At 44.4% G+C, this 284,051-nt stretch overlaps 1 protein-coding gene across 2 annotated transcripts; it reads left to right on the top strand.

Moving 5' to 3' along the window:
• Window positions 1-69,603: 69,603 nt before the first annotated feature.
• TBC1D19 (TBC1 domain family member 19) lies at window positions 69,604-275,470 on the top strand. Of its 2 annotated transcripts, XM_054999857.1 has the most exons (21): window positions 69,604-69,702; window positions 89,239-89,311; window positions 106,319-106,364; window positions 108,031-108,106; window positions 111,055-111,129; window positions 111,274-111,337; window positions 124,458-124,504; window positions 130,678-130,788; window positions 132,071-132,143; window positions 133,880-133,918; window positions 159,277-159,389; window positions 216,190-216,264; window positions 217,604-217,666; window positions 232,314-232,398; window positions 236,727-236,771; window positions 256,511-256,543; window positions 258,060-258,169; window positions 260,586-260,677; window positions 264,866-264,981; window positions 269,192-269,262; window positions 273,629-275,470. In XM_054999857.1, the coding sequence occupies exons 1-21, from the start codon at window positions 69,604-69,606 to the stop codon at window positions 273,701-273,703; spliced, it is 1,581 nt and encodes a 526-aa protein (XP_054855832.1). In that variant the 3' UTR covers window positions 273,704-275,470. The 2 variants fall into 2 exon arrangements, with proteins under 2 accessions (XP_054855832.1, XP_054855833.1); XM_054999858.1 differs by lacking the exon at window positions 130,678-130,788.
• Window positions 275,471-284,051: the final 8,581 nt, after the last annotated feature.

Here is a 284,051-nt window from a genome sequence, read left to right as displayed (position 1 = left end):
AGAGGCTTGTCCAGGCACAGCCGCTTTCCACACACACCCCAACCTCTGGCTTGGCTGGTAACAGCAAGAGGGCTTGCAAGGTCCTCTTTGCTGAGGCAGTTGCAGGAGCCCCCCCCCCTTCACGGGTGCCCGAGTCAAGACTTGGCACTGGGCAGGGGCTTGCAGCTGAGGCGCCGCCTTCTCCAGCTGTTGAGACCCAGCATGAGGTGTCCTTCGGGGTGAACTTGGGGGACAAGAGTTTTCCGATCCTTGAGCTCATCCCAGGGACCCAGAGGATGGTGAAGAAACTGGGAGAGAGGCTTGCTGCTAGTGAGCCTTCCCCGGTTTCCCCTGAGACCAACTGCAGACCTTTCAGGGAGAGGCTGGAGGAGAGGATGGTGAAAGAAGAAGAAGAGACAGAGGAAGTGCCGCCCGCATCTCAACCTCTTCACCCTCAGCCACCTCTTTTGACCCCCCCACCCCCAACAGAGTGTTTCTGCCCTGAACACCTCACAGGAGGTGGCTCCTACACATCTGCTGTCTGAGACCACCATAGAGCCCAGATCAGTTGAGATAAAGATCTGAATTATTTCTTGACTACCAGCCTGAGGAACCACTTGAAGACGCACCACCAGGCAGTGCTTCTTCAAGGGGAGAAGGAGGCTAGCACCGTATGACTGCCATCAAGCCAGTAGAGGAGCAGGCCACCTTCACAATGCAGCTCTCGGAGAGTGACACTGGAAGGAGGGGGGGTCAGCTCAGCTAAGAGCACTGGCTGACCCTCTCCCAGATGGTGGTGGTCCTTAGGCCATTTGTGACCTTCACCGTCATGGGGCTGTCTGACATGGCGACCCTGGGTCTGGTCATTCTTTTGATTCAGACTCTTCAGAGGAGGATGGTTTCCTTTTTGGATCAAGGACCATTCCAGCAGCTCGGGCACTCATGAGAAGGCTGCAAGAGGGCATCCCTCCTGCTTCCTCTCACCGAGAAGGAGTTGTACATGTTGGTGACCCTGTGCGACCTGTGCATTACGGGCACCATCATCAAGTGGGCCAGTAGGCAGCTTGAAAGATGAGCTTTCTTGGCAGAGGAGATGGAGCAGAGGAGATGGAGGGAAGACTGGCTCAGCTATTTCCAGCACTGTCCTTTCTTGGCAGGGTCCCCCACAGCCACTCGCGAGATGTCCACAGAGATGGGGGCCATCAGGGAGACACTCAGCCCCTCTGGGAAGGTGAGGTGGGTGAACAAGGATTCACCCACCCCGCCACCTGGAACATTTCTCCCCAGGGTATAATAGCAGGATAAATTCAGGATTCTCTAATCTTGCTGAACAGGATTAGAGAGTCTTTATGGATTTCAAGGATACCGCTTTTGAGGTGGGGCGTAATCCATGAAACCCAGATCCGGATCAACTGAAATTTTTTTTGATGCACACTCCTAGGAGAGAAGAGAAAATTGGTTAGCAGCCGATAAGTATGGGGCTGTTCAAAATTACTCACTCCTTTGTTACTTTTAGCTCTCCTTTCTCTCTATCCCCAGCCATTGATTCCTCTTATTCTTTTTCTTTTTTAAAAGCAAAATTTCTCTTTCATTTCTTTTCTAAGACTTCAGCCCTTGCAGTTGTTTTATGTTATATACCCCAGAATGGTACTCTAGCAGGAAGACAGGAAGGCTTGGGATGACATTTTCTGCTTCTGAACAGCTACAGAGTGAAATTCTGAAATTTTGCAGAACTTCTCTCACTGCCCTTACTCTCTTCAAATTTCTCTTTGATAAAAAAGGAATTGATTAGAAACTGATGCCAAATTCATGAAAAGAAAAGAATAATTGGATTTAAGGGAGAAACAGGGAAAAGTGGAACTAAAAGAATTTCTCTTAATAACCCTTCTAGAGTTGTTAAGTGGAATTCTCTTAATTCCAGTGCCACATCTCTCCCTGAAATCCAGCAATCAGTTTCTATTCCTCTTTTTAGGAATTTGAGTCAGTTTTGAATCAGTTCCTCTTTCAGGAAGAGGAAGATTGAATTTAGATCTAAGAAGAAATATAATAAAGAATAAATAAATAAATAAATAAAGTAATGCATTTATTTGTATATATACTATAAGCATAGTTGAAACGTTAAGAACAAGTTGAGCCTTTAAAGAAACAAGTTGAGCCTTTAAGGCCAGGACTTGCCTGAACATATCCTTGCTGCATCGGACTGCTTTTCACCATTTGTATCATATTACAGTGGCACAACAACAGGGAGAAATCCACAGGTGTGGACATCCATATGGTTAAAAAACCCTGAAGATAAATTGATGAGAAATCAAAAGCAGTTTTGAAGAAACCCGTATAACTCTGGAGATGCCGGGAACTGCAGCTGGGACTTCCTGTATGCAAAGCAGAACAGTGACACTCTCTCAGTATCAACACGCTGCCTGTGGAGATTCTGGGGGGGGGGGAATGGCGTCCTGAGCGGTCATACTCCTGCTTCCTCTAAGATAAATGCCTGTGCTGAACTTTGAACTTTGATGCTTGTTAAATCTCAAGGACGTTTATACAGAAATCAAAGAGAATTCCTCTTTTGAAGGAGTGCATTTGTGCATGTGCTGACACCCTCCTTCTTCAGGGTTGTTGTTATGTGTGTGTAGTATAATTGAGGGAAAAGTCAGTGAATCAATGACTTAGAGGGAGGCCTGTGCTCTGCAAAAACAGCTGCCTCAAAGAGCCTGAAAGCCCTCACTGCAAAAAACAGCGCAGGAATTCACAATAATGAAAAAAATGAACATATTACTATCACAGAATCACTGAGTTGGTAGGGGCCATACATACCTTCTAGTCCAACCTCCTGCCCAATGCAGGATGAGCCTAAAGCATCCAAACCAGCAATGCCCCATCCATTAAAAAAACAGTAACGGTACATAGTTCCTTCAGAAACCCCGGATCCAAAAGTGAAATGGAATTATTTTTCAGTGCACACCCCTAATAACAACCCTCTGTAGATATGGATGTGCCATTAACTCACAACTGACTTATGGTGACCCCAATAACAACCCTACCCCAGAGTCAAATTTTAGACCGGAAGCTCTGATTGGCTGGGCCATGACCCCCTCCAACCAGGCTAGTAATTCAGACCTGGAGAGAACAAAACTGCAAACCATCAGGAAATCTGGCACCAGTGAGTCATGATGGGCATGGTACTGCAGAGGCACCGGCTGACCGCGTGCCAGCCATGCCAGAGACTAGTCTGACAGAGCCTGCAAGTGAGGCACAGGCCAACCATCCCCAACAGCACCAGAGACCACCCTACCAAAGCTTGCAAGCGAGTCCTTGCCGCCCACCTGAGAGATCACCAGCGGGCCCCCACCAGGCAGGACACAAACCAGGGCCCATAGCCCCTCCAGATCGCCTCCCATGCTGCAGGAACAGCTGCTACAAAGGGCCCGGGCAGAGGTGGCACACGGGAGGCAAAGTGCAAGGCTGGCAGGACGTCACTTCCTGCAGACTCGGAACTGAACACTGAGTGGGATACTTCCTTGCAAGGTCATGGCCGAAGCAAAACAGCCTCCTGAGCTCCAGTACCTGCTAGTAATTGCAGTTGAGCCAGATCACCCCTCAGCCTATTTAAGCTGATGTTTGAGAGAGCTGCATTACTGGATCAACTGGTCCAGCTCCAGCTCCTCCTGCCTCAGAGTCCAGCCAACCAAGTGACTGACTCCCAAGGAGTCCAGCCACCAGGCGCAGGTCAGGCTCCCTGTGGGAATTCCTGCCACTTCCCACATTCCAATCTGCTCTTAGCAACAGTCACGCTACTTGCCTCTTGTATAGGTCTTAGAAAGCACTAGAGCAGTGAGAAAAAGATACGGTTGCCAGGCTCAGTGGGAGGGTTGAGACCAGGGTCATGGCAGAGGGACAGTCTTTCAGGAGTGATGACATTACTTCTGGAGATAACCCAGAAATGACAGCAGGTAGCTCTAGGGAATCACCAGAAACTCTGTGGTTTTCCCCAGAAGCAACATGACACATGCAATGCTGCCTCATAACCACCACCACCACTGCTTAGATTGGTGGAGGGCAACAGGAGCTTGGAGGAGGGGATCCCTCACCCTGACTGGGGGGTTGGCAGTTCTAAGCAAAGGAGGGAGGCGTATTAGGAGTGGGTGGGGTGTATTTTGGCAAGGTACTGCCTTGCCCAGCTCCACAGACTCTCAGAATGAGAAGGTGCGGTTATTTATGGCCTTGTATCTTAATCCATCCCCCCAGCCCTGCTAAGGTATCAGAGCAGAGCCAACCGATTTATGGGACCAGGAAGTGGGACATATTGGCCTGTAGTGCTACCTGATCCCTGCTGAGCTTGCAGTTGTTGTAATGCCACCCTTTGACCACTTGCAGTGTGGCAACAGCAAGCCAGAAAGTAACTGGTACACTTTCATGGTGGCCTAAGATCCATGCATTCATATTTCCTGATATAATCAAATGCAACCTGTGAGGAATATGGGCAGGAAGAATTTTGCATTTAGGGTTTCCAACTCTGGCTTGGGGGAATTCCTGGAGGTTTTGGAGTGGAACCTAGGGAAGGGGGTGAGCCCAGCAGGAATGTGACGCCATAGAGCCCACCCTCCCAAGCAGCCATTTCCCCAGGGGAAAGTCTGGGAATCAGTTGTAATTCTAGGCGGTCTCCAAGCCCCGCCCGGAGGCTGGCAGCCACTGTTAATGAAATTTGTATGACTGTGAAATATAAGTACTATACGGCCTCTTTGGACTGGTTGTCCTTTCTTGGTATTGTTAATTGAAGACCATTCCCGCACATTGTTGTTCTGATCTCCAAGCCCCGCCTGGAGGCTGGCAGCCCTATGTAGGGCCCTCTTTCGTGAGATCTGCCTTTGGCCCCATTGTACAGTTTTATTTTGGATATCTTTTCCTGTGATCTAATATTTACAGGACACAAATGTTAAATTCCCAGTAGATGGATTTTAAGTTCTTTTGTCATTGTAGTTCTTGTATTTCCATGGTTTATTCTTTTTCATTACGTTATGAGATATTAATAATGAGGACAAAATTCTGAGATGTTGGTCTTGACATTGCTTCTCACCGAAAGCTCTAATTTCATCTGAAACGTGCTGCTATTCTCTTTCTAGGGCTGGTTCTCAGTACATGTAGCCCACCTCCCCGTAGGGCAAAGAATGCTCCCGGAGCTATTTCATATCATGAAAGCAGCACGGCGGAAGGCTGAGGCCTTGTCTTCCCCCAGGCAGTGGTCCTGATCCAGTTCGGGGGCCCGCGCTCTAAGCAAGAGTTCTCTTGCAGTTAGTGTGTGACAGTCTGAAAAGAAGTGAAACTATCTCTCTGCCAACTGTCAAGCAAAAAATATTTCCAGTTTATCGCTATGGATGAAGTTTCCAATTTATGCAATCACTCTTCACGGTCATTCTTTTGTCTACATTATCCTTAGGAAAACACATTTTGGAGAGGAAGGACTGTAGATAATCTGGACAATGTTCTGTGTGCATGAAGTATTGTACTGCACAGGGAGCAAGTCCTGGAAGCATGTAAGTCTGATCTTCATTTCAATTAGCAAGCCTTTATTTATGTTGCTAAACTGTGTTCAAGCAAAAAAATCTATGCATCACTCAGTGAAAAAAGAAGAACTTAAGAACGGACTACACCTTCAACTATTATGTTCTCTTCTCTTTTCAATGGTTTTTTTTCTAGAGTGGGTTTCCCGGATGCTCAGTTACTACCGACATGCTATTAATAAACTGTGGAGGACTTGGTTCTTTAAATGCTTCTTGTCCAGCTAAGAAGTGTGTGTGCACCCCACGCCTATGCGACAATGTCACCTTCCGGAAGTGACATCATTGCACAGGTGCGGGGAGTGCACGTGCGAGAAGTGATGTCATTGTTCAGTCATGGGGCACATGCACACAAGGAAAAGGTGAGCGCTGGGAGGGTAAGGGGACCTGGCAACCCTAGCTTCCTAAGAATGCCTTGCTGGATTAGACCAGTGTTCCCTCTAGTCCATTATCTTGTTTCACACAGTGGCCAACCAAGTTGTCCTACAGGGCTAACAAACCGGGCACAGAAACCAAAGCTTCCTCCTGGTAGTGCTTCCTAGTACTTCCAGAAACTGTGAGAGAAGGCTTCTGCACGCATAAGAGCATAGGCCAAAGGCCTAACATCCATGAAACATGGGGAGACAGTTCTGAACAGATCCAAAAATAATGAGGCAGTTTCTATAGCCAGAAGTCCCCATGCCATGGTCTCTGAGGCCTTCAGTGGGCCAGGATGGCTTGCATGCCTTGGTGATGGCATGTAGGATGCAGGACACTGCTGCCCCAATATAAACAATCACAGCCACTCAAAAAAGAACTGTTACAAGTATACAAATCAAGATGGTTGCTTGTTCTACACCTCCTGCTTGGAGACAGCAGTTCAGTTCCGTGTGATCTCACTCTGGCTGCACACCAACAAGAGCACTTGAACCCAGCTGTATGAAATAGTCCAAGGAGTATATAAAATAAAAGAAGCTGAGTTGTCATCCCCCACTGGGGGATCCCCCAGTCACAGCTGCCTGCCTCTGCCGCCACTCACCTGGCCAGCAGGGAGAAACAAAGAGGAAATGCAGAGAGGCAGGCGGGGGAGGTGGGCAGCCACATGGGTGGATGTGCACCTGCATTTCTGGCTGATGATGTCATTTCCAGCACGACTCCAAAGCAACATATTGCACCAGGGCCGATACAGTAAAAACAGGTCCCCCAATGGTATGTCCGGGGCCAATTTTTTACTGAATTAGACCTGGCACAACCCATCACTTCTGGGTCATGCTGGAAATGACATCTTCAGACCAGGAATGTGAAAGTACCTCTCACTCCCCCATACGGCTTTCCCCATTTTTAGGTTGGCTGGGCCTGGCAACCCTGATGAGAAAAGTCCTGCTAAGTCAGTCCATTGGCCCATCCTGCCTCACACAGTGACCAGCCATCCATACCTCGGGTAGGATGGCCTATGAACAGGGCCTCCTAGCCCTGGTAGCCAGAGGTTTACTGTCTCTGGATGTGGACATCCCTTTTCGTCATCATGCCCCTTGATGGCCCTTGCCTCCACAAATCTGTCTAACCCCCTATTGAAGCCATCTTTGCTGGTGGCTGCTGTCACTACACAAACACTACTTTCTGCCCCCTCTTAACATGGAGGCCCAATTCTGTCATTTGGGCAGGTGCAGGTGGCAAGCAGGGCAGCTGTCGTCAGGAAAACAAGCATAGCAACCAACTAGCTTCCCTCAGTAATGAATGGCTTCTTTCTCTTGGGTTGCATGAACGTGTTTGTCCCTACAAGGGAAGGAAAGCACCTTTATGGGAAGACTACGCTGTTTAATTATATTCCACTTATCAAGTGTTTCCATTTTGAACGTGCTTTTAATTCCTTTTGGAAAGAACAGCTGCGGTTTAACTTTAGATGTACAGCAGAGAATGCCTGGAAAATCTTGGTTTACAGGAACAAATATTTTTCTCGCCGGTGGTATATGGCCTCTGCAAGATTTATTGAAGCTGGTCATTTTCCAAGCTGTGCTGTGGAAATTGAAATGATCTTCAGCCTGTGGCTCATTTCTTGTCTACAGAAGTGAGGATTCTTCCAATGAAATGGCAGCCTGAACATTTTTGCTAAATAAATGCATTCTTCAGTCTAAATGGTAGCTAAACATTTTGGTATGGGAAAGAAAGCAAAAAGGAGGTTGAAAGGTGGTGATCGTAGGCAATAGGATGCTGCAAACTGTGTACAAAATGCAGTCAGCGTTAGAACTGACCTTATTTGTAGTGGTTATTTTGTGTTCAGTGAAAGTTGGCATAAGTCAGTATAGGATTGCATTGTTAGCATGTAGATTTATTATAGGACACGGATCACCCATGAGTGCAAGTCAGTCATCCAAGCTGTAAAATGGGGTGTGAATGCAATAAAAAGAAAGGTATACGCATTTGGCCAAATGGAGTGAGGCTTTAAAGGTAGCTCTCTCATGTGATACCAGAGGGCCTTGGGATAAAGGTGAATCCAGTGTTTCTCACAGTTAACTTGTTTTCAGTCTGCTCTTTCCACATGGGCATACTCTTCCTGCCAAATTTCCTCTACAAGTAAGGAATGCCACCCCCCCCCCCAGTCAATTAAAGATAAAAGAATCAATCCGGAAATCAGTTAAATCAAGAAAGAAATCATTAGAAGTAAAATGTCTGAGAATCTCCACAATTTCTCTTGGGCCTTGGGCTTGGATGTCAGTTAACATTTCCATGGGTGCAAGGACTTCCACCTATGGAGCCCGATTTACCCCCTCCTGTAGTATCATACAATGCTACTGTGAGAAGGGAAAGGAGAAAATCCTGCTCCATGAGCAGAAGTCTGGAACCAAACATTTAAAACCTCAACTTCTTTTCCTTCCTTTTGCTAACCTCAGTGCGATGTCACAACTGACAAACAAGTCTTTCAAATTTTTCTTCCTCATCCTTTCTCTTCATCCTGCTATCACTTTCTCCACTCTTTCTCATTTTTACATGTAATATTCTTAAGTACCATCCAATTTTCACAGCCATTCAAAAGTGACATGGTGGGGGGAGACTTCTTCCCTTTCTTTCCTGAAAACTGTTGGTGAGTTTTCCCATGTTTCTGATACCCTCTTTCTCCTGCCTCGGGGATAAATTACATTGCTTCTTGCAAGTATCTTGATGTGAAACTTTTTTTTAAACATAAATATAAGACCTGTTCTGAGTATAGCAACAAGGATAATATTAGTATTTTAAGGAAGAATTTCTTTTTAAAAAGGCAGTCGCAGCATGAGGGACACAGTTTTGGTCAGCAACACTGAATGGTCTCTTCCCTCCCAACCATGGCTGCCATGTTCCTGCTGGAGGCGGGGGATCCTTCACTCCTGGTTCCAGTTTCCTGCTGCTGCTCCTGCAGCCAGCAGGAGAAAAATGTTTAAAAGAAAGCCATCGGCTCTAGGAATTGTTGGAATCTCTATGGTTTTACCACAGAGTTTTCAGTGATTCCTAGAGAAGGGTGACATCACTTCGCTAATGGTGCCCTCCTGTCCCTTCCCCCCCAGACTCCTGCCAGTTGCTTGGCAACCCTACTTCCCACATAGTCCATACATGAATCACAGCTGTACAGGTGCAACATTGTTTTTTACAGACTGATTGAGATCTGTGTTCTTTGGCAAATTTGTTAGGGCCCTTAGCCTTTCAAAATCCATGTCACTTTCTCACATAGTGCATGTACACAATTTATTTTGTACAAACCCATTGAGCTCTGCCTTTTTTTCTTTTTTTTTTGGTCATATCTATTTCGGCCCTTAGCCTTCAAAAGTTTGCATCACCTTGCCAGACTAAGATGCAGAGGAGTTAGCCATGTTAGTCTGTGGTAGCAAAATCAAAAAGATTCCAGTAGCACCTTTAAGACTAACCAATTTTATTGTAGCATAAGCTTTTGAGACTCGAGTTCTCTTCGTCAGATGCATGGTACAGAAACTGTTTCTGTACCATGCATCTGATGAAGAGAACTGTGATTCTCGAAAGCTTATGCTACAATAAAATTGGTTAGCCTTAAAGGTGCTACTGGACTCTTTTTGATTTTGCCAGACTAAAAGGCCCAATCTTGAAAAGACAGTAGGAGAAATGTCTACAGCAGCCATTGGGGAAGGGGAGGACTGGACTGGAGAGGCTGTGCTGGAAGAGGCAGTAAACTTCTTTTCTGACATACCATTCTCTTGATCCGAATTGTCTCCACTGAAGCTTCTAGTTGTCTTATGGGGGAAACATTTACCTACCATATATGTAAAATTACATCCGAAGGGCTGGCAGGAAAAAGCAAGGACCAAGCTAGAAGCAGCAGGGACAATGGGATGTCCTGTATTTCACTAAAAAGCTCACGGCAGCCAAAAGGTTCCAGCCTCAGCATATGCTGAGGTGGAGCAACCGTGGGGACCCAGGGCTTCCGGCACTGCCCCCTGCTGCTGCACAGCACTAAGAAGTGGTTTTACGAATGGTTACCTATGAATGATACTGATGGATTTTTAACTATTGTGTACTTGACAAAGATTGTAGGAAATGGGGCACATTAGGATCTGGATAACCTGTCGGAGGACTACCTTTGGATTTTTTACAGCCAATATGAAATAATAACAAGAAACAATATACAACAAGAGATTGATTTTATTTTACTGGAACTCTCCACTTGTAGTTGGACTGTTGCATACAAGGACCTGTGAAAAAAGAATATGCTGAGTTGTTACAATGCACTTGCACTTTAACAATATACATGTGCAATGAATTTTTGTAGCAGTTTGTAGCACCAGCACTTTACCAATTTATGGTATCTGTAGCAACTTTTTTAATGGTATTGTATATGTGGAGTGTAGTATTTGTTTTATGAATTGCTATTTTAGAATTATGCATTTTACTGTATAATGTGTTTTACTTATTAAATACACTGGCTCCATTGTTGTCAGACACGTCACGTGGTTTTTTGCTGTTATACCCTGCTGCTACCTGCCAACATGCTATTCCTCCAGAGCTACCCTCTGTCATTTCTGAGTTCCCCCTGGAAGTGACATAACACACACAATGGCACTGGCCCCAATTGGCTGTGAACAACAAGAGCGGGAGGTGGGGGATCCCCTGCCCTTCTGGGGGACAGCAGGCTGTCCAATGCTATTGTGGAGTGGGGTCTGTGTGCACTGCGTGTGTCCAGAAGTGAGCAAGTGGAAAGGGACATATGGGCGGGGGTTTTTTTTGTGTGTGTGTATGGGGAGGGGTCACACAGGTAATTGGGAAGGGGGTGAAAGTGGAAGCATGGCAACATCAGGGAAGGGTGTGTGGGCACTCTCTTCCTGGCCTCCCCAAATGCGGAACCAGCCCTGAGACCCCACAGCACTTAGGAAAGGATGTTAATCCCTTCTCTCAGTTTTCCAATCACCTTCTGTTGCCACAGAAGTGCCATGGTGCAGCTCCAAAGTACAGAAGGATCCCATGTCATTGGGCATTATGCTATTGTTATAATTCACTTCCTGGATTTTCCTGTCCCGACAGGAAGCTCAAGAAGGTGATTGATTACAATTATACATTATCCAGTAAGGTACTGGAGCCAGCCCAGATTGCCCTCTTCTCAGCTAATCACTGACTGTTCCTCCGGGACCACTCTATTCTGCTACTATACCATTTGTACTTTAAACTCCTGTACTTCTGAACTTAGCTTGTATAATAAAACTTTCCTTGCCTATCACATGTTGACAGATGCCCACTATTAGGTTGCAGTAATACTCCTGAGTGAATAAGCTGTGTGGGAGTTAATAAATCATCTTCATCGTTACCTTTAGTTCAATTATCATTCACCCAAGAAGAAAAAATTACTATCAAGGATGGGGTCAAAGGAGAGTGGTGAAGGATGCCAACAAACCCAGTTATGTGCAGCTAGATTAATTCATTAAATTCTGAGCAGAACCACAAGCGACAAAAGGCACAGATTGGACACTTGTCAGCTTCCCTCAAGTTTTGATGGGAAATGTAGGCATCCTGGTCTCGCAGCTTCGTTCTCTGACTGCTGTCCAATGGACTTTTCAACTGTCACTTGTCTAACATTCCGCCAAGCTGCCTACATTTCCCATCAAAACTTGAGGGAAGCTGACAAGTGTCCAATCTGTGCCTTTTGTCACTTGTGGTTCTGCTCTCAGTTTATGAAGATTCAAACCCATGTTACTGCTGAGTCTTCCAGAAGACCACTTCCCTAGCTTGGTGTGTGGAGTTGGGACCTAGCAGAGACATTGGCTGACTCTTGTTGTCCAATTTCTATAAGGCTAGCAAGAGTGGAAAACCACAAATGAAGGCAAACAATGAAGTCAAAAGTAATATATTATGTCTCCTGTATAAGTAAACTACAATAATAGTCACAATGAGCAAACGATCAACATTCAAAATAATCAAAAATACATGTAAATTCCTGGATCCACAAGTCATTGAAAAGTAGATGCCCTAAATACAGCAAAGGACAACATAAGAAAACAGTCCATCAGAAGGGAAATCAATCAAAAATATAGGCAATGCCATAACTCAATATTTATTCCTCGGTCTTTGTAGTCCTTGCGAGTGGTGTGCTGAAGACAGAAACGCCCAGTGTACGAAGCCTTCCTGCCCGACATTCAGGGCCGGCAAGGTTCCTGATGTTTCGCAGAAACCTCCTCAGGGGCGGTGGAACATAAACCACTAACGTAAAATAAATACATTAAAGTACAAATTCATACACCGCGACATAAGTGAAAAGCCAATGTAACACTCACCAAATTTGCTCTACAAATTAACACAGCACCAGAGAATCAAAAAGTCCATAGCGGCGGCCATGTGCACAAACAATCAAAGGCAAGGAAAGGGCCAGTAAACCCGAGCAGCTGAAGAGTCTCTTAAAGGGACATACCTCGATTAAGCAAACAGTGGCAGCCAGCATTTCCAAATGTTTCTAGTATTTTCAATAAATATGGTAATAAATATGAAGTATAAAAATTATTCTGTACAAACATCCATTAATAAATATATACAAAAATAGGAAAATACTCATTTAAAAGTCAAGTCAAATACTGTTCATATTACAAAGTTCATAGAAAACAAGATAAATCCCTGGGCTTCAAAGAAGAAGAATGTGTATCCAGCGTACCTCATGTGGAAGCAAAACCTTCTGCAGCTTGCATTGTGGAACATCACGGCCAGAAAATAATACTATATATTGGAAATCATCTTCTCTGTGTTGGCAGTCAATGAAATCAGCTGCCTAGGGAGGTGGTGAGCTCCCCTTCACTGGCAGTTTTCAAGAAGAGGCTGGATGAATACTTGTCAGAGATGCTTTAGGCTGATCCTGCACTGGGCAGGGGGTTGGACTAGATGGTCTGTATGGCCCCTTCCAACTCTATGATTCTATGAAATGTTCTACTAGTGGGGCCTCAATATTACGAGTACGTATTCAAGACATATGTTCTAGGAGTCTAATCCTGAGTTGTCTTGTAGTGCTCCCTATATAGAACAAATTACATTTGCATATAATTAAATAGACTACCCCTGCAGATTGACAAGTAGAGAGGTGTCTCAACAGAACTACTATATGGCTATTGGGGAGAGAAATGCACCTTCCCGTTAATGCTCATGGACGAAGACTACAATGTCCATATCCATCATGACCCGGCAGTAAAGAGGACGATGGATGTCTCGGACCAAAGTCAGAGTGTACCAACAGGTCCTTCAAATGTTTGGTCCTCTTAAAACTGATGGCAGGAAGAGATTCACAGCCTTCAATCCCCCTAAGTAATGGCCAGTATTTACGGACAATCCTCTTAATGTTATATGCCTGGAGAGTGAAGTCTATAGCCAGATTTGTTAATTTGTTTAATGGGGGACCTAACTTTAGATTCAAAAAGGCCCCTCCTTTTGACCACATCTGAGCGTCTTTTTGCTTGAATTAAAGAGTTCTTGGGATTGTAAAAGGCTTGTAACATATTTTTGGCCTCGCTAGCATAGTCTGCTTCGCTGTTTGTGTTGCTTGGTGTGTGGAGTTGGGACCTAGCAGAGACCTTGGCTGACTCTTGTTCTCCATTTTCGATGAGTCATTCCTCTCCATTTATACCCTTCCATTGGGTTGGAGTGCTTTGTACTGTATGACCCATTTTTCCTCTCCCAGCAACACCAGTGAAGGCCCTGCATCTACAGACACCCATAATACATAACACACCCAGCTCAAATGCTGTGGAGTCACCTCATTTCTCAGCGGTCTTTGAGAATACCATTGATGCACTAATGCTTGGTTGTTGACTGTGAAACAGTTCATACATATTCATGACCAGTTTTTAAACTTTTTTATTGAGCTGAGGTATATTTGGTGTCAGTAATATCACTCAACCTGAATATGTGAAGGCAAGGCTGCGTCCAAACCACTTACACTAGCTTAGCAATACCATAAAGTTTTGTATCACTAAAAGGGACAAATAATCCAAATCTACAATATGAGCTCATTTACATCAAAATCATTTCTTTCATGTGCTTTTCCAGTTATTGATTTTTTATTCCCATACTTTTAAAAAACCGTTTTTATATATTATCTTAGTCATTAATGAAGTCCAAAATGATTATTTTATGAATTCTGGTAATACTGGTAATTGGCATGCCAAGGAGACTTTGTTGCTAAATATATGTTCAAGCAGCAATGGAGACAAGTTCAGCTCCTCACTAACACCTTCTGGAAGTGATGGAAGCAAGAATATCTCCCGACTCTGCAATGTCATTGGAAATTGGAGACGGCTGAGCCCACGACTAAAATCCTGTCTCTTTGCCACGACTTACCGGCCACGATTGATACAGTACATGAACTAGAGGCCCCTTGGCCATCTTCTGGGCCAATATTCGATCATTTCAGCCCATTCTCTGGGGAGGAGGTTGACAGGACCTTGCAGGCAGTGAGGCCTATCACGTGCCTCCTGGGCCTGTATCCGTCATGGCTGGTGAAAGCCAATGCCGATGGACTGCAAGATCCTTTGGAGGCCATTGGCAACTTGTCCTTGGGCTCTGGGTTTTTTCCTGGGCCGCTAAAGGAGGTTGTGGTGAGGCCTCTCTAAAGGAAACCATCGTTGGACCCTGCTGACCCAGTCAGTTACTGCCCAGTTCCAAACCTCCTGTTTCTGGGTAAGGTGATTGAGCGGGTGGTGGAGGAACAGGTGCAGGGATTCCTGAAGAATACCTCGGCCCTAGATCCTTTCCACTCTGGTTTCCGCTTGGGACATGGGATGGTGACGCTGGTCACCCTCACAGACAATCTTCGCAGATACCTGGATTGAGGTGGATTGGCACTGCTGATATTATTAGATCTCTCAGCAGCATTTGATATGGTCAATCATGATCTTTTGTGTCACGGGCTGGGCTAGCCCAAGCAGGGTGGTTCAAGTCCAAACCTTAAGGCCAAAGTCAAAGGGGAGTTCCAAGAGCGAAAGCCAAGTCAAATCGGTGGTCAGAGCACGAGATAAAGCCAGGAGTGAGTCCAGAGTCCAAGAGCAAGGTCAGGCACAGTCCAAGGTCAGTCACCGATAGTGTCAGGTCCAAAAGCAGGCACAGGCAAGGTTTGCAGAACACGGAGTGGTTGCAGGCAATAGACACATTGTTTCCATGCCCAGCAGTTCCTCCAGACTGGCTCTTATAGCCAGGCGTGGTTTTCAGCCAGCTGCTGGGGCTCCATCCTGACGCTACTCATCGTCACTCTCCAGCAGCTGGCGTTGGCTCAAGAGGCGAGCACTGCGCCGTCTCTCCTGCAGTTCCACTCTCTGGCGCTGCCTGCGGCGTTCCTTGGGTGTGGGTGAACCTGGGGAGGTGGAGGCTCTTGGCTGCGCTGCACCTGTGGTATTGGAGCTAGAGGGTGCTGGTGTCTCAGCTGCTGGCTGCAAGCTCTGATCAGCCAGCAGCTGTTGCTCCTGATTGCTGGCTTCTGCTGAATCAGGGCTGGGGCTGGCTACACAGGGCTCCTCTTCTCCTGAGGAGTCCTGGCTGGCTACACGAGGCTCCTCTCCTCCAGAGGAGACCTCACTCTCAGACTGGGCCATGACATGTTGACTCACCACCTCACTGATGTGGGAATATGAGGGACAGCCTAACAGTGGCTTATCTCTTTTCTCCATGGTCGGGGACAGAGGGTGGCACTGGGGGAGAAGTTGTCATCCCACCACCCATTGGGGTGCAGTGTTCCGCAGGGGGCAACACTCTCCCCATTATTGTTCAATAGCTATATGCACCTCCTCGCCCAGTTGGACTTGGGTGTCACCAATATACTCATGACACTCAGTTATATCTGTTGATGGACAGACGGCCTGACTCAGCCCCAGATGTCCTGGAGCATGCTTCTGAAGCCATGACTGGATGGTTGAAGCTGAAATTAAATACTACAAAGACAGAGGTCCTGTACTTGAGTCAAGGGTGTGTGGATTCGGGACTCCGGCTTCCAACCCTTGATGGGGCATTACTTACGCCAGTTCCAAAGGTCAGGAGTCTGGGGGTGATCTTGGATACCTCCCTGAAAATGGAGGCTCAGGTCACAGCAATTGCCAGGTCCTCTTTTTTAATCTTTGACAGACCAGGCAGCTTGTCCCTTACCTTTTGACCCGCAATTTAACTACAGTGATCCAGGCAACGGTAACCTCTAGGTTGGATTACTGTAATGTGCTCTACGCAGGGCTTCCCCTGAGTCTGATCTGGCGATTGCAGTTGGTTCAAAATGCAGCAGCGCTTGTCATCACTGGAGTGTCAAGTGGAACACATATAACACCAGTATTGCACCAGCTGCATTGCCTGCCAGTGGAGTACTGAATCAGATTAAAGGTCTTGGTATTAACCTATAAAACCCTATGTGGACTGGGACCAGCATATCTGCGGGACTGCCTCTCCTTGTATGTGCCCAAGAGGACGCTCCGCTCAAGCGACCAGGGGATGAACAACTATTGGTGGGCCCTGGCCCCAGGGAGGCCTGCCTGGCCTTGATCAGAGCCAGGGCCATTTCGGTCCTGGCTCCAACCTGGTGGAACTCTAATGAGACCAGGGCGCAGCAGGATTTACTATCCTTCCGCTGAGCTTGTAAGACAGAGACGTTCCACCAGGTGTATGGTTGAGGCTAGGCTGGGCCTCCGCTGGCCCAAATACAGGAGGTGAAGGAAAGACCTGATCTCTCCCTACTAGAGGCAACCACCATCCAGTTTTTAAGTGGCAGTTTTAAGTGGCAGATTGATTGCCTCGATTAGCTGATTGCTGCTATCTTGTCCTTTTTAAAATTTATATTGTATTGCTGTGCTGTTGTTGATTTTAAACTGTTTTAAGGTATAAGTTTTATTATAAACATTTTTTACTTGATGTAATCCACCTTGAGCCTGCTTGTGTGGGGAGGGCAGAATAAAAGTTGAAAGTAATAAATAATAAAATAGTAAATAGCCTACGAGAAGGTGTCATCATGCTCCTGACAAAGATGCATCTAGAAACTTGTGGCCCAGGGGACTCATGGATTGGGTTTTGCCCAGTGCAGAAGGCCTAGTCCACACAATTGACATCCATGTAGTCAGACATGATGGCCTGAAGATGCTCACCAGACCAGTCACTGAGGTGGTCCTGCTTGTACTGAAGACCAACCTGGAAGACTGAAGCCCAAGTTTACATGCCACAGTTTGCTTACTTTGTAGTTTATAGTGTAGCATGCCTTGCATACTTAGTTATGAATATAGTGTAGCATGCCTTATATGCTTAGACTAGTTATGATACTCCACTAGCCTTGCATGTTGGGGGTGGGATCCACAGGATTCCAGGTGAGGAGTGTGCTGTTCTAGAAAGTTTGTATATTAGCCTTAGAGAATGCTAGATAATGAGGGTTTGCTCCTTTAAGAATACAGGCTCATGGGAATTGTAGCCAGATACTCCCTTCCTCACAGAATCACAGAGTTGGAAGGGGCCATACAGACCTTCTAGTCCAACCCCCTGCCCAATGCAGGATGAGCCTAAAGCATCCCTGACAAATATTCATCCAGCCTCTTCTTGAAAACTGCCAGTGAGGGGGAGCTCACCACCTCCCTAGGCAGCTGATTCCACCTTTGAACTATTCTGACTGTGAAAAAGTTTTTCCTAATATCCAGCCAGTACCTTTGTGCATGTCATTTAAGCCTGTTGCGTCGAGTCCTACCCTCTGCTGCCAACTGGAACAGCTCCTTGCCCTCCTCCAAATGACAGCCTTTCAAATATTTAAAGAGAGCAATCATGTCCCCCTGTCAGGCTATGGATGACAGTCTATGGCAGATAGATCCCTGTACCATTACAGCAAGAAATCCAGGCTCTTGGTTAAATGGCTTTATTCAGAAATCAGATCATTTCCACAGATATGTCCATAGAATTACTCAGAAGAAAGGTAAGCATCTAAGCAGTAACAGGTTGACAGGAATGGTAACCTGTGGGAAAATCCTTCCTCTTAACACACACGTTTACTCCTTCCCCCTCCCAACAGTAAAACAGGACTCTTGGTGCGAACTCATCCTGAGACTGTCTCACATATTTGTGCTATCAAGTCGAGACACTGGGAAAGCAAGAGATCAAAGTTGAGACATAGCAGTGCATAGGAGCGAGCAGTATACAAGGTCAGAAGCACTGAGAGTTTCTACAGCCCATTAGATAAGGCACCAGCAACTTCACTAAGCCTGTGAAAGGAAACAGTTATGGCACAGGCAATATGACATCAAGATATAGCATGAAACATTGGTTCGGATCAGCATTAAGTAGTGGCATGGATGGGGCACAGACCCCCCTCAATATCCTCTTCTCCAAACTAAACATTCCCAAGGCCCTCAGCCTTTCCTCGTAAAGCTCAGTATCCAGACCCTTGACCATTCTCGTTGCTCTCTTCTGCACCCTCTCAATTTTGTCCACATCCTTTTTGAAGTGAGGCCTCCAGAACTGCACACAGTACTCCAGGTGTGGCCTGACCAAGGCAGTATAGAGAGGGGCTATGACCTCCTGCGATTTTGATGCAATGGCCCTTTTGATACAACCCCTGACTGCGTTTGCCTTTTTTGCCACCGCAACTTGTCCTAAATATGAGCAACTTGTCCTAAATATGAGCAACTGCTCATATTTAGTTTACATTCTTACTCCAAGATCTCTTTCGCTCACACTACTACCCAGAAGTGTATCCCCCATCCTGTATTTGTGCTTCACATTTTTGTGGCCCAGATGTAATACTGTGCACTTATCATGTTGAATTGCATCCTGTTCACAACCGCCCACTTCTCCAGAGTATTCAGGTCTTGTTGAACTTTAACTCTATCTTCTTGAGTGTTTGCCGCTCCTCTCAATTTGGTATCATCAGCAAATTTAATGAGTAGCCCGTTTACCCCTTCATCCAGATAACTGAAAATATTGAAAAGTACCGGGCCCAAAACCGAGCCCTGAGGCACCCCACTGGATACCTCCCTCCAATCTGATGAAACACCATTGACCACCACTCTTTGGGTGTGGTCCTCTAACCAGTTCCCTATCCACCGAACTGTCCTACAGTCCAGTCTGCAGTTTTCCAGTTTACCCATTAGAATGTCATAGGGAACCTTATCAAAAGCTTTACTGAAATCCAGATAAATCACATCAACAGAGTTCCCACAATCCAGTGAGCTCATCACTCAATTAAAGAAAGAAACCAGGTTGGTCTGACAAGATCTGTTGGGGACAAAACCATGTTGATTTCCCCGGATCACTGAGCAGTCCTTCAGATGCTTACAGATCAATCCCTTTAAAATCTGCTCTAATATCTTCTTGGAAGTGGACAAAAACAAGATAAAAAATGACAATACAGAGCAAGTCTCTAAGGAGACAGATCCATTTGAAAGAAAAATAGAACGAAGTGAGACAAATTTACAAAATGGGGAAAATCTATGGAGTCTCCAAAATGGACGGTTGTATCAGTATGTCATCTTCAAGACACAAGGCAGTACAAAGAAAGGAGCAAAACCACAAAGCAGACCTGCAAAGAGAGAATCCAACATTTTACTACTGTGTGTTTCTATTTTGTATGTGCTTCGAAGGAATGAGAGAGGGGGGGCTGAGGGAGTTTTCTTTTTGCTATTATTATTGTCTTCTTTTTTTTCTTTCTTCTCCCTTCAAATGATATGCAATATAGATCTAATGAAAGCTCTAGAGGCTCTATATTATGATAGATTTTGAACATTTACTGCCAAAGAGATGATGGTGATGTGATGGCTGGGCCCTTGAAGCCTTCTACTTGTTTTTGATTTTAGTCTTTCCTTTTAGAATATAAATGAGTGGCTAAGTAACTGACTGCTCTTTATAATTTTAAGACTATGAAAACCCAAGTAAATAGTGCAGATGGTCAAGATAAAGCAGATGAAGGACCCAGTTTTCTCTTTCTTTTTTTCTTTTTTTTAAAAATGGGAAACCGTCTTTTAGCCTTGTGTGGACTTTGTTTGTCAATTATCTCAGCCTGAGTACGTGTGGGCTTTCGGGGACCACAGTTCTCTTTGTCAGATGCAGCTGGCAGGGAGAGCTGTGGTTATCGAGGGCTTATACTACATAGGAATTGGATACCTTCACTGCGGCAAACTAACACGGCAAACTGACTCCACACCAAAAGGAGATGTTTACATTTACAAGCAAAGGAATGTTTTGATTGCCTTCACACTAATTGCATCCTGTCCTCTTGTGATATATGTCCCCTTCTTTCCCCTCTCCTCCTCTTCTGTATTTGACCAGTTCGGATCAGGCATCTGATGAAGAGAACTTGATTCTCGAAAGCTTATGCTACAATAAAATAAAATTGGTTAGTCTTAAAGGTGCTACTGGACTCTTTTTGATTTTGCTACTACAGACTAACACGGCTAACTCCTCTGGATCTTTTAGCCTTGTTGTTTATGTAGACATTCCAGCCTTATCAATATGAAAACACAAGCAAATAGCTCTGGTTGGACTTTTCTTTTCTTGAATTAAATACTGATCTGGCCTCTCCACCTTTACCATTATGAAAATCTAAGTATACAAGTTTGAAGGGTTTGGCCAGAACAAAGGCAAGAAAGAGGAAAACTAGCATTAAAAGGTTTCCTTCTTATATAGATGTTATACCATTCCTTGATAGTTATTTTCTGTCCCATTATTCTCACTCTCTGCTCTTAGAACGACCCATCTATAAAATACACAACCTATCTCTTTTTCTTTTCTTTTCTTTTTTTTAAATGTGAAATTGTGTTTTAGCCTTGTAGCTTATGTAGACACTCCAGCCTTATTAATATGAAAATATAAGTAAATAGCTCTGGCTGGACTTCTCCTTTTTTGAATCAAATACTTATCTGGCCTCCCTACTTCTACCACAATGAAAACTTAAGTACACAAATTTGGAGAGTGTGGCCAGAACAGAGGCAAGAAAGAGGAAAACTAGCACAAAAATATTTCCTTCTTATATCATTGTTTGATTGATTGATATATTTTGTTCTGCTATTTTCACTTTCTGCTCCTAGAATGACTCATCTATAATATATATAAAGGAAAAGAATATTAGAAATGATATAAGGAATAGGATAAGTGTCAGTCTATGGAAACAGGATACGTTGAAGTTGACTCCCACCCCTTGCAGCAAGAAATCCAAGCTCTCTTGAGTCAAAGGTTCTTTAATGAGAAATCATAGTTCTAGCATATATATGTCCATAGGTTACACAGAGGCAGGTAAAAGCATCTGGCTATACACAGGTCTCTTGTTGAGAATGACGTACTGAGTGCTTGTTACAGTATATCTATCCCTCTACACAAGCCCCCCACCCTCGGTGCCCATCCAGCTGGGTACAGTCAGTGGGAGAGAAGGAAGGAGCTGTCTCAAGGCTGCTGCGGCGAGCCATCTCAGGTAAGAGCTCAGCCGTCCCGGGAACTAGACAGCAACTGTGGAAAACAGACACATGAGACTATTGCAACATACTCAGAGTAGGCAATATGGAGGGACTGTGGGCAACAGACTTGACAATAAGTGGATTAAAAAGTGTAATAAATAATGTCTATAGAAACAAAAGGGAAACTTGAAGGTATATGGGGCGTTAACTATATACTTAGTCGCCTTTTATACTTGGACTGATGTATATCTGTCTTGTGGTGAACCTGCTAAAGATTGATTTCTTGTTGTAACCCCTTCCTGTTACTATAAAAACTCAATAAAAATTGATATATAAAATCTGCTCTAATATCTTCCCAGCAACAGAAGTCAGACTGACCGGCCTGTAGTTTTCCGGGTCATCCTTCCTCCCTTTCTTAAAGATTGGGATAACATTCGCTCTTCTCCAATCTTGTGGCACATCCCCGGTCCTCCAGGAGGCCTTGAAGATGACGTACAGGGGTTCTGCAAGTTCTCTGGAAAGTTCTTTCAGCACTCTTGGGTGCACCCCATCCGGCCCAGGGGATTTGTATTCATCCAGTGCAGCCAGATGCCTCTCCACTACCTCTCTGTCAATGTCAACTAGCCACCCAGGTGTCCTGTCGTGTCTTTGCTGCAGCTTGCTGAGCTCCCCCAAATTCTGATCCTGGGGGACAAGGATGCTTCAGGAACAGTATGGTAAATGGGTTCAGTGATAGAGAGGGAGAGGGAAATCAATTAAAATCATCAAGGGGTAGATAAGACAGCCTTTGGGTGCAATCTAGACATTTTAGAGGCATATTTTGGCATGGTGAAAGAGAAGAACTTTGGAGGAAAATCACATTTTATTTATTTATTTACTATATTTATAGTCTGCCTTTCTCACTGAGACTTGAGGCAGATTACACAGTGGAGATCAATGCAATCAATAGGCATTTACTAAGCAACAGACTAGAAAAAAGATTACAAAAATCTGAAACAAAGCATAGAGCATTAGACATGATATATGCACAGAGAGAGCTCTTTCCGCTTTTAACTAAGGTTTATTGGAACCACAAAATTACAGGGTTTCCCCCCACAATATTTCTTGGATGATCTGGCATTGACACTAGACCAATATCTGCTGAGAGCATGACAAGTCTTTTATCTAAGCTACTTTGACTACAATATTCTTCATTTTCCATATTATTCTAACAAAATTCTGCAATTCAGACCCTATTTAATAAAAAACTTAAAGAACCATTCCAAAATTCAGACAGCCAAATAGTGATCAGTCTTTGACTGTCTTGTACATTAGTCAGTGTTGAATGGTCCACAATTGCATTTGTTAGTTGTGAATAAAGAACTAAATTTATTGTATATTTCTCTCATCTTCTATGTATCCAAACCTGGTATCTGCCCCTTCCCCCCTTCCAGGAATGTCCTTTCACTTCTTGCTAGCAGACGACAGTCTCCTTTTGATTAAAAACAAATGTCTAGAGTTCAGAAACTGGCGCCAAGATAATAGGGGGAAATTAGGGGGACAAGATGTTGCCATCTTGATGCTGGCACAACACAGCTATAACCCTAGAATTCATATTTCCTGTTAGCTTATTTACTGTGGCCAAATTTCTTGGCAAATTCTCAATTGATTTTTGGCACAACAACCAATTTCTGTATCTCTGACTCATTGTTTGGTGTCATGCTTGTTGTCAACTGAGAATCAAGACAATGCAACACCCGATGGCACAAGACGATGGTCTCCTGCCATGGTCTTTGCAGAACAAAGGGTCATTCCTTGGCCAATTGCATTTCACTCAAGCCAGCTTACCACAAGATAATTACGGAGGAGGCAAAATATGAGAGGGTTCAAAACTTATGAAATACAGGATTCAGGATGCAGATGATACAGACATTAGCACAGAAAGATAGTTTTGGGCCGTGACCTTAGCCTGACACACAGTACGGTGACAGTTTTTGTGATGTGCATAATAAAGTTTTGTGTGGGGACAAGGCACTTGATAGTAGTTTAAAACCTGTATCACAGTAACATGAGTGTTGCATTGCTATACTATGGAAAGGCATCTGAAAATTCATGGTTCGTCTATAAACACAAAATAAAGCTAAATGCCATGTCCTGGAATGTGAGGAGTCTGCATTGTCTCTGCGCAGAGAAGTAGATTCTCAGATAAACTTTAAGCTCAAAACGAATAGAGAACTGTAGGAGGTGTCATGATCAGCAGGGGTGGCTTCCCTCCTCTCTTTTGATCAATGGTTCCTCCCGGTAGCAGACCACCACCCAAACTAAACAGGCTTGACCATCACAGGTTGTTTGGGGAGCTGAGCATGCAATGGCCCAAGCAGGTCTGTGAATAAGAACACATTGGCACAACTTAACCAAAGAAAGGTGTTTATTGAACTACAGACAATATAAAATACAGAGAGCACAAAATATATAGGAAGTTACCTTGCACTAGGCTTGCAGCTAAGTAAAATGAAGGAAAGAACAGAATGTTGCTAATGTCTAACTACCATGCTGAGCATTTTTTTTAGCTTTGTCATAAGCTAGGTTGCTCCTAGGTTCCACAGCCACAACTGCAAAACTCCACTGAGATTCCCCACCTTTGGGTTGGAAGGACCACCCCCCTCAGACAGCCAGAGGGTGCGGTGTTTGAGTCTGCGGTAGCCTGTTGTAGAGACCGATATTATCGGGAACTCCCTCACGCTTGGAAGAAGCAGCCTCCAGCAGCAGCAGAGGACCTGCTCCAACCCCGGCAGCCCCGATTGAACCATGGTAAGACTGATCCTGTGGGAAATGGGGGCAGCGAAAGGAAGGAGGGAGGAGAAAAGAGTAACAGAAGCCTCAGAGCCAGCTCGCCCTAAATAAAAGGGAGCCCTCCTTTATTTCTCTTTCCTGTCAGCCAGGACTCGTGAGGTGCACTTTCACTTCCATTTCTCCTTTTGGTGGGAAAATTTCTGTTGTCCGGCCTAACCACCTCACAGGCCTCAAAGAGCATAACCCTGCAGCCTAGACTTTCCAAACTCCCAGGCCTCATCCCCTTCTAGGCCTTTTCAACAGGCTAGTGAAAGAGAAATGCCCAAGGGCCAGGATGGCAGAATGTCAGGAAAGGCAGGCCTAGCCATCTCCCAGGCCTCTAAAAGTGCAGGCCTGCGGCCTAGATTTCCCAAACTCTCAGGCCTCAGCCCCTTCTAGGCCTTTCAACAGGCGAGTGAAAGAGAAAAAGCCCAAGGGCCTGGACCCGTCAGGCCGGAATACCTGGAAAATTTTCTGCTGGTGGTATGTCAGCAAAGGCAGGCCTAGCCTCCTTCCAGGCCTCAGAGTGTGCAAGCCTTCAGCCTAAACTTGCCCAAATCCCAGGCCTTGGCCTATTCCCAGGTCCCTCAAGAGACTAGTGAAAGGGAGAAGGTCTGCAGTTTGCATCCACCAGGCAAGGAAGCCTGAAGTGAGTTGCTGTAATATTGTGGTTAAGTGCTGTGCCATGAATCATTACCTTGCTGGTTCGAGTCCCATAATTACTTGAACTTGGTGGCTGACCTTGGGTAAAGCATTCTCAATTACCTAGAGGTTCTAGGGGAATAATGATGATTATCACAGCTCCTGACTTGGTTAGTCCGGGCAAGCCAGATCTCATCAGATCTCAGTACCTCAGCAGGGTTGGCCTTGGTTAGCAATTGGATGGGAGACTTCCAAAAAAGACCAGTGTTGCAGAGGCAACTATGACTGGATGACATTTTCCACCACTAATGGGAAAGAAATTACATGTCCCCTATTTACATGGTTGCAGCCATAGTTACTATTTAACCAATGAACTGGCATGGCCCATGGCATGGCATGCACAGCAGCCACCAGGATTAGGCCCGTTTTGGCCTGGATCGGGGGTGCTGCGGAGCATAGGAGTGCTCCGCAGCACCTGAAAATGGCCCTATCCATGGCAAAACGGGCTCGTTTTCAGGCACTGTGGAGCACAGGAGAACTCCTATGCTCCGCAGAGCCCCCAAATGGACCCGTTTCAGCATGAATTTGGCCCATTTTGAGGTGCTCTGCAGCGCCTCAAAAATGGGCCCATTTCAGCATGGATCAGGCCTGTTTTGAGCCCCAGCAGAGCCTGGACGTGCTCCCAGGGGCTGCACGATGATGTCACTTCTGAAGTGATGTCATTGCACTCATGGGGGGGTGCATGCACACACTCTGCATGTGCGCACCCCCTCTCCCCCAAGGTAAGTGCCAGGCCCCTATCCCCCGCCCAAGGGTTGAGGGGGCCTGATAACCTTAATGGCCCAGGAAGGAAATAAGGAATTCAAAGAGGTCCTGAAGGCTCACTGGTAAATAGTCTAGCAGCTGGACTCTCAGATGGGCAAGACCCCCAGTATGGGGGTCTGACTCCAGATAGGTAAAGGGGTGCCCCCCCAGATTAAAGAGGAAGAAACGGCCTTTAAGAGCAGATATCTCAGTTAAGCTTTCAACCTGAGGACCCTGAGCTATCAGTTTTCTCCCTCCGCCAAGAAAAAAAGGGAGCTGTTAAAAGAAGGGGAAATTCCCTGGCAGGTCTTCCTCAGGAGCCATATCCTAGAAAGCTTCCTAAAGTGATGAGGATCCTGGAGTCTTCTCCCTTAAGGACTAAGGGATTGGAGAGAATCCTCCCTAGAATCAGGAATAACCCCATCAGGGATTCCCTTCCAGTAGTCTCTCATACTTGTAGAAGTCTAAGAGGAAAACTCTGGCAAAACTAACTACTCTTATTTACTTTCCCCCCATGTCTTATACATTAGTTCCAGGGGTTACTGAGAGGATCAAGGTGCCATTGGTGGATGATCTGGTAATCAGCCTGCTGTCTAATCCTGTGCTGCTCATTGACAAGGATGGACTACCTACGATTCCAGCATCAAGTGGTTTGAACTGGCTATGTGCAGAAAATTGGAGTTCCCACTACATCCTTCAGAGCATTGGTGACAGCTCTACTCCTTCCTACAGTCACATTCTCTTAGGTCTCAGACCTGGCTGCAGTGAGCAGTAAACTCCTGCCAAAGAGCAAAACTAAGAAAATAGCCCTGGCAATGTTCTGTGCTGTAGACAACAAGAGCCATGGTTTTCAGGCAACCAGGCACAACACTGAGAAATTGGAATGTAGTCCATTTGCCCCAAAGCCAAAGTAACCGTGGTTCCTTTCAAAGATATCAACCTCTCTGGAGAAACTCTAAATAACAGAAAGCAGACCAAACATCAAGAGGAGGGTAGTACCTTCTCCCTCAACAAATCTGGTCAGAAAACTAAAGGGCCAAAGAAGGGAATGTAATGTGTCTCCACTAAGGCAGCAGGCCCAAGGGTGTTTGGGGGATGCTTACAATGCTTGGCAAACTCTTGGCAGCCAATAATAAGAAACAGGTGGGTGTTGGATACTGTGATCAGTGGAATTCAATTCTGTGCCACCTGGTTCCTTTTCCTCTAGATCCAAAGGAATTTGGTCAAATAAAATAGATGCCTAGGAACAAGAAGGTCAGAATGGAAAGGCTAAAATTTGTCATGACTGCCATTCAGAAGGGAAATTGTCTGGCTTCCATCGATCTCTCAGAGGCACTTCCAACATTGGGCCCTTTCCTTTGAGCTGAAAATGCCACCTATAGTGTTCATCAGAATCCTAGTAGCACTGATAGCACGGCTAGGCCATGGAGAGTGGCTCCTTTCCCATATCCAAATGACATCTTGATCTGCGCACTTCAGAAATGCCTGTTGCCATATCATGGGGTGTTAGATAACAAGAGGTCCAAGATAGTTGAATTGCCAGAGATCCTCAAATAGGAAAACAATCAGTGGCTGTACCTCATTCAGTCCCACGATGGTGTCCCACTCAGGGAACCAGAGAGGACAGTGATGACCATGGACACGTCTTTGGGGATGGGGATCCCACACTCAAGGAAGAATGGCATAGGTCATCTGGCTGAAGGACAAATGATCCACAGGGTAAACCTTTTGGAACTCGGAGCCATCAGACACAGTATGGTGGGAAATCAGAATCTTCCTACAGGTCACTATATGTTTATACAGAGGACAACTCTGAGGTGGACTGACTAAGCCAGAGAGTGATGAACCAAGCAGAATGGATTCTATCCATAGAGATTCCCCAACTGGTCTACCACAGTTTTCGACAAGATGCAAGGAGAAGAAACCTTCAAACCATAGGTATAGATGATGTGAGCAGCAAGCTGCCTTCCCACATCCTGTATGTCTTCCACAGTACAGCTATTGCACAGGGCTGTACAGAAGATCACACGGTAAAGTGCAGAAGTGATGCTAATAGCAACCTTCAGGTCCAGAAAGACATGGTCTCAAAACCTGAAGAATCTTTCAAGCATGGATCCCTGGCTCCTCCACTGCAGGAGGGCCCATTGATGCAGGGATCAATACGATACCCCTGACCAGATCTGACAAACCTCACAGTGTGGAGGTCGAACACAAACAGCTAATAGGGTTGGACTGAACAGAAGGCATGATTGGTACTATGCTAGCCTCCAGAAGAGTTCCAAAGAATCTATTAAAAATTCCTTCCAAGTTCCCAGAAGAGTGCATGGATAGAGTCATGTAATCTTTGGGGCTAATTAGGGAGTTAGTTTCCTTCCTTCAAGAAGGGTTGAAGAAAAGTCTTAATACCAACACAGACATCAGGTAGTGACCATCCCAACAATTAGGGGTTCTAGGAAGGGACGTTCCCTTATATATCATCTTCATGGCAATGGATTCTAAAAAGGAACCTCATTGTCAAATCTTCCAAGGATACCCACTTGAAATTTTAATCTTGTATTGAGTGCATTATACAAAAGATGCCTTGAGCCTATGACCTCATGTCTCCTAAAGGAATTGACCTTTAAAGCCGTCTTTCAGATGAGAATAAAATCAGCTAGACAAGTGTCAGAATGGCAGGCACTAGCAGTAGATAGAGAGACATGCCCTTTCCTCCAAGATGGTAGAGCAAGTTATGAACAAAAACAACTTTCTTCCAAAGGTGAACTTCATATTTGCATAGGACAGGAGAGATAGTACTTCCCTCCTTCTAACCTAATCCAAAGCTCGGAAAGAAAAATAAATAAATAAAAAATCTCACTACCTTGATACACATAGAGATGTGAAATTCCACTTGGGCAGGACTAAACAGTGTTTCAGAAGTCCAGGACATAAGTTGTATGTTTGCAGGAGGTCCTTCTTGGAACCCAGAGTGTCCTCTTCTTGGCTAAGTAGGTAAAGCGGAGGGCACATAATTCTGGCATGTCAAGCCAGAGGTCTGGAGATACCCATAGATGTCAGGGTGCACTCACTAAGGGAAACAGTGACACAGGCAGCCTATAAATCCTTTAGTCGTTAGAAACGATCGATAAGATGGTCACATGGAAATCAGTATATTCTCTCATCAAGAAATATAGGACAGATAAGTTGTCTTCCCCAGAGACAACCTTTCGCGGGAGGTACTACTACACACCCTCTAGGCCTGGAAGCCAGACTACCCACCCTGGGGTACACTGCTATTGTATGTCCCAAAAGTAAGGACTGCTCCACTCCTAGGACCACCAGAGAATAGAAGATTTGTATTCACTTACCGTGAATCTTCCTTGGTGATCCAGGAGTGGGGCAATCCTGCCCACCCGTTTCTTGCAGGGTGGCTTCTAGGATTGGATGAAGAGTTAGGACTATGGTCTTCCTCCCAGTGGATTCAAGGGAGGGATCTTTCTATTTAAAAAAATTGAGGGGAGTTATTTTCCCTCCTGGTATCACAATGGGGAGTCAGGGCTTGGGAACAGACTGGTGATTCCAGGGACAAGCCCCTCCCCTCCAGGATCAAAATCAGCTGACTGACCCTGCCTTCGGAAAGGAGGAGCTATATCCCAAAAGTAAGGACTGCCCCACTCCTGGACCACCAAGAAAGGAAGCTTCACAGTAAGTGAATACAAATCTTCCATTCCTGTCAAGAACGTCATAAAGGTATGAACTGGCAATTTATCAATGAAGACCTTATACGCATGCAGTGAAGTGGCTTATTGAGAATATGCCCGGCGGATTCGGTTTCGTTTTCTCGGCCATGTCAGACGCTCCTCTCCTCAGGTCCGGGAGGAAGCGCCCGAGCAGCCTGACCGGGCAGCTGATCTGCGAAGATTAGCCCCCAGGACTCCCAGTGAGGGAGGCAGGGTCCGGGACGCGGCGGGAAGAGCCCCCTGAAATCGATGCGGGGGGTAAATTGCCCGTTTGTCCCTATGGAGGCTGGCAGACGTGCGCGGCACCTTGAGTGCTGCCGGGCCATGGAAAACGGCAAAGAGCAGAACTAGGCAGAAGCCTGTAAGTAAGCGAATCCCTTCTGTTATTACAAGCGCACGCGAAGGAGTGGTGGGATCTGAAGCTAAGAAGGCTCGCTCTTCCCCCTCGCTGAGTTTCAGAATTTGATTGGCGGTCCCCCCCCCCAAATGGCAGCAAAAAAGCAGAGTCCCGCTTTGGGCAAGTCAATCTCGGCTGCCCTGCAGGGGAAAGGAGAGTCGCTCGAGGACTTGGTGAAGAGGTCGGTTATCGAAGCCATAAAGCCCTTTGTTGACAAGCTGAATGAAACAGATCAAAGGGTGGGCTTAATTGAGAGCGAAGTGAAAACCATTAAGGAAGCAGTGGGGGGGGGGCAGAGAAGTCTGCCCGGGAAAATGCGTCACTCGTGAGGGCAACGAATAAAGAGTTAAAGCTGGTGGAGAACCAGCTGATCGGGCTACAAGTGGAACGAACACAGACAATTTTGCGCCTCCAGAATGTGAAAGAGGAGGAAAATGAGGATTTATGGGGTCTGGCCTCGGAGCTATTGGCGACACCCGCAAAGGCAACTAAAGAAGAGGTAAAAAGTGCCATTTTGGAAGTCCGTCGGGCTTCTTCAAAATATGCAACGAAGCGTCAGCTGCCTCGCGAGATCATCATTGATTTTTCATCTAAAAGGATCCGAGACACTATCCTATACAACTCATACAATGCGGATCTGGACTTCCTGGGTAATAAAGTCAAGATACTGAAGGACGTCCCATTTTTAGTTCGGAAAAGAAGATTTAAGTATAAAAAGCTCGCAGCTCTTCTGAAGGAACGTGGAATAAAGTACAAATGGCTATTTCCGGAAGGTATCTGGTTCAGTTACAAAGATCAAGCTTACAAGATAACATCAGAAGATCAACTAAGGGATTTTGAGGACAAAAATCAAGAATTTCAGCAAGACACCAAGCAAGAAGAAAAGGCGAAGTCTGAAGGGGGGGGGAGGGAACGAGCACTTCGGCTGCAGTTGCTCAGAGAGAATTGCGTCCGAGGCCCAGGGGGGGGAGGAAGACTTAATTTGAATTGTAATTTGTATTTTGCAAGGTCAACCACTCCATCAATATCATACAAAGTTTTAATTCTTTAATAATGGCAGTATGAAGGGAAAGCATTATGTGTAGTGTAGTGTTGTTATATGTTGCTGTTTTTTTTTCTTTCCTTCCCCTGGCCCCTTTCTTTCCGTCTGTATTGTTAGTCAATGTAGCTAATAAAAAAAAGAGAGAGAGAGAGAGAGAATATGCCCGGCATCCTGACAATACCAATGATATGCTATTTTATAAAAATTCTCTCTGAGCGTAAAACTCACAGTAAATTTCAGACTCTTCGTCAACATATTCTGCCATTGTATTGTCGAAGGCTTTCACGGCCGGAGAACGATGGTTGCTGTGGGTTTTCCGGGCTGTATTGCCGTGGTCTTGGCATTGTAGTTCCTGACGTTTCGCCAGCAGCTGTGGCTGGCATCTTCAGAGGTGTAGCACCAAAAGACAGAGATCTCTCAGTCAAGAGAGATCTCTGTCTTTTGGTGCTACACCTCTGAAGATGCCAGCCACAGCTGCTGGCGAAACGTCAGGAACTACAATGCCAAGACCACGGCAATACAGCCCGGAAAACCCACAGCAACCATATTCTGCCATTGTTCCAATTGTATATTATACCCAAAATTTTTAGCCCATTTTATCATGGAATCTTTCACTCATTCTTCTCTTAAATTTCAACAAGAGTTTATACATTTTAGCAATAACATGATCATCATTTGTACATAATTCTAACCCCAAAACCCCAGAATTTTTTTATCTATTTTAAATCTTTCTAACAATTGTGCATAAAAAAACATTGACACCTATAGCCTTTAGCTATCAAATCTTCTCTTGACTTCATTTTACAGTCCCCTTGTGAAAAGTCTAATAAGTCCTCATAGGTTAGCCATTTTTGTTTAGTTATATAATTTCACTCCTATAAAATGCTTCCTGTGTTGAGAGCCACAGTGGTAATTTCTGATACTGACCACTTTTGACCACCAAAAAGGATGTTTGGGGAACATGGGACTTGTATGGAAAAAAATCCAGGTGGGGAGGGGGCTGTAATAAGAAAGGAACTGAGTGAGTCTGTGTGAAAAAGCTGACTGGATCCAGGCCACTGAAAATCATGCCAATAACTATTTCACATTTGTGGAGCATTCTGACATTTTCTTGCCTATATTGTAGGCATTTTTGTTTGTTTTCATATTCATTTTCATTTAAAAACAATTCTGTCCATTATATCAATTGTTTTATCCTTTTTTTTTTGCTATTCTATTTACTTTTGTTTCCATTGTTTTCAACGGGGAAACCATTAGAGCTGTAATTTCCATTCAGTTTGATGAATGTTTCAGCAATTGTGCCTCTCATCCAAAGAAGCTTGCCTGCCAAATTTCAGTCAGATAAGAGAAAGGCTCCCAATTTTATAGCAAAAGTGCAGATAAATGATTGGCAGGAGCCATATTTATTCCTTCTTTGTTATTCTCATTTGTTTTTGCTAGCCTAACAAACAGCAAATAGATTATTTCATTAGTTCAAAAATGAATGCACATCCCTACTAAACTGATGGGCTCAGGGACAAACTAGACAAGATGCCGACCCCGGGTTCATCCAGGGGACATGCCTCCATTTTGAAGAGTTTTGGAACACTTTTTAAGACGATCGTGGGGGCCTAATTCTTGTCAGCGCCACTGCATCATGGGGGAAGAGGGGCTCCTGCCACTCCCCCATGCTGTTTTTCTGGCCTCAAATGACACCGGGGGTGTTATTTGCCAATATGACCACTGGTCATTTCTGGTCAGAAAAGTAGTGAGGAGAAAAGTCGGGAGCCCTTCTCCCTCTGTGCCACGGTGGTCTTGGTTAGAATTGGGCCCCCACTAGGGCTGCCAGGTCCCCTGCCATAAAAAAGAGGAAACCCAGTGGGGGTAGGAGCACAAGAAATCCTTAAAGCGAGACATTTAAAGTTATAAATACTTATGTAATTTATAAGTAAATATGAAAGTGTTCAGTGCATTCAGTAATGAATATTCAATCATAAAAATGCATACAAAATCCAATCCATATAACAATAAGAAGTCTACGAAGTCTCAAGTACAAATATATACAGTGACAATTTGCACCAAATTGATATTGCCGACCATAGGGTGAATCTTATAATATTATATATCTATTCCCATGCCAAAGAAAACTAACATCTTTCTTTATCCTCACAGGTGCAACATAGACGAACGCTTCATGCTGATATCTGGAAGCAGCTGATAAGTACAATTCAACTTTCCAAGTGTAGGAATACAAACTCTCAAATGGCACTTTTCTTCTTATATTTCAAGGTGGACCAGGATCTGGGGGGTGCAAGGACCCATGCACCCTCAGCCCTACGAGGAGCCAACTCATGTTCAACTCATTTCAGACAATGTCTTTTTCAAGGGCGTCATTATAGGCCCTCTAATTATTAAACCATGTTCCAGAAAGGATGCTGCTTACAAAGTCCCAATAGACAGCTACTACCTGCTGCTCCCCCCCAGCCTTTCAGGTAGTGAGGTCTTGCAAACATTGCCCCCCACAAGGTTCTTATAAGGCATTCCAGGACTTTACAAAATGAAGGTACATCCCTAGGGCGAACCTGCAGATGACATCTTATCTCATTTGTCTCTCTCTTTTTTTTTTTTTAATAAATTTTTTTATTTTCATAACTACAAAACACTACACCAGACTATCACAAGGAAAGAGGAGAGGGAAAGGACAAAGGGAGGTGGAAAAAGAAAAGGGGGGGGGGAATGAACTACAAACACTAAACACTACACTTCAATATTTCCCTTCATACTGTCATAATACAAAAATAGCTCCATAGAATAATGATGGAGTGGTTAATCATACAGAGAATAAACATTTCAAATTCTGATTAAACTTTCCTCCCCCTTCTAGGTCCCGGACGCAATTCTCTCTGTGCAACTGCTGTTGCGATGCTCTCCTCCTCCTCCCCCCCCTCCGGCTCCTCCTTTTCTTCGTTCTTGGTGCAGCAGAGTTCTGGGTTTTTATTCTCAAAATCCTTTAGTTGATCTTCTGATAATATCTTATAGGCCTGATCTTTATATCTGAACCATATTCCTTCCGGGAATAACCATTTGTACTTTATTCCCTGGTCCCTCAGAAGAGCTGCAAACTTTTTATATTTAAAACGCCGTTTCCGGACTAGAAATGGAACGTCCTTCAAAATCTTGACTTTCAAACCCATAAAGTCCAAGTCCGCATTGTATGAGTTATATAGGATGGTGTCCCGAATCTTTTTAGATGAAAAGTCAATAATGATCTCACGAGGCAACTGTCGCTTTGTTGCATATTTTGAAGAAGCCCGACGGACCTCCAAAATGGCGCTTTTAACCTCTTCTTTAGTCGTCCTCGCGGGTGTCGCCAGTAGTTCCGAGACCAAATCCCACAGATCCTCATTTTCCTCCTCTTTCACGTTTTGGAGACGCAAAATTGTCTGCGTTCGTTCCACCTGTAGCCCGATCAGCTGGTTCTCCACCAACTTCAGCTCCTTTTTTGTAGCCTTCACAAGTGACGCACTTTCCAGAGCAGACTTTTCTGCCCCCCCCGCTGCTGCCTTAATGGTTTTCACCTCGCTTTCAATTAAGCCCACCCTTTGATCAGTTTCGTTCAGCTTGTCAACAAAGGGTTTTATGGCTTCCACCACCGCCCTGCGCACCAACTCTTCGAGCGACTCCCCCTTCAAAGTAGCCGAGATTGACTTACCGAGAGCGGGACTTTGCTTCTTTGCTGCCATTTTGGGGGGGGGGGGGCGCCAACAAAATTCTGGAACTCAACGAAGGGGAAGAGCGAGTCTTCTTCAGATCAACCTCTCCTTCACAAACGCTTGTAATTATCTCATTTGTCTCTTAATAGAAGAGTCTAGATGCCTGTCACAGTGCCATTAACAGGGAGGGCCTTTAGGGCTGACTACTTTCATGTTTTTAAACCGGAAGATCCAATGGCAACCTGATGAATTAGGATGCTTTGGAATTACAGTACCAGAGAATTAATTTAGTGGAACTTAATATGGATGCTGTACTGGGGGACACCACAGTTGATTCATAAAGATGACAATAATTAATCCTGTGGTGTTGGATGAAGATCAACATGATTAAAATTTGCTTCTCCCTGTCTAATTTATGTAAGCTGAACAATTCCAATGACTTACTTCATGAATATCAAAAACATCAATACTGGGCTTTTCTTTGGCATTTAAGCATGCCACAATTTTCACAGGCTTTAGTAACCAAATGAAAAAGTTGTAGTTAACCTGCCTGAGCAAGGAACTTATTGGGTCTTTGTGATAGTTTGGGCTTGCTGAACATTTCACTATGGGGTTGGGCAATTTTGAAATCCCAGTGTTTTGAACTTTAGAAAGCCTCTGTATGCACAGTGCTGAAATGGTCAGACCCACAGTAACTACTTTAATCTAGGTTACAATGATTCAGAGAAGGGAAGTGTCTAAAATCTGACCCTTTTACCCATAGTAAGTTAATTTTGTGACCTGTCTTATAGAAATAAGATGTAAAGTCTTTGAAAAGCATGGGCCAGGAGAGGAATCCTAATCTTCAGCCAATTTTAGGACTGATGAAAATTCTTAAGGTTTTTTTTTAGGTTTTCCAGCGCGCCCCCCGCCCCCCGGCCGTTTTCATATCTTTAAAATAGCAAGATACTCAAGGAAGGCTGCCCGGCTTCCTCATGCAAGTTTTGACACCATCCATAGGCAGGCAGTCATGATGGCACTTTCGTGGTTTTTGGTAAACAGATGGCGCAAAAAATCGTGCAAGGAAGCCAGCATCCTTCCATGAGTATTGCTCTGTTTTAAAGACGTGTGAAAACGGCTTCTCTTTTAACAAGATTCCACACCCTTCTAAGATACCAGACAAGAAGACCTTTTGAACAGACAAGGATGGACTTCTTATGACAGCATCCAGAATGGGGTGAGTGTATCCCTTTCCTTTGGGAGCAAATGCTTGAGGCTTGATCACCTGTAGCTGTCCTGTGCTGAATCAGACCAGCGGTACATTGCTGTCCACTTTATAATAATGCTAATAACCTTGTGGATATATACTGTTCTTCAAGACAACTTAATGTCACACTCAGAGCGGTTTACAAAGTATGTTATTATTATCCCCACAACAACAATCACCCTGTGAGGTGGGTGGGGCTGAGAGAGCACCAAGAAGCTGTGCCTGACCCGAGGCCACCCAGCTGGCTTCAAGTGGAGGAGTGGGAATCAAACCCAGTTCTCCATATTAGAGTCTCGCTGCTCTTAACCACGACACTGAACTGGCTCTTTGCCTACTCAGCATGGCAGCAGGTCTCCAAGGTCTCAGGCAGAGGTCTTTCACATCATCTCCTACCATATCCTTCAACTAGAGATGCCATGGATTGAACCATGTATGCAAAGCAGTTTTCTTACCATTGAGCTACAGGCAGTTCTCTAAACACCTCCTAAGTCCGACTTTTTCATATAACTCTCAGGAAAGCTGCTGCTAGGCATTCAAATTCACATAGTATCAGGTCCCGCAACACAGTTACATGCAACTTTTTACTTGTATAAAATCAGCCCTATTTGGCAATCCTAGATGGAGAGGGGTGATATGACAGTCTCTTTTCTTCCCTACTGAGCCTAAACTTTTTTCTTTCCTAAGGAGAGCCAGTCATCTTCCATCAGAGGGGTGGGAACAAATCCCACAGTGAATATTGTGGCATAGTATTTCCTTCTCCACTCTTCAGAAGAACATCCTTGCTGGATCAGACCACAGGTTTATTTCTGGTGGTGACTACCTAGGCACTTTCATGAAAAGCCCATGCAGCACATGAATGTCCTTTCCTTTTTTTTTTTTTTTATAAAATTTTATTGGATTAGAATATATAATCATTCAATACAAACATTCCCCCTTTGTAAATATCTACTTCTAACCCCCTCCCTTTCCTCCCCCCTTTTGTTTGACTTCCAACAGTTTTCCAACCCTTTGTCTATCTTATTACTTACTTACTTATTACCTCATATAATCTATTAAACATACATTTAAACTCTCTTCTAAGCTTGTTATTTTTTTTTATAACACAGAGTTACCTTTAACCCCTCCTTTACTAAATCCTATATTCTAAATAACACATTGCTAGCATGTATTACTAAACTTTATATTATTAGTATAACATTTTATCCATTTTCTATTCCCTTACTTAATCTCTTTATTCTCCCCCATATAAGTTAATCAATTTAACTTATATTCTGTATATTTCTTTAAACATTTCTTATTCTCAATCGATTTTAATTATATGAAGTATCTGTTATACTAAAAACTTAACTACATTAAAAATACCTAGCTAGCATGCTCATATATATTCATAATATATATTCATAATAATACATCTATTATTTGATACTATGAATAATAAAACAAAATTTCCATCTTAACCCTAATAATAGCTTAGAATTTAATAATTAAATCCCCCTTTCCCGGTAAAGCCGCTTCTCTCTTCTTTTATAGAGTCTCAGTAATTCTCGAACTGCCACAGTTTCCCTTCCACATCCCATTTTTTCTCCAAGTATTGCTTCAGTTTCCCCCAATCCATATTAAACTGTCCTGGATTAAGGTCTCTCAGCTTCCTTGTCATTTTGTCCATCTCAGCCATGTACAGCAATTTGTAAATCCAATCTTCAATAGTTGGTACTTCTTGCAATTTCCACTTCTGCGCGTATAAAAGTCTAGCTGCTGTTGTCATATAGAATAACAATGTTCTGTGTTGTGCTGGAATATCTTCCATTCCCAAGTTCAGTAGCAGCAATTCTGGGTTTCTATTAACTTGAAACTGTAAAATCTCATTAATCACTTCTATTATTCCTCCCCAGTATTGCTTAGCTACCTCGCAAGTCCACCACATATGATACAAAGATCCTTCATGCTTTTTACATTTCCAGCATTTATTTGACATATTAATATTTCCTAGAGCAATTTTCTTTGGTGTCAGGTACCAACGATATATCATTTTATAAACGTTCTCTTTAATATTTGTACATGTCATGATCTTCAAAGTCGTTTTCCACAGGTATTCCCACGCCTCCATTGTTATCTCTTTATGAAAATTTATCGCCCACTTCACCATTTGAACTTTAACTGTCTCATCTTCTGTATACCATTTTAAAAGTACTTTATAGATCTTTGAAATTTCTTTTTTACCCTCTTGAAAGATTACCTCTTCTAATTCTGAATTCTCCATTCTTAGTCCTCCTTTCATACAGTCCGAATTATAAAGATCTCTTATCTGTCTATATTGAAACCATCCATAACTTGAGGACAGCTCCTCTTCCGTCTTTATTCTCAATTTAGAGGATTCCAATAATGTTATCTCCTTGTATGTTAAACACTGTTGTTCATTTTCGACAGTTCTTGGATCTATTACCTCGAACGGAACCACCCACAGGGGAATTCCGTCCTTCAGGTAATTTTTATACTTCTTCCAGACAGTAAAAAGGCTTCTCCGAATATAATGGTGTAAGAACATAGAGTCAGCTTTTACTTTATCATACCACAGGTATGCATGCCATCCAAATATTTTTTTGTATCCCTCCACAGCCAATAGCTTGCAATCCTTCGAATGTCCTTTCCTTTTGTTTCCTTTCCTTCCCAGCAACTGGTTCCCAGAAGGCTACTACCTGTGACGCTGAGGTGCTATTTAGATATCATGGTAGAGTTACCAACCTCTAGGTGGAAAGTAAGAAGCCAAGGTGGACCAACCACAACCAGAGGTGTGGAGTGTTCCCAATTTACCTCCCCAAGCACTTCACTGCATCACTCAGGTGTATGAGTTAAAGTTACTTTATTGAAGAGAAATACCAGTATCAAGGTAGTCAGACAGGATCATTGGCTGAAGCGACGCAACGTAGCAAAGCAAGGTTAATTACAGGGCACAGTCCGCCCCGCCCCCCCATGGAAATGAAAGTCTGTTAGGATTTTGTCACACTGAGTTGAGCCAGGAGAGAGGGGGGGAGGAAAAGGATGAGCTCTGCTCAGTCTCTTAGGAGGTTGGTGCAGTCTTGGCTGGAACTTCAAGGCTACGTTCTTAGACTGGCCAGGGAATGGTAACCAAAACACCTGCAAGATAAGCAGCTAGCAACCAGACAGCAAAAGAGGTTCCCTCTGCATGTTCTCAGAGGTACACTATGTCAGGTTCAGAATGCTTTCTCTAATGTTATATCCAAAGAGACTCCATTTTAATTCTTTTAGTATTCTGAGTGCTTTATTCACAGGTGCCAAGACGTTCCCTAGCAGCTATCTCACAGAAGAGGAATGTTTTGACTACAGCTTTGCCAGCCTTGGGAAACTTTCACTTTCTCAGCTTCGAGCGGATTGTTTTGAGAACTATGGGGGGAGGTTGGGCCTGCTGGGGTTTGATACTCTGTACCTTGTTCTATGCCTATCATTCGTAACAATACATGTGTACCAGCCCAGATATTGCATCTGGGTCAGTGGACTATAATGGTTGCTTCTTTCAGTAAATCTTTTGAAAACAACGGACTCTTGTCTGATTGCAGAAGGTAGTCTGAATACAACTATTATTTAGCCACAGATCTGACATTTTGTTACGAATCACATCTGTTCCAATGCCTAAGCCGGGGCAGCCGGATACCGAAGTCGTTCCTGACAGGGACCCTTTGTTTGATCCCTATGCCTCCCCCAGTTCGGAAGGACTGGAACTTCAAGGACCCGTTCAAAGGAGAACAGGGTCTTCCGTTACTACGATATATACCCTCGCTCCTAGCAGAACTGATACCTGGCCCACAGCAGCAGCTGACCCACTAATATCCTTACTGACGCCGACACAGTGGGGATCGAGGCCAAGGGACGTGAGGGAAAGGAGGGCGAGTACTGTGTTCATGCAACCTCCAATGGAAGGCCGAAGGAGCTTGGGTGTGATTGCAGAGCATTCTAGTAGCCAACCTTGGTATTATTGGAACCGTGAGGCCGACCAATTGGAGTGGGATCGAAGAGGTTCGGAGAGTGCCCAGACATGGGAAACGTCCCGCCGCGATGTGATGAGTTGGGACTATACGGAAGTCGCTCCGTGGATGGGACAACAAGATCCGAGTGAGCACACGTGGATACAATTACAAAGCCGAACAATAGCAGTAGATGCCGGAATTTCGGCGGTCACAGGATTAGCAAAAGGAATCCTGGCGGGGAGAGCGCATGAATAGCAAGGTAATGGGGCCCAGGGCATGGGAGAAATAAGACCTTGGCCTGGGTCAGCATGTGCAGAATCCTATGCAGAATACTTAGAGACTACGCAAGTCCCTAATGAACCTCCCCAGAAGTATGCAGAAACTGAAACCACCGCGGTGGATTCGAGTCATGTACAGGTCCTAGAAGAGATACTGTCTAGCATGGAAGAGAGCTTGGCCCATGCAGTCCATTTGCTCTCCATGCTAGTAGTCGGAGGGTCGGAAGGGAGCCAAGAGACAGCTTCAGGCGTATGGAGCATCAGTCAGAGCCTGTCAACTTTACAAAGAATCATCCCGCGGACAGAAACCATGGTACAAGATCAGCAACTTCCGTTAGTTGACGATTTGCAACAACCTGTACAGCCACAGAATCCCACACCAGGGCCAATCGATGAGAAATCGTGCGATACCGAAGAAGAGGAAGAAGAAGAAGAGGAAATTGCAGGAGAAGGGGGGCAACTGCGAGAGGAGCCTATGGGAACCCCGCCGCAGCCCGGGGGTACACCACAGCGTCCACAGGGGGAAGCTCCGGTCCTCACGCCTACACCAATTCAGGAGCAAGGACATCCAATCCTCCCTCCGACCACGACCCACAGCAAGGACAGCCGTTCCTGCCGAGACTTGTGGCCCTGATACCACGGGGTACTACTCCTCGGTACTCACTGCTGCCAAGACCGATAGGACAGGGCACCACACCCCGGCCAATACTACAGCCGGGACCGAGAGGACCCCCTCCACCAGTACAGCCTGTTCCCAGAGGACCCCCTCCACCAGCCCAGCCAGTGCCGAGAGGACCCCCTCCGCCAATTCAGCCAGTGCCGAGAGGACCCCCTCCTCCATTACAACCTCAACCGAGGCCCCAGCTACCTCCGGTACAACCTCCTCCGCAATACCCTGATGGGAGACCTCGACAAGCACCTATAGAATATTACCCACTGCCTGCGCCGGTTGCTAGACCCCAGGAATTGCCGATGGGGTGGGTAAAACTGGAAGCCACATTTGACGGAGACCCCCCCAAACTAGGATTTTTTCTAGTACAAGCTTTACAATTCTTTAACCGTTGGGGACATTTGTTCGGAGATGAAGCTAGCCAGATCAAACACTTGGGGTCTCGCCTACAAGGAAAAGCAGCAGAATGGTATGTAGCCCTTTACGAATTGGGCCCCCCCGAATTAAACACATTGCAGGGTCTTGTAGATGCGCTTTGCGCCCAATACGAAGACCCCCTGGAAGAAAGTAGATCCAGGACCGAATTACAATCTATTAGACAAGGCAGTATGTCGGCTAGAGACTATGTTACAAAATTCCGGCAGCTGGCCGCCAAATGCCCAAGGTGTGAGGAGTCCACCAAAATCATTCTGTTCAAACAGGGCATGAATCCCAGACTATTGGACAGGGCCCTTATGCAAGATAATCCCCCCACACTTTTGGGGTGGATTCAACTAGCTTGTGAAGTGGAAAATCGTATGCAAGAAGTACGCCTGGTCGATCAGCAACAAACAGCTGGGCACCGGCGCTCATCTGTACTTGTGAGAGAGAGCAGGGGTGCTGGATATGCAACTAGAGGAGCGAGAGATGCTAGATGGCAACAAGGATTGTGTCTACAGTGTGGCCAAGGTGGTCACTTTGCTGCACAATGTCCGTTCCGGCCTGTGCAGAGAACTCCGTTCCTACCAAGGCGACCAGCTCCCACCTCTCAGCCCACGCCAGCCCGCCCAACACCCGCTCCCAGAGCGATGAGAGGCAGAGGGACCTTCCGCAGAAATCTTCCCGAGAAAGGCTTAGAGCTAGAAGAAATTATGGACTATGATTCAACAGCTCTAATCGGTGAGGAGAACCCCGAAAGTCCTGCCTCGGGAAACGAGATGGATCTGTCGTAAAAGGACCCAAGCGGCAGATCAAAAATCAGTCAGTTCCAATTCTGGAAAGACCGCATGGGTCCATACTATTCATACCAGTAACGTTAGTCAATCCAGAAAGAAAAACGCATATCCGTGTGCAAGCCCTCATAGACTCTGGGTGCTCCAGAGATATTATTGCACCAACCCTAGTGAATGGATTAGTACTCCCCATAAAAGATCTGGAAACTCCAGTCATTTTTGAACAAATGGATGGCACCAATATGAATCCAGTCACTACCGAAACGATGCCTGTCATCACAGGTATGGGACAACATTGGGAGACGAGATCGTTCGTAATTAGTACTACAGCCAAATATCCGTTAATTTTGGGAAGCAGATGGTTGTGGGATCACAACCCCTATATAGACTGGACGGTAGGAAGCATTACTTTTTCCCATGATAAATGTGAAAATCATCATTGGAACCAAAATTGGGGTAACAACCCTACCCTCGTGGAACAAGCCCTATTAACTCAAGAAGAACTTAATCAGATACCTAAACAGTACAGAGCCTATGTTCAAGCCTTCACCGAAGAGGAAGACAACTCCTTACCTCCCCACAGGAGGATGGACTGTGCTGTGGAAATTTTACCGGGAGCATCTTTACCCAAGGGCAGACTGTATCCCATGAGCCCAAACGAACGGGAAGAGCTCCGCAAATTCATTGACACTAATCTTCAAAGAGGATTTATCCAACCAGCAAATAGCCCGCATGCTGCTCCAGTGCTATTTGTCAAAAAAAAGGATGGAGGATTGAGACTCTGCACAGACTTTAGAGGACTTAATGCAGTCTCCTCCAGCAACGCCTACCCCATACCACTTATCCGAGATCTACTCAACGTCATGGCACAAGGTAAGATCTTTACAAAATTGGATTTAAAAGATGCTTACTTCCACGTTCGTATAAGGGAAGGCGACAAATGGAAAACCGCATTTAATACGCCCCTCGGCCAGTACGAATACTTAGTCATACCTTTTGGCCTGGCCGGGGCACCTTCGGTTTTCATGTCCATGATCAATGAAGTTCTGCATGACTTTTTGTACAAAGGAGTAGTTGTGTATCTAGATGATGTTCTAATTTATTCAGAATCTGAGGAAGAACACATAGATCTTGTGAAGAAAGTCTTAACTACTCTGATGTGTAACAAACTGCCCATTAAACTGTCCAAATGTGAATTTCATAAGACAGAACTCACTTATTTAGGATATTGCATCTCCAAAGATGGCTTAAAAATGGACCCGGGCAAAGTGCAAGCTGTCCATGAATGGCAAACACCCACTACACGTAAAGAACTCCAATCCTTTCTGGGGTTTGCCAACTTTTATAGAGAATTTATAGCGAACTTTGCTCAAATTACACTTCCCCTAACTGAACTATTAAAAACCAAAGACAAAGGGGAACAAGCTAAAAAACCAAGCGCTAAATTGTTATGGACGCCCCAATGCCAAACAGCGGTCGATCAGCTCAAAACCCAATTTATTTCCAAACCAATACTGCAGCACCCTGACGAAAATCGCCCATTTATACTACAAGTGGACGCCAGTGATACTGCGATTGGAGGCGTCCTTTTGCAGCGTGGCGAGGACGGTGTGCTTAAACCCTGTGCCTTCCTGTCCCGAAAATTTTCTGAGCCTGAAAGAAATTGGAACGTTTGGGAAAAGGAAGCTTTTGCTGTAAAGGCGGCACTCTCCACTTGGAGACATTGGTTAGAAGGAGCCTGCCATCCGTTTGAAGTATGGACGGACCACAAAAATTTAGAAGCTTTACGCAGCCCCAGGAGGTTAAATGCCAAACAGCTTCGATGGGCAGAATACTTTTCTAAATTCAATTTCACTTTGAACTTTTTGCCCGGTAAAACTAACTTCCTTGCCGATGCCCTATCGCGCATGCCTCAACATAAGAGCAAACGGGAGGAGACTATAGACACCATCTTTTCACCTACGCAATTGGGGGGAGTGGTCACAATGCACAGTCGCGCAGCCCAACCTCCGCAACTAGACCAAGGGTGGAGACTAAAACTAAAAGCTGAAGTGGAAAATGAGGGGGGGAATATACCCAAGGAAAAATTGCAACAATCCGAGCAAGGAGAGTGGCTTTGGGGGGACCGCTTTTATGTACCCAGCAGTCTAAGAAAAGAAGTGTTACAACGCTGTCATGACGCCCCCACGGCTGGCCACTACGGGTACTTAAAAACACTCCATCTAGTGCAATGGCAATTTTGGTGGCCAGGCATGCACAAAGACATTTCCCAATATATAGCGTCATGCCCCATCTGTCTTAGTGCCAAGTCACGCAAAGGCAAGCCACCGGGACTTTTTACAACCTTTAGAAACGCCCAACAGAACATGGGAAACCATATCCATGGATTTTATCACAGACCTCCCCCCCTCCAAGGGCCACATGTGCATTTTGGTCGTAGTGGATCTGTTTTCCAAACAAGCTCATTTCATACCCTGCACCACTATACCTTCGGCCCAAAAACTAGCCGATATCTTCCTAAAACACATTGTTAAACTGCATTCTTTTCCGTCAAAGGTGATTTCGGACTGCGGCGGACAATTCGTTGCCAACTTCTGGCGGGAGCTTCTACAAATTATGGGGATTGAGCAAGGTTTAAGTTCCAGCCATCATCCTCAAACCGACGGGCAGTCCAAAAAAACTAATCAAATATTAGAACAATTCCTCCACTGTTATATCAACTTTCAACAAGATAACTGGATTAATTTGCTTCCCTTAGCGGAATTTTCATATAATAACAGCGTGCATGCCTCTACGGGGGGAACCCCCTTCAAAGTAGTCTATGGCTTCCACTTCAAGCCCTTCCCGTTTGAAGCGCTCCCCCCTCCTACTTCAGCGTCCAAAGATATTTCTGAATGGTGGGGGGAAGCCGCTCAACAATGGACTTTAATTAAAAAGCATCTTGACAAAGCCAAACAGGATTACAAAAAATACGCTGATCGCCATCGTGTGGCCGAATGGGATTTACAACCTGGAGACCTTGTTTATCTGTCTACAAAAAATTTGGAAGTTACTCAAACCAGCCGAAAATTAGCATTGAAATTTCTCGGACCTTTTCCTGTTCGTAAAGTAATCAATAAAGTGACTGTAGCCCTGGATTTACCAAAAAATTTGCGCCATGTACATGATACATTCCATGTCAGCCTCTTAAAAAGGGTTCCCCCAGCAAATCAATGGCACACCTGTGCCCCTCCTATCCCAACTTTAATTGATGATCAGACCCATTATGAAGTACAACAGATTTTGGACTCTAAGACAGAGCTGTTCCGCCAGGCCTTTGGTGATTGAAGGGGGCGGTGCCATATCGGCCTCCCACCTTTGGGGTGGGGAAGGTTCTCCCCATCACTGCACCTTGTTAATTTGTTTTATTATTTGTATATTGATTTTAGTTTTTGTTTTTATCGATTTTAACTGTTCACCGCCCAGAGCCCCTGGGGATGGGCGGTATATAAATTGAAAAAATAAAATAAATAAATAAAAAGCTTCCCCCGGCTTTTTCACTTCGGTGTGCTCTGAATCTTTATGGATCAATTTTTTTATGGATCTTTATGTAATCAATTTACAAAAGTCAGGAACACTCCTTTTACTATGCAACAGTATATACCTAATATAAATCACTGCATAAATCAGGAACACTTCCAGTACATGTTTAAGTTTCACATTTGTTCACACAAAAGAACTCAATGTCCATACAGTTTACAAAATAAAATCTCTGACAGTCCAAAGTAAGGTGTCCTGTGTCTTCTTTTTGGTCCGACTTTAATAACCGCAGACTGTTATAATCCAATAATAACGAAGTCCGGGCCGTGCACCCAATCCGGGGCCGGCTACAAGCTCAGATTTCATAACCTTCTTCCTCAGGGGTGTGGCCTAATCAAATAAAAAATAAATTCTCGCGTGATATTCTATACCTTATAACCGCAAATACAATAATGCAAAATTATATGCTAGTATCCATAACAGACCTGCACGGTTAGCTTCCTGATGAATTTGCACGGACACTCCTAGGACATGGCGGCTGTTTCTTCTTTAGCGCGCCCTTACCATGGATCATGAATCAACTTATGTACCCGCCCATCTTGATTAACTAAATACTCTTAAAGGGAACACCCAAGTTAACCGCTCTCACTTACAGAAAACAATGTAAAGATAAATCCAAATTCAGACCCAACGGATGCATTGTTTGTAAAGTGTGTATCCAGAAAGCTTCTTTTTGTAATAACGCCTTTTGCTCACCCTTTCGCAGCACACTAAGCACCGCTACTCGGAAGTCAGTTTCAGAATGATGATGAGACAGAAAATGCTGGGTGAGGGGGGCTTCCAAAACCTTGTTCTTGATGCGCGAGATATGCTCTAATATCCGCGTCCTGAGTGGTCGTGTGGTGCAACCCACATACAATAGTGGGCATGTGCACTCAATAACATAAATAATGCCAGACGTTTGGCATGTGGCAAAATGTTTAATGGAAATAGTTTTATCCTTTAAAACTAATTGTTGTCCCTCCCAAATGTTTTTGCAAATACCACAATGCCCACACTTAAAATTACCCAATGGCAAATCCCTGTCAACACGATTGTCAACTAACCTAGCATGGACCAAACAGTCCCGTAGACTTTAGGTGCGACGAAATCCGCACAAAGGATGCATCTCACAACCCTCAATATCTGAAACCAATGGCCAATGGCGGTCAATAATTTTCTTAATCTTATTGGCTAACGGAGAATATTCAAGTGCCCATTTAATTCTGTTTTCAACAACATTGTCCCGTGGCTGGAACAACAAATCTCTCATTCTACCACGGGCCCGGGAAAGTGCTGATGTAATAACCCGCTGAGGGTAATGTCTATTGGCAAATTGTTGACACAGCCTCATGCTGTCCCTTTCAAAATCCTGTGTGGTGGTAGAATTGCACTTAATGCATAACAGCTGGCCATAGGGGATATTCGCCTTAAGAAAGTATGGATGAAATGACCCAAACTCCAAATAGGAATTGCAGTCCGTTTGTTTAACAAAGGTTCGTACTTTTACCCTATTGCTTAAATCCCGGTAAGTGGTTACATCCAAAAAATTGATTTCTTGTTTATGAAAATGCCATTCAAATTTCATGTTCAAGTCTCTACCGTTAAGCCATTCACAGAAGGTCTCTACCTAATTACTACCCCGGAATAAAAAATAGAGGTCATCAATAAATCTTCCATACCACTGTATAGATTGAAAAAAAGGGTTGGACTCATGTAATATATGTTGTTCCTCCCATTTACCCATAAATAAATTGGCGATGCTGGGCGCCGCTGAGCAGCCCATGGCTACGCCCTTGGTCTGCAAAAAGAAGGAGTTCTCAAACTGAAAATAATTCTTTTCAAGGACTAAGTCCAATAATTGTAACAAAAATTCAACTGGGTAGGGAAGATTATGCTGCGATCTCAATGTATCCTCAACAACTAGTCTAGCTGTTTCATGAGGTATAATGGTGTACAACGACCTTACTAGCTATATGCTGTTGTTTAAATTTTAGTGCATTTTCTCCCGTGAGGGTCCCTCTCTTGCTTTTTGTCTGTTTACGGGAGACGCCATCTGGTTCCTTTCCCTGAATCTTTATGGAGCATACCAAAGCGGTTTAAATACCTGAATCCCGAAGTGGCTTGCTGCTTCGGGATTTGGTTTATTTCGGATTGTTTTCCCACTTTGAGTAAAACCATAGCAGGAAACCCAAAGCAGAAAACCCGTGCACACCCCTAGATAAATTCATAGTTGTTCTTTCCCTTTATTTTAGGTGTGCTGTTAAGAAACCTCTGTGTAACTATCCAACAGGCACAAGTAAGTTAAAAACAGCTGGTCTCCAGATAGTACATCTATATTTCCAATGATGTTTCTTCTTTTTCAGGTAGGACCCCAATCTGGGGGGGGGGGCATGGAAAAAATCCACAAGCCCCCTGCCCAACGGGGGGGGGGGGAAGAGATATTCAGACCACACATTTCATGCAAATACTTTTTCAAGGGCTTCACTGTAAAGCACTGTAATAATAAAGATATTTTCTAAATACAATGTCTAGTCTTATTTTACTTATACAGAAGGATATAATGCTTAAGCTTACCATAATATGAATATGAAATCTACAAACTTCAAACAGAGACACACCAAAAAGAACGGCCGTGACCCCATGTCATCATTCACATTATAAGCTCCAAACAATCACTCGAGACACCAAACTTAAAGGTACAGGGCACTCATGGCATCACTATGTTGGCCTCCGTTCTCTATAGCATACGTTCAGTTGAGTGTCAATCTCATTGTTCCCTAGATCCCAAAATATGATTTCAGGGCCCTGGAAATGACTTCTGTTTTTTTGCAGGGATGGATAATGGATTCTTTGGATATAACCATAGTTTCTAGGTGAGAAAACTCAACAACCTGTTGCTAAGTGACCTAATTTGTTAATTAAACGTTTTTTTCTCCCTGTGTTTCTACTAGCACATGGAAAATTTGACATGGCATGGTTATAATATGTTAAAATTTCTCCAAGTCATAGTTTTAGTCTAGGTCATCATAAATGTTATGTATTGTAACTAGGAACTGAGCTATTATCTGTTACAACATCATTTTGTACTGCAGAGCACTATGTTTTCTGCTTTTGTTGTGGCTGCAGAAACACTGGGAGCATTTTTACATGTGAGGCTTAAATTTTGGGTATTTGTGATTTGTTTTTGCACCTCTGTTTCCTTTATTTATGATTAAATAGGGAAGCTTAGGATAATGACCAATGTCCGATTAAAAGGAAACCCTTTGTGCAATATTCAGCTATATGGTGAGCCTACTTTCTTCTGGCTTTTCTGATTTAATAGATGAAGTACATAAAGAGGCCCGGGGACCATCTCCATGAGAAAACTCTCCTAACAGAAACCTGAAACCATAACTCATTTAAGAGGTAGAACTGGGCACAAAAATAATGTATCTAAAATCTAGAATTAAAACAATACAGTACTCTAAATACAAGGTTTTGAAGTATATTGCAGTGAAGTGTAGTGTTCTGATTTGGTCTTCTGTTAATAAAATAAACAACTTTTCACAAAGAGGAGCTGGTAATGAGATCTTTTTTGCTTTCATAAATCAAAGTACATTATCCATTTCCCTGTATACTCTGAAGATTTCATCGCAATAGCATTAGGATGAAGATTTGATGGTATTGCTATCTATGCACTGGTTCTTTAAAGGGATGTAAGAATGTAAGAAGATACAATGCTGTGTGTTCTTAAATGAGACCTACTGACGCTATTTTAGGTGATGGCTGCAGCTCTTCAAGTCAATAAGGATTTACTATGACAGAAGTGAGCTGTGACTCACGAAAGCTCCTACCCTACCACCTACTGGACTCTTGCTCTTTTCTTCTGTGACAAACAAGATTAAGATGCAGTGGGTGGCAACACACTCTGTTACTCCCATTATCGACAAGTTCCTATTGAACTGTCATGGCCCCATTGTTTACTGATGTGGATTGTAGGAGATCTTTTCAGACAATATGATTGGAGGAATCCCACCGTTCTTTCTTAGAGGACATGCTATTTTTAAATAATAATAATAATAATATAATAATAATAATAATAATATGTTTATTGCTTTTCCGGCCGAAGCCATAAGCCATACAAACACCAGCAAAATATGAACTGTACACTTGAACATACCCAATTCACATAGACATAACTCGTCAGTATCACTTTAAACTATCTAAACTCATGAAAATCTTGTTTCTTTATCACCGTGGCTAAAAAGGAAGCCACTGTGGCAGAGGTTTGATTGTCAGGAAAGTTATCAGACAATAACACTGAGATTGCCCAAGGAAGGAAGGGAAGCTTTTCTTTTAACATAATAGAAATAATAAATCTCTCTCTTTCCTTACTCCACTTAGAGCAAAAAACTATTATATGATCCAAGGTCTCTAACTTTCCTTGTCCACAGTCACAAACTCGTTCAGAATAAGGGAATCCAGAGAAATGACCAGAAAGCACTTTAGAGGGGAAGGAGTTAAGTCTAGCCAATGTGAAGGCTCTGCGTTGAGCTGGAATCTTTAAAGAATAGCAATAAGATGGAATAGCCTCTGGGGGTGAAAGTCCCAGGGATAAGCCCGAACATGTACGTCTGGCTCTCTGGAGAGTACTGCTGTAATCGAGATCCTTTAGTTTTAATTTTATAACTCTTAGGGCCTCATTTGTCTGTAAAGATGTTATATCAGTATCCAGAATTTTTAGTTTCTGGTTAATTAAATTAGTTCGGCTACTCTTATAGGTATCCTGCGAGATCAAATGTGCAAAACCTACTTTCCCTGAATTGGAGGACATGCTATTTGTGATGTTCCCAAATAGCTTTTTGTATGAATAGGGAAACATATATTTTCAAGGCTCAGCACTAGTGAACAGAAGCCCCTTGTGAGCCGCCGCCCCACACACCATGCGCTCGCCACCCTCCGCTGTCTTCCTGGGATTCTGGTGGGAGAAAGGGCAGGGGGGGAGGTTAGGTCACCAAGTCCCCCCTCCTGCCCACTGGGTTGTGAACCTGCACATTCTCTCTATCCAACTCATGCCCAACTTCTCCTCCCCGGCTTCCTGGGGAACTCTCCCTTTTATAACCCCTTTCCAGCCCTCCCCCTGAGGGTCAGCCAATCGGCCCTCCTCCCTCATTACCTGATCTTCTCCCCTTCTCTTCCCACCTGAGAATCCTCCCTGAGACTGGCTCAACCCCTGCCCTTCACACAGGAGTTCCACCCCCCACGTTCCCCAACCAGTCAGGCCAGAGCCACTGTATCCCAGTTCCCCCGCCCCCTCTCGGAGCTTCCTGGCATTTGCCTCTGCTGGCCTTGGGCTCTTCCTCACAGGGCCCTACCCTTTGTCCAGCCTTTGGCAGCCTGGGTGCAGCCCCGCTGTCCCCAGCCCTGGGAACTCTGGGGTTTGTCCCACTGGCCCCGTTGTCGTGCGGCTTTGCTGCTTGCTGGGACCCACTGCCGGTTGTGTCCCTGTGCCACTCAGCTGTTTGGTGGGCCCCACCAGCTGGGTCACGGCTCCACGTTGCCTTGACTGCTGTGACTCCTCCTGCTTGCTCATTTGCAGCCGCGGCATTTCCTCCTGCATTTCCTCCTGCTGGCTCCTGTCCCCGTGGCTCTCCTTCACTCTCGGGGTCCTCATTGACCCTCCAGCAGGTGAGTGGGGTTATTGACCCCCAGGGGTAACCCCAGCCCACTCTTCCACAGGCTTGGAGGGGTATTGTCGGCGACCAAGTCCGGGGAAGCCGGGCCCTGCTCTGGACACCCTTCTTAGTATATGTTTTAAACACAGAAATGCTGCATAAGCCAAACAGAAATATGGAAGTCAGATCCTGGCAGGGAGACAGAAAATTACTAGCATGTGAAGTGTCAGGTGAGACCAGCTTTCAGCCACCTCACCCTAGAGATGTGCAAAGATCCTAAGACAATAGGGTCTTTCTGGACTTCCTGAATTAATCTTCTTAACAAACCCTACCGATCTTCCCTTATCTCTTCTCTCAGCCTGAGCCATTCAGAAACTGATAGATTTACCTATCCAGCCATTGCAGGTCATCAATCATAAGTGATAACTGTAGTTTTTGCCCAGGAAGGTTTAATGAAACCTACCCAGTTTTATTGTCCCACCTCAGAAACAGCCTCTCAATTCTTTATACTGCCCTGAGACAACCATTAAGCTATTGTGTTGGGGCAGAAGAAGCAATCCTGCCCCAGGGTATGTTCCACAGTATAATTTGACTACCTGCTGCCTCATTCAATGTGTGTGCCCTTCGGATCCATGTGTGCACACCCTCAGACAGCGTCTGAGCCCCGCTCTCCCTTCTTGCCTTGCAGCACTGGATGCTGAAGCTATTTCCCTTCTGGATTGGTAACTATAACCCCCAAACCCTGAAACGCTAACCAACCTCCTCTCTGCTGCTCCTAGGACACTCTGTATATGTGTGGTGTATGTTATTGCATGATTGCTCTTGATATTCCTTTAATAAAAATAATTCTTTAAACACTTGCTTGGTCATTTTGAGAGTCCTCTGAGGGAACAGACCTGGTATACATTGGTGGAGAAGATACCCCTCCTCTTGCTGCTTCTCCTTGCTGCTAATTCCCCCAGTTCATAAGGAGACCTGATAGGGTAACACACACACTAACACCACAATCCCTCAACCAATATATACAATCTAATGAACCATGAAAAGGGCTTTTTAAAATGAAATTGCTATTACATAGTCTACATTTCTGAAAAATGCTTGCTTTTGCAAATCTTGTCTAATAATAATCACCCAAACTGAAAGTCCTACAAGTTTGCTAACTTTTGTGACTTCAAAAATGAGATGACTTTGTCAATTTTCTAGTAAATGTTGAAAAGTTAAACATGCTTATTAAGTGCAAAATTCCCAAAAACTGAGGAAGAGGAAAGTTTAGTGTAGCAGTTAAGAGTGTGGGACTCTAATCTGGAGAACCAGGTTTGATTCCCCGCTCCTCCACTTGAAGCCAGCTGGGTGGCCTTGGGTCAGTCACAGCTTCTAGGAGCTCTCTCAGCCCTATCCATCTCACAGGGTTATTATTGTTGTGGGGATAATAATAACATACCTTGTAAACCACTCTGAATGGGCATTAAGTTGACCTGAAGGGCGGTATATAAATCAAATGTTGTTGTTATTATTATTTATTTATTTTTACAAATCTTTCCAACAGAGGATGCAACTAGATATTACAGCAGAAGCAGGAATGGTGGTGTAAACAGAAGCTTTGAGTCTGCTTTTCCTCTTACCTCTTACCCTTCTGGTCTGAAAATATAACTGGAAAATACCTTATCAGATGAAACGGTATTTGAAATTCCAGAATTCTGAATATTGATTCCAGAAAAATATTTGGGAGTATCTGAGGCGGGCACCCAGTACTGTTTTTTCCCATTTTCCAGGGTTCCCTGGCAACAGGAGCGAGCAGGGATGGAAGTAGATGTTCCAGGCAATAGGATCAAACATTAGAGTGAGCACTTGAACTATTTGCCCAATCATGACCATTCTCACATCTTCCTTGAGGGCCAATTACATGTTTGTGTTTCTAATAATTTGGGTTGGGTGGTTCGGCCCCAGGGCTCATTTCAAGGGGGAATGCACAGGAACGCAGTTCCGGCAGTTCCCCAAAGAGGTAACATGTCAGGTGGCCTTGCCCACCTGACTCTCAGCCATTTTGGGCCTGTTTCGTCCTGGATTGAGGCCGAAATGGCCTGGATTGGGCCTCTGACAGGTGGTGGATCACGCTCCTGTTCATCAGCAGCCCAATCCTGACCATTTTGGGCCCCTTTTTGCCGTTTTGGGCCCAATATCGGCCCTGAATGGCAAGGATTGGGTCCAAAGCAGTCAGGATAGGTGATGTCAGGGGGTGTGGCATATGCAAATCAGCTATGCTAATGACACATTTCCGGTGCTGTCAAGGGGTGTGGCATATGCTAATGAGTTATGCTAATGAGCTCCTCCAGCTTTTTTTCTACGAAATGACCCCTGTTTGGCCCCAACTCAGATTCTGCACAGCAGCAGAAGGGAATGGTTTTAGAAGATAAAAAAGTCCAAAAGGGATCACTAGTCACACCACCACCACAGGGGGAAGAAGGGCCCCTGCCCCTGCAGCTGTTTTCCCACACAAAACAGCACTAGGGAGAGTTATTCCCCAGTTTTTGCTGCACCGTGTAGAGTGTTTTGTTCCTGGGCAAAAGAGGATAAAAGTAGCTTGACTCCATTTCAAAGGCAGGAGTGCGTTGCTTCTGCTGCTGCTGCTTCTGCTGTGGTCTACTTTGGATTTCTACTGGCTGCTGCTTGTCTGGGAAGACCTTCTGGTTCTCTATTCACTAGACATCTTCAGGATTAGTAGAATTTATTTCCAAATATTATTTCAACTTTTCTCTTTTTTGCCTTTTGTAATTGGAGGGGGGTGGATTCAGCCTCCCCCCCTTCTGGTTCTTTTAAAAATCGTTTTCCTTGGCGTTGTTCTGCGGGAGGGTCTGTTGGTTTTAAAATCTTAATTGTTTCAGCAGGTTCAGTAGAAAATGCCTGGTTATAACAACAGTTAACTATAAATGAAGGTTTAAAAACAAAAAGTTTGGTTTGGCTTGGATTATCTAGTTTGACATTGGTTCTGTTGGGGTTGTTATTCTGTTTGCATTGGGGGCTTTTGGCCAGTGTTTGCTCTTGGGTGTTTGGTTATTGGCTTCTTTGAATTTCTTTTCTCTATAAGTAACAGTGGAGACATGTAGGATGGCTGGGGGGGTGGGGTAGAGTACCTTGTTCAGAGGCCTATAGTATTTACTTGGAACTTGAGGGGGGTCTTTCGTGGACAGGCAGCACCCTTACAGTTTTGGTGTAATTTGGTTGAACAACAGCCCCTCCAACCCTGAAAAATCCTTTAGGTGGAATAATGGAACCCAGTTAATATTGGAATACTGGGAAAAAACCCATACTTGAATTCTGAAATGGTATTGTGGAACACCCCAGAATATTGGTATTTATGCCCTTCCTGAATTCCATATCTGGAAAATATCTGGTTTATTTTAATAGGTGCACATCTCTAATTACAATTGATCTCCATACTATAAAGATCAGTTTCCCCTGGAGAAAATGGCTGCTTTGGGATAAGAACTCTAGCATTATACGCCATAGAGGTCCCTCCCCTCCCCAAATCCCATCTTCCACAGGCCCCATCTCCAAATTTCCAGTAATTTCCTAACTTGGAGGTGGCAACCCTATACAGAGAAGAATTCCACTGGAGGAAATGGCAGCTTCAGAGGGTGGATTCTGTGGCATCACATCCCCACCGAATTCCCCCTTTCCCCCAAATTCCACTTTCCCCAGGCATCAACCCAAAATCTCTGGGATTTCCTAACCTGGAGTTGGCAACCCTACCTGTTCCCAATGCAGTCTAAGAAAGTACTCAGTAAGTGATATGTTTCCCCATCCCCTCCCTACAAGAAGCAGCCAATGAGGGAAAGTCTCCTGTTAGGCATTGACACGCTCTCTAGAAATTAGGTGGGTGGGAGGGAGTTAAGAGAGGAGGAGACACAGAACAATGGATCATGGTGGCAGTCACCATTTGGTATTATGCCTAGCTCCACCCTGAGTGCTATTGATAGTTTGGGGTGGTGATGGTGGTAAACTTTCAGGTAAACTTCAACCGTCTCTGCCTGATATACTGTATTATTGTGGCCTTTATAGATCTGGCCTTGGCCTTCGATTCCCTTGACAGGGACAGATTATGGAAGAAATTGATAAAACTTAATATTGATCCCAGGTTGGTCTATCTAATAAGTCAACTGCATAGAAACACCACGGTTAAGGTCAAAGTTGGAAAGGAAGGTGTGTTAACAGATGATATACCAGTACAGAAGGGGGTAAAGTAAGGCTGTATTTTGGCCCCTGCCTTGTTTAATCTGTATATAAATGATATCGTTAACAGATTTGAGGGCATGGAATTCATGGCCCTGGCAATAGGTCAAACCAAGGTACCTATAATGTTGTATGCAGATGACATGGTTTTATTGTCACTGACTAAAATTGGTTTGAGAGGGCAATTGGATCAATTGGGCCAATACTGTAATGAAGAAGGCCTTCATATAAACTATTTTAAGACCAAGGTAATGGTTTTTAGGAAACGACCTAGGAAGTCAGTTTGGAGAATCTTAGGTGTACAGATTTAAAATTGAAGAGTCCAGTAGCACCTTTAAGACGAACGAACTTTACTGTAGCATAAGCTTTCAAGAATCACAGTTCTCTTCGTCAGATGTACTTGTATCTGATGAAGAGAACTGTGATTCTTGAAAGCTTATGCTACAGTAAAGTTGGTTCGTCTTACAGGTGCTACTGGACTCTTTTCGATTTTGCTACTACAGACTAACACGGCTAACTCCTCTAGATTAAACAGTGTAGCACATATAAATATTTGGGAATAATGTTCTCAGGAACTCTCTCATGGCAGCCTCACTTAACACTGTTAAAGTCCTCTTCCATGAAGACTGTGGGGGCGATAGTGAAATTTTTATTTTCCAAGGCTGGTAGAATGGTCGATCCTGTCATCAAGCTGTATGGGAGTAAGATGATCCCCAGTCTCCTCTATGGGATTGAAATTTGGGGCTGGGGAGGGCGGATCCTGGACATATTGGAAACAATTCAAAATTATTTTATGAGACGGATTCTTGTGTTGCCAAAGGGCTCTCCAGTGGCACTAATGAGGGCTGAGCTTGGTATCCCTTCTCTGAAAGCAAGAGCTAATTGTAGAGTCCTGTCTTATTGGATGAAAAACCTAGATTGTCCTCAGGACTTGCGGGACGATCAAAGTTTTTGCTTTATCTTGACACATGTTAAGACCTATAAGGAATATTTGGGCTTTATACAGTCCAACTATGTCATAGTGGATGACCTGATTAGACCTAACAGATCAGGACGGGAGTTGAGGGACTGGGTCTTCAAAATGGACGGGAAAGCGGACAGTCACACAATTGTTCAATCTAAAGTGGCTCCTATTTTTAAATTTATAAAGAAAGATCATATTAGTTCATCCTATCAAAGAATCTTAACAACAGTGAAATTAAGGATGGCCTTAACTAGCTTAAGATTTCAAGCTATGCCCTCAGCAGTCCGTATGGACCACTTTCTAAGTGTCCCTGCCCCTCTACGACTTTGTGTGTGTGGTACGGGAGAAGTAGATGATTTGATCCATTATATTCTGAGATGTCCTCTCTTATTGGATACTCGAAATAAATTCATTATTCATATTGTATCTTTGCGGGAAGGACCTTCAGATTTGAATAAAGTAATATTTCTGCTTGCCATTGAGGATCATTTTGTTTCCAACAGAGTTGCTCTGTTTGCGTTAGCAGCTAGAAGGATTAGATCGAACTATATGGAACAGTATAATGGTGAAAACTGTTTTGAATATATTTTAATTTGGTCTTGACACTATGGGGTTTTGTTCTGTATTATATTGTATTGTACTTTTCTTAATTTTTTGCTAATTTCAGAATTTTAGTATGTGGAATAGTTTGTGTTGTTTTACATTGTTACGACCTATGGTCAATACAATACAATAAACAATGACTGACATTATACTGTATTATCAGTCTTGTTTGCCTTACTGCTTTATATCCTCTCCAGATGTTCTAGTTCCTTTAAAATGGCAAGCAAATGTCAAGACAGCAATATAAGGATTGGGGGATTTGATTGAAAAGCCATAAATAAAATAACTAAATTAGTTCTCTTTTCCTGAACATTTTGATGCTTTTGAAGGATTATAGTGTTTCTCTTTTGCAACCTCAGTTTTCTTTTACAACTATTAAGAAAATCTAGAATTTCTCCAGAGAAACAGCTTTTAAGCATTCTACACTAACATATGTCCTGTGGAAGGAGTATATAATTAAAAGCCATATTATATCACAGGACTATAGAGAATATAAAGAAAGCTGGACATCTACAAATTGCTCTACTTAAAACTGATTATAATTAACAGCATAATTATATGCATGATTACACAGAAGTAAGTCACAATGAAGTAAATAGGACTTTGATTATTATTATTATCATTATTAATTTTAGGAGTAGACCCCTTGAAACAATGAGAGTGGCTAGTCATCATAACTGAGTTGTCATACTATAGTGGAATCAGCTGCCTAGGGAGGTCATGATGAGCTCCCCCTCACTGGCAGTTTTCAAGAAGAGGCTGGATGAATCTTTGTCAGAGATGCTTTAGGCTGGTCCTGCGCTGGGCAGGGGGTTGGATTAGATGGTCGGTATGGCCCCTTCCAACTCTATGATTCTATGATTCTATACTACTCTAAGCACTGTTATACCTAGGGTTGCCACATGCTTCCTGGCACCCAGTGGGAGATGGGGCCAGGTAAAAACCAATTCCCTTCTCATGTGGACATGTCAGTGGCTAATGACATCCCTTCTGGTGTGACTAGAAGTGACGTCATCGTGCTATGTCTCAGTCTTTAAGTTTGGTGTAGTGGTTAAGAGTGGCAGGCCTCTAATCTGGAGAGTCGGATTTGATTCCACACTCCTCCACTGGAAGCCATTCTTCCAGAGCTCTTTCAGCCCCAACCACCTCACAGGGTGATTGTTGTGAGGATAATAATAACACACTTTGTAAACTGCTCTGAGTGGGCATTAAGTTGTCCTGAAGAGTGATATATATATCGAAGGTTATCAAATGTTATTATTCTTTGTTGGCTTCAAACATAATTATTTCCCCATGTTTGGGGCCAATTCTGGCCCTGGCACAATGCTATCACTTCCAGTCTCACCAGAAGTGACTTAATCAGCTGGTGTACACACAAGGAAGGAATTGGTGGTCAGAGATAGGAATCCCTAGGAGATTGCCTGCCACTTCCAGGCACCTGGGAACCCTAGTTACATCTTTCTAGGATCATTGACTTTAATGGAAATGAAATCATAAGCAGAGTTACTTCAGTCTAATCCATTTAAATTGCACTGTTAGAAGGTTATAACTAGGACTGCCCTGTTGTTCCATTCGTTTCACAATGGGATTGAGTCATGATTAATTGTAGTCCAATTGGAACCCTAGCCTTTAATTTTGTATTTCCGTTTTTTGTCTCTGCAACCTCAGCAGTAGAATCATTATCCAATTTCATGAATAATGTCTTACAGAGCAATTCTAAGCAGAGTTACTCCAGTCTAAGCCCATTGATTTCAATGGGTTTAAACTGAAGTAACTCTTCTTAGGATTGCACTGTTATTTTTGTTACAAGAACTTTAAAAAAACACAGAATAGTGTCAGTAAAATATTTTAAAAATTGGTTTTCTGTGCCACTGAGGTTGAGAATGATGTAGTGTTGGATGATGTCATTGTCCAATGAGTCAGGGTGTTAAAAAGGTCTGATAGCTTGATATAAAGGGGGCTTTGGGGGCAGAGCCTGTTTTCTAACTTTAGCAGCCCACTTGGAAGTGGAGTGTTTTGTACAGTGAAATTCTGATGAGACCTTTTTATATAAGACAACAACCAAAGAGGGTCATTATTACTGAAATATAAAATACATGCCATGTGAACAGAAAAATGTTCTAGCCTCATAAGAACAGAAGGTCATCCAATGAAACTGATTGGGATTAGAACTAGACATGGGCACGAATGGGAAAATGAACATGATGAACATCCCAATGATGAACATGAACAGACGAACGGGACCAAACATATCCCATTAACGAACCCCCATGTGCTCACCCACCAGGCCTCTGGGTTGGAGGTGGACAGATTATTCACTTACGCAGCAAGGTGTGTGAGGACTGCAGCCACTGGACCTGGCGGGCACAGCAAAGCGGTGGTGTGCTGCCTCCCCTCAGGGGGCAGGGGCTATGGCCGCTCGCCAGCAGCACTCCCCATGTGCCTGCCCACCAGGCCTCCTGGTCGAGGCAGACAGATTATCCACTTACGCAGCAAGGTGGGTGAGGACTGCGGCTTCTGGGCCTGGTGAGCGAGGGGAGGCAGTGAGGTGCTGCCTCCCCTCAGAGGGCAGGGGCTCTGGCTGCTTGCCAGCGGCACTCCCCATGTGCCCATCCACCAGGCCTTTGGGTCAGGGGCAGACAGATTATCCACTTATGCAGCAAGGTGGTTGAGGACTACGGCCGCTGGGTGGTTAGGTAGAGGGAGACCAAGGGGTTCTGGCCGTGACTATGAACCATATCTGGAAGATCCTGCGAGGGGGACAGATGGACCCCAATCCGTCAGCAGCTGCTGGCATCAACCACCTCCCTGCTGTCACGGAAAGGAGGGGACGGGGCAGTGCAAGTGGTGGGGAAGGAACTCATGGCAGTACCTGAGAGGGAGAGGAGGAAAGAGGGGAGACTAAATGGTCAGGGGGTGGGAGAGGGGGACTGACGAGTCCCGGGTGCGGTGACAAGCTGCACCTGGAAGATCCTGTGAGGGGGATGGGAAGACCCCGAATCAGCAGCTGCAGGCATCACCCACCTCCCTGCCATCACAGAAAGGAGGGGATGGGGCGGTGTAAGTGGTGGAGAAGGGGCGCAGCAGTACCTGAGAGGGAGAGGAGGAAAGAGGGAAGACGAAGTGGTCAGGGTGGGAGAGGGGGACCAAGGGGTTCCAGGCGCGGCAACGAGCTGCACCTGGAAGATCCTGTGAGGGGGATGGGAAGACCCCAAATCAGCAGCTGCAGGCATCACCCACCTCCCTGCCATCACGGAAAGGAGGGGATGAGGTGGTGCAAGTGGTGGGGAAGGGACTCAGTACCTGAGAGGGAAAGGTATGGACCGTGAACTGGAAAGCTCCCAAGCTAGAGGTAGTTGGGAGGGCTCGGAGTAGTCCCAGAGAGGAAGAGGAAGAAATAGGGAAGCAGCAGCCGCTGCCATCACCCACCTTCCTGCCTTTGCAGAAAGGACTGGAGTAGCGGGACACATTCCCACCTGGTTCAAAGGGGTCTAGTCAGTCCCGTTGACAGAGGAGCTCCCATGCTGTGAAACTGTGCCATATCCCTATATGATACAATCAGCTGCGCGATTGCAGCCGAGCTGCCCCTTGTGACCAAGGAGGGAGCAGTAACAGGATAGTCCCTCGTGAAGTGGTGGTTGACATGACCCACCATCCTGCCTTCGTGGAAAAAAGGGGATGGGCAGGACAGGAGAGGTCATTCATAAGGGTCAGAGTGGTTCCACAGAGGGAGAGGTAGAAAGAGGGACCAGCAGACCCAAGAAATGAGGGGGGCCAGAGCAGTTCCACACTGCTCTGAGACACCTCACCTGTGCAGGCAGTATGGGCACTACTCATAACAGTTTGGGCGGCACTGCCAGACACCAACCGCCTTCCTGCCTTCGCAGAAAGGAGGGGATGGATGGGACAGGAGACGTTGCTTGGACGGGTCAGAGTGGTTCCAGAGAGGAAGAGAAAGAAATAAGGCAACAGCAGCAGCACCTGACATCAGCTACCTTCCTGCCTGCAGAAAGGACATGAGTCGAGGGACCCATTCCCCCCTGCTCAGAGGGCACAGTGTTTGCAATGGATAGGGCCACTATGCAGCTCAACTACATGTGCAACAGCTCCTTAGCTGTTGCACAAGTGCCCAAAGGAGGCTGCCGCCAGCATCACCCACTTTCCTGGCTTTGCAGAAAGGAGGTGTCATGATGATCTGGCTGTGCCAGGAAGGCCTAGCAAGGCCTCAGAAGCCTGTTAGCAGTGAGTTAGCAGGCCTCAGACGCCTGTTAGCAGGCTCTGAGGCCTGAGCTTGGCCTCAGAGCCTGGCAGCAGCCCTGGAACCAAAGGCTGAGGCTAGAGCCCTAGCCCAGCACACCCACAAGCCTGACCACCAGATCAAGCACTGATGATGATGATGATGATGATGATGATGATGATAATAAGTCAGTGTGAGCCCTCAGCCAAGGTGCCCAAAGAGCTTGGCCTCAGAGCCTGGCAGCAGCCCTGGAACCAGAGCCTGGCAGCAGCCCTGGAACCAGAAAATGAAAACCAGAAAACCAGCAGCCCTGGAACCAGAAAATGAAAAGGACTTACCAAAAACTATAAGAAAGTGACCATGGAATGTAAAGTTATATCTTGGAATGTTAATGGACTAAATTCACCTTGTAAACGCAAAGCTACTTTCCACTGACTATCAAAGCAAAAATGCAATATAGTTTGTCTGCAAGAGACACATATTAGAAAGCTGGACGAAAAATATTTGAAATTTGTTAAATTGGGAAAAGAATTTGTTGCTGCTTCTAAAAAGAAAAGGAGGGGAGTTGTATTGTACATAAAAGAAGAATTGCAGCCCAGACTAGTTTTAAAAGATGCAGAAGCCAGATATTTAGCAGTGGAAATTATTTGGAATTCTAAGAAAATATTGATGATCGGGATTTATGCACCCAATGGTGCAAAAGAAATTTTTTTTTAAGGACTTAGAGAAACAATTAGATGAATTGACCTATGATCACATAATCTTGGCGGGTGACTTCAATGGAGTTACAAACTTGGATGAGGACAAGCAGTCTAAAGCTGCTCACAAAAAAAGAGGACTATTACCAAAGGCGTTTTTTATGCTTAAGGAACAAGAAAGTTTAGAAGATGTGTGGAGGAGACAATATCCTAAGAATAGACAATATACATTTTACTCTGCAAGACATTTCACATTATCAAGAATAGATATGATCTGGGCCTCTAAAGAACTGACATTATGGACTAGAGAGGTGGAGATAATGCCAAAGATAGGCTAAGATCATAACCCAATTATGTGGAGATTTGGAAAAAATAATAAAAGAAAAGGATGGAGAATAAATGAGGACTTGTTACAAATAGAAGAAAATATTGCGTTGCTGCGAAGGGAGACCAAATTTTTCATACAATATAACCTGAACAAAGAAGTGCCGACCAATAAAGTATGGGACACATATAAAGCGGTGATAAGAGGCATACTAATAGACCTGAATGCAAGAACTAGGAGGAAAAAGGAGGAAAAGAGATCTGAAATTTTGGATAAAATAAAAGCCAAAGAGATACAACTTAAGAAAAGACCGGGGGGGAAAAGACATATCAGGATATTAAAATTCTGCAGGAACAATTGACAGCAATGGACAATAAAGAATTAGAGTGGAATTTAAAGAGGATGAATCAGAGGTTGTTTGAAGGTGCAAATAAACCTGGGAAATATTTGGCGTGGCAACTAAAAAAAAGGAAGGAGAAGAAAATCATAAGTAAAATTCTAGAAGATGATAAGGTGCTTATGGACCAAGCGGCTATTAGTAGAGCCTTTTTTAAGTTTTATGCAAAATTGTACCAAAAAAAAGAAGTGAGTAAAGATTTAATAGCGGAATACCTAGAGAAGATGAAAATTCCGACAATTCCTGAAAAATGGAAAGAGAAATTAAATAAGGAAGTGACGGAAGAAGAAATAAAAGAAGCTATACAATCAACGAAGACAGGAAAGGCGCCAGGACCAGATGGACGAACGGCAAAGTTTTATAAAGTGATGGCTAATGAACTGGCACCATTCCTGAAAGAGGCAATGAATGGAGCAATGCAAGATCAAAGGATTCCTGACTCATGGAACGAAGCCAATATATCACTGATACCGAAGGAGGGTCAGGACTTGACCAATGTTAAAAATTACAGACCAATTTCGTTGTTGAATAATGACTATAAAATATTTGCAAAGGTGTTGGCAGAGAGGTTGAAAGGATGGATGTCGGAATTCATTGCTGAAGAACAGGCGGGATTTTTACCCAACAGACAAATTAAAGACAATTTGAGGACAGTAATAAACACTATTGAATACTATGACAAGCACTGTGACAGAGAGGTTGGTTTTTTCTTCGTAGACGCGGAAAAAGCATTTGACAATCTGAACTGGGATTTTATGTTTGCTACCATGGAAAAGCTGCAAATGGGAGAAAAGTTCATACAAGTGGTTAAGGAAATTTATAGAGACCAGAGTGCAGCAATCATAGTGAATGAGGATTTGACAAAAAAAATTGAAAATCAGCAAAGGAACCAGACAGGGATGCCCGCTGTCTCCATTGTTGTTTATTTTGATTTTGGAAATATTGATGATTCAAATACGCGAAGATGACACAATCTGAAGTATGAAAATAAAAGAGTTTTCTTACAAGGTCAGAGCTTTTGCGGATGACATAATGTTAATAGTAGAGGATCCAATTGAAAATATGCCAAAGGTAATAGAGAAAATAAAAGAGTTTGGAGATTTGGCTGGATTTTACGTGAACAAAAAGAAGTCAAAGATTTTATGTAAGAATATGACTAAACAGAAGCAGCAAGAGCTAACGGAGATAACAGACTGTGAGGTGACTAATAAAGTAAAATATCTTGGCATTGAGCTGACTGTGAAAAATATAGATTTGTTCAAAAATAATTATGAGAAACTGTGGCTACAAATAGAGAGAGACTTAATAAAATGGAACAAACTGAATTTATCATGGCTGGGAAGAATTGCAGCAGTAAAAATGAACGTCTTACCACGTGTGATGTTCTTGTTGCAAACTATACCAATTATCTGAGACTCCAAACAATTTGATAAATGGCAAAGGAAAATCTCAGATTTTGTGTGGGCAGGCAAGAAACCACGAGTGAAAATGAAGGTTTTACAAGATGCGAAGGAAAGAGGTGGCTTGCAACTGCCCAACATAAGACTGTATCATGAGGCAGTATGTCTTGTATGGTTGAAAGACTGGATAATGTTAAAAAACCGTAAGTTGCTGGCCCTGGAGGGACATAAAAAAATATTTGGATGGCATGCATACATGTGGTATGACAAAGTAAAAGCGGATTCTATGTTTTTGCATCACTATATTCGGAGAAGCCTCTTCACAGTCTGGAAGAAATACAAGTTGTATATGGAAGATGGAATTCCTTCATGGGTGGTTCCGTATGAAGTAATAGATCCGAGAACTGTCGATAACAAACAGCAATGTCTAACCTACAAGGAGATTACACAAATACAACATTCAAAGCTGAGAATAAAGACAGAAGAAGAATTGTCTCCTTGTTATGGATGGTTCCAGTACAGACAGATCAGAGACCTTTATAATGCGGACTGCCAGAGAGGAGGAATAAGATTGGAAAATTCGGAGTTAGAGGAAGTGATACTACAAGAAGGCAAGAAAGAAATATCCAAGATCTACAAATTACTTTTAAAATGGTTTACGGTGGACGAAACAGTAAAAGTCCAGATGGTGAAGTGGGCAATAAACTTTCATAAAGAAATAACAATGGAGGCATGGGAGTACCTATGGAAAAATACAGTGAAGATTTCAACTTGTACGAACATTAAAGAGAATGTGTACAAAATGATTTACAGATGGTATTTAACACCAAAGAAAATTGCGCTAGGAAATACTAATATGTCAGACAAATGCTGGAAATGTAAAAAGCATGAAGGATCATTTTATCATATGTGGTGGACATGTGAAGTAGCTAAACAGTACTGGGGAGAAATAATTGAAGCAATAAATGAGATTTTAAAAATACAAATAAACAAGAACCCAGAATTGTTGCTACTGAACTTGGGAATGGAGGCAGTTCCAACGCAGTATAGAACATTGTTATTTTACATGACTGCAGCGGCTAGACTTTTGTATGCGCAGAAATGGAAGACACAAGAAATACCAACTGTTGAAGATTGGATTTATAAATTGCTGTACATGGCAGAAATGGATAAAATGACAAGGAAACTTAAAGATCTTGACCTAGGACAATATATTGTTGATTGGGGGAAATTGAAACAATTTTTGGGAAAAAAGTGGGATGTAAAAGGAGAACTGTGGCAGTTTGAAAATGTTTAAAAAAACAATGTTGCAATGAGAAGAGAGACGGGATCTTACCATTTAGGAGGAATGTAATTATAATCTAAGCTAATATAATATTTAAGGGAATTTTACATTGAATATATGAGATAATGAGAAGGGGTAAATAGATATCTCAATGAGATATACTATATATGATATATAACATAAAATAAAGGGTTAGTGGATCAGACTTTACATTATAACATATTATGTGGTTATGCTATATGGTGTTGTGTGCTGTGCTACATTGATGGCATAGCATACAATATATATATAATATATTACTATAATATATACTATATTGATAGTGTATTTGATGGATTATATACCTAAAAGAAAAGAAATAGAATAAGTTTAAAGTAAGAGATCCCTGCTATATATTATACTATATTGTTATGTTATATTGATATGAGATATACTATATTGATAGTATGTTTGATAGAGTTTATGTAAAAGAATAAGAATGTGCTTAGAGTAAGAGATATTATGATTCAAAGTTGGTAGGAAAATATAAATGAAATAGATTTAAGTAATAAGAAGGGTTAAGGGTTGGAAAGCTGTTGGAAGTCAATAGGGAGGGGGGAGGAAAAGGGTGGGGGACAGAGTAAGGGGAAAAATGGGATTATATGTGTTAAATTTGGAAAATTTTCTTTTGTTTTTCCACTCACCAATAAAATTTTATTAAAAAGAGAAATGCAGGAGGTCTGTGGTTGGCAGTCAGAACTGCCTAACAGGGTTTGCAGGGATGAGATTGGAGTTCCCATGGCCACAGAACAACCCCCTCTTCCCTCCCTCCCCCCTCGTGTCTGCTCCCACATTTCCGTTTGTAACCAATTTTCAGCTCCACGCTTGGAAGGAAGACCTGCCCATCAAGCTAAGTTGGGCTTTGATTGGGGTGTCCGGGGAGACAGAGGGAGTGCAGACAGAGTTCAGGCACTCCCTCCCTCCGTTGCCGAAGCAATTGATTGAAGGCGCCTGAGTGTCTGGCTTCCTGAACGGCGGCTGAGCGCAACAAACGAGGCTTGCACCAACCACCAGTTCAGCTGGAATGACGCATCACCATGAGCAGCTGAGTGACCTGTTCATTGGTTTTTTCCATTCGTAATTCTGTTAGTGCCCATGACTAATTAGAACACAAAAAGGAACAACTTCACACACCACATAATAAATTATGAATTGATTACTGCAGGATGTTTGCCATTAGTTGGTAGTTTTTTTAAAAAAATGGATTATACCAATTCAGGGAGGATAGATCTATCCGTGGGGGCAGTTATGATCACATTTAAATTTAATTCCCATGTTCAGAGGTAGAAGGGCTCAAGTCGGTGATGTTGTGAACAAACAAGACCACAGCCGTTGCTTCCACACTTGTGAGCTTCCAGAGACGTCTAGCTAGCCACGGCGGGAGGCAGAATAGTAGGCTGCACAGACCTTGCTTTGATCTGGTTACATCATTCTTATGTACACCCTTTGAAAACTAATCCTTGGCATTTTGGAATCTGTTCCATGGAGCATTGCAGCTCTGAAACCACTTTATGAGGCTATAATGTTCAAGATCAACAGGCAATCCTTCACAATAAATGACACCAGCGAGGACAATTACAAGCCAACAGAATCTGTGATTCTAAAGCTATTGATTAGCCCATGAAATGTGAGAATCTGCTTTGATTTTTTTTAAAAAAGGAAATAGCTTGTGTGATTTAATAACCAGAGACATTTATCAGATGAAAACAGAGGCACTCCTTGCATACTTGTAATATTCCTGTTCTCACACTGAGGTCTATTGCCTCAGTTCCCTCCTTCCTTGTATTATTAACACATTGAACATATGTATTTATTATTTTTATTTATGTCATTTATGTTCCACCTTTCTCACTGAGATGCAAGGCAGATTACATAGCGTGGGATTAATACAGTCAGTATTAAGGACAATTTTCATAAACAATGCCATAGGGTAAATAGATACAAGTTCACAAAGACTCAGCTTTAGTAGGAATCCAATACAACATAGAGGGGAGGTCTCTGGTTCCTAACTCATTAGCAGATCGTCTGAGATCCCCTCCCTACAATACACCCCTGCTATCAGAGTAAAAAGCCTTTTTGAATAATTTGGTTTTGCATCATTTGCGGAAAACCAGGAAAGTGGGGGCTCTCCTGACCTCCTCTGGCAGGCCATTCCAGAGGGTGGGGGCCACCAGAGAGAAAGCCTGAATATGGGCTGCTGTTGATTTTGCCCACATGCAGGGTGGCACCTGCAAGAGACCCTGTTCAGATGAGTGAAGCTGCCGTGGAGGGACATAGGGAGGGAGGCGGCCCCGCAGGTATGCTGGGCCAAGGCCATGAAGAGCTTTGTATGTGATACCCAATACCTTGAAGTGAGCATGGTAGCTGATAGGTCACTACAGAGTGGGAGTGGTGTTCATGCTCCTGCTCGCTCCATCCTGATAGCAGTCAAATTGCAGCATTTTGTACCAATTGGAGTCTCCTAGTTAATTTGGATGGGAGAGCTATGAATAGTGCATTACAATAGTTAAGTCTTGATGTTACGATAGCATGGATCCAGGTGGGCAGGTTGGCCATGTCAAGGTAAGAAACCATCTTCCAGGCTAGAGTGAGGTTGTAAAAGGCGTTTCTTTAGTGCCTGTTCCGGGCTGTTTTGTGCTGTTCCGGGAGCTTTTTGGCACGGAAAGGGTTAATAAAAGGGTGCCAGTCCAGAGTTTTCATTTCTAAAATATTGTTCTGGAGTGTCTCTAACACATCCCACTGTTTTTCGTGGCACTGGCATTTCTTTAGTGCCCGTTCCAGGCTGTTTTGTGCTGTTCCCGGAGCTTTTTGGCATGGAAAGGGTTAATAAAAGGGTGCCAGTCCAGAGTTTTCATTTCTAAAATATTGTTCTGGAGTGTCTCTAACACATCTCACTGTTTTTCGTGGCACTGGCATTTCTTTAGTGCCCGTTCCGGCTCGTTCCGGCTTTTACCCTGTCCCCAATTTCTCTTAACTAGCTGCACTGACTTCTAGAACATGTGACTCTAGGGAAGGTCTTAAAATTAACAGTCCTTAAAACAGTAGGGTAATATAAGGGAACATCCTAAAAGTATAAGTTCTATCACTACATTTTCCATTTTTAAATAAAATAAACAACTAAGTAACAACTATTGAAATGGAAACAGACAAGTTAAATATGTGAACAGTCCTGTACATCATTCTGGAGGCTTCATAGTTCTTGTCGACCATCTCAGTGGAAGGTCATCATCTATATCCAATGGAACTGGTTGGAAATGGTTATGCTCCTGACATCTATCCTTCAGTTGACTTGCACTGGAATTACGGCTTTCTGACACTTCTGAAGTGGAGATGGAGCCACTACTTTCTGATGTATCTGAAGCATTCCAGGGGAAAGGTAAGATATCACCCTCCAAAACAGCCCTTTTCTCCAGGTGAACTGATCCCCGTAATCTGGAGATCAGATGTAACTCGCTAGAGTTGCCAGCTCCAGTTTGGGAAATTCCTGGAGATTTGGGGGGGGGGGGTTTGAACCTGGAGAGGGTGGGGTTTGGGGAAGAGAGGGTCCTCAGCAGGGTATAATTCTATAGAGTCCACCTTCCAAAGCTGCCATTTTCTCCAAGGGAACTGATCTCAGTAGGCTGGAGAACAGTTGTGATTCCGGGAGTTCTCTAGCTACCACCTGGAGGATGGCAACTCTGCTCAGGTCCCATCTGGTGGTTGGCACTTGGTAACCTATTGATTGCCTTTATGCAACTATTTTAGTTCATCACTTATGAAACTGAATGAGCTCTTATAGTGAAAACAGAATTCTTTATTGAGATTTCTGTTGCCTGTAATATTCCCTCCAGCCCCCCAATAATTAGGCTTTTATTGCTTTACATTTCTCAACTCCTTATCATCCCAGTCCTGTCCACGTTTATTCAGAAACAAGTCCCGCATTGCTCTCAGGTAAGTATGGCCGCTTCTGATTTCCCCCACTCCTTGCTGCTATCTTGAATACAGGCAGTTTACATCTCATTGATTTGTGCCCCGGACTAAAGGAAAGAACAAAGCCTCTCCACGGCTCAGCAGCTCCGGCAAGGGGTAACAGCGCTTTTAGTCACGCTGCGGGTTGTGGTGCAGAGGATGCTGGTGGCCCTGGGAGGGAGCGGAACTATACATTGGAGGGAGACGTTTCCTTGGGAATCCTGGGCGAAACACGCGCTCTCTGCCGTTGCCTAGCAACCCCTCGCGGAGTATGCGAGCCCGAGCTGGGATTTGGTGGGAGCGTCAGTGAAATGCCTCCGTGCGCAGCGTAGATCCACCTGCAGGGGCCGAGAGGCGGAGGAGGCTGGCGAGCGAGGCGGGGCGGGTGGGCATCATGCTAGGCCAGGACGGCGGCCTCTCGCTGACTATCGCCCAGCTGGTGCAGAGGCTGAAGGCGTCGGGGCTCCACTCCCAGCTGGAGCGACAGGCCCGGGTGAGCTGGCTTGGGCTGCTTCTCAGAGCTTCCCTCCCCTTTTGTTAAGGAAAGGCCGCTTCGCCTCTGCCTTCTGCCTCTCCTGCCTCCCATTTCTTTCTTCCTTCTTTGTTTGCTGTCTTGTGCCTTGCACGTCTGCCCAACTTTCCCACTTTTTGTACTTCTCCTGGCTTATTGTTTTATGATAATAATAATAATGACTGTAAGACATTTGAACATTTAATGTGCCTTTTGTAGTTTATCTAAGGGTAAAAGGCAGACGTGTATTCTGCTAGAGAATGCATTATTATTGTTTTGTTGTTGCTGTTATTATTTGCTGTAATGCTTTTTTTTAGTATGTTATCTAAGGCTAAAGGACTTGTATATTCTTCCAGAGATCAAAGGCATATCTGTATTATAAAGGCCAGGAAGGCTGGGATGTAATTATAATGTTAATATTATTATTAGTAGCATCACTGTAATACTTCTAGATATTCAGCATCCCTCCTGTATGCTGTATAAGGGTGAAAGACAGACGTATGTGTTCTAAAGGCCAAAAGCAGATCTGCATTGTAAAAAGCAGGATGGTTGGACTGCCAATTTTGATTCACCCTTCCAGCAGGCCATCAGTCGATTCAACAAGCTGGTACAAACCCTTTGAAAGCTGCCTTTCTTTTTTCACTCCTACAGATCATTAACAGGGGAGGCTTTGAGAATGCTTCCAGCATTGTATGCACGGTGAAAGAGGATTGGACCATGTTTTGTTGTGTATGGTGGAGCCCAAACTGCTTTTGCCATGCACTGAACATGTGTCTGTTTTCACTCTTGCTCATCCTTACAACTCTGCAACATTGCAGAAGAGAGGCTGATGCAGAGAGAACAGCTTGCTACCTAATGAATGGCTTGCTGCCTATCTCTAGAAATGAGATTTGAATTGGGGATTTACTGGCCCACTGGTCAGCCTCTCAGCCACTATACCCCACACTCTCTTCCCATCCTTTTCTCTCTCTCTCTCCTTTCTGTTCTTCATGTCCTAGCCACTTTGTCTTATCTTCTTTCTCTTTTACCATACACACACACACACACACACACACACAGACATAGTCATGATGAGTGGTGTAGAGGGTGCTATATGTGTATGTGATGACAATCTGTCTTGGGAGAGAGCAGTTCATTCCTTCACCGCCTCTTAATTTCTTCTATTAGCTTTATGGGCACGACAATAAGATTTTTGGCATTAATTATTTAAGGTTACTGTTTTCTTTCTCGAAAGAACAAAGACAGGATTTTGTTGTTTGTGCTTGAAAAAAATCCTCCTTTTCAGTGCTTTTGAAGTTTGCTTACTCAGAGTTATGCCTAATTACGCTCACTCATAATTAATTTCTGATAATTCCTCTGGGTTGTTCCTCCAAATCCTTATCTGTGTTTAATCCATCAGTACCTCTTTGAGGGTAGAATTAGAGAGGTTCTAAGTTCTAAATTTTGAAAATTTTGACGATGTTTTACTATAATTAGTAACTTGAATCCTGGATTTTCTGTATGCAAGGAGCTGGGGGATATAGGCGGCAATTAGGTATGTGCTCCCACATCACAGGTCTATGGGTGGGGCAGATTTTCTTTTTTGGATTTCTTTCCCAGCCCACTATTTGGGCTTCCCTAGACCTGCTCAGTTTCTTCGAGTTTCTGTACATATACTTGTTTGATAATTAGTTGTATTATAAGGATTAATACCAGAAGATAGAAGACCTCGAAGAACCTGAGGTTAGATATTGTTGATTGTATTATAGCATTAACTAATAATTGTGTTGTAGAGTAAGGGAAAAAAAGAAGAACATAATTTAAATACAGGACCAGCAATAACACCGTGTTATCAGTATCTAATGTTAATTATAAGTGGGGTTGAATGTGCAATGTAGACTCTACAAAGAGTTGAGATAATATCTTCAAATAGTATTTTTGTTTGATTATGTATTGTAATTTATTAGTTGTATACGGTTCTTCAATAAAATTTTATTTAAAAATAGTTTAAACAGAAAAAAGTGGGCCACTACATATTAATTGTTGTAGAATTGGACCGTATCATAGAATCATAGAGTTGGAAAGGGCTATACAGACCATCTAGTCCAACCCCCTCCCCATATACATGTTTTATTTACTCTCAATAAGATTTTGCATAGTTAACTAAAAAAAAAACCTCTTTGAGATATGTGATTATAATCCATTGTAAACAATAATGAGGTGGGGCCAGTAGATTGTGTCTTGCACAAAAGCCATTGGCTGAGGTCATGGTTGTGCTTAGTGTTGAACCCAACTCCAATATCAATAATGGCACTGTCAAAGCAGCATTCTCATCTTGGCTTGATATTTGTTCTTGAAAACTGAAAGCAGAGTTTTTCTTTATATTTAGGTTTATACTCATGCTTTCTCCCCAACCGCATACAGTCCTAGAGTTGTGGCCTGCCCCTCCTAAAAGGTCTTCATGTAGAGGCCATTTGTCAGGGATGCTCTAGTTTTGGATTTCTTGCATTGAGCAGGTGCTGGACTAGGCGACCACAAGGTCCCTTCCAGCTCTCGTGCCCTATGTCAGTACTGAATAACTTTTCTAATGATGATGAAAGTATTCTGGAAAGTTGCCTCAAGTTTCACGGATGAATCTGAATAACCTCATACAAATTTAATTGGGTTTAAAGCTGATTTGGTCCCTGGCACTTGTTTTACTATCATTATAATTTTTAGTTAAGATATTAATAAATATTCCCAACATGCTTTACACATACATTCATACTAATATATAGTTGACCTCTGCTCACAGATCTTGAAGGCAAACTGATAAATATCTTCATTAGGTTAAAGGCCATTAATAAACTGTTTTTCTCTTTGGTTTGGAGTTTGGACTATGAGATATTGCTTTTGTTGGCCTGAATATAGCTTCTCTCCCTTCTAGCTGAACCTAGATCTTCCTAGATTTTAATGCCTTCATTATCCTTTTTGCTACAATGTTTCAACCAATACTGTAAATTATTGTTTTTAAACTGTTTGCTGATCTCTTTCCCTGTAATTTTCCCTCTAATTTTCATTATTTTCTTTTGTTAATCCTAGTTCAAGGCCACTTCAGCTATCCTACCTTCATTTGGCATGGCAGATGCCAAATAGAAAAAAGGGCAAAAGATAGGGGATATATATGAGTAATAACTAGCAAAGGTCCCCTATGACAAATTAAACCGTAAATTGGTCTCAACAAGTCCTTTTTATGTTCAAAGTGCAGAATGTGCAAACATTACATCTAAAACGATGAATTACAATTCATTACTATTGATACAATAACATTTCACGAGCTCACAGACTCATGTATTCCATCAGTGCCGTCTGGTGCAATTTGAAGCAATATGGAGCATGTATTGTCGAAGGCTTTCACAGCCGGAGAACGATGGTTGTTGTGGGTTTTCAGGTGACACTGAGAGATCTCTGTCTTTTGGTGCTACACCTCTGAAGATGCCAGCCACAGCTGCTGGCGAAACGTCAGGAACTACAATGCCAAGACCACGGCAATACAGCCCGGAAAACCCACAACAACCATCAATATGGAGCAATCAGTACAAAGTTAATGTCCCGCTGTAAACATAAGCACTAAAGTGCAAGAGGTGCTGTGCAAAAAGCAAAAAACAAGGCTTCTGTCTGTGCTGTCTACAAATGATGTTCCTGCTCTACGGACAATCGTCCGCTTCCGTTTCACACATGGTGCTCTCACGCCGTGCTTCCTCAGGGGCAAAATCAAACTAGTACAGGTTACAATCAATTACGCCACTGTGTTACTCCATTGCGTTACTCCATTTCAGCTCCACCAATTCATTAAGGTCATGACAAAATGTAACTTCCTATTTAAAAAATGGATGAAATTGGAGATACAGAATTAGGCCTATTTGAAGACCAGTGTTATGTGGAAACGTATCTAACAAAATATACTTGTGGCATAATGGATGGCAAATTTCATTTCATGAATTTAATGAAATCCTTTCTTCACTAAATTGGAAAAATCATTGGCTTTGTTGTTTAGTTGTACCAATTGGTAGGTTGTATTTGTTTGTAACATGAGGAACATGGAACACAACTCTGAATAAACTGACCAATTTAAGTTGTTTTGAAACAACAGTTCAGAAAGGCTGCTGTTGTTAGAAAGATAAGTTCATATATGAAGTATCTTGTACACACGCCTCAATTTAGTTTTAGCTCTCTAATGTACTACATGCATTTGATGTAATATCAAGAGTACATACGGTTTCACAGTTATATTAGAAATGTTGGGTATATATGAAAATAATTTTTTTCTTATATATTTTTAATTCCACCAAGTAGGATTTATTTTATTTGTAGCCCTCCTTTCTCCCTAAGATTCAAGGTGGATTACGCATTATGAAACAATGCCAATGGCTTGATAGCATGTGATAGCTAATAAATAGTGCAATAGGATTGCAGAAATTAGTGACAATACAAAAAAGCATCAGACATGACATGTCAAACAATACAAAGATGGGAATTACAGAATTAGAACACAGGAAGTAAGAGCAGCACACTACGTTCTATAAACAGCGGCACATACTACAGTCCTCTTCCATTTATAAAAGCACTTTCCTGAACCCTTCCATTCTGATACAGTTCTTTGTAAAACCCTCCACCTGAATAATTCCATTTTACACAAACTGCAGAATGGCCCAAGTTGTGGGAGCCTTCCTGGCCCCCCCAAGCATGCTGCTCCACAAGGTGAATGCCACTCTTCTTTCAACCACAGTATTGTTCCCAGAGCTAGAGAGCATGATTTAATGCTCAAATTAAAGCTAAGAACATTGATCTCAAGATTCTTTAAAACATTTAGCACTTCTAATACTGCTTCAAAAGCAACTTCTCAAATTAACTAACCTACAAACTTTTACTACCCAGTTTACTAACTAATACTTATATGAACTTAATAGTCCTTTCATTCAAGAAAATTCTGTATTTCTTGACATTGGAAAACACAAGTTTTGTTTTTTAAAGCTAGGTATTTTGGGATCACAGATATTTTAAAGAGAATTTTTTTTTTAACCATGATGCAGTTGTGCACAAAGGAACAGATAAAACATGGAGATTCTTTACATAGGATCTTTTCCGGCTGTTCTCCCTCTTTGCTATTTCTAACTGATGAAAGACAAAGAATTCTTTTATCCTTTACTGATACATAATTATGCTAAAACTCTCCAGGATTTTGCATGTGAACATCCATATTTTATTTCTCCCTCTTGTTCATTTTCAGCTAGGGTTTGCTAGGACGTGTTTTAGTTGAGCCCTGACAGTAAAACATGAAGTTCTAATGATCTCTGAGCATATGTAAAGTTCCTTTTTAACTCCTAGAATAATAATAATCATTCTTGCATAGTCTTCAAATGTGTTGCATACAAAATCAGTTTCCCAGATGTTTTCTCTTAAGGCAGCTGCAAATGCAGCAAGAAATTCTAAAAGGTTATTCAACTTCACACCTTTTCCTGTGACATATCCTCAAAGCATGGAAAAGGTAAATGGAAGAACTCCTTTCAGAGGAAAAGAACATACTTGTATAACAAGCCATTGAATCCAAGTCATTTAACTTGCTGCATTTTGATCTTTGCAAAAAAAAAAAAGAGCTTGATCATTGAGAAGTGTTCAGTAAGCACTGAACTGACCAAGTGCACAGATTTTAAATAGGGAAATGCAAGTCACCATTTGGTTGCTGAAGCCATTTCTAACTTCATGTGATGACCAAGAATGTAGTAGTAGTAGTAATAGTAGTAGTAGTAGTAGTAGTAGTAGTAGTAGTAATCTTGTGCTTATATACCACTCTTTTAGACAGATTAGTACCATACTCAGAGAAGTTAACATAGTCAGTGTTATCATCTCCACAATGCAGCTGGAGAGCTGGGGCTGAGAGGAGTGGCTTACCCAAACAAAATAAAAAAATCTTCACCCACTGATGGAGGGCAATGATGGAGAGATACAGACAAATCTCTTGGGAGAGAGAGTTGCAAAGTTTTGGTGCAATGATTAAGAAGATCCTTTCTTGGGTTGCCACCTTTCTAGCCTCATTTGGCTGGGGCACCCAAAGCAGGGCCTCCAAAGATAACCAGAGTGAACATGGAGGTTCATGTGGGAGAAGATATGCGGGCCCCAAGCCATATAGGGCTTTAAAGGTCAATACAAGCACCTTGAACAGGGCCTGGAAGCATATAATACCTATATTGCGCCAGCTGCATTGGCTGCCAGTGGAGTACCAGATCAGGTTCAAGGCTATAAAGCCCTATGTGGACTGGGACCAGCGTATCTACGAGACCGCCTCTCCCCATATGTGCTCCAGAGGACACTCTGATTGGGAGAGAAACATCTATTGGTGGTCCCTGGCCCTGAGGAGGCCTGCCTGACCTCAGCCAGAGCCAGGGCTTTCTCGGTCCTGGCCCCAGCCTGGTGGAGCTCTCTGCCCACTGAGACCAGGGCCTGGCAGGATGTATTATCATTTCGCCGGGCCTGTAAGACAGAGATGTTCCGCCAGGCATATGGCTGAGGTCAGGCTTGGCATCCACTGGCTGAAAAACGGAGAAGCATAAAATCTGAATCCCTCCCTACTAAAGTTGTCCACCACCTTATTGTGTCGAGTTGTGTCTGCTACTATTGATTGTCACCATCTGAATGTATATTTTTATATGCGAATATATTATATGATATTATATTTTTAAAAACTATTTATGGTTTTAACTGCATAAATGAATTATATTGTGTTTTAATATGCTGTAATCCACCCTGAGCCCTTTGTGGGGAGGGCGGAATAGAAATCCAAATAAATAAATAAATAAATAAATAAATTGGGAGCCAGTGTAGATGGAACAAGACTGGAGTGATAGGGTCCCTACAGCTCACTCCACTCAGCATTCTGACTGCTGCGTTCTGTACCAGCTGCAGCCTCTGGACAATCTTCAAGGGCAGCCTCACATAGCATACATTACAGTAATCTAATTTAGATGTTACCAGGGCATGCACTACAGTGGCAAGACCGTTTCCCCTAGGAAGGGCCATAGCTGGCTCTCCAGTCAAAGCTAGTGAAAACCACTCCTGGCCACTGCTGCTATTCATCAAATGGGGCCCAAGTCTAGGAGCACCTCCAAGCTAGGAGAAGTGCAACCTCATCCAGAACAGGAGTCATCCCATTTCGTTGGTCAAACCTTTCCTCTACCAGTAGCGCTTCCCTTTTGTTGAGATGTAAGTTTCAGCTTGTTAGTCTTCACCTAACCTAAAACTGTCTTCAGGCGCCTGTTTACAGTTTCCACAATCTCCTTGGGATCTGCTGGAAGGATGCAAATATGGTGAGACTCTTCTGCATATTGGAGGCAACTCAGCCCAAATCTCCAAGCTTGACAGAATAGTACAGACGGGATACATCTACACCAGTGTTATATTACTTCACTGCTCTTCAGTTTTGTCCGTTAATGATTTGGCATATATTAACTGTTCATATGAAAACTCCCCTTTCTTGGAATTGCAGACACTCTTCTTTGTCTCATAATAACAGTTGCTGTTATGTGTGCTGTCATACCAGTATCTCTCTTCTTAAGCTGCTGGTAAAGTTGATCCAGTCTGAAAAAAAGAATGAGGAACCGTGAACAAAGAAGGCAGGCTTAAAGTTTAGTGGAGTGCACCCCCCCCCCCAAATCTGGGTAATCTGGATTCGGGTTTCAGAGATCCCCAAGAAATCTGGGAAAGATTCTCTAATCCAGTTCAGCAAGACAGAATCCCAGATTTATCCTGCCATTATTCCCTATGGGGAAAATTATGAGGATGAGGGGCATTTTTCAAGCAATCTCCACTAAATTTGCAGGGAACCTACTCTTGACTGTCCATTAAAGACCCCCCAAGTTTCAGGAAGATTCAGGTCCAATTCTATGGGCTCCTGAACAAGGTGACCCCAGCCCCTCTATTGTTTCCTATGATGGGAAGATTTCTAACCTTGCTCCCAGGCAGAAACACACAGGGGCAAGGCTGCCAGTAGCTAGTGGCACACTCCCAAATGAAAGCCCAACAGAACCAAATTGAAGCAAGGTAATGGAGTCCCTCCCAGAACTAAAGTAAAACAAAGGGATCAAACATCACTCCTGAGAATCATGTCATTGCCACCAAAACCAAATTGAAACAGGGGACACTGTTGCAACTTAACCCAAAAGAACCGGTGTCACTCACAGAAGGCAAGCAGAACTTGAGGCCCATGGGGGAACACCACAAAACCAAGCAGGTACCCACCTGCTCAGCCTTGCAGCAGAACCACCAACCACAAGGCAGTGGCAAGCAAGCAAAGCAACTCAATATAAAGTGGATCCCTCTTGACCTCAGAATGAAAGTAAGAGGGAGTGGTAATTTGGGGAAATCTGGTCCTCCTCTCTCTGCAGTCTGTTCTGCAGTGTACACTGTCACTCTCACTGGCTCAGAGGAGCCTCAAGACAGAACTGCAGGATGCAGCATCCCTTCATCACTAGCCATCCTGTTCCCTCCCACCACTGCAATAAAGAAAGTTAACATTACACACAGGAACAATGCAACAGCATTTTCTAGCGAGTAGCTTCGTTTCGGTGTTTCTGCAGGTTTGCCTCTGCTTGTTTGTGACACTTGCATGGCATGTCAGATTCTCTTCTCTTCTGAATTGTCCTGTTCTAGTAGCAAAGACAGCAACATTTCTGGTGCTGCCTTTATTTTTTGTGCAAATTTGTGCCAAGGTCCAAGAGTGTTCACTCCTGGCTGGCTGGTGTTTTGAGGTGGAGATTCCAAATTGAGTGTGCACTTTATGGTGTGCCAAATGGATCAACTGCCCCTCCTGCTGGTTTTCTACCTTAGTTTGATTTTGGGAAGAACGCTTTTCCCCAGTTCCCCTACACAAACTGACAGAGGATGCAGGCAGAAGCATGTGCACTTCACTCACCCTGAAAGGCCAGAGCTGTGCAATGGAAGAGCAGCAAGTTGACCTTCAGGAAGACCAACTGCTCAATTCTTGAGGGAGCAGGTGAGTGCAATGACAGCTGACATGGTTGCCCACATGGGAAAAGACACACTCACTCTGCATGCTCATCAGAGGGCATGAGAAGAGACTGAGCCTCGAGAGAGAGGTCTGGCCAGACCGCCTCCTTCTTGGCCTAGTAGCTCAGAGGACAGGTAGAAAGCAACTTGCTGGGCTCTGCAAGGTAGTCCCTGACTATTGCCTCCACCTAATCCTGGCTCATGTGCCTCATGTTTCCAGAGGGGCTGAGCACATGCTGGATGGCCTCCATCTCTAGGAACATCTCAGGGGTGGCCATGAGGGGAACCTGCTGAGAAGGGGCATTGCAGGGAACAGCAGAGCTGGTCCTCCCCTCCGTCTCCTCTGCTGGCAGGGTGTCCTTCTTGTCTTTTCTTTCAAGTTGGTGAGCTTCCCAGCAGGCTCAGCAATGGTTCCCTTAATGCATGGGTCACACATGGTAGCCAACATGTATGATTCCTTCTCAGTGAGAGGTTGCAGGCAGGACTTGATGCCTTCTTGCAGCCTCCTCATGAGTGCGTGCACTGCTGGAACAGGGTCAGCACGTCCTGCATCTGGGTCAAGGAAGGGGCCATTGTCTGAAGCATCAGCACCAGAGGAATGACCAGATCTAGGGTTGCTGGGTCAGAAGAGACTGCAAGGCTGAAGTCCTTAAAGATCCTAAGAGCATTCATCATCTAGGAGATGGTCAGCCAGTCCTCTTAGCTGAACTCACTCTTCCTCTCCAAATGTTGCTATCTGAGAGCCACATCATGAGCATGGCATGGCTTGAGTTCCAGCAAATGTCACCGATCAGACGATGCTCTGGTGCACCTGTTCTGACCTACTTTTGGCACAATTGGTGAGTTGCTTTCACATTGCACAAGAAGTGACTTATGTGATGCCAGCATCTATGGAGGAGACACTGGAACTCACAAGTTGCAACGTCCAGTCTAGGTTCCTTAGAAGAACTCAAAGGTTCCTTCACCATGAAGTGAAAGTGGTGGTCCATGCAGTAAATGCTCTTGAGGCCCACTTGCACTGCTGCTGCCTTGATGTTTGAGCCATCATCAGTCACCATGTCCCTGCTTACCCAGTCCAGTTATTACCTCTCTGTGGCAGCAATGTTGTCCATCGTGTGTGCTTTGTTGAGAACCTTGGCATGGAGCAAAGCCTTGCAGTAGTTGGCCTGGCGGTCCTCCATCTGCCTGACACTGGTCATCTCACCCTCACCCAGAATGTCATCGGGTTGTCACCAGTGTGGAGACAGCAACTGAGGGCAGGTCCAGATGTCCAGTGTGAAGTGCATGGTTCTCCCAATAGTGCAAGACAACTGTGCCTGCACATGTTTCTTAGCGGCCCTGTAAAGGGAGGGCACCACAGTCCTGCTCAGCATGGTTCAAGCAGGGGGCATGTACCAAGGACAGACTTTTGAGAGCATCCTGCAGAAGCCGATATCCTCTACCATGGAAAAGGGGCATCCATCTATGGTAATGGTGTTGGTAATTTTCTGAGTGACCCTCTTTGTTGCCCTCTGGATTTCTTCTCTTGGCACACTAGTGCTACTCCCACCAAACATCTCTGTCAGAGATGCTTCTTGTCCCTTCCCTACAGAAGACCCGGAGGGGGAGCGCGCCAGAGGTGATTGCAAGATGACCCCCCCCCCCCTGCTAGCTTGCTGGCAGTCATGTAGCGTCAGCCTCTCTCTGCCCCCAAAGAAGCACTGCCTTGTGGTGCTTCTTCAAGGGGTTTTTGAGGCTGGCAGTTGAGCGATGATGGAGATCTTTCCCTCAACTAACCCAGGTTCTACTGTGCTGGCACTGTGCATGGTGCCCTACAGCTGCACGCACCCCAGAAGTCACCTCCTGTGAAGCACTTGGGGCAGACACCATGTTGGTGCAGCAGAAGGAGACGGCAGAGGGCAAAGGGGTGGAGTTGTGGGAGGCACTTTCTCCATGTCCTCCTCTTTTTCCACCTCCATCTCTTCCTCTTTTTCCACCATCCTTTCCTCCTGCCTCTCCCTGAAAGGCCTGATGCTGGCCTCGGAGGAAACCAGGGGAAGCTCCCCCCTTTTCTTCTAGTATCCTCTGGGTCCCTGGGGTGAGCTCAGGGGCCACAAAACTTGCGACCCCCAAGTCCCCCTTAAAGGACACCTCGTGCTCCTCCTCTTGCTTCTGGGTCTTGACAGTGGGAGAAGGAGGAGCCTCAGCAGCAGGCCCCTGCTTAGTGACAGCTGTTAAATCAGGACTGTGAGGGGGTGCTCCTGCAGCTGCCTCAGCAAAGAGGACCTTGTGAGGCCTCTTTGCTGAGGCAGCTGCAGAATCTGGCTGGTGGATGCAGTGGCACTGCTGGGGCAGGCCTCATCCACGCAGATGCGGAGAGAGTCACAGCTCTCCCCTCTAGCCATCCAGTTTTCATCCTCTCCTTTCTCTCAGGGTGCTGTACTCTCCTCACTCATTCCATCCCCCAGTACTGTTTAACTTAGCTGTACTGCACTATGCTCACTCACACTAACACACTAACCCACAAAGATTTGCCAACCCCCCAAGACACCTAGCCAAAAATGAGACTTTTTAAAAACAATCTACTCTCTGACTAGCACTGTTGTAAAAGCTTGCTAATTGCTTCGTGTCTAACCTGAAGATGGAAAAAAATCTCTTTTTACAAGGCCTTATTTAGGTTGGTGCTGTTAACAGTCTACATTAGCAGCAACTTTCTTTAACCCAGTCCCAGACTAGCGGTCAGCCTATACAACAAACACTAGTTCTAAAGCACCTGGCTTGGCATCAGTGATGCCAAGGGACACAAAGCCGAGCAGAGGTCTAGTTAAATGTTTTGCTGTGGGCAGCCTATTTATCTATTAGACTAAGAACACAATAACCCAACTTTTCTTAATTCCTATACAAGCCTGTTAAAGGGAAAACTCTGTTGGTCACTGTAAGCTAAAAATTAATTTGTGCTTCTTTATTAAGAAGGCCTACACCTAGCCTGCTTTAAAAAGTCTTTTGAAAAGTTTTAGTTCTCTGGACAACCCAACAAGAGCAGTGAGCACTCCAAAACTCCACTAGTGGTTGGCAAGCAAAACCAAAAATAACAATAACAGTACAGAACACCACATCTGTTGGTGAAAAGCAACTCCCCCCCTGAAAAAAACAGAACAGAAACTAAACTAACAACAGAAATAGTGCAAGCAGCAAGTCTTCCCTTTAAACCTGAAGAGGAAGACAAATCAACAGAGAAAAGCTATTTCCACACACACAAGAACAGAAAGTCTCAAAAATTGAAGCTGTAGTTCTAGTCTTTTTTGTGTTTAAACCACCAGCATGAAAGGCAACAAACAGCAACAGGAGAAAAAAGACCTCCCTCTCCCCTGCCGAATTGCTAGCAAATAAATGAACAACTAGGACAACAAAGTTTGAACAAACAATTCAGCAAAAGCTAAAGCACCGCCCCCTCCACAGCAGCAAAAGCTGTTTTAAAACTCACGCCCCCACTCTATCCCTCCCAGACACCAGGTCAGCTCCCTTCCCCAAAAGACAGGAAAAAACAGTGAGTCTATGACTCTCAAACCAGTTAGAAGTCCTCTGGTAGGTGCAGGTCTCTTCCTCCAGGCAGCAGTGCAGCAGCAGTAGGTAGGTAGCAAATCTAGTAAATCCCAAAGGGCAAAAAAGGCCAGATGAGAGAGGCGGCAGCAGCAGTCTCAATCCAAGGCCAGACCACACAAAATGGAGGTTGCTCTGAGCCAAGCCTGCTTTTTTAACTCTTGCAAGGCAGTGTGAAAAAGGACTGTCTCCTTCTTTGAGAATCCATTGGCCAGGCAAGGAGAGCTGCAGCACAGATTGGCCACCCACTCCCCTCTTCCTCTTGTCTCTGTCTCACTCCCTTCTCCCCCCTCCCCTCTTGGGAGAAAAACACATGAGATGCTAGGGAAACAACCAGCCAAGAGGCTTAATCCATGTTTCCTGAATTTATCCAGGGGTCTTGATCTGGGGCCCTTGATCTGGGATTCTTAAATTTGATCTGGGAAAAGCCAGAGTTAGCTAGATTGGCAAAAAAATCTGGTGTTTTTAACTGGTTTCCAGACCTGGATAGCACACTGCTATTAAAGTTTGCTAAAAGGAGTCCACCAGTGAAATTAACAAAAAATTTAGTTATCCAGTGGGTAATATTCTGCAAGGATTTTGGATCCCCTAGTTCTCAGAGCTAAATGTCTGGACAGTGGACAAGAAAGAAGCCAGTGGCTAGAACGAGAGGCAGTTCAAAACTTTTTTGAGCAATTGCTTAAAAGTTTACATTGCTTTAAACCAGTGAAAATATTTGCATGAAGTGATTAAACAACAAATAGCAACCATATCACATGTTGTGCATGGTGTGCTGCACCTGCTGCTTGCATGAATGTCAATAGGAAACATCAGCCTGATATACTGCTAGTTTGGAGGCTCCCTTAAAGAAATATCCAAACAGCCTGAAGCCTAAACATCAGTTTAATATGCAACCATCCTTGCATTTAACTACAGGGAGATAGCAGGTCTACATGATCTGAGATCTTACAGCAGGGCTAGTGTCAAGGACTAGCATGGTGGAACATTTGACATCAAGGTTTGTTGCCCACCAAAGTGCCCAGTGCTCTCCCATTCACTCCAAACCAGAGATGGGAGATTGCCCCTGAGACCCCTGCAGAGAGAGAGAGAGAGAGAGAGAGAGAGAGAGTGTGTAGCGGGAAGGGGTTACAACAAGAAGTCAAATTTTAGCAGGTTCACCACAAGACAGATTTACATCAATCCAAGTATAAAAAGCCATACATATATAGTTAACGCCCATATACCTTCAAGTTTCCCTTTTGTTTCCATAAACATTATTTGTTACACTTTTTAATCCACTTATCCTATTCCTTATGTCATTTCTAACATTCTTTTCTTTTATATATATTATATATGAGTCATTCTAGGAGCAGAAAGTGAGAATAACAGAACAGTAAATATCAATCAAACAATGGTATACATCTATATAAGAAGGAAGTATTTTTGTGCTAGTTTTCCTCTTAGAATCATGGAATCATAGAATCATAGAGTTGGAAGGGCCATACAGACCATCTAGTCCAACCCCCTGCCCAGTGCAGAATCAGCCTAAAGCATCTCTGACAAGTATTCATCCAGCCTCTTCTTGAAAACTGCCAGTGAGGGGGAGCTCACCACCTCCCTAGGCAGCTGATTCCACTTTTGAACTACTCTGACGGTGAAAAAGTTTTTCCTAATATCCAGCCAGTACCTTTGTGCATGTAATTTAAGCCCATTGCTTCGGGTCCTACCCTCTGCTGCCAACTGGAACAGCTCCTTGCCCTCCTCCAAATGATAGCCTTTCAAATATTTCAAGAGAGCAATCATGTCCCCCCTCAACCTCCTCTTCTCCAAACTAAACATTCCCAAGGCCCTCAGCCTTACCTCATAGGGCTCAGTCTCCAGACCCCTGATCATTCTTGTCACTCTCCTCTGCACCCTCTCGATTTTGTCCACATCCTTTTGGAAGTGAGGCCTCCAGAACTGTACACAATACTCCAGGTGTGGCCTGACCAAGGCAGTATAGAGAGGGGCTATGACCTCCTGCGATTTCGATGCTATGGCCCCTTTGATACAACCCAGGATTGAATTGGCCTTTTTTGCCACCGCATCACACTGACTGCTCATATTTAGTTTACAGTCTACTCCTACCCCAAGATCTCTTTCACATATACTACTGCCCAGAAGTGTATCCCCCATCCAGTATTTGTGCTTCCCATTTTTGTGGCCCAGATATAATACTGTGCACTTGTCTTTGTTGAATTGCATCCTATTCACAGCTGCCCACTTCTCCAGAGTATTCAGGTCTTGTTGAATTTTAATTCTCTCTTCTTGGTTGTTTGCTACTCCTCCCAATTTGGTATCATCAGCAAATTTAATGAGCAGCCCTTCCACTCCTTCCTCCAGATCATTGATAAAAATATTGAAAAGTACCGGGCCCAAAACTGAGCCCTGCGGCACCCCACTAGACACCTCCCTCCAATCTGATGAAATGCCGTTGACCACCACTCTTTGAGTGCGGTCCTCTAACCAGTTCCCTGTCCACCGAACTGTCCTATAGTCCACTCCACAGTCTTCCAGTTTGCCCATCAGAATGTCATGGGGGACCTTATCAAAAGCTTTACTGAAATCCAGATAAATCATGTCAACAGAGTTCCCCCGATCCAATAAGCTGGTCACTCGATCAAAGAAGGAAACCAGGTTGGTCTGTCAAGATCTGTTTAGGGACAAAACCATGCTGACTTCCCCGGATCACTGAGTGGTCCTTCAGATGCTTACAGATTGATCCCTTTAAAATCTGTTCTAATATCTTCCCAGCCACAGAAGTCAGACTGACCGGCCTGTAGTTTCCCAGGTCATCCTTCTTCCCTTTCTTAAAGATTGGGATAACATTCGCTCTTCTCCAATGTTGTGGCACATCCCCAGTCCTCCAGGAGGCCTTGAAGATGATGGACTGGGGTTCTGCAAGTTCTCTAGAAAGTTGTTTGAGCACTCTTGGGTGCTCCCCATCCGGCCCAGGGGATTTGTATTCATCCAGTGCAGCCAGATGCCTCTCCACAACCTCTCTGTCAATGTCAATTAGCCACTCAGGTGTCCTGCCACATTTTCTACTATCTCTAGATGTGCCTGAGTTCTTCAGGGAGAAAACAGAGGCAAAAAAGTCATGAAGCCTGTCTGCTTTTTCTCTGTCCTGCATCGGAGTTTCTCCATCTACTCCCAACAGCGGTCCAATGGCCTCTTTTACCTTGTGTTTGCTTCTCACATATCTGTAGAAGTTTTTGTTATTGTAGCGAGCCCTCCTGGCCAGACCCAGCTCGTACTGAGCTTTGGCCTCTCTGATGGCTGATCTGCAGTACCTCTTTCTTGCCTCTGTTCTGGCCACACCCTCCAAACTTGTGTACTTAGGTTTTCATAGTGGTAGGGGTAGGGAGGCCCGATCAGTATTTGATTCAAGAAAGGAAAAGTCCAGCCAGAGTTATTTTCTTAGATTTTCATATTAATAAGGCTGGAATGTCTACATAGGCTACAAGGCTAGAGCACAGTTTCACATTTAAAAAAAGAAAAGAAAAAAGAAATAGGTTGTATATATTATAAATGAGTCATTCTAAAAGCAGAGAGTAAGAATAATAGAACAGAAAATAACAATCAAGCAGTGGTATAACATCTATATAAGAAGGAAGCATTTTTATGCTAGTTTTCCTCTTTCTTGCCTCTGTTCTGGCCAAACCTTCCAAACTTGTGTACTTAGATTTTCATAATGGTAAAGGCAGAGAGGCCAGATCAGTATTTAGTTCAAGAAAAGAAAAGTCCAACCAGAGCTATTTGCTTGTGTTTTCATATTGATAAGGCTGGAATGTCTACATAAACTACAAGGCTAAAGCACAGTTTCCCATTTGAAAAAAAAGAGAAGAGAAAACTTCATCTGTTTTATCTTGACCATCTGCACTATTACTTGGGTTTTCATAATCGTAAGGTTAAAAAGAGCAGTCAGTCACTTAGCTTAGCCACTCATTTATATTCTAAAAGGAAAAGCTAAAATCAACAATGGGTAGAAAGCTTCAAGGGCCCAGCCATCACATCACCATCATCCCTTTGGCAGTAAACATTCAGAATCTATCATAATACAGAGCCTCTAGAGCAGTGATGGCGAACCTTTTTGAGCCCAAGTGCCCAAATTGCAACACAAAACCAACTTATTTATTTCAAAGTGCCAATACTGCAATTAAATTTGAATACTGAGGTTTTAGTTAAGAAAAAACAACTCATACAGTTGTCCCAACTAATTAACATTTCTCTCTCTCTCTCTCTCTCTCTCTCTCTCTCTCTCTCTCTCTCTCTCTCTCTCTCTCTCCTCACTCACTCACTCACTCACTCACTCACTCACTCACTCACTCACTCAGGAGCCACGACTGAAAGTAAAGCAAGTTAAATCAAAGCAGTTTGCCCTTCTTTAGACCAGCAGCTTGCAAGCACTCTCTTTCTCTCTCTCACTCACTCAAGAGCCACGACTGAAAGTAAAGCAAGTTAAATCAAAGCAGTTTGCCCTTCTTTAGACCAGCAGCCCTGCTTGCAAGCACTCTCTCTCTCACACTCACTCAAGAGCCGTGATTGAAAAGCAAGTTAAATCAAAGCAGTTTGCCCTTCTTTAGACCAGCAGTTTGCAAGCACTCTCTCTCTTTCACTCAGTCAAGAGCCACGACTGAAAGTAAAGCAAGTTAAATCAAAGCAGTTTGCCCTTCTTTAGACCAGCAGCTTGCAAGCACTCTCTTTCTCTCTCTCTCTCACTCAAGAGCCACGACTGAAAGTAAAGCAAGTTAAATCAGTGACACTGTGAAATAATGCAAAAGAGGACGCATTGAATTTGAAAGGAAACAAGGATACTGCACACAGTAAAGGCTGGTGAAGAAGCAAGGTGCTGCTAAACGGGAAAACATCAAGGCCGACAAACCCGTTGCCATCTTCCCGCCAGGAGCTCACCCCCTCGGGGGTAGCTCGCCGGTTGGGAAACCGCACCGAAGGGGTGTTGCGGTAATGAAGATCATGTGCACACCACAAAAATAGAATGGAATACAATGTAATTTCTAGTGCAGCAATTTAATCGTTGAGAAAGATTCTAGGACTGAACATTGGTTGATATAAATTATCTTACATGGTCGTCTTGGAGTGGGTTCTCCTTTCTTTGATGGTATTCAACTGAAGACAATTCCCTCTTGATACAGCGCCTTTCTTAGTACTGCCTTGTATCTTGAAGATGACGTACTGGTACAACCGTACATTTTGTAGACTCAATGGATTTTCCCCATTTTGTAAATTTGTCTCACTTCGTTCTATTTTTCTTTCAAATGGATCTGTCTCCTTAGAGACTTGCTCTGTGTTGACATTTTTTATCTTGTTTTTATCCACTTCCGCTCCAAATATCCCATCTGCTTTAATTAATATTTCTGCCATTATGTATTGTCGAAGGCTTTCATGGCCGGAGAACGATGGTTGTTGTGGATTTTCCAGGCTGTATAGCCGTGGTCTTGGCGTTGTAGTTCCTGACGTTTCGCCAGCAGCTGTGGCTGGCATCTTCAGAGGTGTAGCACCAAAAGACAGAGATCTCTCAGTGTCAGCCTGCCTCCTCTCTCCGGGGGGAGGACTTGGGGGCCTGAATTCTCAGGTCCCAAGGAACCAGGAAGGTCACAGCAGAGAGCTCATAGAACTCAGCTGCTGTGGCGTCGCTGTTTCATTCCGGAAGTCCGAGCTCTGGAGCACATCTTGTGTGGCTCCCTCCCAAAGGGGAACTGACCCTGCCCTGCAAGCCAAACACAGTTAATCAGCAATGCACTCTCCCGGCTCATCGGTGGCTTAACAACAAGTCTGCTGGGAACTGTAAAAACCAGAGGGATTATCAAGCACTTGGCAAGCCTCAGTATGTGGCTGATCGGCTGCATTCAGCTTGGCAGTTCACAATTTGGACATGACTGGGTTTCAGGATAAGACTGCTAGGTTACAGACAAATCAGTACTACTGATGAGAGAACTGAAACATCCCCTTATTAACTGTTGTAATGAAGAACTAGAAATCTAGATGCGGAGAAGAATACTAATTTATCAGCATTTGTGAGAGATGTGCTGCTGTTTGCCTTTAGGTTCAAGGATGGTAAGGATGGCTGGTAGATGATCAATAGTGTCATTTTTGTAGACTGCCAGATGCTTTCAGTGGGCTTAGACTGGATAGGATTAGACAGAACTATGTTAAGCAGCCACTTCGTCTGTTGATACCCTGCACTGTTGTAAATGTGACACTCTAGATGGGGTGGTGAAGTGGGAAGGTGTTCTTGGAGTGGAGATCTAGTGGGTTGGGGAATGATTAAACACATCCTTCTGCTTCCTTCCCTTCTGGTGCTCCATCCACTGCAAACTACCACCATCTCCTTACACTGCTTTGCTGACAAGAGACCATTGCCTGGGGCCTCAATTCACGGAGTTAGCTGCAGAACATACAGTTCCAGTCTGTAAGCGATTACCATCCTGAGAATCAGGCGAATTATTAAAAATGGGCCATCATCCTGCAGTAGTTTATCTGTTCCCATTTATTTAAGAGATACTGAGAGCTCTGAAAGGCATTTGTGAATGTAGCCTCATTGGTGTATGATTAATTGAGACTCAGGAAGCTCATGAGAGGCCCATTACTTGGAGCCAAAGAATGGTACAACTGCTTGTGTACACCTAATGGGACTTTTGGCTTTGTTTCTTAAACAGATCCTCACTTTCCAGATGGGGGAGATTTTCAAACTTGATATGTGATTTATCAAAATGTATTTTGATAATCTGAGCATATTTAAAATTTTGTTTTCCAAGACAAGAGCAACCCCTTTCTATTTAAAGATGGAACCCTGTATGTCTGCTTTACTGTGTGGTTTTAAAATAGTGTTTATGTTCCTAACTTCTTTTTATCCTTCATGTTTGTCTTTCACATTAGCTCAGTCTACACAGACCAGATATTAAGTTAGAATCCCTGAAGGAAGATATTAAGGGATTTCTGAAGGCATCAGGTTTGTAATCTTTCCTGCATTACATTTTAAGATATTCATTCTCAATTGGGCTTCATCTACCTATTTAAAGTGCATTTTACTCCAGTGTTTTATATCAGTTTACCAGTATCACTAACTCGCTTAATTTTAGACTACCGCTTCTGCAGATTTTAGGATTTGGTGACATTGTGATGGGTGAGAAGGCAGGACATGTAGCAGACACCCAGGTGCTTTTGTCCATGTCCTTCTTTGTGTGTAGAAAGCTGTTAAGGATCTGGAAGATGATGTTAGTGATCAGACTTTCCCTCACAATATTAAGAAGGCTTATGACTATGGCTATGCCATAAGCCCCTTCTCTGTGTTTCAAACACAAAATACTGCCCGGATAGATAGGAATATGGAAGCAAGATCCCTGCCGAGCATATTGCTAGCATGTGAGATGACAGGCGAGGCCAGCTTTCAGTCCCTCACCCCAGAGTGCAAAGATCCTAAGACGATAGGGTCTTTCCGGAGTTCCTGAATTGCTGCCAACACAGCCTACTGATCTTCACTTATCCACTCTCCTATTCTTAGGCGACTCAGGGCTCTGATAGCCTTACCCACCCATATATTGTGGGTCGGCAATCATCGCTGATACCTTTAGTTCCGCTCAGGAATACTTTATCAAACTTTCCCAGTTCATTGTCTCACCCTGGAGACAGCTTCCCCGTCCTTTTGGCCCACCCCAGGGACAACGATTAAGTCATTGTTTTGAGGCAGAAGATGCAATCTTGCTCCACAGTATGTTCCATAGTATAATTTGACTATCCCTCCACCGTAATTGTGTGCATGCTTATGGATCCAGCATCCACCCTTGGACCTCCATCTGAACTCTTCCACATTGATGAGCTCTTCTGCTCAACGCTCTCTGTCCCACATGCCCTCTTCTGAATGGTAACTATCACCCAATCCCTCGAACTCTATCCAATATTTACTACCAAGTGTGCGTTGTGTGTATTTTAACGTGCTGTTGATCTTTATTATTTTGAATTTAAAAAACCCTTTTGATTGAAACATCTGTCTGTTCATTGAAAGAGTTCTGTAACCGGGACAATCCTCGTATACACAGGTGGAGATACCGAAGTTACCTTCCTCTCACTGCCTCTCTTTGCATGCTAATTCCCCCAACTTGCAAGGAGACCTCCTCATTGGGTAACAATAAAGATGCATCTGCATTGTGCTGTGGCTACAATCCATGCTCACACTTGGGTAGGGAGGTGGAGTGAGTGAGCTTTCACTGGGGCTCTGTCCATTGATTAAATGTTCATGACAATAACTGTGGGGCCGAGAATGGCTGGGTAGTCTCTGTGGCTTACTTGATCTGGGGTGAATCTTGGGGGAAACTGGCTCAGCACGTGTTGATCACATAATGTTAAGAAGAATACTATTTCTTTGAGTTCATGATGCATATCAGAACTCTACTATCAGTTGTACTGGGTTTTATTAATGTGTTCAGCATGTGGAGACAGCTGGAGAAAATAACAAGATGTCTGACTTTGTTCTTTGAAACACATGTGCACTGCTTTTTTGAAATTTGCCTTCATTTGTCCTCTCATAGCCATTGGGGATTGTTTCACAGCTAGCTTTCCATTTCCTTGTGGAGGCCTTGCAATGTATTGAAGTGATTGGGCATAAGGGAAGGGGCTGATATAAGTCTGTGAAAGGTCCTTGAAACTTAAGCTTTGTTTTTTCAGCCCTTTTGAGATATTATCTGGAATAATAATCTAAGTTTGCATGAAACAACTGAAATGCCTCTAGGTCATTTTGTTAGAAAAATGCTTATGAGGTTTAAAGGGTGACAGGAAGAATGTCAGTCCCTGGCAGTTAAATCCCCAAGTTCTCCACAGTTGTCCCAGTTGAAGTAACTTTATTAGAGATCCATTCAGTACAAGGTGCTTAGACAGTGGAATAGGCAGAAGTGACATATGTGGGGCTAACAATGTTAGTTATAGGGAATATTCCTGCCTTGTGAAAGAGGACCGTTAATGGGGGGGGGGTGTTGGAGTGAGACGTTGTTTTAGAGTAGACAGTGAGAAAGATGAACTTATCGTAGGTTCTCAAGAAGGATACACTTCAAGCCAGTTTCAGCTAGCAGTCAAGGACACTGGCTCAGCGGAGCGAGAAATAGAAAGTAAACAGTTGTGAGATAACCTACTGGCATTGCAGCAATAAAGAACTTCGCATACTCTCAGAGACCAGAGGCCGAGCCCATATACATTCATGGCAGATATACAGGAGGCATATATGACATACTGCCCTCCCCAAGAAAGTTCTCCCATCTTCACAAAGGCTTATTGGGATAAGCCTTATGAAATTTACATATCAGTTTGGGAGCATTTACATCTGAGGCTTTTTCCCACTCCCTTTGTCCCTCATCAAAGTGAATTAAGTAAAACGGTTCTCCCCATTTTAACTTAGAATCCAGAATGTCCTTCACTTCGTAGTGCAGTTGTCCATCCACTATGAGGGGGGGAGGAGTTCCTCGATCTGGATGCCATTTGTCAGGAGGGGGTGCTTTCTTCAGGAGGTTGAAATGGAATATGGGGTAGACATTTTTTGAGTTCTTGGGTAGAGTTACTTCTACAGTGACGTCACTTATCTTTTTGACCTGAAATGGTCCGAGAAATTTCCACCCCAGCTTTTTGCTGGGTTGCTTCCCCCCTTAGATTTTTAGTGGAAACGTACACATAGTTCCCTGTTTGTAGTTTCCATGGAGCTGATTGTTTTTATCAGCCTGTCTTTTGTAATCATCTTTGGCTTTTTCCAAAGTCTTTTTAATTATTTCCCATTGAGTCTTTAAAGTAGATCACCACTCTCTTAGGTCCCCTGGTGTGTCACTGCCTGGGGTCTTTATAAAGGGCATTTCTTTGCCCTCATAACCATGTGCTACCATAAAGGGGGAGGCTCCTGTGGAGCTGTGTACCATGTTGTTATAACAGTATTCGGCAAAACTTAGAAAATCAGTCCAATTGTCCTGTTGGTAATTAATGTAACATCTTTAAAAATTCTCTAATACTTGATTAACCCTTTCGGTTTGCTCATCGGTCTTGGGATGATGGGTGGAGCTAAGCCCTTGTTCAATTCCAGCCAGCTTCAATAGCTCCCGCCAAAAGTTGGCAATGAACTGGACTCCGCGATCTGATATCACCTTGTCTGGAAACGAGTGTTGTCTGACTACCTGTTGCATGAAAAGAGTGGCTAATTTCTTGGCGGTTGGGATTTTCGAGCATGGAATAAAATGGGCTTGTGTCACATTTGCACCTCATCCATGCCATTATTTTAAGCTGAGCTGTTACAACAAGCCATTGCTGTTACTGTGAACCATTATTGATGCTGTATCTTGATGTCATATTGCCAGTGCCATAAATTGCCTTGCTTTCACAGGCCTACTGAAGCCGCAGGTGCCTTGTCTAATTGCTTTGAAGCTCCCAGGGCTTCTGACCTTGTAAACTGTCCGTTCTCATGAATCACTGTGTTTCAGCTGTAATCTTATTCCTTCCTAGTGTCTAGACTTGATATATAAACTATGCGAAGAGTACTCCAGACTGTTTTGTGCCAAAAGTTATGTTTTACTGTTGGGAGGGGGGACGAGTAATTGAGCTCTATAAGAAGAATGGTTTTCACACATTTAGGCATTCCTGTCAACTTGCTTGTTTGCTTACTTTCCTTCTGAGCAATCCTATGGACATATCTGTGGAATTGATGTGATTCTTGAATAAAGCCTTTCAATCAAAACTGGATTTCTTGCTGTGATGGTACAGGGGTCTATCTACCATAGCCTGTCATCCATAGACTGACATTTTGACAGGAATCGGGAGAGAGAGTGAAAGCTGAAACCGAAAAGGAAGGAGGGGAACACCCAAAACTGATCTAAAACAAGAGCAGGGCTCATTTCGAGGGGGAATGCGCAGGAACGCTGTTCCGGCAGTTCCACAAAGAGGTCACATGTCAAGTGGCCCTGCCCACCTGACTCTTAGCCATTTTGGGCCCGTTTCAGCCTGGATTGGGGCCAAAATTGCCTGGATCGGGCCTCTGATGGGTGGTGGATCACTCTCCCACTCAGCAGTAGCCTGATCCTGACCATTTTGGGCCCCTTTTTGGCCATTTTCAGCCCCTTTTTGCCATTTTGGGCCCAATTACAGCCCTGAATGGCCAGGATTCAGCCCAAAACAGCCAGGATAGGTGATGTCAGGGGATGCGGCATATGCAAATCAGTTATGCTAATGACACACTTCTAGTGATGGCAAGAAGCGTGGCATATGCTAATAAGTTATGCTAATGAGTTATGCTAATAGGTTCCTCCTGGTCTTTTTCTACGGAATGACCCCTAAACAAGAGAAAGATGGCCACTGGTACAGAATGGGCAAATTATACATTCCAGCCAGCCTGAGGAAATAGGTTTTACAACCATGCCATGATTCAAAACTTGCTGGACATTTCGGGTACCTTAAAACCCTACACTTAGTGTAAAGACAGTTTTGGTGGCCAGCAATGAGAAAAGATGTTTCACAATACTTAGCTTCATGCCCAGTGTGCATAATGGGGAAATCTAGGAGAGGAAAACCCCCTGGACTATTACAACCTTTAGAAATCCCTCCTAGACCATGGGCTGTGGTTTCAATGAACTTTTATCACAGACCTTCCCCCCTCAAAAGGACATACAATAATTTTGGTAGTGTTGGATTTATTCTCAAAGCAAGCTCACTTCATTCCGTGCACCACTATTCCTACAGCCAAGAAACTGGCCAGCCTTTTCATGAAGCACATAGACTGCATTCATTTCCTACCAAAGTAATCTTGGATCGAGGTGTACAATTCGTTGCCAACTTCTGGTGGGAGCTTCTTAAAGTTGCTGGAATTGAACAAGGTCTTAGCTCCGCCCATCATCCTCAAACCGACGGACAAACCGAACACACAAATCAAATGTTAGAACAATTCTTAAGGTGTTACATCAATTATCAACAAGATGACTGGATTGATTTTATCTATTTTGCAGAATATGTGTATAACAACTCAGTACACTCTTCTACAGGAGCTTCCCTTTTAAAATAGTACATGGTTGTAGCCTTTCGCTACAACCCCTGGCTCCCAACAGCCAGGAGATTTAGGAGAATGGTGGACTAATTTAACTTCCCAGTGGGGAATCATACAAAAGACTTTAGACAAAGCAAAAGAGGACTATAAAAAGTTTGCTGACAGAAAACACTCTGAACAATGGAAACTGCAACCAGGAGATTTTGTGTACATCTCCACCAAAAACATTAAAAGGGAGCAACCTAGCAAAAAATTGGGGTGGAGATAGTTAGGACATTTCCTGTAAAGAGATTAATCAACAAAGTAACTGTGGAAGTAGAACTCCCCAAGAACTTAAGACAAATTCACCCAATATTCCACTTCAGCCTTTTAAAAAGGGCTCCCCCACCTGATCAGTGTCATCCAGAAAGAGGAGCCCCTAATCGAATGCTAGTAGATGGACAAATCCACTATGAAATGGAGGAAATTTTAGACTCTAAAATAAAAAAATAACTTCTATTTAGTGAGATGGAAGGACTTTGATGAATCTCAAAGGGAATGGGTGGAAAAATCACATATGAACGCTCCTAGACTTATATCACAGTTGCTTTGAAGCTCCCAGGGCTTCTGACCTTGTAAACTGTCCGTTCTCATGAATCACTGTGTTTCAGCTTTAATCTTATGCCTTCCTAGTGTCTAGACTTGATATATAAACTATGCGAAGAGTACTCAAGACTGCTTTGTGCCAAAAGTTACGTTTTACTGTTGGGAGGGGGGACGAGTAACTGAGCTCTATAAGAAGAATGGTTTTCACACATATTCCTGTCAACTTGCTTGTTTGTTTACTCTCCTTCTGAGCAATCCTCTGGACGTATCTGTGGATTTGATGTGATTCTTGAATAAAGCCTTTCAACCAAAACTGTGGATTTCTTGCTATGATGGTACAGGGGTCTATCTACCATTGCCTGCCATCCATAGACTGACAGCTTGCTTGGAAAATAAGTCAACCACCACCAGAATTACAGTCTTCCATTTGGAAAGGGGGAGATCAGTTATAAAATCCATTGAGATTACTGACCATGGTCGAGGGTTTTTTTCCTAGGGCCGGAGGAGACCTGGTGGTTCCCCACCACCACCCGGTTTCCCCCATCAAGCACACTTGGCAAGTGGATACATATTGAGAGATGTCTTTTCTCATGTTTGGCCACCAAAATTGTCTTTGTACCAAATGCAATGTCTTTAAATAACCTAAGTGGCCAGCCAGCTTAGAATCGTGACAGTGATTTAGCGCCTCCCTCCTCAAACTAGCTGGGACGTATAGTTTGCCATGATGGTACCATCTGCCTCCCTCTCCCTTTTGTAGTTTGTTCTTGGGCAAGGAACCCCCCACCCTTCTTCTCTGCTTCTCTTTTCACTTTCTCTTCCCAGTCCATAACAGGAGACTTATGTTTCACTGGATTTGCCTGGCTCTTGGTGGTTACTGCTCCCCCAACTGGGTCGGTGAAATCATTGTGTCTATTATTTCTTCTCTCTGGCTCTCATGTTAGGGCATGTGCGAAATGGCATCTTCCAGGAAGTTAGATTTGTCAGGGAGGTGCTTCAGCGTGAAATTAAATTTGGAGAAGAACCCCACCCACTGGAGAAATTCATCGCTTGCATGATAAAATATCATGCAAAATTTCATCGCTTGCATGATAAAATATCCTAGTTCTTTGGGGTTCCTGTCAAAATGGGCCTCTAATTTCTGTAGTCCATGCTGGGGCACTATCGCATGAGGGCCCCCTTCTGGTGCGGCTGGCATCCCTATTGGTGGCAAAGCTGGGAGAGACTGAACCGGCAGCATGGGTTGTAGCAGTACTCCCATCGGTACCCCCCTGGATGGTGGGATAACTTGGTCTCCTGGTGCTACTGGTATCCCTAGTGGCGGTAGAGTGGGGGGAGGTTGAGCCAGCAGCATGGGTTGTAGTGGTGCTCCAATTGGTACACCTCCGGGCAGTGGGATGGCTGGGCCTCCGGCTGGCAGCTAAAGATGCACAGGGAGTCCTATTGGCCACGCTGGTGCTCCTGGCTGCCACGGGGCTAACGGTCCCCTCTTGGCGGGGGAGTGCCCGATGGTCCCCCCAGGGGCTCAATCGGACCTCTCTGTGAAGGTACAGAGGGAGGAGGGTGCCAGGGCCTTGGTGGCCCACCTCCTTGTTCCCCCGATTCTTTCTCTGTCAGGCCCTTAACCCTGAGGCACTCCCATTGTGGATGTACCGCGCATCATTTCTTGTAGTCCTCTGACCACTTGCGCCAGGTCCCTTTTTAGTTTATTCATCTTCCCCCATACAGCTCGCCACTTCTTGGAGACTGTCTCTGGCGGGGGGGGGGGGGTCCTGTCGTCGTCGTGCTTGTTTCATCATCGCTTGGAGGTTCGTAGGGATTTGGCCAGACTCCCTCCCTGTTCACCCCCATTGCTCAGTAGTTGTGCTGGAATGCAGGCAGGGAGTCTGCCTCAAGCTTCTCTAAGAGTCCGGAGTATAACCAAGCCGACCGAGGAGCAAGCAGGGAGCATAGTCCAGGGAGCCGAATTCAAAGGTCAGAGCCGAGAGAGCAGTCAGAGCAGAGCTGGGTCGCAGTAAAACCGGGCAGGTCTGTGCGCAGGTGCGTCTGCAATGAGGAGAAGGGCGTCCCGGCTTAAGAGCAATCACCTCCAGGGCAGTGCTGCATCCTGTTAAACCTCAAGGTCACTACGCCGCTGTTTGAGTGCCTGAAGCCTTGCACTTCGTCTCCTTTCCTGTGCAGCAAGACGCTGCCACACCCTACGCTGCCTTTCAGGCTCAGGGGAGCTTGGTGGGGATGTTGCCCTGGTCTCAACTGCTGGTGCAGGTAAGGGAACAGCCTCTGTCTCTGAGTCTTCCCTGGATTCCTCAGCCTGCTCCGGCAAGGGTTCCTTCTGTTCCCCTCCCTGCTGGTCTTCCAAGCGGCTGACTCGGGAGGGGCTTGGCATACTCTCTCCCCTGTCATCCTCCCTGAGGTCTTCATCCTCTGAGGACTCAGAGCCCACAACAGTAGTATGCATCAGTCTCCAGCTTCCTGAGACTGGTGGCGTGAAGCCGATGCCCGATCTCCTCCTTCCGGGTTTGCTGAGCCTCCTCCACTCCAGTCTGCTCTCTAGGTCCCACGAGGTTGCCTAGGGTCCCTTTATTTCCAGCCACATTCCTCCTAAGGCATTCGTCCAGTTCTTCCAGGAACTCTTCCCGAGTCTGCTGGAAGGTCAACATCTAGGGTACCCATTCCTTAGCGGTGGTTTACTAGCCGGTTCCCGTAATCCATCCTCCTCTCCAGGATCACCCCGAACTCCCAGCCAGTGATGCTGAGGCTGGGCGCTAATCCAGCCAGGGTTCTCCCGGTCGCCCCTTTCCATTGGTCTGGTTTGATTCTAGGTTGAGTAACTGTTCCTCTGGGGGCTCCGCAGTTCCTTGGTTGGTTTCGTACGGCTTAATGCTGGTAGCTCAACTTCAGGATTTTGGGTCCAGAGGAGAAAAAGGGATTTCTGCCAAAATGTCAGTCCCTGGCAGTGAAATCCCCAAGTTCTCCACAGTTAACACACAGGTGTCCTAGTTGAAGTAACTTTATTAGAGATCCATTCAGTACAAGGTGCTTGGACAGTGGAATTGGTAGAAGTGACGTATGTGGGGCTAACAATGTTAGTTATAGGGAATATTCCTGCTTTGTGAAAGAGGACTGTTAATGGGGGGACGGGGTGTTGGAGTGAGACATTGTTTTAGAGTAGACAGTGAAAAAGATGAACTTATTGTAGGTTCTGAAGAAGGATACACTTCAAGCCAGTTTCAGCTGGCAGTCAAGGACACTGGCTCAGCGAAGCGAGAAAGAGAAAGTAAACAGTTGCGAGATAACCTACTGGCATTGCAGCAATAAAGAACTTCCCATACTCTCAGAGACCAGAGGCAGAGCCCATATACATTCATGGCAGATATGCAGGAGGCATATATGACGAAGAACTTCATGTAGGACTATTATTTTGTTCAACATTACAGAAGAAATTACTGATGTCTTACACGTTTTAAATGTGGGACCTCGGACCTCTACAAATCATGGCTGGGAGTGTATCTTCGCCCCAATCTGTAACAGACAGACTAGCCTGAGAGCTGCTTCTCGCATTAATTTGGCAGCAAAATCATTGTAGCACAGTTACTTGTTGGAAACTCTGGACTATGTAGGGGCAGCTGCCTCCCATTCCCATGTCATCCCCACTGGATGCTTGTGTGGGGAGGTTGCCAAATGGGTTGGTGTTTTTGATGCTGTCTTCATAGTGTGGGAAGGAGCAGTTATCTAGTGTCTCCTGTGCCACAGATGTACAGAAAGAAGCCTGACGAATCATCTGTTTCTTGGCTGTGGCTGTTCCGTTTTCAGTTTTTTCAAAATGTTGTGATCTTACATAGCAAGTTTCTGTTGGCAGTGTGTCAATATGAGCTCTCTAGGACTGGACAACTGACTTTTCCACCAGGGGTCCCTGCATACGGAGCAGCATGGCCTAGATGTGCCATGAAATCTCTGCTCTTTGTAGGACTAGGGTCTTTGCATTCTCATTCAAAACAGATTCACTGGAAGTAAGCTCTGTAGATTGTAGGGCTGTTTCTTGGTGCATAGCAGTTGTGCCTGTCAGTCAGCCTGTGTATTTATGTGCATGTTGTCAGAGCTGTGGCTAGATAATGTCCTTACTCCAGACTACCCTCTGCAATCAGACAACAGTCCATTGTTTCCAAAAGGTTTTTTACTGGAGAATTAGTTCATTATAGTCCACTGGTCTGAATACAATATTCAGGATGGTACATATGCATTGTTACCAATGACAGGCAAAGCATGAGGTACAAAGTAACAGATCCCAGCAGGCCCAACCTCCCCCCATAGTTCTCAAAACAATTCTTTTGAAGCTAGGAAAGCGAAAGTCTCTCAAGGCCGGTTCTTGGTGGAACAGCGGTAGCCAAAACAATCCTTCTCTGTGAGATAGCTGCCTGGGAACCTTGGCACCTGTGAAGAAAGCACTTAAACACTGAAAGGATTAAAGATGGAGTCGGTTAGGCAAGAACATACATGAGAGCATTTTGATCCTGACATTCTGCCCCCTCTAAGATGCTTCCCCGCCCCCAGGTTTATGTGGATAGCGAGAATGGAATGCTTTAACTAATCTAGGAGCATGAACATGTACAGAATTCACCCACTCATCAAACCCAGAGTCAAAGTCCTTCCACCTAATAAGGTAAAACAGTTGGTTTCTTTTCACCTTAGAGTCCAAAATTTGCTGTACTTCGTAATGAGTTTGATCATCAATTAAAGTTGGGATTGGGGGGGCACGGATGTGCCATTGGTCTGCAGGAGGAGTTCTTTTTAACAGACTAATGTGAAAAGTATCGTGTACGTGGCGCAAATTCTTTGGCAAATCCAAGGCAACAGTCACTTTGTTGATCACTTTACGAACAGGAAAGGGTCCAAGAAATTTTAATGCGAGCTTACGGCTGGTTTGAGTTACTTTCAGATTCTTTGTGGAGAGATAGACAAGGTCACCTGGCTGTAAATCCCAATGAGCCGCACGGTGGCGGTCGGCGTATCGTTTGTAATCCCCTTTGGCTTTGTCGAGATGTTTTTTAATTTGAGTCCATTGTTGAGCAGCTTCCCCCCACCATTCTGTCACGTCTCTGGAAGCCGCCGTAGGAGGGGGGAGCGCTTCAAATGGGAAGGGGTTGAAGTGGAAGCCATAAACGACTTCGAAGGGAGTTTCTCCCGTGGAGGCGTGCACACTGTTATTGTAAGAGAATTCTGCCAAGGGGAGCAAATCGACCCAATTATCCTGTTGGAAGTTAATATAACAGCGAAGAAATTGCTCCAGGATTTGATTAGTTTTTTCCGACTGTCCGTCGGTTTGAGGATGATGGCTTGAACTTAAACCTTGTTCAATATTTAGCAGTTGTAAAAGCTCCCGCCAGAAGTTGGTAACGAACTGTCCGCCGTGATCCGAAATTACCTTAGACGGAAAAGAATGTAATTTTACAATGTGTTTTAGAAAAATATCCGCCAGTTTTCTAGCTGAAGGTATAGTGGTGCAAGGTATAAAGTGTGCTTGCTTGGAGAATAAATCCACTACCACCAGAATACAGTTGTGCCCTTTGGAGAGGGGTAAATCAGTGATAAAGTCCATGGAAATTACTTCCCACGGTCTGCTTGGTGTTTCCAATGGTTGTAATAATCCGGGAGGCTTGCCTTTGCGGGATTTGGCACTGAGGCAAATGGGGCAGGATGCTACATATTGGGAAATGTCCTTGCGCATGCCTGGCCACCAAAACTGACGCTGTACTAAATGAAGCGTCTTTAAGTACCCATAGTGTCCTGCCGTAGGGGCATCGTGACAGCGCTGCAAGACTTCTTTTCTTAAGCTGGCGGGTACATAAAAGCGGTCCCCCCAAAGCCATTCCCCTTGTTTCGATTGTTGTAGTTTGTCTTTGGGCACTTCCCCCCCCCCTTTTCCACTTCAGCTTTCGGCTTTAACCTCCACCCCTGATCGGGTTGAGGGGGCTGGGTAGTGCGACTGCGCGTTGTTACCACACCCCCTAATTGCGTAGGTGAAAAGACGGTGTCTATAGTCTCCTCCCTCTTGCTTTTGTGTTGGGGCATGCGCGAGAGGGCATCAGCTAGAAAGTTATTTTTGCCCGGCAAAAAGTTCAAAGTGAAATTGAATTTGGAAAAGTATTCTGCCCAGCGCAGCTGTTTAGCATTTAGTCTCCGAGGACTGTGTAGGGCTTCTAAATTTTTATGGTCTGTCCAGACCTCGAACGGATGATGAGCTCCCTCTAACCAATGCCTCCAGATAGTGAGAGCTGCTTTTACAGCAAATGCTTCCTTCTCCCATACATTCCAATTTCTCTCTGCTTCAGAAAATTTCCGAGATAGGAAGGCACAGGGCTTGAGCTTCCCGTCCTCCCCCTTCTGCAAAAGTACGCCCCCTATTGCGGTGTCGCTGGCGTCGACTTGCACTACAAAGGGGCGGTTCTCGTCGGGGTGTTGGAGGGCAGGTTTGGAAACAAACTGAATTTTGAGAAGATCGAATGCCTCCTGGCATTCCCGTGTCCAAGGCAATTTGGCACTCGGCTTTTTGGCATTATCCCCCTTGTCTTTAGTTTTTAACAGTTCAGTTAGGGGGAGTGTAAGTTGAGCAAAGTTTGCAATGAACTCTCTATAGAAGTTGGCGAAACCTAAAAAGGACTGTAGTTCCTTGCGAGTAGTAGGAGTTTGCCAACTTTGGATTGCTTGTACTTTGCTCGGATCCATTTTTAAACCATCTTTGGAGATGCAGTAGCCCAAATAAGTGAGTTCTGTTTTATGAAATTCACATTTAGATAGTTTGATGGGCAGTTTGTTACACATCAGGGTGGTTAGGACTCTTTTGACCAGATCCACGTGTTCCTCCTCAGATTCTGAATAGTTTAAAACATCATCTAGGTAAACCACCACTCCTTTGTACAAAAATTCATGTAAGACTTCATTGATCATGGACATGAAAACCGACGGTGCCCCAGCTAATCCAAACGGCATAACTAAATATTCATACTGGCTGAGGGGCATGTTAAAAGCGGTTTTCCATTCATCCCCTGCTCTGATACGAACGTGGAAGTAGGCATCTTTTAAGTCTAATTTTGTAAAGATCTTACCTTGAGCCACGACGTTGAGAAGGTCTCTGATGAGCGGGATGGGGTATGTGTTGCTGGACGATACAGCGTTAAGTCCCCGAAAGTCCGTGCACAGTCTTAAACCCCCATCTTTCTTTTTGACGAAGAGCACTGGTGCAGCATGTGGGCTGTTAGCAGGTCGTATAAATCCTCTTTGAAGATTCGTGTCAATGAACTTGCGAAGTTCTTCTCTTTCGTTGGGGCTCATGGGGTATAGGCGGCCCTTAGGCAGCGAGGCGCCTGGTAAAATTTCCACGGCACAGTCTGTTCTCCTATGTGGAGGTAAAGTATTGGCCTCTTCTTCTGTGAAGGCTTGGATGTAGGCTCTATATTCCTTGGGTATTTGATTAATTTCTTCCTGACTGAGGAGAGCTGATTCTTTGTGGGTAGGATTGACACCCCAATTTTGATTTCAACAGTGACTTTTGCAGGCATCATGGCTGAACGTGATGCTTCCTTCTGCCCAGTTTATATAGGGGTTGTGATCGCACAACCATCGGCTTCCCAGGATCAAGGGGTATTTGGCGGTGGCACTAATGACGAACGATCTTACCTCCCAATGGTGCCCCATGCCGGTTACGACCGGAGTGGTTTCGGTAGTGACTGGGTTCATATTAGTGCCGTCCATTTGCTCAAAAATAACGGGCGTTTGCAGTTCCTGTACAGGAAGCACTAATCCATTCACCAAGGCTGGGGCAATAATGTCTCTTGAGCAGCCCGAATCTATTAGAGCTTGCACGCGGATGTGCATTTTTCGATCTGGATTTACTAATATTACGGGTATGAAGAGTATGGACCCTGGAGGTCTGTTCAAAGCAGGAACGGACTGAGGTTTGATCTGCCGTTTGGGTCCTTTTACGACAGATCCATTTCGTTTCCCGAAGCGGGACTTTCTGGATTCTCCTCCCCGGTTAGAGCTGTTGAATCATATTCCATAACTTCTTCTAACTCTAACCCTCTCTCGGGGAGGTTCTTCCGAGGAGCTCCTCTGCCCCTTGCGGATCTGGGAGCTGGTGTTGGGCGCGGTGGCGCCGAGTAGGTTGCGGGGGCTGGACGTCTTAGTTGGAGTAGAGGTCTTTGCACAGGCCGGTACGGACATTGCGCTGCAAAGTGACCACTTTGGCCACACTGTAGACACAAACCTTGTTGCCATCTAGCATCTCTCGCTCCACGAGTAGCGTATCCAGCCCCTCGGCCTCCTCGAACGAGGACTGAGGAGCGCCTTTGGCCCGCTGGTTGTTGATGTTGTTCTACTAAACGAACTTCCAGCATGCGATTTTCTACTTCGCAGGTTAACTGGATCCATCCTAACAGCGTAGGAGGGTTATCTTGCATGAGAGCTCTATCCAACAATTTAGGATTTAACCCCTGTTTGAATAAAATGATTTTGGTGGATTCTTCACACCTTGGGCATTTGGCAGCGAGCTGTCGGAATTTTGTAACATAGTCTCTAGCCGACATACTGCCTTGCCTAATAGACTGCAATTCAGTCCGGGCCCTAGTTTCTTCCAGGGGATCTTCATATTGGGCACGGAGCGCGTCCACTAGCCCTTGAAGTGTATTCAACTCGGGGGCACCAATATCATAAAGTCCTACATACCAGTCAGCCGCTTTGCCTTGAAGTCTCGATCCCAGGTGTTCGATTTGACTGGCTTCACTTCCAAATAGATGTCCCCATCGATTGAAAAACTGTACTGCTTGGACAAGGAAAAATCCCAGCTTGGAAGGATCTCCATCAAACGTAGCTTCTAGCTTAACCCATCCCATGGGAAGTTCTTGCCGGGGAGCTGGTGCTGGCATCGGGTAGACGTCGAGTGGGGCGAGTTGTAAAGGAGGCTGTCGCGGTGTTGGCGGTAGCTGCGGCGGAGGCTGCTGAGGATAAGGTTGAGGGTGTTGTGGGGGAGCCCCTCCCGGGATCGGCTGGGGAGGCCCTCCAGGTACGGGTTGTAGCGGCGCTGGCCGTAGGGGTGCCGGCTGAACCGGCGGTGGGCCTCTAGGCGCTGGTAACAGAGGAGCGGGAATCGGCCCTTGGGGTGCCGGTTGAAACGGGGATGGGTGAGGAGAGATAGGTTGGAGAGGCACCATGGTCCCCCGCGGCCCTGGCGTTTGGTGTGGCCTGGGAGTAGTACCTCTTCCGATTCTGCTCGTCCCAGGGATGACTCACGGTGTATCTCCTCTCGGGAGGCTTGGTGGCTGATTCGCTTGGGTCGTGGGTGGAGGTACTATAGGGGAAGTGGGCCTCAGAGGTTGTCCTGGTTCCCCACCTCCTCCTCTGTTTCCACTATCAGCGGGAATGATGGGACGATTGGGACGGGGGTCTTCTGGACACGGTTCTCCTCCTCCTCCGCCGGCTCCGTTGTCATCCGGTATGATCGGCTGTTCAGGATGGGGTTCTTCTGGACACGGGTCTTCAGGACAAGGTCTTTCCCCAGTTTCAGATCCAGAATCCCCCATTTCCGGTGGCTGTTGCGGCCACGGTTGGATAGGGCCCTCTGGACGGGGCAAAAGATTTTGTAGGTTTGACAAACTTTGACTGATGTCTGGTAGACCAGCTGGCGGTTCACGCCCACCGTCCCCCACCACGAGTACCGATAGCAGGTGGACGGCGTGGGCTAAACTTTCTTCCATGCTTGCTAGTCTGGTCTCCAAAACTTGCACTCTGTCTGGATTCACCTCCTCCTGTTCTGTATAACCGGTAGCTTGCGAAGTGGGCACATATTCCGCATGTGGCCTCGGTAGACCAGGTATGATTTCTTCCACTCCTTGTTCTTCTTGAGATCTTGCGGCTAAGATCCCTTTCGCCAAACCAGTGATTGCTGATATTCCAGAATCAATTGCAATTGTTCTGCTTTGAAGCTGCACCCACTGGTGCTCACTCACGTCTTGTTGCCCCGACCACGGGGTGACTTCCGAATAATCCCAGCTTAGGGCGCCACGGCGGGACGTCTCCCACTCCGTTTGTTCGGTCGTCCTGTTCCAGTAAAGCCACGGTTGGCTGCTGGCATGCTCAGGTATTGACTCCAAACTGCGCCAACTATCCACCTGTGTTTGCGTGAACATCGTACTGGCCCTCCGTTCCCTCGTCTCCCTTGGTCTCGCGCCCCACTGCGTTGGAGTGGGCACGGAAAACAGTGGTTTGGCTGTAGCTCTGGGCCGGGTATCTGCACTGCTGGGAGCGAGAGTGTAGAGCGTAGTAACAGAGGAGCTGTTTCCTCTCGGTACAGGTCCTTGAGGTTCCAATCCTTGGGAGCCGGGGGAGGCATACGGGTCAAACAAAGGATCCCTGAGCGGGACAGCTTTGGAGTCCGTTTGATCCGGCTTAGGCATTGGAAAATGATTGGTAACAAAATGTCAGAGCTGTGGCTAGATAATGTCCTTATTCCAGACTACCCTCTGCAATCAGACAACAGTCCATTGTTTCCAAAAGGTTTTTTACTGGAGAATTAGTTCATTATAGTCCACTGGCCTGAATACAATATTCAGGATGGTACATATGCATTGTTACCAATGACAGGCAAAGCATGAGGTACAAAGTAACAGATCCCAGCAGGCCCAACCTCCCCCCATAGTTCTCAAAACAATTCTTTTGAAGCTAGGAAAGCGAAAGTCTCTCAAGGCCGGTTCTTGGTGGAACAGCGGTAGCCAAAACAATCCTTCTCTGTGAGATAGCTGCCTGGGAACCTTGGCACCTGTGAAGAAAGCACTTAAACACTGAAAGGATTAAAGATGGAGTCGGTTAGGCAAGAACATACATGAGAGCATTCTGATCCTGACACATGTAAGCAACATGCACCAAAATCAGCATGGGTTGCCTTTCAGCATGCCTCAGTTCCTCAGCTGTCACAGGGGCAAGATTTTTCCTGTGCCTGGCCCTATAGCCGGAGGTAGTGTGGATTGATGCAAAGCTGCAGAGTACTTGGGGGCTGGAGAACAGGTTCTGACAGCCATTATAGTCTGAGTTGCTGTTCTGAACATGGTTGCTTGGAAGTCTGTTGAAAACTTCTGAGGCAGTTTGCTTAGTTTTAGTGCAGCTAGTCTGTTATACGCAATATATATATATGCTGTGGAGAAATTGAACAGTTTGGGAACCAAATAGATTGTTCTGTGAGAGTGCTTTTAGGAGTGGACTCTGTTTACTTCAGACTGCTTACTTCAAAGGTTTGTGCGCCTAAGTGCGCTTAGAGAGCTTTGACAGTCAATGGCATTTTTATAATATATGTTCTAACCTTTAAAATCCTTTTTATTTTACCAGGATGGGAAAAGAAGCTGCAGAATGCTGTTTATAGTGAACTCAGTGTGTAAGTTTGTTTGGGTTTTTGTCTGCATTTTTCTGTGATAGATTAAATATTTTTCGTCTTCATTTGTGCATGCAATATTTGTAATATCCTTTAATGTTTACTTTGATGAAGACTACACTAATACTTTTGCAATTGGCAACAGACTGTAAAATTTGCTTGTCGGTAGAGAAAAACAGAGCTGGAAGGGATCTTGAGGGTTATCTAGTCAGCCTCCTGCACAATGAAGGAAATTCACAGCTACCTCTCCCCTTTATCCTCTCACCAGTGACCTGTTCCCAGGAGAACAGCACAAAAGACAAAGCATAAAAAGATATACTGCATTCTTATTTTTAATCTTTCTAAAAATTCCCCAGTGGACACAAGGCTGGTCTCTGATAGATTTTGGTGAAGTCCCACTGTAAATATAGTGACAAAACAGTATTTACTGCATTTTCTCTGTATTGCCTAGCTGAAATTTGTCCACTCTGTTGCTTTTATTTATGTTGACCAGCAGTAGGAGCACTTGGGCCTTCCCTCCTAGCTAGCCAGTTAGCTAGCAACCCTGTTAGTACTAAATGGTAGGCTATCCCAGCATTATTTCTCATTCAGTGTTGGAAGGGTTTTTCATCTTGGGCTGTATCCCCCCAGTCAAGATACAGAGGTGGAAAGAGTGAATGTTGAGGATGTGGTTTGGGAGAGTTTGGTCTCTTCTGCAGTTAGGTTGGGAAAGACTCTGATTCCCAAGCTGGAGAAGTTGGCCGTCTCTGATGCAGGCGAGTGACCCGATGCTATAATGTTGTGTGCTAGAAGACGTTGGCTAGGGAAGTTCTGGGCACCACGCCGTAATAACAATTGATCGCTGCATTGCTTAGATCTAATTCCAGCAGAACACCAGCATATTGTTGTACTGTTGGGTTCTAAATATCTCCCCTCCTCCTCTGAGTTTGTGTATTAAGCAAATTAAGGTACGAGGGAAATGAAATGAATTCTGAGTTGCAAAACCTTGCTCTGGAATACAGTTTGTTAGTCCTTAAGGAGTACTAGACTCCTGTGTAATTTTGCTATAAAAGACTAACATGGCTACCCTTCTAATACTTCAGGGGGGTTTGTTTATACTCAAGTGGGTAATGCTGTGGGTAGGATTGAAATACCCATGTGCATATCAGCATTTTTCTACCTTTCCCTTTCTACTCTTGAAAAGCCCCTTTACAAAGCAACCATCAGTGAAGCAGGAGGGTCTCTTATACTCAGATGTAAAAACAGGGGGAGGGATCCCTGCACATACGTAAACAGTAAGTACTATAGCCATGTGGGTTTTTCTCTTATCCCAATTGCTTTATGTGATAATTCCATCTCTAATGGTTATCTTACCCAGTACCATTTCTCATGGAAGTATATAAAAAGGTTGAAATGACCTGGCATTAGGGATTGTGCACTTGTCTGAAGTGAACAATAATTATTAATATTTCTAGTGAATTCATTTTCTGCATGTTTAGTGCAGACATAAGATTAGGATTTGATTGGTTCATACAGACCTTTCCTAGTGCTGGTATATCTATGATTGATTGATTTTGGTAGACATCTGATTACATTATCTCTGAAAATGATCTGGGTGATGAGAAGTAATTTGCTCATCATGTGTGATCTCTCTCTCTCTCTCTCTCTCTCTCTCTCTCTCTCTCTCAAGGTTCCCTTCACCATGTCATCCATCAGCACCTCCTGAACATATAAAGGAATCTTTGGCTTATATGAGGAAAGCTCAGGTTGGCTGTGATTAAATTTGACTGTTATTGCAGTATGTATTAGAGGAAGAGCCACTTAAGTTGGAGAATGGATTCACCCTACTGGTTGCACAGTTTTAGTTAGATGTTTTGTCTTCTCAAAGCCCTTTCTAGTTCTTTTTTTTCTTTTTCTTTTTTTTAAAGTTTTTTATTTTTTAATATCTAACATAAAAAAACTACAGAAGACTACAAAAGTATACAGGGGAGGGGAAAGAAAAAAAAAGGGGAAGGGAGAACTGGGAAAAGGGAAAATCAACATACAAACAACAAACACTACACTACATGTCTTGTATTCCCTTCATACTGCAATTTTTCTTAAAAGTTAACTTTCTAATATGCTATCAGATTGGTAGGTCTTATACAATACAGATTATATTCAGGATCAGGACTTCTTCCCCCCCCCCCCTTGCATCTCGGTCTTAATTCTCTCTGCGCAGCTGGAGCAGCTGCGCCCGCTCTTTCCTCCCCCGCAAAGCCCTTTCTAGTTCTAAGTCCAGTTGCTTAGACATATGGCACTTGAGTCTATGGCCAAAAGTATAAATAGTATAAAAATGATCAGTTAGGAATCCCCTCTTTCCTCCCTCCCTCAAACTTTGGTTACTGTACATTGCCACCATTTGCAAGAGAGTATCTCATCTTCAGTGCTCTAGTATAGGCGAAGAGACTCCCTCTGGTGCTTAAAGCAATACCAACATTTGCTTTCTTATAATGGGTTCTTTCAGTCCTGTAATCCCACATCCTTGGAACTGAAAGAAAAGGCAAGGTGTACCATTCCTCCATCCAAGGCATGCAGCTTCTGGAATTTGTAACCAGCCATGCATCCTTTAGGGCAGCAGTACTCACTCTGTGGCTTACAGAGAGACGTGATCACTGCTGACCAAGACAGGCATGTGACTGCTGTATGTCCTTCACACCACCCCAGCAAACATACACAAACCTATTAATATTAAATTTAATTATATAATATTAAACTGTAAACACAACCAAATACATTTTTAGTGCGGCAAAACTTAAATTCCGCTAGCTTAATGTTTGCATGCCTTTACTTCTTGGCATGCTGTTGGAAGTGGAAAGCAAAGCCCCAGACTGAAATTAGAAGAAGAGCTGGAGATGGCATGGGAAAGAGCCAAAGGTCGTTCTTGAGCCACGGCATGAGTACCACTACTTTAGGACAACAGCTTTTGCCCTCTCTCCTGTTGAAAGGCAGGCAGGAGGATGAACTAGAGGTGAACATCTGATGCAACAGAGTTTACTGGTTACCTGCTGCTGGACTAGAACTGAGAGACAAGTAGGGGGGCTGCTTGACAGAGGGTGAATGGAGCCAGTAGAAGGAGGGGGGCTGGCAGGGATTTGGCAGGAAACAGTACCAGTGTCTAGTGGCTGGAACTACAAAGGCCAGAGAGTCCAGATACTGGGCTTGGAGAGGTGGGGGTATGATAAGGGGTCTGCCTTCCTTCATCCGTGCGGTTCCTCAGGGGTTGGACTAGATGGTCTGTCTGGCCCCTTCCAACTCTATGATGATTCTATGAAGTTAACTTATTGGTAGCAGAGGCATCCTGAAACTGCACATGAGTACAGCATAGAGTTGCTTAGCTGACTTGGTGGTCCTGATGGGGCAGAATATTGGTGTAACAGTTTCTTTCTTAATGGTAGTGCCTGCAGATACAGTAGTGCCTGTGCCTGAAAGACTGTTATGTGTGTGCAGTATAAGAGATCAGGCTCATGGGATACTGAGAAGCAAACAGAGAAATCTAAATTAACTGTCTCATTTCATCCATGTGACTTGCTGAATTGGATTTTCAGCACTGAATTTCAGAGCTCGTGTTATAGGGATGATATGAAGAAGATTCAGTCATGTTGGATTGTAAATCATGCGTGCCATTTGCTGAGATGAGTAATAGTTGCCCTTGGTGAATAGATAAACAGCAACAGCCAAACAAGCATATCTACCGGCCAGTGCAGCATTCTGTTTCCCAGGCTGACTTAAATGTGGTACATATTTATTCCTAATCCTAAAAAAGACACAGCTGCAGATGGCTAGGATCTTGAGCATGGAGAGCTGGAGGAGGGGGTGTTGAACCTTTCCTCCCAGTCAAAATCACCTTTGTCGAATGCTTTTCTCTCTGCAGGTGAAAAGGTACGATTATCTTTTTATTTATTTCATTAATACCTTGCTGTTCTCTCCAAAGGAAACCCAAAGCAGCTCATGTTATTATCCTTTCCTCCATTTTATCCTTTCCTCCATTTTATCCTCACAACAACCCTATGAGGTAGGTTAGACTGAGCAAGAGCAATTGACCCAAAGTTACCCAGTGAGATTCCACAGTAGATGGATGGGATTTGAACCTGGGACTCCCAGGTCCTTGTCTGACATTCTTACCACTACACCATACTGGCTTCTGTGGTTGAAATGCATATTTGTGTGAGAGAGAAACAGAAAAACAAGGACAGATGGGAAAGGGTTAAGCAACCACTAGACTTCTGCTCAGGATTTCAGTCTCCCACATCTCCCTCTGAGTTAAATTGGGGAAAAAATTAAGAGTAAATGTACAGTCACACATCATATGTGACTCGTGTCCTTGTGTCAGCTTTGAAAATTGAGAGATGCAGCCTTGCTAGCCAAGCACATTTTTTCCTGATCTGGACAAACTGTTCTGTGTCTTTTTCAGGTCAGGTTCTTTTGAGTTGCATGGGTTGCCGGCATAATTGAGCAAAGGATAATTTGGTACAGCAACTAGGCTCAACAAACTCACAAGTCTCCCTCTGTGTTCACCGGTTTGGTGATGATGATTTAAAAGTTGGTGAGGTGCTTGTTTAGCAACATGTTGCAGAATCTGTGCCCTTTTAAGAATCAGCCTGCCTCCCAAAAATATGAGATTTCAGATCCTAAAGGAAAGATGGAAATGTTATAAATTTGTCATCTGTTGCAGGGAAACTGGGAAAAACGCATTCTGAAGAGTCTAAATAGTATGTGCACAGAACTTGGCATTCCATTAGCACAGAAGGTAAGTTTATGAACGTCCTTCCCAGTGAATGTAACCTTTAGGCAAGAGTAACCTTAGTTTAACATGGAGGAGTTTTTAAAAAACATATACGGCATACTTAAGATTGGTTTGTTGAACCCTGCACCTTGCTTTTATGGTTCACAGAGATCAGTAAATGAGCAGAAGGAACTTCTAAATAAATGGAATGAAATGGGCACAGATGAACCAGGTATGTGACTTCTGCTTTATGCAATATAAAATCATATAAATGTTTATTGCAATGCAATGTGTATATGTGTAAGTTTTAAAAAAGGCTATAATAATTAAAAGATTATTCCACGCAAGATGGAGGTCTACTGCTTGGGTGGAAGGACTGACCAGGGCATTGAGGTCTCTTCTGTTCTGAATGAGGCTGCACTTCCTCTAAGAAAAGCAAGTTCGTAGCTTGGAGTTTCTGCTGGGCCTATGCCTCCTATTGGACAAGCAGGTGGCAGCAGTGGCCAGGAGTGCCTTTTCAGCTGGTGAGCCAGCTTTCCCCAGGCAATTTTTTTCCCACTGTAAGTACATGTCCTGGTAACATCTACATTACGTTACTACAATGTGTTCCACTCCTTTTGGATACTCCTTGAAGAATATCCAAAAATTGCAACTGGTACAGAATGCTGTGGCCAGAATACTGCCTGGATTGAGTCACAGGAACTGTATTACTCCAGTCTTGCTCCATCTACACTGGCTTCTAATTTTCTTTCAGGCCCCGTACAAAGTGCCCTTTAAAGGGCCAGCATACCTGAATGACTGCCTTCTCCCATATGAACCTACCTGACCACATCTTCAGAGGCTCTGCTTTGAGTGGTATTGTGGCCAGGGGGCAACTTCCCACATTCCCTCCTTTTCATATTCCCCTTTGATACCTGCAGCCAACAAATGTATAGCCAACTCTCACCAGTTTTTTTGGAAACTGGTGAACCTACTCAGAGTACTAATGAATGGATGAACAGGCGAGTGGGTGAGGACGTCTTTTGACACAGCATTATTTTTAACCAAAGAAAGATCTTTATTGTACTACATTAGAATATAAAAGACACAGAGTACACAATATGGAGGAGGGTATAGCACTCTTAAATTTAGCCGCTAAATATGAAAAGGAAATAAAATTATTAATGTCTAGCTGTCTTTTGTCCCTATCCCTGATCCTCTTTGGAGGTATAGAGGCTGCAGATCTTTTAAAACCCTTTATCAGAGAGGTGGAATTTCCCTTCCCTGCTGTTGAGTTAGGACCAGCCTCCCAAACTCCATAGCCAGGCGAGACCCTAGACACATCACCCACGTTTTATGATGGGACTAGCAGTCTAGAAAAACACCGATTTCTCCATCAAAGAATGACAATGACAACAAATGGCAATGCCAGGCCTCTTTTAATGACCTCTTCTTCCTGAGAAGAGGCCACCTTTCCCAGGGCTTGCATTAGAAGGTGAATCAAAGGCTAACTTGATATCTAAACGCCTTTAGTATAACAGGTGCCCCCACCATCTGAGGCTGGTTGGGTGGCATCCTGGCTGCCTTTCTTGGTCATAGTGCCCAAACTGTGGAATTCCCTCTGCAAGGAGATTCATCTGTCCTTTCTGTCAGTATCTTCTGCCAGTGGGTGGACACATTTGGTGTTCTCTTACTGACCCTCCTTTCTGTTTGTTTTTAATAGTTATTTTAAAATTTCCAAATTAAAACCAAGATAAGATCTCTTCCCCACTTAAAAGATGCCCACCCTTCACTCTCTCACAAGCCCTGGCAAAAAAAGCAGGCCTTGCAGCACCTCCTGGATATCTCCAAGGAGGGGGCTCTCCTCACCCCCTCAGGAGTCCATACTATGAGCTGGGTCCACAATAGGTAAGGCCCAGTTTCTGGTTGATGCGAGATGGGCCACCCTAAGTTGTGGAATGGCCAACAAATGGCTGCCTGAGGGCTGTAGTTGATGTACTATAGTTGACACACTTGCCTGAGGATTATAGTTGTTTCTTTATACATATATATATACATATACACATACATACATACACACACACAAACACACACACACCAATATATATATATTGTTAATTGTTCAATGCCTGGAGGGCACAAGGGCGCATGGTATCTTGTGAAAGAGAATTGGATATGTGGTTGGTCAACGCCTGGATGAGAGACTTTGGGGAAGAAAGAGATATGTGCAGTACCGTCCCAAGCAGAGTATGCACACATTTTGTACACTTACACACATACAGTGATGCCTCAGCAGAAGACTCGAGTATCTTCTCTCCTTTCCCTAACTGCCCTTATGACCTTAGAAAGGTTGATACCTGGGGTTGCAGAACCCATGTGAAGTAATAGCTCTGCGAGTTGATGAACTGCAGTCAGGAGATGGGAAAGTTACCCTTCATTTCTCATTGGACGGAAGATGGAGGAGGAAGCAGTTTCATCCCCTTCCCCCTCCTCACTACAGCCCACTGACCCATGTGGCTGTTATTCCCTGGGGGTTCCTCAACTTTCCTTGGGTTGGGTTTCTGTGAAGATGAAAAAGCAATGAAAATTTATGATCATTGCATGAGCAGATTGCTGGATCCAGTCCTGGATGTATGCCCTCTGAGTTCTACTATTCATCTATCAGGGAATATAAATTAACCAGACAAACTTTATACAACACTGTCAGCATATAGGGAGCCTTAGGCTATATAGGGTCGGCATATAGGGAGCCTTGGGCTATATAGACAGGGTCTATTTCCAAGGAGATTACCGCTGAAAATGGAGAGGAAAAATACCCAACAAGAGGAGGAAGGTTTGTGGGCATATATTACTCATACTTCAGTTTTTGAAAAGTGAACCTTGGTCAAAGGCAAAAATTGGACATTGTGTGTTGGTTTGAAAATGTTACTTGTTTTCCTCCTCTATCCAAACATAACTTTTTTTCTTAATGGTATCACATCTTCAACTTTAAACTGGTAAATAAGGAACTTGTTATGACATGTCTTCTGATATGAAAATAAATGTTCAACCTGTAAATTCCTTACACTATAAATAATTATATTAACGTTATACCTTTTACCAGATATTATCTGTGCTTTCAGTATGCATTGATTTATAGAGATATGGCTGCAGAAAATGCAGAGAGGATTTTAATCTCTGCTAGTCAGAAATATTTGTGTGGTGTCGTTTGTTAATCTTGCACCTTCCAATTTATTGAACCTGTAGCAGGCATATTCGATTGTGAAGTGCTTAACAAAATTGCTGTCTAGCCTTCTAATGGAGTTAGGTAGAAATTGGGTTGTGTAATTAGAAACGTGGTGTATTAACGGTGCTATTGAAAGCAGAGTCACACTCTTCTAAGCCCATAAAAGACATTGGGCCTAGAGTCAAGTAATTCTGCTTCGGGTGGCACTGGGAACATCTCATTGTTCCCCAGAGGAACTTCTCCCTCTGGGGCAAACTGTTGCAGTTGTGAAATCATATTCCAAGGACTGACTTTCGCCTCATATTTCAGGATGCATTCTACTGTGTTGTGGAGAATACAGGACAAGATGTTGGTCAGTAATCGAAGAGCAAGATTTGAGGCCAGTGCTACCTTAAAGACCAACTAGATTTCCAGGGTATGTGCTTTTGAGAGTCAGAGCTCCCTTTGTCAAATATGAGGAGTGGGAAAAGGAAGGGGTCCTTACAAGCCTGGCAAACCAGGACATCCTATTGTGTTGGCATAGGTCTCTGGATGCATAGATTCCCTTCTCAGAACAGATGCCATCAATGCCCCCCCGTTATGTGCAAGACACTACAGACTTTCTAAGAAAAATACCTTCTATTGACAGTATTTAAGATAACATCATTTTGGTCAACATGAATGTTGAATCTCTCTACACCAACATCCCTCACAAAGATGGAATACAAGCCATTAGGAATACCATCTCTGACAACACCACATGTCACTTTGCTACCAAACTCTGCCAGTTTGACCTTACCAACAGTACTTCACATTTGGTGATGATTTATTCATCTTTGGTCTTCCTGTACAGTCCCACGTGGGACTGCGCACACACAGGCCTGCCGATTTGGTGGGTTTTTTACTGAAATCCACCAGGGGGCGCCCTTGTCTCCTACTGTGCATGCTCAGCTATTTCCTGCCAAAAAACAGCCCTCTGGGAGGTGGGGTGCCCCCTGCTACCCTCAGTTCTTTTGCTGCTATGGGAAGAGGTTCTAGCTGATCAAATTGCAGATAAGTAGCTATTGTCTTTTTATCTTGGAGAGAGATTGGTATCGGAAAATGTCAGAAAAAACTTTATTTAAGCATTGCACGAAGCATAATGCAAAAATGACCCAAACTGACGGGCATTCACTTTGCTTGATGTGCTTGGGAGAGTTGCATAACACTCGGTTGTGCAAGCACGGTTTGAGTTTTACCACCAAAGCCAGGGCAGAGAGCGGGCTGCTGGCAAAGAGCCCTCAAGGTTGTAGAAGACCTGGCAGAGGCAAAGAAATCAGCTCAGGCTGGTGGTGCTAATGTATCGGATCCGAAAGTCCCATCGACTCCGAACACCCCTCGACTCTGAGTCCCAGTACATTGGGCTCGAAGACACCTAGGAGTCGAGCACCATCCATCTCGGAGGTATCCAACCCTCCGGATCCGACCAGCTCAGGCTCGAAGACTCCTCAAAGTCGAGCACCCTCGACATCAGTGGAAGTCTCCAGTCTCCCAGACCCAACCCGAGCATGTTGATCCGACTCGGAACTGAGGTCTTTGACACGATCGGATCCGATGGCTGGGATGCAGCGCTCGAAGTAAAAAGTATCTAAGAAGGCACCAGCTTCGGTCAAGGTGTGATTGGATCCAAGCGCAAAGGAAACATTGGAGGGAGAGCCCCCAAGGAAGAGAGCGAAAAAGGCAAAACATCTGTCTGCACAAGAGCCACATGGAGTATTTCCTAGGGGGGAAGTGGATAGAGCAAGAGGTCCTAATAGTTGACTGACTGCCTACTCCATCGGCACGCTCTAAATCACCCTCTACCAGGTCGTGGTTGGCACACTTCTCTGAAGAAGATGGCAAGTTCCCCACAGAAGGCAAAGAGCCCATCGTTCTCCAAGAGAGGAGTGTTATTATACCCGAAATGAGAGGCTCTGGTATCAATGAGAACCGTTTTGCTATGAGATAGACACAGGGAAGACCTTTTTCATTAATGTGATGTCCAGAGAACCATCACCTGCACCTCTCAGAAGGCATCACTCCTTTTCAAGCTCTAGGATGGCTTTTCAGCTGTCAGAACCAGGAGTTGAGATGGATCCCTACCACTGCAGGGATAGTCCCAGCCCACCCTCAGAACCATCCCCTGATGAGGCAGTAGGGACGACAGAGGAAGTCTCACCTACTGACAACTTCAGACCATACACAGAACACCTCATGAGAATGGCCAGGGCACTAGAGAGAGACATATCTTCTGCAGAGCCCAAACTGAAAGATAAAATTTTGCAACATCAGTACTCGGGCTCCACGTCCAACATTGCATTCCCAGTGATAGAGGGATTTGTAGAGATAATGAACACATTGAACCTAAAACCCACCTCTGCACCTGCCACTACTAAGAAGGCAAAGAGTCTGTACAGAACCAAGGATGATGCTTGTCCCCATCTGTCGGTCTACCCTCCTCCTTCCTCACTGGTCACCAAGGAAATGCAGACCAGGCAGAGACAGGGCACACACTCAACTCCTTTGGACAAGGAGGGAAGGAAACTGGTCACGCTGGGGAAAAAAAATTTACTCCTTGGCAATGCTGAATATAAAAATAGCGAACTACACTGCTATGATGGGGGCATACCACCTGTTCCTATGGGGAAAAGCTGCGGCTTTCCATGCCAAACTACCAGAAGATCAAAGACCCCTCATTAAAGTCATACAGGAGGAGGCCATGAGGTTGGCGCGGCATCAAATAAATGCCAGTAGAAATGTAGTAGATACCTCAGTGAGGGCCATGGCCTCAGCCATTGCGCTACAAAGGCACGCCTGGCTGAGGGCCACCGCACTTCCTGTGGAAACCAGGAATAAGGTAGAGGACTTTCCCTTTGAAGGGAAGACTTTATTTTCTGAACAGATGCATGAGTACCTTTCCCAAAAATGGAAAGACAAACTGACGGCACGCTCGTATGGAGTCTTGCTGCCTCCTCCACAGGGGCAAGGAAGAAGCCACTTCAGGCAGTCTCAGTACAAGAGGAGAGTGCATCGCTTCCAGCCTTATCAAGGGTATTCGTATCCTACACAGAGATCATATCAAAGTTCACAGGGCACTTTTTCGAAACGGAAGCCAGCCCACAGGGCAAGGCAGTGGTCATAGTCTCACCATTCTAAGGAGCAAATCCCGAACCAAAAACAGTTCTGACTAGAACAAGGGCCTGACCCCATCTTTGGGGATAGGCTACATAGCTACTATTCTGTTGGTGTGGTATTATGACTGATGTTTGGGTGTTACGACCTTTCTTTCTTTGGGGTAGATTTTTCTTTTAATCTTTCCCTTAACACCCTCTGGGTAGTTTGCTGCCACCAGGAATATTATATTCCAAGGTATTTTATTTAAATTTTCCCTTTGGTAACGTTCCTAAGCGTCAGGCTCCTTCGTGGTTCTATGTGGCCCTGAGGATAGGAATGGGATATAGCAATGACAGCTACTCTGGGATATAACAAAACAAAAATAAACTTTTATTTAGTCAAGAAGCGTATTGGTTTCATAAACGTAGTTCTCGGTTCTTAAAGTTACTTCATTTAAACTCATTCATACTGATCTCTTCTAAGGCCTCACACACAGTTAGCCTCTTTCTCTAGGCTCTATATTTCTTTCACAGAAATGCTTAAAACTCCTCAGGCAGCACACAGCTAGCCTCTCTTTCTCTCTGACTCCTATTCACAGAGATATGAAACCTGCTCAGGCAGCCCACAGCTGGCCTCCCTTTCCCTGACTGAGTGTCCTTTCACAAACATGCTCAGTTCAGGCTCCACACAGGTTATATTTCTCTCATAAACACTCCAACATATTCAGGCAGCACACAGCCAGCCTGCTTTCTTCTGACTCCCCTTTTCTCTCTCTCTCCCAGTCTACTCTGCATTCACTCCGCCCACAATCTCAGTCAACCAATCATATTGCTCACTCATCCCTCTCTTTCACCCCCACTCTTCACCTAGCTCAAACCAAGCATTTAAAGATACATGCACACATTTCTTGAAATCATTACAAATCCCCCCCTTTGTCCTTAAGCGGAACACATCTTTTTTCCAGAAGAGTTGTGTGCAGCTTCCTCTGGCTTAGGGAATGTTTCATTGTTTCTGCAGTTCCAGTTAAGTCCATTTCTCACTCTTCTGTGGTTTTTTGTTTTAAAGTCTTGGGTTTCTTTATCTTGCATTCCTCCTCTGCTGGGGTGTCATCTTACTCTCTGGGATGTTCCACTGCTGGGCTGAGGTCATCTTGGCTTTGGCCTTCTTTACTGGGTCATTGTTTGTTTCTTCTGGTTGTTTATCAATATTCTGTTCTTTTCTAAACAGTCTATTTCTTGGCTGTTGTGGGTTTTCCGGGCTGTATTGCCGTGGTCTTGGCATTGTAGTTCCTGACATTTTGCCAGCAGCTGTGGCTGGCATCTTCAGAGGTGTAGCACCAAAAGACAGAGATCTCTCAGTGTCACACTGAGAGATCTCTGTCTTTTGGTGCTACACCTCTGAAGATGCCAGCCACAGCTGCTGGCGAAACGTCAGGAACAATGCCAAGACCACGGCAATACAGCCCGGAAAACCCACAACAGCCATCGTTCTCCGGCCATGAAAGCCTTCGACAATACAGTCTATTTCTTTCTTGTGAACAGAGTTTGAGCTGCTCAGTTCTTTACATGCTCTCTTCATGTTTGATGCACTGGGTGACTCATTTAGAAGGCTAGCATCCTTCAAGGAGTTTCCTAACTATACTTTTTTTTGCATATGCTGAGCTTTTCTAGTACTTTACATTTGTCTTCAACCAGTTCAGCAACTTTACTAGCAAGTTGCTTCTCTCCTCCAACATAAAGTCTGTTTCTAATTGACTGATAGCTTCTGTACATTAGTAGAAAGACAATTAAACAGGCAACAATGGCAAAATAAATCACCATTTCTAAATGCTGCATCTTTTTGTTGCTGTTTTCTAGGGCTTTTTGCAGCCTTTGATTTTCTGTATCCAAACCTTGGTAACTGACTTCTAAACGTTCAGCCTTCTTAAAAGATGTTTTCCTAAGCTTTAGACTTTTCTGAAGCTGTAGGTTCTCACTTTCCAGTTCCTTGTTTTCTAATTGTAACTGAGCCATCTTGATGTTTATATTCTTCAAAGATTCAACCGTTCTGAGTTCTAAATTCTCTTCATCAATTTGAGTATTCTGTTTCTCTAAGGACTCTAGTTGAAATCTGAGGTTTCTCTGGCTATCTAGTCTTTTTCAGCTTTATATTTTCCATATCCAGGTTGGAGCTTTCTTGCTCTAAAGTATTTATTTTTCCACAAGTTTAGGTTAGTAACCCTTTTCTGTAACAACTTATTTTCCCATGCAAAAATGTTGGTTTCTGCATTCATCTCATTCTGCCTGGCCTCCTCTCTTATGTCCTTTAACTCAGGATCCTTCATAATTTCTTTTTTAAACTCCTCAGAGTTTTTATTTATGTCTCCTGCTTTTTCTTGGGACATTTCAGCAGTACTACTAACAGGAGTTTGTCTCTGGCCTATTCCACACTACCTTAGCTCCCGCTTTTTTTGTGCAATGATTGCTCCATCTGTTATTGCGCTTTCTTCGCTCGTTTGCCCACATCACCCTTTGAATAGCGCTTCTCCTGCGCAATCCATTGATCACATCCCCTTTCAAAAAGATGGGTAAAGCGGCAGGAAAAACCTGAACGGCCCCGCGGTTTTTTTTTTTTAAGGACAAATTGATGCTATATCGACGTGTAAGCATCTTGAGTCAATGAAGCCGCGTTCCCTCCCTTGCCTGTCATTGGTTAATCTTTGGACCAGCCTCTGAAATGGTCAGTTATTGGATCCCCGTGGAGGCGGCAGAGCTTCATTTTGTCTTTGGAAACTTGTCAGCTATGCCTAGTTGATATTCTCTGGAAGTTTATCTTTAACTAGAAGTCTGATCTCTGAAGGAAGTTGAAATAAAAACTGATCCAAAATCATTAGATCCCTTATTCCTTCTTTAGAGTTAGCTTTGGCAGATGAAATTCACTTATCAAAATAGTCTGTCAGTTTGGCACTAAAAGACTTAAATGACTTCTCTTTCTGAGGCACTAGGCTTCTAAACTTCTTTCTGAAGTAATCAGCACCTAGCCTAAATCTGTCATATACTGCCTCTTTGTATTCAGCATAAACAACAGGTTTATCTGAGGGAAATGTGTTGTAGATCTCAGCCAATTCCCCTCTAATTAAGCTGGGTAAATACTTCATATATTGTGTCTCTGGTATTTCCCAGTTCTGAGCAGATCGTTCAAAAGTGGACAGGAAAATTTGTGGATCTTCTCCTGACACATACACCATAAAATCTTTTGGGGTAACTCAAGGTAAATCAGCTCTGGGTTCAGAGTTTCCCTCCTTTTTGTCCCCATTCTTAAGTCTCTCTCTTTCTAATTGTAATCTTTCTGCTTCCAAACTGGTTTGTCTTGCCATCTCTTGAACTCTAAGTTCCATTTCAGCTTTCCACTTTTCCCTCTCGAACTGTTTTTGTTCTATTTCGGCTCCCTTTCAATCTGTTTTTGTTCTACTTCAACTTTCAACTTTTCCCTCAGAAACTCTAAATATTCTGGACTAGGGTTGTACATTCCCTCAGGGTTTCTCTCCTCTGCAGTTCTACTTGGCTCCGCACTACTTTGTATCAGTATAACTCTCAGTTCTTCTACACTTTTCCCCTCATGAGGTAAATTTAACTCTTTGCACTTCTGAATAAGAGCCTCCTTTTTCATCCCCATAAACTCTTCCATTTTCTCTATTTTAATTGTATTTCCTTCTACAATTTTACTAAACTTCACCAGATTATGTTCTCTCTTATAAATTCCACTAGTTCTTCTGTGTCTATCCTTTATAACAGTTCTATATTCCTCATAGGATTTAACTGAACACTCTGTCTCTTTGGCTATCTGTCCCTTCAGAATGCCTTTCTCTCAGAATGTTCCCTCCTCCCAGGCTTCTATATCCCACTTAAAATATTTTCTTGCCCACAGGGCAAGGCAGCGGTCACAGTCTCACCATTCTAAGGAGCAAACCCCGAACCAAAAACAGTTCTGACTAGAACAAGGGCCTGACCCCATCTTTGGGGATAGGCTACATAGCTACTATTCTGTTTGGTGTGGTATTATGACTGATGTTTGGGTTCTCAAAATTGTTCATAACGGTTATAAAATTGAGTTTGAATGTTCCACTCATCTGGGTCATCTCAGATTCACAGACATGTGCTGAGTTACTGGATAAGCGTGCAATACAGCAAATTTCTAAGGGAGAGTCGCAGCTAGGTTTCTACTCCAGATTCTTTATGGTGGACAAAAAAGACAGGGGACACAGGCCAATCTTGGATTTATGTCAACAAATTTATTAGTTTTCATAAATTCCAGATGACCACATTACATACAGTCATGACACTGATTGCACCAGACTGTTGGTTTGCAGTCTTTGATCTAAAGGATGCGTACTTCCACATCTCCATTTAGGAGGCACATGGAAGTTCTTAAGGTTCATTTATGACAGGATTGTATACAAGTATTGAGTTCTGCCCTTCAGGCTTTCAACAGCACCCCACATCTTTACAAAATGCATCATGGTGGTCATCGCTTATTTGAGGAGACAAAATTGCTGTATATATCCGTATCTGGATGACTGGCTAATTACTGGCCATTCTGAAGATGATGTGCGCAGACAGGTCCAAATAACTTTGCAGACTTGTTTACAGCTGAAACTCTTTGTTAACCAGAAGAAATCCAAACGGAGCCCAGCAAGGGAGGTCCGGTCTTTATGACACTCTGAATAAGGTCTTCCTTCCTGCAGAAAGGGGTGTAAAAGATAAAGGGGCTGGTTAGGATGTTTCAAAGATGTCGTTTTCAGATGGCAAGGAGAATTCAATCATTGTTAGGATTCATGGCATCAACCATGGCAGTGGTTCCACTTGCTAGACTGAAAATGCAGGAACTACAGTAGTAGTTTATTTTTATATTCCACAATGAGAGGGACTCTCAGGATAAAAAATTTAATATCCCTACAGGGGTCATGAGGACCTGCAATGGTGGTTGGTGGATGTACACTTACTAAAAAGGATTCAGTTGGACATAGGGTAACTGAAGTATTCATCACTACTGACGCTTTCAACATGAGATGAGGTGCCCATTGTGGTGACCTTTATGCCCACGGGATGTGGGATAACACTGAAAATCAATCCCATATTAACCTCCTGGAATTGAAAGTGATCCATTATGCCTTAATCTCATTTGCAGATGTGGTGAAATCTGATTTAATCCTCACAGACAATCGACTGCTATGTTTTATATAAACAAGCAGGGAGGTGAGGGCGCCCCCTGGTGGACCTCAGCTAAAAAAACTCTTCCGAATTGGCAGGCCTGCATGTGCACAGTCGCATGTGTGCCTGCATGGAAGACCTCAATGAACAACAGTTACAGGTAAGTGCAACACTGTTTTTTCTTCAGATCAGTGAAACCCACATGGCATTAAGTCAGCTAAGAATATGCCAACATATTCTTGGCTGACTTGGAGCAGCACTTCCTCTGCTCCTGCCTGCCAACACCTCTTTTGTACTTGAGATTTATAGATGACATTTTTATCATCAGGGCACATGGGAAAGAAGCACTGGAGGAATTTCACCAGGCCTTCAGCAGCTTCCACCTATCATCAACCTGATCATGAATCAATCTACACAGGAAGTAAATTTTCTAGATACCACTGTACAAATACATGATGGAAACTTAAGAACCACCTTACACCAAAAACTAATTAATTGCCAAACATATCTTCATGCTTCCAGTCATCATCCTAAACACACCAAACAATCCATTGTCTACAGCCAAGCTCTATGCTACAGCTGCATCTGCGCCAATCCTTCTGACAGAGATTCTCACTTGTGTGATCTACAACAAAGATTTCTGGAATTACAGTACCCTCCAGATGTAGTAAGAAAAAGCCAGTATAATATCAAGGGATATCCTGCTACAACACAAGTCCAAATGAAACAATAGAACAGCACAGGTGGTCATATACAGCTTTCAACTCAAACCAGTTCAATGTATTATTAATGACCTGCAACCTATGCTGGACAATGATACTTCTCACTCACAGGCATTGGGAGACAAGCCTTTTCTTGCCCACAGACAACCCCCCAACCTTAAACAACTCCTCTCTCACAACAATGCACTTTCCATCATGGACATGAACTCTGAGACAAAGTTCTACAATAATTCAAGATGCCAACTCTGCCCCCATATTCACTCCAACACCACAATTAACGTACCTAACAACACTAGTTACGCCATCTCAGGTTCATTCACTCGTTCATCTTCCAATGTCAGCTTTAGGGCATTGCTGACATTGCAGTGTCAGCAATGCCCGAGAGCCCTCTATATTGGACAGACAGGCCAGTCCTTTCACGAAAGAATGAATGGATATAAATCTGATATCAAAAACCACCACATTCAGAAACCAGTGGGAGGACATTTTTGTCTGCTAGGACATTCTATTGCTGACCTAAGAGTGGCAGTTCTCAGACAGAAACTTCAAAGGAAAATTATAACATAAAATTACTGAAATTGAGTTTATTTGCAAATTTGGAACAATGGATCTCCCAGGATTGAATTGGGACATAGGACTTTTTTCTCACATAACAGATGCTAATTTTCTGCACTTTGCATCCATGCTCTATCAACATGCATTATAGCTAGCTTCCTGACTCTCTAATTTAAAATATCCCTCCGACCCTCTCCCACGATTATAAGGACCCCTTCCTTTTTCCACTCCTTGTATCTGATGAAGCAAACTCTGATTCTCAAAAGCTCATATTCTGGAAATCTAGTTGGTCTTTATTATAACTTGAAATTCATTTGAGACTGATTCAGTTATTCATTTAAATATTGTTACTCTGCTTCTCCTTGTTCAGTGACTTACAACAAAAACATTGCTATATGTAAGATGCCCTTAACAGCTTTCATGCTTTGGGCTGATATAAAAGAATCATGCCCAAAGACCATGCAAATATATGTTGATACAAATGAATATGGTGACTTGTAATGTATAGATGGTATAGTATGAGCGGGAAAGTATTTTCATAATATTTTAATTATCTCTTGTTAATTTCAGACCTAAGCCTCTTCAGACCTGTTTATGCACCTAAAGATTTTCTTGAGGTAATATTTAAATACCTATTTCCATTTTTCAGCTGCATATTTTAAGAAGTAGGTAATAAGTCCAAGTGGAAATGCCTGCTGAAATGAGTGAAATGTATGCAGAAACCATCAGAATTTAAGCAGTTTTCAGCTGAGTAAAGCCTCATTATTCTGACCTCACTACAGTTGCTGGAAAGTTCCCCAGATTTTGAAGGCATTTTTGAGTGGACTAGCACCAGAGCCCGTTGTGGAATAATACAATGGGCTCTAGCTGCGGGGACTTGGGAGAGCTGCACCTATTGCATGGTTGTCCCACGGCTGGACACTGGGCCGCCACACAGGGCCACTGTACCACAACAGGCGAGCAGGAGCATGACCATCACTCCCACCCTGCATCACTCCTACCACTCCCATTCCACTGGCTACCCATTAGTTACCATCAGTTCAACGTATTGGTTATTACTTACAAAGCTCTTCACACTAGGTCCTGCATATCTACAGGACCGCCTCCCTCCCTATGCTCCTCCATGGCAGCTTCGCTCTTCCAAACAGGGTCTCCTGCAGGTGCCACCCTGCACATTGGTGAAATCGACAACAGCCTGTATACAGGCTTTCTCTCTGGTGGTCCCTACCTTGTGGAATGGCCTGCCTGAGGTCAAGAGAGCCCCCACTTTCCTGGCTTTCCACAAACGATGCAAAACTGAATTATTTAAAAAGGCTTTTTACTCAGATAGGAGGGGTGTATTGTAGGGAGGGGATCTCAGATGATCCGCTAATGAATTAGGAACCAGAGACCTCACCCCTATATTGTATTGGATTCCTACTAATGCTGTGTCTTTGTGAACTAGTATCTGTTTACTCTATAGCATTGTTTAAGGTAATGTTCCTGATAGGGGAATACAAGAAAAAAAATTTGGATTTCCTGCTTTGGAATTTCCGAAGTGGGAAAAAAGTCGGAAATAAGCAGTATGCTCAGTATGCTCCGTAAAGATTCGGAGCACACTGAAAAGCTTTTAAACTTCCACCCTAGCCACTTACTTCACCCAATGGGGGGGAGGGGTTCCCTCCTCCCCCCATTCTGGTAAGTGGGAGGAGGGGATTCCCTTCTCCCTCTCCCATTGGGTGAAATAAGTGTCAGGGTAGGAATTTTAAACCTACACTTTTCTAGCTGCTTGCAAGTGGCTGGAAAAGTGTAGGTTTACAATCCTACCCGCTCACTTGGTCCGCTGCTGGAATGGCCAGGAAAATAATAATAATAATAACATTAGATTTATATACCGCCTTTTAGGACAACTTGATGCCCGCTCAGAGCGGTTTACAAAGTATGCCATTATTATCCTCACAACAAAACACCCTGTGAGGTGGGTGGGGCTGAGAGAGCTCCAGAGAGCCGAGACTAGCCCAAGGTCACCCAGGTGGCTTCAAGTGGATGAGTGGGGAATCAAACCCAGCTCTCCAGAATAGACTCCCACGCTCTTAACCACTACACCAAACTGGCTGTCCCCTGACCCCTTCCATAGCGGGCAAAGGACGCGACAGGGCTGTAGGCATCAGCCTGTAGCCCGGCTGCGGAGTGCTCCCTTTGCACAAGGGGTCAGGGAATAACCTGACCCCTTCCACAGTGAGCAAAGGAGGCGACGGGGCTGTACGCATCAGCCTGCAGCCACGCTGTGGAGTGGTCCCTTTGCCCGCTCTGCATGAGGCCAGGAAATCCCCCGGCCCCTTCTGCAGTGGACAAAGGAGGCGATGGGGCTGTAGGCATTAGCTTGCAGCCCCATTGCGGAGTGCTCCCTTTGCCCGCTGTGCAAGGGGACACGGATTCCTCCGACCCCTTCTGCAGCCAGCGAATGATGCGACAGGGCTGCAGGCTTTACCTGCATTTTAACCCCCGAATCAGATGCTTGGCGGAGAGTTAAAATACTACTTTCCATTTATTTATTTATTTATTTATTTATTTATTTATTTATTTATTTATTTATTTATTTATTTATTTATTTAATATCATATTTATATTCCGCCCTCCCCGCGAGCAGGCTCAGGGTGGGTAACAACATTAAGAACATTTAGAATATTCCATATTAAAACATTTAAAAACATCATACAAAAATAGCAGCACTCTTTTTCCTGATGGCAGCAATACAATTAATAACAAATAATACAACAGTACAACTGAATATAGCAGCAGTTTAAGAACAGTAGTGGGCAGCTTTCACAGGGAGGGGGGTAGATGTTGTATCCTCCAGCCAGTGGAGGCCCAGCCTCAGCCATAAGCCTGGCGGAACAACTCTGTCTTACAGGCCTGGCGGAAAGAGAGTAGATCCTGCCTGGCCCTGGTCTCGGTAGACAGAACATTCCACCAGGTAGGAGCCAGGACTGAGAAAGCTCTGGCTCTAGTCAAGGCCAGGCGGGCCTCCTTGGAGCCAGGGACTGATAACAATTGCTTTCCTCCCAATCGGAGGGTCTTCTGGGGAATATACGGGGAGAGATGGTCCCTCAGGTTTGCTGGCCCCAGTCCGCACAGGGCCTTATAGGTCAATACCAAGACCTTGAACCTGATCCGATACTCCACTAGCAACCAATGCAGCTCGTGCAATATTGGTGTAATATGCGCCGTTTGGTGCTTTCATAATGATGTGCACCGCTGCATTTTGCACCAGCTGTAATCTTCGGGTGAGGCTCAAAGGTAGGCCCGCGTAGAGCGAGTTACAGTAATCTACCACTGTAAGGCAGTCCCTCGTATCCCCACATCGGTGAGGTGGTGAGTCAGAAGATCGTAATTGACTGTGTCAAACGCTGCTGACAAGTCCAGTAATATCAGCAGCGCTGAGCCACCTCGGTCCAGATGTCTGTGAAGGTTGTCTGTGAGGGTGACCAGCAGCGTCTCCGTCCCATGTCCTTGCCAAAACCCGGACTGAAAGGGAGCTGGGGCCGAGACATCATTCAGAAAACCCTGTATCTGTCCCACCGCTGCCTGTTCAATCACCTTTCCCAGAAATGGGAGGTTCGAGACTGGACGATAATTGACCAGGTCAGTGGGGTCCAGTAATGGTTTTTTCAAGAGAGGTCTCACCATGGCTTCCTTTAGTGGCCCGGGAAAAACCCCGCTGCCCAAGGACATGTTAACAATGGCCTCCAACGAGGACCGTAGACCATCAGCACTGGCCTTTACCAGCCATGATGGGCATGGGTCCAGGGGGCATGTGGTGGGCCCATGGTGCTGCACAGCTGGCTTGACTCAGCTGCCTGGCGTGGAACTCACCGCCAAGTAGCTGATTCAGGGGGTTAAAATGCCCCTTTCCGTGCTGCTGCACAGCGCCGCAGAAAAGGGCATTTTTAACCCTGCCAGCTGGACTTGGCTGCCTGGCGGGGAACTCACCGGCAAGCAGCTGATTCGGGGGTTAAAATTCCCCTTTCTATGGCCCTGCACAGCACCATGGAAAGGGGCATTTAAACCCCTTGACCTGAAGCTTCCCGAAGAGATACAAATCAGTTCGGGAATCTTTGTTTGGGAGTTTCTGAAACGAACCTGGCATGCTGGGGCCGATTTGTAAATTATATTGTATTTTCACTTGTACTGTGTAATTCGCCTTGGATCTCAGTGAGAAAGGAGGATTATAAATAAATAAAAGTCAGTCTACATGGTAAATGACTGCTCAACTAAAGTAAATGTGATTTGAGGCTCTGTTATGCAGTATTCCCCGAGTAGAAGAAATATGCACTTCAGATGATGAGCGTGTGGTAATCAGCATCTTTCAGCATTTCTTGTAGTTTCAAACTTTCTTCTCTTTCCATATTTATTATTTATTTATTGTATTCAATTTATACCCCATCCTCCCCACAGATGGGCCTTTTGAGGAATCCTTGCATTACAGAGAGCTCGGGGCCACGTTCACCAGTGCATTTATACCCCACCTTTCCTTTTCACTCCAGGCAGCTTACCAAAAACAATATAATAAACATTAAAGCCAGTAGAATAAAAGACTGTGAGCACCTCCCACCAATGTGGAGGCATGGCCAGGCCTTTGGGGGTGAGCACATTGCAGGCATACATTCTGTAGAAGGTCAGGAACCCTAGATAATTTGGCTTTTTTTTCCAGGTCATCTCAGGAACCCTTGGTATCTGTAGCTCCACCAGGTTCCCAGCCACTGTCTAACTGTGCTTGTCCAAGCAGAGAGCAGAATAGTATAGCACAATTGGGGTGCCTTTCTTTAGTTTTTCACTTACTGCTTACTGGCAGACTGAAATATGTTTCTTTGTCCCACCTTGACCTTGTATGTGTTTGTCACTGAACCATGTTGTCTTTCGAATGACCTTCAGAAGTGATAGAACTGTTCACTGGACAGCTAAGAGGTGGGCAAAGAATGGTCTCTTATTTTCCAAGAAAGGTTCTATGTCTGCGTGCATCTTAATTAGTTTGCCTAGAAGATAACAGGCAAGAACAGCATTTGGATCACTGTTTGCAGAGGTAAATCTGATGAAGGATGAAACATTTCCCTAGGTAAATAAATTCTTTCTAGTTTTAAAAATGCAAGTGTCAACATTTTGGTTGACACCACCATGACTTCATCTGCATATATGAATGTGAAATATTCTGTGTACATGCAAATGTAGCTAGATGTCTTGCTTTGTGAGGCCTAGCTCTTAAACTTTAAATGTTCTTGAGTTTCTTAACCAGTGGCTTGAATGATAATGCAACTGTAAAAATTTTCTGCAATTAAAGTTAATTAAATCTGTCTTAATTTAATCTTATGAAGGTACTTGGCATAAGTAAACAGTTTTTGTTATGTCTCTTGTGTTTTTTATTGTTAGTTTCCCACATCACTTGTCATTCCTTGAATGTTAACCATTTAATGCTTTGCCTGCTTGTATTCCATTCCATAATCTTGTAGAAACTCAGAGGAATTCTTCCTGGCTATGCTAAAGTGTTTATATGAAAGAGGAGGAAAGGTGAAGGATTTACAAGAGATTCTTCCTGCTGCTATGACACTCTTCTTATAGGGCACAGAGATGATGTGAGCACTGAGCTCCCTGGAATTAGAGTGAAACCCAAGTGATTGGCAGTTGTTGCAGTTTGATATAAATGAGCCTTGGTGGAATGGAGTGCTGGGGTCTGTATGGCAGAATATCATGCAGCTGGTTTAGAGAGTGGATGCTTGTTTAAGGACAGTCTCTCAAGTGAAGGAATTTTCTTTTTCTGATGCGAGCCTTACTTGACCAGTGATACCTTTGTATTGAGCTATGGTGCGGCCCCATTTGGACTAATGTGAACAATTTGGGCTGCCATGTCTCAAAAAGGAAAAAGTTCAGAAGAAGGCAACCGAGGTGACCAAGGGGTTAGAGCACCTTTCCTATGAGGAAGAGCTGAAGAGTCTGGGATGTCAGCTTTAAAAAATGTGATGGAGAGGAGATGTGACAGAGGTTTCTAAGATTATGAATACCCATGCCTCTTCCTCTCTTGTGTGTGGATTTACTAATGGTAGATTGCTTTGACATCCACATTGGCAAACCATGGGCTGGATCCAACCTAAATTTTCCAGTGGCATGAGGGGACCCTGAGAAATGTCATGGAGGGAGGGGTCTGCAGCAGGAAGGGCCAGTCAGTGGAAATTGCCACTTTAGTCCTGGATCCAACCCCATGATTAGTACTACAGACAGTAAGTTGCCAACCTGTTTCATGTCTTCATGAATTAAGGCATTACTCATAGTTTTAACTGTTCAAACATTGTGGCAAGCTATAGTTTACAAAAACTAGGAAGTGTCAGAAGGATCCTGCCAGTGGGAGTGGGGAAGGGACTGAAGATAGAGAGGAACGTGCAGTTCTGTAAGGTTGCTTCCCATCATGAAATGGTTCTACATTATCTCCGTATTCAGGTATGTCATGTTGAAAGTTTTGAAGGGTTGTATCCTATGACTGCTTTCCACTAAGTTGGATTCTAAAACTGTCACCAAGTTTTTCTCCAGCACAGGAAGGCTTCCTTCAACAAAGAGGCTTTCTTCATTGGAGGAAGCCATTGTCCGTTAGAAAAAGCCATCCTCGACTCAAGGAAGCCTTTCTCTGTTGAAGGAAGACTTAATGGAAGAGACTCACAGAATGCAGCTCCATGACATTCTGGAAAAGCGCTTCTGCGGTTTATGCTGTTTGTAAACTCTGGATACATACTTATAAAATGCTTACATGGCATTCTTGTTAAAGGTATTGATGAATCTTCGCAATCCAAATTATGAAAACAGTGAGCAACCTAGTTTCAGAAACCACTTGGGGTTAATTCAAGTTCCACTGAAAGTGAAGGACATTCCTGAATTGGTAAGCTTCTTTATATGTAAGATAAGTTTCTTCTCTAAAATAGTTAGGAATGAAAGACGGACATGTGTTTAATAGTAAGCTACTGAAATAACTATGTTTAGCATTTTGTGAAATTCTGAATAGTTTTGATACACGTACATTATAGTTTACATGGATAAAGGAAATACTTTGCAGGCAGCTAGATCTTAATGACTTCTAGTTGCTAGACTAGACTGTACTCAGCAAGGTTATATTACTTCACTATACTCATAGCTGTGATGGTGAGCTTATAACACTCTGGACTGGGGTGTGTGTATTCTCTGATTGCTTCCAGTTCATTCTCCAGTTAAAAGGTCACAGATGGTAGAACTGGAGCAGACCTCTGGCAGACATCCAGGAGGCTAGTCAAAGCACTGTGCTAGGCAGATAAACGGTCCATCGTTAAACATAAAAGCTGAGCTGTGTTCCCAATGACTCGCTTTTTATCTCAGCACAGGCACACTGAGGGCCCTATGGTGCGCCTGTGCCAGGATAAAAAGTGAGTCAGCAGCAGCAGGCCTCAGAGGGGCCGCAGGGTCGGCAGGGAGGCGAAGCGTGGGGGATCTGGCCCGTACAGTCTTCTTGCTGCCTCAGAGGCAGCTGTGCCTCCTCTCCTGCATGGCCTTCCTGCCAGCTCCATGGCCCCTCAGAGGCCTGCCTGGGAGCCAGCAGGGAGGCACAGTGTGGGGGAGGCCCCCTGGGCAGCTTTCCCCCTGCCTCTGTGGTGACTGCGGGGCAAGGGAACTGGTGGGGAGGTGCAGTGTGGGGGAACCATGTTCCCCACCACGTGGCCTTTCTGCCACCTCTGCAGCGGCTACGGGGCTGCGTCATGCTTCCCTGCCAACTCCATGGCTCCTCAGAGGCCTGCCGGCAGGGAGGCACACTGCGGGGGAGCCCCCCTACATGGCCTTCCCACCACCTCTGCCGTGGCAGTGGGGCTGCACTGCGTTTCCCTGCTGGCTCTGCAGCCCCTCAGAAGCCTGCAAGTTCAGCTGGCGGGGAACGGTGGTGCAGGGGAGCCCCCATGCAGCCTTCCTGCTGCCTCCATGGTGGCAGCGGGGCCTTGGCCTTGGCCCCGCTGCTAGAGCCCATTCTGTTTATTTTTACAATGAGCTCTGTTGCTAGTCTCAGTATAAATCAACTTCGTACTTTGATATAATTTAGAATATTTGGAAGATGATTTGTGAAGTAAATAGAAAGGAAGTTTCCATGCTTGTTAAGAAAATATTTGCTTTTTTAATTCTGTGCCCTTTTTTTTCTTAAGAAAGAATATTTCAGTGAACTAGACTTGAACACCGGCCAGCTGGATATTGATGATTCTGCAGAAGTCCCACCAGGTAAGCTGGGCGCTTTAAAGTGTAACACTTGTTTGATGTCATATGGGTAAGATTGTTCTCACCCAAATGTATGGAAGATATAGTTGCTAAAACCAGATCCGAAGAAGGCTCTTGTATATTTATTTGTAACAAATGACTGTGCCAAAAGTCCCCTTTTGGTCAAAAGCTGGCAAAAACGTTAAAACATTTCTTAACATTACAACAAGGACAAGAATTATATTGATTTATTTAAAATGCTTCTATGCTGTCTTTCCACCCAACTCAGTCCTCAGGGTGGTGATCATAACATTCAGGCATTTCAAACATTAAAAACAGTTAGAATATTGGTATATGTATAATATAATATTTAAAACAATTAAAACAGTTAAACACACTAAGAGGGAGGAAGGCTAAGAGATAGTGAGGAAATGCCAAACAAAACAAAGAAGTCTTCACCCACTGGTGGTAGACAGTGATAAAGGGAGACTTACAAATCTCCCTGGGGAGGGAGATCCAGAGTTTTGGCGCCCTAACTGAGAAGGTCCTTTCTCCAGCTGTTGCCCACCTAGGCTCAGAGGGCAGGGGTACCCAAAGATAAAGATAGGTATCTTAATGTCAATTTCAGGGACCAGGTCTAGAGGGTTACATGATTCCTACTTGCAAAGGAAAGATCCCGTGAATAAGAACCTAGATGTCGTCAACAAGAGTTGTAACTTATCTTCTGTCTAGAATACTAGCTTTCTATGCTTACTTACAGTCCGAAGAGTTTAACTGCCTTAGTCAGGGTTTAAAAGTCAGGGTTTAAAAGTTCCTGAAAAGTAGCTAGGTTTATTCCATAATGGTAATAAATAATAAAATATTGTGATACTTTAGAGATTATCTTATTGCAGCATTGGGTTTTCATCCTCCAGTGCTGTGTGTGTGTTCCTAATATTACCTTGGTCAATTTTACCCAATTGATGGACTGCAGATCAGTAAACTAATTAGGGTATTGTTCTCTGATTAAATGTTGTCTAAAGTTAATTAATACACTCTTTATATCCTTCTGGCTAAATTGCAGGAAGGGTCTTTAGTACTGTCAATAAAATTTGTAACTTGGAAATATTGCCCATCTAATGATGGAAATAAGCATACAGACATCAAAATTATTGTTGCATAAATTTAACAATACTGCTGTTGTCCTGTTAATATCATCTGAGTCTTTTTGTGAGGAGTGCAAATCATCATAAAACTGTTGAAGGGCAACTTCATTTGAAAGTTCACTGGAGCTATCCAGCTTTCATTGAAGATTCACCGGAGTATTGAAAATTAAGGAAAATTATGCATTCTGTGATTGGAGTGAGGAAAAAACCCTTTTAAAAGGGAAATAGCTTTGAGGTTATGGGGAAGAAGAGAGAAACAACCAGGTTTGCTTTTTAGAAATAGATACATACAACCTCCCTCTGTGAATTGCAATTCAGACTGGAAGGCAGGGGTTCAAAAAGCAATTTGGAGGGACATATAGGTGCTATTTTTCTTAGCTGAAACTGAGAAACATGTAAGTGCATACTGGAAGAGTATGTTCTGTTCCATGTATGGTGCTATGTTTTCAAATAAAAAGGAACAGATAAATAGTGTGACAAGCCAGAATTCAGCCTTGCTGTTATTACTGCAACATTACATAAAGAACGAATTCTGATACCTGAATCAAGTATTTTCATCCTAAAAGAGTTAAAAATCATTTTTAATTTGCACCTTATTTCTGCTTGCTTTTTCAGAACTCTTTGAAAATGAGCACGTGCGTATTGGCCAAAAAGGTAAGACTTGGATAATGGCTGTAACTAATTGTGTGTGTTCAAGAATTTTCATTGGTTTCCTTCACTTTGTTCAGACTTGCCAGTGGTTTCCAGACAAAGAATCATGCAGCTGGTTTATTAAAAACAAAATGGGAAACATGCGCAAACAGACATATACACAGCTTTATGTCAGAGTGTTGAATTCCTGTTCTGAATATCATTGGAAAAATCACCAGAGTCTCTTCTCCCTTCTGTGCACAAAGCATTCTCATTAGTCTTAATGGGGGGTTTATGCCCATGCATCAGAAAAGACTATAACTTTAAACCTGCTGGCTGGTTAATCAGTGCTGCTGAACCGAATGAATACTGCAGAGCTGAGTCACCTCAAGTGATTGTTGTACCTGTGGAATGAAAAGTTTCCTGACCTTAATTAAATAAAATCAAATTCTTGTGGAATAGAAACAGAAGCTCGCTCTCTCTCTCTCTCTCTCTCTCTCTCTCTCTCTCTGTCTCTCTGTCTCTCTGTCTCTGTCTCTGTCTCTGTCTCTGTCTCTCTCTCTCTCTCTCTCTCTCTCTCTCTCTCTGCCTCTTCTTTCAGAGCGCACAGGGAGTTTGTTTCTTAACTGGCACAGTTTGCAATGAAGTGGCAAAACATTAGGAACATTTTTACTTCCTTTTTTTTAAAAAGTTGTCTGTTCTTTCATGCTCAAATTTTTCTGCTCTGCTGTTTTTCTCTGTGGCCCTCCCCCTTTTTAGCACCCCACTGTGGATGGCACCCATTACTCCTTTATTCCCAGAGAAATGTGTTGACTTCCAAAATGTAGTTTTGTATTTGCCTATGTTCTATATAAGTATTCCATGCTCCTCAAACACTTAATGCCTTGTTAGCATACTTTCAGGGCCACCCGAAGGAGAGTGGCTTCAATGGACTTCTAAGTCCATTGAAGTTAACTCCTCTTAGGATGGCATTGCTTGCATTTATTTCCTGTGATTCTCTCTCATTGTCCAAAACAACAGGAGGCAGCAGTTATCGCATAGCATCCTGAAAGGTTGCTGAAGTTCTGGACAAAACAGTTCTTGGGCAGTGTCAAAAATACTAGAATTGGATAAAATTGGGACTTGTGGTTTCTGTTGGGGTTATTTATATGTCACTGGCTTGGCCAAGTTTATCATCATCGTTTACCTTTAAATGTTTTGGAGGCAGGGGTATGTGCGCTTTTTTTTGTTTCCAGCAGTGGATTGGTTACTTGAGGCCTCAGAGTTCAAACTGAACAGAAGCTGCTTCATGATCCCAGACAGCCTTGAAACAAGGCATCTGCCACTGTTGAATTATCTTTGACTTGATGCTAATTGAATAGCCTTAACATTCATGTCAGTTACTCGGCCAGTGAATTCAGATTAGCCTGACCTACAGCCACTGTTAATTGATGCCTGGTTTGTTTTGTACCTTGCCAGGGAGCAGAAAAATACACATTCACAATGGTATTTCCGCTCCCACATCTGTTTACTGCCTTTCTGTATCATAGCACTGTACTTCATAGGGCAAGATTTTATTTTTATTTTTGCACCTCAGTTGTTAGGCAGAAGAAAATTAAAATGGGCACTATCTGGACTAGAAAATTACTCTATCCCCCCTTTATTAAACTTTCAACATATATGTAAGGTGGGGTTTGCACCCCTTGAACCAACTGCTGTCTTTGTCTCACCATCTGCAAAAAGAAAGTCTTTGTGGACTATGGTTTAAATATAGCAGTTAAACATGTTTATAAAGTAAAGAAGGCTAGGGCACAAATACAATAATTTGAGAGAAAAGGCTGCTAGACTTGCCATATTTGAACCACTTTTCTGATAACTGTGGATACTGACCCAAGTTTTCAGGTGTCAATGGCCTTTTTCTTATCCACACCTTCGGAAGCGTGCCTGAGCTCATTGGCTGGGGACTGGATGTTGGAATGCAGCAGGTCAAAAGAAGCCACTCTGTTGATTTAATCAAGCACAGGAGGTCTGGCTCCAGATATTTATATCATGCCTAGTCAACACAGAGGGGCTTAGACTGATTCTCATGTGTGCCTGCACAGAAGAGCAGTCGATGAACAACAGTTACAGGTAGGTGCAACCCGGTTTCATTGTCGGTCTTCTGTGCATTCCCACATGGGACTGCGCTTGCGCAGGCCTATCAGCTGGAGGATTTGTAGCTAATTTTTTCCACTATAGGGCGCTCGACGCCTCCCAGAGCACAGGCATGGTTGTTTTCCCACCAAAACAGCCTATAGCCGGGAGGCACGGTGCCCTTTGCCCTCAGTTCCTCTTTTACCGCCGCCATGAGAGGTTCAGTAGCTGGAGTTGTTTGTGAGTTCTTCTTTCTTTCATTCACCTAGAAGAGAGAAAACAGAGTTGTTTAGAAGAGCCATGGCTGATAAAGCCTTTTTCAAACATTGCTCAAAATGCAACACAAAGATGGCTAAAACAGACAGGCATTCGTTCTGTCTCCTTTGCCTGGGTGAGGAACACAATGCCCAAGCTTGTAAGATCTGCCGGGCTTTCACCCCAAAAGCGAGGACAGAGAGATCTTTCTGCCTGAAAGAGGCTCTTTGGGAAAAGGCCATGGCTGTGGAGAGCCTGAAGCCTAAATCTGCGAGATTGACTCTGGCCAAGATCATCGTGGGACAGTTGAGCCCGAGTCCGAACCCGCAGCCTCAGACATCTCAGTTGGAACCGACACCACCTTGGGTCCTAACACCTTCCCGAGAACCATAGAGCCAGTCCAACTCTGGTCAGAGCCGTAAGTGGCATTTGGAACTGAGGTCCCCTGTACACTCGGACCCACCAACGTCTCAGAGCCAACATTCGAAATCAACTGACTCGGCTCAACTGGTGTCTTCAACGCCCACTCCAGCGCAGGCTTCAACACTGGATCCACCCCTTTTGGAACCACCAAGGAAGAGGTGGGCTAAGACTAAGCATTGCTTCAACAAGAATCTGGGCAAATCCAAGCCGATGCTGGACCGACGCTCATTGGATCTGGAGATCCTGGAACCACCGAGGACTCCCTCGCCAAGGTCCAGCTCATTCTCCGTTATGTCATCTGTGGAGGAAGGCGAAATCCTGAGAGAGAAATCATTCAGGAGGAGAAGCCATCACGCTCGTTTGGAACGAGGCTACTTGAGAGGGCACTCCTCAAGGTACTACCCTGGTACAGACATTGGGGAACCTTTTCACTTGTAATTGGTGTTTTCATATGAGAAGATCATATGAGAAGATCCCACTCTATCCCAGAGTCTGCAATGGCCTATCAACTTTGGGACCCGGAACCTGATCCTTCTGGAGGAGAGGCGAGCCCTGGGGGCCTATTGGATCCATCCCCTGACAAAACATTGGGAGAGCCTGGTGAGAATTCTCCTACAGAGGACTTCAGGTCCTATACTGAATTACTTCAGAGGATGGCCAAGGCGTTAGAGAGAGATATCACATCCTTGGACCCCAAACCCAAGGACAAAATCCTGTGACACCTGGACTTGGGATCTGCAGCTAATGTGACCTTTCCAGTCATTGAGGACTTTGTGGACCTCTTGAACTCTTTCCGCGAAAACCAGCTAGTAACCCACCCTCTACTACGGTGGAAGCACTGTACAAAATCTGAGATGACTCGTGTCCCTTCCTCTTGATCCACCCCCCTTCTTCATCTCTCGTGACCGAGGAGATGCAGTTTCGCTAATGGCAGGGGTCACATTCCGCACCTTTAGACAAGGAGGGCAGGAAGTTGGATGCTATCGGGAGAAAAATATATGCATCTCCTGCATTGGCCTTTAAGACTACGCCACTATGATGGATGCCTATCAAATATTCTTATGGGGGAAAGCAGCAGCTTTCCATGATAAACTCCCAGAAGAACAAAAACCATTGATAAAAGTCATCCGGGAAGAGGCCTTGAGGCTGGCAAGGCACCAGATGAATGCAGACAGGAACACGGCTGACTCCGCAACCAGAGCCCTGACCTCGGTGATTGTCCTTCGAAGGCATGCCTGGCTCTGATCTACAGCCTTACTGATCAACACCAGGAACAAGGTGGAAGATCTTCTTTTTGAAGGCAAACCCCTCTTTTCAGAGACAACTGATGACTACCTTTCACAAAAGTGTAAGGATAGACTGACTGCCAAGTCATACGGTGTTCTTCCGGAAAACCACAATATAGGCACCAGCATTACTATAAAGGCAGGCCATATAGATACCAGACTTATCAGCCATATCATGTGTATCCTCAAAACCGCTCATACCAAGCGAGCCAAGGGGGTCCCTTCAAGATGAAGCATAGTTACAGGGCTAGACCAAGCTCTCAACCCCAGCCTGGCAAGGTTCAACAACAGAATGTACCAAAACAATTCTGACTAGACCAAGACACTGAGCCAGTTTTTGGGGACAGACTGTGTGCTTATCATGCAGCTTGGTGACTTATCACTACTGATGTTTGGGTTCTTGATATCATTAGGCATGGTTATAAAATTGAGTTCTCTTACTTACCGTGTCTGCATCTTCCTGGTAAATCACCTCATGACCCACCACCTGTGTTACTGGCTGAGCTGGAGGCATTTATATAAAAAGGGACTATGCAGCAGGTGTCCACCGAGCAGGAGCGGTTAAGCTTCTAGTCGAACTTCTTCCTAGTGGAGAAGAAAGATGGGAGTTTCAGACCCATTTTAGATCTGAGACAGTTGAATGAGCTCATAGAAGTACAAAAGTTCAGGATGACCACACTGAGTGTCGTGATGACCCTACTGCCTCCTAATGTTTGGTTCACAGTGATTGACCTAAAGGATGCGTATTTTCATATAGCCATCCACCCCTCCCGCAGAAGGTATTTGAGGTTTGTATGTGTGGAGGACAAGATATATCAATACTACATGCTTCCCTTTGGGCTTTCCGCAGCCCCTAGGGTCTTTACTAAATGTGCAGCAGTGGTAGTTGCCCAGCTTAGTACAGTGGGCTGTTCAATCTATCTGTATCTGGATGACTGGTTGATTTCAGTGATGTCGGAAGATGACCTGAATAGACAGGTAATCTTAACACTAAATACCTGTTCAGATTTGGAACTAATTGTTAACGACAAAAAATCTAGAGCAGTACCATCTAGACAGGTACAATTCATAGGTGCGGTTCTCAATGCTTCTGTGAATAAAGCATACTTGCCCGTTGAAAGAGCTGTAAAGCTTCACAAATTCAGACATTACTCGACCTTATGGCCTCTACCACAGCGGTGATGCCCCTGGCCAGGCTGCGCATGAGAGAGATCCGGCTCTGGTTTATATCTGTTTACCCTGTGTCAGTACACAGTCAGGAGAGGAAGTTTAGTATTCCTAGACCGGTTCTTAGGAGTCTGAACTGGTGGATAGCTGATGATAATCTGATGCAAGGGATATCCTTTGGCTCACCATGTACAGACGTAACTGTTACCACGGATGCATCCGCTACAGGATGGGGTGTTCATTGTGGAGGCCTTACAACCCATGGTACGTGGTCTTGGGAAGAGCTCTCCCTACACATTAATGTTCTAGAGTTACGAGCAATATGTTTTGCCTTAATGTCCTTCTCAGATACGGTCAGGAACAAAAATGTGCAGGTGCTGACAGCTGTGTTCTACGTGAACAAACAGGGGGGAACAACATCCTGCCACTTGTGTCTAGAAGCTGTTGCCTTATGGGAGTGGGCCATAAAACATAGAACATGGTGTACACATTCAAGCAGTGCACATCCCAGGGATAGAAAATGTTCTCTCAGACAGGTTGAGAAGGATTGGCACAAACTCACGTGAGTGGTCTGTCAGAAACCACTATATCAAATCAATATTCGCAGAGTGGGGCTCACAAGACATAGACTTGTTTGCCACCAAGATAAACAGGAAGGCCACTCTGTTCTGTTCCAGAGGAGGCTTAAAACCAGATTCCCTAGGGGACACTTTTCAGATTACATGGTCCGGGAGTCTTTTTTACGCGTTTCCCCCCATTCCACTAATTTCAAGGATTGTGAGCAAAATGCAGGCAGAATGGACACCCTGTTGGCCCAGGCAACTCTGGTTCCACCAGTTATACCAGATGACGAACCAAACCTCCAGCATATAATTTTGGAATGCCATTTATATGATAAGTTGCGAAGAATGCTGTTTGAGAGGTTGCCAAAACGTATTGAACACCAGAACAATCTATCTTTTTGTTGTTTTCTGTTAAAGGATAATGATACAGCGATTTCTAAAGTGGTTGCAGAGTTTTTAGTGGGTGTGCTTAAGATTCATACAAGTTTTGTGTAAATATATTGACTTCTGATATTTTATGTAATTTTATAGTGACCTGTTTGCTGTCTTAGATCTTTGTATGCCATTAAAGGTATTTGAATTGAATTGAATTGAATTGAATTGAACCAAACCTTCTGTCACCTGCCCAAAGAACTGGACTTGATCTTGTGCCAAGGGGTGCGTCACCATGCTTTAAACAAACTCAAACTGACAGTTTGGTTACTGAGACAGTTGGACTTTTGGCGTCCAGAATGGCAGAGGTTATTTTGAATGCCAAAAGACTATCAACTAGAAAATCTTATGATTACAAATGGGAAAAATTTAAATCTTGGGCGATACAGAAAGGAATTGATCCTCTCATCTGTCCCCTGGTTCTAATTTTAGATTTCTTATTAGATCTGAAGAATGCAGGACATTCTGTGTCACCAGTAAAGGTCTATTTAGCAGCGATACCGGCCTTTCATGCCCCGATTGATAAGAAAACTGCGTTTCCTCACCACACCTCAAAACAGTTCATGAAAGGCTTATTGAATCTTTTTCCTCCAATGGGGAAGATAGTTCCACAGTGGTTGCTACAACTAGTGTTATCCAAATTGTTATCACACCCATTTGAACCTTTGGCGACCTGCCACATCAGGGAGCTCTCCATGAAGGGTGGTGATGTTGATTGCAATAACATCAGCTAGGAGGGTTTGTGAGCTAGCAGCTCTGTTGATAGATCAACCTTTTCTTAAAATACATAATGAGAAGATGGTTCTGAAGCCAAGACTGGAATTCTTGCCTAAAGTGGTGTCACACTTTCATGTGACACAGGAGATACTGCTCTCAGTATTTTTTCCTAACCCGGTGACAAGGCAGAGAGAGCACTCCACACCTTGGATGTTAGGAGAGCTATACTTTCACTGTCCGTCTTCTGTGCAGGCACACATGGGACTGCGCTTGTGCAGGCCTGCCGACCGGAATTTTCTTTTCTAGCAAACGTCCACCAGGGAGCGCTCGTCTGCCCGATACGCATGCATGGCCTTTCCTGCCAATACGACATCCGGCAATGGCGCCCCCAGACAGGACTTGACTTACCAGCCGCCTGGACCCCATCAGGATCCGAGCCCTAGTCCCCCTTCTGATCCCTCACCCGAGGACATCATCATTGCGACTGGACGTATTTCTCCAACGGAGGACTATCGGCTCTATATGGAGCAAATGCTCCGAATGGCCTGCTCTTTGGACATTTAAATTTCAGCTGTGAATCCGAAACCAAAAGATAAGATATTGCAGTATGTCCAATCTGGGAACCCTCCAACCATTGCCTTCCCATTTACTGAAGGCTTAGTGGAGATTATTACAGCGATCTGTGAAAAACCAGCTTCCATCTACCCTATGTCTCATAAGTTAGAAGCCCTATACAAGACTAGGGATGACGTCTGTACGTACCTTTTCACGCATCCACCGCCTTCTTCCCTGATTACAGAGGAGATGCAGGCCTGCCAACGTCAGGGATCTCATGCTGTACCTGTCGATAAAGAAAGCAGGAAGTTAGATTCCTTGGACAAGAAATTATACTCATCCGCTGCCCTAACACTCAAAATATCCAATTACTCGGCTGTCATGGGAGCCTACAAGATTTTTCTGTGGAATCACATGGCGATCTTTATGGAGAAACTTCCTGCAGACCAGAAAGTGCTGGCTAAAGTAATACTGGATGAGGCCTTATGGCTGTCAAGACAACAAATTAATGCTGGCCGTGACAAGAGCACTAGGATCATCTATTGTGCTTCGCAGACACTCCTGGCTCCATACGACTGCATTGCCTGTCGAGATGCAAAACAAGGTGGAGAATCTACCCTTTGAGGGTCAAACCCTATTTTCAACCAGAACGGATGAGTACCCGTCACAGAAATGTAAAGATCGGCTGACAGCCCACTCTTACGGAATTCTCCCAACCAGGCAATTCACCGAGAATTGATACCAATATTGCCCTTCGCAGGGCTATCGTGGTAGACACCAGAGATACCAACTGTATCCGCGTTACGGTTCCTACAAGCAATTTCAGCCCCCTGCAAGTTCTTTTCAGCACAGGAGACCCAATTATCGTCCACGTCGCAGTCAACAAAGTCCTGGTACCAAAGAGTCAGCAACTCAACCGAAAAAGTTCTGACTAGAATTTGAACAATCTGTCGTTTTCGGGGATAGATTGGCTCAGTTTACCTCTGCATGGGCAGATATTACCCGAGATAGTTGGGTTCTTAATATCATTACAGTTGGTTATAAAATCCAGTTTGATGTTTACCCGGTGTTGTCTCTTCCTGATTATTCCCAACAATTCTCTTCTGACAAACTGCAGACAGAGGTTGTAGCGCTCCTGCAGAAGGGAGCCGTACAGGAGGTTCTCCCTCAGGATTCCCCCTTGAGTTTTTACTCTAGGATGTTCCTTGTAGATAAAAAAGATGGCAGGGCACGACCCATTTTAGATCTGAGAGAATTGAATAAATTCGTTCTCGTAAAATGTTTCAGGATGCTTACACTGAATACAGTCCTTCAGCTAATGCCCGAGGACATGTGGTTTGCCGTCCTAGATCTCAAGGACGCATACTTCCGTATTGCCATCCATCCTGACCATAGGAAGTATCTCAGGTTCCTTTGTAAGGGTAGGAGCTACCATTATCAAGTACTCCCTTTCGGACTATCAACAGCTCCCCAAGTTTTTTCTAAACGTATGGCTGTGGTAGTTGCGTATCTGAGAGAACAGGGTTGCACAGTCTATCCCTACTTGGACAATTGGCTGTTGGCAGCACCTTCTGCGGATGCTGCCAGGTTACTAAGGTGCTGCTTACCTGTTCCCGTTTAGGGCTCTTGGTTAACCTTAAGAAGTCTAATCTTACCCCTTCCAAGAGAATACTGTTTATAGGTATGGAACTGGATGGTGTCCTTAATAGAGGTTTTCTGCCCCGTGAACGAGTGTTACGAATTTGCAGGATGGTGACCCTTTTCACTAAATGCAGATTTCAGTCTGCGACCGCTATCCAGAGATTACTTGGCCTAATGGCTTCTTCTACGGCAGTCACCCGTATGGCCCGTTTACACATGCGACCTCTCCAGTTGTGGTTCCTATCGGTCCATGATTTTGAACTCTATCCATAGGGAAGTTATTCACTCCCTAAAATGGTGGCTCAGTGAATCTAACCTTCTTAAGGGGATAGCGTTTGGGTCTGTCCAGACTGAGATCTCAATCTCGACTGATGCCTCCACTATAGGATGGGGGGCCCAATGTGGGGCCCTTAGGGCACATGGGGTTTGGTCGGATCAGGAGAGGGAATACTACATTAACCTCTTAGAATTGAAAGCAGTTCGTTACACCCTTATCGCGTTTGCAGATACCCTACAGCAGAAGTCCGTTCAGGTGCTCACGGACAATTGCACCACAATGTTCTACCTGAACAAGCAAGGGGGCACTACCTCTAAGGCTCTTTGTGATGAGGCGATTTGAACCTGGGAGTGGGCCCTGGACAGGAACGTTTACATTCATGCAGTTCACATTCCCGGCACCACAAATGTGATTGCGGACAAACTGAGTCACATGAGGTCCGACAATTATGAATGGACCATAGCAGACAGTTACCTGAACACCATCTTTTTGGACTGGGGATTCACAGAAATAGACCTCTTTGCGTCACAGGACAACAAGAAAGCTCCACAATTTTGCTCCAGGGGAGGCCTGGGTCTCCATTCCCTAGGAGACGCTTTTCAGATTCGTTGGATAGGGCACCTGTTCTACGCCTTCCCTCTGTTCCCACTGTTGTCTCGAACTGTCAGCAAGATTCAGAGGGACGGGCCTCACATCATTCTGGTGCTACCCTTTTGGCCCAGGTAGGCATGGTTCCAGCATGTCATGCATCTTTCACGGGGATCATATTATCGGTTCACTCTGAGCCCGGACGTTCTGTCCAACAAAGGGATTTGGTATCACAACCTACCCAGACTGAACCTCACTGCTTGGCATATTCTGGGTCGGAAGGAATGTCTGACAGAGTAGCTGAGATCTTACTTAATGCCCAGAGGGACGCTACTCGCAGATCATATTCTGCTAAATGGAAGCGTTTTGAGGCCTGGGCTAGTGGGAAAAGGGTGGATGTTTGGGACTGCCAATTGGCATTGGTGTTTGAGTTCCTACTCTCTCTAAAAGATAATGGGCTCTCTAATTCCTCTATTAAAGTTTACCTGGCGGCCATTTCGGCCTTCCACCCTAAAATAGATGGGAAGACAGTTTTCTCCCACAGCCTGTCCAAAACGTTTCTAAAGGGTTTACATAACATGTTCCCACAAGTCAGGGAGATTGTTCCTCAGTGGTCACTCAAATTGGTTTTAGCTGAGCTCATGAAAGCCCCTTTTGAACCGTTGGCAACTTGTGAATTAAAATGGTTGTTCTATAAGGTTTCATTTTTGATCGCTGTTACTTCTGCCCGCAGAGTTAGTGAATTGGCAGCTTTTAGATCAGACCCCCCCCCCCTTTTTGAAAGTCCATCAAAACAAGGTGGTTCTGAGACCTGATCTTAGATTTAGACCTAAAGTCTCTACTCAATTTCATACTTCACAAGATATTGTACTGCCTGTATTTTTTCCTTCCCCAACTGATAATTCAGAAAGGGCTTTACATTCTTTAGATGTGAGAAGAGCTGTTTTGTTTTACCTTCAACGTACTTCTCAGTTTAGGTGTGACAAACAGTTATTTGTTTGCTACTATGGGCAGAGGAAAGGGAGAGCTGCTACGGCTCAGTCAATTTCCCGATGGGTTACTCAGACTGTTAAAACTTGCTATTCGCATGCTAATTTACCATGTCCTTTGGAGGTCAAAGCTCATTCCATTAGGGCCCAGGCTTCTTCTGCTGCCTTCCTGAGGGGATTTCCATTGCATGACATCTGCAGAGCTGCCACGTGGTCATCTTCAGACATGTTCGCCAAACATTATGCCCTAGATTTGTGGGAGAGGAAGGAGGCTGCAGTTGGCCAAGCCGTTCTACAGTCTCTTTTTCAATGAGAACACACGCCCGCCTCCGAGGTAAGTGGCTTGTGAGTCTCCCATGTGGGACTACACAGAAGACAGACAGTGAAAACAGAGTTGCGCTTACTGTAACTGCTGTTCATTGATGTCTTCTGTGCAGGCACACAACCCCCCCTCCTGCCCCGCTGTGTTCTTCCAGGTAATGTGAAGGCATGTCGGTGGCAAAGGAGAAACTGAGGGTGAAGGGGGCGCTGTCGCCGGATGTCGTATTGGCGGGAAAGGCCGCGCATGCGCATCAGGCAGACGAGCGCCCCCTGGTGGATGTTCTCTAGAAAAGAAAATTCTCTAGAAAAGAAATTTTTTTATCTAGATTGTACTAAGACCTTTAGAATAAATAACAAACTGTTCGTTTGTTATGCAGGCCCCAAAAAAGGGAGGAGAGCAAGTACTCAAACCATTGCATGATGGGTCATGAAGACTATTAAATTATGCTCTAAGAGGAGTGCAGTGGCAAGAGGAGCTGAGGCCAAAGGTTACTGCGCCTCCCGGGTATAGGCTATTTTGGCAGGAAAACAGCCACGCCTGCGCTCTGGGAGTTGTTGAGCACCCTGTAGTGGAAAAAGTTAGCTACAAATCCTCCAGCTGGTAGACCTGCTCAAGCACAGTCCCATGTGTGCCTGCACAAAAGACCTCAATGAACAACAGTTCATTGTAAGTGCAACCCTGGCTGATTCTGCACACGTTGGCTAATTCACTTTCACTGCACTTTAGCAATTGTTTAGAAGTGGATTTTTTGTTTCACACATGAAAAATTCAGTTCCAAATGGTCTCTAAAGAGGATTGGAAGTGCATTATCCAACGTATGCGGAATCAGCACCTGTTTTCTTTTCTCTGGCTGAGGAGAGCTTTGAGGCCTGAGCACAAACACAGTCCACAGTAGTTGACAAGGCCTAACCTCCTGTCATAGATCATTAGATTATCGATTCAAGCAATAAGGTCATTGATGCAAGTTCATTCAAGTATCGTAAAAGATACTTCTATCCTCCTTGTATAATATCTACACACAGGAACCAATGTGAGCCTAGTAGAATGGCTTACATTAGATGGAGAAAATGGAACTCTGACATCAGGAGTCCCCAGCTTTTTTGAGCCCGTGGGCACCTTTGGAATTCTGAGAAGGAGCTGAGCACAAGCACTAACTGGCTGCTGCAGAAAACAGAGACAACCACAAGTTGGCTAATCATTGTCAGGCATAACTCTAATAGTAACCTCAACATTTCGGGCAGAAGCTCTGTTTAACAGCATGCCTTTTAAAATGAAAATACTGTTCAAAATATTGTCTTACATGCTGTCATGGGCCAGTCTGCACTCAGTGAAAGTGTGGACTCCTCAGGAGGAGAGAAGCCTCGTGTAGCCAGCCCTGGCTCCTCAGGAGAAGAGGAGCTTCATGTAACCATGCCTTACTCAGCTGACACCGGTGATCAGGAAGAACAGCTGCTGGCTAATTAGAGCCCACAGCTAGCAGCTGAGGCAGACCCACCAGCATCCTCCAGCTCCTACATCACAGGTGAAGCTCAGCCAGGGACATCCAACACCACAGAGGAAGCCCAGCCAGGGGCTTCCACACACACCCCAGGTTCGCCCACACCCAAAGAACGCCGCAGATGAAGGCAGAGAGTGGAGCTGCAGGAGAGAAGGTGCAGTGCTTGCCTCTTGGGATGAAACCAGCTGCTTGTGGATAGTGATGAAGAGTAGCATCAGGATAGAGCCCAAGCAGCTGGCTGCAAACCATACCTGGCTATAAAAGTCAGCCTAGAGGAACTGCTAGGCGTGGAAGCAATGAGTTGAATGCCTGCTACTGGTGCGACCACTCCCTTGAACCGTGCCTTGCTCCTGTAGCCTTTGGACCATGCCCTGTCTCTGCTTACATCTGGACTTTACTGGTACTGACTTACGGACCCCCTGACTTGGCTCTCGAACTTTGGACTCGTGTTCTGACCCTGGCCTGGACTTTGACTACTCTACTGGGGCTAACCCAGCACCCGACACATACATCATAAGTTATATAGTGACAATCCTTGTCTTGTGGTGCCAGCTGCTTCCAAAGCATTATTTTTAAAAATCTGCACAACCAGTCAGAAGTCCTGCTGTGTAAAAGCGTCACCTGGCTCTACCCACTTCCTAAAAATGCTTGGTAGGCACCAGAAAAGGTGCCAGTGGGAATCATGATGCCTACGGCAGCACTTTGGGGATCTTGTCTAAGAAAGAAAAAGTACTTTCCTTTACAAATATCCAGTTTTGCTTGATTAAAGTACCTAGTCCAGCATCCTTTTTTCCTGTAGTGGCTACTCAGATGATTCTGAGCAGCCTACAAACAGAGCATTCCATCGACCCTCCCCAGTGAATGGTCTACGAACTTGGAGAATCAGCTTAGTTACCATCCTGATTGAATTTGTTTCTTCTTCCCCTTGATCATTTTGGCTGCCTTCCCTGCACTTTTCTGAGCTGCATAGAATCATAGAGTTGGAAGGGGCCATACAGACCATCTAGTCCAACCCCCTGCCCAGTGCAGGATCAGCCTAAAGCATCTCTGACAAATATTTGTCCAGCCTCTTCTTGAAAACTGCCAGTGAGGGGGAGCTCACCACCTCCCTAGGCAGCTGATTCCACTTTTGAACTACTCTGACGGTGAAAAAGTTTTTCCTAATATCCAGTCGGTACCTTTGTGCATGTAATTTAAGCCCATTGCTTCGGGTCTTACCCTCTGCTGCCAACTGGAACAGCTCCTTGCCCTCCTCCAAATGACAGCCTTTCAAATATTTAAAGAGAGCAATCATGTCCCCCCTCAACCTCCTCTTCTCCAAACTAAACATTCCCAAGACCCTCAGCCTTTCCTCGTAGGGCTCAGTCTCCAGACCCCTGATCATTCTTGTCGCTCTCCTCTGCACCCTCTCGATTTTGTCCACATCCTTTTTGAAGTGAGGCCTCCAGAACTGCACACAATATTCCAGGTGTGGCCTGACCAAGGCAGTATAGAGAGGGGCTATGACCTCCTGTGATTTCGACGCTCTGGCCCCTTTGATACAACCCAAGACTGAATTAGCCTTTTTTGCCACTGCATCACACTGACTGCTCATATTTAGTTTACAGTCCACTCTTACCCCAAGATCCCTTTCACATATACTACTGCCCAGAAGTGTATCCCCCATCCAGTATTTGTGCTTCCCATTTTTGTGGCCCAGATGTAATACTGTGCACTTGTCTTTGTTGAATTGCATCCTATTCACAGCTGCCCACTTCTCCAGAGTATTCAGGTCTTGTTGAATTTTAATTCTCTCTTCTTGGTTGTTTGCTACTCCTCCCAATTTGGTATCATCAGCAAATTTAATGAGCAGCCCTTCCACTCCTTCATCTAGATGATTGATAAAAATACTGAAAAGTACCGGGCCCAAAACTGAGCCCTATGGCACCCCACTGGACACCTCCCTCTAATCTGATGAAACGCCATTGACCACCACTCTTTGGATGCGGTCCTCTAACCAGTTCCCTATCCACCAAAGTGTCCTATAGTCCACTCCACAGTCTTCCAGTTTGCCCATCAGAATGTCATGGGGGATCTTATCAAAAGCTTTACTGAAATCCAGATAAATCATGTCAACAGAGTTCCCCCGATCCAGTAAGCTGGTCACTCGATCAAAGAAGGAAACCAGGTTGGTCTGTCAAGATCTGTTTAGGGACAAAACCATGCTGACTTCCCCGGATCACTGAGCGGTCCTTCAGATGCTTACAGATTGATCCCTTTAAAATCTATTCTAATATCTTCCCAGCCACGGAAGTCAGACTGACCAGCCTGTAGTTTCCCGGGTCATCCTTCTTCCCTTTCTTAAAGATTGGGATAACATTCGCTCTTCTCCAATCTTGTGACACATCCCCAGTCCTCCAGGAGGCCTTGAAGATGATGGACAGGGGTTCTGCAAGTTCTCTGGAAAGTTCTTTCAGCACTCTTGGGTGCACCCTATCCGGCCCAGGGGATTTGTATTCATCCAGTGCAGCCAGATGCCTTTCTACAACCTCTCTGTCAATGTCAATTAGCCACTCAGGTGTCCTGCCACATTTTCTACTATCTCTAGATGTGCCTGAATTCTTCAGGGAGAAAACAGAGGCCAAAAAGTGATTAAGCCTGTCCGCTTTTTCTCTGTCCTGCATCAGAGTTTCTCCATCTACTCCCAACAGCGGTCCAATGGCCTCTTTTACCTTGTGTTTGCTTCTCACATATCTGTAGAAGTTTTTGTTATTGTAGCAAGCCCTCCTGGCCAGACCCAGCTCGTACTGAGCTTTGGCCTCTCTGATGGCTGATCTGCAGTACCTAGTAACCCTCATATACTCCTCTTTAGAGGTCTGTCCTTCTCTCCATTTCCTGAACATTTCCTTTTTCTCCCTTTGCTTATTCTGGAGCTCTCTGTACATCCACATTGGTTTATTGGAGCCCTTACCATGTTTCCATCTTGCTGGGATAGTGAGGGCTTGAGCTTGCAAAAGCTCGTGTTTGAGAAGGGCCCACCCTTCACTCGCTCCTTTCCCGTCCAGCACACTCCCCCACGGAATGACTCTCATCAAGCCTCTGAGTTCATCGAAGTTGACCCTATGAAAATCTAACCTACAAGTCTGGCTACGAACTTCCTTGGCTCCCCACAGCAACTAGAATTCAAGGAGGACATGGTCACTTCCCCCTAAGGTCCCCACCACCTTCATCTCATCTACCAATTCTTCCCTGGTGGTTAATTTCAAGTCTAGTATGGCCGAGCCCCTTGTAGCTTCCTCCACTTTTTGAAAAAGGAAGTTATCAGCCAGGCAGGTCACGAAATTGCGTGATTCATGACGCTTTGCTGAGCCTGTCTCCCAGCACACATCGGGGAAGTTGAAATCACCTATAATTACAAGATTCTGATTTCTGGATACTCTACCAATCTGTTCAAAGAGGGTAGCATCCGTTTCTTCTCGCTGGTCAGGTGGTCTATAGCAGACTCCAACAATAATACCCTTTGTCTTTCCTCCCCTTGTTTCTACCCATATGCTTTCTACCGGGCTGTCCGCCCCATTCTCCATAACTTCTTGACAATCAAGCCCTCTCTTCACATACAATGCCACTCCATCTCCTCTTCTACCCTTCCTTTTTTTTCTTGAACAACTCATACCCATCCACTAGCACATTCCAGTCATGGGAATCATCCCACCAAGTCTGATGAAGATTGGGCTAGTAGAACTGTACATGCAGTTCCAACTGCAGCAGCACAAAAGTTTGTTTATTAGCTGTTTTATTACCAACCTATTTCTTGTAATCTCTAGTGGATTTTGGAAAATGGCCGCGAGCTGAAAGCTACGTTCATCAGCACTCTGCAAGTCTGTGTTTTAAACACTTTTATTTGGGATGTCAATGAGTTCTAACAATATTGTTTTAGCATGCCAGCATATCAGCTTGGGCAGGGCAAGAGAAATTGCTAGTCCTGCTCTACTTTTGGAGGCTATTTGAGTGATTTATAGTCGGCTCAGCTCTGTTGTGAACAGCAAGGAGGCAGCTGCCAGATAAGACGCTCCTAACTGAGAGCCAAACTACAAGTGACGTCTTACACAGGTTGGACACTAGTCGGCTTCCCTCAAGTTTTGATGGGAAATGTAGGCATCCTGGTCTTGCAGCTGTAATGGCGAGCCAAGCTGTAAAACCAGGACGCCTACATTTCCCATCAAAACTTGAGGGAAGCCGACTAGTGTCCAACCTGTGTAAGACGTCATTTGTAGTTTGGCTCTGAGTGTAAATTCTCTCCTGTCTGAAGAACTGTGGACGAAAGAGAGATAAGGTCAGACACCTCTGCACTGTGATACAAGGAAGCTTATTGCAAATAGTGAAATAAAGCTTATCCTAATTGTAAACAGCTGGCTGGCTACTTGGAAATGCCTGCGGGGAAGCGACCACGTGACCTGGAAGACCCAACTCCGGTTCCAGCTCAGAAACAAATGAAAATAGGGGAGTACTTTTCGTCAAAAGACTCCACTCTATTTTCTATACCAGTCTCTAACCATTTTGACCCCTTAGCTGATGATGCCAGTACTGCTAATATGCCAGGTGAGGCGAAGGAGAGAGGTAATCTCTACTGTTGTTGTTGTTATGTGCTGTCAAGTTGCCTCTGACCTGTGGGGACCTTATGAAGGAAAGTCCTCCAAAACATCCCATCATTAATAGAATTGCTCAGATCCTGCAAACTGGAGTATGTGGCTTCTTTTATTGAGTAAAGCCCTCTCATTTTGGGTATTCCTCTTTTCCTACAGCCTTCCAATTTTCCAAGCATTATTGACTTTTCCAGAGAACCTTCATCTTCTCATGATGTGACCAAAGTGCGATAGCCTTAGTTTTGTCATTTTAACTTCTAGGGAGGAGTCAGGCTTGATTTGATCTAGTGTGACGTTTGCTTTCTCCCTCCCCCCCTTACTATGTAGTGAGTTTACATTTACATTGAGCTCTCTATCTTAGCCATAAGTCCCAAACTATAAGATACAGTTTTTAATGAGCCTGGTCTGGACCTGTCTCACTTGCCCTGCAGCCACACGGCAGCTACAGGGAATGACTTTTTAAAAGTCTGTGGGAGTCTGATTTAGATTTGCTCTGCAGTATGGTGGGAGGAGGGGCTCCTGCTTCTCCACTGCACTGTTTTCTGAAGCTGAAACACCCATGAAGAGAGTTGTTTGCCCTATTTGGGCTCTGCACATGCAGTTTTCCATGGATGTACAGGTTCAAAATGGGACTAATAACTCCTCTTCCCTCTGAGCCATTTGGGAGATACTGTTGCATACTTCCGTTCATTGTGAGAACTGCTTATTCTTATCCCCAGCTTTCTATTCTTCTTGCATAAGCGGACCTTCCCTTTAAATTTACTTCAATTTTTTTTTAGAAATGCAAGTATATACTTTCTGTTGGATGGTCCTTATGTATGTTTTTGACGACACTGGTTAGTGAAGCATGATTTTCTTTGCAGAAGCAATCCTGATTCTTGTTCTTCTGAATTTTTAATAATTCTTTCTTTAATAATGCTTTCCACTAGTTTCCCCAAAATGAATATTAGCCATACTGGCCTGTAATTTCTAACTATTCTTGGAATGCTCCTAGAAATTTAGTGTTAGATTGGCCACTTTGGCAAGATGGCTTATTAAGTAACAAGTTGCATAGTTGTGTAGGGAGATCAACAATTTCACAGTTTTTAAAGACCTCTCTTGGGGAGGGAAGGCAGCATGGTAAAGCCCAATCTCATCAGATTTTGGAAGCTAAGCAGGGTCGATATTTGGATGGGAGACCACCAACGAAGACTCTGCAGAGAAAGGCAATGGCAAACCACTTCTGCTTCTAACTTGCCTTGAAAGTCCCTTGCTGGAGTTGCCCTAAGTCTTTTGTTACTTGACAGCACTTTATACACACACATATATACAATATGGATCTGGTGACTTGTTGACTTTTATTTTGTCCATTAAACCTAGAACTTCATCTACCTTTTCTGTTTGACTTGGTCTCCTCAATAAAAATAGTTTGCACATTGGTATCTTCTGGACTATGGAAATAATTATTTTTATCACCTAGTAGTCAAACCTTCTCACTAGTTAGTTTTCTGCTTCTGATGTATTTAAAGTAATTTTAATTTTTTTATCGTTCTAATTTTAGCAATATGTTTCTTGCCCTGTTACATTTGTTTTGCCAGAGTTTGTTGTTCTCTTCAATTGAACAAGCCTTCCATTTTTAAAAAGGAAACCTTAGGTTCCCTGACTGTGCTTGCTATTCACACAAGCACCTCCTTGGTCATGTTCATACGTTTCATAATATGTGATATGTTTTTCCTTTGAGTTTGTGTTATTGGAGTTGTCAATCATTTTAAAGCATATTGCCCTTTCAGATCCTTTGTAAATAGTCTAATTTTGAGACAGCTTCTGTTTTTGAAATTAAACTGTCACGATTTTCCATGGCCTCACCCAGAAATTGCCCGTCCGCCATGATGATGCCTGCAGTACCTGGCATTGCCATCCAGTTCCTGTCCTAGGCCACCTTGTCGACCACATCCCACCAGGACATGCTGTTGCTTGAGGGCTCCTCACTTGAAAAACTCAAATTGGTCAGGGCAGGTGTGCCCCTTAACAGCCTTGATCCACCTGAGCGGCTACCCTTATATTTAAGAACAGTCCTCTCCTCTCCTCCCCAGTCTGGGTGTGGAGCCTTCCTTTTATCCCTTCTCCCTAATGCCAATCCCACCCAGTTTCCCATCCCCCAGGGAAAGCTCCAATACCTGGGTCAGGGGTGGCCAGACCTTGTTGCTCCACAAGGGTCGCTGCCCTGGTCTCCTGGCTGTGTCCTATCAGGGCTAAGGCCGGCCTTGACCTGTCAGGCAGTAGTCAGCTGGCCAGCTCTTAGTTGGCAGGTGTGCCCTAGCTCATTCTGGGGGCATGTGTCTTTGGCTCCCACTGTCTATGTGGCTGCAGCTGTTCCCCATGAGGAGCGCCTGTTCACGGACCCTGCTTCTGAGTGCTGACAAGGCTCTTGGCATCCTGCAGCCCTCTGAGAAGGCTTCTTGAGCAGCCATCTGATCTCATTGGCAGCTCCCATGGCCCCTTCTGCTTCTGCTTCCACTAGCTGGGTGGCCCACATCTTCTGCCACTGTCGGGTAAGAAGGCCTCATTGTTCTGGGGTGGTGCATCCCTGCTACTCCTGCTGCTACCCCTGGCACTGCCAATGTCCTCATGCGGCCTCAGGTGGGTGCCAGCGTGGTTGGGGGTGGGGAGCAGAAGTCTGGGTTGTGCTGCAAGGCTCGCTCCAGACCTTACCATCTTGGACTTCCTGACTTCCTTTGAATAGGGTAGGACTTCCTTACTGGGTATAAAGTAGGAATTTCTCCAAGGCATCTTAGAGATCAAATTTCCAGCTTCTTTGCAAATACTAATTTTTGACTTAACAATTATTCTGTAAGCATCAAGGGATGCATGCATTATTATTCAACACTGAGGTTCAACTCCTCTGATTTGAACCATATTTTCTTACTTCATCAAGGCAAAGGTCAGAAATGTTGTCAAATCCCAGTCTCTTTTATAACTGTGAGATGTATTTTAACGCTTCTACAATTCTCAACTGTGTTCCTCCTAATAAACTGAAATCTTATCCTTTAAAAGATTAAAGACTGTGGGGAAGACTTATGAGCAGTAATCTCTTACCATAATTGCCTAAGGAGATTCTGTGACCAGTCTCACATATTGTTCATTCTTGATTCTAGGAATATTTTCTGTTTTGGAGTATGCATATCAATAAAGCCAATACTGTGAACTGGCCTTAACACTAATACACATATCTATAATACGGGCACCACATCTGCCAATATAAATGTATTTATACTGCAAGAAGTCATCAAATTAAGACAGGAATTTAATTGATAATAGTTCTGGAACCATCCCTCACAGAGATAGACAGAAGTGGTAACCTTTCCCCTTAGGGAAATGGCAGTATCATGGATATATAGAGTTGGATCTGACCAGATTTTACCCTGGTGAAAATGGAGTGAAGGATTTGGCCTGAACCACTAAAAAGGCTACGTTGAGGATCATGAACAAAAGCTATGCATGCTGGGAGCTGTAAAGAGGGAACTTGGCTGTGAAATTGAGTGAAAGAGTTGGCTGGATCAATCCCATAGGCCTGTCTGGGGTCTGAAGGGGAGGGGAGACAGCCAAACAACCACCATGCAGCTGCCCAGACAGAAATCAAGACCCTGACACATCCAGCAACAGAGGACAGGGAAGAAACACCGAAGCCCCAGAGAGTCAGGTGAGGCAGGTGGAAGCCAGCTAGTTCCACCCTCCAATGGGAGGCCAGGGGGTCAGGCAGGGAGAGTAAGAACCCCCAGGAGGAGAGTAGACCTGAGGGAGGAGGCGCAGGAAGCAAGGGCAGTCAGACAGCAGCCTTACCAGCCAGAGAGGAGAGGCAACCAAAGCAGCACAGAGCCACGCCGCAGCCTGCAGGCCAGCTAGAAGCCAGTAGCCTGATCCAAGTGAAGCTGGGAGCAAAACAACCTCAGGTGGAGCTGCCTGAGGCACTCTGCAGGAAAAGCTTGGCAGCCAGCCAAGGGAGCACAGGTATGCCTGGCCCAAGCAGTCAGCTCAGCAGGGAAGGCTTGGGAGCCAACCAAGGAGGCACAGGTTTGCCTGCCCAATGCAGACAACAGAGCAAACCCAGGTGTGACTTCCTGAGTCAGCCAGGGGCGTGGCTAGAGTGCAGGAGAGGTGTGTGGCTAGCAGGTGGAGAAGGGAATGGTGAAAGGATAAAAGAGAAGTCCACCCACGGTGTGGTGGGTTATGTAGGAGTGTGGAGGAGAATGAGAGAGCAGTGGAGAGGAGGTGAAGGAAAGAAGATAGAGAGGATGAGGATTCAGACCAACAACTGGATGGAGACAGCTGTTGTGGAAGGAACCAGGACTCTGTCAGATTGAAGGGACCTGTGGGTGAACTGAGAGGATGTGGTATATCCCCCCCTCCTTCCACTGAGCGGAATCCCACATATTCCCTGAAGGTCCTGTAAGGCCGAAATCAGGCCGGCCGGCGTCTCACAGGGCAACACCCATGACAGGACCTGACAAGGCCGCTACTCTGGGAAGCCCATATAGAGAAACTTTATTATTATTATTAAAATTATTAATTTTTAAAAAATCAAATTACCCTTATTTATCTCTCTACATGTAATTTAAGCCCATTGCTTTGAGTCCTATCCTCTGCTGCCAACTGGAACAGCTCCTTGCCCTCCTCCAAATGACATCCTTTCAAATATTTAAAGAGAGCAATCATGTCCGCCCTCAATCTCCTCCAAACTAAATATTCCCAAGGCCCTCAGCCTTTCCTCGTATCTTTTCCTTGCAGTCTAAACACCCTGAAATGTGCAAAATGCTGGAAGAAGGGGGATCTGGTCTGAGCCTCTGTTGCTTGTTTTAGGATGGGAAGACTTGGCATTAACCCCTTCCCTTTAGGATGGAGTTTTTCCCACTTGGAACAGACTGATAATGGAACAGAGTTCCAAAACTGAAAGGGAAATAACCTGGGTATTGTCAGTATGGATATAGGAAATACTGATATTTCACAAAACGCCATTGAGTTTCATCTGTTCCGTTTTAGACACTTTCTGGGCACTTCTGTGTTAGAAGTGGTATGCAGATGGTTGTAGAGCGTTACATGTAAGGACTAGAGATGGGCACGAACCTGAAAATAAACCAAAAACCCCCACAAACCAGCCTGGTTCGTGGTTCGCGAACCAGTGGTTCTTGGAAGCTCATTTCTACGAACCTCCACAAACTTGTCTACTGGTTTGTTTGGTTCATTTTAAAACAGCAATGCCCCTTTCCCTGCTGCTTGCAGCTGCAGGGAAAGGGGCATTTAAACCCACAGATCAGCTGCTTGTCGGGGAGATCCCCGACAAGCAGCTCAGAGCGGCGGGGAAATGGCCATTTAAACTGCGGGGGGGGGGGGGGGCTTGGCTGGCTGGAACTCCCAGTCAGCCAGCCAAGCCTCACCTGCGCTTTAAATGGGGCCAGCCAAGCCCCACCCACAGTTTAAATAGCCATTTCCCTGCTGCTGGGAGTAGCCATTTAAATAGCCCCTGTTTAAATGATCAGCTGCTTGTTGGGGATCTCCCCGACAAGTAGCTGATCCGAGGGTTAAAATGCCCCTTTCCCTGCTGTTGCTAAGCGGTCAGAAAGGGGCATTTAAACCCAACGAACCATAAACCACAAACTGGTTCGTGAACTTGCCCCAGTTCGTGGGAGTTCCTGTTTCCTGGTTTGTGAAAATGCCATGAACCGTGAACTGCATGGTTTGGGTTTTTTGCAGTTTGTCCCCATGTCTAGTAAGGACTGTGTACATATCTGTTAAATATGTCACATGCAACCAGAATGGAATAATGCTAAAAAATTTCACTGCTCAAAGATCCGTCAAATAAAATTGGCTTGCTGTAGTAATTAGAAGGAAAAAATCTGTCTGATGGAATGTGTCTGGGGATGACAGCCCTGCTCCCCCCAGACATCAGCCCTCCAAAGATGCCACAGAGGCTACAGTGGTGACTGTAAAGCCTGGCAAGGTGGTACGGCCCTCTGGAGGTGCTGCAGAGACAACACGCACGGTGGCAAGGTTCAGGAGGCACCACAGAGGCTGCAGAGATGGTGGTGGAGCTGAGTGAGGCAACAGCCCGACGAGAGGCCAAGAGACGCTACGAGCACTTCCTACAGGGTAGGAAGCCCTACTGGAGTGGCTGGAGCAGCCTTGGCCCAGTCTGCAGGGGTGGAGCCAGCCAGAGAGATGCCAGCGTGGCAGCAGGGCTGTCCAAGATGGTGAGGCCTGGTCAGCCTGCCTTACAGGTTGGCTTTAAAAGGCCAGGAAGGGACTGGGGGTGGGGAAAGCTCCAAGGGAGCCCAGACAGGCCAACAGCGCTGGCAGTCAACCAGGAAGGGGACAGGGTACTCCCCCCGAATGGGCGAAGCTTGGAGGAGGAGGGCAGTGAGGCCTATAAGGGTGAGTTTGGCCTGGGGGGCCAGTGAGGGGTAGTTGGGAGAGAGTGCGAGGTGGAGGAAGTGAAATCGAGAATGAGACAAGGGAAAGAAAGAAGGCAAGCCAAGCAGACCCAACAGAGGGAGAGAGGGTGCAAGGATGCTGTAACCCCCCTCCCCGTTTCTGAGGCCTTCCCAGAGCCGGGTTTGATGCCTAGGCCAATCTGGAGGACAAGCCCTCCCAGGCTCTCACAACCCTAAATTTATAGGCAGTGTGAAAGTAAATTTAGCGACAGCTATTACTGCTAGCAAGCTTGTTCCATATTCACCAGAAGCAAGATCATGTGACTTAGCAGTTTGTTACATGTTTGAAACCCAACAATGTTTTTTCCTTTTGACCAATCACAGGCTTCTGTGTTAGCCAATAGTTGCAAAGTATGTTTCCTTATATGCTTGCTGTAAGGTTCTGCTCAGTAGAGTGATCCTGAGGAGGTTGCTTTCTGTGTGTGTGTTCGCGTGTGCGTGCGCGCACCCCATCGAGTTGCAATCGATTTCTGAAGACCCCAACAATGGGCTGTCAAGGCAAGTGAGAAGCAGAGGTGGTTTTCAGTGCCTTCCTCTTCAGAATCTTCCTTGGTGGTCACCCATCCAAGTACTGACCCTGCTTAACTTTTGAGATCTGACAAGATCAGACTATATCATGCTGCTTTCTCTCTCTGCTTTCAGCATAAATGCTTAATAAAACTGCGTTTGTTGAAATTGGTTTTAAGAGTCTATTCTGACAGATACCTAGCCTTTCAGAAGTATTCTGCAAAGATTCTACTGTCTAGATACCTAAGAAGTAGGTTTTTGGAAGGTTCAAGGAAATTAAAGGTGGTTAAAACATGGCAATGCCTAACATTTGTGTTGCTGAGGCTTTGCATCTAAGCTAGGTCTTCTGAACAGGCCAGAGATATTAATGAGTTTATTTCAAATAGTTTTTACATACTCAGAATATGCTTGAAGTGTAGAAGACAGCACACAACAACAATTAAAAGTATAACTGATGAAATAATCTGAATGAGCATTTGCTTTGTCTGGCATTCACTCAGTGAATCCCACCTTCTTGACATACGTTGTTTTTATGTTTTTGTATGTCTTTATTAGCTTTGGTTTACATTGTTGTAATGGTGTGTTTTTGTTTGATGCTAGTGGTTTTTAAGACATGTTTTTAATCTTTAGTCACCTTGCTGGCCCTGATGAGAGCAGAAAGACAGAGCATTCCTTTTTATGAATAAATAAGCATGAGGATATTGACGTGTTCCTAGCTTTAAACATTCTTCTAATGTTAAGTTTTTATGTGATTCAAAAAGACAAACTCCACTGTCTGAGACCTTTTCTATGGTATTGTTTGTGCGTGTGTATTATGCCTGTATGGGGTAGCTCAAAAAAGGCTTTCTATCCATCTTTCATCAACTTGAAGAAACATGAATTGAACATTTTAATAAAATATATACATCTTTGAAACGTATGTTGTTTGTGTATACTAATAGTATCCACATCTTTTTTTCCCCAGTTTTAGCAGAGCAGGATAGTGCAGCTGCCCAACAATATGTCCGACAAGGATGCCCAACTTCACTGCGAGCAGAGCTGTGGGCTCTGATTCTGAATGTTTCTAACCAACCAGAGGTAAGCAGGAAAAGTAGATAACAATATGGTTGTGTGGTTGGTGTATTCACATTCCAGTACAATAGCTAACCTATTTCCAAGCTTCGACAAGGAGCTTTGTAGAATGTTACACAAAGGTGTTTCTGTTCATTAAAGGAGGAGCATTTATCACGAGCATTTATCTCATGGAGCTAGGAGAGGCCTCTTTGGGGAGGTCTTTTCTCAGAGGAGATACTAACGTCATTCAGCCTTCCAAATGAATTGCAGAAGTTACAAACAGAAGTTACGGATTCCTCTCCTAGCAATTTACTGTGTAACTCTGCATTGAATTGCCCTGTTAGTCATACTCCAGTTTTTAAAACCTTTCCTTTGCGCTCACCGGAAGGTGATTCTTTCTTGCCGCAGATGACTTGGTGGGCAGCTGATTGCAAGACTTAATAATATGCTGTTTGAACATGTTCTAAAAGTTTAACAGTCTCTGAAAACCTGGCTGAAACATATGAGTGAAATATGTACTGTATAGCCATTCAAATGAGAAGAAATGTACTCCCTCTCTAAAACTGCTAGTTTTTAGTTGCATGCATCACCAGGAGAGGGAGTTTTCTTGTTGGTCATATGAAGCTGCCTTATACTGATTCAGACTAATGGTCCATCAAAGTCAGCATTATCTACTTTGACTGGCAGTCTCTCTCCAGGGTCTCAGGCAGAGGTCTTTCACATAACCTTTCCCCTGATCTTTTAAGCTAGAAATGCCAGGGATTGAATCCCGGACCTTCTGCATGACAAGCAAATGCTTTTCCACTGAGCCGTGTCCAAATTAGTTAAATTAGTTGAAAACAGAATCCGTTTCTTATCGTTCTGATATCTGCTGCATGGAAAAGTTTTGTTCATCCACTCACTGAATTTGCACTGTCCCTGTTTATCTTTAGTCTCATAATTTCCTGTTCTTGCCTTTTCCATCCAACTTCGTGTGTGTTTAAAGAGCTGTCAAGTCACAACTGACGACCCCAGCAAGGGGTTTTCAAGGCAAATGAGAAGCAGAGGTGGTTTGCCATTGCTTTCCTCTGCAGAGTCTTCCTTGGTGATCTCCCATCCAAGTACCAATCCTGCTTAGCTTCCAAAATCTGATGAGATCAGGCTATATACCATGCTGACTCCCCTCCCTTATCCAACTTTACTGTTCAATATTTTGTTTTTTAATTTTAATTTTATTTACTTGATTTATCACCAGCCTTTCTCACTGAGGTCAGAGGTGGATTACAAAATTTTAAACAATGGACATACAGCAAGGACCGCTAGCCAGTGTGAAGCAGAATGGTAGTAAGACTACAAAGACAGACAAAAAACTGCCCAAGGCATGGCAATGCCAAAATGCTGAAAGTAGGTTGCAAAAATGTAATGCGGTAACCAACTTAGTACAGTAATTGCCCTGACCTAGGTAGCTCAGATGAGCCTGATCTCATCAGTCTTGGAAGCTAACCAGGGTTGGCCTTGGTTAGTAATTGGATGGGAGACCTCCAACAAAGACCAGGATTGCTGAGCCTAGCAATCTAACCTCTGTTAGTCTCTTGGCCTGAAAACCCCTCCAGGAGTTGCCATAAGTCAGCTATGACTTGCGGGCACTCTCCACCAACAACCATAGCAAATAAATCAAATCAAATCAAAATTAAATAAATCAAATCAACCATAGCAATAGACTAAAATCCTATCCCCTTATTAAAGTGACTTCCTGAGCTGTTCCATTATTCTACAGCTCTAATCCCTTTATAAAAATATCCTCCTGAACATTTTTGTTTTGAACATTCTGTAAAATGATGAAGCTTGATTACCTTAGGCAGGCCTCTCCTCAGGGTGGGACCTAACACAGGGAATGTGTGTGAACGGGCTGTTGCCGATCTTATCCATTTGCAAGATGACAAATTCAGGGGGTTTAGTTCAGATGAGCAGGGCTTCTGGTCTATGCTTCTACTTTCTTTACTTTCCTTCTTGAGTGATTTTATTTAGTTATTTAAATCATTTGAAATATTCTTGCCCACTTTCCATTCCATAATCACTACCTATTGGAAATGGCTTTTCCCATTAGTATCATTTCTAAAAATGTCTACTGTCTTCACATACATTCGAATCTCTGCTTTCTGTTCCCAAATGTATTTGCCTTAAGAAACTAGGCCATGGCAGGAAAGCATCCCTTACACCTATTAAATAGTACCTGCGTGACATCACTCCTGATGAGTGACACAATTTCCCATTCTACACCATAGAATTAAGTGAACTTCTGGGAAATTTGTTTTCAGACCTGATTACTGCTCTGCTCAAGTGCAGGAGTAACAGATTCAAGGCTAATCCCTTATCCCACAATGTGGACTTGCTTGCTTTTCTTGAGTGCTTTGCTTTGTCGTCATCATCTCATTTCGCTCCTCTTTATTACAGTCCACATCCACAATAGTTTTGTCCATGTAGGTTCCATGATCTCCAGTGTAGCCTTTTGGTGACCAGAGGAGACCCTTTCCTCCCATTTACTGATGGAAAAAGCTGGTTGGATTCTAATGTATATTTTCAAGCAAAACATCATTTCTATTTATACATGCACACACAACCCAAAGCACCTCTTGTTGTGTGTAACTGATGATGACAGTGCAATAAGCTTAGAGTTGTCTGTTGTATATAAACTTTAGTATTAATATTGAAAACAATGATATTGGCAAAGTTGCTAAATGGAGGGAGTAGTGTTTTAGTTCTCTGAATGGTTTACTTAAATCAGACGATCAAGAAGAAATAGTCCAGGTTTTTATTTGTAATGAATAATGGATAGTACACTGTTTAAACAGAAAGCACTGCTAAGGAAATAATGAAAATATCATACAATACTTTTGTGATGGCTAATGTATGTTTTGAATTTTTCAAAACTATTCTGACAGTTAAGAGCTTGCTGGTTTCCTCTTTTCAGACAGAGCGGATGAGAGAGATGAATTGTTTTTGGATATCTCTCTTCAGTGCAAATCACACTACACAATCGTGAACAATTTTCGTTTTCCTGGCAGTTTGATCTTAACATACCTGAAGTAGAGATCAGTTCAGGCTTCATGCAGAGACGGCTTGAAAGTATTCTGGTCAAATATGCGCCAAACTGGTTTGTCCTGCTGGGTGGTTTTGTCTCTGTGGCCCTGCTAACTGCTGCTTGCTGTGATTTGTGGTGTTCTGGAGACACACTGCGCAGCATGGGTCAGACCTGGAAAAAGACATTATGGAGGAGTGACGAGGAGACTGCAAGGCATATAGCAGAACATTATAAGTCAGTGTGAAGCAGAAAAAAATTATGCAACTGGCTTTAATAAATGTTAAATAATGTTAAGAAAACAATTTTAGTCATTTCTGAAAAGGAGCTTCCACTGTCCAAGTGCATCTCAGTGCTTTCCAACTTGGTCAAAACATTGGGAAGTGTGAACAGTTGGGCAGAATACCTCATATGTGGGTTTTTTGTGCTTTTTAAAGTTTATTGTTATTTTTTCTCTCTCATAAAACTTACCATTTTATTTAAAAATGAAAACTAAACATGCAGAGAAAGGTGTTGTGAAGATGACAGAGGTACCCGGTTGGGAAAAGAATCTATTAGTGGGAGCTGAGCAGGGAAGAAGATCCATTCGGGTTGAAATAGACCCCCATCCTGGGTCAAAAAGTATTTTACTTTAGATTTTATTCTCTCCCTCCCTTCTTGGGGACTCCTTCACTTTACTTACTGGCATTTCAGCTTTGTCTGCTTTTCAGCTTTTTGGAAGGCCAGAAGAGGGAAGCTAGTATATTTTTGGCTCTTGTTTTCAGTGTTGGTCATAGATCTTACATGAAATTACATGAATGGAGATTTAGATCTGCACTTCCTACATTCATGCTCTGTATTCACTGGCTAATAACAGAAGAGAACAGCACTGTTAGATAAATTAGATGAATTGCAAAAAGGGTTGTGAGGGCGAAAGCTTTCCAATCAATTGTTGTGAAACAGTCAACATGATGCATTATCCTGCATTGCCTACTAGTGCCATGACTCAGGTGATGAGAAAAAGTAGAATGTAGAGAAAAGGGTCCTATGGTTGTTGTGGGTTTTCCGGGCTGTATTGCCGTGGTCTTGGCATTGTAGTTCCTGACGTTTCGCCAGCAGCTGTGGCTGGCATCTTCAGAGGTGTAGCACCAAAAGACAGAGATCTCTCAGTGTCACAGTGTCACAAAAGGGTCCCATGTTTAATCAATCACTATAGATGTTCCTTTGGAAAGAATTGGGCTGATTTTAACAGCTGGATGACAATGCTTCTCTGCCCTCAATTCTAAAAGAATATGGGCTCCATTGTTTGTTCAGTTTCTTTCAAATGCAATAATTTGGTTGGAAAATACTATGAATATGGTTATATCATTCCTAGTAACTTAGTAAGCAGCTATTACTGTTTCTGGAGATGGGGAGCCCGTTGCTCACCCCAGACTTACCTTTCCAGCCACCAGGGTGGCAGGAGAAGGTGGCAACAGGGGAAAGCCCCTGCCTACCAAGGAGGCCAGTAACAGCAACAGGGATGCTGGCCGGAGAACCAGGGCGGCTGCGGCGGTGGCAGGAGGCCCTGGCAGGGAGACTGGTGATGGAGGCAATGGCAGGGGAAACCCCCGGGAGCCAAGGGTGGCAGAGAAAGGGATCACAAGTGCAGCAGCCCCATGAAGCAGGGGCATCAACAACAATGCCCTTAACGGCCACAAGGAAGCCGCTAGGAGAAATCACAGCAGGGAGAGCCAACTGACTCAGTGTGCAGTGCAGCCCAGCAAGCCCCATCCTGCAGGGCCGGCCCCATTAGGCCAGGGGCAGGAGGAAGGTGGGGGCAGGCACACTGGGGAGCCCCAGGTTGAACTGAGGGTCCTTCACTTGAGGCTGGATGAAGGCATAGGCCAGAGCCTGGGGAAGGGGTAGGTGCTACTCCCGAGTGGCCCCTATAAATGTGAGGCTACCAGGTGGGTCAAGGAGAAAGTTGGTTGGAGAGTGCAGAGGGAAAGGAGAGTGAGCAGAGAGAGAGAGTGAGCAAGCATAGCCTTAATGGGCCTACTGCCCAGCCAGGGGGAAAGAGAGTGCGAGGATGCTGTATACTCCCCTCATCCCCCATACTGAGACCTGCCTTACAGCCCACCTGAGCCTTAAGGGCCAATCTGGAGGACAGTTCCCCCCCCCCCCCCGGGTCTGATGTTCCTGATGAGGAGACTGACATACCATTTCAATGATCACAGGGATTTTATTTATTTTAAAACATTTGTATGCCACCTTTCTATCCAAATTGAGTCTCTTACTAGTGTGAGAACTTGTAGTGCAGTGGACAATATGTGTGTTGCTACAGATGGTTGTGCCCAAACTTAAAATACTTGATTTACCACATAGGTTCTTAGAAGCAGTCTTTCTCTTCTACTAAAATGCTGTTGTGGTTTGTCCCTGAAACACTCCCCTGTGCCACTTGGCATTGAATTATGGTTGAGAGACTTCTTTTTCATCAATGCATGTCATTTTCCATTTTTTTTCTTCATTGGATTTCCAAAGTTCTGGCTGTATGAAACTCTAAATTTAATACAGGGAAATAGATTTTCTTGTTACAAAATGGAAAAGAGATGGTTGAAGCTTTGGGGAGAAGTGTGTGAGCATTCGATATGCTTATTTCAGCCAGAGAACTCCTAATTTGAGCCAATTTGTGTTCTATGAAACTCAGGTACTGCTGCCAATCTGCTATTCAGTGTATCATAATGCAAATAGGTTGTTTACATGGCCACAGTCTCAAGTGAAATAAAAGGTTGACTTATTTATGTTACAGAATTGTTCCGATGTTTGAATTTTAGCTCAAAGGAAATGCTAAGGACTTGTTTGAAAGGCAGGATATAAATACGTGGAAATCTATCATTTGTTAGAGATTCTTTCCTCATTTATTAACGAAAGGAAACTCAATTGAAAGTTTATTATTTTGATACAAAATCAGCTCCGGAAAGTCAACAGTAATAAGAAGAATAAAAGGAATAGGAAAATAAAAATAAAATAAGGGAGGCACATGCGGTGTGACAAGCACAGAACAGTGTGCACAAATTGATGATACCGTCCTCCAGCAAGGGGATAAAATTATTGAGATTCAGTCAGCTGCTTGCATATCATACAGGCCCGAAGGCAAAATTTAGCAACTTTATTTGTTATCTCCTGGGAAGAATCTGCAAAAAAGAGGGAGTCATAAAGTTGTTCAGATCTTCCTGGTAAAATTGTCAAGATTGGAGGTATATATTGGGATCGAATATCGTTATAGAATGAACAGTACAGCAGATCATGGTTGATAACAATAACAACATTTGATTTATACACTGCCCTTCAGGACAACTTAATGCCACACTCAGAGTGGTTTACAAAGTGTGTTATTATTATCCTTATGACAATTACCCTGTGAGTGGGGCTGAGAGAGCTGTGACTGACCCAAGGTCACCCAACTGGCTTCAAGTGGAAGAGTGGGGAATCAAACCCGGTTCTCCAGATTACAGTCGTGCCACTCTTAACCTCTACCCCAAATTGGTTTCAGTTTGGTAGACTCTACTTTCCCTGTATGGCATGGGCAGAGCTGTTGAGGGTATCTGCCTTCTAGGAGGGCTGAAGGTAGAACGTTAAAGCAAGGGTAAAGATTCTCTGATATTTGGAGATCTCAAGGGATCTTAGATAGTCTGCTTGTTGAAAGCATTTGGCATACTGCAGATGGTTGACTGTTTCTATATCTGTGCCCTATCTCGTAGGGCATGATCTCAGAGCCGCTATTTGATTGGAGTTTTTTTGCTTTTTGGTACCCAAGATGCAGTAGAACTTAGGAGGAGAGGCCATGCTCTTAGAGTTTCCCCTCTATTGCTCTTTGCCAGGTTGAATGGTGATTATCAGCAAAGATTAAGGGTACTAGACCCACCGGATTGTAGATGAATTTTAACCAGTAGGTAGATGCAAGTTGCCACATATGAGCCTCCAAGGGAATAAGCCCAGTCTCTAGTCTAAGAAGGGCATTTGGGATACTTTGCAGGACTCCAAGAATCATTTAGGAACTGGGATTGTACCGTTTCCATTGAGCACCTTTCTTTGTGAATGCAGGGCTGGAAGATGTACAGGAGCCAGGAAACAACCTTTCCTTGGAAGATCTTGATTGCTACATGGAATCATAGGGTTGGAAGGGTCCTCTAGGGTCCTCTAGTCCAACCCCCTGCACAATGCAGGAAATTCATAACTATCTCCCCAACTGCCCCAGTGACCACTGCTCCATGCCCAGAAGATGCCTAGAGGCAAAAAACCTCTAGGATTCCTAGCCAAATTGCCCTGGGGAAAATTGCTACCTGACCCCAAGGTGGCAATCGGCATTACCTTGGGCATGTAAGAAGGGCCACAAGAACTAAGCACTGATGTAGCCCCTCCTGCCTTCTCCCTCATGATCTGCCCAGGTTCACAGAATCAGCATTGCTGTCAGATGGCCATCTAGCCTCTGCTTAAAAACCTCCAAAGAAGGAGAGCCCACAAACACCCAAGGAAGCCTGTTCCACTGAGGGACTGCTCTAACTGCCAGGAAGTTCTTCCTAATGTTTAGCCAAAAACTCTTGATTTAATTTCAACCTGTTGGTTCTAATCCGACCTTCTAGGGCAGCGGAAAACAACTCTGCAGTGATGAAGGAGGCTCCTTTTGTGAAGCAGAATCTTAGAATGGTGGAGGCTGCTCTATGAGCAGTCTCTGCAGCATGCAGTGCCTGAGCTCTCCAACGTCCAGACGGCTGAAAGGTTATACCAAGAGATTTAAAGATTTTGTTGGTTTGCTGTGGTGGCCCTCTATTTGCCATCTATGGAGTCAATATTTTTTTGGTAAAGATAAGGACTTTTGTTTTTTGTTAGTTTATCACAAGCTGCTCCTAATAAGAGGAAATGTATCCACATTGCAAGAGGCATGAATACGGTTTTCAGCCAGTAAGTTAGTCATTGAAATTATTAATGGCAGACAAATGAATACCAGATGTATTGTGCATACTGAAGGATGATGACATTTCAGGAAATTCATGTACGTCTATCTGCTAACTGATCAGCAAATGTTCACCTGATAGGAAAAACGCCCCTAATTGTACATTGAGTTTGCAAGCACAGCAGAGCATCCAGACTGAGGAGAGTTCTTCAGTTTATTTCTTGCAAATTTCAGCCAGTATCTTGTACCTTGGAGGAATTAGAATTCTACCTTTACCTCCTTGAAAAATATATGGTACAGGATTGCATAAATACACACGAGGGCATCACTTTAAAAGAGAGGGAAGCATTCATTCTCTCCTCCTGCATTTCTGACCACACATGACTATCTGGTTAATACATGAAATATAGGAAAAATTAGCAACTATATGGGGGTGTGGGGCAGACCCCGCTCTGGTCACAGACTGGGGTGGAATCAGGGAGTGCTACAGCGCATGGCCCTTTTAAAAAGCTGCTCAACCTACAGCTGATCAGTGGCTCAGCTAAGGTCAGAGAGTAGAGCTGTGCCAATCAGGCAGGCATCTCTCTGCCTCATGTGAAGAGAACAGTTTCCCTCACTAGACCTAGGAAACCATAATAGGGCACGCACTGATTGCAGAGCTGCCTGTAAACATGAGGAGGTCAAGGAGGAATTGCTGGTGTTTTGCTCCAGGCTGCGTGAGAGCGAAAGAGGAGGACATGGATGAGCCAGAACCTCCTTCCCTTTCCATATGTGGAAAGAGACCAAGGTTTTAATCCCCACTCTGGCATTATTGAGCCAGTATGGTGTAATGGCCAGAGTGACAGACTAAGATCTAGGTCTCAAAACACACGAGATGAAAAACCTAGATTCAACTCGTGTTCTCTTACCTAAAGGTTTGTCGGGAACTGTAGGCATCCTTGCAGCTTAAAGTTTAGCATTTTCAGAGCAGCAGGGAGGGAAGTGCAGGTGTCCTTGCAGCTTAAAGTTTAGCATTTTCAGAGCAGCAGGGAGGGAAGTGCAGGTGTGGGGTGCCTTTCCTCCCACTCTCAAGGTGCATCACAGCATTTTCCCTTCCCCTCACCCAACCTGGCCCTGCAGAGCAACACCTGGCTGCACCGGGAGACTTTAAGCTGCAAGGACCCCCGCACTTCCCTCTCTGCTGCTCTGTAAATGCTAAACTTTAAGCTGCAAGGATGCCTACAGTTCCCGACAAACCTTTAGGTAAGAGAACACGAGTTGAATCTAGGTTTTTCATCTCGTGTGTTTTGACTCTAGGTCACCTAAGTTTAATGCTCCACGGTGCCATGGGAGCTTGCTAGGGGACCTTGGGCCAGTCACATACTCTCGGCTTAATGCACCTCACAGAGTTTTTGTGAGGATAAAATGGACAAGAGGAGAAGGATGTATGCCACTTTGGGTCCCCATGGGGAAGAAAGATGTGGGATAAATGAAATTAAATAAATAAATAAAATGTTAAAGTGTATTCTTTATCCCCTTTGCAGTTCAGTCTTCAGTGTATCCAAGAACAGTTTCTTTAACCTTACTGTCAGTAGTGCGATAGCTGGAGGTTGTTGATTTTCTGGACATGGTAGTTTGGCTGATCTTTCCCATCCCATATTATTTACTCGTGGATCTATGTTTTTTCTTAAATCCCTGAACCCCCCCCCCCTCCAGTATGTGTATTAATTAATTACAGACCTTGTTAAAAGTAGCTTCCAAGCGAGGACATGGTTTATTTTATGGAGACTTGAATGTAAGTAATGACAACGGACTTGGAGAATGGCAGAGTGGAGAGGTTACAGAATGCTTGATCAGGAAGTGTTCTCTTGCTTTTGTCAGTTGCATTTTAACAATACTTGTAATGTACTCAATCTTTGCATGGTTTTTTTTTTAAATTACACGTAGGATGTGGGAGTACTGTGCAGTTCCTAGTACTTGTTACATCATCTCTGATTTTTTCTTCAACATCTGATGAATGTTGTCAGGAAACAGCAAAAAAGAAAAGCAGAAAGCCTTTTCTAGATACTGAAACAAACTCCTCTGAGGATTCTTTAACAGACCACATCAGATGAGCAGGGATTGGAGTCCCTGCCCACGCTTTCTCTATTTCATACGTTTGACAATCATGGAGGAAGCAAGAAACTGTCATAATATTAAACAGACCACACTGTTACTCTCATAATCCTTAGCATGCCTAACTCAGAATAATACTTGTTTGTCATTGGTCTTCTGTGCAGTCCCACATTGGGGCTGCACAGTCCACAAGGGGGCAATCCGCCCCTACTGGACATGCACAGGGGTTTCCTGCCGAAATGCAGGTGGAGGGCATACCACCCTTATTCTCCTCAGTTCTTTTGCCGCTGTCAGGAGAGGTTGTCCTTAGCTCAACTCCTTGCTTACCATGATTTCTTTGCTCCCATATTTCCGTGTGATCTTATCACGACTCAGACTCACTTTTTAAGAATTGTTTACAGTGTGAAATAAAGATGTCTCACAGTGTGGAACACGATCACTGTTTGCTGTGTCTGGGTGAAACCCACAATGTTTCGGGAGGCAGACTTTGCAGGAAGTTCACACAAGCCAGAAGTAATAGAGCTTCTTGGCTCAAGCAGTATTATGGGAGAAGGTTCTCCTCAGCTCATATATACCGGCAGCATAGTTAAAGAAGCTGTCAGCCCCTTCAAATTGTAAACTCCAGTTCCAAGGCCCAGATCAGGCTGCCAAGTTATCTGCCTCAATGGAATTGCCAGCCCAATTTGAATCGACAACTCCTGTTCCAAGGGCCAGATCCGGCAGCAAAGTCATCTGCTGCAATGAAGCCGCCAGCTGAATTTGAACCGTCACTCCAGTTCCTAGGGTGGGATCCAACACTAAAGTTATCTGCCACAATGGAGCAATCAGCCCACTTCAAACTGTTAGACTCAGTTCCTGGGGCCATATCTTCAGAACTGAACAAGAGGTGCTGACCACTGTTTCCGACTAAGTCGGATGCTCATCAGATGATGAGCGATTCTCCACCTGATCACTCTCCAGAGCACAGGAAGAGTCACCCAACTTGTTTGGAATGCCCTGATTGTTTAAAAGCCAACATAACCCTTTGTTGTATAGGTGGAGGACACTAGTCTGCCTAGATTTTTTCCCCTCACCTTGCATCCTATCTCAGGAGAAATGAGGGGGACCTCACGCGACTTGATCTTACTGCACCTAACTTAACTATGGAACTGACACTGGTTCATCGTCGGTCTTCCAGTGCAGTCCCACATGGGGACTGTGCACGCACAGGCCTGCTGATTCCGGAGATTTTCTAGCTAAAAAACCACCAGGGGTGCTCTTGCCTCCTAGCGCACCTGCACAGCCGTCCTTCCCGGCGGAAGACGGCTCCTTAAGTAGGCGGAGCGCCCCCAACACCCTCAGTTTCTCTTTTGTTGCCGGTGTAGGAGGTTGCTAACTAATTTGCTTAATAAAGTACTTACCTTGGCGTTTGCCTTTTTGTCACTGGGATGACGGAGAAAGCCTTATGTAAAAAATGTGTCTCTTGCAAGAGCAGTATGACACAATCGGATGGCCACTCGGCTTGCCTTTTTTGTCTGGGTGAAACATAACACCCAGTCGTGCAAGAATTGCTGTGCATTCACCCCAAAAGCGAGGGCGGAGAGGGCTGATAGACTACATGCCTGGCTCTGGAAGAAGGCTATGGCCACTAACGATCCTCAGCCTCCGGCACAGGTGCCTGCTTTGGACAGCACGCCTGATCGGCCAGACCCAAATCCCAGTGGGTCTAAGATGCCACATTCTCAATTGTCTCCAACTGCTTCAATCTCAAGGGCCCTGTCGGAACCAGGTCCAGAACCAAGGGCCATTGGAGGTCAAGACTCTTCAGACCCAACCGCTTCTTCAGATCCGAACCCTGCTGGCTCCAAGACTCCACGAAGTAGAGCCTCTTCAGTCGCAACAGCATCAACTCTATTGCCTGCGCAGTCTGATCCATCACCTCAAAGTCAGACGACTTCACCCTCGCGGACTCGGGCTGAACACCCCTCAGAGGCAGCTGAGCTACCTAGAGGGTCAGGGCGTATAAATCTTCTTCAAGATCCGAATCTAAAGAGAAAAGAAAGAAGCGTAAATCGAAGGACACTAAGTCTCTCTTGGAACCAACCCCTGTCGGCTCTGATGCCGGATCTGAGGCCCCCCCCCGAAAAGAATAAAGACTAGTCTAGGGATTGGAGAGCTCCCTGACCTGCAAGTGATTGGATCAGGGAGAAAGTGATTGTGCTGGATGTGCCACTGACCCCAAGGGGTTCCAGGTCTCCCTCCACTAGATCTTGGATGACTCGCTCATCCATTGAGGAAGGTGAACTTCCCTGAAGATGAGTAGAGCCTTATGACCAGTCCCAAGAGGAGAGATACACTTGGACCCACCGTTTTAGGGTTGATTCTCCATATGATATGGAAGTGGGACGTCCTTTCTATACCGATGTTTTCCCTAGAAGTCACTCTCCTTCTCCACACATGAGCAGGCATTCATTTGATAGCAATCGAATGGTCTATCAACTATTGGAAGGTGAGTTGGGATGTGATCCTTACTCTAGCCATTGTAGTCCTAGTCCCCCCTCGAATCTGTCTCCGGATGAGGCAATCGGACCCACAGAGGATGCTTCCCTGACTGAAGATTCCAGGCCTATACAGATTTGTTGATCCGGATCACCAAGGCCTTAGAAATTAATGTTTCCTTGTCGGAACCAAGGACGAAAGACAAAATTCTCAAGCATATTTATGCTGAATTTGCTTCTAATGTGTCCCTGCCTATTATCGAAGGGTTTATTGAACTTCTGAACAATCTGAATCTCAAGCCATCTTTGGCTCCGCCAACCACTAGGAAGTATGAAGGTCTCTACAAGACCAAGGATGAACACCTCTCATACTTTTCCCTGCACCCCCATCTTCTTCCCTAGTGATGGAGGAGATGCAGTCACGACCAAGACAAGGATCTCATGCCACACCTTCAGACAAAGAAGGGAAGAAGCTGGATGCTGTAGGACGAAAAATTTACGCATTAAATATTAAAATAGCCAACTATTGAGCTATGATGGTGGGCTACCAACGGCTCCTGTGGTCCAAAGTGGCTTCCTTTGTTCCCAAGCGTCCGGAGGATCAAAGAGCATTCCTGATGGTTATCCAAGAAGAAGCAACCTGGTTATCGTGTCACCAGGTCAATGCTAGCCGCAACGTTGCAGATACCTCCTCTCGGAGCTTGCTTTCAGCTGTGGTTCTTCATCATGATGCCTGGCTTCTGGTGACAGCTCTCCCCACTGAGACTAGAAATAAGATAGAGGACCTTCTGTTCGAAGGAAATACCTTATTTTTGGAGAAAACGGATGAATATCTGTCTCAGAAAGGAAAGACAGACTTACTGCTAAATCTTACGGAGTATTTGTCAGACTGTGGCTTACCAAAAGTTGCAACTTAGCCCACCTCTTGCAATAAGACAAAAGTCCATTGATTTCCAAAGACTTTACTGAAGATTGTCAACAAAGGGAGTACACATTCTAAGATACATTGATTTTAGCTGAACTGTGGAATTGTTACGAATGCCAAGCAAAGGAATAGGTACAGAATATGCAGTTCCCCTCAGGCCCCATCCTCCCCCTTAGTTCTCAAAACAAACGGCCTGAGGGTGAGAAAAGGAAAGTTTCCCAAGGGCGGCAGGAAGGCGGAGGTATGCAGACGATAACAATTCCTTGTCCCGATGCAGACTCACACTGGCAGCAGGCAAGGGATAACTCCCAAGTTGTCTGAGCAGGGCAGCACCCCGTTCCAAGGTTCAGGCACCAACGGGGCACACTCACAGCTTCAAGTCCAAAGGGGGATTCCAGAAACACATCCACAGGAACAGGTCAAGGTCAGGGACAAGAGAATCAGTTCAAAACACAGCAGCAAGGTCAGTAGTAAGCGGACTCGTTGCTTCCACGCAGCCACTCCCTCTTTGGGCTGCTTTTAACCCTCACAGTGCTCAGCTGCCTGTGCTACAGCAAGCACCTGCCGGCTGTCTCAGTCCTGCTCCTGCGAGCACTCATCATCACTAATGATGCTGGGCCGGTGCTGTGCTGCTAGCCTGGCACTGCGCCTTCTGGCTTGGAGGGCTCTTCTAGCCCTCCTCTGGCAGCGCTCCCGAGGCTCTGGTGAGGAAGGGGGAGAGCTGGCCTGCACCTGGCTTTCTGTTGCCAGCCCAGGGCTGGGAAGCTGAGGAACCGATGTGCTGGGACCTGGCTGTGGATCAGTATCTGAGCCTTCAGAGCCTGCCTCCTCCTGCAGTGCCTCTGCCACTGGCTGTGGATCTGGGTCAGGTTCACCAGCTGCCTCTTCCTCAGAAGAGTCCTCTGAGTCTCTCTGCTCTGCTGGGCCAGGTTGGTCCATGACATCCCTCTCCCTCTGCTAGGCTCCCAGCAGCGGTCTTCCCACCTGCAAGAAGCACACTTGACAAACTGACAAAGTTAAAATGGAGTCTCTTTGGCTTAAACAGAAACAGAACCTGACACCATCAACAACAGCAGCAACCTGCTGGACGTCCATTCCGGTTTTACCCTAGAGGACGTTACCACAGGTTCCAACCTTACCAAGGGTATGCGTAATAGACACAGCACCATTATCAGAGTTCACAGCCTTCTTTCTCCAGATGGAGACAGGGCCAGAGAAATAAGCAGGGTCAGCAGCAGCCACAGCCCCTAGAGATCAGCATGTGCAGAAACAGTTCTGACTATTACAGGGCTCTCCTCTGGAGAGCCAGCCATGCTTGCTTGCACGCATGCAAGCACTCACTCTCACAAGTCACAAATGAAAATAAAGCAGCAGAATGAATTCAAAGCAGCTTACGTTCCTTTGGAGCCCAGCCCCACTTGGCTTGCACTCACTCATTTTCTCTCCCCCCCCTCACGAGTCATAAATGAAAATAAAGCAAGCAGCAGAGCAGAATGAATTCTAAGCAGCTTATGTTACTTTGGAGCCCAGCCCCACCTGGCTTGCACTCATTCACTCATTTTCTCTCCCCCCCCCTCACTAGTCACAAATGAAAATAAAGCAAGCAGCAGAGCAGAATGAATTCTAAGCAGCTTACTTCCTTTGAAGCCCACTCGGCTTGCACTCATTCACTCATTTTCTCTCTCTCTCTCTCTCTCTCTCCCTCTCCCACGAGTCACAAATGAAAATAAAGCAGCAGAGCCTGCTGCTAAAGACGAGGACAGCCAGGAATCACGTGGGCGGGGCCAAAACCCACATGACTTCTTTTCAGAGCTACCGGAACGCCGTTCCGGCACGTTCCACCTCCAAATGAGCCCTGGCCTAGGGTATTCACAAAATGCATAGCTGTAGTGATTGCTCACTTACGAACCAAAGGTTGCTGTATTTACCCTTATTTGGATGATTGGCTTATCACTGACCATTCGGAGGACGATGTGGCTGGTCAGGTATCTCTGACACTCTCCACATGCCTGGAATTTAACCAGACCAAATCCAAGTTGACGCCCACTAAATCAATTCAGTTTATTGGGGTGGTACTGGATGGCACCCTGGACAGGGTTTTTTTGCCGGGAGATAGGGCCTTACGACTGAAGGGCCTAGTTACCCTTTTTAGGTGATGCAGGTTCCAGTCAGTCAAGAGCTTACAGACTCTTTTGGGGTATATGGCTTCCATTACAGCTGTAGTGCCCCTGGCTAGGTTGAGGATGCGCCCCTTCCAGCTTTCGTTCCTCTCCAAATTTCATATGGAAGAGGATACGCAGAGCAGAAAGTTTAGTATCCCCAGGTGGCTCCTTCGGGACCTGGGTTGGTGGTTGGAGGATACCAATCTCTTGGTGGACATTCCTTTTGGACACAGAGTGATAGATTTAGCCCTACTTTTTTTTTTGTAATAAATTTTTATTAGTTTTTTTTTAAAAGAAGAAAGACAATCTTTTAGTATCAGGTTCATGTACAAGATAATCATTATACATCCAAAATTTCAAGAAATTTGCAATACAGACATCAATCCATAGAAAAAGAAACTGAGTAACCAACTATCCCCCTTTCCCCCCATGTATACAATACACAGTCCATTTAGATCTCTCCAAGCACCTTTTAAATTCCTTGTTCTTTTACCCAACTAAGTTCCTTTTCTCATTTCTTACAATTATTTATGTTCTAAGTGAGCAGATACTTAAGACACACTTCAGTCCTTTAATTCTTAAACCTAGGATACTAAGCCCATAGCCCATTCGGAGACAGAGCTAAAAAAACAAACAGCCACATCTTTATATTCTATTATTAGTCCCATTATTTGTGTATATCATTGACTAAATAATTTCTTAAAGGAGAAAAATGTACAAAAATATTTTTATAACAGCCTACCCTCCGTCTTTCATACATCAAAACCTAAGCCATCTGAGGTTTTGTACTTGTATTTTCATTACAAAAGGCAAAAGAAAGTGTATAGGTAGATTTAGCTTAACCAATAGTTTGAGTTTTGAAATTTAACAAATTTACAAAGTTCCCTCTACCTCCCTAGTGTTTCCCCTATTAGTCCTGGAAGATATCTTGTCTCAACATCTTTCTTATACTTTTATTTAAAGGAAAGAAATCCAAAAAAGAAGATAAAGGGTGAGAAGGAAAATAGAAGACTGCAAAGACTCATTTGCCACACTCCCTCTAGTCCAGTAACTAAACATAAACATTATCTAATGTGTTAGAAAAGCATTGAGGATCGTATTAGGTCTATATTAAACCACATGAAACAGAAGGAGGCATATTCAGCCTAGTTTCTTCCCAGATTCTCTGTTTTTTGTTGAAGCAATTTAAATAGCATTTAGAACATGGGCATATAAAAATCACAATATATCCCATATACCATCCTTATTTGCAAAAGCCCCTAACAACCCTATTAACCCACCCTTTTAATCTCACTTCAGTTTAAAGCTCTATGCCATATAAACAGAAGAGAGAGGGGAAGAAAAGATAAAGGAACAAGGGTTGCACTTTAAGTTCCATTTTTTTCTTCTTCTTTCTTCCTCTGGAATAGTATTGAAGCTTTCTTTCCAATGATCAGCCATAGCTAGCTCTTTTTGCCTTCTAGCCATTCATGCGAGGTGCTGTTAAATACATTACAGTGTCCCTGTTTATCTCTCTTCATCTTTGTGATATGTTTCTTGATTGGAGTATGTTGTATGCTTTGTACTTTATACAGAAGCAGTACGCTAAAACTCTTCCTCACATCTTCCTTTTCACCACGCTCCTCCCACTTCTCCGCTTTCTGTACTTTCACAGAAGAAAATGATTTTCTCCTCCATTTTGTTGGGAATATTTTTCACAGTTCCACTCCGATTTTCTTTTAGGTAATTCTGTCCCATCAAAATTCTCTTCTAATTTGGCATCTAACACAGTGCTCATGCCTGTTTTTATTCCAAGTGTTTCTTCTGCTTTTCTTAATAAACAAACCATCCGTTTAGAAATTTGTTGCAGCTTTAAAAATATCTCTTCAGAAAACACCATTTTGTCCACTCACTTGCAAATGTTCAATCACAGATCTTTTAAAACGTAAAAAGCTCCTTTGGTCTTACTATTTGTAGTTATAAAGTTTTTTTGCTCCCCAGCTCTCCGTCCCAGGAAACCTCTCCTTACACTTTACTTCTTGAGTGTCAGTTTCCTAGTCCATGAGGTGGCCACCTCTCCGGGGGATAATAAACCCCCCTCATCAAGCTGTTTAGCCATCGTAAAGAAATAAACAATACTCTTACTTGGAGAGATGTCAGGTAAAATCACTCTTTTTTGGTCTTTCAGTTGTCCTTGCATCTATCTTCTCAGGACTCCTTGCTTTGTTTTTGCATGTTTCAAAGTCTCTGGGTTCGTAGCTTATGCGCCATTAAGGCTTCTTCTTTGGTCCTTGCCTTCGAGCCGGTGCGGGGGCTCCAATAGAGCGTTGCCAATCCCCATGAGCTCCTCCACCTTGCTCTGCCCTACTCCCCCTCTTCATGGGGGAGTCTTGGGGGCCCGAATCCTCGGGTCCCAGGGTATTGGGAAGTTCATGGTACTGAGCTCATAAACTCAGCTGCCGTGACATCACCATGCCATTCCGGAAGTCCGATTTAGCACTGACTACTGATGCTTCCAATCTAGGCTGGGGAGCACATTGTGCAGATTTGTCAGCTCATGGGTTGTGGGACGTGGTGGAACAGACTTACCACATCAACCTTTTGGAATTGAGGACTGTTCTATATGCCTTGACTTCCTTTACAGATATCGTCAAAGGAAAGAATGTCTTGGTGCTTGTGAGGCTCTGCCACATTCGCCGCGGCTTCCCCACCTTCCGCTGTCCTCAGCCCCACCAGGGGGGGCGCACTCCCTCCGCCTCAGACTTGGTAGGGACGGTGGTTATGCCACCTGGACTCGTATGCTGCCCGCTGGCCTGGGAGCTGCGCTGTCTCTCTCCGGTCTGCTCAAGGCCAACTACTCCTCATCAGCTTCACTGGGACCACCCCCTTTATAGGGCTGCCTCAACCCACCTCCCGTGTCCTCCACCATTCCCCTTTGGTGTCCCAACCCCTGGCTCATCCTTCCCCCACTCCTTCCTCCTGATTGGCGTTTGTCCCTGCCCTTCCTCCGCTGGCCCATCCCCCCGTCTGCCCTTGGCCCGCCCTCCTCCCTTGGCGCAGCCAGTGGTGCCTTGCAGCGGTGGGGATTCCACCTGTTTTTCACACGGGGGAGCCCTCCTCAGCCTCTCCACTCCCATCCCCAGCTCGGGCGAACGGCAGCTGGGCCCAGCCTCTTCCGGTGGCTTCCGGGCCCACCCTCCAGCTGGCTTCAGCCTCGCCTGGCCACTGCCTGACATCCGCAGCCCCGTGGCCACCCCTCCCGGGGCCGAACCCACGGGCTGGTCTGCCTCCTCTGGCCACCCGCCGTGGAGCCATGCTGCCAAGCTCCTCTCCCTGGGCCTGCACTGCCCTGGCGGCGACATCTGCAGCGGCCGCGGCAGCCGCGCCTCAACCGGCTGCTCCCTGGGCCGCTCCGGCTGCCTGCTCTTTGCCCGCCATGCCTCCTGGCTGCCCTGGCTCCCGGAGGCTGTCCAGCCAGCCGGTGAGTGTGGGGTTTTGGGGGTGGCTGGTCGTGGCAGCAGCGGCTCGGGGGCCCAAGGAGGGTTGGCCTGGGCCCACTCCGGGGCAGGAGGGGCCTGCTCCAGACACACACACCCGCTGGGGTTGGGTATCGGCTCATCGAGGGAATTCTCGGTCATCCGCAACATGTAATCCATATTCGCATGGAGCCGGCTGGGCCGATGTTGGAGGGTGAAGCTAAAGGCAAGCAGAGAGAGGTACCATCTGAGGATTCGTGGGTTGTGTTCCTTCATCCGGGACATCCACAACAGGGGCGTGGTCCGTGACCAGTGTAAAGGGGTTGCTGGAGAGATAAAACTGCAAGGCGCCCACCGCCCACTTCACGGCCAAGGCCTCCTTTTCCACAATGGTGTACTTGGTCTCGGCTGGTTGCAGCTTCCTACTGAGGAACAGCACTGGGTGTTCCTGTCCCTCCATCTCCTATGACAGGACCGCGCCCAGGCCCATGTCCGAAGCATCCGTCTGGACAAGGAAGGGCCAGTCAAGGTCTGGGTTGCAGAGGATGGGGGTGCCGGACAACGCCATGCGCAAGGTCTCGAAGGCTTGCAGCCGGGGGGGGGGGTTCACTGGATGCTGTTGGGCTGGTTGACTCAGAGGCAGTCGGAAAGGGGGCTGGCATGGCTTGCAAAGTGGGGAATAAACTTGCTATAATAGCCCACCAGCCCGAGGAAGCACCTCATCTGCTGTTTGGTGTGGGGGCGGGGGCTCTGCTGTAGCGTTAGTACCTTCTCAGGCACTGGGCGGAGCACCCCTCGGCCCACCTGGTAGCTGAGGTACGTTAACTCCCGGAAGCCGATCCGGCTCTTCTTCGGATTGGCTTGCAGGCCAGCGCCGGCTATTGCCTCCAGAACCACATCCAGGTGCTGCAGGTGGGAGGACCAGTCAGGGCTGAATATTATTATACTATCATGTACGCCCGGGCATACCCCTGGCAATGGGCTAGGACATGGTCGACGAACTATTGGAAGGTGGCTGCGGCCCCGTGTAGCCCGAAGGGCATCACCTTGAACTGGAACAGCCCTTGGGGGGTAGCAAATGTGGTCCTCTCCCGGTTGCCCGGGGCCATGGGGATCTGAGGTCTAAGGCAGACAGGTACTGGGCTGTCCCCAATTGGTCTATGAGAACGTCGGCCTGGGGCATGGGGTTATGCGTCAAAGGTGGCGAGGGCATTGACCTGGTGGTAGTCGACGCAGAACCAGACGAACCCGTTGGGCTTCCCCACCAGCACTATGGGGCTCTGCCACACACTGCGGGAGGGTTCGATCTTGTTGAGCCACAGCATATCCTCTACCTCCCGGGCTACCACCTCCCATCTCTTCTGGGGCAGCAGCTTCCAGGGGGATCGTGCCACCTGGCCTGGCGGGATGGCTATGGGGTGGGATATCATGGTCGTTTGTCCTGGATGCCAGGAGAAGAGGCCCGGGTGCCGGCGCAGTATAGCCTGGACCTGTGCCCACTGGCTCTCCACGAGACTCGTGTCCAGTTCGGGCTCCTCCTTCTGTGGGCCCCCGGGGGTCCAGGGTACCTCCCCCTCCGGGAGCTCCAGGGGTTCCGGGGCTAGGTTGCACTGCAGGGCTTCGGTCTCGTGCCAGGCTTTCAGGTCGTTTATGTGCAAATTCTTCTAGTGTCGTGGGGAGGGTCCGCACTGGACTTCATAGGAGAGGGGCCCGCGGACCCAGGTGACCTGGTAGGGGCCTCTCCACGGGTCCCCAGGGCCGGGCCCCATTACCTGATGGTGGACTAGGACCTTGGCTCCCACCTGGAACTCCCTGGCCTTGGTCTTCCAGTCGTAATAAGCTTTTTGCGTCTGCTGGGCGGCATGCAGGTGATGTCTGGCTTCGGCCCGACAGGTCTCGAGGCGGGCTCGGAGCTCCTGCATGTAAGTGGGGGCCGGGTGGGCCTCAGCCTCGGCCAGCGGGGCCCACTGCTCCTCCACCAGCCCCAGAATCCCCCGGGGCCTCCGCCCATACAGAAGTTCGAAGGGTACGAATCCCTTGGAGGCCTAAGGTGTCTCCCACACCGCAAACAACAAGGGGTCGACATACAGGTCCCACTGCCAGGGCCTTTCGTGAGCCAGCTTGCACAGCATGGCCTTCAGAGTCTGGTTGAATCCTCCACGAGCCCGTCGGTCTGTGGATGGTAGACGTTGGTGAAGGTCTGACGGACCTGGAGTGTCTGGCATAGGTGCTGGGTCAGATGGGCCATGAAGGGCTTCCCGCAGTCCAACAGGAGCTTGCGGGGCAGCCCGACCTGCATGAAGAAGCTGAGCAGGACCCAGGCCACCCCAGGAGCCTTTATGTCCCTCAAAAGGATGGCTTCCTGGTAGCGGGTGGCTTAGTCCATCAGGACCAGGATATAACGGGCCCCTGGGGGGTCCGCAGCAGGGGTCCCTCGACAAAGTCCATAGCGACCCGGTTGAATGGCTCTTTAATGACGGGCAGCGGGGACAACGGGGCCCAGGCGGGTCGATGGGTGGACGTGCGCTGGCACACAGAGCAGGTCTGGCAGTGCATCTTGGCCTCCTTGGCGAGGTCGGGCCAGTAGAAGTGGGCCTCTATCCGTGCTGTAGTGCTGGCGGTGCCTTGGTGGCAGGCCCAGGGGTGGTTGTAGGCTGCTTTTAGTACGTCTGGCCGATAGACAGTGGGCACTAGCAGTTGCGGGACCCCTCCCTGGGCCCCTTGGCTAGCCGGTACCACCCCCCCCTTCTTGGACGAACCACGGCAACCGTCCTGCCCGCCGCGGGTCTAGCACCGTGCCGTCACTTACTGCGACCATCTGCCACAGGGTTCCCAGGGAGGGGTCCTCCGCTTGGGCCACCATGAACCGGGGCTCGGTCTGCCAGCCCTGGTGTAGCTATGCGGCGGAGTCCCCGGCCTCCTCGTCTGTGGGATCTCCTTCCAGGGCCTCTTCATCTTCCCCCACCAAGGCTGTCTCAGTGGCTTCAGACCCCGGCAGGAGGGATGTCTGCAGGGTGAGGTGGAAGTGCGGGGCATCCTGTCCGAGGAGCACGGGGTAGGGTAGGGCCTGCACACAGGCCAGGGGCGTCTCTCCGGTCTACCGCAAGTAGGTGATCAGTACCTGGACCACTGGGCATTTCTCGACGTGTTGGTGGAAGCAGTCTATGGTGGCCTGGCAGAGCACCGGCAACCCCGGCAGCAGGAGGCGGGACCAGATCATCGAGATGGAGCTCCCACTGTCCAGCAAAGCGGTTAACTGTCGTCCGGCTATGGTCACCAGTATCAGCATGGGTGGGGGCCAGGGGGCCTTTGCCATGACCTGCATGATGGTGTCCCAGCCCAGGTCACACTACATGAGGGGGCACTCCTTCTTCCAGTGCCCCCACTTCCCGCAGGTGAAGCAGGGCCGTTTGTCGCCGGGGTCTCCAGGTGGGCCCCCGGGCCTCCCGCCAGTGTCCGTGGGGGGTGGGAGGGGGATCTGCGCCCCTGTCACGGGGCCCCCCAACGCCCGCCTCCGCGCCACCGGCTGGGGCGGCCAGGGACCAGGGCGTGCCCAGCCTCTGCCTGCCCCGGACCCGGGTTTCCCTTCCGCACCGGGGCACCCCTCGGCCCTCTGGCCCTCCCGGTGCTCCATGGCCATCACATTCTCCCACAGGGTGGTGGCCTCCTTGTTGTAGGCCACCCAGCCTCTTGTTGTAGGCCACCCAGCCTCTTCCGGTGGCTTCCATGCCCGCCCTCCAGCTAGCTTCAGCCTCGCCTGGCCGCCGCCCGGCATCCACTGCCCCGCAGTTGCCCCTCCCGGGGCCGAGCCCACAGGCCGGGCTGCCTCCTCTGGCCACCCGCCATGGAGCCGCGCCACCGAGGTCCTCTTCCTGGGCCTGCACTGCCCCGGCGGCGGCATCTGCGGTGGCAGCCGCACCTCACCCGGCTGCTCCACGGGCCACTCCGGCTGCCCACTCTTCGCCTGCCGTGCCTTCCAGCTGCCCTGGCTCCCGAAGGCCGTCCAGCCAGCTGGTGAGTCCAGGGTTTTGGAGGTGGCTGGTCGCGACGGCGGCGGCAAGGGGCCTGCTCCGGACAGTGCTTACTGACAACACCACTACTATGTTCTATTTGAATAAACAGGAAGGCACCATGTCAGAGACACTATGCAGAAAGGCCATGGCAATATGGTCATGAGCTCTGGATCATTCCGTCTGGCTACATGCCATCTACTTACCAGGTGTTCACAATATGCTGGTGCATCATTTAAGCAGATTGGGGGGAGAGACTCACAAATGGTCTATAAAAGACTCTTATCTAGACTCTATTTTTATAAAGTGGGGTTGTCCAGAGATAGACCTTTTTGCCTCCGAAGAAAATTGGAAGTTATGTCAGTTCTGTTTGAGAGGTGGGTCAGGCTGGGGTTCGCTTGGAGATGGCTTTCAATTCCAGTGGTCGACTCATCTGTATTACATGTTTCCCCCATTCCATTATTGAATCGTGTGGTCAGCAAGATTCAGGCAGAAGGGATATCTGTGATAGTCATAGCCCCCTTTTGGCTGAGACAACCTTGGTTCCATGAGTCGATGTGCCTACAAACGCAGTTTCTACACTTACCACAGAATCCAGACCTGTTATGGTACGGAGTGTATCATCACAACATAGACACACTCAAACTGACAGCATGGCTGATCCTACATGAAGATCCTTTTCAGACAGAGTAGTACATGTCCTTCAGAATGCTCGTAGACTGTCTACCCGTCACTCTTACAGTTTAAAATGGGACAGATTTAGAGACTGGGCATCACGGAAGGGTTTAGACCCTGTAGGCTGTCCTCTTTCAGACGTTCTGGAATTTTTGTTGGTTCTTAAAAACGAGGGGCTTTCTAATTCCTCAGTGAAGGTTTACTTGGCCGCTATTTTGGCTTTCCATCCTAATGTTGACGGTAAAACGGTTTTTTCTCACCCAGCCTCGAAGCTGTTTTTGAAAGGCTTGAATAATCTTTTCCCACCTGTTACCTCCATAGTCCCTCAATGGTCCCTGCCCTTAGTTTTGGCCAAATTGATGTCCAAGCCTTTTAAACCTTTGGCGACATGTCATTTGCACTAACTGTCTATGGAAGCGGCCCTTTTGATAGCTGTTACATCGGCTTGGAGGGTGGGGGAGTTAGCTGCTCTTTGTGCAGACCCTCCTTTCTTGAAAATTCACCCTAATAAAGTGGTCCTTTGGCCTCGGCTTGGGTTCCTGCCCAAGGTGGTTTCAAAATTTCACTTAGCTCAGGAAATCACTTTACCTGTATTTTTTAAGGGTTGTTCAACAAACCCTGAAAAGACCCTGCATACTTTAGATGTAAGGAAAGCACTAATGTTTTATTTGGACAGGACAAAGTCCTTTAGGGCAGATTCTCAGCTCTTTGTTTGCTTTTTGGGCCCCAAGAAAGGGAGGAAAGCCAGTTCCCAAACTTTATCTAGATGGATTGTTCAGGCAATTCAACTATGTTATAAAACAGCCAATTTACCCTGTCCTTTGGAGATTCGTGCTCATTCCACTAGTTCACAAGCTTCATCTGCAACGCTGTCGAAGGGAGTGCCACTCCAAGACATCTGCAAGGCTGCAACGTGGGCATCTGCTGACACCTTTGTGAAACATTATGCCCTGGACATCTTGGATAGAAGGGAGACGGCGGTGGGCATGACAGTTCTCCAGTCTCTTTTCCTATGAAGATCTTGCTTCCACCTCCCAGGTAATTAAGCTTGTTAATATCCTATGTGGGACTGCTCTGGAAGACTGACAATGAAAAACAGTGTTGCTTACCTGTAACTGTTGTTCATCTAGGTCTTCCGTGCAGGCACACATACCATCCCTCCTTCCCCGCTGATACTCTTATCTGAAATGAGGGTACGGCGGCGATAGAGGACTGAGGGTGTTGGGGGCACTTTGCCTACTTAAGGAGCCATCTTTTGGCAGGAAGGACAGCTGTGCAGGCGCGCTAGGAGGCGAGAGCACCCCTGGTGGTTTTTTAGCTAGAAAATCTCTGGAATCAGCAGGCCTGCGCGTGCGCAGTCCCCATGTGTGCCTGCATGGAAGACCTAGACCTAGATGAACAACAGTTACAGGTAAGTTACACTGTTTTTCTGCAGTTTTCTCAAGCCAGTTTAGAGACCTTATAATCATGCGCACCTTGGTCTACAGCCCCAACCCTGGTACCTGTAAATAACTGGCAGGACTTGTAAACTAGCTGCCCCCTTGTTGCCGCAGTTGACGGGATTTCAGTTGGTTCTGCTCCGAGCCATTTGTCCACTCCATATCAGTTGTAGTGCCACCTCTAACCCCATCTTTTCCAACTGGTCAGTTGTGATGACGATGGGGAGGTGATCCCACGTTTCAGCCTCTAATCAAAGACCTAGGAATAAAGCATTGCACGCTTTTATTCCAACTCTCCTACTTCCATAGCCTTTCCCACAAATAGAGGATCTGTTGCACTTTGCTCATAGCCAGTGCAAAAGACCTTCCTCCACTTTTACCATTTGTCGGAAAACTGAGAAACACTACAACCTTAAACATAATGATTGCTCCGTCATCTTTAATCTCCCTTGCCCATCTTTCCTGCTGGCTGAGGAGGTTTAAGTCCATTTTTTCATCATGTCCTTTTGTTGGCTTCGCCTGACGGAGACGGAAATAAACTGTATGCAGCTGACTGCAACTATACTTTTCTGTGACTTCCATTCTCAAGCTGTCAAGATTCAAGCAATTCCTTTCTGGGGAGAGGCTCTCAAATTATGCTCAGGTCTTTTCCAGATGAATGCAGAGTCCCTATGTGGGTGGAATTTGAGGCTTCATTTGGAAGAATGGAGTAAATGGGGAATCGACCAGAAGGGTCATTCCGCCCACCATCTGGCCACCTTCTGAGATAACGGGGGAAGGGGCAGGAATGCATGGGTTCAAAGGGTGTTAACTTTAGTTGAGAGAACCAGAGGGAAATTCCATAGAGAAACTGGAGGGATTCTTGGATGAAGGGTATCTAGGATATTCCTGAGAAACACAGGAAATAATGGTGGGGAACAAAACCATGTTGTCGGAACTGCCATGAAAGGCTGATATGGTAGCTAGTTGTACTTTAATAGAGGACACAGATCAGTCCTGGTTATGAAGTGATAAGTATTAAACTTAATTGCCAGTGGTCAGGGGAAGGGTGACAACCCTTTAAGTTCTAACCATATCAGGAATCAGTTCCACTCGTGACCATAAGAGGTGTGTGGTACCATGGTACTCAAAATGGCCTGATTCACCTCTTTGGAGAAAAAGGCTCTTGGCAGGTTCAGTAGACATGTGATCAGTTTCAGAGTTGCTATATTGTAGTGCCAGAGGTCTGGTACTATCAGGAAATGAAGGCATCAACATTGGGACAGAGTCCCTTAAGAAGAAAAAAAATCCTGGCGTGGCCAAAAAGGGGTGACTAGAATGCAGTGAGTGCAGCAAATCCGAATTCCGCAAACTATCCTTGTATCAAGAAAGCAGGTGGAGCTATGAGAAAAACCATTGATCCAAGGAATTCAGAAGCGATCTTGTAGAGAGCGGTGTCTGGTACTCTCTGGGGAACATAATTATTTAGTCCTTGTTATGAATTGTGGTACAAGGAGGTCCACAGTGGGGAAAATCACAGATGAAATGAACAGGGTGTACTTGGTATTAATCGCCCATTCGTAGTGAGTGTGAACAACTACACTGAGCACCTCCACTCTGAAGTTTCTTTATTTTCTTCTTCTTCTTCTTCTTCTTCTTCTTCTTCTTCTTCTTCTTTTTCTTCTTCTTCTTTGTATACCCGTCATATGCATGGTTGTAGTAGGGCCTTACTTTTTGATACCATAGATACCATAATACTCTAAATCAAGAAAGGGCCACAAAATGAACCTCAATTTAATGTTGAAACATTTGTGGTTATAGAAATGTCAGAGCAGGCTCTTCCAAATGAGCACTCCTGGGTTACTTTCTCTGTCTGGGCCCACCATGACAACAATCCAAACACAGATCCAGGAATAAACAGCCTTTCCTTGTTGATGGGTCATCACAAGGATATAGTGGGCTCACTCAAAATCTGTCCTCGTTGGTCAACTGGGTGGTTGGCAGCAGCAGAGCTGGTGTGTCTCTCACGATGGAATCTGTGGGTGCCATGGTGCGCGAGTACCTTGCCGAGCCCCTCCACTTGAACCCCCTGGAGTATTGGGCCCCAAAATCTGCCATCTGGCCTGACCTCTCTGTCGTGGCTACTAACATCCTCTCCTGCCCGCCCACCAGTGTCCAGAGCGAGTGGGTGTTCTCCCACCTGGGAGACCTCCTCTGTCCCTACCGTGCATGCCTGCGCCTGGACCTGGTGGACATGTTGTCCTTCATCAAGGTCAATCTCCACCAGCTTGGTTATCCCTCCCTGGACCTGGACTTATCTGGGCTCTGAGCCATCCCAGTCTATCGGTGTCTTAAGTTCTAGGTCCAGGCTCCTCTGATGTGGGCTCAAAGTCTCAGGGCCACCATCTGTTTCTGAGGCCAAGCTAAGTGGGCACCTTGGCTGAGGGCTCACCTTGTTCTCTCTGTGTTTGCTTTCCATCTCTTTATTTTGTGCACCTGCCCTGCCTGCTCAGGTCAGGTCTCTCTGCGTGGGGTGGTAGGGCTCTACCCTCACTGATCTCAGGGCCCCACTGGTCTCAGGGCCACCATCTGGCTCTGGGGCCAAGCTAAGTGGGCACCTCGGCTGAGGGCTTACCTAGTTACTTTATTTTTCATTTGCTTACCATTACTTTATTATGTGCACCTGTCCTGCCTGCTCGGGCCAGTTCTCTGTGTGTGGTGGGGTGGTGCTCTAGGGATCTCAGGAGGAATTATGTGGGTTGGAGCAACCTCGCCCCCCCAATCTCCTCCTCTTGGGTCTGTCCCTGCCCGCAGTCCACCCCTCACTCTGTCTTCCAGGCCCAACTCCACAGCATGGCCAGTAATCCTCAGATCTCCCTTGCTACCGGTCCCCTTTTACAGTCTCCCACTCTGGCAGTACATCTGGTCTCTTCTGAACAACCCCTGTGTGGCATGATGCCATTCTAGCGATGCCCTGATGCATAGGGGCTACTATCTCTTTATTTGGTGCAACTGTCCTGCCAGCTCAGGTCGGGTGTCTGTGTGTGGTAGGATAGGGCTCCCATGCAATGGGGATTGATGTCTCTTTCCCTTCTGGGCACAACTTGCCCCTATTACTGGATTTCAGTAAAGCTTTTGATAAGGTCCCCCATGACATTCTGATGGGCAAACTGGAAGACTGTGGAGTAGACTATAGGACAGTTCGGTGGATAGGGAACTGGTTGGAGGACCGCACTCAAAGAGTGGTGGTCAACGGCATTTCATCAGATTGGAGGGAGGTGTCCAGTGGGGTGCCGCAGGGCTCGGTTTTGGGCCCGGTACTTTTCAATATTTTCATCAATGATCTGGATGAAGGAGTGGAAGGGCTGCTCATTAAATTTGCTGATGATACCAAATTGGGAGTGGTAGCAAACACCCAAGAAGATAGAATTAAAATTCAACAAGACCTGAATACTCTGGAGAAGTGGGCAGCTGTGAATAGGATGCAATTCAACAAAGACAAGTGCACAGTATTACATCTGGGCCACAAAAATGAGAAGCACAAATACTGGATGGGGGATACACTTCTGGGCAGTAGTATATGTGAAAGGGATCTTGGGGTAAGAGTGGACTGTAAACTGAATATGAGCAGTCAGTGTGATGCGGTGGCAAAAAAGGCTAATTCAATCCTGGGTTGTATCAAAGGGGCCATAGCATCGAAATCACAGGAGGTCATAGCCCCTCTCTATACTGCCTTGGTCAGGCCACACCTGGAGTACTGTGTGCAGTTCTGGAGGCCTCACTTCAAAAAGGATGTGGACAAAATCGAGAGGGTGCAGAGGAGAGTGACGAGGATGATCAGGGGTCTAGAGACTGAGCCCTATGAGGAAAGGCTGAGGGCCTTGGGAATGTTTAGTTTGTAGAAGAGGAGGTTGAGGGGGGACATGCTCTGTTTAAATATTTGAAAGGCTGTCATTTGGAGGAGAGCAGGGAGCTGTTCCAGTTGGCAGCAGAGGGTAGGACGCAAAGCAATGGGCTAAAACTACAATCACAAAGGTACCGACTAGATATTAGGAAAAACTTTTTCACCGTCAGAGTAGTTCAAAAGTGGAATCAGCTGCCTAGGGAAGTGGTGAGCTCCCCCTCACTGGCAGTTTTCAAGAAGAGGCTGGATGAATACTTGTCAGAGATGCTTTAGGCTGATCCTGCACTGGGCAGGGGGTTGGACTAGATGGTCTGTATGGCCCCTTCCAACTCTATGATTCTATGTTTCTATCCATGAGACATGGTCTCTCACCCCCAGACGAGGGGAAGGGGTTCCATCCTTGCCGCCATGGCCAGCAGGTCAATGATGTCAAGTGTTCTGTTGGTGCCGCCGCTGCTCAGTACAAGGGACACTATTGCACATATAGCTGTGCAGGATGGTGGGAGGTTTCCCTCTCATGGTACCTGGTGTATCCCTCCCCCCAACCTACAGGGGAAGGGGTTCCATCATTGCCATCACGGGTGACAGGTGGATGATGTCCATGACCACCGCTCCTTCTCAACACAAGGTATGGCTTTGCACATAAAACTGTAGAACCCGGTGGGAGGGACACCAATCCATGGGACCTGCAGTCTCCTCTGCGTCAGGGGGGAGGGGGTTCCATCCTTGCTGCCACAGCCAGTAGGTGGGTGATGTCTGTGGCTGCATCCTTCTATGGTCCCTAACAGGACCTACTGTCTCCTTTGTGCCAGGGGGGAAGGGGTTCTGTCCTTCCTGCTACAGCTGGCCCATGGGTTTTGTCGGCGGCTGCATCTTTCACGGCCCCCATGAGTGAGAAGTGGCCCATGATCCCCCAGCATGGGACACGGTCCTCCACTCACTCGAACGGCCTGCCACGGCCGGTCGATGGTTTTGTCAGCGGCTGCATCCTTCACAGCCTCCATGCATGAGAAGTGGCCCACAATCTCGCAGTGTGGGACACGGTTCTCCACTCACTCGAGCAGCCCACCATGGCCAGACCATGGGCTTTGTTGGCGGCCGCATCCTTCACGGGCCCCATGTGTGGGACTAAGTTCATCATTCAGTCCCCGACGGGGGTGTTTAGCAGCTGCTTTTCCTCTGGCAAGAGAAAAGGCCTCAACCTACCACCCACACACCTTCCCATGGGGGATAGGTACTCAGAGAAAGAATTACGAAACAAAATAAAAAGGACTGTTGTGAGCCTTCAGCTGAGGAACACATTAAGCTAGCCCAAAGAGTCTTCAAGTAGGCACGGGGCCCATGGGTTATGTTGGTGGTAGCCGCTCCTTGAGGGATGGTTTGCACATGAAGCTGTTGAGGATGGTGGGAGGGCCCTTTATCCGTGGAATGGCCCTCCCCCACCGCCCATAGTTCTGCTGCTGCACACAACATTTAGGATCCCCCCCCCATCCTGATGCTGAATCCTGTCCCTCCTGGTTGGTTGGGGAGGGCACGGCCAGGCCATGGGTTTTGTCAGAGGCCACATCTTCTAGGGCAGGGGCGGGGGGCCTGACACTGTTTTGATCATGTTCAGCGATGTGCCGTCACTCCTGCCGCCCGCAATGGCCAGACCATGGGTTTTGTTGGCAGCCACTCGCCTGGGGTGTTTCAGCTTCTGTCACTCAGGCCACAGAAGAGTCCACCATGGCCGGACCATGGGTTAAGGTGGAGGTGGCTGTCTATCCGTCCTTCCTTCCTTCTGTCCTTTCCATGCACATCCCGGGGTGAGGGAGACACCTCCCCTAGGCTTTTAGAATATCTTCCCCCAAAGGGGAAGGCATCCATCGATCCGTCCCTTCCCTTCCCCAGAAGGTGGGTTCAGTACTTCCCTGCTCCTGCTCCCACGTCTGGGAGGTGGGTTCTGGTCCCTTTTGGTCCCTCCCTGGCAGGGGGCATGAGTGTGGTTCAGCTTTGCTGCCCTGCAGTCTCCATGCGGAGGAAAAGGGAACTGTCTGTTCCCCTCCCCGACCCAAAGCAGGGGCTCCATTGGTGCTCCCACATCTGGAAGGTGGGTTTTGGTGGTCCCTGTTGGTTTCCATGTGGGGCCCTTATTTTGTGAGCATGTCCTGCCTATGGGACTATGGGTTATGGGGGAGGCGTCCCTCAATCTGCACGGATAGATGTAGAGGGCTTCCATCAGTTCCTGAGTGGGAGGCAGCTGGCTGACTGCCTCCTTGAGCCTGCACAGAGGGGGTGGCCACAAACAAAACCCTTGGTCCTGAGACACGGCTGCCTGTAGGGGCATGCTGGCGGGCACATGGGGGGTGCTGCCAGCTGGCAGCCAAACCCCCTGCCCCTGAGAAGGGAGGTGGCTGGCTGACCACCTCCCCGAACCCTCACAGAGGGGGCAGTCACCGACATTACCCATGTTTGGGGGTCTGTCACTTGAAATGGAGCCATAAGTCAATTGGCATTGATGGCTCCAATTATGTTGAATGGAACTTTCCTGCGGCACCTGCTTTGGGGGTTTATAACTTGGAGATCTGTATTGGAATCTTGTCCAAACTTGGAGAGTGTGGCTGGAGCAGAGCCTGCCAAAACTCACTGCAAGTTTGGGCTCTCTGAGCATGAGGGGGGCCGCCCTGGGCCCCCACGAACCACGAACTGATTCGTGAACTGGCTGAAGTTCATCAGAGTTCGTGGTTCGTGGTTCATGAAACTTAATGAACCTTGAACCTCGCAGTTCAGGTTTTTTTTTTAATTATTCATGCCTGTGTCTAATCAACAACCAGTTACATCATGATATCAACAGGTACAAAATGTAGAAATTTGAGTGGGTCTTTTAGCTTCTTTTCTTGGCAACATCACTTATTTTTAGGGAAATTGATGGATGTAAGGATAAAAATATCAAGTGATTTAATTCATTATATTTCATATGAATAAAACAATAACTGTATTTACCAAGCTATTATTATCTTTAAAATGGTAGAAATATTTAGCTGTCATTTCAAACCAGCTGGTTTGATCATGTAAATTGAAATGTTATACTCCACCCTGTGCCCACCTGGCGGGGAGGGCAGACTAAAAATCTAATCTAATAAATAAATAATAAATAAATGTGTCTGAGGCTGCAGCCCCCTCTCCCACACTCATCAGCACACCATGGGCTACAGGGATGGTGATCACTGCACAGGGACCATCACCAGCCAAGGAGCAATGACTCACCAGGAGCGCAGCTTTGCAGGAGCAGCAGGGGCCTCTAATGTCCTGAAGGATGGTCCTGGGAAGGTTCTGCCTGCTCAGCTGCTAGTGGCAGCAGAGGCAAGCTGAGGAACGGTAGGGCCAAGCCCAACCCAGTAGGAGCCAGCACTGTGGCAGTCAGCATTGCTGGCTGCTGCCCTTTAAACATTCCTACCATTTATGGCCATGGTGCACAGGGGTGGGCTATCTGGGGCAGGGGGTGGGCTATCTGGGGCAAGGGAGCCTGGGAGTATGTGGCTCCTGTGAGCAACTGCCAGCGAGCCTCTTGCTGTGTTGGGAAGTTGGGGAAGGGCCTAGGAAAGACCCTGGACCAGCTCTTCTCACTCACAAGGAGGAGGAAGAGGAAGAGCCTGGGGTTGGCCTGCCTTCAGGGAAAGCCTCAAAAGGGGATGCTGAGGATAGCCTGGGAGGAAGGGCCAGAGCGCTCCTAAGACTCGCTTGGAAGGCCTGGCTAAGGGAGTGGGAGACAGACAAGGGTGTGATTGCAACCCTCCCCGGTCCTCCGCCCTATTCTGAGGCTTCCTCATCTGCTGGGCGAGGCATCCTTGGAGGAGGCAGCAGCCTTAGACTCCATCCCCGCAGAGGAGAAGCCTGCCATCATGTTTGCATAATACAAAGGGAGCACCCTTTTAAATGATAAAAATATTTTGTTGATGAAGATAAACAATTAAAACATTGGAGCCATGTTTGTTTTTGTAAATGTTTATAACTCGAGGAAGTACACCAAAAGAGACACCAGAAAGTGAACCGTGCGAATTATATTATCAGTGAATAAACAAGCGCTACATGTATCATATATCATAACGTGTTTCCAGAAAAGTTCACACAGATAAGTTCAAGAGCAATTCCAACATGAAATTGCGCTGCTCGACGCAAAGGCGCTGGCAAACAGCAGTTGTAGCGCCATCAGCGGTTGCCAAAGTCAATCATTTGGGCTCCAAAGTCAATAAATTAGGCAACGAGCCGTGCCGGCTTCCTTTCTTTGCCCGTTTCAGAGAATTTCTCTTTCCTCAGGCCATTACGTCTAAAAACAAACCGCTGTACAATGAGCTACACAACACCCCAGTTACAATGAATTGTACAATGAATTTATACATAAATATTTTTGCCCAGAGTAACCTACTCACATTTGCCGCTCATGAAATCCCCGTCTATAGGGGAACGTCATCCAGTGCCTGGAAGGGGAGGAGTATCTTTCCTCCCCCAATTATATATAATGACCAATAAAAATCATTGGTCAATTAAAGGCACCGCTATTTTCTAAAATATAGCCCTTGTTAACAACATTGTTTAGGGACTATGTAGAACCATCGTTACATTCACTATTTGGTATTCTAAATACAAAACAGTGCAATTTACAATACATAGACAAATGCTTAAGGGGAATAAATATATAAATAAGCGAATGAACACAATAGTAATAAATAACATTGATATAGACAGCAGTAATAAATAGTTACAGATTTAATAAATAATTCATGCCATTTAAAACATGCTGTTTAAAAATGCCACTTAAAAAATCAATCTAATTTAGTTTAAAATCTATAAGTAAGTTCATTCTGTTTGAACGCCTATGTCTCATAAAAGCATTGTCCTCCCTGTTAGGGGTGTTGTAAAAGGCTCAAAGTATGTTTTACCCAAAGGTGTAAATTTCTCATGTACATAAAAAATCCTATGGAGGGCTTGACTCAAGCCTCATAAAAAAGAAGAATATTCCAGTTCATTATTGAGAGCACAAGGACACATAGTCTGAAGGCAAAAAATCCATCGTGCCTCTGCCTGTAATAAAAAGCGATTTGCATAACCTGGCTTGTCTACTATTTCCAAGACTGAAAAATTTAATTCTTTTTCATTTTTATGGTAAGCCTCAAAGTGCTGGGTGAGAGGAGCATCTTGATTGCCAGTTCTTATTTTCGAAAGGTGCTCCTGAATTCTAAGGCGAACCGGCCGCGAAATGCAGCCCACGTATAGCAGATTACATTTGCATTGAACAAGATATACCACGTTGGCAGTAGAGCAGGTCGAGAAACCTCTGGAGAACAAAGGAATGCCTGAGACAGGGTCGAGCAGTGCAATTTCGTGTTGGAATTGCTCTTGAACTTACCTGTGTGAACTTTTCTGGAAACACATGTTATGATATATGATACATGTAGCACTTGTTTATTCACTGATAATATAATTCTCACGGTTCACTTTCTGGTGTCTCTTTTGGTGTACTTCCTTGAGCCTTTGGCTCTCTTTTGTTTTGTAACTCTCTAGAGGAAGGCTTTCCTGTATTTTTGCAGAATGTTTATAACTCTCCTTCCAGGGAAAGGCTATGGGTCAGGTGCATGCAAAAGGTCCTTAGGTTCAGTCCCCAGAATCTCCAATGGAAATTAGAAGGTGATATTGAAAGTATTATGCCAAGAAGAAAGTAGGTAAAAGGTTAGACAGTGTCCTTCCAAAATGAGGGCAGAGAAAAAAAAAAACTGTGAAGACTGGAATTCCCCCAAATAGAGGGGCCAGCCCAGAATTGCATCTTCAAATCAGAACTGACCCTAGATATTTTACGAGCCAATAAGATATCAAATATTAGAATACTGTAATATTGTTATGATTATCTGAAAGTATTAATTGCCTGTATTTCTATTGTCATTTTGATGAGCTCCGGACACAAGGAGACCACCTACTCCTGTGAAAATGGGCTCATCCATTGTTTAAATTAAACAATCATATATTGCTTCATTCTACAGGACTCCATGGTGTGTGTGTCTCTTATTGTGATTGGTGAGAGGGACACCTAAGGCACAAGTTTGTGCATAACAATATGAAAGACATCAGCCTGATGCCCTGGAGAGCCAGTCTGAGTAGACAACGCTGACTTTGATAGACCAAGGTCAAATTTAGTATAAGGCTGCTTCGTGTGTTCCAGTTTTTTAGGGACCATCTCTTCTAGAGTGATGTTTTTGGTGGGAAAGCACCAAAGAGAGGAAGGGCACTCCTAGTCTTCCAGAAAGCTCTGGAAAGCTTCTTCATGGCTGGTCTATGCATGTGTAGTCCCAGTGTGTGCCTGCACAGAAGACCGTTCAATGAGCAACAGTTACAGGTAAGTGCAATCCTGTTTTCTGTTGTATCTTACGAATATTACACTGGCACAATTGGCAGAATTTTCTGTGCCTTCCACTTTCTTCAGCAGCCTAATGTGACCTTCAAAAAGGCATTGCTGGACAAAAGTGGGTCCTCACAGGCAAAAAGCCATGCAAGCTGTAGAGGCTGCAGTGAGGAGAGGAATCTGTTGAGAAAAAGCCCCGTCTGCATCAAGCGATGAGTGTTGCATGTTGCACATGAGGGAAATGAGAACGTGGGACTGAGTGGCCCATTCAGGTTTTCTTGTTGGGCTGAACAGATTGCTGTTGAGGAGTGTACTTGGACATCTGTTATTTTTGTGGTGTTAAACGAATCTACAACTTCTTCAAAGTGATAATGGATGCTTAATTTTTGAACTAAGTATTTAGCTTTAAAGCTAGTGACCTGTTTTTCCCAGTAGCATTTCTTCATTTATGTTTTTTCATGAAGTTGTAATTAAGACTTGCTTTTTCTCAAAGTGAATTATTTATCCTTCTAATTGATAACCATGGGTGGCACCCCTCTGTAGATCAAAAACGTATATAACGAGACCATTTGGGGCTAGGATACAAATTTTTTTGCAAATGCGGGGCAATCCAGATCTGCAATGTATGAAAATGGAGGAACAGCCCTTTCCCTCAGACTTTAATAGTAATCTATCTTTCATACACATACACAAACACACACCCTGCCAAGATAGCACAAGAACAATCTTACAGAATACCAAGATGGAGGCTTCACATTGAGTGTTGTATGGAATGTACAGACAGGCCCTACACAAAGTGACTTACCTGACAACCAATGCTTTGAAGAGGTACTAAACCCTTCTAGAGTTCCCCTGCAACATGAGGCAGAAAGTGGCAGTGGAGATTAAAACGGAGCTTGGGGGACAAGTCTGACAGAGGAAGAATGACCCCCTCCCATGGGTCCACACAGGTGGGCAGGCATGGACAAGACAGGAAGTCCAAGCAGGCAAAAGGAAGAACACATGAGCAAAAAGACCATGATGGATGAGTGTGTGTGCAGAGCTAGGGGGTGGTAGAAGTGGGGGATAAGAGGGAACTGGGATATCCACTCCCTGCAAAATCTTTATAGGTCTGCCTTTTGTATATTCAAAATGTCTAGTTGGTGATCTGTTTTATGATAAGTAACAGTGTGGTTTTTATACTTTGTCCTGTTGAAGGAGTGGCATTTTCTTTAACATTTCTGCCATCTTCATAGAATAATACATGTTGCCATCTTTAAGATCCCAAAATAGAACAAATTGTGTTTATGGAAAAAGCTCATCATTGAAGTTCAATAAACTCTTTTGGAATGTGTATATTTTACAAAATACGATATTTTCTTGTATTCTCTAAAAAGACGAATCAAATTATGGTTATCCTTCTCGCTTTGTGCAGTGACCTCCTACAGAATGTTAGTGTTCAAGAAGTATGAATGCCAATTCATTAATTTTATTCTTCCAACTGTGGTTTCTCTCTCTTTGTCAAGATCTGTATGAGCTGTGTTTATGGCTGAGTAATTGCTTCTAGGTTTTGCTTGGCTAGAATCAGCTTTTAGCTACTTCTTGTTTTGAAATGGTTTGTGAAGAACATACTTCAGGTTACAGCTCTGTACAATTTATTCTGAAGCAGTACACTGATGTACTTAGTTATGAAAAACAGTTCACTGTTACCCTCCAGTATCCTGTCTCAAGAATTATTTTTCAATAGCTCATCCCTTGATGATTCCTTATAGATAAATGACCCTTCTCATCTGTCTATTAAGACCACTGAGAATTTATTCATATACACTTATGCATCCTTAGAGGTGTGTTCCAGAATGGTCAGGTGACTGATAGGGGCAAGAGGTGAAAGCAAGCAAGATAACTGCATGAACGATATTGTTCAGAGGTGAGATCTGTGGACTTAATACATATGTTTTGGCATTGTCCAGTGGTGAAAATATTTTTGTCTAAATTTATCACATTGCAGGGATTATTATCCCTTCGGGTCCCAAGGTAGTATTATGGGGATAGTTAATGCATACAGTCCAAAACTCTGTGTAAGGATGATTCTCGACATGTTTATCCTTATCCTACTAGCAAAAAAATGGAAAACTAGTAAACATCTTAAAGTTTGGATTCCAAAAAGTCTGGGCTATTGCGATGTTACCGAAACTGACAGAACTTGTTCAATTAAGAGACAGTTGTATTAAAAAAAAGTTTATTTTTCTGATATCTGGAAGTGTGCAACACTTTTACATTAATCAGAATAATGGAAATTAGAAAATTTGTTAAGACTGAATGTGAATTGAGTAACTGTTACGTCAATAAGTTTTAAAATTTATATAATTATAACTTGCAATTAAATGTGCTATTGTTATATTGTAATGATTTTTTTAGATGAGTTGGTTCAAAAAGAAAAAAAATGTGCTTTGGCAATGCATTGCATATTCTTTTGTTTTCAAATAAAAATTATTAATTTGAGACATATGTAGGGTTGCCTGTTTGTTATAACGGTGCTATACCATTTAGCCTGTATGCTGTGAGGCGTTGCCTATTGGTACTTGCGTTTGTATTCCCCTATGAACAATGAACAATATCCTGTAAGGCGTTGCCTATTGTAAGTTTATTTTTGCTCACTTTAAAAAAAACTTTTGGAGCATTGAAAGCTGTAGACTTTATTGATATTGGTTCAAGAGCTTGAAGCTCATTCTGTGTGAGTTAATTTCATAAGCTTTGTTGTTTTGGAGCTTTGCTCGTTTCAACCCCTCGTGGGATTTCCCCCCCCCCTCTTATTTATTGGCTTGTGGTGAGGGTAGCCCTCTCTTTTCTGTTGGTAGGTCAGCAAAGGCAGGCCTAGCCTCCTTCCAGGCCTCAGAGAGTGCAAGCCTGTGACCTAAACGTGCCCAACTCCCAGGCTTCAGCCTACTCCCGGGCCTCTCAAGAGACTAGAGAAAGGGAGAAGGTCTGGGGTTTGCATCCACCAGGCAAGGAAGCCTGAAATGAGTTGCTGTAATGTTGTGGTTAAGTGGTAGGCCATGAATCATTACCCTGCTGGTTTGATTCCCATAATTACTTGAACTCAGTGGCTGACCTTGGGTAAGTCTCAATTACCTAGCAGTTCTGGGGGAATAATGATGATTCTGACCTTATCACAGCCCCTGATTGTGATATCACAGTCCAGGCAAGCCAGATCTCATCAGATCTCAGTACCTCAGCAGGGCTGGCCTTGGTTAGCAATTGGATGGGAGACCTCCAAAAAAGACCAGTGTTGCACGGGCAACTGTGACGGGATGACATTTTCTACCACTAAGGGGGAAGAAATTACATGCCCACTATTTACATAGTCACAGCCATAGTTACTATTTAACAAACAAACTGGCATGGCCCAGGATGGAAATAAGGAATTCAAAGAGGTCCTGAAGGCACACCAATAAATAGTCTAGCGGCTAGACTCTCAGATGGGCAAGAGAGGCATTCCAGTATGGAGGTCTGACTCCAGATAGGTAAAGGGGTGCCCCCCCCCAGATTAAAGAGAAGGCAAGGGCCTTTAAGAGCACATATCTCGGTTAAGCCTTCAACCTGAGGACCCTGAGCTATCAGTTTTCTCCCTCAGCCAAGAAGAAAGGGGAGATGTTAAAAGAAGGGGAAATTCCCTAGCAGGTCTTCCTCAGGAGCCATATCCTAGAAAGCTCCCTAAAGTGATGAGTATCCTGGAGTCTTCTCCCTTAAGGACTAAGGGGTTGGAGAGAACCCTCCCTAGAATCAGGAATAACCCCATCAGGGATTCCCTTCCAGTAGTCTCTCATATTTGTAGAAGTCTAAGAGGGAAACTCTGGCAAAACTAAAAACAGGGTTTCTCACCTGTAACTGTTGATCGTCGAGTCTCTTCTGTGCAGACACACATTGGGACTGCGCAGGTGCAGGCCAGCCGCGGAAAAGATTTTTCTAGATTTTAGAGATGTGAAGGGGACGTTCGGATCCACCGCGCATGTGCGCCGGTGTTCCCGCCAATTTTGAATGTATATATATCCGAATGTCCCCGGCATTCCCTCAGTTCACCTGAGCCGCCGGAGAACCAACTCAGTTAACCAAGCACTCACAGCGGGGCAGGTGGGAGGGAATGTGTGTCTGCACAGAAGAGACTCGACGATCAACAGTTACAGGTGAGAAACCCTGTTTATCGTCGTCGTCTTTCTGTGCAGCCCCACATTGGGAGAATAACTAGCATCTCACCAGTGGGGGCGGGTGTGAGTGCTACTTGAACAAAGAATGCAGGACAGCCGTGCCAACAGCTGATTCACGCCGTGCATTCACGTTCACAGAATAGTGTTTGATAAAAGTGTCTGCAGTGGACCATGTCGCAGCTTGGCAGACGTCCCGGAGCGGCACTCCTCGCAGGAAGGCAGCAGAAGCAGCTTGCGCTCGAGTGGAATGAGCAGTAACCAACAAGGGGCACTGGACTCCAGCTTGCCGATAACAAAGTTTAATTGTAGACACAATCCAGCGAGAGAGGGACTGGGCAGAAGCAGGTGAGCCCTTGTGAGGGCCAGAGTAACACAAAAACAGAGCAGGAGATTTCCTGAAACATTTGGTGCGATGCAAATAAAACAATAAAGCATGTTTTACATCCAATGTGTGCAGTGCCCGTTCCCCTGGGGACGAGGGTGTCGGAAAAAAGGAAGGGAGGAACACCTTTTGCTGCAGGTGAAATTTAGAGACCACCTTGGGTAGAAATTCCATGCTAGTGTGGAGCATGACCGTAGCAGGGAAAAACTGTAGGAAGGGAGGGTCACACCGCAGGGCAGACAGCTCCCCAACACGTCTAGAGGACGTGACTGCCACCAGAAAGGCTACCTTCTGTGTGAGCAAAGATAGGGGACAGGTGGACGGGCTCAAAGGGCCAGAGCATCAGTTGGGAGAGAACCAGGGACAGACTCCACTGAGGAATCGGCGGGGCCCTAGGAGGGAAGGTCTTGAACAGGCCCTTTAGGAACTGCTTGGAAAGCCAGTGCGTAAAAATGGTCTTCCCATCAATCTGCTCATGGAAAGCAGAGATTGCAGCCATGTGTACCTTAATGCTCGAGAAGGCAAGACCCTGCGAGCACAAATCCAGGAGGTAGTCCAGAATGACAGGCAAGGGGCAATCAAAGGGAGAAACCCCTTTTGGGGCCAACCACCTGGAAAAACGTGACCACTTCCTCTGGTAGGATAGCCTGGTTGATAGCTTCCGGGCATTCAGAATGACCTGAAGAACCTCTGAGGAGAGGCCTACTCCGGAGCGCACAGGAGCCAGGCAGCCAGACTCAGAACTGCCACATTGTGGTGCCTGACCCCGTCCCTGATTAATAGGTCCGGGGCCGGAGGCAGTGCCAGACATCATCCCTGTGAAAGGGAGAGTAAGAGAGGGAACCAATCCTGGCGAGGCCACTGTGGGGCAATTAGGATACAGTGGGTGTTGAAGGCCCTGACCCTGGAGAGGACCTTGTGCATGAGCGGGAAGGGCGGGAAGGCATAAAAGAGCCCTGGGGACCAAGGTATCTGAAAGGCATCCCCTAGCGAATGACAGCCAATTCCGGCCTGGGAGCAGAACAGCGGGGCCTGCTTGTTGTGGGCCGTGGCGAATAGGTCGATGAGCGGTGCACCCCATGTGCGGAAGATTAGATGGAGATAAGCCTTGTTGAGGGACCACTCGTGTTGAGGCAGAAACACCCTGCTCAGCGTGTCCACTGCGGTGTTGAGCTCCCCTGCAATGTGAACGGCCCTGGGAAGGACGTTGTTGACCATGTCCCATTTCCAGAGAGTCATTGCTTCCCTGCAGAGCTTGAGCGAGACCGTTCCTCCCTGCTTGTTGAGGTAATAGCAGGCTGTGGTATTGTCCGACAGGACCTGAACCCTCCTGTTCCGAATGACATCTGCAAAAGAAGCAAGGGAGTAACGGATCGCTCTAAGCTCTAAGAGGTTAATGTGCATGTTAGCCTCAGTTGGAGACCAGATGCCTTGGGCTGAGAGCTGCCCACAGTGCCCTCCCCATCCCAAGTTAGAGGCGTCAGTAAAGACAGTGACCTCTGCCAGGAAAGGGCCAAAAGGACAACCCTCGGACAAGTTCTCAGGGACAGTCCACCAGGCCAAGGAACGCTGTACCACCCTGGGGATGGAGAACTGATGCTGGCCCATAGTGAGGGGGTTGTACCTCCGTACGAACCAGTTTTGCAGAGGCCTCATATGCAGGCGTGCGAAAAAAACTACCCCTGTGGAGGAGGCCATGAGGCCTAGCAGTGTCTGAATTAGGAGGGCAGTTTGAAAACGGTTGTGCAAGAAGTGACGGGCTAGGGAGGAAAGCCTGGTCAAGCGATCCGGGGGTAGGTAGGCTCTGCCCCGTGGCGAGTCGAAATGGACCCCAATAAACCTAATGGCTGTGCCCGGAGTTAAGATAGACTTATCCCCATTAACCACCAAGCCAGCACAGATAAAGTGAGGGCAATATGGGCCTGGAGAGAATCCGCCGAGGGTCCCACCAGGAGCCAGTCATCCAGGTAAGGGTAGATAAAGCATCCCCTGGACCGCAGATACGCCACCACGGTGGCCATGCACTTCGTGAAAACCCTGGGTGCAGAGGTCAGCCCAAAAGGCAACACCGTATATTCATATACAGAATCCCCGTAGACAAACCGCAGATACTTTCTGTGGCCCTCAAAGATGGAGATGTGGAAGTAGGCATCTTTCAAGTCTAGAATAGCTAGCCAGACGCTTGCTTCCAAGAGCTCTATGACCCTTGTCAGGGTCAGCATCCGAAATTTCTCAACCTTTAAATAACTGTTGAGGCCCCTAAGGTCCAAAATGGGCCGGGACCTTCCATCCTTCTTATCTACGAGAAAGTATCTCGAATAGAATCCCCAAGGGGAAGTAGCGACATTGACCACCCGGACAGCACCTTTGTTCACCAACTCCATAACATTATTGTGTAAAACAACATTCCAACATGGAGAACAACGGGGAGGGAGAGAAAGGGGAGGTGCATCAGAAAATAACAATTTGTAACCATGGGTCACAATAGACAGGACCCAAGTGTCAGAGGTAACAAGCTGCCAACAGGGCAAAAAAGGCCGAAGCCTGTCCAAGAACCGGGCAGTAGCGAGAGTGTCCTTGGAAGCCAACTGGGGAGCGTCCAGGCTTAGTCAGAAGACAGAAGGCTTCTGCACGGAGGTCAATGGTTTAGGCGAGGAGGGCTGCTGCCTCCCCTTGGACCGGCTGGAGCGCCTGGAAGAATGACGCTCCTGGGTAGAATAGGATCGGTGGCCATAGGACTGGCCCGAGAAGAATCGCCCTTGACGCTGCTGGTAAGGCTGATAAGGGGTCTGGTAGGATCGGAACCGACCGTAATGATACCTTGGACCCGACGGCTGAGCTGAAGGAGAGACTCCCAGGGACTTGGCCGTTTGCTGGTTCTTTTTCATCAGCGAGAGGGATTCATCTGTTTTCTCCGAAAAGAGCTGGGGCCCCTCAAACGGGAAATCCTCCACCTTCGCCTTCTTCTCTGGTGGCAGGGCCGTGGACCGGAGCCAGGTGTGCCAACGCAAGACCACCGAAGTCGCCATTGCCCGCGCTGCAGAGTCGGCGGCGTCCTTGCCAGCTGTCATCTGCTGTTTTGACAGCTTCATGGCCTCGGCTTGAAGGGCCTTAACCAGGTGGCGTCGATCCTCCTGGAGGTCGGAGAGGTAAGAGGACAGCCGTTTCCATAGAAAGAGGTTGTAGGATCCCATTATAGCTTGGAAATTCGCTATATGGAATCCCAAGGAAGCGGATGAGTAAAGCTTCCTGCCCATGCCGTCCAGCTTCCTGCCCTCCCGGTCTGCCGGAGCTGAAGAGGAACCGTATCGGAACCGAGCCTGACCTTTTTCTGCCATGATGAAAGAGGGCTTAGGATGGGTGAAAAGGTAGGGCAGTCGTCCTGTTTCAAGCGGTAGTACCTTTCGACCTTCTTTGCCGTTGGCGGCAGTGATGCCGGTGTCTGCCAGAGCGCAAGAGCATTGTTGACAAAGTCCTCCACAGGAGGGAACGCCACCAATGCGGGGGATCCCGAATACAACGCCTCCAGCAGCTTGCTCTTAGGCTTGGAGGTCGTGGAGGCAACATCTATCTCCAGCGCAGCGGCCATCCTGACCATCTGTTCGGCAAACATTCTGTAGTCGTCATTTGGGGACGACGAACGGAGCTCACCCACGGTGTCATCCGGGGAAGGGTCAGAAGCCACATCTGAGGAGTAATCGGATGGAGAAGCCAGGCCCTCTTCATCCTCGGAATCCGAAAATTCCACCGGGGTCTGCATCGGAACCGAAGCCAGGCGTCCGGCCGGAGCCGATGGGCAAGGCCCGGGAACCGAGGGATAAAGTTGCACTCTAGCCGCAGGAGGAGCAGGTGCAGGTTGCACGATCGGCTGAGCCGGAATGGAAGGCAGCGGAACCGAAGGGTGTTGCAGGAAGGGCACGGACTGCTGGAACCAGGCCACAAAATCCTGCCAGGAGGTCATGTTTCCTATCCCCGGGACAGGCTGCCAAGGAGGTAGAGGAGCGGATACCGGAGCAGGCCAGTGGTACGGCGCCGGAACCGATGAGGTAGATTGCATCGGAACGGAGGCCTCAGAAGGTGCTGGGGCAGACGGCAGGGAACACTCAAACGACTGATACGGTTCTGGGAGAGGCGGAAATGGTACATAATCCTCCGATGTTGTTGGAGGAGTCGTACAAAGGGGTGACGGGGTGTGAAGACTCACCACATCGTCGTCAATCAGAACCGGTCCGGATGGCGTACCGGGCTGCACAGTCGGGGCCGGGGATGGTACACGGCCCTTAGCTTTCGACTTGGCCTTGGCCTTTTTAGGCGGGGGCTCCAAAGAAGCCTCTGTGGCCAAAGCTTTGGACGAGGGCTTCGATGACGGCTTCGATGAGGAACGCTTCTTAGCTTTCCGGCTAGAAGGACGATCCATGGAACCGGAGTCAGATCGGCCCTCCGGAACGGGTTGCCCCGTCGGTTCCGAGGGGAGCGGCTCCGGTGATTTTCGAGACGGTGCTGGCGAAGGAGCGGCGGAGCGGGGCCTATCTCCCGATGAACCCGATGGCTTGGGGGGAGAAGGTTGGCATCCCACAAGAAGGCACGGAGTCTGGCCTTCCGATCGCTCCTCGCTTTTGGGGTGAAGGACATACACACCGCGCAACGCTCCACAATGTGCCCCTCGCCCAGGCAGATGAGACAGAGCTCATGGCCATCCGGTGGGTCATCTTCGTGCCGCACTTCAGACACTTTTTAAATAAAGCCGTCTGAGACATCTTGGGAGATGTTTTCCTCAAGATGGACCCAGGAAACGTCGTACAGCACAAGAAAAAACGATGGAGAAACTCCGAAGAGACGCTGAGAGACAAATAACGCTAGACAAGAAGAACCTTTTCGACGGCGGCGAAAAAGGAACTGAGGGAATGCCGGGGACGTTCGGATATATATACATTCAAAATTGGCGGGAACACCGGCGCGCATGCACGGTGGATCCGAACGTCCCCTTCACATCTCTAAAAGCTAGAAAAATCTTTTCCGCGGCTGGCCTGCGCCTGCGCAGTCCCAATGTGGGGCTGCACAGAAAGACGACGACGATCTACTCTTATTTCCTCCCCCCCCCAAGTCTTATACATTAGTTCCAGGGGTTACTGAGAGGATCAAGCTGCCATTGGTGGATGATCTGGTAACCAGCCTGCCATCTCATCCTGTGCTGCCTATTCACACGGATGGACTACCTACAATTCCAGCATAGCGTGGTTTGAACTGGCTATGCGCAGAAAATTGGAAGTTTCCGCTACATCATTCAGAGCATTGGTGACAGCTCCACTCCTTCCTACAGTCACATTCTCTTAGATCTCAGACCTGGCTGCAGTGAGCAGTAAACTCCTGCCAAAGAGCAAAACTAAGAAAATAGCCCCGGCAATATGCTATGCTGTGGTCAACAAGAACCGTGGTTTTCAGGCAACCAGGCACAACACTGAGAAATTGGAATGTGGACCATTTGCCCCAAAGCCAAAGTAACTGTGGTTCCTTTCAAAGATAATCAACCTGTCTGGAGAAACTCTAAACGGAAAGCAGACCAAACATCAAGAGGAGGGTAGTATCTTCTCCCTCAACAAATCTGGTCAGAATACTAAAGGGCCAAAGAAGGGAACTCAATGTGTCTACACCAAGGCAGCGGGCGTGATGGTGTTTGGGGGATGCTTATAATGCTTGGGAAACCCTTGGCAGCCAATAATAAGAAACAGGTGGGTGTTGGATACTGTGATCAGTGGAATTCAATTCTGTACCACCTGGTCCCTTTCCCCCTAGATCCAAAGGAATTTAGTCAAATAAAATAGATGCTTAGGAACAAGAAGATCAGAATGGAAAGCTAAAATTTGTCATGACTGCCATTCAGGAGGGAAATTGTCTGGCTTCCATCGATCTCTCAGAGGCACTTCCAACATTGGGCCCTTTCCTTTGAGCTGAAAATGCCACCTATGTTCATCAGAATCCTAGTAGCACTGATAGCATGGTTAGGCCATGGAGAGTGGCTCCTTTCCCATATCCAAATGACATCTTGATCTGCGCACTTCAGAAATGCCTGTTGCCATATCATGGGGTGTTAGATAACAAGAGGTCCAAGACAGTTGAATTGCCAGAGATCCTCAAATACGAAAACAATCAGTGGCTGTACCTCATTCAGTCCCACGATGGTGTCCCACTCAGGGAACCAGAGAGGATAGTGATGACCATAGACATGTCTTTGGGGATGGGGATCCCACACTCAAGGAAGAATGGCATAGGTCATCTGGCTGAAGGACAAATGATCCACAGGGTAAACCTTTTGGAACTCGGACTTCCGGTTTGGGATCCATGGAGGTCTAACGCAGCTCTAATTGTGGAGCTGACCGGGCTGCCGTTCAAGCGGCCGGCGGGGCAAAATCAAGCCCGCGGCCAACTGTTCTCAGGCAGAGAACAGGCATAGAACGCTCAAGCACCTCAGGGCGCGTTGATCTCGGGCGAGGGGGGGTCCTACGCAACAGATCCTCTCCCGACCCTTGAGGTCCCACCCTAAGACAGGTCGGCTATAATCTCTGCGGCAGTCCTGGTGCCAATGCGGTTGGCATAAGACCTACATGCCCAAGCTTCAACAGGGGCAAGAAGAGTGGATGGGAATCTAAGATTGAAACAGCGATTACAACCCAAGGAAAGTGAATGAGAAGGTAAAGATCACTATCTCTTGAAACGGGACAGATTACTTAAAGTAAAGGAGAATTAAAGCAGACTTTTAAACTGCAACAGACTAAGTATAAGGAGGGGAGGACTCGGCAAGAATTATATTAGAAAAAGGACTAAGTTAAACGAAGTTATTAAAGAAATTGGACTATTGTTTTGAATACCTGTGGCTATAAGGAGATATCAGGCTGTGAGAAAGTTTCACCATCGCGAGAACTGCTGGGGAAGTCGGGAAACAGGAAGTACGTAACAACAATAGAGTTGCTGGAGAGAAGCGGCCCTTGCCGGAGGGCAGGAAGTAGGGAATCACCATTTTTGAAAGGGGAAGAGCCGCGGCTTCAGCGAAAGAGGAAGTAAGCCATATTGGATTACAAAAATCATAGAGGAACCATAGAGAAAAGACGCCCGACATTTTGGACTCTTTAAAAGTTTTTTTTTGGAAAGACCGGGACATTTAAACTAAAAGGACATTAAATTAAACGCCACGGAGCTAAGGAAGAGAGCGGACTCGTGGGAGCGAGCCAAAGCAAGCCCCACGATGTCGAAAAAAGAGTGGCAATTGGCGATAGAGAATTTGGATAAAAAACTTTTAGAAGTGATTAAGGAGCTCAAGGACATGAAACTGGAGTTGGTGAAAGAGCTTAAAGAGTTTAAAGAGACAGTAAAAAATGAGCTGGCAGAAGTGAAGAAAGGTATGGAAACAATGCAAAATGACCTGCAGGGAACACAGCAAAGAGTCAAGGTAGTGGAAAGTGCGGTGGAGAACTTAGCAGATACGCAACGAACAGAGATGAGGGTGATGAGGGGGAGAATGGCGGTTGCAGAAAGTAAACATATGGAGAAGCAGCTGAGGTTTCGCGGCTTGCCGGAAGTGGAAGGAAAGACAGCTCAAGAACAGATCGCTGAGGTGTTAGCTGAATACCTGGGGAAGGAGGAGGAGGAAGTTGTGGCTATCCTAGATGTGGTATATCGTGTAAATTCAAGAATCGCGACCCAGAGGAAACTACCAAGAGATGTGATTGTGCAATTCACGACCAGAAATATAAAAGAGAAGATTGTGACTAAACAGTTTCAAGATCCATTGGAGATTGATGGCAAGACGATTATTATCGTGAAGGAATTACCCAGATCGGTGTTGTTAGATCAAAAAAAATATAAAGCTCTAATTCAGATTCTGAAGGACATGAAAATAAGGTACAGATGGGAACTACCAGAAGGAGTGTCCTTTGAATTTGGAGGAGCGAAAAAGCGCATTAGATCTGAATCAGAGATGGAACAGTTTATAAGGGACAATGAAAAGGACTTACCAGCAACAAGATTATGAATATGGAGTGCAAAGTTTTATCTTGGAATGTAAATGGACTTAATTCACCGAATAAGAGAAAAAGTATTTTCTACTGGCTATTAAAACAAAAATGTGATATTGTATGCCTGCAAGAGACTCATATTAGAAAGCAGGATGCAAAGTATCTAAAATTGAATAAATTGGGCAGTGATTTTGTAGCGGCTTCTAATAAGAAAAAAAGGGGAGTGGTATTGTATATAAAAGAGGAGCTACAGCCAAAGTTAGTGATGAGAGATGCGGAAGCCAGATTTTTAGCAGTGGAATGTATATGGAATTTAAAGAGAGTATTGGTGATTGGAATTTATGCACCTAATGGAGCAAAAGAAAGCTTCTTTGAGGACTTGAGGAAGCAATTAGATGAACTTTCTTATGACCAGATAATTCTTGCAGGAGACTTCAATGGAGTGACAAACTTGGAACTAGATAAAAAGTCAGCAACTGCACAAAAGAAAAGAGGACTATTACCAAAGACGTTTTTTGTATTGACGCAACAGGAAACATTAGAAGATGTATGGAGAAGACAAAATCCCAAAGGCAGACAATATACGTTTTTCTCCGCGAGACACTCTACGTTATCAAGAATTGATATGATCTGGGCCTCAAAAGACTTAGCGCTTTGGACTAAGGACGTGGAAATAATGCCTATGGTAGGCTCAGATCATAATCCAATTATGTGGAAGTTGGGGGAAAGGAGTAAAAGGAGAGGATGGAGAATAAATGAGGATTTGCTGCAAGAGGGAGAAAATATGGAGATGTTGAGAAGAGAAACAAAGTTTTTCATACAATATAACATGAATAGAGAAGTACCAACCAACAAGGTATGGGACACCTACAAGGCAGTAATTAGAGGCATATTAATGGACTTAAATGGAAGAGCCAGGGGAAAAAAAGAAGAGAAGAGACAGGAGATCACGGAGAAAATAAAAGCCAAAGAAATACAGTTAAAGAAAAGACCAGGGAAAAAGAAAATCTGCCAGGACATTAAAATTCTTCAAGAACAGCTGACAGCAATGAATAACAAAGAATTGGAATGGAATCTTAAGAGAATGAATCAAAAGTCGTTTGAAGGCGCAAATAAACCTGGGAAATATTTGGCATGGCAATTGAAGAAGAGAAAGGAGAAGAAAATAATAAATAAAATCTGTGAGGACAATAAAGTGTACCTGGAACAGACAGCTATTAGCAGAGCCTTTTATAAATTTTATGCCAAATTGTACAATAAAAAAGAGGTGAATAAAGACTCAATAGCGACATATTTGGAGAAAATGAAGCTCCCAGTAATTTCGGAAGCTTGGAGAGACAAATTGAACAATGAAGTAACGGAGGAAGAAATAAGAAAGGCAATACAGTCAACAAACTTGGGAAAGGCGCCAGGACCGGATGGACTTACAGCCAAATTTTACAAGGTAATGGCTAATGAACTGGCACCATTCCTAAAAGATGTGATTAATGGTTTTTTAAAGATTCAACGGATCCCAGACACTTGGAGCGAAGCCAATATATCACTGATCCCCAAAGAGGGGCAAGATTTGACTAATGTGAAAAATTATAAACCTATATCGTTACTTAATAATGATTACAAAATTTTTGCGAAGATATTGGCGGAAAGAGTGAAGGGATGGCTTTCTGAAGTTATTGAGGAGGAGCAAGCTGGTTTTTTGCCAAACAGACAAATCAAAGACAATTTAAGGACAGTTATAAATGCTATTGAATACTATGACAAACGTTGTGACAAGGAGGTTGGTTTCTTCTTTGTGGACGCTGAAAAAGCGTTTGACAATTTGAACTGGGACTTTATGTTTGCCACCATGGAAAAGCTACAAATGGGAGAAAGATTCATAAGAGCAGTAAAGGAAATTTACAGAGACCAGAGTGCAGCAATTGTGGTGAATGACGAGGTGACCAAGAAATTGACTATAGGTAAAGGAACAAGACAAGGTTGCCCGTTGTCTCCACTGTTGTTTATTTTGGTTTTGGAAATACTGATGATACAGATACGAGAAGACAATGCAATCCGTGGAATAAAAATAAAGGACTTTTCCTATAAGGTCAGAGCATTTGCGGACGATATAATGCTAATTGTGGAAGATCCAATGGAGAATATGCCAAAAGTAATTGAGAAGATTAAGGAATTTGGAGATTTGGCAGGATTTTATGTAAACAAAAAGAAGTCAAAGATACTATGTAAAAATATGACTAAACAAAAACAACAATTATTAATGGAAATAATAGACTGCGAAGTAACAAGTAAGGTGAAATATCTGGGAATTGAATTGACTGCAAAGAATATAGATTTATTTAAAAATAACTATGAGAAATTGTGGACTCAGATAGAGCAAGACTTGATTAAATGGAATAGACTGAACTTGTCATGGTTGGGAAGAATTGCAGTAATTAAGATGAATGTGCTGCCAAGAGTGATGTTTCTGTTACAGACAATACCAATTATCCGAGACTCTAAGCAGTTTGAAAAATGGCAGAGGAAAATATCAGATTTTGTTTGGGCAGGCAAAAAGCCTCAAGTGAAAATGAAAGTGTTACAAGATGCAAAAGAAAGAGGCGGAACTGCAACTGCCCAACCTAAGACTTTATTATGACGCAATTTGTTTAGTGTGGTTGAAAGATTGGATGACGCTGAAAAACCGGAAATTACTGGCCTTAGAAGGATATAAAAAAATATTCAGATGGCATGCATACTTATGGTATGATAAAGTAAAAGCGGACTCTATGTTCTTACATCATTATATTCGGAGAAGCCTATTCACAACTTGGAAGAAGTACAGAAATTACCTACAAGATGGAATCCCCTCATGGGTGGTTCCACATGAAGTAATAGATCCGAGAACTGTCGATAATGAACAACAGTGTTTAACATACAAGGAGATAACCCGAATGGAATTTTCTAAACCCAAAATAAAGACGCAGGACGAGTTGTCTCCAAGTTACGATTGGTTTCAGTATAGACAGATTAGAGATCTTTATAATTCGGACTGTGTGAAGGGAGGGATAAGAATGAAGAATTCGGAATTAGAACAGGCACTTTTACAAGAGGACAAAAAGGAAATCTCTAAGGTATATAAAGTGCTGCTGAAATGGTATACTGAAGATGAAACAGTTAAAGTGCAAATGGTGAAGTGGGCTATAAACTTTAATAAGGAAATAACAATTGAGGCGTGGGAATACTTGTGGAAAAATACATTGAAGATCACGACATGCACCAATATCAAAGAGAATGTCTATAAAATGATTTATCGTTGGTATATGACACCAAAGAAAATTGCGCTAGGGAATCTGAACAAATCTAATAAATGCTGGAAATGTAAAAAGCATGAGGGATCTTTGTATCATATGTGGTGGACTTGTGAGGTAGCTAGGCAGTACTGGGGGGAAATAATAAGAGTAATAAGCGAGATTTTACAATTTCAAATTAATAAGAACCCAGAACTCCTGCTACTGAACTTGGGAATGGAGGACATTCCAGCACAATATAGGACATTGCTATTTTACATGACAGCAGCGGCTAGACTTTTGTACGCGCAAAAGTGGAAAGTGCAAGAAGTGCCAACTATTGAGGACTGGATTTATAAATTGCTGTACATGGCGGAAATGGACAAAATGACAAGGAAACTGAGAGACCTTGATCCAGGACAGTTTAACACGGATTGGGAGAAGCTGAAACAATATTTAGTGAAGAAATGGGAGGTGGGAGGAGAACTGTGGCAGTTTGAAAATTACTGAAATACAATAAAAGTAGAGGGAGGTGACTTTACCGGGGGGCGGAGAGTTAAATGAGAATTTCTAAGCAACTATTTTATTAGACTATTATATATAGCATTAAGTATTATAGGTGTTATTATAAGAATTATAATGATAGAAATTAACTAACTATAAGGATAGAAACTAATTAATTTCATTTCTGGCAATAATTGTATAATGGAGATAATTTTATAATTGCAATGAAGAAATTTAAGCAAGGTGGGAAAATATATATTAATGTATAGATCATGTATTAAATTGATTGACTTAGTTTGGAGGTATATATGGGTCAAATTGGTTGACTATTTTTGGTGGATAGTTGCATAATGGAAGAATTATATAATTATATAATTAAAACAGTACGAAGATAAGATATGTAGAAAAAGTAATATATAGAGTATAAGTTAAATTGGTTGACTTATATTGAATGTACTGTTTATAGAAGTATCTAAAATTATGCTAAATGAGGGATAAATTGTTTGTCCCATATTGAAGATGAGATTACAAGATAGAGTATAGAGTACCAAAATTAGCTAAATGATTATTATTAAAAGAAAATATGCCAAGAATGTATTATTTAGTTATGCATTAATTACTTGTTAAAGCAAGTAGGAAGACAGAAGGAGCACTGTGTTATATAGATAAGCTTAGAAGAAAGTGAAAGTTTACGTTTGATAGATAGAATAAATTTGAAATGAATAAGGGAAAAGGGACAAGGGGTTGGAAAACTGTTGGAAGTCAACAAAAGGGGGGGAAAGGGAGGGGGTTAGAATTGGAAAAATTAAAGGAAACTGATTGTAATGTACAAGTTAATGACATCTAATCCAATAAAATTAAAAAAAAAAAAAGAATTGCCAGAGATCCTCAAATAGGAAAACAATCAGTGGCTGTACCTCATTCAGTCCCACGATGGTGTCCCACTCAGGGAACCAGAGAGGACAGTGATGACCATAGACATGTCTTTGGGGATGGGGATCCCACACTCAAGGAAGAATGGCATAGGTCATCTGGCTGAAGGACAAATGATCCACAGGGTAAACCTTTTGGAACTCGGAGCCATCAGACACAGTATGGTGGTATCTCAGAATCTTCCCACAGGTCACTATATGTTTATACAGAGGACAACTCTGAGGTGGACTGACTAAGCCAGAGAGTGATGAACCAAGCAAAATGGATGCTATCCAGAGAGATTCCCCAACTGGTCTACCAGTTTTCGACAAGGCGCAAGGAGAAGAAACCCTCAAACCGTAGGGATAGATGATGTGAGCAGCAAGCTGCCTTCACACATCCTGAATGTCTTCCACAGTACAGCTATTGCACAGGGCTGTACAGAAGATCACACGGTAAAGTGCAGAAGTGATGCTAATAGCAACCTTCAGTTCCAGAAAGACACGGTCTGAAAACCTGAAGAATCTTTCAAGCATGGATCCCTGCAGGAGGGCCCATTGATGCAGGGATCAATACGATACCCCTGACCAGATCTGACAAACCTCACAGTGTGGAGGTCGAACACAAACAGCTAATAGGGTTGGACTGAACAGAAGGCATGATTGGTACTATGCTAGTCTCCAGGAAGAGTTCCACAGAATCTTTAAAAAAAATCCTTCCAAGTTCCCAGAAGAGTGCATGGATAGAGCCATGTAATCTTTTGGGGCTAATTAGGGAGTTACTATCCTTCTTCAAGAAGGGTAGAAGAAAAATCTTAATACCAACACCCTTAGACAACGGGTAGTGACCATCCCAACAATTAGGGGTTCTAGGAAGGGACGTTCCCTTATATATCATCTTCATGGCAATGGATTCTAAAAGGGGACTCTTCCAAGGATTCATTGATTTTTTTCCACATGAAATCTTAATCTGGTATTGAGTGCATTATACAAAAGATGCCTTGAGCCTATGACCTCATGTACCCTAAAGGAACTGACCTCTAAAGCCATCTTTCAGATGAGAATAAAATCAGCTAGACAAGTGTCAGAATGGCAGGCACTAGCAGTAGCTATGCCCTTTCCTCCAAGATGGTAGAGCAAATTATGAACAAAAACAACTTTCTTCCAAAGGTGAACTTCATATTTTCATAGGACAGGAGAGATAGTGCTTCCCTCCTTCGATTCTAATCCAAAGCACAGGAAGAAAATAAATAAATAAATAAATAATTCTCACTACCTTGATATACGTAGAGATGTGAGATTCCATTTGGGCAGGACTAAACAGTGTTTCAGAAATCTGAGACGCTAGTTGTGTGTTTGCAGGAGATCCTTCTTGGGACCCAGAGTGTCCTTTTCTTGGGTAATTAGGTAAAACAGAAGTTATGTAATTCTGGCATGTCAAGCCAGAGGTCTGGAGATGCCCATAGACATCAGGGCACACTCACTAAGGGAACAGCAACACAGGCAGCCTATAAATCCTTTAGTCATTAGAAACTATCGATAGGTGTTCACATGGAAATCAGTATATTCTCTCATCAAGAAATATAGGATAGGTAAGTTGTCTTCCCCAGAGACAACCTTTAGTGGGAGGATACTACTACACACCCTTTAGGCCTGGAAGCCGGACTACCCACCCTGGGGTACACTGCTATGGTATGTCCCAAAAGTAAGGACTGCCCCACTCCTAGGACCACCGGAGAATGGAAGATTTGTATTTACTTACTGTGAACCTTCCTTTCTCGGTGGTCCAGGAGTGGGGCAGTCCTGCCCACCCGAGTTTCTTGCGGTGTGGCTTCTAGGATTGGATGAAGAGTTAGGACGATGGTCTTCCTCCCAGTGGATTCAAGGGAGGGATCATTGTATTTAAAAAAAAATGAGGGGAGTTATTATTTTCCCTTCTGGTATCGTGATGCGGAGTCAGGGCTTGGGAACAGACTGGTGATTCTAGGGAAAAGCCCCTCCAGGATCAAAATCAGCTGACTGACCCTGCCTTCGGAGAGGAGGAGCTATATCCCAAAAGTAAGGACTGCCCCACTCCTGGACCACCGAGAAAGGAAGCTTCACGGTAAGTGAATACAAATCTTCCAGTCTACCACCAAGATATTCAACCAATTTTCTCAATATGTGGACACCCATGGGTGGACTTGTTTGCTTCCACACCAAGTGCCACTAGTTTTGTTCCATAGCTATCTCAGACCCTCTTTCAATACGGGATGTTTTTCAAATTCCATGGAAAAGCGATTTTTTCTACGTCTTCCCTCCCCTTCCTCTCCTTGTGAAGGTGTTAGTGAAACTCTGTTCCGACCAAACTACTTGTATACTACTGCTTTGACTTTGGCCTTAACAGACATGGTTCCCTCTGCTCTGGGATCTATCCCTTTATCCCTTAAACAGCCTAATTCATACAAGTCTCCTGCTCCATCACAGTGTCTAGTCCCTACAAGCTTAAGGAGCTGAAGAGATCAAGCTTGGTTTATCTCCTCAGGGGAACAAGGTAGCTCATGTTCTGTTAGCATCTAGGAAAACTGCCACTAGAAGGTCCAATTTAGCCAAGTGGTCAAAATTTCTATCTGGGCTAGGTCAAATGGCGTTAACCATCTAACATGTGATTTGTTGTACATTTTCCAGTATCTCCTACATTAACAGTGAAATCCTAAGCAGAGTTACTCCAGTCTAAGCCCATTGATTTAAGTGGGCTTAGACTGGAGTATCTCATCTTAGGATTTCACGCTTTGTGGACCTGGGCCTGGTAGTTAATTCTGTGAAGACGTACCTTGCCACCATTTCAGCTTTTCAGGATAAGACAAGACAGAAGGTCCTACCATTTTCGCTTGTGAAATTTCTAAAAAGATTTTGAAAGGTTTGTTCCATCTCCATCCTGTTTCCTTACCAGTACTACAGTGGAGTTTATCTTTGATTTTATCTTCATTAATGTATAAACCGTTTGAATCAGTGGCCACCAGTGATTTGGATGTTCTTTTATATAAGACAGCGTTTCTTGTACCATTACCTTGGCTAGGAGGGTGTGGCCCTTAGGCGTGACCTTCATGCAGAGCCTAGAAGGTTGGATGGGGGAGGGGGAGGGGAAGACAAGGATGAGCTCATTTCATGTCATAGGGAGATATGGTTCCGACTGGCACTCCAAGGACACTTTCCCAGGCCAGTTGAGAAAGTGAAAGTAGCCACCTGCAAGATAAGCAATTCACAGCTACACAGTTAGACAACTACACAGATATTTCTTTACATATTCTCAGAGGCTCAGAATACGGTACAGAGTATAATAGACATACATGGCAGATAAGCAGGCTGCATCTGACACCATGCTTATGACGCATTTCTCCATAGATGTAGATTCCAGAAGAGATGCAGCTGTGGGGAAAACAGTGATTCAGTCAGTATTTCACTGATCAGCTCACACTCACCTTGGTAAATGAGTTTGCTAATGTCTCATGTGGGACTGCTCAGATGTCACAGAGATTACAAGAGGGTTGCACTTACCTGCAACTGTTGTTCACCAAGAGGTCTTCTGTGCAGGCACATATCCCTCCTTCCTATCCCTGCTGTGGGCTTTCTTATTCCTTTACCAGTTTTTTCTCCTTGGCGGCGATGGGAGGACTGAGGGAGGAGCACTCTCCCTGCTCTGGGTCACATGCCTCTTTGGGCAGAGCAGGGCAGGGTGGGGCGGAGAGCTCCTAGCACCTTGGAAAGCTAACCAATGTTTCGTCAAGTTCTCCACGACTGGTGCTACGCATGCGCAGTCCCATGTGTGCCTGCACAGAAGACCACTCAATGAACAACAGTTACCAGTAAGTGCAACCTTGTTTTCTTTCAGGGCGAGGGCTTATTGCTGTATATTGTCTATCTATTATTTGCTATCTATTAGAGTTTCTAGGCAAGTATTCCATTATTATTGTATCCAGAGATATTTTTACATGGTTTTCTTCTTTTCAAGTTTTGAATCTTGTGATGGTGGAATAAGCAGAACTGCCAAGTTCATAAATATTTTTACTTGTTTTAACCATGTCGAATTAAAAATGTAGTAGTATTATGTGTTTCATTCTAGGATGTTTTGTACTATGAACAGCTAAAATCGAATGTGATTCTCCATGACCTTTTGGTGGACAGCCTGATTTATAAAGTGAGTAATTCTGATTGTTATATTTGTCTGTTTTTTCCTAGCCACAGTGTAGCCTTTATACAATGCTTAGAAATATCAGAATCTGAGACAGCAATCCTAAACAGGTCTGTACAGAATCTTACTTAGGCCTGTTCAATGGGGCTTGCCCCCAGGAAAGCATTCTTAGGATTGCACTGAGTGAAAGTTTCAAATGAAATTAAGGCTTGTTTGAAAAAGGCATCTAATGGGTGCATCTAAATCAGGGCTCCTCAACATTGCACTCATGGGTGCTATGGCACCTACTGGCACCCTTACTAGCACCCTTCCTAGGTGCTATTGTTATGCGCTAGGAAGAATATTGGATATTTATGGTGTAATGTAGACAGTGGTTTTATGTAAAGTACTTTACCTGTGCAAATAGTGGAGTGATACTCTTAAAAAGAGTGGGACTTGATTCTGACACTATTGGGCTGCTCAACTAAAATGCTTAATGCACCTAACTAAAACTTCTATTGAGGTCATTAGATCTTCAGCGTTTAACATATTTTTCTAATTCAGGTGGAAGTTGATGACAATACTACTATAGCACATTTTGTTTACTTTTCAGAAATTATTTATGTTCCTGTCAAAATCTGGCCAAAAATTTCCCTTTCTATACAAACATCCAAGGAGCTCTCACCAGCTCTTCAGTACTAACTGCCATTGTTGCAAGTAATAGTAGATGTTAAATATGTATTCGCTGGACAGCCAGGTGAAGTAGGTTTCCCCCACACACACACCTTTCTTTTTGCTTAAGTGTGTTGGATGCCTGCAAAATAAAGACAGATACTTCCAGATGAGTGTTTTTAAAGCTAGCTCAATATGTATACTTATTTTGTGTGTATACAAGAAAATATTTTCAAGCAGTATGTTACTTTTAAAAGGCATCCTAGTAAACAGGACTTTTTCTGGAAATGTTGAAGACCTACTGTCAAAGTAATGCTTAAGCTCACTTCCTGACGTCTTGTGGTTGGCAGGCATTTTGTGGTTGTACCCACCACCCTGTGTCAAAATTCCAAAGGTGCCTACTAGTTGTAAAATGTTGGAGACCCCTGGTCAAAATTATATCTACAAGGGTACAATTTCATGTTTAATGTTTCTGCTGGCTTTTACATTGAATCAAATTGTCTTTGAAGGGGAGATTTTTTAATAGCTTTGATTGGCCTGATGGAAGAGGGAGAAGTTGAGCCTTTTTCACAGAAAGAATTTCCATTGTGCAAAAACTAGCTTCTTTGACACTGGTTATGCTTATGCGTTGCAGGAGCTTTCTAGATGGAAAAGTTGTATCTCAGCCTCAAAGTACTGTGGTTTTTAATTGCAGGACGTGAAATTGACAGCCAGCAATGATGACTATTATTTTGTATTTGAAGATTATTTATATCAGGTAAGTAACTATAGCTGTCATGGCACTTCATAGGGAAAAGTAACACCAACAGTAGCTTATTTTAAAGTCTAGTAAAGTTCAACCCTAACCCTAGTAATGCCCAATAAATGGGAAGTGTACTGCAGAAGAGGTAAATCATCTAGATGGCTCAACTGCTACAATTGAACAGATCTATCAGTCATTACCCAATTCATTTATGCCTGCAAGTCCTTAAAGATTTGTCATAGACAACCTTCAGCCAGCAGTTCTGAATGAATTCACAGATTCACTGTAAGTAAGCAGTGGGATAAATTCATAGCCACTTTCAGCTTGATGCTGAGACTCATCTGTGGGCTGGGGCAGGATGTGTAGGGTAGAAAAAGGTGCCCAGTTTGTTTTGATTAGATTAGTCTTACATCATATTGGACACAAATTTTTCTGAAATCTGGATTGAGATTGGAGTCTGAGAATGGCTGAGAGAAGCTAAAGGCTTCAAAGCTGTTAATGTACCCTGGGGAATGCTTGCATACACGGTAGGAAATTTCTCATTGTACATACACTGCCTTCTCCAACAGGAAAGAGAATGGGGCCTTTTCTATATAAACAAATTATGGTGGGAGATAGCGACTGTCAGTCAGCTCCCATGCTGACTGTTTTCCGGGCTTAATTGCCAGATAGGGTTGGGGAAATCAAACCGAGCCCGACTCTTTACTGATAAGGGACGCTCCTGCTCTTGTGTCCAAAGGAATATCAGAGGATTTGGGGGGTTCTTTTTCATTAGACATCTTAAAGATCTTCTGTGCCCTATTGACATGAAAGCAAAATCAGAGCCAGGCCAGCCAGAAGGGTGAGTAAGTCTGCCCATGGATTATTTGTATATATATCAGCTGGAACTCTTTTAGCCTATATTTGGCTTATTTTTTATCTTCTCTTCTTTCCTTGGAAAAACTTTCAGCTACAGTCTGTGTGTAACTTTTGTTTTCTTTTTGGAATGGAGAGAGCTAATAAAACTTATAGCTATTCATAGAACTTAATTATTCATTTTTCATTTGGATATTAATTTGACTCTAAAAATACCTGCATTTGGTTTAATTTTGTTTCTACAAAATTCTCACTGGAAATTGAAGGAAAAGAAATACAAATATTTCAAGATTTGCCACCAAACATAATAAAGAATTGAAAAGAATTTGGAGCTCGATACTTTTGGAAGATTCCCTTCACCTTAGAAGTATTCCTGTTACAGGGCAAAAGAATAATAACAACAGGTGAACAAGCAGAAGTACTATTACATGAATTGGAAACAGAGAATAGAGATTAAGGTGATAAAGGTTTGAGGTCAGAAGATATAGATCATGCAATCGGAGAGAAAGAAGGAGCGATCAGTAAGGAGGAAAAGATAAAATAAAATGAACGGACTCAAAATAATTTAAGTAAATTTGAATAATAATAATAACAACAACAACAACATTCGATTTATATACCGCCCTTTAGGACAACTTAACATCACCTCAGAGCAGTTTACAAAGTATGTCATTATTATCCCTACAACAGTCACCCTTTTTACTATCCTCACAACAAACATCAGATATTTACTTGACGCAATCAAATATTCAAGAAGAAAAGGGGAAGTAGAAACAGCATTTATGTTTTTGGATGCCAAGAAAGCTTTTGATAATGTGTCTTGGATATTTTTGATGAAAGTATTACACAGTATGAACTGCAGCATAGAATTTTTAAATTGGATGCAAAGTATCTATACTCATTGGCAAGTAAAATTCTAGTAAATGGCTCTTTATTGGGAAAAATTGAAATGGCAAAAGGAACTCAGCTGGAGTGTCCAGTATCACCGCTATTATTTATTGACGCATTGGAAATACTGGTTGTGCAAATCAGGCAGGAAATGAGAATTGTTGGAATAAAAGACAGCAAAGAAGAATACAAAATAAAAAGTTATGTGGATGATGTCGTTATATCAGTAACAAAACCAAATGTTTCCTTAAAATATGTAATGGAACAAATATTAAGATTTCAGCTATGTTCTGGCTACAAATTGAAGTGACGTATGTGCGGCTAGCAATGTTAGTTATAGGGAATCTTCCCGCCTTTTGGAAAGAAGACCGTTAATGGGGTTGGGGGGTTGGGTGAGACATTGTTTTAGAGTAGACAGTGAGAAAGATGAACTTATCTTTGGTTCTCAAGAAGGATACATTTCGAGCCAGTTTCAGCTGGCAGTCAAGGACACTGGCTCAGCGGAGCAAGAAAGAGAAAGTAATCATTTGCAAGATAACCTACTGGCACTGCAGCAATAAAGAACTCCCTATACTCTCAGAGACCAGGGACCAGAGGGTGATATACATTCATGACAGATATGCAGGAGGCATATATGACAACCATTTTGGATTCAAATCTCTGTGTTTTTTTAGGTTCTAGAGTTCCAGGACCATTATTTTCAATGGGGAATGCATACAAGTGTCTAGGGCAACTGTTTATCTTCTGAGAACATCTAGACTGATCCACTGAGAAGATGCCCTTCCAAGCTCAGTTCTAGCAAAATGGAAACCCTGAAAAAAATATTTTATAGCAAACTAGATAGCATCCAAACGGTCGGGCACATAGGGAAGAGATTCAGAGAAATATCCCAGAGATGTGTATTGTACTGAGGAAGTCAAAAATGCCTTTATAGAAAGAAAGTTGATTATAGGAAAAAGGGAGGAAAGGTGGGTTGATTCAAAAGGGAAAGAAAGGAGGACAAAATACAAAAGCCAGGGGAAAGCACACTATCACACAGCACAATTTCTCAAATAAAACAAAAATGTTGAGCTAACTCAGCTAAGCACACTTTACCTAAGTTTGAGAAGGTTCCTCAGTATGTACAGAGTTCCTTGCATTTCCAAGATAGTGACCCCTGGCTTAACCCCTGGCTCACTGGTCTTGGAGTCTCCAGATGTTCCAAAATGGGGACAAAGAAAAGTCCAGAGCTCCCAGATATTTATGGGCAATTCAGCCTGACCTAAGCCGGCCTTCTCGGTGAGATTGATTTAACAGATCTAACCAATCTCTGATGTCAGAGACTATTGCTACCAATCAAAGAATTATCACAGGATGCTCCCACCATTTTAATGGCTCTGCAGTAACATAAGAAAGGGAATCTGGCCCAAACCAGTGGCCCTTTGTCAAAAAAGCATTAAGTTGGCTTGGTAGCCCTAATGTGGAACAGAGTATAAAGCATTATTCTCACGTAAGCCCTATTCTGTCCCTATAGGAAGGCTTTCACTCTAGCGAGAAGTGATGCCATGCCATTCAAGGTAATGGAAGGGAGATATAAGAAGATACCTTATGATCAAATGGATTTGCAGATGTCCCCTTGGAGAGGTGGAAACACTGGAATGTATGTTTTTTCGCTGCCCCCTCTATAAAAGGATTAGAGACTTGACAATTCTTCCCTTGTTATCTGGATTGGAGGGAATACCAGATAACATATCCTTGGCAAAGCTATTGGCTGACAAAAATCCAGCTGTCACTAGGATGACAGCTAAATTTTGCGCCCAGGTGATTGCGCAACAAAACAGACCATCAAATACTGGAATGGCCATGAGGGATTCCTCTCACCCTGATTCAGTTTTAAAGACTTCTGCCTAATAACGCTTTTATATCAGGGGAATACAGTGAAATAAAATTCATTCAGGATTTTATTAAGCTTACCTCTATATTGGTGTATTAGGATATGTGTTTAGATATTTTATTTGAAGTATATGAATTCAAAATAATGTATTTTATCTTGCTCTATGTTCTGATTGTATTATGTATAGCTGGTCTAATGACCATTACAGTAAATACTACTACTCATGTAAGCCCCAGGGGTCCAAGACCCAGACACTCTAGGTGGCACTCTTGAGCCATATTACATCTTAGGGTTCTGTCACACCCTCAGTCTGCCATCAGTCTCTATGGAGGACTTGGGGGGTGGGCTGGAGTCACTGTTTTTCAACAAATTACACTTAAATTGCAGTGGAGCTTTTTCTGCCTGTCTGAGAGCCAATTTGGTGTAGTGGTTGAGAGCGGCGGGAGAACTGGGTTTGATTCCCCACTCTTCCACTTGAAGCCAGCTGGGTGACCTTGGGTCAGTCACAGTTTCTTGGAGCTGTCTCAGCCCCATCCACCTCACCGGGTGATTGTCGTGAGGATAATAATAACACACTTTGTAAACCACTTTAAGTGGGTGGCATATAAATCAAATGTTGTTGTTGTTGTTGTTATATTACCAAATTAGGTCTTTCTCTATACAGCCATACTAAGTTCTCTAAAATGGCTGTCAAGCAACAGCCACAGGCATTTAAAAAAAATCCTGTTGCATTCATTTCATTTCCCTACTTTTATAGTGACTGACTACCCTTTTTAAAAATCTTTCTGATGAAAACTCTGCATCTGCTATCCTTCCTTATCATGGTCTTCTGTTTGTTTTCTTTCATACAGTGAGGGATGCTTCCTTTGCAGATCCATCCACTTCCCACCTGCCATTAGTCCCTCTGGGGTCTGTTTGCAGGGGATGGGGCAAGGCAGTCATTGTTTTTCAGCCAAATATTTAAAAAACGAGGTTGAGCTTCTTCTGCCTGTCCAGCAAAGAATCCCCAAGTTGGCCAAATTGGCCAAAGAGTTTGAAGGCTACAGGCCCCTGAACAAGCCCAAGCTTTTTACTTTCAGAAGGAGAAAAACTCTATGAGGGGGGAGAGATATCTCTGTGATCCTCAATATGGGGCATATCCCATCACTCACCTGGTGAAGGATATACCACCTTTCCACACATGTGAATGTGTGTAGAGCACACAGTTAAGTCCAGTGAGAAGAAATATAATTTAAGATAAGTTTTAGTTAAAGAAGAGTTTCATTTAAGAACTCTTTACAATAATATATACAACAAACAGGGAGAGACATATTCATCACTTATACAGGAGACAGAGACACAGTTTCTGTAACAGACATTTTACAACTGACACAGAACAGAATCTTCACTTACAGCAGGGAGGGGCTACTTCAGGAGCTACAGACAAACAAACTATACCAAGTATCAAGCCCATCACTCTACAAGCACCCTGCACATTTAAATGAGACCATGGTGCTTTATTTCTACAAACTGGACAAAGAGTTTGAAGGCTACAGGCCCCTGAACAAGCCCAAGCTTTCTACTTTCAGAAGGAGAAAAACCCTCTCTCTCCACCCCACAAAGGAAAGGGGAGAAGAATGGCAGCTCTCTGCAGCTTGAGATTGGCTGGGAGTGCTCTGTGCTCCTCTCTTGTAAGGGTCTGATTGGAAGGGAGAAAGTCCATTGTCCAGGAAATCAGTAAAATCAAATAAAAACGTGTGCTCATGCTGCATGGCTGTTAAGTATCGGAAGATGAGGGGGGAACCCAGATATTTTCAGGGAGGGTGTTTCTTTATTCTCAAGCATCTTGGATTTGTGTTACTGTTCCAAAAAATCAATGTAATAATTTTAATCAGCAATTTTCTTGTATATTTTTGGCTCAGGAATTCTATTATGCATACCCCTAAGTCCTTCTTCCTCTCCTTAACGCAGCACTCCAGGTAAACAGAATTAGACATAAGAAATGTTGGCTTTACTGCCAGACCCTAAATCTACACTGGAATCAATCTTCTGAGTTAAAGAGCCATAGGATGTCTTATGGGGGAAAGATTCAGGGTACTTTCATAAGCAACCTGCCAGATTTCAGTCTCAACCTACTTACTCCCCTAGTGGGTTTGCATACTTTCTAAGTAACTTGGCTGAAAAGACTGAAGCATTAAGGCAAAATGAGATAGTTACAATCCCTGCAGATCAGAACACAAGTTTTATTCTAACAAAAAGTTAGGTTAATTAGTACCACACAAAGAACAGAAGTGCATTCAGATGGTTCTAGGTTCTCCTAGTTGCCATAGCTACTCCATTGTCTGCAGATGATCCATGGACAAAAAAGGCAGTTGCTGGACTTAGAAGTCAAGAGGCATTCTCTGTCTCTCTCTGCCCTCCTGGCAGAAGGTGTAGTGTGGCAAATAGGAAACATATTTATTTATTTAGAACATTTCTAAGCAGCCTCTTCAGAATCCTGCTCAAGGCAGCTTACAATTAAAAATTATAGTATAAGAAAACAAGCCATTAAAAAAGATAAATAAAACAGAAGGAAACCATGAAAAAGATGATAAGATAAAACCCCTAATTAAAAGCCTAGGTTCTCCTGGCACCTAAAAGAAAGTAAAAGTAAAGTTGGTGCCAGATGGGAGGACCTTCTAAAGGCCAAGAGCCACCACATAAAATGCCTTCTCTCTAGTTGCCACTTGTTTCACCTCTGAAGGCAGAGGCATAGAGAACAGGGTTTGAAAGGCACACCTTAACTGATGGGCTGGATAGTATGGAAGGAGACAGTCTTTCAGGTAGGGTTGGATCCCATTGAAAAGACAAGTGCAAAATGGAGAGATGTTCCCCCCTCTTGCAGCATACCTCTAATTTCCCTTTCATGTTGTGTTTGGGGGAATTCCGTCTCCCTCAAGAGCAGCATTTCAGGGGGACACGTGGAGCTACTTTGGAAGCGGAGAGGTGGGAAACTTGTACTTCCGTACACATAATTTTAACATGATACAATCCATTGCTTTTGCTTACTCCAAATGAGGTCCCTAACTAAGAATTAATTTTATAAAGTTGGGAGTAAAATAGATGTATAGCAAATCCTGCTTGAGGATTAATGTCTTATATACTATACCGCAGAGCCAGTCTGGGCTTTTCCCATTCCATTGACATTCGGTGTATATTTACAACCTTGCCCCTTAGAACTAGATACACAAATGGATTTACTGAGAAATATATACAATTTCTTTAATATAACAGGTAATCTTATCTCTATGTGGTGTTATTATTTATGATTTATATCAACACAGCAACAAAAAGAAGGTTATTCCTAGGAGTCTAGAATCTAAATTTTGAGACCAGTAAGGTGGGACACCAATAAGAGAGAGAGCAGGCAAGAAAAAAGGCAAGGGTAATAAGGATTGATGAATGAATGAACAAATGAATGAATATTTTATTTGCGGTCCAAGACCATTACTATAGCAATACATCCTTAACAGTCAATAAAATTAATTCCAGCATAAAAGTGTAAAAAGACATAAAAATACATGTAACTTTTAAGGTATTTAAAGCACATTTGAATAAATATAGTTCCCTAGGAGCAGAAGTGATTCTAATATTTAAAATATTAATATTAAAATAGTTAAAAATCTTAAAAGGAGCAAAACAAGCAAGGTATGGCCATGCTTCTTATTATGGAATTTAACCAAATGGAGACAGAATTTGGCTGTTTGCCTGGAGATAGTCGGATTTTCATCAATTAGGAGTTTCTCCAGGCAGGCCTTATCTGCCTCTATAATTGGTCTGTCTAAGAGTGGGGAAATAAACTTTTCCCTTTAAACTTGATGAAAAGGACAGTGAAAGAACATCTGAAGAAGTGATTCCACTTCACCAGTGGAATAACAGCAGCATCTGTTGTCATATGGGATCTTCCTATATTTCCCTTTGGTGACCATTGAGGGGATAACTGCACATCAGACCAAGGTGAAAGCTCTTCTATAGGACGGGACATCCAAGTGAGTAAGATATTTGCCATATCCGTAACATACCTGGATTTCCTAGGGGACATAAAATTGAGATTGAGTTGACTCTCATTGGCGCTCTATATCTCTCATTCTTTGTTTGATAATGCCTTTTGCCTGGGCACTGCCCTGAGCCAGAAGGTCATCAGGCGAGAGTCCCATTCTTTCTAGATGCAGAGGAGTTAGCCGTGTTAGTCTGTGGTAGCAAAATCAAAAAGAGTCCAGTAGCACCTTTAAGACTAACCAATTTTATTGTAGCATAAGCTTTCGAGAATCAAGTTCTCTTTGTCAGATGCATGGCACAGAAACCGTCTGATGAAGAGAACTTGATTCTCGAAAGCTTATGCTACAATAAAATTGGTTAGTCTTAAAGGTGCTACCATTCTTTCTAGGTTGGTCTTAACCATCCGCATCCACCTAGGCTGGTAAGGATCTTGGTTTGTTAAAGGGAGAAGGCCTTTTTGATTGGTATAGATCCTGGTATAGATCTCTGATAAGCAAAGAATAGCAATATTCTGGCTTAAGTTCTCATTTGACCTGTTTCTAGCTGTAAAAGGGCATTTGACACACCTGGGGGTACCTGTAAGATGACACGAATAAATTTAGATTGAGTCTTCTCAAGGACTCGCAAATTGTCGGTGGAGATGCCCAGGTTAATACCAAATAGGAGTTGTGATAGGGCTTTAGCTTGATACAGCTTCAGTGCTGCCAGGACATATAAGCCCCCCTTAGATCGAAAAAATAATCAAAATAGCATGCACCACCCTTTCAGCTCTCTCCTGCATCAGGTTGCAGTGTGCTGTGTTGACCCCAGAATCCTGTATAACCACCCTTAGGTAGATAAATTTGTTTACTTGTTAAATTTTATTCCCTTTCATCATCCAGGATCGCTTCTTAGGGCATCTGCCACATGCCATCACTTTTGTTTTTATCGAAGTTGATTGTTAGGTGTTCTTTGTTGCAGTATGTTGTAAATCTATCTAGCACCCTTCGAAGTCCCAATGGGGTCCTGGATAATAGGGTTGCATCATCTGTGTAAAGCAGAATTGGTAAATGGCACGAAGCAAGCTTCGGCAGGTGGAAATTGAGGTCAGTCATATATTTCACCATGTAACTAATGTAATAGTTGAATAACATGAGGGCCAGTAGGCAGCCCTGCCTGACTTCCTTAGAAGTTTTTATTGTGCCAGTGAGTAGTCCCTGCCGGTTACATCTCACTCTAAGGTATGATTCCTCATGTAGGGCATGCTAGAGCTCTATACTAGAGCTCTCTAATTTTTGCCGCAGTCTCTGTCTTGAGATAGAATCAAAAGCTGCCGTCAAGTCAATGAAGGCAGCATATAGAGAAGTTGGACCTTTGGCAGAGTATTTTTGAATTAACTGTTGAAGCACCAAACAGTGCTCAGCCGTCAACCTTCCTACCCTAAAACCTGCCTGTTCCAATGGGATAATTTCTCTTGTTCTAGCCATATTTCAAGTTTATCTGAAAAGTGCCTTGTATATATTTTACTGATGATGTTTAAGAGGCTTATAGGCCTATAGTTTCCTGGATTATTTTTGTTGCCCTTAAAAATAGGGACAACAATAGTGGTCCCCTACTACTTTGCAATTCAGCCAGTTTGGTCTATATATATGTAAACAAGGTTGCAAGAAATTGGCCCACCAATCTGCATTCTCTTTTTAGTACTTCAGGGGGTATTCCATCTAATCCTGAGGCTCTTCCATTTTTTAAACGGGCAATGTGGGCTCTTATTTCTGGGGGACTGACAGGAAGCTGTGCCAGAAAGTTCTCTGTATTTCTGGAGAAGGTAGGCTGACTATGGTCATCGTAGAGGTTCTGAAAAAATACAGTCAAATTTTCAGCAGAAGGTGAGGGCATCTTAGGCCGCCTAATTTTAGATTCTAAAATAGGACAGAATTATTTTGTTTTACTGCCTGAATAAGTTACTCCCATAGATTCCTTAAGGGTTTAAGGTAAGCAAACGCAATTGTATGTATGAAAGCTTCATTTCAATGGGGATGGAGACTGAGAGTAAATATTCAAGGACCTTGTAGAGAAAGTGAGTTTTGAGGAGGAACCTGAAGGGGATGAGAGGTGTGGAACCACCTAGGAGTTCGCTGAGAGGTTCGCAGAAGTAAATGCAGGGATTATATTGGTGGTGATAGTTTTGCAGACACTTGTCCCGAACTTTCAGCACAGGAAACCTTGGATAATACTTCTTTTCCACCCTGAATGTTTGTGATGAAGTGGCTGTAAGCCTAAATGAACACTCATCCATGGTGTATTATCTTTTATTCCAGAAAGGGGGACGCTCAGTAATTTGTATGGAATTGTCTATATTGCTTCTTTTAAATCTATTTAAAGAGGAGGTGATTACATTTGTAAATTGCCTTAATGTGCATTTAATTGCTATGTCAACATAAATGTCATGGGGGAAGCTTCATTTTCAGGGAACTTCCAACTCAATTAGTCACAGCTGTTTGGGGCTTGTCATTTTGATCTTTTATCATTACACAAGGGAAATTTAACTCTTCTGATGGTCGAATGTTACTACTCTTTAGAGAGCAGACTGACCTGTGTCATCCTGAGACTACTGTGGGCAAGAAAACAACAATCATGTAGTTTCTAATCTACTTGCTACGACAAGGATATGCTTCTGTTTGTAATCTTCCTTACAAGGTTGAGGAAAAACAAACCAAAATGAACAAAATGCATAAGTGCTTGTTTTGTTTTTCTTAACCTTTTTGGTTACCTGATTCCTTCCCCTTTGGTTTTCATCTTCCTCTCAAGCCCTGCTCTGTATCCCTCCTTTCTTTGATGATACTCTCTGTTGATGACCAGAAACAGGTTTTTTTCCCAGTGGTGACAGCTCACTTGTGAAATATCCTTTCCTTTGAAATTGCCTGGCACCCTCACTGCACTCTCTTAAGTGCCAGGCCAAAATTTTCTACTTATTCAGACTTTTAATTGTTTTTTTTTAAAAAAGAACACATTGTTTTATAGCCTGTTTGAAGTGTGAGGAATATTTGAGTAATTTTAAGCTGCTCCTTGATTTATGTTGTTTTGTGCTCTGGCTGTTATTTTAATGCAGAGTTATAATGAATAACTCTTACGGTGCTTTATGATATTATCATGTTTTATTTTGTAAGCCACCTTGAGCAGGTTTCCTTAAGAAATGACATAGAATTTTTTTTCGAATAAATAATAGCTTGCAGAAGTTATTGTCTTTGTGCATCTTGGTCAATAATACAGTTTTAAATTTTATGTAAAATACTCATAATTATATAGTTGTTTATGCCATTCTAGGGAATTGGTGAGTTGCCAAAAATATGTTTCATAGTCCAACTATGTTTTAAAAATAGCTTTTTTCTGACTTTTTGCTTTTGCTTAATTTAACATCCTTTCCAGCCAATGGTTACCTGACAATTTTGGTAGATGGAAGGCTTCAGCCTTTGAATTGAGTAGTCTTTTCTTTGTTAGTCATTCAGAATTCCAAAGTGTGTATGTGTGAGTCAGTGAATAAGAGAGAGAGAGAGAAAATACCGAATCAATTTTTTACCTAGAATCAAAAAGTGGGGGGAAGGGATGTTTATAATTTATCAGGGCAAATATTCCCCATCCTAACTGCATATGCTTAAACAAAATAATAAATTGAATGAAATGTTTCCGAGGTGGGGCAAAACAATCTTTAAAAGTGATTTAGGGCAGAACTACTATTACCACCCAAAGTGAGGTTCCAGACCCTCATTATATAAAGGTAGGGTAGGATCATTTGCAGGGGAGAGTCAGTGAGCACAAAGAGGGTGCATATTCCTTCCCGTGGGTTCTGATGCCCACCTCCCTAACCACTTTTTCAACTCTCTTTCACCCAACTGGCCACTGAAAAATATTGCTGTGAGGAAAAACAGTGTAGGGAGAATTTCAAGGAGAAATTGGTAGGTACAGGTTTTTCCAGGAATCTCTTCCACTGTTGGTGGTGATTTCATCTGGCACAAGGTGCCCTCCCTTTATGCAAGAGGCTCTTCTGCTGACCTCTTGCCTCAACCCAACATGCAGCTCTGCCTCAGGGCTGATTCCCATGGGCAGCAATTGTGTGGCCACAGAAAGATTTTCCTTTCAAGCTTCACCCTTGCTGGCTACAGATGAATGTTGTGTTGAGGAATCGGAGCAGTTTCTATCTGACTGCTTCTCTGGCACTCAGTGTAGGTAACTTGGTAAGTGTACGAACAGAATGGAGAAGTTCTGGGGGAGGGGGATAGCCCAACAAGGAGGGGTAACGTCCGTGTATTCTGTGTTTCTGATTTTATCCGGTGCATTCCTATCCCGTCCTTCCTTCAAGGATCTCAAGGCTGTGTTCTTGGTGTCTCTTTCCCTCATTTTAAACTCACAGCAACCCTGTGGGATACAGTAGGTTGGGAGTATGACTGTCCTGGCATCAAATGGTGAGTGCCAAGGCAGTGGGGGGATTTGAACCAAATGCATCCTTTTGTCCTTGCTTGTCAGTGAAGGGGTGAAATTATGTAGAAACCCCCCCCCCCGGGAAGTAGATAGTGGTTCATTCCCACCTCAGACCCTCTTTCTAAATAATTCTCAAAAAGCCAGCACTGCTGAGAGGGAGAGGTATACTTGGGAAAAGGCATCATAAACATGTGGGTTGAGTTGCCACCTTTTCCAGTCCTAAAAAATGTCCTTTTTTGTGTTACTGGGTCTTCATTACCTGCTGAGTCCCTTCCTTCCAGTTATGCCACAAGTTCAGCTCTGCTCGTTGCAGGAAAGACTGGACTCCGTTCCCACAGACGTCAAGGAAAACATCCTTACCTGTTAAGGGTCATGAAGGTGAACTAGGTGGTGCGAGGCAGGAAGGAACAGTGTTTGGACCCACAATCTAAAATCCAGCCGCCTCTTTGCTTTTCTCCATCAGTTCACCCAAATTGATACAAATTGGCTTTTAAGTGTTCCTGGTTTTTATTCCTTTGCTGGGTGTGCTGCATTTTGACAGCTTGACTGAGATCGCCAGCTGATAAGCAATATTGAATTTTAAGTGTGTGCTTGAGATAAAGAGACTCTTCCCCCCAAAAGGCTTCATCTGTGGAATAGTAAGCCATTTAGAAAAGTTAAAATGGTATCTCAGGCAGAAAATTGTTATGTCCTCAATCAGAAGTGCAGCTGTTTTTCCAAGACATTTTTGCTGTTCTTTAACAAATACAATTATCAGAAGACTGTGTTTACAAAAATATTAAACAAAAAGGAGTCATCTGAGCGGATGATGGGCGACAAAACATCTCCATGGCACTGAAAGTATTCCGAGTAAAATGAAGGGTAGATTAATGATGCTTTCTGCTTTCTTGCTGTGGCTTGTGTTACTCATCAAATTAGGGCCAAACTACACATTACCTTTTACATAACTTTGTTCTGGGGTCTTGCAGATGTATAGTAGCTGTGAGTTCCTGGTGGAACTTCATTTAGAAGCACTGCAGGGGCCCACTTCATATCAAGATCATAGCATGGGGGGGGGGGATTGTGCCTCCACCCTCAGTGCCACTTTCCCAAGCAGAAACAACCCTGGAGAGGCAGCCCAACAGGGCAAATAACGCCTAGGCCATTTCAACTTGGGAAATGGCGGTCTCCATCTCCTGCGGCATTTCTAAATGGAGTTGTTGCTGGGAACTTGCAGCTGCAATATGGCTGCAAGTCCCTGTAGCAAACTTGTGTAAAAAAAAGTGTAGTTTGGCCCTAAACATACAGTCCTCTTGTTTAGGTTTTCAATAAATGGAAGAGCTCCTAATTCTGTCTCTAAAAGTATGATCAGAATTACAGGCAGCTAGCTCCAGATTTGAAAGCTGATAGGGACATTACAAGGAAGGACTCCAGATTTGAAAAGTATGCTATTGTTGTTTTTTGAATTCCTATGGAACAGACTAAGGATGCTCGAACATCTACCAATTCAACTTGTGCCCCATTTGCTACTTGTGAACAGAGACATGATTTTTTGATGAACAGGTCAATAGTTTGTGTTTGTCCAACAGGTTTTTTTTACTGTATTCCTTACTAATTATACAGTACAGTGCAATTGGCTTTCCATGCATGGGAGTTCTCACACAACCCCATTAAGGTCTACTGCCCTTGCTGCATTGATCAGCAGGCAATAGTTTATATAGACAGTTAGATCACTCACAAAATCATATAACTCAGTCATCGATAAATGCTGTGTTTCAATAAAATTCTACCCATTGGTGTTCATCTAAGCAGTCCTTAGTGCTGCCAATTAGTTTGAATCTGCAGTATCCTCGCACAAGTGCAGTTTTGGAAAAATCCAGTGCAAACAAATTCAGCAGACATTCATGGCTTCTCAGCACAAACCAAACAGACCAAATGATCAGCTCACATCTGGTTGCTGCCTTTGAACATGCTAAGTTCAACCATTAAATGTGTTCACAATAAAATTCACAGCATCCTTAATGCAAACTCCCTGCTGACATAGAGTACTTTGGGTGGGAGATAAGAAAAACTCACAAGGAGGAACCTCTGCTCTTGCCCGTGCTGTTATGTGCAATCCGAGCATGCAGCTTATGGACATTAGATGTCTCCTGCTTATTCTGGGAACTGCTGCTGCTTTCTCCAGTCCACAAACCTGGATACTCCCACAGATGGCAAAAGCAGCTTTTCCCAGAGCAAGAAAGATATACCTACTTTCCTAAAGGCCACGGCATTGACAAGTACTCATCAATACACACAAAGGCAGCAGCTCTTCCTTAGCCTGAGGCAAGGCAAATGGTAGCAGAAGCAGTAATGGACACTAACAGAAGTTTATTGTATTAGATAAAAGGACCAGAAGCAGGGACTGAAATGCACACGTTCCTAGTTAACAAAATGTGAACCAGCTCTTAAAGATGAGGCTTGCTGTATATGTAATCGAGACAGTAGGATTATGTTTAGATTCATGTTGAGCTCACAGGAAATGCTAGTTTTAGTGAACTGCCTTTTAATTTTTCCAAGAGCAGTTTCTGAGTCTTCCACTGTTGCTTTTGACAGGTTTTGCTGTGTTTTTCGCGAGACACCTCAGTACTGCAGCATTTTGCATACAACAGTGCAATTCCCCCCAAGTCATACATTCGAGGTAAAGAAATTTGTTTTTTTAATGCTTTTTATAAAACTGGTTGGTTAGTAGTCCTGGCAGTCCATAATATGTATCCATTAGGATATGTTCAGCTTGGTGCCTCGCAAGTTGGGCTGGCCTCACTTGGGTTATAAGTTTAAAATTCAACTTAAACATTAAAACTCCTACTCCAGTTCTCTAGATGTGAGTAATTTCAGTACTTAAAATATTAGCACTGTTCAACAATTTACTCCTGTTGTCATTATCTTGCATAAGAATTTACAAATATGTTTCCTATGAAATGGAAAAAGCTAAACACTTGGATTTTTCAGAGATTGGTTTGTCAGGGCCTGCCGCCACTGCCGCTGGGCGTGGCACTGGACGGTCTGCTCCTGACATCATAGGGGGGCCAGGGATTCTGCAGGACCCTGCTCTGTGGAAGGAGGGGCGGTATACCTCACCCAGACTCCCTCAGTCCACTCGCTGGGCTGCTCAACCTGGCCTGCTTACCCTCTGCATCCTCCATCTCCTCCTTCCAGAACTCTCCTCCAAGCCTCCACCCTTGCACCTTACTGCTCTCACTCCACATCATCACTCCTCACTCACACCCACCACCCCAGGGCTCTTCCCAGCCAGCTTTTATAGGGCTTCCTTCTACTGTCCCACCCCTCTTCCAGCCTGGTCTTGGGCTGCACCAAGCAGTTGCAGCTGGGGTAGCTGATCTGGCCCCACTGACCAGCACCAGCTGTGCCTTGTTCCCTGGCTGCCCAGCCTCCCTGCCTTGGCTGATTGCTGAAGGCCTGTCCAGCTGCAGTCCCCTGGCTAGCAGCCCGGCCTCCCTGGCTGAGCTGATGGCTGAAGGTGGGTCCAGCTGCGGCTCCTTGGCTGGTTGCCCAGGGCTTCCTGCAGAGTGCCTCCAATAGCTGCACCTGGAGTAGCTTGGCTTTTGGCAACTCCTGGGCCAGGCTACTATTCTCTAGCTGGGGCGTGGCTTTGGGTTGTTGGGGCTGCTGCTGCTTCTCCTCCTCAGGTAAGGTCTTTGGGTGGGTGACTGCTGGGCCCCCAATCCCTCTGCCCTTGCCCCCTTCTGCCTTGCTTAGTCCCCCTTCCCTCCTCAGGGGAGTGGAACTCGCTGGCTTCTCTCTGCCTCCCCCTGCCTCCTGAGGCCCTGGGCCTTTGCCCCTTGCCCCTGGCACCGGCAGGTTCTGGATCCCCTTGCCCATGGGAGGGGTTGACCTGCTGTCCTCCGGCTGCCCCCTCTGCCTGCCAGTCAGACCGGTTGACCTGCTGTCAGCTGGCTGACCAGTTGACCTGCTGTCTGCTGGCTGACCAGTTGACCTGCTGGCTGCTGGCTGACCAGTTGACCTGCTGGCTGCTGGCTGCCCCCTGTCTGCCCATCAGCCCGGGTGACCTGCTGTTCCCTCCTAACAAGTCTGGGGGCTGGGACCCTGACCCCGGACATGGTTCATGTGCTTAGTGGAAATCAAAGTGACTAGATTTTTTAAAAAAAATTCTACCAGTATTGGCTTCCTAATGCAAGATGTTTTAAAATAAGCTTTATTGTGATAGCTCACAGCCTTAGCAATTGACATCGACATCAGGATTATAATACAGCAATCACAACACAGTAAAAATTCTGATATACCTTACAGTTTTATCATAATTATTAAAATCACAACAAGTTTAAACTAAAACCAGCATCAGTTCGAGCAATTCTGCCAGATAGCTGGCAAAATATGTAAGTTTATCAGTCACAGCAGCAGTAGATGATTTTAATGAGGCCTTTATCACCCTTGCAACAAACTTTGCCATTTGCATCATTATCCATTTACTTTTTTCAGCAAGTAGTATAGTTAATCTATCATTATCCACTCTCCCAGGATATTGTAATAAAATATCCCCAAAATATCTTTCATGTACCAATGCAAATCTTGGTCTAAGTCTTTGATAGAATTCTGATCGAAAAATACAGACACATTCTTTAGATGAGATTGGGTTATAAAAGCCTCTTAATCATCAGCAGTTGTAAGGTATCCAACCGTGCTTTGCTTTCCTATACTCAGGATTAAATAGATTGGTAAAATGGAAGAGTCAAAGGAGGAGGTGCGAGTTGCTTATAAAGCAGAGGTATAAAGACTATTATTACAAGAAATTATATTTTGCAATGGGTGTATCACCCTCTCTCAGTCTAGCAACATGTAAAAGGGGATTCATAATACAGACTAGAGATGGGCACAAAACGGGGGGGGGGGGGACGAAACAAGAGTTTCGTTTTTCATCACATTCCATGAATCATGAAACATAAACTTCCGCGAAATTGTCCTGTTTCGTGATACGATTTATTAGTTTCATGATTCGTCAGAACCCGGGGCACTTCAACAGCCCCCTTCATACCCAGAGAGACTGGGCTTGGGGAGAGAGCCCCAAAACCACCACACAGACATCTGCCCAGGCAGGAGAGCTGCACAAAATAAAACCAAAGGAAACAACAAGAGTGTGAGCCCTCAAAAAAGCAGAGAAAGAATTAAGAAGAAACAAAGACAAGCAAATAAAAAATAAGGGAGATCTCAGTCAAGCTAGGTCCCAGAGCCAAGCAAAGGCCTGAGACTAGGGTGGGGTGGGGTGGAGGAAAAAAGGTACCCTCACTCAAAGACCTTACCAGGAAGGCCAAGAGCTGAAAATAAGAGGCTTTTCAGTCTCTGCAGCAGCCAAAAGCTCAATTCCACTCTCTCACTCCAATCCCAGCAACAGGTCCTCCCTCTCCCCCTGTCTACTGGGACTGAAAAGCATGAGGCAGAGAGCTCTACCTTATATAACAAACAAACACATAGAGCAGAACAGGAAGTCTGTGATTGGCAGACAGACCTGCCTAACAGGGTTTGGAGGGATGAGATTGGTGTTCCTGTGGCTGCAGAAGGCCCATCTCCACAGTTGCCTAGAGGATTAACCCTTCTGCTCCTCGCTGTATAGGGCAGAAAGGAAGCTCTCCAGTTGGCAAGGAGAGCTGCCTATCAAGGTTATGTGGGGTAAGATTGGGGTTTCCAATGGCAACAAAAGGTCTGCAGACATTATGGGCCTGTGTTGCCTAGGGAATCAATAGATTGGGGCCAGCCTGTCTAGCATCACAAATTGTTCACGAATTGAACAAATTGGGCCAAAAAGTCATGAATTTTGCGAAAACTGCAGCCCCACAAAACGCGTTTCACAAAACATGAATTGGCCCAATTCATCATGAAATTTGATTCGTATTTCAATTCGTGCCCATGTCTAATACAGACCAACAGTATATGAAGTCTGTGAACGCTCTCCAAAATGTTATATAAATGCTAAGTGTTAACTAAAGGAGAAGGTTCTAAAACTGTAGGAGCTTCCTTTAGTTAAAACTTACTTTGGTGAACAAATAATGTATTCTGAGTTAGTTTCAGAGAGGGAAATGATCATATTTTAAAATCCATGCAAGCCTATGCTCATCGGTAGTCAGAATTTTGTTGCTTGGTAGGCTTCAGTCATGGCTGCTTCAAGATAAGCACATTTAAGCCACATTGATTTCAATTAGGAGGGAAACAAACAGGTGGCTAGCTCTCCCTGCTGAAATCAACAAGGCTTTAAAAGTGTTAACTTTGGCTAAATCATTCAAAAAATTGTAACACCCATGCTTCATATATTTCTTTTGTTTGTATTTGAACTCTAATTGTGCTGAACAGGATATTTAGTGCACAGGGGTGCAGTCCTGCTCTGCAGATATGGAAGGCAGGGCAAAGAGGCTCTTCTTGGGCTGGGTGTACATCCCAGGCCCCACTGACATATGGTGAACCTCCAGGAAGCAGAAGTGTGTGTAATGTGCAGTAGTGGGATGTACCACTCAAATGGCAGCCATAAAGCTGGGGGCCAGTGAGATGAAAGCAGTGGAGAGGAAAGAATAGGGGGCGGGTCTCCCCTCCCGTATCTCTTTTCACTTTTCTGCCATTCAGAGTTGACAATTTATGCTGGTTCAGGATATTTCTCCATCCGCTTCTTTATTACCCTCCTGCATCTGAAGCCAGATATGGAGAGTAGGATTGTTCCTTAAAAAACCTTTTAAAATCCACTTGAAAAAAATCCATGGTGGTTGACTTTTGACTCTTGGTGAAAATGTGTATTTATGTGTACAAGGCCTATTTGTTGGGGCTCATTCTGGTAGGTTCTCTTAAGGACTCGTCCTGAAGCTTTGTCAAATTGCACCTTTTTAACTTCCCCAGGTGTGTTTATTTGTCTCCAAATCTGTGTCAGATTTACATTCTGAATTTGGACCTATCTACATTGCATTGCTGAATGTCTCTTACCTTTTTTATTGTCTGTGCTTTTCACAGGGAAACTTGGGATGGAAGAATATGCTGTCTTTTATCCACCAAACGGTAAAGAAGTTATACTGTTGCCTCCTCTAGTGGGAAAAGGAAGAATAGCAGCCGTTTCTAATTTTTAAGCTTGGCTCTTTTGATGGAGAAGTGTTTGGGGAGGGGTTCTTCCCAGAATTGTAGAGGGAGTGACAGAGCCGTTGTTGTTCCTGGTGAGCACTGTTGTCCCTTATTGTCACTGTTGAATAGGTTTTGCTGTTCTTCAAAAACCTGCAAAACCTGTGAGTGTAAGAATGGAGCCTCCACATGAACACCTATCATAGAATTATAGGGTTGGAAGGGACCTAGTCCAAACCCCTGCACAATGCAGGAAATTCATAACGACAGCCCCGAATACACACACACCCAATGACACTTGCTCCATACCTAGAAGATGACAAAACACTGTTAGGATCCCTAGCCAAACTGGCTTGGGGAAGATTGCTACCTGGCCCCTAGGTGGTGATGGGCATTACCCTGGACATGTAAGAAGGGGCCACGAGAACTAAGCACTGATGTAACCCTTCCTGCCCTCCCTCTCATGATCTGCCTAGGTTCACAGAATCAGCATTGCTGTCAGATGGCCATCTAGCCTCTGCTTTAAAACCTCCAATGAAGGAGAGCCCACCACCTCCTGAGGAAGCCTCTTCCACTGAGGGAACTGCTGTGTCAGGAAGTTCTTCCTAATGTTTAGCCGAAAACTCTTTTGATTTAATTTCAAGCTGTTGGTTCTAGTCTGACCTTCTGGGATAAAGGAAAACAACTCCATGCCATCCTCTATATGACAGCCCTTCATGTACTTGAAGATGGTTATCATATCACCTCTCAGTCGTCTCCTCTCCAGGCTAAACATACTGAGGTCCTTGGTATGCTGTATGTGAATTACTATTCTCAAGGCAGAGCCTGGAGTTTTCCCCAGAATTACAACTGATCTCCAGACTAATGAGATCCATTCCCCTGAAGTAAATGGTAACTTCAGAGGGCAGACTCTATGGCATCACATACTTGCTGAGACCCCTCGTTACCTCAAACTCTGTCCTTCTCAGACACTGCACACAAATCTCCAGGAATTTCCCAAGGCAGAGATGGCAAGCCTAGTCATAGACTGAACACGGACCCTTCCACATGCAAACAGAACCGCAGAGTTGGAAGGAGCCATATAGACCTTCAACCCCCTGCCCAATGCAGGATGAGCCTAAAGCATCCCTGACAAATATTCATCCAGCCTCTTCTTGAAAACTGTCAGTGAAGGGGAGCTCACCACTTCCCTAGGCAGCTGATTCCACTTTTGAACTACTCTGACCACGAAAAAGTTTTTCCTAATATCCAGCCGGTACCTTTGTGCATGTAATTTAATCCCATTGCTTTGAGTCCTATCCTCTAATGTCAACTGGAACAGCTCCTTGCCCTCCTCCAAATGGCAGCCTTTCAAATACTTAAAGAGAGCAATCATGTCCCCCCTCAATCTCCTCTTCTCCAAACTAAACATTCCCAAGGCCCTCAGCCTTTCCTCGTAGGGCTCAGTCTCCAGACCCCTGATCATCCTCGTCGCTCTCCTCTGCTCCTCTCGATTTTGTCCACATCCTTTTTGAAGTGAGGCCTCCAGAACTGCACACAATACTCCAGGTGCGGCCTGACCAAGGCTGTATAGAGAGGTGCTATGACCTCTTGCGATTTCGATGCTATGGCCCCTTTGATACAACCCAAGACTGAATTAGCCTTTTTTGCCACCGCATCACACTGACTGCTCATATTCAGTTTACAGTCCACTCTTACCCCAAGATCTCTTCCACATACACTACTACCTAGAAGTTTATCCCCCATTCTGTATTTGTGCTTCACATTTTTGTGGCCCAGATGTAATACTGTGCACTGTGCAACTGCCCACTTCTCCAGAGTATTCAGGTCTTTGTTGAATTTTAACTCTATCTTGTTGGGTATTTGCCACTCCTTCCAATTTGGTATCAGTTGTATTATGTCACGCAGTATGTGTGTAGTAGAACGTGGCACCTGCTTCTATTACTGGAAAGGGCCATATTCAGTGGCAGAGCACATGCTTCGAATGCAAAGGGTTCTAGATTCAGATCATAGCATCTCTAGTAAAGGAGTCTCTGAGGAGGTTTCTGGGGGGCATCCCTTCTCTGCAGCTTGGGTCTGGGTGAGTTCTAGAGCCATCCTACAGCCCAGTCCATTACTACTAGGCTAGGTGTTCTAAAAAACCTGCAATAATCTGTCAGTGCCCCAATCTGAGGAGGTTCATTTTTGTACTAGACAGCCAGGAGGCCAAATGAAGTTATTTTATTTTAAATGTGTAATTTCACTTCATTTATATTCCGCCTTTCTCCCCAATGGGAACCCTAAGTGGCTCAAATCATTCTCCTCTCCTCCATCCTCTCCCAATGACCCTGTGAGGTAAGTTAGGCTTAAAATATGTGACTGGCCCAAGGTCACGCGGCAAACTTCCATGGCAGAGTAGGGATTCAAACCTGGGTCTCCCAGATCCTGTTCCGTCACTAGCCACTACACCATACTGGGTATTGAAAGATCCTGTGTTTGGCACCAGCTGTATCTCAGAAAGTAATGCCAAAAGATAAGGCTGTTCCCGATTACAGTCACTAAATAAAGGTGGTCAAAAGACCATCGGGAAGGAAAATTCTACAATACTATAGTGCAACAGTTTATAAACCTTTTCAAGTGATTTTAACAATACATAATTACATCATATTACATATCATATCATTTTTCAACATTTTTCAGCAATCTTATTCATAATACATAGAGACAAGAGTCCTCTGCAAGAGGACCCGAGGGTGTGACAGCAATGCAGCAGGAAAAGTCTTTAAAGACTCAAAATAACGTGTCTTCTTTAGCTTTTTTTCTTTTTTCTTTTTTCAAATTTTTCAAATGCCAAGATGGAAAAGTACGTGGCTGGGTCCAAAGATGAAAGTTGGAAAGCCCGGCGGTGCCCGGAACTAAGACCGGCAGATTTTCCTATAGTTCTTCGTCCATAAGGACTTCCTCAGGGGCATCCAGCTATTTCTATATTTCAAAAAATAAATGCCATACAATATAAGCCACTCCTGGCTTTACGTGTATTTCTTTACAATGATAATAGCAAACATAATACATGAACATGTATTGCAATTGGTTAAACAACCAAGATACTAACATCCAGTTTACATGGAACTGTGACCAGAATTCCATTAACTTCTTGGACGTCACAGTATATAGAAATAGTAATAATAGGCTCTGTATACATCCTTATAGTAAACCAACAGACTGCCACCCCTATTTAGAATACAATTCTTTCCACCCACCCCATTTGATAAGAAACATCCCCTATGGACAGTTGTTAAGAATAAAAAGAAATTCTTCTACCATGGAGGAGTACACTAAGGGCTGTGAGACACTGGCGAAACATTTTACTCAGAGGGGTTATCCAACTAGAATTATTGATGAGGCAATAAGGAGGTCACAGGGAGTCCATAGGAACACCTTAATAAATAAAAAAAGACAGGCTGCCAAAGAACGACTAACATGGGCCATGGACTATACTCCACTGTCAGGACCGATTAAGAAAATAGTACATAAATACTGGCCATTACTTACTGAGATTCCAGGGTGTGAAAGGGAACCAGATATTGGTTATAGAAGAACCACTAATATCAAGGACATCCTGGTTCATTCAGCCACATGGAGGATTGACCGGGAGGAGAGCCTAGTGGGTAGATTACCTCTCCCTAAGGGTACTTTTAGATGCGCACATTGTACAGCATGTAAATATATGCTACAGGGGGATTCTGTGGAACTAGGAAGTATCAATGTTAAGGTTCGCCTGAAACAACTTATCACTTGTCAAACCATGGGGGTGGTCTATTTGATTATATGCCCGTGCCCTAAATTATATGTGGGTAGCACTACGCGTCCATTACGGGTACGGATCCTGGAACACATATCAAGAATTAAAAATGGAGTATTAGAAGCGCCACTCACACAACATTTTTTGGACAAGAAGCATAACACAGAAGACATTAGAGTGGCAGGTCTCTATACTACCATTAGAGGATCTGACTTGCAATTACATCTCCTCCAGAAAGAGGCAAGATGGATTCATTCTTTAAATACCATGCACCCACGGGGCTTGAACAATGAACTGTCTTTGAAATGTTTTTTGGTATAGACGGATATTTGCCATTTGGGGATAATATGCTGTAAGTTTTCTCAGGATCAGGATGGTTCTAATGTACAAAAGCTAGAATGCCCAAACTCATAGTACGTAGGATTATCTCCACGTCCATGGGTGTTCTCTCGGCGCGTATATGATGCAACTGTGTATGGGTAAGCTGGATGTTCATGTATTATGTTTGCTATTATCATTGTAAAGAAATACACATAAAGCCAGGAGTGGCTTATATTGTATGGCATTTATTTTTTGAAATATAGAAATAGCTGGATGCCCCTGAGGAAGTCCTTATGGACGAAGAACTATAGGAAAATCTGCCGGTCTTAGTTCCGGGCACCGCTGGGCTTTCCAACTTTCATCTTTGGACCAGCCACGTACTTTTCCATCTTGGCATTTGAAAAATTTGAAAAAAGAAAAAAGAAAAAAGCTAAAGAAGACACGTTATTTTGAGTCTTTAAAGACTTTTCCTGCTGCATTGCTGTCACACCCTCGGGTCCTCTTGCAGAGGACTCTTGTTTCTATGTATTATGAATAAGATTGCTGAAAAATGTTGAAAAATGACATGATATGTAATATGATGTAATTATGTATTATTGTTAAAATCACTTGAAAAGATTTATAAACTGTTGCACTATAGTATTGTGGAATTTTCCTTCCCGATGGTCTTTTGACCACCTTTATTTAGTATCTCAGAAAGTGGCACAAACCAAGCCTAACTTGGTAGCAGCGGCTTCTAATAGTCTCTGACCTGCACTGTGGAGTTCCTGGCATTCAGACTGGCTGGATTTTGGTCTTGCTCTGGCTGTCTGAAGGTCGTATTATGTATAATGCTGAGGTGTTTGTGAATAGAGTTTCCAGCATTCCTGCCCCCCCCCCCTAGAGTTAAAGTTTCCAGCATTCTCCCCCCCCCCCTAAAAATAAGGTGTTTGGGGGCCCCAATTCAGATCAGTACCATGGTGTGAGGGAAAGGTAATGCCTTCTTCCCTCTCCCACACCATTCTGATCCAAAATGGCCCCAAGGAGGCACGGTTTGACCAAGTGAGGAAACCTATGAGCCTGTTTGGCACTGTGGGCCTGCCATCTTAACTTTGCAGTTCCTTTATGGTCTTCAATGCAGCCCCTACAGCACCACCTGTTTTCACTAAATGCATAGCTGTGGTGGTTGCCCATCTCACTGGGTTGTTCCATTTAACCTTATCTGGATGAATGGCTCATTACTGCTCAGTCTCCAGAGATTCTCTGTGATCACATCACCTTTATCCTGTCTACCTGTAATCATTTAGGGCTTGTAGTGAACTAAAGTGTTTTTAAAGGGGTTGTGCAAAATGTTCCCACCAAGGTTCCCTATTGTACTACAGGGATCTCTTTCCCAGGTGTTAGCCCAGTTAATGTTAAAACCCTTTGAGTCCGTAGCAATCTGCCCTCTGGTGTTATCTGTAAAAATGGTCTTCTTGTTAGCTGTCACCTCTTCCAGAAAGGCCTTGAGACCTGATACCACCACCACTCCGCTTCTGAAAATATATCTGGAGAAGGTGGTGATGATGCATACCAGATTGCAATTTTTGCCTAAAGTTGTTTCTAGATTTTACGTTTCTCAAGATACTGTTCTACCAGTGTTCTTTCCCAGTCTTCTTCACCACAAGAACACATGTTACATATTTTGATATGAGAAGACCTATTTAATTTTGACATGTCACAACTTCCCAAACCGTCTCTAGATGGGTAGTGATTGCAATTAAGCTTTGTTATACTTCTTCTAATGTCCCTTGTCTGTTTCGTCTCCATGGTCGCTCCACAAGAGATCAAGCTGCTTCTGCTGCTTTCCTTTGAGAGGTCCTGTTGTCAGACATTTACTGTGAAACTATGTCTTCTGATGACACTTTAGTTAAGCATTTCTCAGTTGTAGTCAGTTCTAAAAAAGAGGCTTCAATAAGTCAAGCAGTACTACAGTCTCTCTTTACCTGAGAGCATCACCCACCTCCACTGGTGAGTAGTTTGCTAGTCACCCAGTGTGGGACTGCATTGAAGACTGTAGATGCACTTAATCTGTAACTGTTGTTCATCTAGGTCTTCTGTGCGGGCACACATTACCTCCCTCCTGCTCCACTGTGAGCTCTCTTGCCCTGTTCAGCCAGGGGTATTACAGCAGCACAGGAGAACTGAGGGGGGGGGGGGATCACATGTCTGTTTCAGCAGGAAACCACTTCAGTGCATGATCTGAGGAGAGGGGTGTTCCCTCAAAAGCCTTAAAGCTAACGAGTCCTGCTTATAGTGGCTGGCCTGTGCAAGCACAGTCCCAATGGGTGCTTGCACAGAAGACCTACATGAACAGCAGTTACAGGTAAGCACAACCCTGTTCCCCCCCAAATTTCATAGGTGGTCCCATGAAGTGCTGAAAGGACAATTCCCTCTCCATGAAAAGGGGTGGGGGAGTAGCAAGGCAACAGTCTTGTGAGAGTTCATTGTTCTCACACATTATTCTGCACAATGGACTGAATCCCTTGTGGGAACATGTTTCCCCCCCACAGGCTTTCTTGACAGAATTGCTTGAAGTTCTGACTCGCAAAAGATGTTTGGATGCTGCAGCTGGGGAACCTTCATAAGAGCACGTGCTACCTTCCTGTATCCCCAGTTACCTCCAAGTCACTGAAATATAGATCTGGCTATTTTAAATCAGGATTCAGGACCTGGAATGATTTCTCAGTTTTTGTTGTCAGAGCTTCTTTACATTAAGGGTGGTATCCCATAATGGGTTTCCTGTTAACTTCCATGTAGGAAAACAGGCTGAGAGCTTCCTCCTGGCATGAACAAAGCCTTCTGTACATAAGAGAAAAAGGAAATACCATTATATGTTAATTGCTGTATTTACCTTATGGCAATGTTGAGTGAATGGGGAGGGGAAGGAATCTGAAATTAATCTTTGTGGCTTCTGTACAGTCACAATTTGGGACTACATATACACAGACCAGCCACGGAGAAGATTTCCAGAAGACAAGGAGCACCCCTCCTGCCACAAACATCACATGACCAGGAGGAGGAGCACTATTCCCTCAGAATCATAAGATTGGAAGGTACCTCCAGGGTCATCTAGTCCAACCCCCTGCACAATGCAGGAAATTCACAACTACCTCCCCTTCCCCCCCCCCCCCCACACACCCAGAAGGTGACAAAACATTGTCAGGATCCCTAGCTGAACTGGCCTGGGAAAAATTGCTACCTGACCCCAAGGTGGCAATTGCCATTACCCTGGGCATGTAAGAATGGACCATGAGAACTAAGCACTGATGTAACCCTTTCGTTGCCCTCCCTCTCATGGTCTGCCTATGGTCAGCATTGCTTTCAGATGGCCATCTAGCCTCTGCTTAAAAATCTCCAGATAGGAGAGATGCTCTCCATTGCTCTTCTCTGCTTTTCCTTTGCCTCATCCATGAGGCTAAGAAAAATTGTTTCTCTTAAAAGTTTTTAAATATCAATATTCTATTGAATAATACTTCATTTAAAGAAAGAAGTTTCTGTCTTTCCCTTCATCATTATGGCTCAAGAGAGGCTTCTTCTTTCTTTCCTTTCAAGCTCCTTTGATCCAGTGAGCTTGAGCAGTGGATTTGGAGTCTTTATTTATTTAAGGAAAATATAGAGGAGAGATACTTGGCCAAAGCCAGCATTATCCACCAGCAAATAAGGGACTATATTGCCTTTTGGTACAATAGGGGGTGGTTTATTTAAGATAGGAGTAATCCACAGTTCATGATAAGAATTATAACAAGGGCATTCCGGTATTATATGGGGCAAAGAATCAACCTTTTCCATATCGCATTTGCAAAGGCTATCTGAATAGAGTATATTATGGTATCTCCCATGTAAAACTGCTTAAGGAGCAGCATTCAGACGTGTGAGCATAAATGCTCTGCAATAGCAAGGAACTATTAAAGAGTTTACCGTAGACTGGGATTATTGGAGATGGAAGAATGCCAAAGAACTGGGTTGAGCATACTCTCCAATGCCCTGACTCAGTTCTAATCTTAAAGCTATCCCAGCTATACGTTTCGGAGTTCCTGTGATGTGTCGCAGAAAACAGCAAAGTGGATAATCTTAAGTTCTCATTTACTTGGAAAATCCATACTGAAATTCTATAAAGGAGTTGTGGAATGGTTTTCATTTAAATACATGGAGACCTCCTGGGATGTATTTGGCTCTCTTGGGAAAAAAGTGTTCAATCATGGATACTGAAGGTTAAATTTTGTTTGTTACAAATTTAAAATGAGATTACCAGTTAAGGCAGGAGTCAAAGACTATTCCCGGATATGGAAGTTTGTCTTTCCCTTCATCATTATGCCTCAAGAGAGGCTTCTTCAAGGTGGTGGGAAACGCCAGCCTTATTAAACGCACCTTTAGGAACCTGCTTCCGTTTTAGCAGAGATGATAAACCTGCACCTCTAAGCCCAAAGTTTTTGGAAGGCAGCTTTTTCCTGTTGGTTTCATGCATGCCCACACTCGCTTTTTCCTACCAGGAATCGTGCTGGCTTTCCCCACAGTTCTCAGTCTCATTGCTGTCATTTAGGAACGTGCAGAGGGTCTATTTTAGTCAGCACAGAGTAATGATTCAGCAGAAACAAAGAAAAGAAAACAAGCCTGGCTCAGGCCTTCCCTAGCAGTCCTTCAGCCAGTTTACACAAACATGAGTAAAACCTGGACTGGAACTCGTCTAGATTTTAGTGTCCTGGAACTAACATAAAATGGGAAACAGACTTCACAGCATTACAGTTGCCGCTGCTAGGAGAGAATTCTTGTTGCAATTGCGTTCATCCTGTCTCTGGGGTTATTCCTGTATGATACCATTTCTAACAAGAGCCAGTTTGGTATAGCAGTTAGAGCATTAGGCTAGGACCTGGAAAATCTGGATTCAAATGCCATTGTGCCTAAAAGACTTGGCTGTGACCTTGGGCCCATCACAGTCCCTCAACCCGGCCTATTTTGCAGGGATGTTGTGTGGATGGAATGTAAATGTATAAAATGTTATAGCCTCTTGGAGTCCCCACTGGTACTGAAAGATGAGGTTTAGATAAACTCCACACCCATCCTTTAAAGGACGTCTTATGTTTCTACTCAGAAAGGGTGCCCCAGGGCAAGAAATCCTTGGCACACAAACTTTCATTAAATTGGCTGCTGTCTGTCCTTTAGCAAATGTATATTTAATTCTAGTAGTTAGCAGTCAGACCCCTCCTCTCTCTGAGGGGCAGTTTGAAGTAGAAGATACTGCCTGGCCTAAAATGAAACAAGATGGATGCCAGCCAGGTAAGAACTTGGGGAATCAGAGCGCAGCTGACTGATTAATGGCCTCCTCCATGCCCCAGAGAGACGCATAATTTAGGACAATGGGTCTCCCAAGAAACTCTTGACAAATCTCATTAATGCCCAGCCGCATTTCCCCTCACTCATTAATTAAGCAACACTTAACACTATTCACCAAACCTGGTAGCTTTTCCCATCCAGTACTCACAGGGTCATCAAGCACAATTTACACCTATTATCCACCTCTGGAAAACCCATCAAATTACTGGTTGGGGAGTGAATACGTCAGCTTGCCATAGGGAATGCCCTATGTTTGGAGTCTCTAGCTCTGTCTGTGTGTATGTGTGTTCGTTGATGGTGCATACCATCTGTCCTTTCTTTGGTCTCATCATACCTGTTTCACTGTTTTTGTTATTCTAGTGTGGACCTACTATGTTTTCACTCCCACTGATACCTTTGGCAGTTTTGGTCAGCTCCTTTTCCTGCACTGGCCTGCCTGAGGAGGTCAGGAGAGCTCCCACTTTCCTGGCTTTTTGCAGACGATGCAAAATCGAATTATTCAAAAAGGCTTTTGACTCAGATAGGAGGACTATATTGTAGGGAGGGGTTCTCCCATGATCAGCTAATGAGTTAGGAACCATAGACTTCACCACTATGTTGTATTCAATTTCTGCTAATATTGTATCTTGTGAACTTGTATCTATTTACCCTATGGCATTGTTTATGGCAATGTTCTTGATATTGACTGTACTAATATCACACTGTGTAATCTGCTTTGAGTCTCAGTGAGACAGACAGACTATAAATGGCATAAATAACAACAACAATAATAGTCTCAGCCCCCCCCTCCAAGAGTGGCAGTTTCTGCTCCTTGATTACCTTATTTTGCATTTCTAAGTGGGAAAGATTCTCTACTGAGGCTATGGAAGGACTTGTGCTATTGACTATGATTGAGTCTCAGACACTCTAAACTTTCCTCTTCTTTATTAGATCTCCAAAGACATTCAGTTTTTGAATGGAGTGTAACCCCTTGTTCATTGTCTGCCTTCTGTGTAGTCTCAGATGGGACCATGCATGCAGAAGCCTGCCAAACAGTGAGATTTCTACAGTTTTAAAACTCCTAAGGGGCACCTGTCTCTCCAGAGCACATATGTGGATGTTTCCCACTGAAAACAGCTTGTGTTTCTGGGAGTCAGCATCCCTCACCCTCAGTTCCTCTTTCTCCAGTTGAAGAGGTTCTTTCTACAGCATTCCATGGTCTTCTCTCAGGAGTAGATCTCATCCATCAATTGGAAAATGCTGCATTTTGGTGACATACTTGATTGCAAGTATGGCTGATAAAGCCCTCTTGTTTGCAAACCAAAATGACATGCAATTATGGCCATTCCATTTGCCTCACTTGCCTTGGAGAGGGACATAATGTAGCTGCATGCAAACACTACCAAAATTTTACTCCCAAGGTATGGGCAGAAAGAGCCATGAGGCTCAAAGCCCTATTATGGGAACAGGCTCTTTCAGCATCAAAAAGCCCCATCTTCCAAAGTAGCGAAGACCACCACTTTGTCAAGTTAACTGAATTACTTGGACCCGAGCAGAGCCTCAACCTCGGATCTGACCCTGATGAGTCAAGCCCAGCTGCATTATTCGGCTCAAGATCAGTTAGCCCTTCAGATCCAATTCTGATTGCTCGGATCTGACACTGCCATCTGACTCTGGAGATACAAAGCCTGATAGAACAGCCCCAGAACTGGCATCATCTGACACTGAGTCTGTGCGAACTGGTATGGACCCAAGTAACCTTTCATCACCTGAAGGTGAGGCAGTGGCATCCATGGGAATGGATGTTTCTTTGTCCAAACTGTTGGATCTGACAACAGGTTGGCCCAAGATTAAGGAAGAACAGTCTTTGGAGTTGGTTGAGCATCCAAAGTAAAAGGCTAAAATCACGTCTCGCCATTCCTATAAGGGAAAAGGATCATCAGGCAAGGAGGCCAAGGCTCCTGAGGTAGAGATAATTGAGACTCCATGCACTCCATCACTTCGTTCAACCTATTCCTCTGAGTTAAATAAACCAAGGATGCACCCAGTTCCTGGGGCCAGAGGACAAGACCCTCAATGACCATGTTGCTCTCATAGATGTCCAGTATTGGAGACCAATATAGAACAGAGTCCATTGCTTCTAACTTTGGTGGATTTACAGAATCTAAAGGACAGAGACAGGCATACAACAAACCTAAGCCATGAATGGCATTCTACCTAACATAATCTGATCAGGAGCAGGGTGATAGAAGCCCGAGTGTTCCCTCAGAGCAGTTATGAAACAGAGTTCCACCTCACCGACAGGTGACTTCTGTTTGTTTATGGAAAAATGGTACACATGGCTAAGTTTTTGGATATCAACGTTTCCTCCACCAAACTGAAACCCAAAGGTAAAATCTTGCAAAACTTGTATTCTGGAAACCTGTAAAAATTGCCTTCCCAATAATTGAGGGGTTTGTTGAGATGATGACATCTCTATGCAAGAAACCTGCTTCAGTACTATCTCCTTCTAAGAAAGTCAAGAGTCTGTACAAGACTAGAGAGGATGTTTGTTCATTTTTGTTCACCTATCCCCGCCCCCCAGTTGTCTCTTGTGATGGAAGAAATGCAAGCCAAACAAAGACAGGGATCTCACTCAACCCCTACCAATAAAGAAGGTAAAAAAACTGGATGGACTGGGTAGAAAAATCTACGCTTTTTTGACCCTCAACATTAAAATTACGAATTATACTGCTATAATGGGGGTGTATCAAGTTTTCCTATGGAAAAGATCCTTTAATGATCTTTACTGAAAGACCAGAAGACATTGGCAAAGGTTATCCAAGAGGAAGCGTTGTAATTATCTAAGTTTGGTGTAGTGGTTAAGAGTAGCCAGTCTGGTGTAGTGGTTAAGAGTGCGGGACTGTAATCTGGAGAGCCAGGTTTAATTCCCCACTCCTCCACTTGAAGCCAGCTGGGTGACCTTGGGCTAGTCACAGTTCTCTGGAGCTCTCTCAGCCCCACCAACCAAACAGGGTGTTTTGTTGTGGGGATAATAATAACATACTTTGTAAACCTCTCTGAGTAGGCATTAATTTGTCCTGAAGGGTGGTATATAAATTGAATGTTGTTGTCATTATTATTATTATTATTATTATTATTATTATTATTATTATTAATCAACACATCAACGCAGGAAGAAATGCTTTGGGTTTTTCAACTAGGACCTTGGCCTCTGCCTTCGTTCTAAGAAGACATGGTTGTGCTCGACTGCCTTGCCTATTGAAACACAATAGGATTGAGAACCTCCCTTTTGAAGGACAAACTCTATTCTCAAGCTAGACAGATGAATATCTATCACAGAAGCACGAAGATCCTATGTGTCAGGTTATGGATGACAGGCTATGGCAGATAGATCCCTGTACCATTACAGCAAGAATCCAGGCTCTTGGTTAGAAGGTTTTATTCATTTCTACAGATATGTCCATAGGGTTACTCAGAAGCAAGGTAAACAACTAAGCAGTAAAACAGTTTGACCGGAATGGCAACATGTGGGAAAACCATTCCTCTTAAAGAACACAATTACTCCTTTCCCCCCTCCCATCAGTAAAACATAACTTTTGGCGTGAACCCATCCTGAGATCTTCTCACATATTTTGGCTATCAAGTCTAGATACTGAGAAAGCAGGAGATTAAAGTTGAAACACAGTAATTAATGGGAGCGAGCAGTGTACAAGGCCAGAAGCACTGAGAGCTCCCAAAGTCGTTAGATAAGACACCTGCTGCTTCAGTAAGCCTGTGAAAGCAAAGCAGTTATGGCATTGGCAATATGACATGAAGGTTCAGCATTAAACACTGGTTCAGAATAACAGGTCAGCATCAAACAGTGGCATAGATGGGGCCCAGACATGACACTATGGGATCCTACCACCAAAAAAGACCCTTGCATAGACATCTGCAGTCATATAGAGGAAGATTTTATCGTTACCAACCATATCAGTATTCTCAAAATTGTCCAAATACTCCTTATCAGGGCCAGTACCAGAGAAGATGGTCAACACAAAAGTCGAGAAGGACATAGCTCATCAACTCAAACAATTCTGACTAGAATCAGGCCAATCGGTGTTGTTCAGTAATAGATTTTCCAAGAACTGTTCAGCCTGGTATTTAATCACCTCAGATTTATGAGTTCTTGACATCATTCAGTTTGGTTACAACATTGAATTTAAATGTTTCCCGACTCTGAATTAACAGTGTTGTTACAGAAAGAGGCGATACATCAGGTTCCCACATCAGAATTTCGCTGTGGGGTTTACTCCAGAACATTCATGGTACAAAAAAAGATGGTGAGGTTAGACCCATATTAGATTTCGAAGAATTAAATAAATTGGTGATTGTACATAAATTCAGGATGGTGACCCTGAATATAGTCCTGCAACTAGTTCCTATGACTCACGGGTCGTAGTGATGGACCTAAAAGACGCGTATTTCCATATATCTATCCATCCCTCCCATAGCAGGTTCCTGAGATTCACATTTAAAGGCAACATTTATTAATATCAGGTCCTTCCATTTAGGTTGTCAACAGCCCCTTGGGTATTCACAAAATGTATGGCCGTAGTAATGGCCTATCTCAGAACACAAGGGTATTCCATATATCCCTATTTAGATGACTGGCTTGTTAACAGCACCTTCACTTAGATGTCTCATCCTGTAGAAGAGCTTTCACCCTGGCCCGATGTGAACTTATCCCCTTAATGGTCATCAAAGGGAAATATAGGAAGATTCCATACGGGGACAGACACTACTGTTGTTCCATTGGTGAAGTGGAATCACTTGTTCAAATGTTCTTTCGCTGTCCCTTCCATCAAGTCTATAGGGACAAGTTTATTTCCCCTCTCTTAGACAGACCAACTGTAGAAGTAGATAAGGCCTGCCTGAAGAAACTCCTAATAGATGAACATCCGACTATCTCCAGGCTAATAACCAAATTCTGTCTCCATTTGGTTAAATTCCGTAATAAGAATCATGGCCATACATAGTCTGTTTTGCTCCTTTTACAATTTTAACTATTTTAATATTAATATCAGGATTATTTCTGTTCCCAGGGAACTATATATATATATATATATATATATTCTAATGTGTCTTTTAATATTTTAAAAGCTAAATGTATATTTTTTATCTCTTATTACACTTCTATGCTGGAATTAATCTATTGACTGTTAAGGATGAATTACCATTGTAATGGTCTTTGACTGCAAATAAACATTCATTCATTCATTCATTCATTCATTCATTCATTCATTCATTCATTCAAAGAACAGATACGCATTTTTATAGATACCTGCCAGAATCCTGGTCTGGTAATAAATTTCAAGAAATCAAACTTGATCCCATCTAGGAGGGCTCAATTTATAGGAGCAATCCTCGATATTTCTTCTTCTTACCACTAGATAGGGCTGAGATAATAATGTCCATGGTCAGACTTTTCACTACCTGTAGATTTCAATTAACAATGACGATCCAAACGCTATTGGGCCTCCTGGCAGCCACTACAGCTGTAACACTAATGGCTAGGTTGCATATGAAGAGGTTACAACTTTGGTTTTTGTCTGTTCACCGAATGACTGTTTACTTCTTAAATAAGAAATACTCCATTCCTAGGGTGATAATCAGATCACTGACCAGGTGGACCATAGACATTTACCTGCCTACTGATACAGAGTTTGTTCCCAGATGGTTGAAGTTACGATAACCCCAGACACATCAACATCAGGTTGTGGGGCACACTGCAGGATTCTATCAACACGTGGGAGATGATTGAGAAAGGAGAAAGCTTTACATATTAACATTCTTGAATTAAGAACAATACGTTATGCACTTATCTTCGCAGATATTGTAAGGAACAGGAATGTCCAAATTCTTACTGACAAGTGCGCAATGTTTTATGTAAACTAATAACAACAACAACATTCAATTTATATACTGCCCTTCAGGATGACAACACCCACTCAGAGCCCCACAACAAAACACCCTGTGAGGTGGGTTGGGCTGAGAGAGCTAGAAACTGTGCCTGACCCAAGGTCACCCAGCTGGCTTCGAGTGGAGGAGTGAGGAATCAAACCCGGTTCTCCAGATTAGAGTCCCATGCTCTTAACCACTACACCAAACAAGGAGGCACGACCTCCAGAACACTGTGCATGGAAGCCATACTTACCTGGGAATGGGCCACTGAACACGGCATGACCCTGCAGGCCTTGCATATCCCAGGAATATCCAATCTCACTGCAGACAGACTGAGCAGGCTAGGTTCATTCAATCATGAGTGGTCACTGAAAATGTCTTATATAAGGCGAGTGTTCCAGAAATAGGGATTCCCAGAAGTGAATTTATTTGTAACGAGGGAAAATTGGAAAGCCCCCCTGTTTTGTTCAGGGGGAGACTTGATTGGGCATCATTAGAAGATGCATTCCAGATAACCTGGTCGGGGCATCATTTCTATGTCTTTCCTACAATTCCACTAATTGCACGTATGGTCAGCAAAATTCAGATAGAATGAACGACATTGTAGTGACCCCTTTCTGGCCATACCAACTGGCCATTGCCCAATGCAGCTATCAAAGGGATCACTTCACCATCTATTGCTAACCCCAGACCTCCTCAGTTGCCAAGAGGTTCTACGTCACAATTTACCCAGACTGAAACTAACAGCATGGCTAATTCTGCAATAGGCAAATTCACAGAGAAGGTAACTGAGGTCATTCTAAATGCCAGAAAAAACAATAGAAGAAAATCATATGCATACAAATGGGAGAAATTTTCTGAATGAGCCAGGAGTCAGGTTTCAGACCTCTGTCCTTTAGCCCAGAGGTGAGCCGCACTTTCTCAATGAGGAAATTAATCATCTAAACCACGCACTTCAGGCAAATGGCTACTCCAGAAATGAAATCCGAAGAGCAATCAAACCCAGGATAAATCAAACAACCAAGGAAAAACAGTCTCCTACAGGAAAAGTGTTTTTGCCATATATCAAAGGAATTACTGATCAGATGGGAAAGCTTATGAAAAAGCATAACCTTCAAGCAGTATTCAGACCCACCCGAAAAATACAACAGATGCTACGATCAGCAAAAGACAGTAGAGATCCCCTCACCTCTGCAGGAGTATACCGTATACCCTGCAGCTGTGGACAAGTTTACATCGGGACCACAAAGCGTAGCATCCAGACAAGAATAAAAGAACATGAAAGACACTGCAGACTTGGACAACCTGAAAAATCAGCAGTGGCTGAACATAGCCTAACTCAAACAGGGCACAGTATCTTATTCCAGGACACCAAAATACTGGACAACACTTCCAACTACTTTGTCAGACTGCACAGGGAAGCCATTGAAATTCACAAGCATAAGCAAAACTTCAACAGGAAAGAAGAAACCTTAAGAATGAACAGAGCATGGTTTCCAGTTCTGAAAAACACCAGGCTAACAAAACACTCTATACTCAACAATAGCCCTGCAGAGAAGATTAGCACATCAAGCCCCAATCCATATGCAAAAGAACCTCCTCAGGATACAGTGAAGCCTCCCGCCATTAGCATTCCACACCCTGGGAAACTCTTACAGGATGACTCAGCTCAACCCTACCCCTCCTGAGTAGATATAAATGACCTGCCAACATCTTTTCCACACTGTGACACTGAGAGATCTCGGTCTTTTGTTGCTACACCTCTGAAGATGCCAGCCACAGCTGCTGGCGAAACGTCAGGAACTACAATGCCAAGACCACGGCAATACAGCCCGGAAAACCCACAACAACCATAGTTCTGAGACAGCTTGAAATTTCTTCCAAAGGTAACTGCTAAATTCCACATGTCTCAGCAGCTAGTACTCCCTGTATGTTTCCCATCACCTACATCACAGGCTGAGAAGACACTGCACTCACTGGAAGTCCAGAGAGCTATTTTGTTTTACCTAGATCGTAGGGGCATCATTCAGGAGGGATGTACAACTATTTGTATGCTTTGAAGGCTCAAATAAAGGGGAAAAGGCTACCTCACAGACTATCACCTGGTGGGTGGCACAGGCTATTAAGGTGTGTTACAAAAAAGCTAACTTACCTTGCCCATTGGAGATACATGGGAGATTGGAGATACATGCTCATTCCACCAGGTCATAAGCTTCGGCAGCAGTGTTCCTGAAAGTGATACCATTACAAGACATATGTAAAGCAGCGACATGGTCATCATCAGATACTTTCGTCAGACGTTACGTCCTAGATATGCTGGACAGAAAGGAAGCAGCAGTTGGCCAGGCAGTTCTTCAATTGTTATTTCAATAAAGAGCACACCTACCTCTTTGGTATGTGGCTTGCTAATCTCCCGTGTGGGACTGCACAGAAGACAGACAATGAAAACAGAGTTGCACTTACCTGTAACTGTTGCTCATGGATGTCTTCTGTGCAGGCACTCATTCTCCCTCTTTCTGATGCTCTTCACTGGCTATGTGGAGACTTCAGGGGCTCAGGAGAAACTGAGGTTGAGGGGTGCCATCTCCCAAAAGTACAAGCTGTTTTCAGCAGAAAACACCCACACATGCACTCTGGAGAGACAGATGTTTCTTAGTAGTTTTAAAGCTGTTTGCTTTGCCGTTTGGCAGGCCTGTGTACTGTATGTGTGGTCCCGTGTGCCTGCACAGAAGAGCTCAATGAACAACAGTTACAGGTAAGTGCAACTCTGTTTTACCTTTTTGCACCTCCCTGGTGCCTTATTTTTAGTGTTCAGCACTTCAACCTGAGGAATGAGGACACAGTGGGTTTCTAACCTATGTCCCCTGCTCCCATTCATAGAGTTTTACAATGTTAATGTCTCCAATGCCCTGGCCAGGATTCCCTGCCAGGGGTTGGCTTTCAGCCCTCATGTCTCACAACACTATTGGTTGTATTAGTCATTCAGGCTCCAAGAAAGACTTGGCAGTATCCTCATACAACCCTTCCTTTGTGTGTGGGTAGAGGCTATCACACCCTTGAGTGCATGACTGTTCAATGCCCGTTACCTAGCAGGGCTCTTCCTCCATCTCATTTTTTCTTTCCTGCATTCTTGCTTGTGCTTTAGCAGGGACAGTTTTAGAAAGCTTCCAGCTTCTTTAGAAGCACCTCTGGGTGACTGTCAATGAGATGCTAAGCATCTGTTGGGAAGGTGGTCCTCCATAGTCCCTCTTGCTTTGAGAGCTTCACACCCACCTCCTTCAGTAAGCCACAGAAGCCACAAAGATGCAAACAGGGTTGCACTCAATCTGTAGGTATTGTTCATCGAGTGGTCTTCTGTGCAGGCACACATCCCTCCCTCCTGCCCTGCTGTGAACTCGCTGGAACCTTAGTTTCTGGGGGTCTCTGGTGGAGGCATGGAGAGAACTGAGGGAATAGTGCCCCTCCTGGTTGTGTGTTGCTTTTGGCAAGAAAGCAGCAAAGGGAGGAGGGGTGCTCCTAGTCTTCTAGAAGGCTCTGGGTATCTTCTCCATGGGCTGACCTGCACGTGTGCAGTCCCAATGTGTGCTTGCCCAGAAGACCACTTGATGAAGAACACCTATAGATAAGTGCAACCCTGTTTTCTGTTCTGGCAACATACCAGATGGTTGGACTGCTGCAGTATTGGAGAGTGAAATTTTACCAGCATTAATGGCCCTTCTCTGTTATCAACGTCAAACTAATACATGTCTTCTCTGAAAGTAAGCAGAATACCTTATGAACCAGAGAAGAATCCATAATATTATGGATGGTGAAATCAGATATAATGGGTTATAAAACTGCAATGCTTTTAAGCAGGTTTGGGTGCTAGGGCAAACCTACACAACTTGTGACTTGCCACAGCAGATGTTTTTTTGTTCACATTTCCAACACAGTAAATAATACTATTTGCTATAACTTGTGAGCTAACGCAATAAAATTTTTGATTTGACTTGAGGTAGCTCACTAACTGTGCGCGGATCCTCCCAGGTGCTTGCCAAGTCCCCTGTCATTTACAAGCAAAGTCCAGGAGCAAAGCCAGTTTTATCGAGCCTCTGGTGGGCCAGCACATGCGGCTGGAGGGCTGGATTTCAGTTGGTGGGGCACAAGTTGTTTGTGTCCCATTTACCTTCTTCAGTGGAGCAATTAACATCTACAGTGTCAAAGAAGTAGTCATGCGTATGGAAGAAATTAATGTTTTGTGGAAACCATACTGATAGGTGCATAGAAAAATGGTTTATTAAAATGAAGCATCTTTCTTTTACAGGAGTAATCCCTTTCCATGGTTTTTCGATGTACGGTAAGTAACTCTTCAGTGCTAGCATCTGAACTAAAAATTAGAATTAAGGAAGACAATTTATTTTACTGTGGCAAATTGTTTGGAGATTTTGTTTTGTTTTTTTTGCTACATCAGTTTTGAGTGTACTTACTTCATGTAACTGGGACCTGGGTAAGCTAGGTGAATGACTGACTGCCTGGAAACGTTATGTGGATTATTGAGTGAGTTTCTAGAAGACTGGTATACAGATGTAATATATAAAAAATAACATATATAAATGGGTCATTTCATAGAAAAAGAGCTGCAGGAACTCATTAGCATAAATCATTAGCATATACTACGCCTCTTGCTTGGGCTGAAATGGCCAGGATTTGGCTGCTGCCAGAAGGGAGAGTGTTCCCCCACCTGGCAGTGGCCCGATCAGGGTCATTTTGGCCCCAATCCAGGCCGAAATGGGGCCAAATGGCTCAAAATGGCCATTTTGGGCACCTTTTGGACTGGATTGGGCCCAAAACGGCCCAGATCGGGTCAGTGCCGGGCAGGGGAGGGGTCCCCTGCCAGGCACCGACCCAATCCTGGTGGTTTTGGCCCTGACCCCAGCAGAAATGGGCTCCAAATGGCCAAAAATAGCCTTTTGGGGGCCATTTGGGCCCAGATCAGGGCCAAAACTGCCCAGACCAGGTCAGTACCGGGCAGGGGAGGGTTCTCCAGCCCGGCACTGACCTGATCCTGGCCGTTTCAGCCCAGATCCTGGCAGAAAATGGCCCAAAATGGCGAAAAGTTGCCATTTTGAGTCCTTTTGGGCCCAGATTGGGGTCAATATGGCCCAGATCAGGTCAGTGCCGGAACCCTCCCCTGCCTGGCACTGACCTGATCCTGGCTGTATTGGCCCTGAACCTTGCGAAAGTGGGCCCAAAATGGCCATTTGGGGCCTGTTTGGGCCCGGATCGGGGCCGAAACGGCTGGGACTGGGTTGGTGCTGTGCAGGGGAGGGTTCCTCCGCCTGGCACCAACCAGATCCGGGTCGTTTCGGCCCCAGTAGAGGCCTAAATAGGCTAAAATGTCCAAAAGTCAGGTGGGCGGGGCCACCTGACTGTTGGAGGAACTGCCAGAATGGCTTTCCGGCGCGTTCCCCCTGGAAATGAGCCCTGTATATAAAAATGTGCAATAGATGTTGCCTCAAGGTTTATGCGGGTGCAACTGGAAGCTTATGCACAGCTTATGCACAAACTATGTCTTTCAAGTAAACTTTAGGCAGCTGTGAGACTGCCACTTCCAAGATGGGTTTCATGCATGAACCTCCCAACCTTCTTCTGTATGCTAATAAAATCAGTACCTGAATGAAGCTTTAAAAAAGAGAGAAATCATAATTATTCGATAGCTCTGACTTCCTATACTTACCTTCACAAAGGTTTTGGCACTCTCCAGCAAGGCAATTTCTGATATACTTTGTTTTAACTGTCTTCCTTTTTATGCATTTTGTCATTATCTGAGCATTTTACAGTTTTGCGATAACTAATGTCTCTTATCCTTTCAGTTGCTCCACTTTGTTTTCTGTATCATGAGCCTTCCAAGCTGTATCAGATATTTCGTGAAATATATGTGCGTTACTTCTTCAGGCTTCATTCCATCTCTTCTCATCCTTCTGTAAGTTTAATATGAACAAATTTAATCTGTATCTCCTGTTTTAAAATGATGATGATAATAAAGTAAAATATGTCCATTCACGCATTCTGCCATATTTGGAAGGCCCACAATTCACAGAGAGCAACGTGGTAAAGAGCTATACAAAGAGCTATACAAAGGAATAATTACCCACGTTGTAACTTATGTCTACAAATTTATTCCTACTTTTACACACGTATATGAATCAGTTAATGAATATCATAGGAAAGAAACCACATGTAAGAATTCAACAAGTCAGAAATTACATTTGTTCAGGCGTCTGATATCTTCTCTACAGTCAGTACAAATTCTTCAGTCACCTCTTCAGTAGCCACTAATACAATCATTTCCTGTGTCATTGACATTGGCTACTGAAGAGATGACTGAAGAATTTGTACTGACTGTAGTCTTTGAAAAAGAGATTTTTGAAACAGGCGTGATAAGGATCTAGACCACCCGTTAGAGGAGTTATTATCACAGAAGAACTGATTTATTGCACAGAAGATAACCAAGGACCTTTCATTCTGTGACTTCTACGGTCAACTGTCATGTTTCATTGACTTTGTACTACTGCATGGTTGGAATATCGGGTATCTTGAAGATTGAATGGCATTATAAGGTCTGGTGTTTGTATGGTGCCAATGAGCATTTGCACTTTATTCATACGTGCAATTGGAATGACAAGAAGCACCTTGAGCACACAGCACTTTAATGTTATTAATGTAGAGAAGATATCAGACGCCTGAACAAATGTAATTTCTGACTTGTTGAATTCTTACATGTGGTTTCTTTCCTATGATATTCATTAACTGATTCATATACGTGTGTAAAAGTAGGAATAAATTTGTAGACATAAGTTACAACGTGGGTAGTTATTCCTTTGTATAGTTGACATTTGGAAGGCCCAGCATCAGTGTATAAGCAAACCTTACATTATGGGACTCTTTAAAGAAAAACCCTTTAATGTTCATCTCAGTCACATTGCTGAAGTTCCCAGTCGGTGGCATACGAACATACGAAGCTCTCCTATACAGAGCCAGACGCCCTTGATCCACAGAGCTCGGTACTCCTCATTTTAACTGGCAGGAACTCTCCAGGGTCTGGGACATGTGGGGAAGGAAGGAAAGACATAAGAGGTATGGCTTGTGGAAAGAAAGTTGAGCAGGAGAGATTGTCATATTCTGCCTGTTCTGAAGAAGGGATGTTGTCTCATGTCAGTGATGAAGAGAAGACTAGGAACGAAAAACAGCTCAAAATGGGAAGGGACATTTTGGAGTGGTGTGGAATGCCAAGCTGTTGCCCTGCAAACATCATCCATTCATCAAAGCCTGGGTTTGAAAGGCACCAGAGAGTCACTTAAAAGGGTTCTTGATTAGGGTGTGACAACATTCTTCTGAGAATCAGATTGCTTCTTCTTGCAGTTGCATTTTGTTGCATGTAGCCTGATCGTTGCCCTCTGTTTTGATATTAAAGATAGAGTGAGTCTGTACCTTGGGTTGTGCATGGATCTAGGGGATCTCCAAAGTGTGGTTCCTGGCAGAAAGAGGAGGTCTTACGCCAACATTTCAATGCAGAATGCATGCAGTCCTGATTGTGTGGTCCTAAAATCAAGAAAAAACTACTGCTGAGATCCACATAGCTTTATATGTGAAATGCCATTTCTTTATATGTGACATTGGTAGGGCTTGAATGCAGATTTCTAACTACTTCTAATAAGTGCCGTCCAGTTACAACTAACGTGTGACAATCTCTCATGGGGCTTTCAAGGCAAGAGATGAGCAGAGGTGGTTTGCCACTGCCTGCCTCTGCGCAGCAACCCCCGTCTTCCTTGGTAGCCTCCCATCCAAGTACTGTCTATGACCAACCCTGCTTAACTTCTGAGCTCTGGCAAGCTAGGGCTATCCCGGCTGCTCTGTACGGATAACAGGATGATTATTTACGTGACTCTGTTAAGAAGTCACTCTTTTTAGAACCTGGTCTCAAAGTTTTATGTTTGTGTATGATTGTATTGAAGCCCGTGGGGGAGTAGTCGGGGGTTAAAAGGCTGACTCTTTCCAAATCACATTGTCAAGATTTAATTTTAACCTGTTTTTTCACTGTGTACACAAAATCTGTTTAAGTGGCAACTTCCTCCGTGTCTGCAACTGATACCTTTACTGTGGAGTAATCCTCATAAAGATAATGGGAAGATATAGAATCTACTCACTGTGCTGGACTAAGTGTTGGCTTGTCCATGCTCTACTTTTGAATCAAATCTTAATATTTAGTCAAGCTCTACGTGCATTTTAAATTGTATTCATTGTAACGTATATGTTATCTACGGTGTTCTCATTTGATCATTAAAACTCAGAAGTACTTTCAGACATGCTTATGTTTTTGTTCTTTGTTTTAAAACAAGGGTATTGTATCATTGTGTTTGCTGTTTGAGACCCTTCTCCAAACGCATCTACCACAACTGTTTTATCATCTGCGAGAAATTGGGGCACAACCGTAAGTTCTTTTTTTCCTGAATTTGTACACTTTTTAGGCTTGAACCCTTCTAGAAAAGTGAAACTGCAAGGCTATCAACTTTAATAATCTCGAAGAGATTTTCAGAGAAACTGACTGGAATTGAGAAGTTTATATTAAGCACATAAGGACATTGGAGACCCCTTAAACCACGTGTGGCGGAATGGGCACTGGCTCTCAGTCCGGGCAACTGAGCTGCCATCAATGGCCTGCTAGCCCCGCTATCCGCCTCCTACCGTCCCTGGTGGGCGTGGCTCACCCTCTTTGTCGCTGCCACCACTCACTGATTTGTACACCACCTGACTGAGGGGCAGTGAGACCCCTCTGGCTGAATTTCCTTACTGGGAAATGAATTACCCAATCTTTGGTTGGGCCCTGGAGAATTGGCAACCCAACAAGGTCTGGCCTGATCCGTTTCTCCCGGGCTCCCTCCCTTCCTGTAGCGTGCCAAGTGGGGGAGGTTACGTAGTCAGAGCACCGCAAGGTACTTTATATTCAAAAAAGTATAATTTAATAACTATATACAGAACACTATATACAAGCAGGTAAAGGCACAACACATAGGGGTAGACCCGCCCCCCCTGTTCAGAACTCATAGGGCAGAAAATCAAACTGAAGAGGACCGCTGTCTGCTTTCCCTACCACACTGTTCCCTACTCTACCTTAAAGGGGCTGGTGGTCTGAGGGAAAGTTCACCTTTTATTTCCTTTCTGCTGCCTCCCTGGCCCTCCACATTTAGGGCCCAGGCAACCGGGTTTCCCCCAGCAGCAGGAGCCTCTCCTTCTTCAACCAAGAAGGTGACTCTTTTCTCCTCAGGATTGGCTGAGTCTATCTATTCAGGCTCCACCCCTTATTTTTCCTGCACTTTCTTGGCCCGGGGCAGCTGGGAGTTGTAGTCCAGGAAGAAGGGCGTCCCACACCAAGACTCCTGTCAGTCCCTCCCTGGCCCCACAGCCCATCAAACCTCAGGGGGAACATTTTTTTCCTTTTTAAAACAGATTAACTGCAACCAGCACTCATCTCACCCTTGGCAACCATTTCGTTACACCACCCATGAACAGAGTCATCACCAGAAGCCATCTACTGCAGATGTCCTTAAACATGTTGCCTGTGGGCACCATGTCACCCACCAACGCCTTTTCTAGCTCCCTCCAAGTGTTTTTAGGAAATGGGCAGGGCCAGGTGGGGTTTTTATCTAGCAAGGCTTTTGATTGGCTATTGGAGATTCGATTGGCTGTGCAGATTTTTTAAAATGTTGCTTTGGGCAGCAACTGCCAGCACAGCACCAGAATCTTCAGTGTGTGACTGAAGGTTAGCTGCAGCAGTCATATTGTGACTGGCCCCTCCTCCCGCAGCAGCTATTTTTTGGCTGCACCCACTACACTGTGTCAGAATTCCAGGGGTGCCTGCAGGTTCAAAGAAGTTGGCGAACCCTGGTCTAAATAACAGATACCTCAAAATATTTCATTCAGGCCCTGTAATGAGTTTGGGCTGTAATATGAGTGCATGTTCTGGTTGGAAAGCACTTGGTCTAGCAGCCTTGCAGAAGCTAAACAGATCTAGGTCTGTTAAGGGCTTGGACAGGAACCCTCCTAGAAACCCTGTGCCTTGAGTTCCATGATGAGGGAAAGGGGGGAGATAAATAAAAAACATAGAGACTAGTTTTTTCAGGTTTTCCCAATTTCCACACTAGTATACAGGGAATTCTCCCTAAGTACCCTGCCCTGTCCAAAGCCTGAATCTGCCAGAAACATCTCTGCAACCATCACAATGCTTTGAGTGTGATTAGTATATAATTTTCTCAAGCTTCCACAAATGTATAGGGGATTCCCCATAAGTGCCCTAATCTGTCCAACGCCTCAGCAGACATCAGAAACTTCTCTTCATCTTCCATCATCGTGGGAGTGTGGACTTTTCCAGAAAGGGTAAAATATTCCTCCTACACCCTTGGGGGTTCTCAAAGAGTCCTGTAATATGTAAAAACTTTCTTTCTTAAACTTGTGCAGTGTCATTCTTTATGTATTTTCTTATAATAATGAGATTGGTTTGCCTGTATCGTTTCCACCCCTTTCTGCCTAGCGTGATGTTTGTGTGTGCGCACGTGCACGTACGAAAACAGCACTGAGGTCAGCTAAACTTCAATTAAAGTGAATGATGACATGAAACGTGACACAAACACAGTATTAGGGATCTGAATAACATCAACAGGGTGAATTCTCCCATGTATCTATTACGTCTTTATGTTGTCCGTTCTCAAAAGGTCTCAGTCCTGGTTCTCCTTCATTTTTCAATTGTATTGTTACCTTCCGTTTAGTGCAGCAGTTATGATAAAGAAATGTTAACTGTTCAGTATTTTTTAAATTAACATCTTCAGGAAACTTTGGGTTGAAGTGAAAAATAAGCTTCAAGGTTCTAAGAGAATTGATGTTAGTTGTTGTATTATTGTACCCTTGTATTCAAAGCAAGAACCCTGAACACAACATCCTGCTTTTACTGGAGTGCCTTTGACATCAGTAGATGATAAGTAACGTGCATTTTCCAAATGCAAGAGAGTGAAGAATAGCAAGCAGTATCATAATACAGTTGCTACAGTCAAAACATCTGAGATGCTTCTAAATCTCAGCGTGTTAGAGGGGGCAAGGTTGACATACATGTGTATGCATATGTGCCTGCATACCTTCGGCCTGATGCACAAGATAAGTTCTCCATTTAAGGGTTGATAAACTGATTTATTCCTGCTTTGGCTTTGAATCATGAAATGCTGCAAGCTTAAAAAACAGGTAGCATATAGCCTTGAGATGACCAGACAAGATTCAATGTTTTGCGGCAGATGTAGTCATAAGGATTACATCTTTCCAGGCACAATTCAAGGTGGTGACGCTCTGTGGTTTGGGAGCAATAAACTTGTGACAGACAGAAATAGTTCCAGCTCTGCCCTTGTTCCAGCCAATGAGTGCTGATGGAATGCTGGGGCTAGTGTCAGTTGGAATCTGTTAAGGCAATTGGAGAGAAAACGTTTTGGTGCCTGAGTGGAGAGCAGCAGAGAAAGCTGGCTGAGAGTACCGGTTTTATTGTAATTATCCACTGATTTTGAAAGAATGGGGCTATAAATTCATATTTAAAGAACACTGTCAACACATGCTTGAATCACCCCATTCAGTGTTTAACATCCTGTAAATAAAAGTTATTCTTGTTTCTATTTTAACCCTGGCTGGTCTGAAGTTGTTGGCTCAATAAAACACACCTGTGACCATCAGGCCTTCTGATCATGCCCAATGGGCCTCATTTAACTAAATGATGGCAGCGTATAGAGGGAGTAAACACAAAACTCCCTTTTCCTAATGGCCCTGGGCAGTAGCTGGGCGAGAGGGTAGTGAATATAGGGAGATGGCTGCCTGTCTGGTGGAGCTTCTGGGAAGAGGAGGGAGAGGACCCCATGTGGATTTGGGTCAGGGCTCTACCTGAGAGGTTAGACAGGTGGCGTATTGTGACTCTCTTTAACTGTTTGTGAAGCACCAAACCTGTATAGGGAGGTTTTTGTTAGGTTGCAGTGTGAAAAAATCACAATATCCAAAGGAGCACCTACTCCCTTATGAACTTACTTGACCACTGCAGTCAACTTTAGAGGCCCTGCTTTGGATTCTGAGATGAGGTGGGTGGAAACTCAGGAGAGGGCCTTCTCAGTAGTGGCACCAGGACTCTGGAACTACTTCTCGAGGGAGATTCTCCTGTCCCCTTCCATTGCCATCTTCCACCAATGGGTGAGGGCTTCTTTGTTTCTCTTGGCATTCCCTCAGTCATACCTCCTTCTTTCCATATGTTTTAACTGTGGCTTTTATCCTTTTGTATTAATGTTATGTTCTGGTTTTAAATTTAATGATGTATTTGTGTGCTGGTTTTTATGATTTTAAGATGAGATTTTAATTTGTATGTTTTAATTTGTTAGCTGCCTTGGTGCCCCTATGAGAGTGGAAAGGCAGGATAAACATCTTGTAAATAAATAAAAAGAGAGCCACATTGTCCAGACAACTTTTAAAAATGAGGGGAGAAGCAATTTCTTTACGGTGCTGTCAATATAAAGCAACATTTTTAATCAGCAGGATTCTTTTTTTAAAAAAAATCTTGTTTGCATTTTAGAAGCAAATACCATTCTGTTTCTTTTATGCTTAGCCTGCGAATATCGTTTAAATGGATGGTTCGAGCATTCTCTGGTTACTTAGCCACAGATCAGCTCTTGCTTTTGTGGGATAGGATTCTAGGATACAGTTCTCTGGAAGTTCTTGCAGGTAATGGAAAAATAACTTTTCTGGATAATGTTGACATTGTACTAAGCAGCTTTTACAACTAGGGATGTGCATACTGAAATTCCTGAGCCAAAACTATACCTGAAAACTGTCCTTTTGGGTCATGCTTTGTATTTACAGAATGAAAAATGAAATTGCAGAACTTTCTGGAATTACAAAATTTGGATGGAACGGAATTTTTCCAGAGGTCTAGAGCAAGTGTTTTTAGAGCACATGGCACCAAATTTGCAGGGAATCAAGTCCACACTCTCCCCTAAAACTCCCCTAAGATTGAAAGGGATTGTACAAAGGGGTCCAACAAAAGGTGAATGGTGCCCCCAACCATCCTGATCTTCATTGCTCCCATTGGCAAAACTGCTATACTTAAAACCTTCAGTCTAATCTGTCAAAGCAACTGCCAGTTCCCCCACAAGAGTATTTCAAAACTCTACCAGGAAAATAAAAAACTAAATACAGAACCAGAATTTTTAAAATCCACACAATTCTAAACTCCCAGCATTAAAATGAAAAAAAAAAACGATTAAAAACGTTGCTAACTACAGTAAAACAATTAACCTGGAACAAGTCCAGGAATGTTAAACCACTCCTGAAGAGGCTTCTGTGTCATCTCATCACAATGGAGCAGCAACAAACAGGTATAATAATCTCCCATTCCGCAGAAGCTCAAGCGAGGCCAGAAGAACTCAGAAAAATGTTTGGTTCTGACCTAACCAAGGAGTACTTATCCTCACAGACCGTTCCCAGGCTCTGTGGATCAGTCATAGCCTTGGAAAGTCTGGGTTGGGAAATTCCTAGAGATTTGGGGATAGAGCCTGGGGATGGCGGACTTTAGGCAGGGGAGGAACCTCAGTAAGGTCTAACACCCTCAATTCCACTCTCCAAAGCTGCCAGGTGCTCCCCCCCCCCCCAGAAAGAGAGTTTCAGGTTGAGTAGCCATGTTGGTTTGCAATAGAAGAGAAATATTTGAGTTTTTTGTAGGGGAACTGATTTCTGTAGCCTGGAGATCAGTTATAATTCCAGGAGATCTCCAAGCCAACCTGGAAGTTTGCAACTGTACTGTTCTGGAAGTGTTGTGTGCTGACCACATTTGGTGCTTGGAGAATGAGGTTGCTTTGTTCTGTGGGGGGTGTGATATGGGGGAGGGAGTTTATCTCTATTGCTGTTCAGCATTTGAAGGAAACATGGTATTTTCCTCCATTGGAAGGTGACTGGGGACCCCTTGTTCAGGGGCATGCAAAATTGGATCCCTTTGTCCAGTTCCCTTAAGAATTGGATGGTCTTTAAGACACAGGCAGGACTTTGTACCGTGCAGTTAGGTGCTGTTTTCTCTATAAGCACCTACCCCAGACACCCAGAAAGAGCCCCTATTCTCTCTTTAGGAAACAATGGCGATCAGGATGGCAGGAGGCACCTTTCTCAGCAGTCCATAAAGTTGAACCTTTTGTCTAATCCACTTTGAATTTAAAGGGTCTTAAGAGGATAGAAGGGTCTTGGTTCCCTGCCAGTGTGATATCATTTGCTCTAAAAACACCTGTTCTAGATCTCGAGAAAGATCTCTTTTACTCCCAAGGAAACAATGGATCACTAAATCTGAAATCCGAAACAAACAAAATGAGAACAAAAGTAATCCCTGACCAGGGGCCTTTTCACACTGCTTACCTTCAGTTGCAACAAGCCGGAACATCGTGCAAAAAACACGGAAGATCGCGTTTTCTTGCGCGAGATTTGCGCGACATCGCGCAAATCTCATACGAGAAAACGCGATCTTCTGCGTTTTTTGCGCAATGTTCCAGCTCATTGCGACTGAAGGTAAGCAGTGTGAAAAGGCCCCAGTATAGAGAAACCTGAAAATACTGGATTACAGTAACGTTCCCCTACCCCCTACCCTCATTTTGAATCCAAATTTTACCACACTTTTCCCACATACACAACTAGTAGCTGCTACTGTGTGAACCATCACTGGACTCAGTGGAGCAGTGGTTTCAAGATGTGCTGCACATTTGGCCTTCGGGCATTAAAACAACATAGCTAATTTGTTTTAGTGCTGTGATTTTATTGACTGGGTTTTCAGTTACCTGCTCTTCTCAAAGCTAAGCACTTTTATCTGGCAAACACTTTCTAAGAAATGAAATAAGAAACCAAGAAGGTGTATATACAAATTATAGACATACAGCAAGATTTGAGTCCAGTGGCGCCTTAGAAACCAACAAGATTTTCTGGGTACAAGCTTTTGAGAGTCAGAGCTTCCATCTGAAGAATGGAGTTTTGACTTTCATAGGCTTATACCTGGAAAATCTTGTTGGTCTCTAAGGTGCTACTGGACTCAAATCCTACTGTTCTACTGCAGACCAACATGACTACCTATCTGAAACTATTGTAGATGTAGGGATGGATATAGTGCAAAATTTCCACTTGTATTAGAGCTCTTACACAAGAAGAACACAAGAAAAAGACGGTAGTAGTCACTCGAGCTAAATCAAACTTATTGTATTCCCACTTGCGCAAGATCGTATGTAACTAGTTTCTGGGTACTATATCAGGGAGTTATTCTGCACACGTTGGATAATGTGCTTTCAATGCACTTTATCAATCGTTTGAGGTGGATTTTTTGTTCCGCACACAAAAAAATCCGTTCCAAATGATCTATAAAGAGGATTGGAAGTGCATTATCCAACGTGTGCAGAATCACTCAGGAGCAAAGCATTAGGTGTTGCACAACATCTTGCTCAGGCAGAACTATGCTAAGTTGGTTTATGTTTCCACTTACTGGATCCAAGTCTTTTATTGTTGATACTGATAATAATTTCTGTAGATATTAATTTCTAACTGGTATCCAGTGAGTTAAACCTTTTTGATAGCCACTGATCTGAAAAAAAAAATGCAGGCTCGTCTGTGACATATACTATCAGGAGATTAATACACTACTCTCTTATACCAAATATTAAATCTATTACCATTTCATAAAATGCCCCAAGTGAAACAGCTGTTCATGTATACAATAATGTTGCATTGATCATTGGAGTATTGTTACAAACAGAAATGCTCTTGAGGAAGAGATCCAAAACGAGCATGGAGCTAGCATCTCGTTGAGTGCATGAAGCCAGGCAGCTGATTTCTCCACAGACCTGTGAATATAAAAGGGAAGAATTCGACTGATAGTATATGTCATAGGCGAGCCTGCGGCTCTTTTTTTTTTTTAATTTAACCTTGTACCTTGTGACACTTCCTGGACATACGTTGACTGGTCCGAACAGAACAAAGCTAAGTACATGCTTACATTTTCCATTGATTTTGTTGCAACATAGGAAGGCTTTGCTCTAGCCTAAATGTACTTTAGAAAAAGATGTGACCAGTTGAAGCATGGCAACAACTTCATAGATCCAACTTATGCAGAGAGAGTGGGGCTGCACTCACACACCCACTTCATCAACCTGATCTTCTTTCATTGCACCCAGTTCAACCCTGCAGTCTTTGATGGATGACTGCACAAGCAGCCTATGTTTTGTGCCATTCTTTTCGTTCACTGCACAGAAGAGCATTCCATGAACAACAGTTACAGCTAAATGCCATCCTGTTTTCATGCAGGCTCAATCCACTTGATCATTATCCTTGAAAATCTGGATGGGTTGGTAAAGGTCACAGCAACTGAGTCTCTGCCCACAGACTATTCCAATAGTTACAACCAAGGCCTGGACATCGGGGCGTCCTAGTGTGCCCACTGTAATGAGGTCTAAGTGCCACATGTTATCGCATCAGGGGAGAGGACTCCTATATGTAAGCCTGGCCACAAGCTGCATATAAATTAGATACTCAAAGTGTTGGGTTGGATCCAACCAGCTTTTCTGGTGGTGAGAATGGAAGGCAGCATCCTCTTAGGATACTCTGAGAATCATGGGACCTGGATGTTCAAAAGTCATTTAGGATGGGGAATTGGGTGCAGTGTGAATGGGAACTGGGTGAGATGGAGAGAAAAAGTTTGGCTGGATTCATCCCAATGGTCCTGTTTCGTTGATAAAATGAGATCCTCATACTGCTTTGTCTTTACAATGAAACTGTCATGAATTGACTAGAGCTGGAGCATATTTTGCAAACAAAGTTATCACTTAATTTAACTTAAGAATGGCTAAGACCAAAATATCTTCAGCAACTAATTAACAGACCGCCAGTCTAAATATTGTGCATTCTTTTTCAGTCCTGGCAGCTGCCGTGTTTGCTTTCCGAGCAGTGAATCTAATGGAGGCGACATCACTGGCTGCAGCTGAAGTAAGGATAGGTTTCACTTGGCGAAAATGAAAATAGTTCTTGACGTGTTGCCAGCCACAGTAACGTGAGCTTCATGGGCACATGGCGTGCAATCCGAGGCTCTCTGTCGAAATTCTTACCTAGGCTAAAAATTCAGAGGAAGTTATGAAAATGCATGGATTAAGCCCATAGCATTCCTGTAATGGGAGCAAGGAAAAATTCTAAGTGGGTTATTAAGAGTGACTATTGTTATATTGTTTCAGCTCTGCTTAGGACTTCCATGTTGTGTAATTGCACATTTTACCATTTATGCCATCATTACTGAGGCTGCATTCTGATGTCACAACAAACCTCTACTTAAGAGGGTTATGAACATGGCTTGTTGCTGTGCTTTCTTGTCACGTCACCCATACTACCTTCATATAGATAATGTGATTGAAGCTTCCTTGTTTCAGAATCCTTGAATTAAACCCCAGTTTGTCTCAATGAATGAGTGTGGGTGCCTGATCAAATTGGAAATATAAGTCCAGTTTGACCAGGTGTCTGTCTTTGGACATCACAGCAAACTTGAGTTTGATTCAAGGTTTTCAAATCTAGGAAGTGTTGTGATCCACAACCGAGGGGAAGAGGAAGGGAAGCCAGGTGTGTGGCCATCAGGGAAACAAAACAGCTTGTTGTGATGCGTCTGAATGCAGCTGGAATGTAGATGTGCTGGAACACCTGCAAGATCAGTTCATGTCATGATCACATGTTGCAGTTACAGACTCTAAACATTTTCTGGGCTGTTCAGGTTCCCCATGAAAAGCTCAAACCCGTCTGGCAAGAAATTGCCATAACATTTGCAGCAGTGTCATAATACCTCCTCCGCCCCAGCCTCTCCCAGTTATTTAAATAAAAACGCCTTTTATGCCTACTGGTTTGGGTATCCAGCTGATTTCCAGTTTGACCACTTGAATATTAACAGCTGCTGTATGGTTCTGATCCAGGCAGTTCATCCCTGTGTGTTTTTGCAAATCCTCATGGGAATTGTAGATTTTTTTCACTTTTTAACATTTTTGTTAACTGTAGAAACAATTAAAGGATGCCTTGTATGCACGATCCACACTGACATCTGAAGTAAAAGCACCCTAACTGTATTGGATATAAATTCTTCTGTGATCTTGGGCTGTTTCTGGGAAGAAAGCATGAGTGATGCCACTTGTGACTTACCTCGTTTGTTGCTCAGGTACCTTACTTATACAAAGGTCCGTGAGTGACCGTTGCTGTCAAGTCTCACAGTCAGTAGATACTACGTACTGTGCAGGCCAGCAAAATGCCCAAGAACCAGACAGCTGCAGAAAGTGGCAAGACACAACTTAGGCATCGAAACCTGCCTGGCTCAGCGTGCAAGTAAGGGGGTGAACAGTAAGCATGGGATAAACCAGTCTCAGTACTCCGTCTAGGAATGCAGAGCTGAAGAGAAGTGTGTAACTAGAGTTGGGGGAAAGGGGCTTGACCTCCCTGGTCCACTTTACTTCATTGCTGATCTTCTGCGGTTCCTTAGCTTGCCCATTTCCTTACCTTTTCTTCAGTGCGTTTGTTGTAGGAATTCTGTCATGCTCACAGCGCTGTGTGGCTTCACATGTTATCCCTAAATATATAACTCCCACTCCTCCAGTTCATGTTAGCCAATTAGGTCAGAAGGGGTTACCTTCAAAAAAGGTCTGCATGGCTAACTTATAGTCCCACAGCTGTTCCGCCCAGATGGAGGACTCAGCTGCTATGGAATGCACACCTCTGCAGGTATGTACAAGGGTACAGCTAGAGACGACCAAAGGTCATATAGGCACTTCTGGGAACACAGATGCCTGACACATAGCAAGCTTGCCTAAATCAACACTGCAACTTTCAGCTTTTTCTATGCTGTACAGTGCAGTCCTATGACAGTGGCTCCAGTCTAAGCCTATTGCTTTCAGTCAGTCCTGCATAGAAATGTTTCAAGTCTGAATGCTGCAACAGGTTCTTCCACTCAGCTAAACCTGTATTTTTAAATGGTACATTACCTTTCCAACTTTGATTCCACCTGGTTTGTAGGACAGTTAATCTGAATTGGTGCCATAGAGGTGAGAAACTTCAGGTGACTACAGGATGACTTCACTGGGGTTTAATTCTTCCTGTGCTGTATTCTCAGTTTAGCTTTAATGTGGAGTGAAAGTAACTTATATTTCTTATCAGCACTTTCTTTCTCGGGGGCTCAAAGCAGAAGATTTTACTCGGTCCACTTACTTACCAGAATTCTATACAAGCCCATTTTTTTGACCCCGCCTTTAATTAGTTACCCTCTTTTCACAGAGATGTTTAAATTACCAGGTTCCCTGAAGGTGTGACACTTCCTGATAAATGATGAATGTTTTACACTATATTTCTGATTTAATAACCTAAAGGAAAACTGTGTGTAAACATATACTTGTAATAGTTACATAAGTATGTTACATAGTTTTCATTTAGAAAATTAGTGAGCGTTAATAATTGTGAATCATAATGCAATTATAAAATATTATAAAACTAATTGTGAATCATGCCGTTTTTAAACAAGTTTTCATATAAAACATAACCAGTCTTGTTCCTTAACTATTCGTATCACCTTTCTTATCACTTGTTCTTCCCTTCACTCTATTTGCCTGAATCAATACAAACTTTGTTGATTTGTATTTAACAGTTTCAATATTGAGCCATTTATTGACTCTGTGTGGCATCATAATTATAAAATTATGCCCTTTCAGAACTTTAATAAGTAATTTGTCCCATATTTTCAAAATCCTTTGATCATTGGGTCTTGGAGGATTTTGTAAATGTGCTGTTACTTCTTTCAAGTTATTTTAATTATAAATGTGTAGCTTGGGTTTGTTGTTGTACCGAATTCCTCAAGCAGCTCACAGCATGCATAAAATACATGGGCTAAATTTGCAAAACATGAACATTTAGAAATGTTTTGCATATCAGTATGAAACAATATTTAAAATAGCAACAAGTGATCCAAAAGGCTCCTAGGAAAGAAGCGTGTTCATGATCCTCTGAAAAGGCCCAGCCATGAAGATCTGGCATATTTCCAGTGGGAGGGAATTCTACAGCCTAGGGGCCGCTACAAGAAAGGCCTTTTATCAGGAGTGATTAACCCAGCCTCAGATGCTGGTGACACCAGCAAAATGGTCTTATATCTAGATCTCATAGAATATGGAGGTACGTATGGGAGCCTCTCTCTGATTCAGTATAAGGCAGCTTCACGTGTCTGTGATATGCTCAAAACTGAAAAACATAACCACTCTTTGAGAAAATGTCCTTGATACGGTATTGAAATGTACTTGATACTGATTGTACTAATCTCATACTGTGTAATCTGCCTTGAGTCTCAGTGAGAAAGGCAGACTATAAATGATGTAAATAAAAAATAAATCCCAGGTCACCTGAGGGGGGATCCCCCACCCCCATTCTCTGTCCCCCACTACCACTCACCTGGCTGGGGGGAGGTGGGGGAAGGGGCCTCCTTGGCGTGCTCTAAGGGTGGTGCAACAATGTCTCTCCCGGGAATGATGTCATCGCCACGTCCTGAGAGCACTCCCACGCTTTGCAGCAGGCCACCCTGCTGAGAAGTGCTCATGCCCTCGCCCCACATCCCATAAGTGACATCATTGCACAGGCATGGGGGTGGCACACGAATGAGGAGCACACAAGGAGCAAAGATAAGGTAAGCGCCAGGTCCCCCCACTCCCACTGGGAGGGTAAGGGGACCTGGCACCCTCTTTCCTGGACAGCATCTCTCCGGTCTAGACAAAATGTTTGGGTAAGGGAAAGTGATTTGTGTTTTACTTTTTTTTTAAAGGGACTAGTTTAAACATTTCATCTTCTATTAGGCACTGTGTATTTTGAAATAGGGTTTTTTTAAAAAAAACTGCTAAAATAAAAATGCTGTTCTCTGAGGATGACTCAGAGCAAGTGACCATTGAAACTCACCAATGTACCTCGCAAGTGCAGCTCAAGACATACAGGATAAGAATTCATAATGCAAATTATTTTTAGATACAAGCTGAAATGTTAGACCCCCTTCTGCACCCATGATACCGCATATGTTTGAATGAGGTCTAAAACCTAAAATAAAAATGGAGTTTGCTTGATCTTAGATGTATAGGTCCTCTCATCTCATTGATGATGATAATGAAACATTTTTATCGAAAGAGAAAGGCAAAAACAGGTACATGAAAGAATGTGTTACAAAAAAAGTCTTGCCAATTTGATTCAAGTGTTAACTATCATATTTCTAAAAACTTCTCTGCGGAAGACTTGTTTCTCAAACAGAACAATGACAAGGCGCTTGTCTTTCTCTTTTTTCCTGTCCCCTTTTTAATTCCAGGCTGTCCTTGCTGATCTTTCAACTCTGAAAGTTATGCCACTTCTACAGATTTTTCTGTTTGCCACTGGGACTTGATCCTCCTCAGAGCTGCTGGACTGCATTGCTAGACTTTCATCAGACACTAATAATAAACTATGCAACATCTTCATGAAATCAAACACAACTATGTTGCCATGAATGATGTTGGGTTTTTTGCTACATTTCATCTGCCTTTTTTGCCTGGAAAAACTCCAAAATACTTCTGTAGATCAAGTTACGTTGCGGCATGCTGCTGAATTTTAGCCAGACTGCAGTACCTGGATGCAATGCGAGTCCAAATGCTATTGACCTGCCCAAATGCATGTCCTACAAATGCCACAAGAAGGAGGGACTACTGAATTCTTCATCTGAACTTTTGCTGCTGTAAAACTAGAAGGGAAGTCTTTTCATAACTATCCAGTAATTCCATCTGTTGTTTTAAAAGTCCTGCAATACTTTAAGAAATAATAACTAATGTTTAAAAATCAAATTACACTTCCTGGGCAATATACCCATGGCAATACTTTTTTCTTTTAATCTTTCTTAATCATCTTTGCCAAGGGGAGGGGGTATTCGGATTTTATTTGTTCTTGATTGGAGAAAAAAAAGCATTTTCTTTTTGAAACAAATTGAAAGTGTTGCAACCGAGGCATCTTTTCTTGCGTGCTGCATGGCTTTTCCCCCTTCCGTCCGCCTGTTTCCTCTGGTCCAACAGGTTTTGTAAGTTTTTGAAGATCTGCCAAAAAGGAAAGAAAAAAAATTGCAAAACCCATTTACCTCCAATACCAATAGAAGGCTAGCAGGCAAGGAAGCAGCCCTCATGTCCCCTTCAAGTCTCTGCAAGCGACAGATCTGTCCCCACTCTCCACTTCCTTCCTGGCTTTCCAGTCTCAGTGCATTGAAAAGCGTTATGTTCTCAGCAAATTTGCCTGGGCAAGCAGCTTTCTTCAGAACCTGTTTCTGTGCAGAAGCCAAAGCAGTTGCTTGTGAATGACATCAGGAGCCCTCTCTCTCTACCCTGACTCTGACCTCCTCTTTAGCAGATGAATGTGCTGCCTCTGCCCGTTTCCTAGCCCCTGCTGGTCTAGGAACTTGTGTATCAACTCCCAGAGCCAAGCTCCTATTCCTGCCTGACTCAAGTTGTGCTGCTCCTAGACAGATGATCTTGTTATTGATGAGTTATTTTTTTCTCCAGGGATTCCAGTAAAGCCTCCCTAAAAGCCCAATTAATTACCCAATTATTCTAATTTAGCATACGTACAGCTGTCAGCCAAGATTGGATGTCAAGGCATTCATTGGTATAAAGCTGTCTCATTGCTGTGTTACTTTTGGCCAATCTGTGCCCTCAGGTCTGTTTTGTATTTGCAGTGCCCAACAGCTTTCAGCCACAATTTGACTCATCCTCCCCCCTCCATCAAAAGACAACTTGTATGACTGTCTCTCAATTTGTTACCTTTCTCAAACAGTATTAACAACTTGACAGCCAGTGAGTGGCTAATCATCTGATCTGTAAAATACTTCATCAGCTTACATCCTAATTCATCAGGGGTCGTGCTCAAAGGTTGTATCAAGGAGTCAGTTGTCCACCTGATGCACACTGGACATGCTCATTTTTCTAATTCTGAGTTGAAAAGTAACTTCGGGTCCAGATTTTAGGAGTTAACTCTTGTGCATGTAAAATGGTGGCAACTTAAGAAATCTAAATATTTATCCATTTTCTGAAAGGTTAAGTTGGATAATTTAAAATGTTTTATTTCTTGTATCGAAAATCGTCAATCTTTCATTATGAAATTGTATTGACACTGGAGCTTAATTTCTGTTACCCAAAATAAAAAATATGTTTTTCGTAATTTTATCTGTATTTTCTTGTGTGTAAATTCTGTAATGCCTGCAGACCTTTGCATTGGTTTGAAAAATGAATGCTGCTTTCAGGTAAGCTTTCCATTCAGATAGATTACATCCTAGTAGGAGATGTCAGTCATGTTTGATTCCCAGGGCCTTGTTCGAAATTTGGCTGTGTTGCTGACAAAAGCAAAAGTTAAATAATTTACCTAAATAATTTTCAGCCTATTTCTTTTTTATCACCAACTTACTTATAGTTCATATATGCATGTATATTGCTTGGCTGTCCCCACTTAGCTACTGAACATCTGATCTCTCAGAGCTGAATATGCAAACTAACTCCATTAAAAAAATTGTATTGAAGGTGACATAATATTTCTGTTAAAACTCACATACAAACCTCTTCTTGATATTGAAAATGCATGTGTGAACTATCACTAATGGGATATATACAACTATCTATATATCTAATGTTGAACTTAGTCATAGAGTACAGATTAAAAAACCCATACATATGGGCTAGAATTAAAGTTGGAAGAGATATTTCATCATTGTGTCTTCTGTACAGTCCCATGTGGGAACTGCGCATGCGCAGGCCAGCTGTAGACATTCTAAACCACCTAAAGGCACAAGATGCTCACCTTGCCTTTTCATGCACTTTTCTCCCCGGTGCAGCTATAAAAGGGGGGGCAAGTGGATCCCTCCCTCAGTTCTTCTTTAGTCATTGTCTCCCTTTTAGCTCCTTGATTCCAATATGGTTGATGCGAGTACAGGTCTTCAGATCCACGGCGACAAAGGCTGTGTTCAAGAAGTGTTTGCATTGTGGAACCAAGATGGCCCAATCTGATGAGCACGAAAAATGGAAGATTTGTTTTCACTTACCATGAAGATTCCTTAGTGGTCCAGAAGTAGGGCAGTCCTTACTCTTGGGATATAGCTTCTCCTTTCCAAAGGCACGGTCAGTCAGCTGATTTTGATCCCAAAGGGGAGGTGTCAGGTTCTGGCAGTTAGATCCCCATAGTACTCCACTGCACACACTCCAGTGTATGAGTTAAAGTAACTTTATTAGAGATCTGTCAATATCAGCATACACAGACAAGGGTATTGGCAGAAGTGACATGTATAAGTTTGGAGGGGTTAGTTATAGAGAAAGTTCCCGCCTTTAGGATATGGATGGTTAGGATTCTGGCGTGAAGGAGCTGGGGTGTGTGTGTTGAGACAGGAGAGAAGAACTGAAGCAAAAAAATGAAGTCATTTTCAGTTCCCAGGCTCAAGCTGGCACTCAAGGACACATTCTCGAGTGGCTGCGAAAACGAAAGTAGGCACCTGTAAGATAAGCAACTCCCAGCCAAACAGGCCACTGATATTTAACTTCACGTACTCTCAGAGGATCAGTACAAAGCACAGAATATAGAAAATGCTCATGGCAGATATGTAGGCAGACATATATGACATACTGCTCCCCCGAAGATGCCTCCCCAACTCATGGGGGCCTGGGATTTTTGGGATAGGCTTTATGAAATTTACATAAAAGACTAGGGGCTTTTACATCAGAGGCTTTTACCCATTCCACATTACTTTTATCAAAGTGAACCCATTGAATCAAGTAAAAAAGTTCCCCACATTTCAGTTTAGAGTCCAGAATATCTTTGACTTCATAATGTGGCTGTCCGTCCACCGGGGAGGGGGGAAGACTCCACGATTCGGGTGTCATTTGTCGAGGGGGGGAGCTTTCTTCAGGAGGCCGAAATAAAATTCAGGGTGAACTTTTCTCAAGTTCTTTGGTAATTGTACATCTACTGTCACCTCGTTGATTACTCATTTTACTGGGAAAGGTCCTAAGAATTTTCAACCGTCTTTTACTTGGTTACTCCCACCTCAGATTCTTTGTAGATATATACACATAGTCCCCTACTTGCAATGTCCACGTATTAGACTTCTTTTTGTCTGCCTGACTTTTATATGGGGGATACATCTTTTGGATCCTCTTCTCTTTCGGGCCCCCCTCTGGGTGGGTTCTCTGAACCCCAGCTTGTTGCATCTTCAGAAGTTTAACTACTTGCTCCCGGTTCTCCACACGTGAGTTAGATCCAATGCAGCAACATTCTGGGGGCATCTTGTAACAGGGCTTTGGCCACCAGATCGGGGTTCAGCCCAGCCAGGAAGAATTCGATCTTGATTCCCTCCATCCAGTCCCACACATTGGCCGCATATTGCTGGAATTCCACCGCATACTCTTGCATGGGCCAGCTGCCCTGTCTTATTCATTTCAACTTGGTCCTGGCCTGCTCCTCTTCTAACGGATCCTCAAATTGAGCTCAGAGGGCCCGCATGAATGTCTCCAAATCATTTTTTGGCAATCAACAACGCCATGTGACCAATTACCTATTTGGGAAAAATCTTCCTTTATGGCACCTGTATCAGACCCCTTAATAGAGACCTTTGAATGATTAGTGATTAGAGATGTTGAACAACTAGAAAGAAATCCCAGACAAACTTAATGTAACTTAACAAAAGCTGAACTCAACGCTGTAAGACAACTAAATGAGGATAGCAGTATCATCATAAAATCTGCTGACGAGGAGGTATAGTTGTAATGAACTCTGTAGATTATGTTTAAGAGGTAAATAGACACTTGATACTTCTAGCTATATGCCCATTATGTACGATCCTTTAAGACGTATTCAAAAATTATTAAAGTGGTTCTCAATGAGGCTTTGGGAACAAGTATCATTAACCAACAGATTCATGGAGCATTAATAAATAAATTCCCAAGAACACTGATCTTCTATATACTTTCGAAAATTCATAAGGGTGTATTCCCGCCACCAAGAAGACCGATTATGTCGGGGTCTAACTCCATGTTAGAACCGCTTGCCTCGATAGTTTCCTTGTCAAAAAGACATCTGCATATATCAAGGATACTGCCTCCTTTATTAACATGATTGAGAATGTAAATGTTTCTCCAATTGCCTTCTTAATGATGTTTGATGTTAAATCACTATACACAGCAATACCACATGAAGGAGCGAGACAGGTGGTTGAAACAACATTGCAGACTAGAGAAAATCTAACCACCTACTCACTTCCTCTTAGATCTCCTTGACATTATCCTGGAGAAAAACTATTTCAAATTCCAAGATCAGTTTTACTTTCAAAAGAAAAGGGTGGAGATGAGATGTTCCACCGCCCCTAGCATTGCCGATTTATATATGGCCGATCTCGAAGCTAGAAGTATATTAAATGACAAAATTAATCCATATTATAGTGAAATTTGTTTGTTTAAAAGATTTATTGATAACGTGTTCAAAACCGATGTTGATGAACAAAGAACTCCAGAATAAGCTAAGTGAGAAAAAGGGAATGTTCAGGAAATGGAGAGAAGGACAGACCCTTAAAGGGGAATATATGAGAGTTACTACGTACTTCAGATCAGCCATCAGAGATGCCAAAGCTCAGTATGAGCTGGGTCTGGCCAGGGGGGCTCACTACAATAAGAAAAACTTCTACAGATATGTGAGAAGCAAATGCAAGGTAAAAGAGGCAATTGGACTACTGTTGGGAGTGGAAGGAAAAACCCTGATAGAGAAAAAGCAGACAAGCTTAATGGCATTTTGGGTTCTGTCTTCTCCCTGAAGAACTCAAGCCCATCTAGAGATCGTAGTAGACATGACAGGACACCTGGGAGGCTAGTTGACACTGACAGAGAGGTTGCGGAGAGGCAGCTGGCTACACTGTACGAATACAAATCCCCTGGGACAGATACTGTGGACCCAAGAGTGCTCAAAGAACTTTCTAGAGAAGTTGCAGAGCCTCTGTTCATCATCTTCAAAGCCTCTTGTAGGACTAAGAATGTGCCTCGGGATTAGAGAAGAGCGAATATTATCCAAATCTTTAAGAAAGGAAAGAAGGATGACCCAGGAAACTACAGGCCGGTCAGTCTGATTTCTGTTGCTGGGAAGATATTAGAGCAGATTTTAAAGGGATCGATCTGTAAGCATCTGAAGGACCGCTTATTGATCCAGGGAAATCAACATGGTTTTGTCCACAACAGATCTTGTCAGACCAACCTGGTTTCCTTATTTGCTCGAGTGACGAGCTTTCGAGATCATGGGAACTCTGCCGACATAATTTACCTTGATTTCAGTAAACCTTTTGATAAGGTTCCCCCTGACTTTCTAATGGGTAAACTGGAAGGCTGTGGATTGGAAAATAGGGCAGTTCGGTGGATAGGGAACTGGTTAGAGGACCACACCCAAAGAGTGGTGGTCAATGGCATTTCATCAGATTGGAGGGAGGTGTCCAGTGGGGTACCACAGGGCTCGGTTTTGGGCCTGCAACTGTTCGATATTTTTATCAATGATCTGGATGAAGGGGTAAACAGGCTACTCATTAAATTTGCTGATGATACCAAATTGGGAGGAGTGGCAAACACCCAAGAAGATAGAATTAAAATTCAACAAGACCTGAATACTCTGGAGAAGCGGGCAGCTGTGAATAGGATGCAATTCAACAAAGACAAGTGCACAGTATTACATCTGGGCCACAAAAATGAGAAGCACAAATACTGGATTGGGGATACACTTCTGGGCAGTAGTATATGTAAAAGAGATCTTGGAGTAAGAGTGGACTGTAAACTAAATATGAGCAGTCAGTGTGATGCGGTGGAAAAAAAGGCCAAGTCAATCCTGGGTTGTATCAAAGGGGTCATAGCGTCGAAATCGCAGGAGGTCATAGCCCCTCTCTATACTGCCTTAGTCAGGCCACACCTGGAGTATTGTGTGCAGTTCTGGAGGCCTCACTTCAAAAAGGCTGTGGCCAAAATCGAGAGGGTGCAGAGGAGAGCGACGAGGATGATCAGGGGGGTCTGGAGACTGAGCCCTACGAGGAAAGGCTGAGGGCCTTGGGAATGTTTAGTTTGGAGGAGGTTGAGGGTGGACATGATTGCTCTCTTTAAATATTTGAAAGGCTGTCATTTGGAGGAGGGCAAGGAGCTGTTCCAGTTGGCAGCAGAGGGTAGGACCTGAAGCAATGGGCTTAAATTACATGCACAAAGGTACCGACTGGATATTAGGAAAAACTTTTTCACAGTCAGAGTAGTTCAAAAGTGGAATCAGCTGCCTAGGGAGGTGATGAGCTCCCCCTCACTGGCAGTTTTCAAGAAGAGGCTGGATGAATACTTGTCAGAGATGTTTTAGGCTGATCCTGCATTGGGCAGGGGGTTGGACTAGATGGTCTGTATGGCCCCTTCCAACTCTATGATTCTATGATTCTAACATGAATTTATTACATGACAATACTTATGAAATGTTATTCCTTTAAGTCTACGCATCCAGTTGTATCTGACTGTTTAAATTGCATACGGAAATTGCTTAGTCACGGCAATAGTCCATCAGAATCTGCTCCAACCTGATGATGCTTGAATTTGTATCTTGGTAACCGTGAGTATAAGTTTGTGGATGATTTTGTATATAAAAGACAATGATATTGAATATTATTATATTGATTTACTATAATTTCTTTTAGAACGTATGTCATGTTGTAAGTGAGCCTTTGAAAAAGCAGATGGTCAAAACGGGAGAACGATAAGCTGGCAATTTCCGTCAGTATCTAATAGCCACGTATTGACCTTCAGCATGGATCATTAGACTGCGTTGCCTTTGGAAATTCCATTCGTTGATGGGACTTCCGGTTTGGGATTAATGGTGAAATGCCACAGATAGCCGGCCCCAGATTGAGCGTGGGTTGGAGTCTGCTTCACGGCTGGGCTTCACCATTCACTTGCCAAGGGGAGCCCTGGAAAGAATTGTTATAATTATTTCAAAAAGACTGTGGAAACTGTGGATGTCCACTGCAATGTGCCCTATATGATTATGTAAAAAGTATTGTATTGTTCATGTATGTGCCTGGAAATTGTATTAAGAGTATTTATTTGAACACAGTGATGAAATTTTGTAGCCTTTGCACTCTGAATACATTTTTGTAATTTTGTAGACTAGTATTGTATTCCCTGTGGATTGTTTTTTTCCCTCTTCTATTTGCTGTTTCATAAGGGAATAGCCATTTTGTTCTGCAGTAATCATAGAGAAGCTGCAAAGAAACCATAGAGAAAAAACGACCGACATTTTGGAACTAAGGAAAATTATTTTTAATTGCTAAATCAGAGACAGTGAAATATATTGAGAGAAGAGAAGAAGAACAGAAGCCAAAATGGATCTAAGGAAAAGAGCAGATACGTGGGGAGGCACTAAGCCAAGTCCTACAATGGCGGGGAAAAAAGTAGATAAGGAATGGCAAGCCTCAGTAGATGCAGCGATTGAAGGATTGGGGGGGAAAGTTACAGTGAGTCATAAAGAACTGAGTCAATCGTTGCAGAAAATGCATGAAACGCTGGCAAAGGATTTAAACGATATGAAAGACAATTCGGGCGGAGGTAGCGGGACTGGCAAAAAATTTGGAAGGAATAAAAAATGAATTGCAAGGAACTAACAATAAAGTCCAAGAGGTAGAACAGAAGACCAAGGATTTATCAGCGAATATAAAGCAGGAAAACCAAGTGATGCAAGAAAGAATGGCACTGATGGAATGTAAGGCGACAGAGAGGCAATTAAGATTTAGGGGCGTGAAAGAATCGGATACGCAAAGTGTACAGGAACAAATGACAGAAATTTTAGCAGAATTTTTAAACAAAGAACCAGAAGAAATAACAGCAAATATGGATCTAGTATATAGAATCAATTCAGCTTATGCACAACAAAAGAAGATACCAAGAGATATTATTGTGCAATTAATAACAAAAAGAATGAAAGAGGAAATTATCAAAAGGCATTTTGAAGATCCCTTTTCAGTGGAGGGAAACAGAATTAAGATAATGAAGGAGATGCCAAAAAGGATTCTCCAAGAAAGGAAAAAATACAGGGAACTGACCCAAAAACTAAAGAATATCAGATATAGATGGGAGCTACCAGAAGGATTAAGCTTCTATTTTAATGGCCTAAGAGTCATAATCAAGACAAGAGAACAGATGGAAAGGTTTTTTGAAGAAAATTTGGAGGACTTTCCTAGGTCATTAAGAATGTAACGTAATGGAGTACAAACTACTATCATGGAATGTAAATGGACTAAACTCACCCCAAAAGAGAAAAACAATTTTTCATTGGCTAAAAAAACAAAATTGTAATATAATTTGTCTACAAGAAACATATCAAGGATCAAGATATTAAATATTTAAAAAATAAACAATTGGGAAAAGAATATGTAGCATTGTCAAAACAAAAGAAAAAAGGAGTAGTAATTTATATTAAAGAAGACAGACTCTAAATTAATTTTTCAAGATCAGAATGGATTTCCATTTGGCTGTGGAAATCAATGTAAATGCAAAAAAACCCACTGATAATAGGTCTATATGCACCCAATGGTGCAAAGGACCAGTTTTATAGGGAAATAATAGATAAATTGGGTCAAGACTCATATGACCAGATGATAATGGCTGGAGACTTCAACGGTGTTGCGGATTTACAAATGGACAGGAAGTTAAAGGGAGGTAAACAGAAATCTGGAAAACTACCAAAAGTATTTTTGAACTAGTACAGCAAGAAAAGCTGGAGGATGTGTGGAGAAAAGAAAATCCTAAAGGTAAAGACTTTACATACTACTCCACGAGACATTTATCTTTTTCAAGAATAGACATGATTTGGACATCAAAAGAACTAGCTTTATGGACAAAAAAGGTGGAAATTTTGCCAAGGGTGAGTTCAGACCATAATCCAATATTATGGAAAGCTATAATGGGCCGGAAAAAACTACTTTGGAGAATAAATGAGGATTTATTGCAAAATCAGGAAAATATAAAATATTTAAAAGAGGAGACAAAGCAATTTTTCCTAATAAATAACAACAATGAAGTTTCAACCCAGATGGTATGGGATTCACATAAGGCAGTAATAAGAGGAAATTTAATTTCATTAAACAATAAGGATAAGAAAAGAAAGCAAGAGAAGTGGCAAGAGATACAGCAGAAATTGGATAAAAAAGAACAGGAATTAAAGAAAAAACCTGCCATTGAACATTTTGACAAACGACCAGATAAAGAAATTGGCTTTTTCTTTGCAGATGCAGAGAAGGCCTTTGACAATTTGAACTGGGACTTTATGTTCGCATCAATGAAGAAGATGGACTTAGGTAAAGAGTTTATAGAAGCAGTAAGAACAACATATAAGGAACAAAGAGTGACAATCTGTGTCAATGACGACCTGACAGAGAAGTTTGAAATAAGGAAAGGTACAAGACAAGGATGTCCACTATCACCATTGTTATTTGTTATGGTCTTAGAAATATTACTAAGGCAGATTAGAGATGATGACAACATAAAAGGAATAAATTAAAGGGATCTTCTTATAAGTTGAGAGCTTTTGCAGATGATGTGATGTTTATAGCAGATCCATTACAAACTTTGCCAAGATTACTTGATAAAATTAAGGAATTTGGAGATCTGGCAGGATTTTTTATAAATAAAAAGAAGTCAAAAATAATAACCAAGAATATGACCAAGAAGAAGCAACAG

Source organism: Eublepharis macularius, chromosome 15, assembly GCF_028583425.1.
Source record: "Eublepharis macularius isolate TG4126 chromosome 15, MPM_Emac_v1.0, whole genome shotgun sequence".
In the NCBI taxonomy this organism is placed as follows: Eukaryota; Metazoa; Chordata; class Lepidosauria; order Squamata; family Eublepharidae; genus Eublepharis; species Eublepharis macularius.
This window is presented reverse-complemented; position numbering and strand designations above follow the sequence as displayed.

What these genes read in the sequence shown, in the direction of transcription:
- TBC1D19 (XM_054999857.1), top strand. Translation starts at nt 69,604, where the DNA reads ATGCTAGGCCAGGACGGCGGCCTCTCGCTGACTATCGCCCAGCTGGTG. An exon ending in GCATTCCATTAGCACAGAAG is followed by an intron (nt 111,130 to 111,273) that starts GTAAGTTTATGA and finishes TATGGTTCACAG; the next exon opens with AGATCAGTAAATGAGCAGAA. An exon ending in TTGAAGATTATTTATATCAG is followed by an intron (nt 217,667 to 232,313) that starts GTAAGTAACTAT and finishes TGCTTTTGACAG; the next exon opens with GTTTTGCTGTGTTTTTCGCG.